At 44.1% G+C, this 288,358-nt stretch overlaps 3 protein-coding genes and 1 long non-coding RNA gene across 5 annotated transcripts; 2 read left to right on the forward strand and 2 right to left on the reverse strand.

Moving 5' to 3' along the window:
* Window positions 1–17,687: 17,687 nt before the first annotated feature.
* Window positions 17,688–194,828, reverse strand: ZBTB16 (zinc finger and BTB domain containing 16). Its single transcript, XM_084611800.1, has 7 exons — window positions 194,706–194,828; window positions 190,542–191,860; window positions 112,376–112,473; window positions 88,679–88,765; window positions 36,087–36,257; window positions 25,038–25,205; window positions 17,688–22,349 (listed from the first exon to the last, which is right to left on the reverse strand). Exons 2-7 carry the CDS (start codon window positions 191,786–191,788, stop codon window positions 22,120–22,122), a joined length of 2,001 nt encoding a protein of 666 aa, XP_084467926.1. The 5' UTR covers window positions 191,789–191,860; window positions 194,706–194,828; the 3' UTR covers window positions 17,688–22,119.
* A 50,476-nt stretch (window positions 194,829–245,304) lies between these two features.
* Window positions 245,305–249,769, forward strand: NNMT (nicotinamide N-methyltransferase). The gene is made up of 3 exons (XM_084611885.1): window positions 245,305–245,502; window positions 248,212–248,419; window positions 249,062–249,769. The coding sequence occupies exons 1-3, from the start codon at window positions 245,358–245,360 to the stop codon at window positions 249,489–249,491; spliced, it is 783 nt and encodes a 260-aa protein (XP_084468011.1). The 5' UTR covers window positions 245,305–245,357; the 3' UTR covers window positions 249,492–249,769.
* Window positions 249,770–254,666: 4,897 nt separating this feature from the next.
* Window positions 254,667–272,773, forward strand: LOC311511240 (uncharacterized protein). Its single transcript, XM_084611654.1, has 6 exons — window positions 254,667–254,877; window positions 256,407–256,614; window positions 257,179–257,605; window positions 264,506–264,749; window positions 266,991–267,198; window positions 271,426–272,773. Exons 1-6 carry the CDS (start codon window positions 254,709–254,711, stop codon window positions 271,901–271,903), a joined length of 1,734 nt encoding a protein of 577 aa, XP_084467780.1. The 5' UTR covers window positions 254,667–254,708; the 3' UTR covers window positions 271,904–272,773.
* Window positions 272,774–276,945: 4,172 nt separating this feature from the next.
* On the reverse strand, window positions 276,946–281,789 carry LOC311511268. Of its 2 annotated transcripts, XR_014709239.1 has the most exons (3): window positions 281,775–281,789; window positions 281,446–281,637; window positions 276,946–277,384 (listed from the first exon to the last, which is right to left on the reverse strand). It is a non-coding gene; the product is annotated as an uncharacterized lncRNA (long non-coding RNA). The 2 variants fall into 2 exon arrangements; XR_014709240.1 differs by lacking the exon at window positions 281,775–281,789 and having other exon boundaries at window positions 281,446–281,721.
* Between the last annotated feature and the right edge of the window lie 6,569 nt (window positions 281,790–288,358).

Here is a 288,358-nt window from a genome sequence, read left to right on the forward strand (position 1 = left end):
CTTTCCGGTCTCCAACTAACTCCCTTCCCACTCACATGCCGCACACCTACTCCCCTAGTCCCGTTCCAGCTCCTCTCTCATTTCCATCAGGACACAGAGAGCAACATCCCACCACACAGGCTGGCCTCCCTGTGCATCCGGCCACAGCAGAAGCAGGAGATGGTGGGAATATACCAAGGGAGCCTGAATGTGCACAGTTCCCAGGCTCACATGCCTAGACTGCTGGGTGCTGAGCTGACCAGAGCCCTAGGAGGCTGACTTAGTCCCAGTCCAGACCCAAACACCTATCAATTTGTTTATGGGGCGCGGGGGCTCCCAACCACCTAACCCCAGCCTCTCCATGCCACCTCAGTGCCTTGCTGGCTCTGCGCGTGCTTTCCTTACATCTGTAGCAATCCATGTGCTTTTTCAGCCCCTTACATCTCTTATCCTAGCTCTTACCATACACTTTAGCAAGTAGGATTTTCTTGTTTGAGTATTTCTTTCAGGTTACTGTGTAGCAAGTAGGTCTCTGTGAAGGTTGAATAGCTGCATGCTGCCGGGAACAGCCGGTAATTTGATGGCATGGCTCTTTTGTAAATAGCATCCCACGTAGACTATGTGCTGTGTATGGTGTTTTGTTACCTGTTTCAATTGTCTTACCCAAGAGATCTTGGAAAACTAAATAATAAACTGGATGCTTCATTCACTAAACCGAAGAGGACAGAGAGTGACTTCATGTAGTGGCACGTGGGTGTTGGATAAATCCACTCGGCAAGGTGACCACAGGAAAGCATGGTAGATATTTGGAAAATGTCTCCAGCAAGGGCACTCCATACTGGCCTAACCCTGCTCCCATGGGAGCAGAAAAAGTCCAACGCTGAACACATTCTCACCTCCCGCCCTACATGACTGGCACTGGAGTGCCAGGAGTGTTCAGCACCAAGGACAGAGACTACAGGAGAAGAGCACCGATTGACGGCTGTGTGTGGCGGGCAGGAAGGAGGGGCTGTTTAAATGCTTCTCAACTTCGCTGAGGACTCTTTTGCTCCTTCCCTTTAAGCCTAATTAAGGCAGTGGCCCATTCACATGGCACATACTGTGTCAGGCTCACACATGGCTGGACACAGGGGCAAAGAGCAGGGACCAATTGCACCTAGCACAGTGGTCTCCTGGTCCACGATTGGGGTGACCACAATCTGACTAAGCCCTTGGGGTGGCTGTGGAGGTGCTGGCCATGGGGAGCCCACTTTAATGTCACAACTTCCATCTCCTCTGTGCTCTTTGGTCAGCTTATCCCATCAGCTCTCTTTGCCCACTGATTCTATTGTAGGGCAACAAATCCTCATATCTACATGCACATGTGGACACTGAAGGCCAGGAGTTCAAAGCCACATAGACTGGTGTCAATACTGTGGTGTCATATCCACCATTCCTGCCCCTCTGCCACCTGGCACATTGCCCAGTGCTGCCTAATAGCATTGGCACAGCAGAGCCCCCAGTGCACACTTCGCACGCGTAACCCATGCCTCCACAGTCTACCCTCCTCTCCCACCCTGACCTGCTGGATCCTTGGGCTTTATACTAAAGGCTTCATGCCATGTGGCCCTGGAGCTCCTACCCTGCAAGCACAGACAGTGAAATGACCTGCTTTGGCCATCCAGGAGAGAAGAGCGGAGGTTGGGTGAGATCAGGACCAAGCTGGAGGACACAATACTTAATTCTCATGGGTCCAGAAACACTGAGCCTCCTGCAGTCCCTGGAGGCTGGGCTCTCTATCTATGTGTTGTCTCACATGGCTGATTCAGAGAGAGCTGCCTTTTGTAGCCGTAAGGAGTGAGGCTGTGTGGTGGGATAGGGAGTGAGGTGGAAGGGACTAGAAATTCCAGAGGTGACCAAATGCAGGCAAAGCTGGGGTCAATGCAGGAAGACATGGAGCAAGATGGGAATGGGGACATGGGACCTGCCTCCCATTGTCACATTCTAGTGCTCTTCATTGTTCACCGACTCCACCTAGCATCTATTATTGCCTGCACAGCTAGCCCAGTTCCTTCTCGAGTGTCCCTTCCTTCCTCTCACTCAATTTGCTTCAGCTGCTTCCCTTATGGTGTGTCCATCACATGCAGCGGTTGCTCTCATTAACTCCATCAGCACAGAATAAAGCACCTGGGCCTGTTTTTAACTCTCTCTTGCCTGCCATTTCATCAGAACCAGCTGCTCACCAGGCTTTGCAAGTTTCTTTCCCTCGCCTGCCTGTATTGCATGCTTGGCCAACAAAACCCCCTTCAGATTCCAGCTCTGCTGTATGGTAGCTGGAAAGCACTAATAGAGTGATGACAGGCTCAGCTTAACACATCGGTGGGCTGACAGGATCACTCTCCACCTCCACCAGGGCCAAGGTGCAATGCTTCCCTGGGTTGAGGAGGTAATTCCACTGTGCACAGCAGCAAGGGAGGGAGCCCCCCAGAATCATGGCTATGCCCAGAAAGGCTGGAGATGAAAGGAAATGCCTCCTCTTGTTTCCAGAAGCACACTCTAGTATGTCCTAGTGTTCTTGGGTGAGAAGAATGTGATAAGAATGGTAAGTTCCTGCCATATCCTTGGGAAACCTTATTGAAATCCATGCAAGTATCTTTGCGGTCCATTGTATTAAATAAATGGTTTACGTATTATTGTGGGCTGGGATCCTATGTAACCTCTCGAGGGGGCAGATGTGACAGATACAAGACCTGGCGGCTCAAAAGGACTATACCGAACAACGGGCCAGACAAGAACAGAACAAACAGCGTGAAGCGGTTTTCCTGGGGCATCTCTAGGGCGAGGTGAATGCAAATTCCCCACCTTGGGTTATGCCAAAACCCCAGCCTTTCAAAGCTACATCCTGAGGAGTGGGCCATTGTCTGCTGATCACCCGGTACATGAGTAGCCCCGTATGCCTCCGACATTCCTCACCTGGGGCGCAAAGCAGAAATCAGAAAGGCAAAGAGAGTCCTTAAGCAGCTGAGCTCCCAGTGCTGCCCACCAGGGGCCTGATGCTGCCAGTGCTTCGGGGTCACCGCCGCCGAACGCTGCTTGTGGAGAAAGTGCAGTGCTCCCGGAGACACACAGCTCACAACTCTGACCCATCGCCCGCCCCCAGGGTGACCCCTTGTTTGACTAAGACAAGGCCGTGTGCAATATCCTCCCGCCCCCAGTCCGTTCCCTTTCTTCCTCACCTCAGCCTGCCACCTTATCCCTGATCCAGTCTCCAGGTCCTCATGGGTCTCTCCCACAGGTTCTTGTAGCTCACTCCCAAGCATCGTGGTCCTTGGGTGGCAGCTGTTCCAGGGGAGCCATGAAAAGCTGCCCTGAGCTGGTCTCAGCTGGGCGTCATCTCCATTTGTGGGATGGCTGCTGGCCTGGCTCCATAGCTGAGGTCACTGAGCACATGGCCTCCTAAAGTCTTCACCTGCAAGAAAACTCAGCCATGAGTGACAGCTGGGGACCGGGGCAGAGTGGGTTCTTGGCAGCACGACCTGTGTTAATGTGCTGATGGTCGGTAAGTGGCTGGCTATTGATGAGGTGTCCAGCTAAAGAGTTAGTAAGACACTAAATCAGCCCATTGATCCTGGTGAGATCGATGGTGCTACAGACCTGATCACTGCAACGGGCAATTAACATCCTCTGGAATGAGCTGCCTTCATGTAACATCAAACGCTTCAACGGACAAATCCAATCGGCCCACTGAACCGGGCCCTCCCACTGCAGGGACTACACGTCTGCGTGGTCCACGTGGATACCCGGAGTGGGCACACAGACCCTGCTCTAGCACCTTGATGTACAAGAAGTCCCCAGTCTCCCCCCACAGCTGGGTCTCCCATCTCACTGGGTTGAGTTGGGGCTCCGGGGGCAGCATGTGCCACCCTGGGAGAAGAATTCTTATAGATGAACTAGAACAATAGAAATTTTAATCCCCTTCCCCAGCCCCCATTAATTCTTGTTTACTTGGGCACTCACCTCTCCCACTAGCCTTCCCCAAAACATGTAAAATGGGAAGAGGGATCAGGGGTTCCACACTTCTGGCTCCAACCTCCTCCCCCTGTGCCAACGAATTGCCAACGGAGTAAGTCCTTTGAGGACTGGGCAGGAGTTACCTGGGACTCACCTCACTGGAACAACCCCAGGGACTGCCTGTCTGCAAAGCCCACGGCGGTGGGGGACCCCAGAAAGAACCATGCCTTTAGCCAGTCCCAAAATGCTCAGGCCAGATCCTGGGGGGCAGGAATGTTTGGGAGGAGGAGGGAGAAGCATGTTTCACCCTGCTGCCTTGAAATGCTAAGGCCAGCTCTGTGCCAAGCCCATTGATTGCTCTAGGAGAGTAACCCCAAATAATCTTTAATGTTATTATGCAGGCAGCACATATCCCACTTTGGGGCATCTGGGGCAAGGGATGGAGGGAGTCCAAACTACCACACCCCTTATAGGTGCATGTCCATGCAACCAGACAACACAGCAGCAGCAAGGAAAAGCTGATGACCCCACTGAAGTCAAATGGTGGATGAGCAGACGTCTCCTGGGCAGGCTTTAGCCCTGATCCCCACTGCCTCCTGAGGCATCTTACAGGTCTCTGAGGAGCTGCCCCTATCATGTGGGCTTGGGCTGGGAGGACGCCACTCACCCACCTTTTAGTAGACACTGGGGTAAAAAAAAAATAGACAATTGTGGGAATCACGTCAGTTCTGCTTGGCCTCAGGGCCCCTGGAAGGTGCTAATCCCACTGCAGAGGGCTGACAAATCTGATCTAAGCCATGCATCTCTCACCTGCCCCAAGGCCTCTGATACAAGCCCTGCACACACCTATGCAGGAGGAAGCTGCTGTCCATGCTCAGCTCAAGCTCTCAACAAACGAAGGCTCAGCCAGAATCCATCCCCACCCCTCATGCATCACACGGTGGGGGCTGGGGGGTAGCAGTGAGTCCGTAGCCACATGCTGCCATCACTCCTGCATGGGACAAGAGGGCCAAACAAACAGAGGGGCAGGAATCCCCCCTTCTTTAGGCTGGAGCCAAGGAGCAATGATATCACAAGCAGGATTACAGCTGTAAAATGTAATCCAGCCTGGTAATCACTTACTTAGGGAAGGATCCACTTAGCTGTACGGTGTGGCCAGGTTCACAACCCAAGAGTCTCCGTGCTGGCCTGTGCTCAGAGTGCCTCATCTCCAGACCCAGCAGGCTGGGGTCCATCCTCCTAACTGGCACCAGCTGCCCCCTCGCTGGTAGCCTTAGCAGAAAGGGCAATGGCTGTGTGAGCCGCAGAGACCGAACTCCCCTTCGAAGCTAGCACAAGTAAGTTAAGCTAGCAGGACGTTGCTACATGTGATCTGAGCTTGGTGGCTGGCACGAGTCTCCACTGGTGCTGCAATGGCCACACTGCTATCCTGAGTCTGCGACTACCCGGCTGGGTGCCTCATTCCCAGCTGCAGTGTAGACAAACCCACTGAGGCCTGGGAACAAAGACAGGCAGCGCCTCTAGCTTGGGCTGGACCCTGCTGCCCAACTGCCCGATACTCACGCTGGTCTCTGAGCTGAGCAGCCTGCCTCACCTGCATGTGGAAACCCGTGCTGAACCCCAGCCTGTGCTTCCCACCCCCGGGGGATTCCCCGCTCATCCCAACCACCAGGCTGGGAACCGACAGGGGGCAGAGGAGGGGGGCAGGCAGAACGAGTGACGGCACTCGGTAGGGCAAAAGCTGCTGCAGGAGGCAGGGATCTGTTCTGCTGCAAGAGGAGGGGGAAGGAGTTGGGATGGGGCCCGAGAGAGGTTCTGTGGGCTCCTGGGGCCCACAGCCCATGCTAGGAGTCCCAGGCTTTCAAGATGGGTCAACAGTGGTGCTGGTACCAAGGTGTTTGGAGCTGATCCCGACCATGGCAATCCCTGAGCACAGCCTGGCTCGGTGCCTAGGGGAAGTGATATTAGGCTGGGCCTTGCTGCTTAAGCAGCGAGCATCCTGTGCGTTTGTTCCCAAGTAGCACTCATTCAAGCCTGTGTTCTGGGCTGGTCCAATAAATGCTGGCACAGGGACACTCGCCAGTGAGCCCCGTGTGGCCAAGGGAGCACACTCCTCACCCCAGAATCCCCAGCAGCCCTAGGGATGTCAAGTCAGACTGGCCCAAGTGTGACCCCAGCCTCTGGTCCCATGACCACTAGAATCCCCATCAGCGGGGATGGGAGTTGGTGCCTCCAGTGCAAGGAGCTACGTACTCAAGGCCCTGGCCCTCTCCAAGCAAGATCTCAGGGACTTCCTCAAAGGAAAAGGTCAACAAGATCCAACATGAGCTCCCTGTCCTCTCCTTCCCAATGCCAAGCTCAATCTACTTGACTTCTAACCTGACCCTTGGTTCTCACCCCTCCCAGCTACTGACTATCCTCCCCCACAACCTCACCCCCTCCTGTTCCTCCACTTTGGGCTCTTGTTCTGTACAGGTCTGTCCCCCACATGCTATGAGCATGTTCGATCTTCCCCATCCGGCTCTCCAGCTTCCATCCCTTCCCCCATAACTCCTCTAACCCCCCAGCTACAACCATTGCCTCCCGTTCCTCTCCACTAGGAACCGCTCTCCCGGGAACCATACTGTTCTACTAAGCACGGGCTGGTAGATAGTCTGCTATTGACCGCCACATGACGTTAAACAAGTCACCCCTCCACTTTGTTTCTCCATCTGTATGGGGAGACCACTACTGACCTTTCTAAGTTACTCATTTGTACGACAAACACCACAGTAGTGACAGTGCAGAGAATTAGACCTAACTCTCCTTCAGTGTAAGAGCCACTAGACTATGGTGTCTCCCTCAATACAAGGGTTAAGTATTATTGAAATACTGCCCAACTGTTACGGTATTAACACATATCTGCTCCAAGGGCAGGCCCCACATGGAAAGTCGGGCACCAAGGTTGCACAAGGGGTACTGCTCTCTTTCTTCAAGGTTAAGCTTTTCCCTTCTAGACAATTTGGAAAAGTTCAGAGCACAGGGAAAGTTGGAGACGTTTCCTTGAGATCGCGAGCCTGGATTTTCCTCTCAAAAAAATCAATAAATCTGAATCTAATCTACTAATAAAGGTTTAATGAGGACATAATGTTGATGGAACAGAACATTGTTGCAGAATAATCGCTCCCAGCTGCTCCGTGAATGTGCAGACAAAGCCTTGATCCTATGACAATGTCCCTATTATAATAACTTTCTTTCTGTTAGGCCAAATGCTTGGAAGGATTTCATCTCCACTCTCCGAGGGGGGTTGGTGCAGCAGAGAGCCAGTCGCCCGCTGATCCTAATTTAATTTAGCCACTGCCCAATTCCAGGGAACAATTTTCTAACTTTCTAAACAAACGTCTATAGGAAAACGCTTCATGGTAAAGCAGCCCCCAGAGGCTGTTGATCAAGGTTTGATCTTAGACCATCCTCACATAACCTGCCGTGGCAATATCTTAGCCCCGAGTTTGCTGACATTGTGTGTTCCAGTTGGCACATCTGTTTTTCCTTCAGCCGATCCGAGACAGCCATCAAAGAGCCTTTTGGAAAGTTAAACTGGTTTCTGGCTGGGATTTTAATGCTCCCTGATTAGGGCTCATTCACCCAGAAGTCTGACTGGCTGTTCCAGATTCCACTGGGGCTAAAGCAACATGCTATTTAGGTCACCCCTTCTATCCAGGACTGCTCCATGCTCACCACAATGCAAAGTCAGCGTCAGGTCCGGCCCTCGAGTGGGACATCATCTTGTGGGCAACTTCAGTACCCGATGGCTCTAGCACATTGATGTGGTGGCACAAGCCCCAGCCCAAACATGGGCTTGGCAAGGCGGGCTTTCGATGTCTCTGCTGCAAAGCAGAGAAGCAAAGAATCCACTGGCCTTTTAAGAGCCATATTCTTCCCCCAGCTAAACTCACCAGCAAAAGTCTAGCGTGGTTCACTGCAGCCAAGGCCCAGTGGAAAAAGGATCCTAATTCTTCTCTCCCGCTCCGCAGCAATCCTGCCACCCTGATGCTCACTGCCAGACTCAACCCCCCACTGCATCCTTCCTTAGCGGCAGTGAGGGGCCATTAATTAATTGCCCACAGCTGGCCCATCCCTGCTACCCAGCAAAACTCTGCACTCAAGGCAAGCAGCTGTCCTCCTTCCTCCAGTTAGGGGAGTGTTAACCCCTTGTCTACCAGCCTTTGCTTGGGTCTATGCTCCTCAGCCGCACTAGGTGTCTCATATCTGCTGCAATGCCAACCCCACCCCACCATGCTGGTAGATGGGACTGGAAGGAGGGGGCATCTGTTGTCCAATTATCATTTACTGGGGGGCTTCATCATGCCTTTTCCCCATCCTATTGATGGATCCATTTTTATCCAGAGACTGATGGGCCCAGAAAGATCCCAGGATGCTGAGCAGTTGGGCACCCATCCAGCTACACAGGGTTTCCTGGATCCCTCTCCATCTGGTTTCTGACCTGGCTGGGGACCTGAGGCCAGGCTAGTATCCACGACTGCTGCCCACCTTCTGGCTGTGGTCCAGGGTAAGGTGCGAATGCTGGTTTCAACCATCAGCCTTTGCAGTTGATGGACACAGGGAATCAGTTGACTTGTGTGTGGGATGGGGGACGGGTAGTCGTTCATGCAGCGAGCCTGTGTATTCCCCATAGACTTCCAGTACCCATAGATCCCTGTATCACACCAGCCTGTCAGCTCCTCCTCTAGGCAATGAGGCCGTGGCCCCCTGCATGCGAAAACTGCCATTGAAACAAGTACCTGTCGAGTACCAGAGCAGAGGCTCCAACCTCCCTAGCTCTCACCCCCCATAGCTTCCTTTCTGCTACTGCAGCCCAGCCAGCATGGACTTCGGCTTGGCACATGCTGCTGTCCCCTCTACCCCGAAGGCGCATTTCACAGCCCCGCACTCTGTGCCCCGGGTCACAGGGCTGCCCCCTCCCCACACCCAGGACTCTGCAATCTGAGGGAGCCCGGGGGAGGTGGGAAACAAACTCATTTCTCTGGATGCTGCAGTCAGAGCTTAACGGCTCAGACTCCAGGGCAGCTGGCTCTAAACTGCGCAGCAGCCGACTGGGAATGTTAAGGGAGCACTGGGTCAGTTAATGCTAATAAACACCTACCCACGGGCCTGCTCGTCTCCCGCCGGGCCTTCGCCAGCAGGCCAGAGCCTTTGCACACCATTGCTCCCCTTCCCCACACGGTGGCAGTGGAGCCCAGTGTTTCTCGGGAGCGGGACGGGAGAGTTGCAGGGAGAAGGGTCTCAAAGGAGCAGCCATGCCAGCGTGACTGACCAGAGGAGAGAAAGCACTCTGGGCCATGCTGGTGCCTGCAGGTGCTGGAGCCAGCCAGGGCTGCTGGGCAGAGCTGGGCAATATGGTCTGGTGGCAAAACCTGGAACTAGCCTCTGCAGCTCGGGTAACCCACAGGGCGACCCCCGAAATAGCAAAACAAACCAGCTCGCGTAGCCCACAGGACAACCCTACAATAACCAGCCCCATAGAGGCCTCAGCAGTACAACCTCTCCACAAAGGGGCTCAGCATGGCAAGCGCCATGGAGCTGCTTGGAGGCCTGACCCCTTCAGCCCAGCATGTGTTCACAAGGACCTGGGTGTTTAACCCAGCCTGAGCCCCCTCCCTCAGCGCCCCTGCCTGTGCGGAGAGCTGGGTGGTCTCCGGGAGGAATGTGGGTCACTCCAGCAGGAATATAAATAGTCTGCATTCCTTCCAGCACAAGGCAGCCGCGCTTCTGTCCCAAGGACCTCTGCTAATAGGCAAACGAGCCCCAAGGATTTTATAGCCATTGTGTGTGGGATCCTAGTGGATTATGGTGCTGCGGGTGTGTGTATGGAATTAAGGGGACATGAGAGCGAGGGCTGCAGCCTGGATTTAATGCAGCATAAACCAGGGGCTAGAGCCCAAGGAGTGAGACCCGCTGGAAACAAGCCTGCCCAGCCATTTGCTTGGGCTGGAATTATGCCACCTCGCGTGGGCTTTGCTCAGGCAAAAGCCCCCCGTGGGGACGGCAAAAGCTTTCTCCGAGTAGCCATGGTGAAGTTTGAGGCCTGTGGAAAGACTCGTTGAGATGCTGGACTGCAGGGGCCAGGCTGGGGCAACCTCCAAAGCTTGGGATCAAGCCTTTAGGCCGAGATTTTTCCAAAAATGACTCATGATTCTGGGCACTCGACTTGGGGACCTGGTTTTCCAACTGGGCTGAGCACCTGCCCTTTCAGGTGTCCCATTGCTCAGCACGCAAAATCACTAGGCACTTGGGAAATTCTGGCCTTCCCTCTGAGGGCCTGATTGTGAAAGGTGCTGAGCACAGGCCTCCCATGCAGAGACAAAGCGGTCATGCTTCACATAGCACCTTGCATGGGCGCTATCCCCAAATGCTTCGGCATGAAGACTGACATGACATGACACCAATGTTAAGAGGAATGGCCCACCAGAGAAGAAAACAGGTCCCCAAATGAGGTGATGCGACGCAGGCAGGCTGTTCTGAACGGGAGAAGTTGCAGAGGAGAAAGCCATTGCACCAACCTGTATAACTGCATGAAGGGACAAGTGCAAGGTGGCAGGGAGAAGAGTAGGAAGAATCAAGCCCCACTGAAGGGCGGGGAGAGACCAAGTCCATGGAGGGAGCTTTGGGCTGTCTGGGCGTGGAGTTTGGGGCAGGACGCGCCTCGCCTCGTTTACAGCGACGCAGGGCCTTGGAACACAACGTGCTTTGCTGGGGCACAGGATAATGACTACGTATTTCATCAATCATTTAAAATATAAATAGCACTTTACATTAAGTGACACTAATTGCCCTGGAGCTTCCCCGTAATTAACATTTAACCGTATTTTAATTTCCCATAACTCCCCGGACTGGCTCGGCAGCCCTGGCTCGGGTACGGCCCGTCGGCTCATGTGTCGCACCAGGCCATGCAAAGGCAGTGGCAGCCTAGCAGGTGCTCGGGCAGCTGCTCCCTCTGCTGGGAGAGCTTGGTGCTAATTACCAAGAGGCAGCTTCCTCCTTAGTGACACTCTCTCAAGTGTTAAGCTAGGGTTTCACACTCCAAACCAGAGATGAGGGCAGGGGGGAGTTATTTGCACATGGGGACACTGAGTCCCATACATGGAGCCTGCAGAGAGCAGTATGGAGGGGCTATAGGAGCATCACCTCTCCCCACAAACCGACATGAGCAGGGGGCTTTATAACCAAGTGCCCCAAGGGGCCTTCCCACACTGCTCTTGCTTCCCAGGGCCTCGTGCTGGAGGGGAGGGAGGCAGAGGGAGGAAAAAGCAGAGAGAAAATATATTAATTACAGCCCCTGCCTCACCCCATGATGGGATTGTATCGAGCTGCTAAATAAGAGCATGAGTGCAGCATGCCATAGAGTTTGCAACTAGATAAAAGGAGTGCAGGCTTTGCTGTTAATGTAGTCAGTAAATAAATAAAGGAGGGTTTAAGCTTAGTGTACAGCAATCAGTTTAGAACTACAGGATAATTAACACAGCAGGGGGCCAGAGTACTCTATAGTCAGGTTTAAATGAACGAGTTCACTTTCATTGAAGCAAACTTGCTCAGCTCCCTGGTGAGCCCAGAACACATTTAGAAGAGCCAGCAAAGGCGGCTGAGATCCAAGGCGCGTGCAGGCCTCCAGGCTCGTGCACACAGACTTTTACACACGATGAACCAAGAGAGAATAGACACACATGCGCCCGGGCTGGACAGGCACACACACACACACGACAAAAACCACAGACCCTTCCCTCCTTCCCCCCAATGCCTTCCCCAGGTTACCTTCCTGTAACAGTCTCCCCAAGACTTTATTCCCTTTACCTCCAACTCCTTTCTTAACTCCATCTCCCTCAGGGCCTACCTGGGGGCGGCCCTGTTCCTCCTTGTGCTGGCCATTTCCTCGCTGCTGTGTTCACTCATTCAGTGCCAGGAATCGGTTTTATTCTGATACCAGATTAACCAGATCCCAATAAACACGTTGGATGGGAACTAGACTGGCGCTGTTTCCTCCCCCCTTTGTGCAGAGGGAGCCAAACTGGGGGATTGAGCCTTTCTAAAAATTGACCTGGCCCAGTTGGGAGATTCCCCATGGAATTCCCCTCTTTAGCCTCCTTTTGTGTTGGCTTAACTCTTGTCTGCCTGGTTGAGGCCAGACTGTTCCCTGCTCCCGGAGAGGTCATGCTGATTGGAAGAGCATGGTAAAGTGGTCTGAGTCATTGAAGAGGCTAAGCGGTCTGTTCCTAGCTCTGCTAGGCAGCCTTGGGCAAGGCAACTAGATGGTGATGTTCCAAAGTCTGATTGCAGGAGGTTCCCAGGTCTGGGGCTTTGCCTCAGCTCCCTGAAATCCAGAGCTTCTGAGCATCGGCCAGGCCAATCAAAGCTGATGGCAGCTCTGGGTGCTTGGCCAAGCTGAAAGCTCAATCCTAAGGTGGATTGGGTTGGGCATCAACAAAACCAAAACACCTGAAATATTGGCTGCTTCTTGCCTCAGTTTCCCCATTATGTGAAATGACAGATGGCAGCAAACAGTTTTATAAAGCACTTTAGTTTGCTGGCTGATACACTGGGGCTCTGCACCTCGAGACAGTGTGTAATTTAAAAGGGGAAAAAAGTGTCCAGCAGAGTATTTGGGGCCTGATGCTCTTTCACACCAAAGCCCCTTTATGGCACACTGGCAGCGTAAAGGGGTCTTTTGTGGGGAAGTACGGTAATTTCCCACAGTTTAAGGCCCCTTTACTTTGCTGGGGTGCTGCAAAGGGATTTCAGAGTAAAGCAGCATCAGGCCCTTTCTGTTTATTTGTATCTTGCACTGTTTAGTGTTTTTCTTAACATCTCAACTCTTGGAGTCCTGTGATTACATAAGAAACAACTTCCATTGAAAACCATACATTTCTAGCCTCCCTGGTTCAGAGAAGAGTGAGAACACGTGACCACAGGAGACCCCAAAGGGTCCAACCCCAGTAGGCAAATTGCCCACAGCTATTATTCCTTGGGTTAAAAATGGCACGATTTTTAACCGTCTCATGATTTCTGGGGCCCCAAATCATGATTTTTGAAGACCTGAGGTTGCGGACACTGCGAGATAACTGGAGTACACTGTGCGTGTGCCAGAATATCCATGCCACCCTCAGGTGTTTCCTCTCCTCCTGTCCAATAGAAAAAAAGTTTCTATTACAGCCCTTGGGACGTGCAGCTTTCGTTTGGCTCCTCGTCCACTTCTCATGCTGGACAGCAGCACCTTGCTCCTCCTCAGAGCTGTGGCATGAGAAGTTTTTTTTTTGTTTTGTTTTGTTTTGTTTTTTTTTAAATCTGCTGCCAGCTTTCAGTCAACAGGCCAGCTTTGGGGGACTCTTGCACACTCTATAGCAAGCAAAAGTACATTGAAAAGGGAGTCTCGCTCACTCTTTTCTGCTGGGTTGAATGCGGCATGAGCTGCTATTGCAAAGCGGAGGTCACTCGACTTCGTGTGCCCAGGCAAAGTGGACAGGAATCTCTCCTTGTGCACCCCGTGAAGCGTCACTCAGGCATTCGGGGAGAAGATTCCTGAGGCTGGTCAAGCGCTCTTTGCACGTTCCAGTGCATTCCCTTCCCCAGCCCCGAGCTGTGCAGAGCCGCTGGCTGCTCAGCCGCTGAGGCTGTATAAATATGGTTTGAGGGATTTAATGAAGGGCACAAAGCTTTTTCATGCTCGCGCTGTCAGGGCCCCTTTTTATCCATTAGATCATATCTGGGTCAAAGAGCACATAAGGATGGGAAGCCCTCACTGTCACACAAAGCCTATTCAGCAGGGTCGCTATTCACTCACCTCTTCTCACCCATATCCATGGGGCACATGACCCACCCGGAGCACCTAAGCCTCTGCTTTGATGTCATTTAGCAGAAAACTGCTATTAAATGTTGTTTTAAAGATGGAAATCTTGCTGCCCTCCCATCTGTCAAGAGAAAGCTTAAAAGAGGCCTGCTCAGGCAGGGTGCGTGCATTGGAGACACGCACCCAGCATGTTGTGAGGGGCAGCAGAGAAAGCTGAGCAGGGCTGGGGGTTGTGAAAGAAAAAACAAACAGTCTCCGCCCCCTCGCCCCCCCATAAGGAGGCACCTGCCCATTCAGAGAGACGAACAAGTTTGCTTTGCCCAACTTCCAGCATTAGAGAGACCACGAAGGAGCCACAATATCAGAGGCGACAAGGTGTCAGCAGTGACAGCTCCCAGGGACGAAGCCACTCAAACAAGCAGCAGCAATTCCAGCATGTGGACCCAGGACACAGGCTGTGTTGGGAGGGGAGAAGCCTTGTTTGTTATGAAACCACTGGCTTCCCCCGCACAACCCTGGCCTCTTGGGCCTACAAAGCTGAGCTCCCAGGGGCCAGATGAAGAAGGTACATATATTTTTAAATGGTTCTTCACCTTCATTTGCAAGGGAGAAGGGGCGGTGAGTATTTCATGATGTGCAAAAGTTTAGCAGGTTCTTTTTCTCCTCCTCACCAACAGGTCCTGCAATGCAGCCGGACTTCCGCCTAGGAGACAGGTTAGCACCCACCCTGCTGCCCTTGAGCCCTGTGGAAGCAAAAGGAGAGGGAAGTGGAGTCAGATTGTGAGCTCGTTGGGGCAGGAGCCATCAGTTATCTGTTCAGGTAGAGCCTGGCCCGGCGGAAGCTGGAGCTGGTTGAAGCTTCTAGCTGCACATGATACATAAGTGATGAGCAAGAACATTAGCACAGAAGGCCTCTATCGTTTCAGTGCATTGCCAAGGACCAGTGCAGTGTGCAGTAAGCATGGCAGGGCTCCAATTTTATTTGCCATTATAGAGGGAAGGCATTTGATCAGAGAATAACCTGCCAACTCTGTTTTACTTTGAAATCACTATGGTTTACTCTTAATCACAATTTGATTCTCGTTATCTGACCCGGATGGATGGCCAAGGTATCCCAGTCCCCTATAGTTTGAACAGCAGCACCCTCTTTGGTAAGCAATCTTATCTCCAGCTACCGGGCCTGCTTTCCACAGCAATGGGCACAAGACTTCCAACAGCGGCCAGCGATTTATGGTACCCATCTTGAAACACAACGGCGAGTGCTCAGAACATTGGGAAACATCAGCCCCTTTTTAAGGTGTCTCATATTGGGCAGCCAACAAAAATATGGAGGCTCCCAAAATCATGAGCAGCTCTGGAAAATCTTGGCCTTACGCTGTGTGAGAGACTCAGTTTCTCCGCCCATGAAATGGGAGGAAGAAATATTAAGTGGCCATGCGCATGGCAGTGCAGAGAGCACGTTGGTGAGGAGAAGTGAGATCTGAGACCTAAGTATTATTTCTCTAATTGAGCTGTCTTGAAATGATTCGTGGTGATTATTACATCGGAAACACTTGTGTCAGGGAAGAGTGGTTGAGGTCAGTCTCATATTATTTCACCACTATTTCAAGGCAGTGCCTGACCCCCAAACCACCAGAGACAAGAAGGGGAACTGGAAACCATCCTCGTTTATTTTAGAAGCCACAGAGCCCGTTAAAACGGGAACCAGAAGTAGTTTGAGGCTGACATCTGCTGGTATAAAGAAAAAGCAAAACGCTCTCCAGTGCTCTCTGAAAGGTGAAGGCCATTTGTATGGAAATAACATTAGCCTTTCAATCCCGTCCCTTATTTCAGTCCTGTTCAACAGGGATCAGGTAAGGTTTTAGCTCATTCGATGGATTTCTCCTCTTCCTGGCCAGAGAAACATCTGAGCAAAGAATAGAAGGAGGAGGCGGCAGGCAGAGACGACTGAATTAACTTTATTATTTTTTTTTCTAACTGCAGATTCAAGGTATACAACTGAACATTGCTATTTTTCTTATGAGACTTATAAATAAAAATACAAAAAATGTTCACTACAAAAAAATCTACTGTTAGTAGGATGTAAAAAATATTCTCTTTGCTATAGAAGGCACGAACTTCACTTAGTGACACATGGAGAGAAAAAAAACCTGCAGCAGTAAATTCTTTTTTTTTTTTTCCTTTTTTTCTTTTCCTCTGTCAGAAACACTGAAGTTTTACAAAGAAACGCAGCTGAATCTACACAGAATGAAGGCAGATGCGGAGAGCTGCAACTAGGAGACATCACAATTTGGGATTTTTTTTTTTCCTTTTTAAAATTTTTAGCTAACTGCATCTGTGGCTAGAGAATGGACTCACAAGCAGTGCTGCAAAAGAAATGAACGGAACGAGAAAACAAACAGAAGATTTATACAAAAAATAGTAACCAATAATCTGAAAAAAACAACCACCAAAAAACAAAAAATTGGGCACCTTCTAAAATTAGGCTAACAGGAGGTGCTGAGGTAGACAGAACTAGAACATCACTTAATTAAAAACACTAGTTTTAATACAGAGCGATCAGACTGGCACTTGTGCTGTCACAACATACAAGACAAGCAACGAAAACAAGCCTTTGTTTGCTTGGTCCAGAAGGGCAGTTGGTCCTCAGTGCTATAATATACATATATATAATTATATATATATATGGATAGACGTCATGGAGCTTTACCATGGCTTGTTAGCCTTAAAAGATCATGCATACATAACACTATGTGAAACAAATACTATGATGCACACCAAAAGGTTGGTACTCCGCACGGAAGGATGTCATGGGACCAGAGACTGCTCATCAGCCACATTCATTGGAATGATATTTCAAAGCTGTATGTCGGAGGTGAATTTGCTGCCTTTTTTGTCAGCCCTCTTTTCTGTCCTATGGGTTAAAGCAGTCTTGGAATGACACCCACAGAAGCAGATGTCCCAATGAGGGGGGTTGGAGGGGAGGGAAAAGGGGAGAACAATGAGATGTAAGCGGAGTGAAAAATAATAAAAAGCGTTCTCATCTTGTCTGATGAGTTTTCACTCAACAAAAGTTCATGTCTTTAAATTTAAAACATCCCAGTGACCTGATTTTGAACTTTTTGGGTTTGATAGGAAACAAACTTCAGTTTACACAGTGCCAGGTGGTGCAGCCAAAATGTGCCAACACCTAGGATGGTGGGGGAAGAAAGGGTCTTCCAATGGAAAATAAATTGAGCTGGAAAATTAGTTGTTTGCTCCATTGTACCATGACATCCCCCCGCCAGCAGTACCAATTTACTGCAAAAAGGTACCATATACTTGTGAGAAATCGCAGCCATTTTTTTTCTTTTAAATGTGAAAAAACTGTTTTCAGGCACAAAGATTAAACAAGCCATTCTCCAGAGTTACATCCTGGATCGTACTAAATCAGCATCTGTTCTGCTTCCCATTCCCAACACAAAGCAGCAAAGATACGATCAATCCTATGTGTGTGCACACATGAGTGTATGCTTGAATAGATATACATGTATTTTACATATAATGCATAAAAAGGATCTTAATGCTGTGAATTGAGAGACAACACTAACTTTATTCCCAAAACACCACCAGAGACAGCCAGGTATACGTTCAAAACGGATGATGCAAACAGAGTAATGTCTGTGCATATAGGCAGCTTTAGAAGTTTTGATAGAACTGTATAAGGAAGTTACCATTCTAATTCACAAAGAGTACTATATACCGTGATAAGCAGTGCTCAAAATGTTAACTGACTATCTAAAATGGAAATTACTGACCTGGCCAACAGAGCAAAGAAGTGATGCTGCTCTGAAGATAAAACTGCACACAATATTTCCCCGTTCCCCCCCACCCGCCCCATAAGACTGTGCTCTCTAATGGAAGGGGGGAGAAAGCAGATAGATTCCCCCTACGTTCCAGACCTGTTCATGTTTGCCTGAGCTCCATGTGAAGTCTGTCACCCTGTCTACTTCTGTACGTGTTTGTGCTCTGCCCCTGATGCATCCGAACTGCCTCCACATATCCTCTAACATTCAACAGCAAATAATATCTTTTAGATTGGGGGGTTGAGGAAGAATTTGCTTCTCTCCAGTTAACAGTAAATACAAATGATGGTTGCCCAGGAGTAGTGTAACTCCAGACAATAAAAAGAAATTATTATTAAGTCACCAATACCTACAGTACTGCTTGTTCCCCACTCCACCTCGAGCCCATGTTAGCAGATGTAGGAAATCTGCATTTGACATGCACGTTTGCATACATTTCCTGCATGTGATTCTGAAGTTGCAATATTTTGATTTAGTACCATCCAAGGCTGCAACACTGGATTACAACAATACTGCATGATTTAATACACAACCGCACACACAAAAAGCATACACACACACACGCATACGCACGCACCCACAATTCCTGTTCACATTACAAAAGGAAGGGCAAGGTCCTCTGGAAACTGACACAGGGACTAACAAACATTACAAAAATATTACACTTTGTAAATATCAGTTCAACCCTTTCAGCTCGGTGAATGGGGGACAGGGTGGATGTGAAGAATGGGTTCATTTGGTGGAATACCTTAAACATTTTTGACATCAGTTTTAGTTTTGAGACAGAGATTATCTCATGGCCATTGCTGGCTAACGCAAAATTGATGCGTTAGTGCAGATTTATTTATCCAAGTTCTGCCCTAAGTGATTTTATACTCACATTTTTCACATTATAAACAAGACTCTACTGTTCTATTCACATATTCAAGTTTAACTCTTTCCTTTTCAAAGCACTAAATCTTCACTAAACGGTAAGTTACCCTGCTCCACTGTCACATGAAGTTATTTTCCCCAGTTTTAAGGCCTTCAAATTTTTCCCCGACAGTTGAGACAAGGTTGGGGGTAGGGTGGGCACAGCAGTATAACACCCCTCATTTTTTTCCCTTTACTTCCATCTACAAAACACTTCCCTAACTTTTTTTTGTTTAATATAAATGCAGCTAAGTTACAAAATAATATACAATTGCAAGTAAAGCATGAGATGAAAATTGAAATGACATCACAAAGCGAACACAAATATTGCAAAATGTGCTTTCATAACTGCAAAATAAAAACAAAACCAAACATAAGAGGTAGCTTTCAGAATCAACGACCCCAGCTCTGCCAAGGCAGGCCGTTAAAAAATACCAATTTTGGTAATGATAATGCACAAAAACCACCGTAAAATTACTTTTGCGGCTGTTGTGGCACTTTTGCACTCTCACCGAGCATGCGATTCTTACACCGCATGTCACCGATCTGCGGCATGGCCTTTTAAACAACCTATCCGTTTAAAAAACAAAAACCTCCAACCCAACAATAAAAGCTCATGAGGTCACAAAAAACCGAGGTAATTTCAAGTAAAATGTGCTAAACAGAAATATTCAAAATTAAAACAAAAACAACCAAACCCCCCGAAAGCCAAATACAAAGAAAAGCCGTCTTTTACCATTCACTCCTTCATAGCTTCTTGGACGGAGGGCTGAGCAAAAAAATTAACTGGTATGTTCCTGTTTTGAAACATGGAAAACAAAACCAAAAACAAACGCATTTCCCCATACAGAGCAAAGCTCTTGCAGCCAGACAGGATGGTTTCTAAAGGGCTCTTACTTTAAAAAAGAAGAGCACTGTTGAATTGCAAGGCGTGGCATAAGTGGAGACACAAAAGTGAGCTACTGAGCAGCATGATACAAACAAAATCCATCACCTGAACTTGTGAATTACTCCCCTCTCCTCAAATTTCTGACACATTTAGGTCAAACTGACAGGTTAGCATTTAACCATCCTGAGTCACTGTGACGCATTGCAAGCCATGGGGATATATTGCATGTGTTTGCAAGTGGCGGGAATATGAGCTCACCCATCATTCCTTCAGACCCCTGGCAATACCCAGGCACCAGGGGGCAGTTTAAGAGCATCTTGAACTGTGACTCCCTCATCTGAAGACACACTTGTCCAACCACTGGGATTTGACAAACAGGCTGGAAGTTTTTGCCCTTTCAATCTGATTCTAATTCCCTCCCCTCAAAAAAAAAAAAAATAAAAAAATGCATAGAAAGGTCTTTGGTCAGGAGAGAGGGTTGTATCCTAGAGGCAATTTTTGCAGCCAAGTTCTAAGCTCTTGAACAAACTGGCTTCAGCCCAAAATATCCAAGTAGCTTTTATTATAGCAGGACAACCACCAGCACCAACCGACTTGGCCATAAGAGTAGTGACATTGATCAAAACATCCAGGGCAACTTTCCTTGCATGAATGAGAGGATCAGCAGCTGTCAGTTTCTGATCATTCCAAGTGGTAATGTAACAAGAACTTTACTAATTGAGGAGTGTGATTGAGGGGGGCACTCTGAAGGCATCCTCCATACTAGGTTGAGAAGTCACCCTACCTGTCCTATGTAGCAGGATAATTATTATCCTAGTCTAACTCACCAGCATGCTCCTGACACCCTGCACTAACAGGCATGCAAACAATCTGAAGCTCACTTAGTTTCCATCGTCAAATTTATTTTAATAGTTTCCTTCAAATTGAATTTTTATTCAAATTCATTTTCTCCAAAACAGTTTTTTGTTTTCAGATTTTATTAATAAACTGAAAATGTTTTCAGGAAACTATCTGCCATCTGAAACACAGCAGCCCAGGGACAGAGGGGACAAAAAAAAAAAACGAAACAAAACTGTAGCGAAGTTCAGGTTTATTTTACTTATGCCCAAGTGGGTGCAACATGGGCCAGGGGGACAGCCTTCCCTTGGCTGGATCTGAGCAGAGACCCAGCAATGGCGCCGATGCTCCAGATAGCAGCTCAGGGTGGCCCTGAGGCCAGGGACTTGTCACCCACCCAGGAAGTAATGGATGGGGCACCCAACGGCGGAGCCCCGGCCAGAGTCCTGGTGCTGATGGCTGGGAGGAGAGGCCCGGCACTTCCCGAGCTGGGGGGGCTGCAGCCTTGATGCTAGGGCTTTTCATGGAGAATGGGGGCACTGGAGGCCCACGGGGCTGCAGGGTACCTTCCCCCCCCCCGCTACTGCTTGGGATGCACCCTGCCCTGGCACTGGGTGCCCAGGCGTGGCATATCCTACTGCTTCCTCCCCTGGCTACAGCCCCACAAACTTGCCTGCTGCTGGCTCTGCTCTCTGAGAGCCACGCACCAAGCTGAGCCATGCTGTGCCCATGGGCACCTACAGCTCACCATCTTCTCCACCTGGGACCAGTGCCCTGCTCTGAAGGGGTCATCTCCCTGGCCCCCTTCCTGAGGAAAATTCCAGTTGTGCCCTAACTTACGCCAAGCTGTGCCAGACTGACTAGTGATTCCGGCTGCAGGCACCAACAAGGGTGATCAGCATGTTCTGAAATTCAGGGTGTCTCAAGTCGGGCAGGCAAAAAACCAAGGCTCCCAAAAATCACTCGTGACTTGGGGAAATCTTGACTGCAATGTGACCCACCACATCATTCGCACAGCTAACGAACTTCCAAAGCGTCCAGCCCGTCATGCTGAGCATCATCTGCCCTGGTATTTCTGGGTACCCCCAAAACAGGGACATTCAATCTAATTTGGGGGGGAATCCTCTGAGGGAGATTTTAACGATAGGCATTACACTGCCACCTACTGGTGAGGCTGCACGAGAAGCAGCTGAATAAAGCTGGGTGACTGAGGGCATGTCTACACTACAGCTGCTACAACAGCAGAAGAGGTTTTTCCTGTTGCCGTAGTTAATCCATCTCTCCGACAGGCGGGTCGATGGAAGAATTCTGTCAGCCTAGCCACATCCACACCAGGGGCTAGGTCACCCTAACTAGAGCGTTCAGGGTGCAAAATTTTTCACAGCCCTAAGCAGTGTAGCTGGGCTGCCCTCATTTTTAAGTGTAGACGAGGCCTGAGTCAATTAAACCAATGTGGCAAAAACGGGATGAAAAATTAAAACCAGGAAAGGAAAACCTCCCAAAAATCTCAGACCCCAAAGCGTGCGCTGGACTGCCCCATTCCTCCCCTCCACACATTCACCTGCTCTTTCCAAAGCCCTTGGCGTGCGTAGTCACAAAACATGAGCAGATATTTGGCTATGCCTCAATACTGATGCATTTTCTCATCGACTGCACAGAGAACCCAAAAATTAAAAAGGGAATTATTCCCCCTACCCCACACAAACACCTCACGAGCCAGAGACAAAAACGGAGAATCCCTTTAGTAAACAACAACAGAATAAAAGGCCATGGATGATGCATTTTTTTGCCCAGTCCTTCATGACTTAAATCTTCCCCCTCCATGTCCCTTAAACATAGCAAAGGTAGAGATAGGTCTTCTCTATCCTCCAGTCAGTGGGGATCTCCTCTGGTTTGTGGCCCTTCATGTGTTTCTGCATGGCAGACAGGCTGGGGCAGTACTCCAGGCAGATAGTGCACTGGTAGGGGGAAGCGCCATTGTGGGTCCTGAGATGTTTGATCATGGCAGAGTAATCTCGGGACCTCTGGTGACACAGCTTGCATTCAAAAGGCTTTTCACCTGCAGGGGCAACAGGGGGAGAGAGACAAAAGAAGGGTGAGGCGGCGACCACACTGATTTGTCTGTGCTACTTACACAGCTGCCCATCCCTGAAGTATCCGGGCACCTCGCTGTCTTCAAGGTGTTTATCCTCACCGTGCCCCAGAGAGCTGAAGCACAAAGAGGTTAAATAACTTGCCCCAGATCACATAGGGAGTCTGCTGTGAAGCGGAGAATCAACCTGGGTCTCCCACATTTCAGGCCAGTGCCCTAAATGCTGGGCCATCCTTCCTCATTATGGCCTTGGGATGTGGGGAGGGAAGGAAAAGGAAGGTGATTTTCAGGCATAACAGGGCATTTGAGACTGTGTTGCCTAGAGGACAGGACACTGGATTTGAGCCTCAAGAGAGCAGGGTTCCAGTCCTAGCTCTTCCGCTGGCTTGCTGCGTGACTCTCCCTTATCCATGCCTCAGTTCCCCCTTCTGTGTAGTGGGGATAATGATGCTCATCTTCTTTGTGAAGCACTTGGAGATCTATGGGTGAAACATTCTATATAACCTCTAGTTGTTCTATATTTTGTAGCGGTCTCCACTGAATGTTTTTAAACCAACCCGAGTGTGGTGGGCATTATGACCCAGCGCACGGTGAGCCTGGGGAACCCATTGCCCCAAGGTATCATGGTTAGCAGGATTAAAAAATGATTGGGGCTTTACATGAAAAAAATTGAGAAAGGTTAAAAAAAGACAGCGAAAGCTTTGGGAGAGCTAAAACCCCTCCCGGCTTCAGGGCATGAGCCCAACTCGGACTCATAGGGGTCAGGTGGAAACTTCCCCCGAGGGCAAGTTATCCACCACTGCAGTATTTCTTGCACCATCCTCTCAAGGCACGGGAGCCAGATATTGCTGGGGACAGGCTGCTGGCTAGATAGACCCGGATCTGATCAACTCTGGTAACTGCTATGTTCCCCCATGGTACCCAGAAGCTAGGTCCCTGAAGGGAAGCTGAGCTCTGCTCCGGCTCAGTTGCCCGTATTTTGGGGTTATTGAATCTCAGCAGACGCCTGTGAATCATTTTGATAACATATGAGGCTGGAGCCGAGATTTCAGGGACTCGTTTCAATGCAGTAATTAACTGCCTGGCCTTTCTGATATTGATACTTGCTCTGTGCACAGACACAGCGAATAATGAAGTAATGAACAGCAAAAGTGATCTAAATATTGATCCACTATTTACAATAGTTACATGCTGACGCATTCAGTGATTCATTAGCCCCAGCAACAAGCCTGGATTCCTAGGGAACTGCAGCAGCCTTCCGAGAGCAAGTGCCCATGATTCAGGCCACTTTGGATGTGGGAAATAATTCAGTATTTAAGGGATGAATATGACCATAATGCTGGATGAAAACACATAAGGGAGAAGAAAACTCTCTAGTGCTTCCCAGACTTGCAGCTATCCCGAAACGACAGGGTAGCAGTGAGTTACCCAGGGAACCTGTACACTGGGGTTAGGTGTGACATGCACCAAAGGATGGCTGGGTACTTTGACTTCCACTTGGAGCTATCATTAGACCTAGTAATAGGGACCTCGTTTTAGCTACTCCTAGCACCTGTCACTGCCCTATGTCAGCACAGGGCAGGAGAGCCACGTCCTCATGCAGGAATGGAAGTGAGGATGGCCCTGCTGAAGATGGGGGTCTCTTCCAGTTGCAGCTCCCTGCATCTTCCAGTGGCTAGAGAGCCCCTGCAACTCTTTCTGAGCCTGCCATGTAGAAGGCAGATGGTAGGTGGGGATGCACCATTTGATGGCTTGGGTATTCAGCCAGGTCAGCTCCTGCATATAGTAAAAGCAGGAAGAGGGAGCAGCACTGCTTAGCTCTCTTTATTCTCTCTCCAGAGAGAGATGAGGGTAATTGTTACTAACCAGCCCTAATCATTTCAGTATGACAAGGAGTCTGGCCTATCCCTTCCCAGCCCGCCCATGACGCCCGCAGGCACCTTGCACAGCTTTCGTTTGTGCTGGCAAAGGGGAAGGATTAATTTTGAAAAGCGGCTGGTGGCTAAGGGCGCAGGGGGCTGGAGATGGGAGAGGTAGCTATGAAGTAAAAGTAAAGGGGAAAGTCTTAAGTGTATTTTCATTTGTCCCAACTTTATATTGCTCTCACGCCCCTCAGCTGTCAAATGCCCAGGCAAGATGTAGTTCTTTCCACAGCACCTTTTCTCTCAAAGGATCCTGAATTGATACCTAAACTAGACCCAGGCATCACATCATCCTGTCCTGGGCTGGGGCCCAGCAGCTGTTTAACAGCGCACATGGCAGGGCAGGGAGTGAAGATACCGTGTTCGACAGAAACTGCAGGAGGAGCTTAGGGAAACAGTGCAATTAGCAGCATAGAACTTCCTGAGGACACAGGAATTAATGTCCCGATTCTTGTGCAGAACACCCAGGTTAAATAATTAGTTTGAAAGCTGGGTGCTTTCAGCAGTGTGACATCCCGTCCCACCACTTGTGGGCAGCAGTTCGATACCGGCTCAAGGGAAGAATGGTCCCTGGCGAACCCCTCACTGTGACCCTAGCTGTTCCATGGAGGACTCCCATCCAAGCGCTGAACCAGCCCAGCCCTGTTTAGCTTGTGAGGTCTAAGGGGATCACAGTCCATGGCGGCGCGGCTGCAGGAGCAGCTCACTCACGCGCGGCTCAGCGGGACGGTACCTGTGTGCACCCTGTAGTGGGTCTCCAGCTGGTGCTTGAGGCTGAATTTCTTGCCGCAGCCGTTGCACTCATACGGTTTCTCTCCAGTGTGGATGCGCTTGTGGCCTTTCAACGTGCTCTCATCCCGGAAGCAGCTGCCACAGAATTCACACTCGTAGGGGTGGTCACCTGGAGTGACACAAGCACGCGGTTAGAGACAGCGGAGAACACCGCACAGCATTACGCAGCCCTCACAGCCTGCGCCCGCACAGCTCTCTCTGTGCTGCCCCCACCTCTCGAAAAGCCACCTGGGAGGTCTTAATCACCACAGAAGGTCAAGGGGAAGGAATTGACAGTGGTCACTTCACACACCCATGACATGCAGCTGGCTCTGGGGTGGAACGCAAGAGATGCCTAGCAATGAAGAGCAATGCTGCGCAGCACCTTCAGACTAGAAGGGAAGAAGAATCTTCCATCCAGCCGGAAATGTAGGGGGAGTAAGCATCCAAGCAGCAATTTATCCAGAGCAGTGGGGTTACACACGTTCCTTTCTTGGCTCAACACCCAGAAGGGATGGAGATACTCGGGATAAGAGGCCACCTAATGAAACTTCAGCGCCACCTCTTGCTGTACATTATTATTTGGCATTAATTTAGACCACCTTTTTGTTCTGTTTGTCTAGTGCCTAGCTCCTGGGGTCCTGGTCCATGACGATGGCTCCTAAACCCTACAATAATACAAATAATAATATCACCACCATCCAAAGGTCCCAGTTGGGATCAGGGCCCCATGGTGCCAGGCGCTGCACAAACACAGCAGGGAGAGACAGCTCTTGCCAAGGGGAGAGGAAGAGGAGGGGAATAATGATAAGATCTGGCTGTTACTTAGGCTAACAATGGGCAGGATATGAAGACTCCCACTCGTTTGTAATGATTGACTAGTTATTTACTGCTCCTGCTCTGGCTGGCTGATTCTTTGCAGGTACTGTGGATTTAGGGGGCAGAAGAGGACTGGGTCATATGGACCAGTTCAGAGAGCAGACCAAAGGGCTGTCCAGTACAACAGTCTTCCTCTACTCAAACCATGCCCTAACTCCTCCCCTCCCGTCCCCATGTCTGTTCCTCTCATTCCCTCACCCCCAGATATGGCCTGTCAAACAGGAATGACAGAATGACAGTCATCCCTCCTGCAGTTCAGTAGGATGGGAAGGACCCGCTGCCCTGCTGCACACAGGAGACCCTCGACCTCGCTGATTGGGTTGGGGAAGTGCTAACGAGGCAACCTGCCTCACCATCTAAGCGCAGCAGGGGGGGAAAGCGTCGCAGAGCGAGCTGCTTCTTACTGGCTCCAGGGAACAGTGCCATGGCAGAGAAAGTAAAGGCTCTCCATCACAGACAAGCCTGCAAAGAGGTTACAGGTCTGCCAGCTGCTTCCTCAGGCATTGTGTCCCATCTCCAGAGAGGGGAATCAAATTGGGGAACCACCTGCCTCCCCCCTCCCCCAACAAGCCTCACTGAGGCATGAGAATTCCAGCAAGAGAGAGGTGTGATGGAAGGCCCACTGCTCCCCTGCAACAGAGGGCTTTGTGGGCTCATTTGTCTGCCAAAGAGAGGGTCACACACATACCTATATCGGGGAGCAATCACAAGCCATTTCCCTCTTGCTCTCCAGACAAATGCGATGCCACCCAGGGCCAAAAACTTTGGGTGTTTAAATATTCCAGATTGGGTGGCTGATAAATGTACTTCAGTTTAGCACCAAACTCAGAATTATCTGAATGAAAGGTGAGGGCTCCAGCTACTTATTTATTACAGAAGTGAAGGCAAGGACAATAAAGATAGATTGATTGCCCAAGACTTTGTTCATGAATATTTAAATATCACTGATTTGTCTTGTCACTGTAATTACAATTTCTCTGTGCTGCATATCCTACAACCACAGTTTATGGTAAAGAATGGCCAACTGTATTTCACTTGTCCTACTGCAGATGTGCAGAGCTGCCAAGCGTGTAATGTTCCTCGCATTTCATACATTTTCTTCAGCTGCTGAAGGCTTAAGTCATCCACAATGACCTACGTTTTTTCATTATCCCCATGTCAAACTGCACTCGTGCTTGGGCATAAATTGTCCTTCTAGTTATATACTCAGATGCCTGTGCTTTCACTTCCTCTTTAAAATGATATTTCACTCTCTTTTCTCTTTAGACCCTCCAACAAAATCCGCCCCTCCCAAATGAAGACCTTCCTCACAATAAATTCTGATTTTACATTAGCGTTTCCAAATCTTTCAGGCAGCACTAAATGGTTTTTTAAAGCATTGTGTATAATAACTCTGATATTCCACATTATTTTCTGATTGCAGGAGACTAGCAGAGAGCTCACATGGTTTAAATGCATTTGATCCTTAAAAACCACTTCGTGTACACAGCTCACGAGAGGGGTTTGAGGCGCGGATGGCAGTTTTCCCTGTGACAAGAAAGGAGGGAGAGGGTTTCCCTCTTTGGATGCTTTTTAAACGTTCATTTGTACACAAAAGCTGAGCCCAATCTGGTATAAATAGGGATAGCTCCACTGAAGTCAAGCTGCATTTATTCTTTATTCTGTGTTGGGCCAGAGCGCTCAATGGTGTCAATGAACCTGGTTCTATCAAGGTCAGCCCATCAACTGAAGATCTGACAATTCCTGAATTTCTAACACAGAATCAATGTGTTTAACTATGATCACAATCACTAGATGTGCTGGCCCTATGGTGATGGGTTCCATATATGAATCTATCTAGTAATACAGATTCTTTTTGAAGCGGGGCAGCAAATGGTGACACAATGGTGAATTTTGAGATTAAAAAAATCCATTTATAAAGATGGAGCTCAGCTCTGAAAACATGTGGCCAGCACCTGAGTTGGTGGAAAACAGGCATAATTTGCGGATTTATACCAGCTGCACATCTGACCCAGGAGTTTTCTGTGACAGAAGCGGGAAGCCTGGGGGGTATTTAAATTTCAGAATTATTGTTTCAGTATTCCATTCAGCGCCTTGCTCAAAAATAAAAGATACTGGAGTGCTGGCTAGGCCCCTGTATGAGAACTTGCAGAATTTGCATTTGTTAAATTAATTTTTTTAGAAAAATGTGTGAATGGAAACCAGGTGAATAATTCACATTAACACCCAGCCACTGGTCTGAGTGGAGTTTTTTCTTTTTCTTCCCTCCTCTGCTGTTTCTTTAGAGCACCTTGGTACTTTAAATGAAGTGTTAAACTCAGGAGCTAGTTTGACAGGATCTTAGTGAATTTCATTATCAACCTGATCACATGTTAAAGGAGTTTAAATATGGAATCCTGAGAGTCAGACCAAATAAAAGGAAAAGGGAAATGCCCAGCACCCGGCCTGTAATCCTGACACAGGGAGCTGAGCAGACCCACGGCCTTGCAGCATGCGCAGAACTGGCAGCAGAACTCAAAAAATCCAATTTGTGGCATGTTGATTAACTTTGTAGGGCCCCTTAATGAGCTTGACATTAAGTGCAGGACAAACGGGACTAATTAGAGCCCCCACTGGCCAGCCTTCTGCACCTGTGACCCTGGTTTTATATTGTACCTGGTGTATTTGTTAGTCTACTGAACAACCAATCGCAAGGCCATAAAATGCCTTTTCTACACAGCTGAGAGTTTATTATATGATCAGCCGTGTAAATCAGGGATCCATCAATGCCAAGGACTCCGCTGGCCTGCATTACCAAACACAGCTGCTGATACTCAACATGCAGCATGGGTGGCAAACGGGCTAGGAACAACGGAATATTAATGAGGCAAGGCACTGTGTGTGTATGTGTGTACATACATACACGAGAGAGAGAGAGAGAGAGAACACACACATACCAGGCTTATGGAAATCCAAGCATTAAATAATTACATTTTTTGCTCATCTTTAAATAAGAGGTCTGATTTAAAGACAAAAAAACTTCCGGGCCAGACACTCAGCTGGTGAAATTGGCATTGTGCTGTTGAAATTGATGGAATTATGTTGATCAGCACCAGCTAAGGATCTTGCCTTCACCTTTTCCATCTGGAGTGATGAAGGGAGATTATAGGGACGTTTCTAAAAGGGAAAGAAGTTAGGGTTCCTGGTGTTCACAAGAGATGAGGAAAAGGAAGGAAAATGGCAAAAGACACTGACATAATTCACACTGTATCTGGAAAATATTGTAAAAAGAGTTACTAGTAAGAGATGTAACAGAAGCTAGAGGCAAAAGGCCTCCTGCATTATTACACAAGCATTAAACACCAAGATTGCAACCCATTGTTCTAGGTGCTGTATATACACATTGTAAGAGTCCCTGTTCCAAAGAATTGACATTCTAAGTACCTTAGACAAAGGGCAGGAGAGTGTGTTAATTATCTCCATTTTAGAGGCAGGGAACTGAGGCAACGAGAGATTAGGTCACTTGCATATGATCATATGGGGAGCCTGTGGAGGAACTGGTAACAGAAAGCAGATCTCCTGAGTCCCAATCCAGAGTGTTAACCAAAAAATCCACCATTTCTCCTCCATTATCTAGCCCTATTCTCCCATCTCAGTACAGCATTATTCACTAAAAAAGTATGTCTCCCTGAAAGGAACACCTAAGAGATGCTGCTAGACACAGTAAGGGTTGTGTCCATTTGGTTTTGTTTAATTTAAGAGTGGGAACCCCGCGTTCCTATTATTCACTATGGCACAGCCGTCTCTGTATCTCATGGAGGTTCCAAACCACTGCATGGATTTTCCCCAGCACTCAGTGTTTTGGGTGGTAGGGGTAAAATGCACTAAGACTGGAATGCTGTTGCTGGATCCTTTTTAAGCTTTAAAAAGATGTGTGAACACACTCATATTTAGAAAAAGTGGCCACATTTTACATGAGAAGTGCAATTTAAGCAAAGAAGAGGTTAATACATGATTAATAGATGTTTTAATCAATGGATAATCAATTAACCTCAACTGCTAGAAGAGGGCTTCATCCTCCCTGATTGAACTAACCCTTGTTATCCCTAGCCTGATTCTTGCTTGCATATTTATACCTGCCTCTGGAAATTTCCACTACATGCATCCGACGAAGTGGGTATTCACCCAGGAAAGCTTATGCTCCAATATGCCGGTTAGTCTATAAGGTGCCACAGGACTCTTTGCCGCTATTACAGATCCAGACTAACATGGCGACCCTTCTGACAATTATAGATAGTGAGAGTCCAACAAGTCAGTGGATTGCTTGCTATACGCACATCTTATAACCATCTAAACACTTTCTACTAATATGCTTATAACCATCTATAGGCTACACCAATGTCTAACATGCTTATATCATCTATTAACCATCGTTTATTAATCCTTTATAAATGTACTCAATTTAAATGTGACCAAAAACCTTATGCCAAGCTTTCCTACTGGTAAAAGAGATCATCTTCAGAGAGGTCTTTACAGCTAATGTCTCCTTCCCAAAGGGTGCATCCCTGGGCACTATAAACTCAGGAAGAACCAAATGAGATTTCCTTGCATCCTTAATTTGTCCTAAACAAAAAGCCAAAAGGTCACCAAGGAGACTCTGCGAGGGGGGGGGGGGGAGAGGTCCCAGAGCCCAAGCTCCAGCCAGAGCCCAAACACATACACTGTGATTTTATAGCCCCACAGCCCAAGCCCCATGAGCCCAAGTCAGCGGACACAGGCCAGCCATGGTGTTTTATTGCCATGCAGGCAAACCCAGAGTATCGATGGAGTAGTCAGGGAGCCGTCGCTGGCTCTCAGCATTTCTCCTCCTCCTTGGGCCCATAACTGTGTTGACTTTGCTATGAGCAAGGCTTGGAATTTTGCAGGGGCCAACGGATTTCAGGCTGACTGTGGTCCTGGGTTCTGCTAGACTTGCCACAGGGAGAGCTCTTTACTTCCACGTGGTGGAAGGAGGGTCATGACAAGGATTTGGGGCACAGGTAGTTCTTGTTTTTCTCAGATTCACATCATCAGGCCTGAGGGGCCAACTCAGGGTTTGGCCGGGCTTATCTGTGGGTCTGGGAATCGGCTAGGAGCAAAGCTTAGATGGAGAATTTGGATAGGATATTGTCTACGTGGATATTTGAGTCTCCCCAAGGCAATGGGTCTCATGAACTTTATCCTCATCTCAAGTAGTCTCTGTCTGCTGCTCTGGGAAGCTCTGGTGCCAGGAGGGTTACACATTAGCAGGACACCCAAGTTAATGGACCCAGATTAAATGAACAGGCTCAAAGGACTGTGATTTGAGCAAGCTTTTCCCAAATGAGAGTCCAAAGGGAAAAGAATAGCTACTCCACCTCCAGGTCAGCCTCTCTGGGCTGGGGAAACGGTATATTCTGAGGCGAGCCCACATCACACCATGCACCAGCAGCATCCATCTGCCAGGATTTGGTGTCACAACCTAGGTCAGATGATGGACTCACTGCACTGACGGCATAAGGCGGAGGTCCTGAGACGTGCCTGCAAGGTAGCTGCCTGCACTGGAATGGACATAGCTGCCAAGAGACTCTTTCCTGGGCACTGACTGGCATTTCCTCTGTCCATTTCTTCCTGTCATTATCCTATTGGGGGGTGACAATTAAAATAGGTGGAAACAGAAACCTCCCGGTTTGTGGGCAGCCTGATTGTAAGCGGCATATCATTCACCACTCCCACCAACCTGCTCTCTCTTGCTAGGGCTCCAAACCCCACAGCCATCTTGCTTGCTGGAAGGGAAACATGAGCCCTTCAGGGAAATATCCTGAGCTGGGGACCATCATGCAATTACCTTGGCTAAATTCATCCCAAGAGGGGCTGAGCAGACACATTTCCCACTGATCTCAAGGGAGTGGTGGGTGCTTAGCACCTCTCAGGATTTGTCCCTGCATTTGCACACTCAGATTTCTTATTTTCTGATTTCTGAACATACTTTGCTGACCTTCCCCAACTCTAAAACTTAGCTAAGCAGAAGGGGTGTGTCCGGAGCCTCTCCATCCTGATATGCACTGAGTGCTCTCCGCTCCCGCTGGCATCAGGACCAGGACTCTGCCCTTTCCCACTGTGAAAATACACCCAGCACATTAAGGAGACAATCCTCTCTCTCAACAGTGCCTGAATGAAAACACCCAACCACAATTCCCACTGGGCTGAGGCTGGTCACCCAGGGGAGAGGTATGTGAAATCCAACTAAAACTCACCTCCTCCTAGCACAGGAGATTTTGTTTTCCAGCTGAGAGAGAAACATCCCCTGGCTAACGTAACAAATGCATCTGACCCCAGATCAGTAGTGAGGAGGGAAAGGGAAATCTAGATGCCAAACTCACCTGCTACCACACCCAGAAATGAAACTGCAAACAAATCAAGCAAGGAAGAAAATGGTTTTACCTGGAAAATGATGGGAAGAAAACATTTCCCCCACCCATCTGCAAACAATTTCCCAATTCCCAGACAAAGTAATTTCAATCCCTATGATTCATAACAAGCCTTCAAATTACACACCAGCCACTACACCATGCAGAGCGGTACAGTCCAGCTAATTACTGAACTCATCCATAAGTCACTGTTCTCCTGTGATTCAGGACATAGTATTTATACACATTCATGGGGTGGGTGAGGGTTAGTACTTCGATCCTCACTGGGGCACAAATGACAGGAAAGATCATTGCTTAGAGAAGACCCTCTTCCTTTTTACACGATATAGTTCATCTCTTGCAAGAGAACAAGCCAAGCCATGAGCAATAATCAACTACCACCTGTTCCATGTTTGCACATGAATGGTTTATAGTACAGCAAACTACTCCAATAAATTGGAGGCAGTGTTGTCCATGGGGGACTGGAAGTCAGGACGTTTTGGATTTATACCAAACTATGTTAATAACTTGCTCTGTGGCCTGGGGTAAAGTTAATTCATTTCTCTGTGCCCCAGTTTCCCCAGATGTAAAACGGGTGTAATAACACTTGACCCAGATCTGTGAAGTGCTTCGAGGTGTTCCGACGAAAGGTCTTACGCAAGCACTAAGCTTTCCACTTATTTGAAAAGGAGCTTTTGATTTACACCTTGGGGAATGCTGTGCTGTTTAAAGAGACTGAACACCATGTCCTAGACAGTTTTTCCACAAGGGGACAACAGCCACGGTCAGCAGGTGTCATCTTTAATGTGTTGTCAAGAGTCTGGTGCAAACGACCTGATGTATATATGCGGCTAGAAGGGGTGAGAAGCTTCTGCAGCAGACTTTACAGTTGGGAAAAGTAGCAGTAATCAAATCTCAGGTGAACTCTTAACCACAGCTATGGTTACTAATGGGAGTGGAGGGGCAGTTTAGAGGCACCTATGCTAAATTAAGATGAGAAGGATAACAGAATTACAGCAGCCATCACCCTAGCCCTTCTCATCCACGGGCCTCAAAGCAATGTATGTGAGTTAATCCTCACACTCCGCCTCCCTTAAATTAAGGTTGATAAACAGGGCTGGATTAAGGCACAGGCATGAGAGGCCAATGCCAGGGGCCACGGGCTCTGGGAACCAGGCTATTCCTGTTGAGTACAGCAGGCCCAGCCCACACAACCAAGCAGCTAGCCCTGTACTTGCCCAACAGCCAGAGTGTGTCATCCTGGAAAAGGCTAAGGACTAAAGAGGAAACAGAACAATATCCCTCAAATTGCCTATACACAGAAGAACTTCCGTGGAAGACCCTATATGTTTGGGCCAAAGGTTTTCCAGAGCGATTAGTGATTTTGGATGCCCGACTGGACACACCATAAAGAGGCCTGATTGTTAAAGGCCAGATGGCTCAACACGTTCTGAAAAACAGCCCCCTTTACAGCATCTCAAGCTGGGAAGCCAAAGTCTCCAATGAGTTTTGAGAATCTCTGCCTTTTCACTCTACTTTGAAGGCTATGGATCCCCTTCCCAAAGAAAGGCCACTTTTCATTTGTAGAATTGTAGGCTTTAAAAATTACTTTCCTCAACATTACAAGTCTTATATCCAAGCAGTGAGTTTTCAAATTTAGGGTGCACATGTTGGGATTCAGGGGCCCAAACACCTGTTCTAGGTACTCAAGGGCCTTTAGGTCAGCTTATCTGGAACAGTGGATGCTCTGATGTAAGCACTCTGATTTGAAACTCCAACTTCCAAAGACCAGGGCTGCTGCTCACCTGTTTTATATCCCATTTTTACTAGCTGTAGGTAGAAGGATTTGCCCAGTGGAGTCTAGCAAGCTGCTTCAAGTGCCTTATAAAAGCAGAAGCAATGGCATTATCTTCTAGAGTTCGAACAGGCATCCGTTTCCCATGTTTGGGTCTCAAAGACTGTCTGAATCCACCACACGGCCCATCCAGGTCCGTGGTTTGACTGCCCCACTGCTCTTTCAAGCAAAACAGAACTTGCCTGGAACATTTCCCGGCGCAGTTTAAATACCACATCCACATAGCAGAGGTCACTATAATCCCATTAAGGCGGGGCACCAGGCCGATTATGTGCATCTAGTGCTTTAAGCCGATGAGGTACATTCACCCCCCTACTAATAAGGTCACATGCCACGTTACACAGGATAACAAACTTACTGCACGCCGCTTAAGAAACCCAGATGAGTTCTACTGAAGAGTGACGTTGCCTTTAATTTATATTTAAAGGAAATAAAAATAAAAACAAAAAAAAAACCCCATGCCCTCCAACTGCTCCCACCACTTCTCTTTATCACTAAATCTCCACTAGGAATCCTTCATTCGAATTTCCTTTTCCTGGTCATGAGCCCAACCCATCAAGTCTTGGAAGGGTGGTATCCACTACTATGAAAGACAGTACTTAATAGGGTGAGAGCCATACCCCACGCTTGGTGTATCCAGCCAGAATTGTTTTGCTGGTGTCTCTCCTCCCCCAGCTTGTTTGTTGCATCCTCTCCAGCCGTGCAAGTAGGCCGGTATGCTCTGGTACGCCTTACCAGCGTGCTGTAGCCGGTGTGGGGTACCAGAAAGACACTGCAGCAGCCCCGCCGGAGGAGAGGGCTGTGGGGCGGGGCTGTGGGTTCTGCTCCTTTCCTTGCTGGGAGAGGCAGCAGCAGGGAAAGGAGCAGAACGCTGTCAGCTCCGGCAGCTGTACCACCCCCCCAGCCTCACCCCCACAGCCCTATCTCCTGTGGAGCAGGATGACGACAGAGCCTCCCCCCAGCCCCGGGTAACATGGGATGGATGTTGGGAGGGAACAGGGAGAACACGGGCTGGGGCGGTGAAGAGTCACGTGGGGAGGTCACGTGCCCCTTTAGCTGGTGCCCCGCCCACTGGATTTTACTTGCACCACTGGCTGTAACCTACAGTATGTCCAGGCTACAGTGGTTCAGCGATGGTGCTGTGACCATACCACTATAGCGTAGATGCACACTAGGTTGACAGGAGGGGTTTTTCCATGGGTGCAATTAATCCATCGCTCAGAGGCGGTAGCTAGGTTGACAGAAGAATGTAACTTTGTAACTTCCCTTGCCCTAGCTGCATCTACATTGGGAGTTAGCTCAACTAACTATGTCAAAGAGAATGCAACATTTTTCACAGCCCTGAGTAACACAGCTGGGTCAATCTAACCCGGTCCATAGCTCTTTGGGGCAGGGATTGTTGTTTAACAAGAGTTTGCACAGTGTCTAGCACGACAGGATCCTAATTCCTAACTGAGATCCTCAGGCACCATCATATAATGACGACTGCCCAGCCATTACACTAATTTACCTAAGGGAGGAAACGGGGAAAGTTGATGCTAAAGAGCAGCAAAAAAAAAAATCCCTAATGGAGAGTTATTAGGCCCACCAAGGGAAGTGACAGAAGCCTCGCCGCTGGACACCCATAGGTTTACACTAGACAATGAACTGGGGATGCACTGTAGGGAACAATCCCGTAGCGTCAGAGGTGGTGCACTAGATGGGTCCTCCTGGGGCTGTTCCACAGATCCCTGTGCAATGGCTTGTGAACACAGGGCTCCCTGTCTTGAGGCTCAGGGCTCGCACTGAGGCCCGCTCCCTATCCCCTCGCAAGGGCAGGCAGCCACCTCCTGGAGCGTTCCAGTGGGATCTCGTCATCGCCACAGCGTACCTGTATGTGAGCGTAGGTGCCGCTTGAGGGCGGTATGGCTGGGGAAGGTGCGGTTGCACTCGCTGCAGATGTAGCTACGCACTCCCGCGTGCACTTCCATGTGCTGCTGCAGGGCAGTCTGCGTCTGGAACCGCTTCCCGCACAGCAGGCAGAAGACGGCCATGTCAGTACCTGGGGAGAAAGGCAGAAATTCTCATCAGCAACCTTTGCCGCAGATTCCTCTGGCATGCTGCCGCTTCTGCGGACAGGATGCTGGGCTAGATGGGCCACTGCTCTGAAGCATTTTGGCCATTCTTTCTTACTTGCGATTGCCCTGTCCAGGCAACATGCGCTCCAACGCAGCACCATTCAACCCAAGGAAACTGTCATAGGAAGGGACAGACCTGAGCAAGCTACTGAAACAGACTAGTGAGAGAGCATCAACTCAAAAGCACTTCGGCACAACCAAAGAGGATGGCACGGATTGCGTCAGGTCAATGCTTCTTGAAGCGCTTGCCAGTCATATTGCACATTAGCTCGTTACCCCTCGACGGCCAAAGCCAGCTCTGTTTATTTCCCTGTAATAACTCTCCCATTCTGAAAGAGCAGATGAAACGGCTTGGGTGGATTAACAGAAAACTGGGGTGTCGGTTTAGTACTCTCAAATGGAAACCATTGCATACCCATTCCCCATAGCTACCCAATCCCCAATAAAAATGTAGAGGTTAAAGGTCAATTTGAAACTCTATTTTTATTTCCCCGACACATACTTAGTGGAAACTTGACATCTACAGTTGTACCGGGCACTGGAAACTTGTAACACATGGTAAAGCAAATGGCAAGAGTTTTCCTTTGTTGGGTTGCAGAATAATACATGGCAACATTTCCATTCTATTTCTTGAGCAGTATGGCCAAAAACAAAGGGAGAGACTCCAATCCCTTCATATCTGAGCAGATACCAAACTGCACAGCTACACAGCGTGGCAACTATAAGATAGCTATAATGCAGTATCAAGAATGTATTATCACAGTACCCATACCTGATTAAACTGGCTGAGAAGCAAATTAAAAAATAAAGGTTATGAATGTTTATATGATGGCTTTCAAATTGAATCAGTTTAAATTGGAAGAAAATAACTTTGTAACGTGCATCTAGAATATGGAGCACAAGAAGTAATTGGGGGGGGGGATAAAAAGCACTTAACTTGGGGAGGGATAGCTCAGTGGTTTGAGCATTGGCCTGCTAAACCCAGGGTTGTGAGTTCAATCCTTGAGGGAGCCATTTAGGGATCTGGGGCAAAAAAAAATTGGCAATTGGTCCTGCTTTGAGCAAGGGGTTGGACTAGATGACCTCCTGAGGTCCCTTCCAACCCTGATATTCTATGAGTCTATGATTCTGAAAGCACCTCATTGGTGATCATGGACCAAGACAGAAAAGTGCTTTTGGTTCATCTTTATCTGACACTAATAATAAAATCTTTACATGAAGATAAAATCCTTCATCCTAAAGAATTCGACAAGACCTTCACATGCTACAAAGGAATAAGTAGCCTGATGAAATGCAGCTATCTGTAAGGCAGCTGGGGAGGGGAAATGTTGGCCAAATCAGGACACCATGGCAAGCTCGGATTCTGACAAAGAATGGCATGAGCTCTTTAGTGTCCAGGCAGAACTGTTCTGAGGGTCTCCTCTGGAAGAGTCATTAGCGGAACATAGATTCTTTCCTCCTGACCTGATGTAACAAGTCTTGAAATGGTCACCAGAAACCTTTTATGGAAATATATCCTCTGGATGATAAATGTAAATAGTGCTGTATATAGCACTTTTTACATTGCAAAGTGATTTTCACAGGGTGGGCCAGTGTAAGTGTCCTCATTTTATAGATGGAGGAGAGAGGGCAAATGACTTGCCCTTGGTCACACAGCAGCAGCAGAGTCAGAAGTAGAACCCAGGACTCCTGTTCCATCCACTGGACCACACATCATGTAGAACAAACACAGGCTTGGGGAATGGTGCAACTAGCTCAGGTGTTTTATGGTGCACCGGATACAGCTAGAAAGACTTCCATCTAAAGCCCAGCCCTGTAACTACAGGCTCGGCAATATCCCTACTCAGATGCCTCCTTTCCCCCTAACTACAAAGTAGCTATTTTTAATAGTTTTCTGCATTCCCTCTCGGACGACAATCATGCTTTGAACACCAGGCCTATACACCTCAGAGATCTAAGCAGGAACTTCTCTCGAGACACTGAGTATCTCTGTCCCCTTAAACCCTGATGTAAGTGGGACCTAGAGACATTGCAAATGGGAGTAGCTCAGAATTCTGCCCTAGAAACTAGAGGGTTGAATGTAATAAAATAACATCTCCATTATTACTTGAGATGCTTAAGAGAAATACAAACAGAAACTAAATCCTATGAACCACACACGATTATAAAGTTGGCTGCACCAACAGAAGAAACCCCCCCCAGATATTTACACACCACCAGTAAAAATATAAGACTTTTGTGTGTTATTAAACAATTCTTTTCATTTATGCATAGCTGATTGTTCAGAACCTAAGAGTCAGTGAAAATTGTATTATGCTGGGAGATTAAGCCAATAAATGCTACCTTTTTGGAGACACATTAAAATGTGGGGACTATGGAAATAAAATTATCTAGAAAATTGTATTAGCAATTCATTAGCAGCAGCAAGATGTGCAAGGTAACCACTGAATGTGCATTGCCCTTAAAAAATAAAAAAGCAAATTTTCCGTATTGTATGTGCCAGAAATTAACTCTGCAGGAATATTGTTGCAAGGCAAGTAGCGCCAGGCAAGCCTTCTCGGGCAAAAAAGCCACCACTGCTGCCTGTTAAAAAGTTAACTTGCAGGGCGGGTCAATATACTAGAGCATGCCTGTGCCAAAGCAGCAAATCTGTTCCGACTGCTGGTACAGATGGCTGGGTAGAGGCAATCGAGATAGGAACAAAGCAGCAGGTTTCCATGCCAGGCATCAGACAGGGCTGGCTCTGCATGCTTAGAGGGAATGCTGGCAGGGGAGGTCCGAGAAAGCAGGATGTCTGAAAAGACAAAGCAGGATGCGCCACTGCAAGGACAGGAGCTGTTGTCCTTGACAGACTGCTCAGAGAGCAGCCCACCTGAGTGTGAAGGGTTGTCTGTGGGTGTCAAGAGTCAGGTCTCCAATCTCTCTGAGGAAACCACGGTAGGTAGTAACTAGAACTGCTGGCCTAGGAATGAGGGCAGCAGTGACTAACGCATTGTGAAACAGACACCGGACAGCCGTCCTGGTTTGTAACATTGGGATAATATTAATGATAAATCAGACTGCACCATGCATATTTCAGTACCTTTCACCTGTGGATCGCCAAGTACTTTGCTAATGTTAAATAGGCCACACCTCTGTGAGGGTGGCAGGAACACTTATTTTGCAAATGGGGAAACTTGAGACCCGGATGTTCCCATATGACGACAGTCAAGATGTGAGTAATTGGCCCATAAATAGCAAGTTCTGAATGCTAGTCCTTTTCTCTCATCTCTAGGGAACACTCCCCCTCCCAGAGCCAGGACCAGAATCTAGGAGCTCTGTCTCCTGTTCCTTGTTCTAACCAGACACTGCCATCAGTTAGTTATTTAAAAAAACCATCTGAAGTAAATGAAAACTTACCAGTTATATCACTGACAACAATATAGAATTTTATCAGTGGCCCCCGGCAAGAGAAGGAACACACTGTACAGGTCTCTAAGCTTGACTTGAATGGCAGTGAAGGCAACAGAAATGCTAATTACTGGTGGAAAGTTGTGATTTCATTAAAGAGAAGTCATCCTGTGCTCACTTAAGGAAATTATGCTTAAATCTAATGGATTTTTAAAAATCAAACTACAGGATGACAGGCAGAAGGAACTGTAGGGACATAAATTTAGCTGTTAACATTTTGGTGCTTGTTTATCCTCAGTTTCCCCCTTGAGCACAAAGCAAATACATGGAATTAAAGGATGCCCAGGTTAAAGCTGTACTTTTTACCGTGCGTTGTACTATCAACTCCCTTGGTTGTACTCAGAAATTTCTGGGGTCTCCTACTAGTGGTTGATTTTCAGCACCCTGGGAGAAATCCTGGTCCCACTGAAGCTAATGACAAAGTTTCTATTGAAAATAATAGGGTCAGGATTTCATCCCTTATATTTAAATCTTAAGTATTTTTTGGTCTATAATTCTTGTTAGGTCATCTAGTGTTCCCCTTGGTTGCAAAAGCATTGTTCCCTAGAGTATATGTGATTACTTTCTTAACGCTTTTCCTATCGTATTATGCAAGGAAACCTTAACCCAGAAATCCTTTGCTGTGGTGGGTTAAATTCAGGCAATTACTCCCCAACGTGAAATGTAATTTTGCACAGGGGAAGGTGCATGTGTGCACACTGCATTGCCAGGCCTCAGGACATGGGGACCTCTCTTTCTGGAACATGCCTCCTGCCTCTGATCTCCAGGGGGAAAAATATTGAAGGAAGGGAGTCCTACTTGTTATCCATTGAGCTTGTCACAATGCCCACCCCATTCCTGTATCCCACTGCCACTGCTCCAAGAGAGACCTGGGACTCTTTAACAGTGCTTGCCTGTGCTCTGTGTAGCCTCAGATTCTCACCAGAGGAAGGCACTAAATTCACCCACAGAAAATACTTAAAATAAAAAAAAGAACGATGTTTAGTTTGAGGTGAAGCCAGGGGGCTGTCAAAAAGGCAGAGGAGATTTCACTGCACCGGGGTGACGTTCTGGATCATGAATCACAACAAAATCGCTATGTTTATACCTGTGCCGCTTCCATACAAATTAGATCTTGAAGGGAAGCAACAGACAGCGCGAGAGAGCTGAACACAGCTGGAGAAGATTTCAGGTGCAGCACCTTTTCCAACACAAGGCTCTTATTATCTTGAGCTATAAGCGTTTCCCTAATCAAAGGAGCAGAGGCTCTAAATATACAGTGTCTTTTTTGGTAACAGTACAGCAGTTAGCATGGGCATTAGAGAACCACAGAAGGTGTTGGCAGACCACTGAATAATTGTAAGATCGTGGCTACATGACTGACTTTCCAATCATAGCTGGTGTCCTATCCGAACTCTCTACCGTAGGGCTGGCTCTCCTATTTGTCAGCAAAATAGGTCCCCTCTGAGAGCCTGCATTCATGTTCATAGGATATAATCCTCATAAATAACGAGTCGTCACCGCATTCATCAATAACAGTCACCATTTTCGTTCAAGGATGGGCTGGATATGATATACAGGTGCACGCTGACTCGCAGGGAGACAGGTTTCTGTCTGCATCTTAAGAGGATGTAAAAGCAGTCAAGGGAGGATTGTGGACATACAGTTCCCCTTCCTATCATCTATATGTGACAATATTGCCCTTAACTTCTGATTTAGCACCTTGATGAATTCTGTCCTTTCCCCCTTTTCAGCCACTCCAAATGAACTGCAGCAGGACATTGACACATTTCAGTGGTTTTCTGCCATGCATTAATACCAAATAGTCTCTCTCTAATGCACACTATACAAATTTGGTAAGCTCTCCATACCAACACTAAGTTCCTTTCTTAATGCAAGCTTGTTAGAGATGGCCTTTTCTTTCTAAGGTTAAAAGTCTTCAAAGAACCTTACAGCTGTATAATCTTTAATGTAAACTTGGGCAAGGAGAAGGTATGATATGCTCCCATATTCATTAGTCAGGAGACCAGTGAATCCTCAGGAAAAAGGCTCCCTCTATTATAGATGAAACTAAGTGCAAACAGAATGATTACATTTTAAAACTCTAAATGCAAATGAATACGCCAAACTTCCATCAGCACGTTCCAAGGAAGACAAGCTCACCACGGCTGCCTCCTGTATTTGTTCTGCAGCGAGCAGACAAGTGCATTTCATTATATAGCACCTCCAGCTACAGTAAACAAATTTGTCAGCTCGCTAGCTCATTAAGGTGTGTGCCCCGCTACATGTGGGATTTATTGGTACTTGTACAATAAAAGTAACATGAATAGATTTACTAATTTTGTCAATCACTTCAAGGGAGGAGGGGGGAAAAAACGTTCCAGAGAAAGGACTTTGGAAGCAGAGGCGAAAACAAACAAAAGCATGAATGAAACGTTCTTGGAACATTTGGACATTGTAAGTATTTTCAGCACAAAGGACTGATATGACAGTGTGCCTTTTTGGATCTCTGCCACAAGCTCAAGTTACAAGGTGGCACGTGTGTTTGTGTGTATTAAAGTCTCAGTTATTCTGCCTTTGACGGAGTGTATGCAAGGCAGGCAAAGGCTTCGTTTTGAATCCAATGAGGGAAGAATTTATGAAGCAAAGAATTAACACGCACAAAGCGACGCAACCGTTCTACCCCCCATCAGTAAGCAAAGGCCATCTCACCCTCTCTGTTGCTTTTTTCCCGGGGTAAGGGGGGGGGGTTAGGGGGGGAATACCAATTGGGCTGCTGACAAAACTCTCCGAAGTGTCCAAAAAAACCAAAACAAAATGGGTCGTGCAAAGTAAATCCCGAGAGGTATGCAGCCTTCTGGTCTGTAACTTTCAAAATGACAGCAGGATCGGGTCAGAGGTCACTGGGTCTGAGGCCTTAAGTACCACAGCCAGCTGTGGAGTGGAGGCCCTGAGCCGGCAGGACGCCTGCCCATATAAATCTGCAATAAGCAGCACCCGCTGAGGGAGAGAACAATGGTCTCCAGCAGGGGTGGAAGGAAGGACAAAGCAGGCAGGCCAGTGCGCAGGCCCGTAACAAATCCTCGATGGCACCACAGGACCCTCATTTGTGAAACTAATTGGCCCCCGATTGAAAAATTGGACTAACTTCAACAACAAGAGTGTTAGAGATGAGCTGCCTTTTGGAAGCAAGGGGAAAAAAACCCACTCAGAACTGCGTACGCTCAAGGACGCACCCACAAAATCAGGGAGGTTGTTTACACCTAAAGGGTACATTGCTTCACAACACATGGCTTGTTAAAGGGGAAATGCACCCACATTCCAAGTGTACCTGATGTCCATCATTAAGCACGTGAATTAAAATTAATTTATATTCGGGGGAAAGGAGACCGACGCGCATGCAAACACACACACACGCGTGGCACCTGCAAGGCACAGAACTCCCAGCGTGCGGGACCGTGTGGACTGGATGATCAAAGGAGGTTCCTTACATGCTGGTGGAGGGATAACTTTCTGGAAAGAGACAGCGCCTGCAAAATATAGTTTTAAACTACACCCCCTTCCACCTCTAAACTCCTCCACCCCTATTGCGAAGCTTAAAAGTTAACAGTAACTTCCCTGCTGCCTTTTAAGAATACTGAAGTTGGGGGAGGCATTCATGAAAACAGTGAAAGGAGACTATAAATTAGGAGCAGAGCAGCCTGAAAACAGAAGTAGGGAGAATTTTAAGTTAAGCATTAGGAAAGAAGAAATGTTTCTAACTAGGAGGTCATTTAGGCAATGGAATAGTTTGCAGAGAGAGGTCAAGGAGGCTCCTCATTGCTAGAGGTCTGAAGACACGGCTAGCTATGACACATCCAAAGGGTTTAAGTGCAGAAGACAATCCAGCACTAAAGCAGAGGGACACAAGAGAAGACCCAGGAGGTCCTGTCCAGACCTACTGAATATAATTCTAACAGGCAGGATGCAGGCCATGTCTAGAGCAGGGGGAAAAAAAACAACTTGTTTTCAGTCCTGAGGCAGAATTGAAACCCATTTTCAAATGGCTAAGGACAGTGCAATACACAAGGGGGCTTGTGTGGCTCTGCGGGGCACTTTCCGCTATCACTTGGCAAACATTTCTAAAATGAAGGGGTTTTTTTAATATGAAAGAAAGTTTGTTGAATGATCAGTAAATCAGGAGGATGTCTACGCAGGATTAGTGAATGAGGAGCTGGCAAAAATACAGCCTCCTGTAAATACATTGCTGCATCATCTCAAACCCACCTGACATTTGGATCAGCGTCTGAGCTTCAAGGCTTGGGCCATCTGATCTGATCATTTACTTATGGTGCAAAAGCCTTCACTTTAGGGGTGATCAGCATTATACTTCTGTATTACAGCAGGGCTGGAAGCCTCAGCAGAGATCAGGGCCCCACTGTGCTTGGAGCTGTACATACACATATTGAGAGAGAGTCCTTGCCCCAAGTAGTTTACAGCATACTCAACACATAAGACAAAGGGTGGGAGAAAGGAAGTGTTGTTATTCCCATTGTATAGGTGAGGCATGGAGAGGCAAACTCACTGCGCAAAGGCATGTCTCAGTCTGTGGAAGAGCAGAAATTGCACCCAGATCTCCAGAGTTCCAGTCTTCCTTCCTGGTTCCCCCTAATGAGCCTAGATACACCAAGCTCCACATTTCTTCCTTGGTATTATTTCCATAGCATCGGCAGTGCGCGAAGGGCTTTAGACAAGGCTGACGAGGCCTCTGATGCAAGGAATTTACAATCCACAGAGACAAAGGATGAGGGATGGGACAGAACAAAAGCAAGTGATGATGCAGTAATGGCTTACACATCTTCCAACCCAGGGTTCCTCCTGCACTTGGAATGATTTTTAGACTCTTTCATTCCCCTGCCCTCCCCGCCCCCTCCTCCCCACCCGCCATTCTCCCTGAGGACTTTGCCTGTTGGGTTGACAACAATTTGAAGGGAGAGAACCACATTTTACAGGCCTCATGAAATAAGTGGGTGGAGGCCTGATAGATTGGAGAAAGGGCCTCAGGCGTCGGGGTTATGTGGTAGAAGGAGCAGAGATCATAGTGACACAAAAGGGGCACAGCTAGTCGTGTGACTTCGATAGAAATAAATAGCTTCCTCTCCCTCCATCCCTGCCCATCACTGGCAGATGCTCAGGAGAGAGAGGGAGCGTGTGTATGGATGAGTAGAGGCTAGTTGGCATCCCTCCAAGAAATAACAAGCTTTCTGTCAGTAAAGCTGTGCAGAGGTGACACAGGGTCTTGACCCAACTGATGGCAATTGCCAAGGGGATATGTCTAGACTTCCAAGCCACAGAGACTGCCAGCTCCAGTCCCCTCACCAGGCACCCAGCAAGGTGGCGTAACTTTATTCACGAGGCCGAGACCAATCTTAGCAATAAGCTGCCGTGCCCTTGTGAACAAGACATGAAGATGGCACACAGCGCTGGAACCCACCCAGCACTCCTACAGGTCACGGCCAGGGCCCAACTCCAGATACGGCCACATGTACCAGTGCTTGGCATTTGGGCCAAATTTCCAAGACAGCTCAGAGACCTAAATAAGGGCCAGATTTTCAGGAGTGCTCATCACTCAGCAGCTCCCACCTTGGCGCTTATGACCAGATTTCAGGAAGAGCTCAGGATGCAACGTGCTGCACTCTCTGGAAAAAAATCAAGCCACTTGCTTTGCTGCTTAACTGGGAGCTGAGCTCATTTGAAAATTTGGCCCTGATGACTGGAACATGTGGCCACAGACAGACAGTGAACTTGCTGAGCAGCACAAGAAACAAACCCCAAAAGGCTAAGGAGGGAGGAAAACAAATCACCGACAAACAGCCAAGTTATTTAAAAAGCACCTATGCCCATAAACTACACTGAAGTCTCTGACGGTCGCTGTTAGGAAGCTAGAGGACAACAGGAGTTAGGAACCAAAACGCAACTGATGCACCTAAGTTGCCAGTGCTAATATACACAAGATAAAGACTGGCTCAGCAGTACTCCCTCAAGGGTAAAACAAGGACCATTGAGGACTGAGCCAGTGCACGAGGACAGAGAATGCTGGAATTCCAAGCTGAATTTTATACTTCCTTTTCGGACCCCAGATGGACTGCTGGTGGTGTTCTCCCCGACCCCCTCGTCCAGGACGACTTCAAACGCAAATAAAACCAAAATCTCCAACAAAATGCGGTGCTATTGTTTCCAAGCCACTTAGACATTTGAACGCTCCAGCGTTGAAAGAAAAATCACTCCCAGATAAATAACCCACCACCACACAGACACATCCGAAAAAACGAGGGAGACGAATTTATTCATTTCACTGACATTAATGGTGCTTCTCTCCTTTTTTCCAGGAAGATGATTACAAATTAAGCAGCATTTAAATGCTTTTTACTGTCAACAATTAAAAAGAGAGAATATGGAACAGAAAGTATAGTGGCCATTCATTTCCACGGTAACGGTGCTATCAGAGAACACCAAGGGGCCTTTCCTGTACTGTACGCTGCACAATGGCAAAAAGTATACCATTAATTTTGTAGGACATTCAAAAGCAAATTAAAATATAAAAAGCTCTAGGCACAAAGATAGATACCAAGAGAGAGGGCAGAATAGGTCAAGCTTGTGGAATTAAAGTCTTAGCAACAGTAGAGATTTAAGCATAGCCCTATTACACTACATTCAATAGCCACCTTCTCTTTTTTTTTTCTGAGAGAGCGAGAGAGAGAGACTATGCGCTGTTTTCTCAAAGCTTGCAGTAGTAAACAATTAATACAGTGTGTGTAAGTGATGAAGACTTCAAAGACAAGCTATAGCCTGCCATTTAGATTAGATTTTGGATGCAACAAACTGTTTGGAAGAGAGAGGTATCCGATATGTGCAAGACTCTTAAATAACAGATGATTTGAAAGCTGATTTTTAACTGGATTGATACATATTAAAGGGAGGAAAAAACTTTAAACTAGTGGCTGTACGTGGAGAGATTTGTGAGGTGTAGGGTTAAAGCTATTCTTTACTCTCCCAAAAGCAGTATTTTTCACTTACCCATCACCAGAGATTTAAAGACAAACTAGGTATTTTTTAAATACACTTCAGAATATTTCTCCCTTTTCAGAATCCTGGTGAAGAACGTTCAATTTTTTATGAGGTTAGTGAAAACTAGTAATCTTCCCCACTCTCCCCCGGAGTCTGCAGAGAATGGAATAAAAATAAGATTTGTTTGGATACAAGCATACGGGAGGATGCAGGATTAAAAAAAAAAAACAAAACAACAACAACAACCAGGAGACATGTACATTTCTGTACCGTAAAGTTTAATATGCAGGAGGTACGTCAAAGAAGTAAAAGAGACACGTCCCCTTTAAAAGGAAATATAATTTACAGTGTGCAGCCAGGCGGTCCATAGTTTCAATCTCGTTTACTATAGAGAAAACTCTGCTAGCTGTTCTCTATCCCACAAATCCGATTTAATCAGACAAGCCAGTCAGCGTGGCATGAAGTAAAAACGGATAATTAGTAAACAGAGAGCTACTTCAGTGCTTCATTGGCATTCGAGCCGGGCTAGTGTGTCGCATTTAAAATGCAGTCTGATGAAGTTTACAAAATCAAACCATTTGTTACTCCTATTGAAGAGGCTTCAGGCCACTTGCAATTAAATTGGAATTAGTGCTCAGAATGAGATACAGCAAATTCATACTAAAAAGGGATCTGACTTTGAGACATTTGACTTCAAGTCCCCCTCCACCCCGTACGTGTCTCTTTTTCCTCACCCCATCTATTGTAGCTCCCTTACCCCAATTCTGACCCTCCTTCTCCATTCGCCTGACATGGGGTTTTAAATTGATACGGGGAACACAGCTGATACCAACAGCACGGCCAGATGAAGCGTGTATCATTACCATGTCGGAATGGCTGGATCTGCCACAGTACTTCGGACCCTCATTGGGTTTTCCTAACTGCATGGTTTAAAGTGATCAAAATGGCCAACTTCAGCTATTCCAATTGCGAAAGGAATTGGATGGGAGAGGAGGGGTGGGAATAACCAATGGTTCTGAGCGTGTTATGGGAAGGGATATCATCTCTCTAGGATCTCTGCCAAGCTTCCATCAACACCACAGTTGCATTGCCATTCTCTCGTGCAATCCGGCTGACTCAGTACAACCCGTGACTATGCCTAGTGCTTCACCCAGCAGACCATGCAAGAAATGGGCACATGAGGGGAAGGGATGTGAAATTTACACACTTGCCTAAGAGCAGAGAAGTGAAATGGTGGCATGAACCCTACTGGGAAAAATGAGCATTTTATGGGTGGGGAGGCAGATTAGATTGGATTTTGAGGCTGCATGGAGTCTCCTTGCTGATCAGGTACCTATCTTTAGGGGGAGGGATGTAGGAAGAAAACGTTACTATGAACACAGCAAAGAATGTTGTCTCCCAGGCTGAGCCGAAGTCAGGAATAAACAAGGAGGTGCTCCCTACATTAGACCACTCTGAGATTAAGTATACCCTATAGCAAGAGAAAACCTGATGCCTGCTGAGCTGGCCCCTTGAAGAGCAGGGTAAACGTCTCTAGCTATACAATGTGTGGGTCTTTAATCATTGAACAGCTTTTATCTCCTTATCAAATATTCATTCTTACATTTTTAAACGGGTTTCACTCCATAGCCCTGGCACTACTGTAGGGGCCAGAGGACAGCACATGTATTCTCTCCCATTCCGCAGAAAAAACAAGGCTCAGCCTCTCTTTGAAGGGGCCTCCTTGCTTTCAGGTTCACAAACCCCAAATCGCCTTAACTTCCCTGGTCTCCCAAGCAGCAGGAAGCTCCCAAGTCTGCAGCGTGAAGGGTGCAAACAGCTCGGGGATATTGTGCTGTGCTTTGGATAGCCCGATGCAGTTTAGCCTTCCCAGGGCTTGAACTTCAATTACAGCTATTAAGAGGACAGGCCCATTTTTAATTTATTCCACAGGGAATAGGGGGAAGCAAGAAGAGCCTAAAATGCAGAAGAATCATATTCAGCCCAGATATTCTCCAACTGCCATTGTTAATTTGCTGGGGTATTTCCCACCTTTATTTGTTCTGCGCTATAAGCTTAGGAGTCTGACTGCGCTTCTCACTCTCCCTGCAGCTTCTGATATTATCGCTCCCCCCAACCCAAGCCTGCTCCTGCCATACCCAGGTCCTGCAGCTGTAGTCATCATATTCTACTGCAAAGCCTCACAAGTTTCCTAGGGCAAATTACAGGCCATTTAACTCTGAATTGTCCTCTGCATGCAACTTCAAGTCTAAATTAATATTACTAGTTTTTATCTATACTAGTTGCCTAGTGTTTCCTTTTTTTTAATTATTATTATTATTAAACTGGCTGTTCATCTTTTTAATAACTCTGCCTGTCCCAAACTTCAGCAAATCACTATATAGCATCAGAGATCCTTAATCAGCAATTTACTAGGATGAAAAACCAGAAAGATTCTACGGTATCAACATTTAAAAACAAAGGACACTAAGCCCAATAATACACAGTAAGCATGAGTGGCACTGAAATCCATACAAAGTCATGGGTGGGACTGCTACTCAGCCACTAGACTGTATACCTTTAAACACTTCTTTGGCTGTACAACATGTTCTGAGGGTTCTACACAAAGAAAAGGAGATTCTGGCCTATGCTAGGGGCATACTGTTTGAACAGTGATATTTAAAAAAAGCTCAAAGCAGTTTGAGACAAAGTTACCAAGATGTTATGTACATGGCACTCACCAAAAAACCTCAAAGCATTTTACCCATCTTCTGTAAATATCATTTGCCCCATTTTACAGATGGGAAAACTGAGGCACAAAGAGGCAAGGTGACTTGCCCAGGGTCATACAGCAACTTTGTTGGTAGAATTTGGAATAGAAATCACAGCTCCTGCGTCCTAGTCCTGTGTTCTACCACCACACTATGCCACCTCTTGTACACAGAGGTTAACTTTTTCCTGCCACACTAATAACCTAAACATAGTTAAACTGATTAAATCATAACTACATATATATACACACACACATACACACACACCCTCCCCCCCCCCCGGGTCAGAAGCCTTGTACAACAAGTTTCAATCTTCATTCAGTTTGTATGTATAACAGAAATGCCAAATATGTACTCACTATCATAGGCACAGAAGATAAAGGTTCCAATATAATCCTGATAAGAAAACAGACAAGATGCCTGGTTCTTGCAATGTTAGATTTCAGAACCTTTTAATTAATTTATTTTCATGTGGACTACTTCTTTATAGAAAGCATCTCATGGACAACTCCGCTACTATTTGCGATTGCACGACATCCCAGTGGTTGCTTACACAGAAAAGAGATATTAGGAAAGTAAATGCATTTTTAGCCGTCTTAATGCAATGCAACAGCTGGAAACAAGTAGCAAGAGCCAGCACCATGTGTTCAGCCAGATGTCCATGGACTACCAGTGGTCCACGGACTATAGTCTGGGAACCACTGAGCTACAAAATAGCCCTTGTTTCAAACTGAACCTGCAGCAGCTTATAGATGGTGAGAATTCTTATTGAGAGACAGATGTTTTGCTTGAGGAGTCTACATAACAGGTTTTCTTAGGTCTTAAAATGACCTAAGTTTAGGTTTCTCCTGATCTTCTGCTACCATCCAAGCTTATCCTTGGTTCTTGCCCCAACCCCCATTTTTATGATCACTTTTCAATGTTGTAATAGTTGTGCTGCTTAGTAGGCTACTGGTAGTGAGCTTTTTATTTCTAGGTTGTCCGTGTGATGCTGGCCTACAATGGCCTGATCCAAAGCCTGCTGAAGTTAGGAGAAGTTTTTCCTGTTGACTTCAGTGGACACTAGACCAGGCCTACGTCATTACCATTTGACTGCATTCCAGTGTTCAAGATGAAACGATTTGCTGCGTTGCAGCCCAGTTGCTAAGGGGCAGATGATTGTAGACCATATTTAGGAAAGCACTTACACACGTCTTAAATCCCATCAGAATAAAGGGACTGAGCACTTGCTGAAGCGCTTTGCCGAATCAGGGCCTTAATCAGTGAAATCCATTCGCATTGGACGATGTCCCACTTGTTGGCAGTTTCAGAGGAAGGTGCCAAGGATGATCTGAGCACTGGAAACAACTCCCACTCCTAGAGGTTACCCTCCAAGAGATGCCTGAAGCAGCGGGGAGAGAGGTGTTTGTCTGCTGCCTATGCTCCGATTGGTCCAGGGAAAACATGTGGGTATTCAACCCCTCGATCTGCATCTTTCCCCAGCACGGAGTTAAAGCCATAAAAAAGGGCCTTGGCATTTTAAAAACATCATCGCAATGGTGCATTTTCTACCATGTTGCCATGACAGGAGAAATAAGTGTACATCCAACAAAGAGTAGCAATATAGCAAAAGATGGCAAAACCAGTCGTTGCCATGTGATGTATGTTTGTTGAAACACTACCTGGGCTGTCTAATGGGATGTTCATTCCCAGTCAGTGGCTCTTTAAAGCGGCTCCCGTGCATCATATGAAAGACTGTACTTTGCCCCAGAACTTTAGTAGATCTGCGTTGCTAAGGCTAAGAAGATTAACCTGATTTCAGTATCTGATTCTGTGAGCTATGATAAAGACAAGAACAACATCTATTAGTTGGCAACATCAAAGCGAGCCCGTATGGAACGTGAGAGAGAGACCTACGCTAATTGCAGTTTTTCTGAAAACCCTTTTATTAAAAAAAAGAAAAAGCGTGTCATCCCAGCACTCAGCAAACCCATCCTTCTAAAATTCTCCCTCTCATGTCACTCCCGTGCAACACTTTTGCATGAAACAATGACCCTATTGAGAGATGATTGCTGTTTTCCGTTAATACTGTAGCAGTGCTGGAATGCTAAAAACACATTCTTTAAAAAAAGATACTGTATTGGAAGGATTTTTCAAAGGCAACACAACAGCACTGTTATGGAGCTGCTGAAAAACACAGGATTGTGCTGCACATGGAGTAAGAGAACAACACAGAGCACCCAGACACACAAGAGGACTGATAAATACCTAGTTTGGTTGAGAGTCAGGAGCTCCTGAGTTCTAATCCTGACTCAGCCACTGACTTGCTGGGGGATCGTAGACACACCACTTAGCCTTTCTGTCTCAGCTTCCCTACCCATAAAATGAGGATAAATGATACGTATCTATGACCTTGTGAGGATGTCTGCACAATGCTTTGAATATTATAAAGCATGACCTAAATGCTAAGTAGTAGTATGTGTTAACATTTGGACAAACCATCCAAGTGCATTTCTTGTCATGTCTTACTTTACTCCAGTCTAACAGATGCAGAATCGAACTATGGACTTCTAAAAGTAATTGTAATGCAATGTTGAGTTCTCAGTCACCTAGACTCCAAGGATTGCAAAATGCTTTACAAACAGTGAGTCCAGCCTTCCAACGCAATTGATTCTGTTGGGCACTATCACCATTCGCAGAATAGGAAACTGAAGCAGAGAGAGCTCAAAGTGACTGGATGAAGGCCAGAGTATGAGCGTGCAGCAGAGCCAGAGATGGAATCCACATTTCAATGGAGTGTGCCGGGACTAGAAAAAACATCCTTCAGTTTTCTCTTTGCAGACATATTTTGGTCTTGGTCATCAGTGAAAATGGAATTTTGCCCAGAGAAATGTATATATGTGACCAAGCAGGGACACATCTAATTTCCCCAGAGGGGGGAACCCAACCAAACAAAAAAATATGTTCAAGGAGATGGGAAACGAACACACAATAAACCACCAAAGATACACTTCCTTGTATGTTAGAATCACCATTCATCCAAAACCAGTTTCAAAGCCTGCCTCTGGATTCAAGGACTGAGCTTTCGTACTAATTAACATCTTTATAGAAGGGAAATTCTCTCAAGGGGGCATTTGCTTGATTATTATTATTTACTCAGAGATACCACAACTTTCCTCCTAAGTTTAACGGACTACAGAAAATTAATTCTTAAAAAGCAGCACAAGCCATCTCCTATTCAGCTGCCGATTTTCCTTCCTTTCGTGCCTGTGTAATGCTGTAGCTACTGGGGGAAGAGAGCCCTTCTCTGTAATGGAAAGTAGCTTCAAACAGTAACTGCCATGTTGCCTTGTCTTTTTTCACCCAAATTATGTGTAACTTCCCTACACAAATATTACGAGCAGAGATGGCTGGAAAACGGTCAAAATTTTGATAATGAAAAATGGGGAGGGGAGAATTCCTTTGATTTGATTTTATTTTTTTTTTTAGGGTGAAATTCTTTTTTCTCCTCCCACCCATGTTTTGACTAGTTCTTGGTAGAAGCAACCTCCACTAGAAACCAGCAAAGATGCCACTTGAGAGACTTGTATTCAAGAACGATATCAGGGTTCTTGTGTCTTTGGCTGGCCAGCACTGTGAATGCTGCAGCCATGGTGCTCTCCGGAGAGGCAGGAATGGGGGAAAAGGGAAATTTTGGTTGAATATTAGGATAGCTTCTCATCAGCGGAAGAAGAGAGTCTCCTTTCATAAGGCCAAGGTGGAAGCCTTCTCTCAATGACCTGGCATTGTCTGGAAGTAGGGAGACTAGATGCCATAATATTATGACTTGGCTGTAGTACTATGAGGCCCAGGAGGTTTCAGGCCCCCATTGTGCTGTACATGCACATAACAGAGTCTCTGATTTATTTTTAATCGGAATTTTCTGTTTCTACAACATGGAGTGAAGGAGAGAGCAGGATAAGGAGACATCCAACTCTTCCTCTTTCCCCTCTCCATGGCTGCAGATCTGTGAAGCTATAACCAGATGCCCTCGCTGCAGACAAGGTACGGCCCCCACTTGAAGGCTGAAATGGGTGGGTCAGACAGAGATACAACCAGGATAAAACAGGACAGTTGGTAGACATGAGCACCTTAGAGTCTATGTGGGGGACAAAATCCATTCTCAAATCTCAAGGCTCTCAGCACAGAAAGTGGGGTGGGGGGCGGGGAATGATGTCTTTGTTAGAAGACTTTACAGCATATATTTTGGAATCTGAATGGCTATTATTCAAGGGTGGGTACTTGGTTATGTCATTATGTTATACTAGGCAAGCAGTTGAACAAACATTCTTGTACTGGAAGTTTGCTTATGCCTGAGCTGATTAATTCCAAGGACCATCTGGACATTGGGAACAATGTGGTCCCATATCTGAATGACCGGGCACATTAGTCACACCCTCTTCACTCGACCTCTCAGTCCCTAATCTTCACACTTTCTCTCATTCTCTTTTAGTGAGGCAAAATGACCGGATCCGTTTCTCACCTCTCCTTTGGTTGGCGAAGTTCACAGGAGACAAAAGGCCCTGAGCCTCAGTGCATGTTGGTGCAGTAGTCAAAAACGACAGGCTGCATAAAAATGACATATGTGGCTTCCCTCCCACCCTCCACCTCAAAGTCTGGCTTCAAGATTCCCAGCAAAATATTCCTTCTCACACAACCTGTGTATGGGGCCCAAGCAGCTGCTGTCCGTCCTTCCACCTTCTTATACTGCAGGGAAGCAACACCCACCCCAGAGGAGATATTTTACCCCTATTCTCAGTCGCACCACACTGCTGAACTTGGGTGTTAAAAAATGCCTTGCTTCCTTTATTACGTGGGGGGGGTGGATGGGAGGGGGTGTCTTGTGTTGGTAATCACTGCTCTGCTTGCTTTTGAACAGGACAAATGGAGTCGCAAGTGCTTGCAAAAATAGCCAGATCCAAATAGGTGGCTGCATATAGTTTTATGGTTTCAAAAAACTTGATTGTCCCTTCCGGACAGAGCGTCTCCAATTTTAAATCCTTTGTTCATCTGACACGCATTAGAAAGTCACTACTGCAAGTAGCTCTGCGCCCCTCTGCTGCCCTTCATCATCATCATCATCATCATCAGTTTACTTCTATTTTATTACACTTTTCGGTAATTGCTCGGGGAAGAATTATTACAAGAGAGCGGGAGAAAAATCAAGTGACTATTAGCAGCGGTAGCTTTATTGCAACAGGCACAGAACTCATTCATTTCATGTTTTGCAGAATATAAAAGCACTGAAACATTTTAATTTTAAATTCTTATCATTGAATTTACTGCTTTTCTCTCACAATGATTTGTGTTGCTTTTTAATTTTTACAGTCTCTACAGAAGCCAGATGCTACCGCCTAGGGCCAAAATAATAAAAACCCACTGCAGTCATGAGTTACAGAACAAAAAAGAAACGCGCAGTTGACAGAAGTTAATATCTCAATTTAACAGTGCTGCTTTGCTAATGATCCTTTGATATGTGTTTATTTAGAAAGGTCTGATCTTGACCTTGAAGGCAAACTGAACCACAAAGTCTTTATGAGAAAAAGAAAAAGACTTTATTTATAGAATGGCTTTGTGTCAATCACTGAAGCAGCTAGATTCGAGGTTAAAAATCACTAAGGAGGGTACGGGTTTATACTGCAAGTGTTAATTTACGGATATAATTTTTGGGGAAAAAATTAAATTTCAAATAAGGACAGGGTGCATGTGTTTAGCAGCCTCGTGAGCTAGGCTAGGACACAAGATGTTAGTATAGAAATGAGCTGCAATTTCTATTTGCGAACGAAAACAGGGATTTGGTTCAAAAACGTTATTCCAGACAAGCATTAATCCGCTTCTGTTGTTACCACGTATAGCGCTGCCTGCTTTTGAAGACAATAGCTTGTAAAAGACGGCCCAAGGGATACAAATGTTACAGAGATGGATTTCAATGCCCAAAGCTGAAGGCTGTTACTACATAAGCATGGTCACTCTTCAAGCCCAAAGGGGTTGTTTGTAAGAACTCCTTCCACTCAATAGAAGAACCACTGCAGGTCAGACTTTGCCCTCAGAAATGCTTGTTGAGCAAATGCCAACTGCACTTGGAGCTGTACACACATGTCTAACAGCACAAAAGCATGCAAATCTTGTGTGCACACATGCACCTGCTGTATTGGCCATCTTGGGATTTTCTGAAAGCATGGGTTTCGGAGTAGCAGCCGTGTTAGTCTGTATTCGCAAAAAGAAAAGGAGTACTTGTGCCACCTTAGAGACTAACCAATTTATTTGAGCATGAGCTTTCGTGAGCTACAGCTCACTTCATAGGATGGTAGCTCACAAAAGCTTACGCTCAAATAAATTTGTTAGTCTCTAAGGTGCCACAAGTCCTCCTTTTCTTTTTTCTGAAAGCACAGTACATCTAGATAACCCACTGCTCTACCTTCTATGTAAGAACAAGAGTCTGCCCTCCAATTAACTTATTTGTTCTTCATGGTAATTGTACAGTCTCTAAGGTTTTTGTACTGGTGCCCATCGCTGTGTCTGGGCACCAGTTTGCAAGAGGTCTTCATTAATGGGAAATCATTTATACAGTGCCCAAAAAACCCACCCAAAATATGCCAGGCACTTAATGCCATGTTTATTGGTGATAATATCAAAGGATGCCTTTTGGAAGAGGATGCAGAGCTAAGAGGACTATGGTGGACTGAAAAACCATGTGGCTTCCTAGCATTGCAATAAAGGCTGGGAAACTGTTTTAAGGAGAGTGATCACTTTAGATAAGCTATTACCAGCAGGAGAGTGGGGTGGGGGGAGAGAAAACCTTTTGTAGTGGTAAACACCCATTTTTTCCATGGTCTGTGTGTATAAAAAGATCTTCTGTACTTTCCACAGTATGCATCCGATGAAGTGAGCTGTAGCTCACGAAAGCTTATGCTCAAATAAATTGGTTAGTCTCTAAGGTTCCACAGGTCCTCTTTTTCTTTTTGTTTTACAGTGTGGTTTTCCCTTATCAGAGACTCAGAGAAACATGTGTGCCCAGTATACAAAAGGGGACTGGGGAAAGAATTCACTTATTTGTATCATACTGCACTCCTCCACCACCAAAGTGAGTACCCAACTCCAACTTGTGGAAATCCTCTTTTTAGATTGTATTGTGCACACAAGCCATCGAGAATGGGCCCGATCCTCAGTGTGAGTGGAACCCAAGCATCAGAGGACAGAACTGAACCCACTGGGATAAAAATCTGGACAGGGAGATGTACTCTGTCCTCTCTGAGCCACCCAAGACCTTTGTGCCGGATGCGAGGTTCAGCTCTGCAGAAGGCTGGCAGCGTTTTCACTGCTGCCTTTGCTTCCATCACAGCTCCACCGGCAGGAGCTGCTCAAGGGGAGGTGCTGGATAAAAGCCTTCCTAGCACACCTCCATCTCCACTAGTGACACCTGCTTTCCTCGCTAAGCTGCCTCTCACACACTGCTACACAGAACAAAATAAGAGGGACTGGTCTCCACTACTTCAGTCCTAGCAGATGAGTGGATAGGGTTTAATCCTAGGTTAATCTAGGTCTGTAATTAGGAGGCAAGGAACATATTAAATATGTATTTTCAATAGTATGCACACCTACACAGACCGTAAGAACAAGTTTCTCTTTCTAAGGAAACCAAAAATCACAGAAACCTTATGTTTTGAAACGAAAATAAGTAACTTTTCTATGGACCGATTACATTTTACTGCATCTTCACCATTCGGTCAGGAAATCAGAGTTTCCCAAATTCCAAATGGCATGGGAAGAAACCACACACTGCACCAAAGAGATTTGCACATTTAAGGGGGTTTGAGTGTTCAAATTCCATTTATAGTTTAGATCAATGCACTTATTTCAGTAAATGACATTTAAAAAAATTAAACCAGAGCCAGTCCCCTTCCCCCCGCACCTTTGATATTTTGTTTTAGGAAGCTAGCAAAGGCTCAGCTACTCAAGTTTTTACCAAGCAAAGGCCAAACAGTGAAAATGCTTAGAAGCCCAGCAATGCAGAAGCAGGGCTAAGGAAGAAAACCTTCACATTTTAGCCTTGGTCCCAATTAAAAAGTTTAGAACCACCAAAAGAATTATAGTAACAGAAATGCAATCTGCCTGCAGAGAGTGGACTAGTCTTTTCTGGGCAATGATAAATGTCAGAAAGAGGTTTGCACCCTGGCATTGCTAACCAATGCAAATTCTGAACTGAGTCAGTTATCAAAGATCTCTTTAAAAGCTGACTAGAGAGTTTTCAACTGAAATAAATGTGGTTGAAAAGTCCCATCTGGTAAAGCAACTTAATAGGAAAAGCTTAGTGATATTACACGATACTCTCAAACTCATCTAAATTTAGATATATGTAAGACAGCAATGATATTTCAACTTAAAACAGGTATGAAAGATTGATTGAGCATAGGTTTAAGATGAAAGTTTTTATCTCAAAGGAAGGACAATTCTATGTGCGTAGTTCACTGAAACACACAATGGTGGCGCAGAATTATTCCTGTTATTCGAGCACGGCAATTCTTTGTCCAATATTAATGCAGAAGCAATGGCCACACTATGCCTGTCTCGGTCTGTGTGTCCACAACTTAACAGGATAGTGATGAATCTCCCCTCTAAAATCCTGTTCCAGTCTAGATAAAACAAAATGTGAGGTGGGAACTAATGTAAACCAAAGCCATTATCACCTCTTATCAGATTCCAGGTCTAGACTCTGGCTCAGTAAAGTGTGACTTGGTGCATACCCCACAGTTTAGCTACAGGCTCATTCATAAATTCAGCCTTTGCACTGTCTGGATGTGAAACTTCGCCAGTGATCCATACTGGTCTGGAATTACAAGTTGTTTATTCAATAACCAGCAATCTCCTCAATAGAATTTCTAGTTTTAAAACAAAATGTGCTCATATTTAAAGCATTAATATAAACACAAACTCTGCATGAAACTACTTGGGAAATAATTTTTACTTCTGACAAGTGGACGAGAGAATAATTTGTTTGTCTGATTTCTCATGACCACCTACCCGTAATTTCAGTTACGGTAGAGAAGCAGGTTGTGGGAAAGCAATGTTGGCCTCACTTAGAATTTGCAGGTTTCTTAAACTCCTTTCAATCTGGTGTTTCTCCTAGGCAACATGTGGACATTGCTCCAGTTTCACTGTTTTTAATCTCCTGGCGGTGGAGATAGGACAGGTGTCCATGTTGATTCCATTCCATCTGTCAGCACCCTTTGGTACTATTGCCCATGAGGTGTTGCTTTGCCTGTGAACCCTCGCTGGGGACGGGGAGAATGGTATAGCATTTCAACAACTACTCAGCTTCTGGTGAGGTTCCCAAACATGCTGGTTGGCAATTGGTCATCAGTATATAGTGTCTCCCCTTCACGTATGGTCTCACAGAGTTCTATTCCCTCATTCCTCCTACTCAGTGCATTTGAGACATGAGCGTGGAGAGCAGCTGGCTTGGGCTGCAGTACCATCAATATGCTGGAAACATGCCTTTTTTTTCTTTTTTAAACAAAACAAGTGACTGGAGAATTTGGGTTCACAAGTTTTTGGATTCCCAGCTAAGGACTTCTCGATGGGGTCTGGTTTACAGGAGATGGGGGGAAGGGAGGATGGCATAAAGTCTCTAGTCACTTTTGATAATCATGGCTCTAGTCTCTACTGGAAAAAGATGAAGATGGAGAAGTGCTTTTATGGAAGTGGTTTAAGAGTGGGTAAAATGTAAGGAAAAGTCCATCCTGGGTCATCTAGGGCACCAGAACCGCTCATTTTTAATTTAAAGCAAGAGTCCTTTGATTTAAAACAAAATATCACAGCTGAAGGCTTGGAATTTATTTGGGTCTTGTGCACGATGATGCTGGCTGTCAGGTAAAGTCAAAGTATTATTCAGAAAATTAAAATTACCACTTGTTTTTATAGCACTCAAACAGCATAAAAGGTTATGCTTTCAAGAATGTTGGTGCTGAAATATAAGTGATGGATCAGCGTTCACATTACACTCCCCGTCAGTATCTGGCTCAAACCGGAGAAAAGCTAATGATCCAACCAATGGATCAAATTTGGCGATGAATCCTGGTCACATACCACCAGAGCCAGGTTGCATGTACACTAAGTAGTAGTGGTGATAACTGGACTGCACTTGCAAATTCTCCAGAAAATCCCATATATTTTAGAATTTTAAGGCCTACAGAGCAACAAGAAATGGTTCAATAAATCTGATGCATGCAAACTGCATTATTGAAAAACACAACAACAAACCCCCCCTTGATTCCCTGAACTACTTTGAGTTGAATAAGAGGAGAACCAGAAAAAGTACACACAGAAAAGGGACTATCAAGACATCTAATCCATCCCTTTACCAATGCACAATTGTTCCGGATGGTATAGTTTTTCAAAGATTACCGTAGTCTGCTTCTAAATGACTCAAACAATGGAGTTTCATACCTTCCCTCGGGAGATTATTTTTTGATAGAATTGGCATTTCTGTGAGGAGTTTTCTGGTTAGTGAGCTAAGGAAGCTTGGTTATGTATTGTCATACTGCTCTTTCCTTCAGGTTTATGCACAAGCATATAGAGACAGTAACCATTAATGTCTGTATTAGCCTTTACCGCCTGGAAAAAGCTATTTGGTCAAGCTACGTATATTTACGTCTTTCAATATCTCGCCACAAATTGTTCCTTCCAGCTTCAATTTCTGTTGCACTTCTCAGACCTCTACCCGGTAGGTCATCTTTCTGGAATAGAGATTCCCTGAACTGAACATCACTAGTATTTTAGGTTATATCAGAGTTACATAAAGAGGAAACCTCACTTCCCCTTTCAAGGGACATGTATTCTTCCCTGCTCAACCAAAAGCAAACTGCTGTGTCATTTTTGGCCACTAGGTCACACTGGACGCACCCATCTAGTTAATTGCACATTGTCATCATTATGGCTTCCCAGATATCTTCTTCCAGTTCACTATTTCAAGTACAGCAGGTTGGGAAAAAACATTTTCTGTGAAAAATTTCAAAGAACTTTTTAAAAACATTTTATTGGACTGAAATTTTCAGATTTGTGATGATTGAAAAGTTTTTTTCGGTTTCCAAGTTGTCAATTTTTTCAAAAAATTGGTTTTCAATATTTCAGTGACAAAACAACAAACCACAGTCTCGTCAATTTCTGTTTAGTCAAAAGGATATTTTTAGTCAAAAATATCAGCCAGTTCTAATGTCTAGTTATACCTTCCTCAGAGAACTTTGAAAATCATAGTCTGTTCTTCCTAGCCCATTTCTAACTTGTCTAGATTTCTTTGTATTCACTCCCTTTTAATGGTGTTTGAAACGCCGCCTTGATTTAATACTTTCAGCCAATTGCATGTGGTGTTAACCCTCCTGTTGCAAGTTACATGAAATTAGGCCCAACTTCCAGGCCTTCTGCTCCTCACCACACACCACAGCACACTTTAATTCACTGCAATTTGTTTGCAGTTCAGCAGCAGCCGGTGTTCAGCACACGTGACAACAGTCATATCAGTGCTAGCTTGAATTTTTCCTTTCAAGACAAATTTTGTGAGACACCATATTAAAGGCTTTACTCCAGTCAAGCTGCATTACGTCGGCTGCATTCCTGACACACCGGGGAAGAGAGGAAGAGCCCTCACAGGGATGGTTTTGATGCTGCGCCAAAACAATCCATTTCACGTATTAGCACCTACCTTTAGCTTGTACGTTTGAGCTTCTTACTGAATGTCAATGCTAATGCAAAGCACTGAAGTTTAACTAAGGTTTAAAATGCACTTTAAGGTCTTCAAATGAAAGGCGTTTATAATTGCAAAGCCTCACACAGTGCCTCTCTCACTTTGCCTCCCTGGTAGTCCCATTCCAGTTGGAGATGCCACCAATAGCCTTGTTTCCCCCCTTGTTCGCATGTCCCTATTGCAGCCACTTGAGCTGGCCAAGTGGGTAGACATGTCATGTAGCCAGGGGAATTCAGTGGAACAACTTCCCTGTTCACACTTCCCTGTTCACACTTCCACCGTTACCAACTGGCAGAGTCAGAATATTTTCCTCATGTTCCAACTGGGGCAGGGGAAGGTCCTTAGTCTCCTTCTAAGTAATCCAGTGCACCAGGTTTAAGACACCATGAAAGCACATTTCACACAGTCAGCCACATTAAATGAGATATTCTGACAAATTTCCTTCCACATCTTGCACATAATGAAATGGGCAGCAAGAAATGAAAATTAAAAACAAAACCACCAATATTGTCATACTTTTTTGTGGTTTCAAAAACCAAACGACCCCTCCCTTCAACATCCATGCAACAGAAATTGATTAACATAGACCACAGGTATAGTTGGTTTTCCTTTTGTGCTGCTGGAAAATAACTCAAGATATCAGGACGGACAAGAGGAATATTGACAACGTGGAAAAGTTGATTTTTTAAAAACAGGTTATTCAAAACCTTTGACCCTCAGTTGCTAAATCTTCTCCACTGTACCAAGCCACAAAGCTACTTTCAAGTGAAGTGAAGCTGCTAGAGTTACCTGCAGTCCCATCACCTTATGCAATGACCTTTTCAGCACTCAAGTTAAGAAGGAACTGGTATGTTCAGGGTTTGGCTGAGAGACCTCCAAAGGGCTGGTGATTTGTTAGGTGGTACTCTTCTCTCTGTGTCTGTAGGAAGTGAGTGCCCCAACATGGGGTTAGGAAAGCTGTGTGGTTGACATCTGGCTAAAATCCTGACCTTCAATGGGCATTAGTATTCCAAGCTCTGTCTCTTTGTATGCAGGTACAATGCCTAGCACATTGTGGGCACTAATGTGATACAAATGAAACAAACAAACAAACAAAAACATGGATTTTTTTTTTTTGGAAGAGTAGCGTGTAAACCTGGTAATCTGAACAAACTCCAATCTGTGTAATCTCATTCAGCTCATCTCAGATTTCCTCTTGGTTTTCAGTGAGTATAGAAGTTATTTCCTGCTCTAAACTGTGTCACTATGTGCTGTTAAACAACTTCTGCATCCCACCCCAGAGATGACAGCATATCCACATTGAGTGAAGCAATCCTTGTATACAGTTCATCAATTTAATAAAGCACTTTGGGATCCTTTGGGGGAAAGAGTCATAATAACTTTTGTTTAAATCTATCGTCATCGAACTGCAATGAAGAAACATTCAGGGTGTCTGCCTTACACATCAGTAAATAAGATTATGGCTTTGAAAATTTAAAGCACGTTACATTTGTTAGTGCGAAAGTACTGAACAGACTAATAGTATCAGAATTGCTAATAACTTTTAGACAGATTATTAATTCTTTCTTCCACTCCAACCCCTGTATTTTTTACAGGGATTTAAAAAGACCTTTCAGAAAAATCATAAAGACATTAATTAGTAATAGAAGGGAAAATCTCTCTCTGTCTCCTTTTTTTTTTTTTTTTTTTTTTAAATAGAGAGGCAAGAATCTGAGGACACAAAAGTAACTGTTAAGGTAAGTTAAACCTTGTCAAGATGAACTTTCCTGCTACTTTTAATTAAAAGTTCTTTAGAATTAAAAAGGACACTATTCAGAAAAAGCTGAAAAAAAATTTCATTGACACCAACCCGTCCCCCTCCCCTTTTTCCCAAGGAAAAGAAAAAAGCTGTTTTTGTGTGTCTGCTCACCCAGCCCTCACTGTACAAAAGGAAGCGGATTTGCAGCAAGACACATGAGATGACCCTTTGACCCTAAACTGCTGAAAAGTCCTCAATGGCATAAATACCAGATAATCAATCACATACCAGGAGGGCTGGTCTCACTGCCCTTACCCCAGTGGCCGAGTTTATGAGAGATGCACTGTAAATGGACACCAGCTTCTTAAGGGAGGCCCCTTTCGGCATTCCAAGATCAAGCTGGAATATTTTACTGTGGACTGAGAGACCCTTGACCATCTAGTTTTACACATTTCATTGCTAATTTATAAAGGGCTTGCTTGGAACAGCTGTGTTTCAAGCACACTAGACAGTGTCTACCACCTAGTGACCACTGTGGCTTGCAGGGGAAATGTAAAGATGTAGTTAACAGCCAAAGGACATTGTTAAAAATGAGTTAATAAAGTCATTCAGGGCTTGGTTATTTGAAGGTGGATGGCATAACAATCATGCACCCAAAATAAACGCATACTTAGATGCTCACTAACATTTCAGGCTGCTAGTGCTCTGACTCCATGCCTTGGAAAGCTGAAATCAAGACATCAATGAGCACTTTTTATCATCAGAGGAAAATGGAGTGTAATTACCACAGGCAAACAAAATCAAGACATGGGTACTTATTCTCTTTGCTAGAGCAAATGCTATGGAATTATGACAAACTATTTAAATCCTCCAAGCAGACTGGTGAAGAAAAATATAATAAAAAGGAGGGTAAAAAACCAGCTAGTCTAATCTTTCCAGACCACCAAAAGTTTTGTTTGTTTGGAGGGTTTTTGTTTGTTTTTTGAACCCTAGGCAAGTTCTAACACCAACTGTACAGAAGTTGGTTCTCTTATCTGTGCTCTGACAGCCATCTCAAATCTAAATAGAAGAGAGTACTGCTAAATCTCTGAATGTTTCTAAGGTAACAATAGATTTTAAAGCTTTGCTTTGCAAAAAAAAAAAGTTTGCTGAGATACTAAACTAGTTCAGCTAAATGGGGAACCACTTGGCAACTAAATTTGATAATGCTTTTGTTTGAAGGTCAGAGGTTAAATATGTTCACACTAATCCCCTTCATCTAGAATTAAAGGACAAGAAAGATTTTTCTGTAGCTTAGCAAGAGGGGTTTTCTCATCAGAGTTTAAATGGTATTTGCACAGGAAAATTAAATGTAGACCGTTGGCCATTTAAGTACTGGTTTCATAGATCTTGTATATTTTTATTTATTTGCTTATTTTTAGGTAAGCATGTCTGATCAGGTGAGCCTCATTCTTGTTACAGTTCCTGACAACTTGATCTTTACAAACAAACTTGCTTTGAAGTTTATTAGTTTTTTTAATTAAAATTTTTTTTAAATGGTTTAAAAGCCAGAGAGATTCCCAGTTTTAGGAATGTGTGTTCAGACTCAAATTTCAAGCACAGTCACAGAACATTACTGTCAGACAAAGAGGCTCTGTGTTAGATACTAAAGAACCAAAAAACCCGCAAAACCCAAGAAATTCTGAGTTAAAGGAAGAATAAAACTGTAACCTTACCTCACCATAATGTGAGTGCAGCACGTGATACTCAGTAAAAGTGTGCTGTGCACTCAGACACCTGCAATACCTAAGACTCATGACAAATGGCTGAAATTCCCAGTTCTCCCCTGCTGTTCACCAGAGACCCAAAGATTTCCACCCCACAGCACCCTGCTAACATTTCTACAGTCACCCCTGGGTGTAGAAGACTAAGTCAAACAGCCAGGTGAAGTACTGGAGGAGTAAATATTTTAAGTATGAGGATATTATAGCCATGTGACTCCTGATGATCTTAATAGGATATGACAGAGTGCAATGCTTTGAAAGCTTAACCCTTCATTCCTGGTTTGAGCAGCTCTCTATATACCATAAGTTTTAGTATAGTTACATAGTACAGGCAATCAGCCTGCCTAGCGTGGAAACACTGAAGGCCATTACAAAAGGTAATTTACCATATTTAATATGCTAAATTACATACTTTCCCCAAATTGGGTCCACTGCATTCAGCACAAGAATCAGGTTTCAGAAGTTATGGGAATGACAAAGTGCGACTCTAATACAGGCAAGTTGTTAACATTATATCGTCAGCTGTTGGTATGTAGCTTAAACCCCAACAGAAACCCAAGTTCAGGTGAGATAATCACTGCCTGTAAAATCACATGTTGGCAAAGATATACATTTGGATTAGAGAAAATATGTTCCAAACCAATCAGGGGTGGGTTGTCAGTGGGTTTTTTTTTTTTTAAACGCATACTTTTTTGGCGTCTTTCCCAAAGTTAAAAATGCCCAAAGCATCGTTCAGAAATGTGTATTTAACAGCAAAAACGCATCTGAATCAAGAACATGCACTCATTCTCAGCCTGTTGAAAGCTTTAAGGGCTGAACTTCACACAGAGGGAAGGGGGGAAAAAAGAGAAAGAGGCTAATAACAGAAATGCTCATAGCATTTGCTATGACACTGTTGGCCGGTACCGGGCATCACTAGAACACTTCTCTTTTACTTATTCATTTTGATCACTTAGAGGCATGGGGCTGTGATAGGGCAGAAATGCTGGCCCCCCACAATTATAAGCTTCAAAGGCTCTCTTTGGGAGTGTCATATCAATGTCTAGATTTGGACTTCGTTTTGCTTTTTTGGTGGTGGGGGGGAGGGAGGTCGAGCTGATTAAAGGCTGACCGAGTTGTAATTTAGGATTCTTTGTGGTAGCTCAGTTTGTATGACTGATTAATGGGTGAATCTACCCAAAACATATATGGTGACTGAGCCTGGGGAATTGGCTTTTCCAGTCAGATGCATCACATGACAGGCCTATGTTTGGTAGGAACACGTGTACCATACAGCAGTCACAGAAAGCATGGCTGAGCTGAGACAGCATGATGTTACTCCAAAGTTAACCTGTTTAGATTGTAAGCTTTGGAGGGCAGGGACTCAGTCTATGTCTGGACAGTGACACAATTGTGTCCCACTCTCAGATGGAGATTTTATGTACTACTGTAATTCATGTAATTCAGGGCAGAATTAAATTGAATGCAACCCTATGGAAACAAGTCACTAAAATTAATAATTAGCGCTTCTACTCCTGCAAGTCCTTCACAAGCATCCTTCGCTATAAACACACATGAATCTTTCAGCTCTACAGCATTAAGACAACACATACTATATTTAAAACTAAGATTTTGCTTGCTGGGACAGCCTCAGGAGGTGGTGGTCTTATTTTAGGCAATTCATTTTTAAAACAAAGCCAAAGTACACACCAAAACATTTCAGCTGTACATCATAAGGCTCTGATTACGTACAGATCCTTTCAAGAGACACTAGCTTTGGTACTTTCTGTTCTTCTGTAAACACATGAATGGCACAGTTTCAAACACGTTATGAAGATTCTGTTACACTAGGCAACACTTAGACCTCACTTGTTTAAACATAACGCTGAATACAGCAAGTCCGTGATTTAAAGGTAGCTTCTGCGTCCAGACTTAGGCACTTAAGTAAGTGGCATGATTTTCATAAGTGCTGAGCACTCACTGTCCTCAATACGGGATGCTGGGTGCTCAGCCTACAACAAACAAACAAAAAGAGGCCACATATTTAGGTGCCTAAATATGGATTTAGGCTCCTGCTTTTTAAAACCTCAGGCCAGTTGCTTACGAAACAGGCTGTGTGTTTGAAACAAAACGTTTTAACAAAAAAGGGTCCCTTTGGTTCTGTTGCACCCCCTCTCCTGTATACGTTTTCATGAAGCACACCAAGATCACAGGCTCACAAAGTTACATTTCAGTCAGGGAGTTAAGAAAATGTAATGAAAAGAACTGCCACCCCGTGCTCATTTTTATCTTTAAAGGCTGCCCGTTTGTTAAACTGTCATTGTGAATTATGCTCCCAAATTAAGAAGGCTTCCGATGGGAAGTTTAGCTGTCACAGGCATTGTTTTTATAGAAATAAACTTTACCCAAAAAAAGCATCCGTTTGAAGAAGTCAGCTTACAAATAAAGAGTGCTCAGGCGAAGGGAGGGGAAAAGGAGACAAAATTCTCTAGTAAAATAATTATGCTGTTATTTCTCTCATTTGTGCTGCTTTCAGTCCCTTCTACTGATAAACTTTGTTCAAAAGTCTTTTGCTACCTCCTTCTGCAACCTTATGTTGCTAGCAACCAGATTAGTGCATAACTGTTGGAATCTGAGATTACAGTGTGGAGCTCAGACCTGTGAAAAGCATTTTCACATGGAAAGGAATACTGGTGAATTTAGGCAGGATTGTGTGTGTTGCTTGTGCAAACAGACCATAAATTTTCACAAGAACAACTCTGCAAAACTCAAAAGTGGAATGGAAAGAGTTGGTGGGAAAAAAAAGTCACCCTGTAGGGGACAAGTCTGCGCAGTAAAGAGGTTTCCAAAGTGCGATCTGTGTGTCACCAATGGTTTGCAGAGCAGTGCTTGATCACATTGTTTGATCTCCTCTTTGCTCTCAGCTGCAGAATCCACTTTCTGAATGCAAGGTCTGTGGTTAATAAAACATCACCCAGCCATGATCAGGTTGAGATCTCAGGTTTTTTAGGAGGAAAAATTGCCTGTTAAAAAAATTAGTGGAAATTTTTTATTTTTTCAACATCTTCAATTTTTTAAATGAAAAATATCAGTTTAAAACCTCCTCCTTTCCTCCCCTCTTTTCCATTGGGTGCCCAATAAATATTGGGGTTTAGGATTTTTTTCCTCCCTTCTGAAAATTTCAGAAAAAAACAATCTTCTGTCATTTTTGTTTAACATGCTTACCATTATTCAACCAGCTCTGTCCACAAGAGACTGGCTGTAGGGCATAGTGGGACCAGTACAATTGGCTTCAGCTGGCTGCTTGAGGCAGAGGGTAAACTTTGGGTCATACTGTTTGCCATCTGAACTGACGGGCTGGTGGAGGTCTCCTGCACAAACTCTCTCTATTCAGTGAGCAAGAAGAAACTTGGGAGAGATCACGTCTGCTGTGCTATGAAATCCCTGCCCAAGCGGATAAAGCTCCTCCGCTGTGGTGATGAGGGCATTGAAGCAGATAGAAAGTTACTGAGCATTATATCCCCAGTAAAAAGAACAGGAGGACTTGTGGCACCTTAGAGACGAACCAATTTTTTTGAGCATAAGCTTTCGTGAGCTACAGCCCACTTCACTGGATGCTCACGAAAGCTTATGCTCAAATAAATCTGCTAGTCTCTAAGGTGCCACAAGTCCTCCTGTTCTTTTTGCGGATACAGACTAAACACGGCTGCTACTCTGAAATATATCCCCAGTGGCTCTTCTGAGATGGCTCAGGATTTGATGGCCACCACGAGACCCAAGGTAACCCAGGCCACACTGTGGATCTGGTGTTTACATTTACAGCCACGTCACAGCCATCTCAGTTGGGCTGCCTTCGGATGGTTTGACTTCCAGTGTTGGTGGAACCAGATTGCGGATCCGTCCAGTATTGTTCACAGGACAGACCATTCTGTCATGGCTAGGTTTGCAAACTAATTGTTCTATCCTGTGAGATAGCATCTGGCTTTTGATGCTATGCAATATATTTTAATGCACTTCAGGGGAATTTAAGATAGCATATTTTATTTTTAAATTTTAAGTCAATAAAGTCACACTAAAGGCAGCTAAAATGCATTAATACTGCTTCCCTAAAAGGCCTTTTCTGTACGAGAAACTGTACACGTTGCCAGAGTGATATTATTTGATTGCTAATTTTAGATGGTCCAATACACATAAGCAAGCTGGGAAGCAGTTTGAGAGCTCCTAGACTACCTGATCTAGAAAAGTCCTTCCCATCTCTAATTTCCAGGATTCTGTACGTTTTTGCCATGAGCAAATGGCAGTTTTCACTAGTGAAAAATGCTACAAGCAACATTTCACCAAAGTAACTAAGTTATTTCACAATAGAGACTGGCCAGTTTAAGATAAATTTAGTGAAGGACAGATGACTTTGTGCACTGAAATACTTTACAAACATTCCAAAATCCAACTGTCAGTTTGGCAGCAAAAATTTCAGACACTGGATGTTCTGTTGATTCTGCTCAGCTCACCAGAAGTTATTTTCTGCCATTTTCTAGTGTATATTTTGTAGGCGGGAGTGCGGAAGTAGAATTCAAGATTACACACCCACACTCATGTGCGCGCGTACAGAGGAACAAACACAACCACCTATTTATTCCCCCCCAGCATCAAGAAACTGCAAAAGCAACTTCACAATTGTTTGTTCTTATTTTTAGAGATCCCTGTTTTACAGAAATAGAACAAACCCCAGGAGGAACCCTCTCTGCCTAATTCAAAATGTTGCTCTTTTCTCTAACCTGGTAAACAACTCCTGGGCAATATGTATGACTCAAGACATCAGGAAAGACATCCTTTGAACCTTCACAAAAGGGGTTTAAAATTTCCTTATCGATGGTGGCATCCCACCTGATACCAGATGTGTGGTTCATATGCTAGAGATTACCAATTCTTTCTAACCCCAGGCTCCCACAATGGGAAGTCAATTTTTCCCCCACTCTAATTCATTGTGATCCACACACAACTTCTACTTTGAAGCCAACACCAGGATCAAATCATTTAGGCCCTGGATGCGGCAAACTAGGCTGGGATGATTTAGTGGGTGTTGGTCCTGCTCTGAGCAGGGGGCTGGACGAGATGACCTCCTGAGGTCTCTTCCAACCCTAATATTCTATGATTCTATGAAACTTTACTCTTGTGTGGAAGTGCTGGCAGGATCAGGATCTTGGTGTTAAAATAGTGCAGGAGCAATATGTGCAATATTGTCAACCCCCAAGTGTTCAAAAATAATGAGTCAGGCCCCAAATCATCATGAGATTGGCTTACAAATCATTAGACTTCAAAAATAACAATTTTGGGGGTTTTAGGACTGATGGCTTTTGCATGTTTAGTCTTCATGCTTTCCAGATTTTTTTTTTTGCAGCCCCAGGGGCTGAAAATATACTTTGTTGCTTCCCCCCTTCTTTTTAATAAAACTGGGATTCCGGCGTATCCACAGGACCTCAGCTTTTTGGGCTATTAGAAAAATCAGATTTTCAAGATTTGCAGTAGAATTGCAAGAGTTGGCAACACTGTTTTAAACTTTCTTCACTGGCATTAAAAACAAAAAAAAAAAACCCAACCCCCCCCAGAAGAACAAGTTTGTTACCTTTGTACAAAACCCTGCAACTTTTTTTATTATCCAATTGAGGCCACAATTTTATCTTTCCCATTATTATTATTTCAATTGTTAAGTCTCAACAATGATACTCACAAAATTAGTAGTAATAATCAATTAGAGCTAGTTAAAACAGTAAAGGATTTTCGTGAAAAATTTAATGGGAAAAATTGTCATTTTGTCAACATTTCTACCAGCTCCAGTAGCTATTATTTAACAGGTACCCATATGACTAAGTATCAACTGTGCCGTTCCTGCTTTGCAGGGCTTCCTCACTGCCTGGAGCTGTGAGCGCAGCAGCGCTTTCATAGAATCATGGAAGTGTACGACTGAAGGGTTCTAGTCCAGTCCCCTGCACTCAAGATGGTCAAGATAATACTTAATCCTATTCCTGACAGGTGTGTGTCTAACCTGGTCTTAAAAATCTTCAATGCTGGAGATTCCCCAACCTCCCTAGGCAATTTATTCCAGTGCTTAACCACCCTGACAGTTAGGAAGTTTTCTTAATGTCCAACCTAAACCACCCTTGCTGCAATTTAAGCCCATTGCTTCTTGTCCTATCCATAGAGGTTAAGGAGAACAATTTTTCCTCCCTCCTCCTTGTCACAACCTTTTATGTACTTGAAAACTGTTATGTCCCCTCTCAGTCTTCTCTTCTTCAGACTAAACAAACCCAATTTTTTCAATCTTCCCTCATAGTTCATGTTTTCTAGACCTTTAATCATTTTTGTTGCACTTCTCTGGACTTTCTGCAATTTGTCCACATCTTTCCTGAAATGTGTTGCCCAGAACTGGACGCAATACTCCAATTGAGGCCCAATCAGCACAGAATAAATACTTCTTGTGTTTTGCTTATAACACTCTTACTGATACAATCCAGAATGTTTACTTTTTTTGCAAGTGTTACACTGTTGACTCGTATTTAACTTGTGGTCCACTATGACCCCTAGATCCCTTTCTGCAGTACTCCTTCCTTCCTAGGCAGTCATTTCCCATTTTGTACGTGTGCTACCGATTGTTCCCTCCTAAGTGCAGTATTTTGCATTTGTCCTGATTGAATTTCATCCTATTTACTTCAGACCATTTCTCCAGTTTGTCCAGATCATTTCAAATTTTAATCCTATCCTCCAAAGCACTTGCGACCCGCAAACTTTATAAGTGTACTCTCTATACCATTATCTAAATCATTGATAAAGCTATCGAACAGAACCAGACCCAGAACTATTCCCTGTGGGACCCCACTCAAAATGCCCTTACAGCTTGACTGTGAACCACTGGTAACTGGTTGGAAAACCATTCCCAGATTAGTTAAGCACCCACCTTATAGCATCTCCATGTAGGTTATATTTCCCTACTTTGTTTAAGAGAAGGTCATGTGAGACAGTATCAAAAGCCTTACTAAAAAGTCAAGATATACCACATCTACTGCTTCCCCATAACCACAAGGCTTGCTCCATTATCTTTCCCGGTACAGAAATTAAGCTGACTGGTCTGTAATTCCCCAAGTTGTCCTTATTCCCCTTTTTATAGATGCCCTTTTATATTTATATTTGCCCTTTTCCAGTCCTTTGGAATCTATCCTGTCTTCCATGATTTTTTGAAGATAATTGCTAATGACTCAGATATCTCCTCAGTCAGTGCCTTGAGTATTCCAGGATGTATTTCATCAGACCCTGGTGACTGGAAGACATCTAACTTGTCTACGTAACTTTTAACTTGTTCTTACCTCATATTAGCCTTTGACCCTACCTCATTTTCACTGACATTCATTAAGTTAGATGTCCAATTGCTAGTAAACTTTTTGGTGAAAACCAAAACACAAAAGTAACTTAACCCTTCTGCCATTTCCACTTTGCTCACCAGCACGAGCAACTTGAAAAACAAATAAGCAAAGAATGCCCTGCCTGGAAGGGCCAAAAAGAAATGGAGTAAGGCTTTTCTCAGCCAAAGCCAAAAGCAAAAATCTAGAGTGTGGCTTATTGAGGCCTCGTAGAAGAGGGAAGTGCTTCCCAATTCTCCTCTTAGCTCTCTAGAAATCCTGTTTTCATTACAGAATCCAGGTTTACATTCCCCAAGCATCACTATCCCTCTTATGAGGAGTGGGGTGAATTAATTAATTCTCCACAGCTGGCTCAATCCTGCTACCAGCATTCACTCATGATAGGCATCAGTGCTCCTTCCACCAGCCAAAAAAGTTGGCTAACCCCTTTTCCTGTTGACCCCTGGGCTGGTCCTATACATCATCACATCCCTATGCCTGATGGAATAACGATTCAGGAACATTGGTGTTGAACTCAGGGGTTCACATGGAATAGAACAGATGTCTGATTGAGGGGAGAATTCTGTCCAATGGTTTGAATTGCTCCTACAATCATGGAAAGTTTTTTGTTCTTACTAAAAAGCAAAAAAGTGTTTATTGTTCCCTTGACCATATTTCCACTGAAATTGGAGTGATTACAGGGTAGACATGCCAATTCCTCAAGCAGCCAGGCAATGTGCACCAAAGCCTTTAAGTACAATCTCAAATTTAACTGTTTTGCCGTAACTAGCACAGTTCTAATGATGATTGAAACAGTGAAATAGGGAAGTCCGATTCTAATTCGATCACCTGTGGTTAACCGGGGAGAAACTGACGTGCAACATATTTAAATATCAGAAAAGTTGCTACCAGAACAACCTGGTGACAAAAGAGCTTGGTCTATAGACTCAAAGGGCTGGATATTTGCCTCCCATACAAATATAAATCTAAAGGAACTTCAGTGAAGTCTATGAAGTTTACACCACTGTTGGGGAGCTACGAAGAAGCCCCAAAAGCCTACCTCTGTTACTACTCAAAGTCAACTAACATATGCCTGGCTACCATATCCACCCACATTCTATTCTGCACCTGCTGAGCCTTCCCTCCTTCCCTTTTTGTTCATGTAACTAAAATGACTACAGGAAAGATAATTACCCTAAAACATATTTAACACTACAGTACATTGTCTCGATCTGCGGAGAAGAATGGTATCTGATAGTATTTTCCTCATAAGCTTAATCAAGCTGTTATCTTAAAACTCTCCAGAGTACTGTGAAACAGTAATAGAAAGTCATAGGCAGTCTGCAAAGATTTTATATTTGTTTGGTTAAGGGAAACATGCTGACTGTTTGCAGGCACTTGATAAGTATTGTTTTACATGTGTAATGGTGCCATTTTATAGAGCTATACTACCAGTGGGCCAGCTGATGCTGAGAACCTATGGAACAGCCCAAACCATGAAGTGATCTCTGAAGTTGCTGATATATTTTAAAATAGGAAGTCTCACACACTTGCATTTTCAGGGGACTGATCCAAAACCCACTGAAGTCAATGGGTAGATGGAATGACTCCCACTGAGTTAACTAGGCTTTGGATCAAGCCTTGAAAGAGGAAAAACCAAGATGAGTCAAGAAAGGTAATTCATGCTTCCACCTGGCATACTATGAGGTAAAACTAAAGCTGGGAAACTGAAGGTGGCTTTTGGTAATATCACGAGAACCACCCCAGAAACTTAGGAAAAGTAGATATGAAGAAAATTTATCATCATGAGCTTTCCAGCTGCACTTTGCAGATCTCACAGAGCTTCAGAGAAACGTTCAAAGTGTTGGGTGCTTAATTGAATCTCTCAAGGTTTCTCACCTCCCTTCCACTCCATCCCCATGCCTCCTTCCACAGGCACCAGAGACGTGGGGGTTAAGGGCCTTTCATTGCCCCTCTGCTTTTTAGATGAAGGGCCATCCATCCAACTTTTAAGAACCTGAACTCATAGGGGACCCAAAAATAATGGGCAGACCCCGACAAGAGCTGGGTGGCGTAAGGGGGAGCCCTTTCCTTGCTGCCATGACTGGGCCAAATCTGAGTGAGTGGTGTGATCTGGCACAGAGGGTCACAATGCCGGTTGCCTCCCCACACACTTTAGTGGTCCCTCCAGCACTTACTTTACGTCTTCCTTTAAAATAAGCAGACAAATCTGCCACTGAACAGCCCTCGAGATGGGTCAGCTGTCAAACAGGTTTTACACAGAAGCTACTGTATACTTGCTCCTGTATAAGAATGGAATGAATAACTTCAGAGAAAAAACTGCCTAACAGAACCTGTTTATCTCATTAACGGAAGAGCCAATAGATAACTTATAATGTGCCATGTAACAGCGAGCATAAATATCACTGCACAAAATACACCGATAGTATAGCTGAATTGGACAGGTGTTAAGATGAAGACCCGCAGGAAGAACCGTAACATCCCGTTCACCCCCAACAGCTTGTCGGTTTGTTTTTTTTAATTTTTTTTTTAATTGAGATGCTCAGCTTTATGATTTGTAATCCTAACTCATTTAGTGGCTTCCATCTATCAACATGCCCGCTGAATAGAACATGAATGGAAGGCTTTCTCTTATATCACAGGAAAGCACAGATTTATATTACCTTGCAGTAATTACCCTCCTAACCCCTCAATAGCTAGATGTAGAGGTGGTTGGGAATTTCTGACAAAACGGCGGGGGGGGGACGGGGGGACGGGTTGGGTCAGAAAGTGCAGATTTGATTAAACTGAACTTGTTTGTGGAAAAGCATCAATTTTGATGAATCTCCTAATTTGAACTTTTAAAAAAAAGTTGTTAAACTGTCAGAAGGTCCTGTTTTGATATTTCTAAAATGAAAAGGATTTGGTTCAAAACAACTTTGTTTTTAAATTTTATGTAAAAAAATTATCTAAATCAAAATGCTGATTGACTGATCCAGTATTTCTGCACCCCCTCAGATTTTTGGTTCTTGTAAATTTGAGATCTCAATATTTTGTCCTGATTCAGGATAGGAAAAATTGTGTAATCTCAAAAGCTCTTGGAGGATGAGCAAACCATTTCCGGCCCAGCTCTTGTTTGATGTCAGCTTATGGCATGCAGCACAAATTTTTCATGCAAACACATACACGCTTCCTCCCTAGCATTCTGCCAGCGCTTTTCAGTGCTGATCTGCAGCTCCCTCTCATACTCCAAACTGAGATTGGGCTTTGCCCTAGCACTGATAGGTATATGAAATTTAAAGCAACAAAGGAATTTTTTAAAAGGCTAATTTTTTCTTAAGATTTTTAGTATATCATCAGGTCTAAAAAACTTGTATGTTAGGTTTCAACATCAATTGTTCTCACCCAACAGATTCGTTTTGATTACCGCAAAATAGCTTAACAAATGTTTTAAAAACAAAACAAAACCACCACCACCCTGGCTTGCAGACTAACCTTTTATGGAGGGGGCTGGAGGGAAAAATGAAAACATCACAAATATCATGAAGATTAAGTTCAAATGTCCTGGGCTCATGGAGCAAAACTGTACATGACACCAAAGAAACAAGGGCACCATTATAAATAAATGGGAGCCCATCTAACTTTTGACCCCCAAATCCATATTTTGGAGTCTAAATAGCACCCTGATTTGTCAGGAACACTGAGCATCCAGCAGCTTCTATTGACTCCAGGGGGAACTGGCTGGTGCTCAGCACTTATGGAGAAAAAAAAAAGGCCACTTACATAGGCACCTAAAAATGGACATAGAAGCCTAACTTTAGGACCCCAGCTCCGAAAAGGCTTGGACAAAATCCACATGCATACCAAGAAGATGGGCAGCCATTCCCACACCTTGTGCTATTCCATCCTGTATAAAACGGACATTGTGACACACTGGAGCCTTCTGCAGCTTATCAGCAACTGGCTACATCACATACAGCTTTCCCGAATACATTGTAAGGATCTCCAGAGTGAAAGCTATATGCATTGTCAACTTCTCCTTTCCCCAGTTGTGCTCATGTAGGATCTACCCGCCCTTCTACCTCCACTTACCACACTCCTGTTTTGAATTTCTAAAATAATGTGACAAGTTAATGATGGCACAATTATCCAAATGTTTAACAGACATGTTATCTAAGTGAATCAGATTGAGATTCCATCCTGCTGACAATAAACATCAATAGCAGAGCAGAAAGTGATAGGCAAATTATCGCAAACCCTGCAATTTCAGTGCTATTAAATTTGGAGGACTAACAGCCCTGAGGCCTGTAAATTCTGAATAAAATAGACCCTTGTGTTTGTCCAACTATTAAATCAAAATGCTACCAACATCCCGTGAACACCACCAAAATGATTTATAGTTTCACTTACACATTGGTTTTATTAAATCCATTCTATTATGTGTGCACCGATGTTTGGTGTCACCATAAAGGAGGTTTTTTTCTGGCTAAAGGATGCAATGGGGCAGCAATCAACGATCAGTAGTCAGGTTTATATAAAGAGAAGGCAGGTTTAAAGCAGACCACTTCCTCTTAGAAAGGACGGAATAAGTGCATTCACGGTTACAACCAGTGACATTTAATGTATTTATTGGTGATCTGGCTTGGGCTGGGTGAACAGTGAGGTTGCAAAATTTATAGATAAAATCATTTTGGTAAAATTATAAGGGTAAAATATCAAAAGAGTGACTTAAGTGACTTTGACACTTCAGAGTCATTTTCAAGCATGATTTTAGCACCTACGAGGCTAACTTCCACTGATTTTCAATGAGACTTGGGCTCTTGAGTCTCAGTCACTTTTCGCAGTGAGACTTGCACTTTAAGGCTGGGAGCTTTTGAAAATTTTGCCTAAAGCACAGAAACCTGCGGGTCCATCTACATCTGAGCTGTGAGGTAGGATTCCCAGTTTGCATGCACACACCAGCGCTAGCTCTGCTCAAGCTAGCACCTGAAATAGCTCTGTTGGGCTAGCTGCCTGAGCACATACCCAGGGGATCAGGCGGGATTTTACCTGGGGTGGCTAGCCTGAGCAGCCACCCACGCCCACCATGGACACACCGCTATCTTTAGTCACTAGCTCCAAGCGCCCAGCTCAAAAGGTAGATATACTCTGTGAGGAAGTTCAGAGAGTCCTAACCAGTCTAGGGCCACAAGAAGCATAATAGAAGATGAAACTCAGTGTTGACAAATGCAAGGTAATGCATTTTGGAAAGAATCATTTGAATTGCTCATACACATGACCAGGTTTTAAATTAAATGCAACTACTCTGGGAAAGAGATCTGGTTGTCACTGCGGACAGCTCCGTGAAAATTACGCCTCCTTTCAAGCAGCTGTCAAGAAAGCATGCAAAATCTTAGGATGCATGAGGAATACATGGAAAGTATTATTACACCGTTGTAGAAATCAATTGGATGTCCTCACCTGGAATGCTGTGTTCAGGTCTCTGCACCCTATCTGAAAAAGGATATAGTAAAAATAGAAGGGGTACAGAGGATGAAAGCGATTCGAGTCCTGGAAAGATTTCTGTATGAGTAATTGAAAAGATTGGGATGTAGTTTAGAGGAAATGAATGAGATGGGACATGGCAGAACTATACACAATAAAGAAAGCAGATCAGCTCTGGTACAGTCGTTCAACTGTTCTGTTCGTCTCCTACCTGCAAGCAACCATTCCACTGACTGGAACAGAGCTGAAGCATGAATGGGGGGTGGGTGAAGGGACCCTTGCCATGCCGGGACAGGACAGACAGAACTCTCACACATTGTGTCTGTTTTCCTGGCAGTTCTTCACTGAAACAGACATTTGTTGGAGTGTTGTTGTAGCCATGTAGAGAGACATGGTGGTTGAGGTAATACTTGAAGAGCTCTGTGTACCTCAAAAGCTTGTCTTTCGCCCACAGAAGTGGGTCCAATAAAAGATACTACCTCACCCACCTTGTGTCTCAAGCCGTTCATTTCTTTTTTCTAGAAAGAAATGAGGAAAAGAGGCAGTGTCCAGAGTGGACTGACCTGACTTGGTCACAAGTGCATCGTTCACAGCTGTGAAAGGGTTCTCATTAGAAGTCCAAACGCAGATTTCCTCTTAGTTCAGTTCTTGCCGCTGTGGGCAGAATACCAGGAACAGCACTGGCCCATACCGAATATGCCAAAAGAATGAAGTGCCTTGCCGAGGCTTCTTGCACCTGACAGGGAGCAGTAGCATTGACCCCACAAATCAAAAAGTGAACTGCTTGCCATGATGGAGGCGAGAGCATATGCTATGAAAATAAATTCTATATTAGGCATAAAACATGCCTCTGTAATATCAGTGTGAAATTAGGTCAAAAGTAAATCTATGCTAGCATACTGACAGTCCAAACATATGCACATGACACTGGTTACGCAGCACTTCTGGATCTGTAGCTTTCTCATATTAAACATCTTGGCACATTCATGGAAATACTATACAATTCACCTCTGATATTTATAAAAGTCAACAGCTATTATATTTTAGAGTCAGCAGCTCACATGAACCCACAGAACGAGTTACCATACCCCTATGCATGGGAACGCGTGTGCAGTTTTTAAAGTTATTTTTTGTTGTTTTAAATTTTAAAAAAGTAATGCCTAATTTTCCACACTTTCCCAGAGGCATGGCACTATGCTTCCACTGCTCTGAAGATAAGCCAGAACAGTTGCTGCTTTTTCTGTTACTGTAGGATTCAGGCCAAATAAAGTGAACACCCAGAAAGAACTTTTCAGTCCTGAATCAACTGAGCTATGCAGAATGTACAGAAGTCTCTACACTCATAAGGGGGAAAAAACATTCAAGTAAGAAAAAAATTTCACCCTGTATCCAAAACAGAAGCTTCGTTTTTCTATCGTAAGAGGATCAGTTTGATAGTAGTTAACATAGGGTCTATCGTGAGAGGGTCAGTTTGATAGTAGTCAACATGGTCTAAATTTAAGACAAGTTAGAACGCAGCAAGATAACCTTTCTCTAAGAAGCAGTGAGCAATGTGAAATGTACGTTAGATAAGGTGGCTTTCCCATATTTTTAAATTGTTCCACCCCAGAGCTGTCTACACACTTAAGTGGGAATTTACAAGATTCCTTTACCTTATCCATACCTTTTGTAAAATCTTCTTCTGATCTAAGAAAAGAGCTATGCAGCATTGTCAATATTTTGTACACTTTGTTAAAAGATGTAAAAACTAACTGATCTATAGCTGACTCAGTCAGTGGCCCTTCTCAAAAAATTGCATTTGTGAACAAGTCAGTTCAGCTCACCCTGGACACTGCCTCATTTCTCTCTAGAAAGAATCATATAGTAGCACCCTTGCAATGATCTGCCAGAGCAGCTTCAAGAAGTAATACAAACTTGCTGCACCTCTGCAAAAGGAAGGTCTTTCACCATGCTTGTCAAAAAACCAGCTGGCGAGGACAAAGGAGAGACAAATCTTTTCTGCAAGAGAGTTATTTGCAAATCAAGTTTCTTTAATACAGCCTCTTTAATTAAATAATTAAAGTTTTTGTACCAGAGACAGCACTATTTGAGAGCTGCTCAGCAACAGGAAGCTATCCATTTCTTGGCAAGTGTGGGTTCCTTTTGCCATAAAGCCCATTTCTGATGTGTAACTGAGAAGCGCATATTTACATCTTAAGGAGGTGATGATAAACCTGTTTAACTTGGGTCCCTGTGACCCGGGAGTCCTATTTTTGTTCCACCAAGCTACGTTTTCATGTCGCCATTTGAGCTTTGGCACGAGCATAGCTCTCTTTGGCAGCCTCGAACATTCCAGTCCCAAGGCTTTAAATCAAATATACTTAAGTCCGCTCACATTTTTCAAGGTTATTAGTGAAACCTAGCAGCTGCCCTGTTTTAACTTTATTTTGATGGGACATGTTGAGCTTCAGTCATCATTAAATGCCTTCTTAAGAACACACATTCCTAACGCTGCACCTTCTTGTCAGAGGTCATAAATGACCTGATTTTCAAAAGGTGCTGACCAGCCATAGAGTCCCATTTATTTCACTGGGAGTGCAGAATGCGCAACAGTTCTAAAAACAAAACAAAAAAATATTAAGCCATGAACTGGTTGCTACATGACATTTAATCAAGTACTAGTGCAAGTTTATTTCTTCGACTCCATAATCTCCCTTCTACTTGAGAAAGTCTTTGGATCCATCCAAGCGATCCTAGGCAGAGCGAGAGGAGAGGTTCTCATATTTAAGCCCAACAGAACTGTCATTGCAAGCCACAACTCTGTCCCCATCCCAGTTTCTTTGCCGTCAGTTAGCCGAGCAGGTTAAGGATACAAACAAAAATGTACTGGAATCCTTGACCATCAGGTCACATCTCCTTAAACAGGGCACAGTTCTAGCACAGAAACAGAGCAAAGGCATGGTCTGTCTAGTTCAGCATTCTGTCTGACAGCGGTCAGTATCCGCTGCTTCAAAGGAAGGTGCAAGAAATCCCGCAGACCACACTCAATTTCCTTCCATTCCCCATCTGTTAGAGCCTAGCTTATTATCAGATTCCCATGGAACTGGCAAACTATGTTTGTACATGAAAACTGGTTAAATCAAATTCTAACTACCATTACAATAGGATGTCTGGGTTTGGAGAGGCAGAGAGAATATTTGAATGGATTACGGACATACACCTTCAGTCCTATCCAGGTGGAATTTTCATCGTCCCCAAACCAGCAGCCACCACCAAACTCGTGGAACAGATAAAAATGTTTCTGACGTTGCTAACTGAAATCCAACTCTCTACAGCATGCAATGGGTCACATACGCCGTACATTACTATTAAATATTTATGCTGTAGTTGTTTCCAATAACCAAGCAGGTCAGGACCTCATTGTGCCAGGTGCTGTACAAACATGTGGTAACAGCATTGAAAATAAAGTACAGTCAGTATTTAATTCTTCCTGTTTTGGTAGCCTGTACATTCCAAATCCTTTTTCTTTCTCTTCCTAATCTGGTATATACAGTTGCTTAAACAACATTATTATTTGTAAAAACCAATCCTAATTAGTTTGACTTTGAATAAAGAGGGTAATTATTTGAAAATTTATTAACTGCTGCTTGGCCAGTGAAGTTTTCAGATCAAATGACATGGTGAACCTACTCCTGTTCAGTGATGCAGCAATTTATATTACTGATCGGTCATTAAAACCTCTGGCACAAAACCGGTTGTGTTTTCCAAGCCAACACAGTGTCCAGGTGTCAAATTTCAATCTCTGAGTATAAATTAAGATATTAATGGTGTTTATCAGTTTATCAGTAATAAAAGACTCGCTTGTACTAAATTAAGCTGTTCCTAATATAGTACAAAAATAAGTGGGCTCCTTCCCCACACACTGCTTTTAGTTTTACTTTAGAGAACCAGGTAAAGACTCTGAAGCATAAATAAAATACATGCTGGAGCAGCCTAACTGTTAACTCTTCAATGCTCTTTAACAGAAGCATTCTAGAAACTACAGTGTTTGCACTATGTATTTGTCTCAATATACAACGCACAAGGGAGTTCCCTGTATTTACCTATTATTGTACTCAAACAAAAACAAAACAAACAAACAAACAACCCTGCAAAAGCACAACAACAAAAGGAAACATGATAAAAACCGTTTGCTCTTTGGTAAAGCAACCATCATTTTATCCACCACTAAATTATTTAGATAGGAAATAAATGGTCAAGTTAGCTTTTGTATGAATTGGAAATACCTTTCTCTACATCCACATCCTTTGTGCTAAGCAATGCATGCAAAAAAGCCTGAACCACACATGGCATGCATCATTGCATGCCACCACTACTTATTTTGATAGATCCTTTTGGTGTATTGTGCGGTTACAAACCGAACTGAGCAGGAATGGAATTAAGACAACACTGCCATATAAACATTACTGTTTGTTAATCTAGTGTACCCTTCAATGGTTCAAAAAAAATGACTCAGTATGCATAAATGGTTCTTTCCTTGCCTTTGCTTGAACGTCGTGTGCTAGTTAGAATCACTACGTACTCAGCTTGTGCTTTGAGATAGCAGATGGATTCTGTTTTTGAATATACAGATTTGCCCGAGCCATCAAAGTTTCATATTAAAACAGGCAATTTATTAATAAAACTAAAGCACTCTGACAAAAGAAAAAGGAGAGTTCAGAGTTATTAGTAGAGTTTCACTGAGAGGCAGGCTCAGTATACCTTGCAATAAAAGTATCTATTGGTAGCAACAAGCATTCAAGGCATATAGCCAAACAAGTCAATGGCTGAACTTCCAGATCACTAAGGAACAGACACCTACAGCCATGAACAGCTTCCATAAACCCCTGCATCTCACTATGCTCCCCATCTCCTCTTGGAGTTATCACTCAATGGCAGGCCGTAAATTTATCTTGGGGCCACTCTGTTTCCAAGGGTTTCAGAACAAAGAGAAAAAGAAACAACTCCAAGAGGTTCATCCCCTACATCAGCCACCTATCAAGCCTGTGGTCAGTCTGGCAGGAAAAAGAAGTATAGATGTGAGAGGGAGACACAATTGCTGGCCACTGTGGGGAAAGGAAAGGGAAGAGAAAAGCCATTAGCTTTTGGACTCACTCTGGGTTTATAAGCCTATATTTGAATATGCAGATGACAGAACAAGGAGTAATGATCTCTAGTTTCAGTGGGGGAGATTTAGGTTGGATATTAGGAAAAACTTTTTCACTATGAGGGTGGTGAAACACTGGAATGCGTTACCTAGGGAGGTGGTGGAATCTCCTTCCCTAGAAGTTTTTACGGTCAGGCTTGACAAAGCCCTGGCTGGGATGATTTAATTGGAGATTGGTCCTGCTTTGAGCAGCAGGTTGGACTAGATGACCTCCTGAGGTCCCTTCCAACCCTGATATTCTATGATTCTATGTGGGGATGAGAACCTCAGTGAAGAGTCCCACATGACTCACTCACATGGGGGAAAGAATTAGGAGCTCCCATCTAGAAGCCACTCACAGGAGCGTCCATCTCAGGGACCACTGCACTCTTTAGATCTTCAGCCACAGACCAGCCCCCTAACAACCTGGTTCTCTTTCTTTTGGATATATTCTTAAGTCAGACATCAAAGAATCTCTCTTCTGCAATGCGGGACTAGGCACTCAGTCTATGGTGACGATCCAGTCAACATCTTGACATCAACTACACGTGTCCTATGCCAACGAAACATGACCTCTATAGAGTCAAGATAAAGAACAATTAATTATTCACATAAATAGGATGAAAAAGGGCACTGATCTGCCAATTCAGAGAGAGAATCTTCTGAAGTGCCTAAATTATTTAGGAGTACAAGTCCCATTGACTTTGAGTCAGACTCCTAAGTCACTTTTGAAAATAGCACATAAGTATTTTTGAAAAACTTAAATCATCAGCTTTTAAGATGAGTAATGACGTAGATGGTGAGATTTCTTCAAATCTTCTTGCTGAATATTTCATCTGAATTTTGGATCCATACCATAATCGTGATCAAAAACAGTGATCCAACCACTGAAAAAAAAAATCAGTGAATATCCAATTTCAACAAAACAGAAATCGTTTGTTGGAGAGCGACCAGTGACTAAGAAATGTAACTGAGCAACAGCATTTATTTCAGAGTAACAGCCGTGTTAGTCTGTATTCGCAAAAAGAAAAGGAGTACTTGTGGCACCTTAGAGACTAACCAATTTATTTGAGCATGAGCTTTCGTGAGCTACAGCTCACTTAATCAGATGCATTTATTTCAACTCCTGTATTCAAAGCCCTGAAATGATAAGGGTATTTACTAGCCACCACCCAACAGGAAAAAATAATGGTGTTCTTTCTCGTGAGTTACTGCAACACCCTCCACACCTCTTGGTTTGTTTTTTGTTAGCAGGTGAGAAAGTTCTGCAAGACAAATGTTGACGCAGTCAATAAGTGCTTCCTGTCAGTTTCCACTTCTCTGGTGGTGGTCACACCTCTGAGCTGCACACGCTCATACAAGCCCTAAATGAGAATTTCTCCATCCTTTGTTAGAGACAACGTGGGTGAGGTAATAACTTTCATTGGACCAACTTCCTTTGTTGAAAGAGACAAGCTTTCAAGCTACACAGAGCTCTTCTTCAGCTACTGTGACACTTTGAGTACCTTTCCGAGACCTGGAGAAAAGCTCTGTGTAAGCATAAAGCTTGCCTCTTTCTCCAAGAGAAGCTGGTCCAATAAAAATTACCTCCCTCACTTCTTTCTCTCTCTCTCTCTCTCTCTCTCTCTAATATCCTGGCACCAACATGGTGACACCACCACCCTATCCTTTGGTTTCCTTTTAAAAGGACAGCAATATTCCAGACACATAGACCTCACAAGAATAAACATCTACTAAGGACACCATTTTTCCCATTTCTCTGTTTTTTCTCAACCATCTTTGAGCTGGGGTGGGGATAAGTGTCCAGTTAAATCATTTTAGGGGAAGTCAGCCAGCATGTAAAACACAGCTTGGCAAGATGGAGCCACTACAAGTCACTATTTATGTGAATGAACCTTTTGTAGCTGGTATACATGACCCTATAATGGATTTATCAACATGTTCTTCATGGAATAGGACAACAGCTCTGGGGCAGGATATGCCATCATGTAAAAGACTGAAAGCTCCCCAACTCAGCTTCTGTAATGCAAGAAGTTTTAACTCCCTGGCAACAGCATCCCCAGACTCCTTCTCTTAGATTCCAATCAAACCATCTTAAATTTTTGAAAACCGAGCGCCGAGTAACATTTTGACAGATCATTTCACATCTAGCATGTGTAGCTGTCAACCCTTTTCTACACTACGGTTTCAGGTCACAGCTGATAATATGATCTGATCTTTCAGAACACATTTAGCTTAGCGGAGAGACAGAAAATATTAGTTCTTCACCAGATTTTTCTGTTTCATCCAGAAAGACATCTGAGTTTTCTGCTTTCAATTGCTGTATGCGGAATTTAGCACAAGGAGAAAGAGTTTTCAAAGTAAGGAATGGCGGGGGGGGGGACATTGGTTTAGCGTTGGAAAATTCATTTTTGTAGATTTTGTAATGAAACAGGAGATCTCATTGCAAGTCTCAGCCAAATCCCACAAGTCAGAGAGCTGGTTCTTCTCCTAGGTGTTTCCTGGAATGGCCATGATGGTGAAAATGCAGGTGCAATGTCATAATACACAAATATTCAGAAATATCCAGCAGAACCATACTGTTCCCCCACCATCAGAGGGCACTGAGAAAAGAAACGTTGGGTAAGAACTCCTAAAGAGCTGTCTGTGACTTATATAAAATGGAGATGCTAGAAAGCCCCATATAGTCTGTCCATTTCTCTGCCTTAGCCAATGTTTGATTGTTCCCTTCAGTATATCATCTAGGGTTTCATTTAGCTTAGTTTTAAATCTTCTCAGGCAATGAGACTTCAACTAAATGCCTTATTGTCAAACTGACTTTAGACTTGAGTTAAAGGAAGCCAAAATAGTTAAGAGCAATCGTTTAGTTAAAACCTTGTCCTTTCAACACCTCACCTCTTTAGAGCCAAACAGGGCCCTAGGAGCTGAAGCGAAATCCAAAGAAGAGAGGGCTCTGCCTAGAAAGCAAAGCCCGGCATGCAAGAGGAAGACAACACTCAGACAACGGGAGTTATCAGAAGGGAGTGAAACCTCTTGCGGGTAATGGATAGAGGCAATCCCACACACCCCACTGCCCTGCTCTGACCTGGGTAACTTAAAAAAAAAGAAGCAGTCTGTATTGTCTTGGAAAAACATTTCTCCGTGCTCCAGGACAATACTTGAATGATGCACAAGACACATGGGCAACATTTCCCAATAGGGACCAAGAGTAAACTTGTAGTTCCCCCGCTGAGCCATTTCATAGATGGTCGTCCGGTCACTTCATCTCCACCTCGTGAGTAGGGTAACCAGGGCATCCAAGCTCCCATTTATTCTTTGGCTTGGCAGAACTCAATATTTTTAATAATATTGATGGATAATATCAATGTTTATTTTAAATATTTTAAAATTTTTTTGTCTATTTAAATTTCAACAATTGTGGGAAATTGGGGGGGGGGGGGATCAGACAATAATTATTTAATGACAGTAGACACTGAGATTCAAACAATTAAAGCTTTACAAGCCAGCTGTTTTAGCCGAAGTGTAAAACCTGCTTTAGGCAGCATTCATTACAACGTCTTTTGTACACATTCAAGTGGGACTCTAGTAAGTTCTCCGCAGGATTCCTTACTTTGCCTATTTCTTAATTTTGATTACCACCACGGGGAATTTTTGTTTATTTATTTATGTTTTAGAATCATAGAATATCAGGGTTGGAAGGGACCCCAGAAGGTGATCTAGTCCAACCCCCTGCTCAAAGCAGGACCAATTCCCAGTTAAATCATCCCAGCCAGGGCTTTGTCAAGCCTGACCTTAAAAACCTCTAAGGAAGGAGATTCTACCACCTCCCTAGGTAACTCATTCCAGTGTTTCACCACCCTCTTAGTGAAAAAGTTTTTCCTAATATCCAATCTAAACCTCCCCCACTGCAACTTGAGACCATTACTCCTTGTTCTGTCATCTGCTACCATTGAGAACAGTCTAGAGCCATCCTCTTTGGAACCCCCTTTCAGGTAGTTGAAAGCAGCTATCAAATCCCCCCTCATTCTTCTCTTCTGCAGGCTAAACAATCCCAGCTCCCTCAGCCTCTCCTCATAACTCATGTGTTCCAGTCCCCTAATCATTTTTGTTGCCCTTCGCTGGACTCTCTCCAATTTATCCACATCCTTCTTGAAGTGTGGGGCCCAAAACTGGACACAGTACTCCAGATGAGGCCTCACCGATGTCGAATAGAGGGGAACGATCACGTCCCTCGATCTGCTCGCTATGCCCCTACTTATACATCCCAAAATGCCATTGGCCTTCTTGGCAACAAGGGCACACTGCTGACTCATATCCAGCTTCTCGTCCACTGTCACCCCTAGGTCCTTTTCCGCAGAACTGCTGCCTAGCCGTTCGGTCCCTAGTCTGTAGCTGTGCATTGGGTTCTTCCGTCCTAAGTGCAGGACCCTGCACTTATCCTTATTGAACCTCATCAGATTCCTTTTGGCCCAATCTTCCAATTGGTCTAGGTCCTTCTGTATCCTATCCCTCCCCTCCAGCGTATCTACCACTCCTCCCAGTTTAGTATCATCCGCAAATTTGTTGAGAGTGCAATCCACACCATCCTCCAGATCATTTATGAAGATATTGAATAAAACCGGCCCCAGGACCGACCCTTGGGGCACTCCACTTGATACCGGCTGCCAACTAGACATGGAGCCATTGATCACTACCCGTTGAGCCCGACAATCTAGCCAGCTTTCTACCCACCTTATAGTGTATTCATCCAGCCCATACTTCTTTAACTTGCTGACAAGAATACTATGGGAGACCGTGTCAAAAGCTTTGGTAAAGTCAAGAAACAATACATCCACTGCTTTCCCTTCATCCACAGAACCAGTAATCTCATCATAAAAGGCGATTAGATTAGTCAGGCATGACCTTCCCTTGGTGAATCCATGCTGGCTGTTCCTGATCACTTTCCTCTCATGCAAGTGCTTCAGGATTGATTCTTTGAGGACCTGCTCCATGATTTTTCCAGGGACTGAGGTGAGGCTGACTGGCCTGTAGTTCCCAGGATCTTCCTTCTTCCCTTTTTTAAAGATTGGCACTACATTAGCCTTTTTCCAGTCATCCGGGACTTCCCCGGTTCGCCACGAGTTTTCAAAGATAATGGCCAGTGGCTCTGCAATCACAGCCGCCAATTCCTTCAGCACTCTCGGATGCAACTCGTCCGGCCCCATGGACTTGTGCATGTCCAGCTTTTCTAAATAGTCCCTAACCACCTCTATCTCCACAGAGGGCTGGCCATCTCTTCTGCATCTCTTCTTTTGCTCGTTTGTGCGTGTGCATGTGCAGTGAAATCAACATTTACTGGAAAAAAACGAATCCTTTCAATCCTATGTATTCTGCACAGTCTTATACAGAAGTTTGAGCATCCTTAAGAAATAGGGCTCCTGTCCCCCCACTTTACAAGGATCACCTCTTAGAAACTGAATGGGAAAAGACAAAGGGGGCCAAAAAGATGTTCACCCTCTTCCCCCAAGCCTGGGAACACTCTCTTTTCTCTTGGTAGAAAGAACTCTGATTTTGGTTTTTGGTAAAAGAGGGCTTTTGGGAACAGCTCTGAGAGTTAAGAAAAATTGTTTTACAAGGAAAAAATCTTGCTGTATCAACCTGTGTGTGAACCTGGGGAGAGAGGGTATGATCTGCTATCTCCAGTTGGAGCTAACAGACAGGTGAACACCACACAAATGTATCATTTATTCCTCTGTCTGGCTCTCTCCAGGATTCCTGGAAAGTTTTGCCTGCTCGACCAGGTGTCACTGTGCAGACCAACTACGTTTTTTGGGGATGTGTTTAAAAAAAAAAGTCAACATACCGGTGTGTGTCTGTCTGTGCGCCTCCAGGGCATCTTCTTTAGAGAACTGTGCACCACATTGATCACAGACAAACGCTTTGGCACCCGCTAGAGAGGGAAAAAAAATAAAGAGCATATTATGAAGATACCCAGGCACAATATACGTCTTCAGATGATCCAACAGAAATACAATCTGTAAACATTTTTGTCAGAGACGATATTGCAACAGGGACCATTTAATGTACAGCAGGAAGGAAAGACAGACACAGACAACTTTAAGGTAAGAGTCTCTGTGCCAAGTAAAACATTGTCAGACTCTTCAAAACACCGCAATTAATGTGGATTTTGTTTGTAATAAGTCAAACCAGAACAAGTTAAACAAGTCTGTATCCAACATTGCTAACTAAAGCAGTATTCCAATCAGTATTTGATAATGCAATACAAATTATCCATGCTTGAGGACAGGATAGAGCAATTCTCTATGGCATCACTTTGTGCTGTCGTGAAAGTGATACAAATGCGGATCATTCCCAAAAAGGGAGGAAACGTTCTACTGAATGGGTCAGTGAAAGTTCAAATATTTTACACCTAGTAAGATAACCCATAGATCCCAATTTATCCAGGAGCAGTGGGTCTTCTGCAGCACCAAAATTAAAAACACAACACAACAAAACATACAGTTGTAGCAGCTCAGAAGAACAGCCTAATAATAAAATACACTATTAATATTACATTGCTCTTTACAATCAAAGAGCTGCTTTCCAACAAATTAGATATTTGTTTAAAAAAATCATTAGACATCAGTGACTTTCACCAGAGTTGTAACTGATCTAATTTTAATTGGTTTTCCCGCACTCTCTGCCAATTGTAGCAGTTATTACCAGTATCTAAAGAGGAGAGGAAAGAAAGAAAGTAGAACCATCTGATAAGAAACGTGGCAGAAACAACACAATTTAGTGAAAGGCACAGATATTTCTGTGACTATTAGAGAGATGTGGTATTTGTGGGAATTCTTAGAAAATTGCTATCAACATGCACTGCATATAGTGGGTCAGAGGCTCTAGTTATAATGAGAAAAAAACAGGATGTCTAACAGCAGATAAGTAACTTACAGATAAAAATAGATTAACAATATACACAATCTTCTAAGCATATGCTGCCAGGAAAAAGCTGTGAATGCATTTGTTAGATTTTGAAGTTTGATACATCTGCTGTAAGAAAACTAAATAATGATTAGAGTATGACAGGGTAATCTTCAAACTGGTATGATGTGGGGAAAAAACGCCAGCTACCTCACTTGTCATTTAGACCTTAGCTACATAGCTTCCCCTGCTACATTTGAAAGTGTTCCCATCATGAGATACCAAAATGCTACGTGGCTTATTTCCAGGAATTCAGATGGCACTTCTCATCCTCATCCCATCCCTCCAAATTTAATACGAAGAAAAGTACTTCGCTGCCCCCCTCAAAAATACAGGGCTTTAGAGAAAGGTGCAGACAAAACAGGTAGAGAAAGACAGAGGTGCCGTGAGATCCATTAAAGAGAGAATTCCTTTGCCTTTAAATTGCCTTAGTAACGGCTGGCTCACGGGCAGAAATATTTGGCAGCAGTGAAATTAAAAGTGATAAATTTTCTCGCCAAGCTTTGATCGATAATAGAGGTCTCATCTGTTAATCAATAAGACAGTCTGCCTGTTTACTGTGCATATGTTGTTCTCTGCTGCCTTCGGTATGATGTCAAGTTTGCATTCAAAACAACTCAACTGTGCATAAACCACATGGCTGTTCCCTTAAAAAAAAACAAAACAAAACAAAAAAAAAACACTCCAGTGACATCATATGGCCGGTTACACATTTAAAAAGACATTAATGGAAACTTGCTTCTTTCAGCTACATGTAATTTTTTTGTTAAGTGTATATATTTTTATTCAGGCAGATTATTTCTTAAGAGCTTCTTTATGGGATAGGACCTGAATACAATATGGATGTGGCCAACTTGACTTGCAGCCAAGCTTACGCTACCCTAGTTCAAAGAGGAAGGAGATAAAGAGAACAAGCAAGGATAGGATGCCAGCTGCCTCTTTCCTCCACTAACAAAGTACTGCTTTAATAACAAACACAGCTCTATTACCAACATAATTAGAAAGGTCAGTTCTATTACAGTCTGTCATGCCAGAGATTACTCAGAGAATGTTTTGTTCCTGGATCATTGACCCAAAAGGCCAGTACAGTCCCTATTGGTACTGCACATGCACCCAATAGCCAAAGGCTGACATCTCTGAGACTTGGGGTAGAACAATCTGATTGCAGACAAATGCCAGCTCGTTCTCAAGCCATTTACTTTTCCTAAAACAGCAACAAAAAAAGCGTGTAGTCCACATTTAACCCCAAGCATATGCTAATTTGTGGCAGGTCTTGTTTTGTTTTTAAAGAAGATGCACTTTGGGGTTCCTGCACATCAAATACAGCAGGTCTGAAATGACTCACTTCTGTGCTTGCTCTCCTCTTCTGGTTGGCCACATTGCATTAGAAGCAGCAATATGTGACTGGAGGAAGAATCCTAACAAGTTTGGGGCAGTCTGAGACAACTTCCTGCCTTTCCTAGAAAATGGATAAAACGATACATGCAGTAGGCAGAAAGCCAGTTTGAGCGGATGGCATGCCAAAAATGAAAACATGTAGGCAGATGTATAGCAGGGCTTTAATAGCCTGATTCTAAGAGGGGCTCAAAACCCCAGACAGCCACTCAACTCAATGGTAGTTCAGGAGTGCTCAGCAACTCTGAAAATCAGGCCATTAATTATATCAGATATAATAGTTTGCCCTGGCTTATAAATACAGACATGCATTATTAGCATTGCAGCCCTGCCTTCCAGCTTCAATCAAGGGCAGTATCAGTTTAGTATTGGCTACCTCCATTGGAGGATTATATCCTGAACTCGAAGGGAAGGACATACTCTTTGGTCTAATAGACGCTTTCAGTCTCTAACTTCCTAGGAGCCTATGATATACAGAACACCTTGTTAAGTTTCTGTGCTGTGCTTTATTAAAATAAAAGCAGCTTTGATAAGCACTTGCACTGCACTGTCCAGGTTTAAATTAATACAGCCTAGTTCTATAAACTTTTCGAAAAGCAGTTGGTGAACAATGGATAGGCGAAGGTATCCTGAAGTATGAAGCCACTGAACAACGTGCAAGGAAAGCACATAATGTATAGCAAACAGTCACTGGGGCAACAAAAGTGCACAGATGCGTCAAACTCCTTCAAACCCCCAATGGGAGGCACTACCCCGGAAGTTACATCAACCTGATACAGCAGCAAGTTTCAATAACGTACCACATCAGCTAAGGCAACACAGAAAATAGGTCATCACTTAAACACCTTCAGGTTGTTTTCCACTTGTCCTGGATACCATTAAGACCTGGATGTTTACTGCTCATGGCTGTGAACCTGCTTATTTGCAGCATTCCCTGACCCAAGTATAGCAGTGTTGTCTCTTTTGCCCATGTGGAAGATGAAGTTCTCTGATTGGGTAGGTTCTTCTTTAGTCTCAAGATGTTTATCAAGGGTCAGGAGTAGGTGGGTCAGGACACTGTATGTACCAAAGAAATCTGCCAAAGAAATCTGAACGGGGACTGACCGCTACAATGCTGTATGACCAGGACACAAACAAACCCACAAGGCTGTGATGCTACCGAAGCCTGACTGCAGAGTCTTGTTGGGCTGGAGAAGCAAACAAGCCAACCGCCTCCACCCCATCTTCAAAGGAGATATAACCATCAAGACAAGATGGGAGACAGACAACAGTAGAAAATCTTATTCATTTTTCCAGGCTCAATAGGCAGTTTTTGCAAAGCAACGGAAAAATGCTGCCCCTCTGGGAGAAGTTGGCTCATGTACTTTGATATGCCTGAGACAGAACTACTGCTAACCCCCATATGCCACCCCAAAACCCACAAACAAAAATTGAGAGATGCAACTCGAATGAGAAAGGGAGGGAAAAAAATCTCAAAGACTAATATTATAAATGCAAAACAAGAAAATAAAGAGCTTGCCAGCATCTAATGGAGGGTTTGAAAAATTCCTTGAGATTTTAAAATAAACATCTTGAATGTTCTGATGAGATATGCATGCTTGGTTACATAAGGAAGTACAGAGTGTACCAAAACAGCATACCCCAAAAAAGCATAAGCTGTCAGAACAATAAGTACAGACATAGGGCATTTTACAACAGGCTATGCTGTACAGTTTTATTTACAGTACCTCTTATCAGTCAGGGAACAGTACACTGCCTGCCAATTTCAAAAGGCCAGTACTGTGTGTTCTTTCACTCAAGTAGATGTGTACTCCAGGCAGGGAATTTTTTTTAATCAACAAAACAAAAATTGATGCAGAGCCAGAATTCCTGTAATGTACACATGCTTGGGCGGGGGAAGGGGGCAGAGAGAAGAGAATGCAGTGATTGAGCATGTAAATAGTTCAAGGTTAATTTTAATATGTGAGTCACCAGGAAAAATGTCATCCAACATCTGAGCTTATTATAACAGGGTTTAAAAAAAATGGAGATATTTATTAAAGAGAGCTCTGGAGAGGTCATGATTGAGAGCAATACATCAAAAAGGTTCTGGTGTTACTTAAGAAAACATCTAGAGAAACTATTAGTCCATTGAAATGTAAATATTGTTTGGGGTATTTTTAGTAAGGGGTTTGCATTGCCTACAGTATATATCTTCAGATGATCTACCCAACGGGATGGAACTTTGCATGCTGCCAAGGGTCAGCTGTGATGGAGAGCATGCCTTGTAACTGGCACAGAAGTCTCAGAGGCTTACATTTATATTTGTACAAGTAAATTTATAGCCCCTGCCTAATAAAGGTCTGTGCTGCAAAGGACTGGCATAAACATACAATGGAGCGGCTGCTTTTTCCATTCAGCAGGATTCTGCATAGTCACTGCTGTCCCCTAGACTGGCTGCAAATCTCCATACTCCTCACCCTCTCATTCAGCATTATTCCGTCACCCTGAACGTAAGAAACAGCTATAGCCCCTTCTCCACAGCCCCAGAGACACTAATTGTACCTCCCCAAAACAACCCCCTGTGGTCACCAGCGCCCACAAAGAACAAGCAAGAGATAAGAGACAGCTTCTGCTGGCTTTTGGAGAGGGAGTGGCGGCAGTGGAAATAAATAATCCAAGCATAAATGTGGATGAAAATTAAGAACTGCTTATTTTGTGTGATGTTTCCAAACACAACAGTAAAGCGAAGCCTGCTTCAGCACTTGAACGCCATTATCTCATAAAACACAAAAAACCTTTGTGCCTTAGGAACGCTGGCATTAGGGGTAGGGAGTCTGGCAGCCAAGAAAGAGGATGAGCACCAAGTACCACCTAGCAAGGTTTCAGCACATAAGCCTCCTTGTAACAGGCTAGCATCACTTTTTGGCCTTGGAAGAATGACTTAGTAGCCAATAGAGGAAACATTTGTGTCTATATACTGCACCTACCTATTATTCTCTTGGTCAAAATTAAGGAAGACTGTCATTTGGGACAGGGGGTTCCTTTAAACGTTGAGAAAGTGAAGACTAAGCGTGAATCCTTGACTGAACCGACTACTGCCAGTATTGTGTTAGCATGTAGCCATCCAAGTGAAGCATCTGGGCCTCACTGTGCAAGGTATGTACAGAGGGAAAAGATGGTAGAAGGGAAAGATGGTCCCTGCCCCACAGAATGTTGAATATTATTTATTTATTAGTAGCGCTTTATGACAGTCAATAGTTTCCTTCAAATGTGTCTTGGTTTCCCTCTCACTCACTCACACACACTTACTTTATTCAGGCAAAACATTCCATTTCAGGGCCTGTCGGTCTCTTACTTTGGGTTTGTACAATGCCTGCCCAATGGACCCCTGGATCTCATTAGGGACCTCTAGGTGCTATCAGAACAACCGGGTTCAGAAGTTATACAGGAGCAGCTCCCCAAAACTAGGTCTCTGATAAAGCTGTGACTCTTCTGGCAAAGCTGCAAAAGGCAATTATGAAAGGAACCACTACAATTATTGTGGATGAGAGAGAAAAAAGAGTTCATTGGCACGTGGCTAATAAGATCAAACTGGAATTGATGAACATGCTTGAAATGGAACATCTTAAAAATACTTGGCCAAGAGCGCCAAGTTTTAAACTGCACTCCAGCACATCTGGGCAAACTCCGACAGGAACCTGGCAGCCAGGGATTTTCTAGCACCGGTGGAATCTGCTCGGACCCAGACAGTTCCAGCAGCTTAGCAAGACCACATTAAAGCCATTCTAGTAGAACCAGGCAAGACAGCCAGAAATAGTAAGTCTGAGCCATAACAATCAAATGGAAGCTAGACTTGCAGCTTTTGACAAGCTTTGACAATTCTTAGCGTGACAAAGAAGGGGCACATAGGAAAAGCAGAGTCTTAAGACAAAGCTGACGGACTCACAGGTGGCATGCTTATTACAAACTGGTTTCTTCCAAGACCTAGAATTCGAAGAGAAATAAAGAGGGTGAACAACCAAAATGTGTGTCCCAAAAACAGTCATTTCTTAATATTCATGTACAGAATCTCACTTTTCTTTGGGAACCAGGTCTAATGATTTGTTGTCTAGCTACCAAATTACTGGGGAAATGTGGTAGACTCTCTCCATACAAGTGAGAGAGCGTTACTCTACACTTAATTTTACCGGTATAGCTATACAAAAAACAAAACAAAACAAACTACCAAAAAAAACCCCACAGATGGTCCCCGGGTCTTTTGCTCTCCTCTGGATGTTACCAAGGTGACAAAAGAATAACGTATCCAAGCTCCTCATCTCATCTGGGGTACTGATCTGTAGAATGGTGGCGAGTTTGTGGCAGCTTCTCTTTCTGTCTCCCGGAATTGAGACCAAAAACTTCCGAAGGCCTCAGACCACTGTAACATGGCTGCAAGCCTTGAGGCAGTTTCCTTCTTCTACTTGCAAGAAGGTTTTATGCTTTTCTGGTTCTAGTTGGATAGGTTTACCTCGCAAGGGAGCTGGGCTCATGGGGACAGGCCCACTGTTGTAATTACACAGCATGAGTGACTTTTTAAGTCTTATGGGGCCCCATAGGAAACCAGATCCACAAACTAGTCTCTAGGGCTTTCTGTTTGCTAAACTCACTGCTGGTACACGATGCTCCTGCACATAGGAGAAAAGCTACAGAGGCACACACCTTGCCCCTCTCCAGTTACTGATTACCAGGCAGTCTGACCCTTTGCATGCCTCCTACAATATGAGCATATTGATATCCTCCTCCTTCTACTGCTCTAGCTGCCCACACAACCGCCAGGATGCAGGCAAAAGGGAATATCAGTTTGGACTGGGATATTCACCGAATTCACGAAACTTCTGGGCACAACCAAGGGTAACACAGCGATCTCATTGACTGTTCAGTTAATCTGTGCTAGAATTCTACAAATAGGCTTTATCCAGCTCGATTTTGGACTCTCCATCTTGAACCATGATCTGGAAACTGCATGCATCAATGTGCAGGAATGATTATGGGATTATGAAAGATAAAACACAAAAACAACCAACAAAACCTGTCTCCTGTAGATCTTCTAGATAATCTTGTGGGTTCTTGTGCAATACAACCAGATGCTACCCTGGTGTTCAACTCCTCCTTGCCTCTGCAACCAATATCAATGGGATATGTGCCCATGTAACCCACTTGCCTTCACAACGTAAATGGGCATTTGACAGAGTTTCCCAGCCTGTCTGCCAGGCCCCAGTCCTTGTTCCTTTCCTTCCACAGGAGAGGTGGTTGGTTACCTTGGAGAGACTCACCAATGAGTCAGTTACATATACAGAACCAGGCCCCTAGCTTGTGTGGCTCCACTGAATTCAATGGAGCTTTGCCAACAGAGCTGAGATCTGGCCACTGTACCTGCCAGAAGCTGCAGATAAAGATGAAAATGCCCTTGGTGATTTTTGCTTAATAAACCAAAGGCACCCCAAAATTTCACTCCCTAAGCCCTCACTATTTTGAATTCATTTAAAAGAAAGAACAGAATCCTTCAGACTCCCCTGGGCGTTTACACTGCAAAATGCAGAGACAATTGATCAACTGCCAGCTGTCTGGTTCAACTCTCACTTTAGAATAAAGCAAGCAGCAAGCCTTATCATTTGACTACATCTTCTGTAAAATATCCTGAGTCTCAAAGACACAGCTTAAAGGTCCTGGTTAAGTGATACCACTAGGATAGCACTAAGTCTTCAGAAAACCTCAGCTGATCTGAAAAGAGAGCTTTTCTATTTTTAGTCACTATCAACCTAATAATACTTCCCAACACTCATTCAGTTTAATTACTTTATTGAGGACAAGAAATAGGCTCTCCAGTTTTAACACTTCTGATGTAAGGAAGTAGTAAAATGTTCTAACTGGTTAAAAATGACACTCGTTGGCTTGCCTTTGGTGTTTCTGAAACCTTAATTGTGGCTCAGGCAGTGGATCTAAAGATCCTTGGCTGTTTCATAGCTTTGATTTCTACCCCCTTTCACCATAATTGAGGTGTTGAATTACAAATACAGCACTGGCATTTTCAGAGTAAAAATATATATTCTTAGAAGCTTGACTTTCAAGACACAAATTTTTCCCCATCGCGCTTAATGGCTGTGCTTAGCTTTTTTTATTGTTCTGTTTTGTTTAGCCAGGAGAACGGTCTGTGTGTATAACTGTTTTTACTGTATTATGTCCTGAACATTAAAATGTACCTGACATCTAAAATGACATTCAAATTGGGGCTTGAAAACAGAAGTGTTTGAGATGTAATAGAGGACCTGAAAATTGTGGGTATGGAAATGCACTGTTGATAACTCTGACTCTCACGCCCCTTTGCTACTTGGCAGCACAGAGCATCCAGAGGTGTGTTTCCAACATACAACATGAAGATGAAACCGACTGTTCCTACCTCAAACACCATGTTTTAAGCGCTCTTCCACCCCCTCCCTGCTTCTACTAGATTTCATTTAGAGCCATAAATGTTATCAAGATGAGAGACTGAGCACATCTGTTCAAACAGGGTTTTATAAAAGGACCCTTTTGCCTTTAAATGCTGCAAGTCCACTCCTCCGCTTAGGTGTTCAGCTACCTTCATAAACCTGCCTTTCCTACAAAGGCAGACAAGTAATGCCTCATTAACCTTCCCAACTAATTTTACAGTTTACTAAAACACTGTTTTCCTGCACCCATTTAACCATCCCTGACTGTGATAAACTTTTATGGGGATGGCAGAGAGGAGAAAGACAGAAGACAGGCTACGACGGGGGGAGAGATTACCAGAAAACGACATGCTTCCGCATTAAAGGACTGCAATTTTTATCCACAGGAATTGGATGACAGGCACAGCCTTAGAGAACAGTAGTGGCAGGAGCAGCGTCTTTGTGTCAAAGGGCTACCAGAGGTCTTCTTGTCTACAGGAATCAGTCTGCAAGAGGATTCCTTGATGCTCTGACAATTACAGGGCATATTCCACCCTGACTTACAGGGCTCTCGCGGTGAGATCACTTGCAGGTGCATGAAGGGTGTAAGCCACAGAAGAATCTGACAAGGACTTTCCTTGGGTTAAAGGAATGGAATTCTCTCCAGATTTCTCACCTTCCTGGTGTTACTTTAATTCAGCCCAGCCCCACAGCTCATCGCAGAGCCCAGGAGAAGCCCCTCTAATTCATCAAAAAACTCAGCCTGGTGAAGAGAGATTTTTCAACAGGATTGTATGAAGTCTTGCTCATGGTATTCATTTAAGACCTTTGCAGTTTTCCAGTCAACTGCATTCAGGTACCATCCTCATCCTCTTCACCAGGATCAGGTGGGACAACATCCAACTCAGGGCTTGCATGCAGCCACTAAGTGCTTTACTACTGCCTAGAAACAGGGAAAAAATAAACAAAGCTCCCAACCACGTTAAGGTCTCTCTAACAAGATCACCAAAGCAGTCCAGAATTCTAGGACTTCTGTTCTCTCTCAATGTATTGCATCCAGTATGCTTGTGATAGATTCCAAAGTAGGCTTTCCACCAGAGCTTTCTTTATTTGGATACTACCGAAACCACATTTGCTGGTTACAAGCCCGCCTTGAAGACTTGGCAAAAACATTATGCCATCATTCTTCACTGATTCTCTTCACAGACCTGGTGTGAATTTTCAGTGAATTGCATAAGGTGTTTTCTAAGTTTTCTGACTCCCATTAAAAGTCAATAGAAGGAGGATAGCTAAAAACCCTACTCAGCTATAGAAATAGGCTCCTGTGTTTTTTTAAGTAACAGCCACCAATGACCATCTGTAAGCAGAATGGGGAACCTCTTCTCTCTGACAGGGGAAAGCTTCAGTCTTGGCTGGGCTGTCTGGGAAATGACAGCTGTTAGACCCACTTCCTTTCATCATGCCCTGAAGGCCCAAAAAGCCCTCAACCCACTGTTTTCAACACTAAACTTGATTGCCGCATAGGTGTTTCATTTTAATCCCAAAGCGTGGCATATTATGTACCCAAGTTTGAGCAAGCGTTTGGAGAGTGCATTCCTTCAAAACATTTCGCCCATTTACTTTAAAATAAAAGGAGGGGATAACTCTTACTCCTCTGGCATTGTGTCTAGTGCAAGGAGGCTGAAAGGGATCAGAATGACTAAGTGAATACAGGATTCCCTTCCAGCTGTATTTCCACAACTCACCAGTGAGCGTTTCACGTATAATAAATATATTCCCACCCCCTTCTAAAACACAAGAGATTAATATATAACCTCACATTTTTTGAAATGCTGTACATAACAAGAATGTGGAACGGAAATATGGATTTTTTTTTAAATTGCAAAGTAAATTTATGCATTGTTGTCACTTTACTACCTAATTAATTCAGTAATTTCAAAAACAATTGTATTTATGTTCCATTTACCACATCAAAAGTACAAAGAAAAAAAAACAACACTGATGCTAAAATAATACCTCAAGGCATCTATTTTTAATCAGTTAAAAAAAACTGGTTTCTATACAATCTCTCTTGGGCAGACCACCAACTCCAGGAGAGAGAAAGCCCAGCCAAGCCCTCTATGAGGACCCTTCCTGGCTGCCGAAAACAGAGCTTGTCAAAAAAAAACCAAAAAAAAAAACAAAAAACACAAATCCATAATGGCCTGAGGCTCCTCTCCAATCTATTTTCTGCTCAGCTGGTTTTAAATGAAGTTATTATGAGTCATTAAAACACCCGCAAGCCTGTGGAAGTCAGCCAATTACAATTTTAAATTTAGCCTGTTCTCTACCCCATTCTCTTGTTTTCTTCTTTTGCCCACATAAAGCTGCTGTGGGGTTTTTTTATTATTATTTTTTTTCCCTTTTCCTCTATTTTACCCAAAGTGGAAGAGACAGTTATAAAAATGTCTTGTATTTTATATCAAAAATACATCCAAGGGCCAAAAGAAGGAAACCAAGAATAGTTTCTGTGATCGGAAAATGCAAAAGGTTGGGGTTTTTTTTAGGGGTGGGGTGGGAATGGGGGTTAGTATTAAAAAAAGTAATCAGTGAATTTAAGAAAAATAAAAAGCATAGGTTTTAAAAGGTAAAGACAGACTTCTAAATTGAGCATGAATGTCAGGGTAAGTCACTAGATATGATGAGCTCATTTCGTTTTTAAATCTGGAAGGTAATGGTCTGTGCTGTGCTATTAGAGCAAAGGAACAATTTTCGGCTTCCATGTAACCCTCATTGTACAATTGCCTGGGATATAAAAGCAGCCCCCACCCAACCCAAGTTGAGCTTGTTGAATACCGTTTCCTGCATAATCATAGTGGTTTATGCTGCTTAAAGCAGGTTTATAAACATCTACTGTTATCTTTGGGACAATCTGGCTGACTAGTGCATGCATTTCAGATCAGCCTGAATGTTCTTATTTGCTCTCAGAAGGTGGGAAAAGATCATCAGGGAAGAAAAATAGCATCCAGGTTCAATGGGAGATCACCGCATCCATAAGGACACCTTGGCCATGTAAATTAAAAAACCCTGTGGCTTCTGACTTACACCCAGCCCACCCTCTACTCAAAACCTACACAGCCCTCTTTCTGCAACACATAGATTCCAAGCCGCCCCACAAATAGCCTTGTACAGTGGTTCCGCACAATCAGATCTGTAGCAAGTTGTTATAGATGTTTAGACAATTGTTCAAGCCTCTTGAATGGTTCACATAAAGGGCGTCTGGATAACCACCTTCACATGCTGTGAGGTTGACGGTGTGACCAGAGCATGTTTCCTGGACATTGCCAGTGCTCCCACATTACCCCAGCAATGGCACAGTGCACAACCTAAATTTCTCACAGCATCTCAAATTTAGGGGTGGACTGACATTTTTATTCCACAGTTCATTTCATAACGTCTTGGCATGGACCAACTCCCTTCGCCAAAGGCCAAGCAAACTCCCCGACATGAAGCAAAGGCCCCTTTGCAAGAGAAAACTCTTTGCACTTATCCACCTCCCCAGTTCCCATCCATCAATTGATTTTACAAGATATTTCAATCCACAGACAACCAGGAATGCCTTTGAAAGCCCAATGTGGTCTAGGACTATGGGTAGAGATCCACCACCCAGGCTTTGTAGTTGTATAAGGGACAAATGCTCAGAATCAGAAGCTTTGGCATTCCCCAAGAGGGACTCTCTCAAGATGGTCTGAATGGTTTCTACATTCTCAGCTTCCAGTACAGGGTTACAAATTGAGATAGATAGGTAGATAAAAACACCCAGAGAAAATTGTGTCATTGGCTCCCATCCCCTTCCATGCTACTGAGATGTAACATGTTGACTTGATTCTGATCTCTGCACGGATGAAGTAATAACTCCTGATTTACACCACCATGAGAGCAGGATCACTTATATTCTCTTAATAATGCTTTGGGTGTTGTGGACTAGAGCTGGGGTTCCCTGAAGAAACACTCCTTTGGGAATTTCTGAGTTTTAGGGTGCTGCCAACTCCCCTTTCCTATTTCCCCCCACAAAGCTGAAAATTTATGGCTGGGTGGTAGAGGGATGGCTCTTCTGGGGGGACACATGGCTAAAAATCTTTTTCCAAATAGCTTCCGACACCTAGTCAGTAAATGGCAGCAAGTCTCACATACCCAATACGTCCGAATAGACCTGAACAATTTCAGCAGCTTTTTACACTTGCTGATTTTAAAAGAATTGTTACAAGACATTCATCCACAAACTTCACCCGATTGAAGGGAGTTCTTCCCAAAACAGGAAAATGGGTTTTGTTTTTCATGCAACGTGTAAGTGGAGCTTTTAAAGAGGTGACCCCTTTGCGCAAACCATGCCAACAGAGAAGCATCACAAGGGCTAGGTCAAAGGAAGAACTACCATCGTTCCAAATTACATTCTAATAGGTCAAATAAGTCAAATTGGAATGGAGAAAGAGGGAAGAAAAGCACCTAATTGTTTGGGCTTGTTCCTTAAAACATTCAGGTCCCATAAAGGATTCAGCTTTCAGAGATGGGCTGTGTAGGTTTGATGCCAGAGTCATGCCCTCATCCAGGGTGCAACTGAAACTGAGAAAGGCACAGAGGTCAGGCTGCTAATTCTGTCCATCCAACTTTGCCCTCGTGCCTAGGTACTGAAGCATTTCTCTGCCATGTTGCAGCAGACTCTGAGTCACCTACTTGCAAGCAGGGCAAAGGTCAGCACTGAGTGAGGAATTGGCTGCTCCCAAGTTCCTGGGTTTTGGTTGGCTTGTGTTCTGCCCTGAATGCCATTTTAGAGATGTAGTCCTGGAGTTTAGCATGTCTGGGTGTCACCCACAACATGGCTTCTGCCTCCCAACTTACCTACCCGTCACGGTCGGACAGCAAGGGGAAAAAAGTTAAGGGCTTTTGTAAAGTCTGGAGCATTTTGGCCCTTTGGTGTCCCGCCTCCAAAAAAAGTGCTCCCGCCAGCCCACCAGCCATTTAAAAAGAAGTAAACCCCACATGAAGGGGAAAGCTTAGAATTCAGAGAAAAGGAATACAAGAGACGGAAAGGCATTTGACTAAGCACCAACCATGTCATATTATCAACTTCATTAGCCTGTTCCTCCCCCCACAGCAGCTTATGAATTTGTGGGACTATTTTGGGACTAAAAAAATAATTTCGGTTTAGCGAAAAATAGAGGTTATTACACAATTTCCACTTTTCTCTCCACCCTTCAAGTAATGTTCTATCTGACAGCCTCCTCTCAGAGGGGAAAAAATGACAAATCCAATCCAAAATTCAACAGCCTGTGTTCTGTTCAGAAAGCACACAGTGTACTGTACAGCCCATAAAACTCCAAACAGCCTCCAGACACTTCTGCAATCGTCCTCCATCAAAACACTTTGTCTTGCATACAAAAATAAGATACAGTGCTGAACAGAATACAAAATCAGCCCATTACAGTACAGGGAGGCTGCTACTTAGCAACAAGGGGGCTTTAAAGCTGCGATACTCTACAGGAAACAAAATGTGTCAAGCCTGTTGGGCAAATGATAAACATTAGCAGTATTAAAAAACACAAAAGCCATGTAAATGGATTGCACACAACATGGGGAGGAATTTAAAGAACGCATCTTGGGGAGAGGGGAGGATGGTTTGATCAGCAATGTCACCCCAAATCTGGATGCAGAGTCCTGAGCATGTTTATGTTCTCCTTTTCAGGAGGGAGGGAATGTTTTCTAATACCGCAGCCTACAGTGAACTTTCAGAACTTTCCCATCTCGCATGCATGATGAGAAACCAGAGAGAAAATGGGTTACAGTAGGATGATCACATACATTTAGCAGTATTAATGTAGACAGATGTGCATAAGATTTATTTGCTACAGAGCACACAATGGTGTAATGGGTCCTGGCATTACACTCGATGCATAATGCTTAGCAGAACACCTTGAATAACAAAAGGCATCCAAAAGAGGGGGAGGAGTAGTGATGGCTGCAAAATAAACATATTTCAGCAGGTAAAGGGGAAAAATACCATGGCTCTGGATCAGCAGCAGGGGCTAGGGCTCCAGCCAAAACAGGAGCTAAAAAGCAAACCATATTCTTCCAGTCTCATCTTAGACTCTTGAGGCAGAAAAGGAAGGCAGGGAGGGGCTGGGGGAAAAGAAATGTATATTTCATTAGCCAGTGTATAATTTATAAACAGCATTAAACAGTTTGTTTTCTTTTTTTCCTCTCTCCTGTGTATGAGGGTTGGACAGCAGTCAAGCCTGCATTAATTTCTGCTTTGGGTACAGTGTGTTCTTGGATGCACATCTGCGAATGATCATAAACTCTCTGGAATGCTGGCAGAACATCCAGACCTGCCGGCAAGCCGATGACATCACTCTGGGAATAAATTTGGGATGCCAGCCAAAATGCAAAAAGGGAGGGGGAAAGGGGAAGAGGGAGGGTGAACAATCTCCAAAGAATCTCAGCGCTTCCCTTTTTTCTTAACTTTGCATTGATGCACACACCGACTTCAGCAAACAACAACATTTTTAAAAGGCACCAGAGAGGGAGGCAGCTTAATTCCAAGATGAACATCTCAGATACTTCACGAGAAAACATCTTCTGTAGCTCACCGCTTAATAAGGAGATAAGCGCAGAACACGAAGAGGAAGAAAAGTTTACATTTATTAGAGACTGGTAGCAAATGAATTAACCACAGCTTTAGATCTTGGCTGGATAAAAGCAGCCCACTAGGACACACGATGAGCGATCGTGGGCCACACCAGCAGAGCAGGGGAGGGCACGGGGTTGGTGATTGCACAACACAGCCAGCGAAAGGAGATGGCTAGTGAACCTTGGGCATCTTTGCCCCACGCATTTTGCCACTGCTTTTGTCGCAGCCTTTCTGCTCCTTGATGCCAGGCCCCAGATTTCAGCTGTCAGGAGTCTCCTTTACTCTTGTCACATCAACAGCTGAAGTCAGAACGCCTGCATCACCTCGCCTTCCTGTCATGCAGATTATACATCGGACGGACGGACGGACGAGGCAGTTTATCTCTTCGGGTGTCAGAATCCTGCTAGTGCTAGAGCAAGAGCAACCTGGGAGAAGAAGATCCCAAAATCTCATCTCACTGCCACACCATGTGCGCACACACTTCCAGGGACTGGCTTCCCCTCATCCTCCCCCTGCATGTCCCTAATCCCAATTCAACCCTTCCCCACACTGTAGCTAGGTCAAGTTTTCTTAGTGGCTAAAAAGCTGGGCTCAGATCTTGGCTGCCCTTAAAACAGGGTGCAAGATAAAAATTACTACCACTGCCCCCCACGGGCAGAATTCCTGTGCTCCTTAAAGACGAGATGCCATGGAATTTTAATTCTGGCTGGGACACTATGTGCCACAAACGGGATTTAGTTCAGTAGGGCCAGGCTGTGGGCAGACTTGCCTCTCCTTCACTGAAATCAACAGGCAGCCTGAGGCCTGCTCAGAGGTGAACGCTGGCTGCAGCTTAGGAGTCATTTCTAGGCACATAACCCCAGACTGGCCACCTTTGTCTCCTTGCCACAACTGTGTCATTAGCAGCAGTCTGGCCGGAAATGCGACTCTCCGCTGCCCTGGGCCACGTCACAGTCACTGACCTGCTAAGCAGCATAATGGAATTAAGTCAACAAACAACACGGTCATGCTTAGGGCATTATTTTAAGATTGAGAATTTGCCAGTGCAGGGTTACAAAATCTTGAATGAACACCTGAGCGTTCAAAACAATAATTAAAGCAAGGAATCACACCTTTGCAAGCAGTGTTCCTTGGCGTTGCCTGTTTGGGATTGCATGATGGATCAGTGGATTAGAAAGTGTGTAGTTTTCTCTCTCACACACACAACACACTCTTTACAATGGGTGCCTCCTGAGGCAATCTCTCATTTTAATACATTGGTAACTTTTTGAAACGTTCCCCTTCTGAGCTCACTAAGTCCAGGACTGGTCTTTACATGGAGGAGAAGTATTTTGTTTGGGGGGGGGAGTAAATGGGGGCTCTATTTGCACTCTCCTCATCTCCATTTTGGACTGGGGGCGGGGAACCATTCTCTCATAAACAAAAGTTACAAGCACCAATAGCTGAAGCTGGAAGCATGGAATTTGCCCTGGCCATCTTCCTCCGTAACAACTAGGCCTTGGTGTGGTTTGAAGAAAAAACTTAAGTCTACAATGAAGCCCAATGCTGGAGACTTGCTAACTGCAACCTGAGCATGCAGAGGTGTTTTGGATCAAGGCTATACACATTCAATTAAAAAGAGATGCATATATGTGTAGCTAGCATTTGTTGGTTCAGAGAACTCAAACTCTGCTCATTAAGTCAATGGAGCACGTAAACTGTATGTTCCAAATAGCTTGAGATTTTTCCTTTCCTTTCCCGCCTCCCGCCCTCTTTTCTTTTCCTGGGAGGAAAAAGATTTAAACTTTAACGTTTCTTAAGACCCACCTCTAATTAAGAGAACAACCTTAACTCAACCCTATGAAACACATTTAAGGCTCTTAACTATTTTGTCCCTCATTAAATGTAAACCTAAATAAACTACGTTTATACTGTATTTTAGCTTAAAATATACTGCATGTGTAATACTGCCAAGTTAACATTGCCAGAACACCCTGAACACAGTATTAACAATAGGGTTTGCCTTGCAGTTTTTTAACGATTATAATTATGCTATACATACATGCAATACTTATGCACACACTATTCCATGAGAAACATACTCCTAAATGGAGGGTTGCACTTCTCCAGACCATGTCCCCACTCTCTCCCTCTCTGCTTTTCACAGTGTCACAACAACCCCCATACAGGTAAGCATTTTAGCTCTATGTGCCTATGATCCACATTCTGCAATACACCAGTAGTAAGTGCTATGGCCTATCCACTCATATAGGAATCTATGAGCCCAGTTCCAAAGAGCTCTCAGGTCAATGGAAAACCATATGCAAAGGGAGGATGGATGGGGACAAAACTATCATTAAAAAACAGAACAGTATCAAACCATCCCCTGCACCTGTTCTTGGTCATTAGTAGCAGGTGTCACAGCAGAGGTGGGTTTTGATATGGCGAGGACAATGGCTTTATAGACCAGTTCAGTGAGAGCATTCATAACATCAAATTCTAAGGCCAGAAGGGATCCTTTAGACTTAGCTGCCTAGCACAGGGCTTAGAATTCCCCCCAGTATTTCATGCACTGAGCCCATACACCTCATAACTGAGCTCCAGCACTCGTTAAAGTTTATTTTTAGGAAGGCATTCCATGAGCATATTCATAAAAGCAGGAAAATGGGATGTATGACCAGACCTCAGAGACAAGACTGCATCAAAAGACTAAAGAAAATGGATATTTGGACTGAAAAAAAAAAAAGAAGGGGGTAATGATCCGGAAGGACATTTTAGGGAGATGGCATTAGACACAGCAGCCTTCGTTTCTAATTCAAGTGTTTTCTTCTCCTTATATAAAAGTGACGACATGGGTCAAACACGTGCACAACTGCCAAACTCCAAATGTTCAAAAATCGTGTGATTTGCTTAAAAATCATGAGATTAAAAAAACAAACAACAACAGTTGGGTTCTGTTTGCCTTCTGGCATTGGAATATTTAATGATCACAGTTTCCAGCTTTTCTCCACAACTCTGAGGGCTAGAAAACTTAAAAATAAACAAAGCCGAGCTTGTCAAGCAATCTAATTTCAGCAGCTGGAGCTTTAAGAAAGACCACCAAATATTGTGAGACTGACGAAAACACTGGAAGAGGTGGCAACGGTGCAGATTCACCCCTCTTGCTCTTTTTCCTGCTATATAAAATGGGTAGATATTGAACTTGGCACCAGAGCGAGGGCCAGATACTGGAGCGCTGTCTATTTATACCAGCTGCAGATCCGGCCCTACAGTCTCTCAGCTTCCCAGAAAACCTAAAAGTGGGAGAAAGAGAGGAAAAACTTTCTAACTGATCTCCCAGAGCTGCATCAGAGCATTTCTCCTTTCCCTATGACTGGAAACCCCCAAAAAAGATTTTCCCCAGCACATCACCGGAACTGACAGCAGGTCATGTGAAAGACGACATGAATTGAACTGTACGTTATAAAATAAGCACCGATTTAGTGCTCATCCCTCCCCAAGCGCCGCCCCCCACCCCCGCATTACAGTACAATACGACCTTGAGAGGAGTCACAGAACCGGGACAGGCCAGAACAATCTCGTTAGTTAATTTGTTAATTTATTGTTCATTAATTAAACTTCTCTTTATCATCAGGTATCCCTCAAACATTTGATTAGTTGAACACATTCTGACTGAAATGGAAAAACTTCAATTAAATGGAACATTTACTACTGCCATCATCTATGGCCTTTTGAGGTGTGGGGGGACCCCAAATCATAAGGGTCTCCTACAGGGCAAACTTCTAATTCAACAAAATTGTCCATTTGGACAATGAAAACTGGATTTAGGAGATTTAATTTTAGCATGCTAGTCACTGAAAACATGACCTCATGTTGTGGATCCAACACAACCTCATTGCATGGAGGGGGGGGGAGAAGAAAGGAAAAGAAGAGGTGCAAAGGTCTCGTGTTTTAATAAATAACAGTGCTGGAATTTAATGCGGCTGTTTTCGAGCGTTCAAACAGCTCCTTCTGCCTCCCCCCACCCTCGGATTTCATCCAACCCCAGACAGATTAGAAAAAAAATTAATCTTGTATGATGACAAACTTGGCTCAATGTTCACTGTACATACTGTACCCACAAGGCTGGCAGCCCGCCAGGGATTGGCATGGGGCCAAAACGACAACAACACACACAGGCAGCGCAAGCCAAAAAAAGGGGGAGGATGGAGGAGGAGGAGGAGGGGGAAGGGAAAACACAGCTGAGATGCTAAGTGCAGTACACACGGCCTGCCACAATGCCAGGTATTAGCCAGGACCTCAGAGGCGGTTGGCTTCAGGGGAGCGACTCCGGGAATATACACCGGATGGTAACGCCAGTCAGAATCTGGCCCAATTAAAATGACAACAAATCAGAGGATCCAATCCTGCAAATACTTACAGCTGGGAGTAGTGTTTGATACTGTGAGAAGGACAAAGGGAGGCAAGTGGCCTACTCCTGAGAATAAGGACCATGCTGAGTGAAGTGCGTGCGGGATCAGGCCTTAAAGGAAGAAATAAAAAGGGGCCATTGACTTTTCATTGATTTATATCTAGTATTTTTTAGAATAAAATCTATAACCGGACTCTCTTTATAAAGCCAGTCACAGTGGACTCTCAGATATATATGAAGGAACACTAGCCTAGGTACAGGAAACACAGAAGAAAAGTCTTCAAGTCTAATTTCTCATGCATCAAGATTAAGAGAAATACAGCAGTCAATATCCAGGACCAAACACAGAAGAAAACAGCAGCACAAGAGTTATTGCTCTTGGTTTTTTGAGAGGCAGGGTGTCAGGGAAATACAGCTAAACAGCGGATGGATTCATTTCCATTTGGAATGCCAAACTCATGCATGTGGGAGGATCCAGGTGTGGCAGATAGTCTAATAAATTGACTACAATCACCATCATGCACCAGGAGTTCAGAGTCAGCCTTCGGTGACAAGAGAGGTTGGAGAGAAGGAACAATAAACAGATCTTCACTCTGTCTGTACAGCGCCTTGCACAACAAGCATTCTAGGTATTACCGCAATACCATTCAGTATTTGTGCCAGGTTACTGTGCAGTGGGGTTCTGGGGTGCATTGGTATTCCAGAGACTATTCGTGCACCTGACACTGAATGTTGAGGAGAGGCCCATAAGTAAAGGGGCAGAGGTGCCAGAGGAAGGGAGCAAGGTGAATTGCCAGAGCTCTGGGAAGAAACCTGGATAGCAGCTGCGTGATTCCTGGCTCTAGTGTCTGTCATCCACCTCCCAGCAGCACCACGCCCCCCAATTCATGCCCTTCCCGTGGGAGATACTCAGCTGCCCCTAACTCCTGCCCGCGGGACAGCTGAAAGTTCAGCTAATTTAGGGCCAGGCTCTCAAAGCTGGGACTCAGAGGTGTGAGCTCTTATTGGGTCAGGAGAATTTCTCTTTTAGAGACTGGGACAATCCCAAACAAACCTCCAGACTTGAGTGGCTTGGATATAATGGAACCGGATCATCCCCTATTTTCACAACAGGAAAAAACAGCCCTCCTCAACCACTCTCACCATGTGTATGACGAGTCCTCTTGCAGCATCTAGCTGCCCACCCTCCATCAACACAGAGCAATGGGGAAAGCCAGGTGCAACACTGCCTAGTTCTGCGCAAGCCCCTACGTGACCAGACCTGCTGGGGTATCTCACTCATGATCTGCTTCCCTTATTCCAGCCGCAGGCCTCCCCCTTAAGCAAAGACTGCCAATTATGCCATGTTGCTGGGTAGTTTTGTGCTATGGAGAAGAGACCCTTGGAGACTATTCTGAGTTCCTCTCAAACTCAGTTCACTGGTGCCTTATGCCAGCTTTGAAATTGTGCCCGAGAGCTTGCTGTCTTACTCCCCGTGTGCCATGCAGCTCTCTTCCCTCTCCAAGTCTAATTTCTCATGTATCTAGATTAAAAGAAATACAGCAGTCCATACCCAGGACCAAGCACAGACTGCAGGGAAAAAAAAAAGAGGAGTAAGAGAGAGACAGCGCGTGCTCATCTTCCACAGAAAACAATTTATGAAGCATTTGAAAAAACTGATTGTATTTATTGTGCACAATCTCTTCATTTATCCCACATTTGTTTGCATGTGTATGGTCAGATGATCGTGTTTATTCTAGCCCTGTCAGGACCTCTAGAGCTGCTGGTGTATGTCAGAGGAGATTCAATGATCCATGATCAACCATCTAGGAGTCATCTGCTAGGAGATATCTGTGTGCTTCGGTTCCCACTCTGACCCAACCAGAACGGCAGAAGCCACTCTCAGTGCTTAAAGAACAAGGACAGAAGCAGCACCTCCATGAGATGCATGAACTTCAGTTAGGAAATTATCCTGCATCTGGTCTCTCATACTTATTACCATTCACGATTAAAGCACTGGCAGGAATTATAACACATTTTATGGAGGTAGGTGAGTAAGTATTAATTATCACCATTTTACAGGTGGGGAAATGGACCATTTGTTCTGTGTTTGTACAGTGCCTAGCACAATGAGGGCCTGGTCAATGACTAGGGCTCTCAGGCACCAAGATAAAACAATCAAACAGAAAGTGCAGTGACTTGCCCAAGGCCACATAGGGAGGGAATAGCAAAGGAAGGATTAGAACTCACTGCCTTCTGACTCTCCACCCTGTGATTATTCCTACAGACCATATGGCAGAAAGTTCTACAGTGATGCTAGCATCCTTCCAAAATTACTCCAAACGTGCAGCCTTGTAAACTCATGTGGACTCTAAGGGTGTGTCCACACTGCAAAAAACCCCCACAGCAGAATCTCAGAGCCCAGGTCAGCTGACTCGGGCTTGCACCACAGGGCTAAAGACAACAATATAGGTGTTCCTACTCTGGCCAAGACCCTCCCCCCAACTGGGTTTCAGAGCCCAGGCTCCAGCCTGAGCAAGAATGTCTACACTGCTATTTTTAGCTCCCTAACACAAGCCCTGCGAGCTTGAGTCAGTTGACATAGGCTCAGACTCACTGCTGCAGGGATTTTTTTTTGGTAGTGTTGCAGTTATGTCTACACTGCACACTAAGTTTAGGTCTGTGGGACCTGGGCTTGTGGACTCGATGTTTCCAAGCCTGCACTTGTGTATCTGTAAACTTGGCTTTACGATTGCTGGAGCCAGGTCTTGGAGCCATACTAATGATCCATACTACACTACAGAGACCTTCTGACTCAGGACTGCAACTTGTCTCGCATCCAGACCTGCAAAATGACAAGGCTTGGACCTGAGTCACAGCGGGACTTGGGCTCTGGCCCACCTCCCTAGCAGTATTGCAGGGCCTTGGTCTTGAGTGTTTGCTGACGCGAGACAGACTGATTTGTGTGCGTGGACAGAAGCGTGGGGCATGAGCTCAAACCTGAGTAAGCACCCAGGCTTCGTGAGCAGTGTGAACATACCCTAAGTGATTTACCCTTGAATGAATGAGACATGGATTCGTAGGTACACTTTACCTTTGAGCAAATGGATCCAATGGCTGCCTGCATTTTTTTTTAAATAGAAAAACTAATTGTATATGGGACTCTATACCCAATAGGAATTTCAGACTAAATTAACTTGCAAAACACGTCGTCTTCTCACTAGTTTAGCATTCCAACCTTTCTATATCTATTTAATTAAAGGGCCTGCATAATTTGAACCCAATAGTTAGATTCATTAGACGGAGTGCCTAATTTTGCAACGGTTTTGCTAATGAAACTGCAGTGGGTGCCTGTACGTGGCAAATACAGTACACACACACAGGAAAACCACTCCAATACCGTGGCCGAAGTGGATGGAGGCAATTGAATAGCACTCAGCCATGCAGTAGTCCAAGTCTGTTATTCCAGGCTGCTGAGGACCTGCAAATATTTCCCCAGTTAAAGAGCTGAAAACAAAACCTCTAAAAATGAATGTAACTGGATCTGGAATTAAAAGGGAATATAGTCATAATTTACCATTCTAAAATAGTTAAAATAATCCCCGGCCCTACACATATGCGTGCACTGTTAAAGTTTGTCTGGGAGTTTCAATAGATTTGGGTCAATATGACAGAGGCAGCAGTCCCCTAACGGAGCATCGAAGTCTCTAAACCTACCTGAGTGAGCCAGTAAGTGCATTCGGAGCCGCAAGCTATCCAAGAATCGTTTCCCACACAACTCACATCCATAAGTCTTCATACCACTGTGCAGCTTCCTAGGGAAAAACAGAGACGGATTAGTCCTCTTGCTTGTTTGGGGGAAGGGGAAAAAGTTTTATTTAAAATGTTAACACTGAGACCTTTCGAATATTTCATGAAATCTACACATTATCCGTGAATTTTCTCATTAACTCAGCAGGAACACAAATCACAGATATACTTGTTTCATATAAAGCTAGACAGCTGTAGGGACAGAGGGAAAAATGGGACTTCTGCTGGCCAGCAGCAATGAGGAGGCTCAGCCAGAATATTCAACCATCAAGGCCTACTCCGCTATCAAGGTTGCTAAAAGGGAAGTCATTTCTTGGATGTCCTTTGAGCAAAGGGAAAAGGAGAGCTGCTTTAACTGAGGAGCATGTGGGAAGCCTGCTTGAATCTTCTCCCCAAAGCTTGCTTTAGTGAAGTTCAGAAAGTTTCAGTTCTGGCATTTTAGGAAGAAGGATCCTGTAGGGTTTTGCTTTTCCTTCCCCTAACTGGTTTGTTTACAAAGCACCTATCCTACCTGCCTTTGTCCAGAAACAGAAACCCTACAGGCAAACCCCAGTGACACCATGAAGCAATTAAAGCTGAATGAGAAAGATTACTCTTGTGAAATTTCTAGAGGGACTGCAAGCCCCTTTTAGTAATAAAAGCATCAGAACTCTTACTAGGGTTGCCAACTTTCTAATGCACAAAGCCGAACACCCTTTCCCCATCTCCTACCCTGCCCCTTCCCCAAGGCCCTGTTCCTTCTCCGAGATCCCGCTCACTCCATCCCTCCTCCCTGTCATTCACTCTCCCCCACCCTCACTCACTTGCTCATTTTTACCAGGCTGGGGCAGGGGATTGGGGTGCAGGAGGGAGTGAGGGCTCCAGCTGGGGGTGCAGACTTCAGGGCAGGACCAGAAATGAGGGGTTCAGGGAGTGGGGGGGGCAAGCTCCAGGCTGAGACAGGAGGTTGGGGTGCGAGGGGGAGGGGTCTGGCTTGGGGTGCAGGCTCTGGGGGGGGTAGGGGGTGATGGGCTTGGGGTGCAGGAGGGAGCTCAAGGCTGGGGCAGGGGCGCAGGAGGGGGTGCAGGGACCAGGCTCCATGCTGTATTTACTTTGGGGAGCTCCCTGGAAGTAGCGACATGTCCCTCGGCTCGCAGGCGTAGGGGCGGCCAGGCAGCATACTCGCTGCCCTTACCCACAGGCACCGCCCCCACAGCTCCCATTGGCTGTGGTTCCCGGCCAATGGGAGCTGCAGAGCTGGTGCTCAGGGAGGGACTGGGGCAGTGCGTGGAGCCCCCATGGCCGCAGGGACACATTGCCACTTCCCGGGAGCTGCATGGAGCCAGTTAGGGAGCCTGCCAACCCCACACAAACCAGACTCCCTTTTTGACAGGACGTTTCAGTCGAAAACTGGACACCTGGCAACCCTGAAGAGATGGCGAGCTAGAGATGCACCCATCCCTACAAATACTTCATGAAGGACATCAACGCTGTCCTTTCCATTGAGGGGGAAATGTTAGGATACGTACATCGATGACATGTATTCGTGCATCTCACACCACCTGGACCAAGGGTAGCAACAGACGAGCACTAGCCAAAGCAGCAGAGCTCAGAAGCAGATTAGAAGAGTGGCCCCTTTGGAAAGCGAACAGCAGGAACTCCATTGCCCTAATACTGCTTGCTACTGCAGTAGCTGAGACCGTATTGGGGGGCAAGAGGTAGGCTGCAAGGTCCCTGCTGAGAAGTGCCATCCAGATGTTGCTGGATGTTTGGAGAGCTGATGAAGCATAAACACAGCTCGCTCTTCTGGCTAAAAATACTGCACGTGAGAGACTCTCCAGGCTAAGTACCAAAGGGAAGGAGGAGGATGGAAGGAATAAAAATCTCACTAATGCTTCTCCCAAGAGCAGTACAGATGGGACAGAATCCTGGAGAGTTTTACTACAACTGGTCCTGAGATGAGCATCCTTAACTCCTATTATCTCAGCAGGAGCAAAGGCAGGGTGCTAAGTGTCTTGCAAGTTCACCCCCAGAAACAGGGCAAAGCGATGTCTGTTCCCAGAATTGAAGCAGCAGATGCTTGATGCAGAGTTTCTGTTTTAGTATTTTACTGTTCAAATTTGCTTAAATGTAGTCAACAAGTTTAATGACAAGTGGCACTGAACAAAGCTTTCATTCACTCCTTGGTCAGAATCTGACTAGAAAGGTGGGCATTACAGGGGAAAAAGTAGGGAATATTTAGGGCACTAAAATCCTTACATATATTTCACTTAATTGGATTCCCCCGTTGAGCCCAGATTGGAGAGTCTGGAGAGATGGGTAGTGCATCAAGATTGTGCTTTCTGCACTACTTAGCTCAGAACCCAAACCACTCCTTTCTGGAAGGATGTTCATTCTTCTTCCTAAAGAAACAACCCCACTCAAAAGCAATTCAGTAGATCCTAGTGCACTCTACTAGATTAAATAATATTTAGCAGACACCGCTTGTGCAGATCTGGTGAGCAGCGCTGCCCAAGCCAGAAAAAAATTAAGTTATTATTAAAATGCAAGTGACATGTTAAAGGCACTTGCTCCCTGGCAGCATAAAGCACACGAATGCGCTAACCTCAGAAGTCTACGGACAATCATGATCCTGACAAGAGGATACAGTATCCTAGCAAACAGGAGCCTTCTTTCCACTCCTCAACTCACACTGCTACAGCCAGAGAATTCTTTCAATCACAGTTTTCTGTTATTCACTAACCACCCCCCAAAATCCATCTTTTCCTCCACCCCTTTTTAAGGCCAATTATTGGTCAATCGCAAGTCTCACGCACATTGACGTTGCAAGGCAAAGTTCCAAAGTTAACTCACGATCATCTATTGTTGAGCCAACTACACTCAGAAACATTAAACAGAAAACATTAAATGAACTTTGACTATTTCACAGTGTCAGAGGTTGATACATGTATTGTTTAGAAGCAGCCCATGCTTTGTAGTTGACACAAGCATTGAAAAGCTATCAAGCCAAGTTTGCTACATTTTCCTAAGAGAGATGCACACCCATTTATTGTGATCTTTTCATACAGATGGAAGTGGAAGAGTCTAACAACAAAAACACATGCAGGTTTCAAAATAAGATTCTATAAAAAGAGTTCTTTGCTGATGTTTTCATCCGACGATAGAGTCAAATGACCTACTCAACCTTCTAATCAAATCCACTATTTATTATCACTTTGTTATAAGACAAACATGTTTTATTGCATTGGTGCCAAATATAAACTACAAACTCAAGATAATACTTAGTCCTGCCACGAATGCAGGGGACTGGACTAGATAATCTCTCGAGGTTCCTTCCAGTCCTTTGATTCTACGAAACAGTTCTGTGCAGAACTGGGCAGGGTATATGTATCCTAGAAAGCAGGGATCCATTGACACTTTAGTTGGCCATCCAGCATCAGAAGACCCTGAAAGTCAGTGGCTGGGCCATAGTAACAAGCCACAAATTATGGACAATTAGGAGTCCAGTGACATTTTAAAGACTAACAGATTTATCTGGGCATAAGCTTTCGTGGGTAAAAAAACACTTCTTCAGATTTTTTTTTTTAAATGAGGCTCACAAACATTCTTCTACAAAGAATTCTATGAAGAACGGCCCTTTTCCCAAATGTCTACCATCATTTATTCTAGTTGGGACTGAGTTCACCGTAGCCTCTTAGTTAAGTGGCCCTCTTTCAAAATGGCCACTGTTTCCAAAGAGCATAGAGCCAAGCTGCCCTCAGGGAAGATGGTGCCCCAGACAGCATCAGTTTTTAAAGGTTGAGACTACACATCTTCAAACCATTAGAAATATCACAAAGTAACCTTCTTCTTTCGTATTCATTTATGCAACTTTAATAATTAAAACAAAAATTGCCAGGTAAAAATTAACTTAAACTGAAGTGAAGACGAGGATTTATCACTAATTTACAGGTAAAAACACATTTACAGGATGTGGTGATTATCCACCATGTTTTTAATTTTTTTTAAGGCCTGGAAAAGCAGAAGTAAGAGTTGTTTTGGTGCCTAACTCCATTCTGTAGTGGTAAGAGGAGAAATAAAATAATGAGGAAAAAAACTAGTGTGGGCCTTTAAAAATCAGTAATCTAATCTGGGACCATAAAACACCGTTCGGCACTAATCTTTGCTGTACGATTACCGCGCGGTGTCACTACCAGACAATTTTAAGGATAACTACTAACCCCGGCTGCTGGGGAAGGAAGGGCACAATCCCAGCCTTTCCTACAGCCCACATATGGATGGGGACAAACCCCAAACCCTGGAAGTATGGGCAAGTCCACATGGCAAACAAACGTTGCTGCAAACTGCCACCCCCGCTTCCCCTCCCCTTATCTAGATCTCAAAAGTATCTCCCAGACGCACACGTGCCAATTGCATCCTGCCATTTCTCATACCCCACAGCTGTGTGAGAGATTCTACCCAATCCCGTTGCAGGGTGGGTGGTAAGAAAGCCGAGTAGGCATACACAGTGCAAATGCTACTTTCAGGGTAATGTCTAAAGATAGCCTGTGCTCAGACTGTCACATGCTTGAAACAAAAACACTGTGTCCAACTGAGATCTTTCCCAGGGAAGAGACAACCCTGAAAACACAAACACACTCTTGCACTCATCTCGAGTCATCGCTCAGTCGAGCAGCACTCCAATGTTAAACCGTCCATTTGCACCACACTGGGTTAAGTGATGCCCCATGGTCCTTACTGCCTTTCACTTAAAAATAATAATAACGAAGGTGGTGGGTTTAAGAGGCACAACGGTTAATAACTCATCTTGGAGTCAATGGCGAAACTCCCATTGACTTCAGTGCCACAAGATTGGGTCCCAACAAGGCTTGCTGCTGTCTTTCCTAACAGAGCTCTGGACTGGGATACAGGGATTTGGATTCAATTCCCATTTCTGCCATAGGATTGTTGGGTGACGCTGAGCAAATCACTTCCTCTGTGCCTCAGTTTCCCCACCCATAAAATTGGGGATAATGGTACCAACCTCCTTTGTACGTGCTTTGAGATCTACAGGTGAAAAGCACGGTGTAAGAGCTAGGTATTACACTATAGTGGATACACAAGTTACTAACACGCAAGCTAGGGAATATTTGTCAACGTGGCCAACAATCCGCTTATCTTAAAAAAAACCCAAAAAATGAACTTTGTTTTTTGGCCAACAAAAACTTTTCCTCTCTGATTTCTAGACTGGAATGTCAAGATAGGATGGAGCCAAACACATGGTGCCTTGACAGAGAACAAAAAGTATTAACCTGACTAGAGATACCAAGATTTAAGCCAGGCCCACTAGGAGCAAGGTTGGTTGGGCCAATGTGTGGGATGAGGTGGTATGTGTGTATGGGGACTGAAGATATATCGGGAGAGAGAACAGCAGTGGATACGCATCATGAGCATCTGGAGCCAGCAAGCCAGTCGTACACCCTTCCTGCCCAGTAAAAGAAAAACTTCATGGTGTGTTTCACATCTTTCTTTTTTTGGTACAAATTCGTATTACACAGAGCTATTTGACAAGATGGTATTGCCACATATTATGCTTGCTAGCAATAGAGCTCATTGCTCCGTGATTAGTCAGTATTAATAAACATTACCAAAGGCATTTACAACACAATTTACTTGTTTAATATAGCACTTGATGCTCGCCATAAAGTAAATATATCAATAAAAGGCAAACAATTTCAATCAGATTTAAAATAATAAAGCACAAACAATAACTAGACAAGTTAAAGAGGAAATAAAGGTGTTCATTGGATAACTTCTTTTAACCCTTTCACTGCCACAGAACCAGGTACATGGCTTAAATCCATCTGTGCTGATGCATTGTAAGGATGCGGTGAATAAGGCATGCCAGAAGGGCATATTTACTACACTGAACAGTACCCTCCCCTCAAGTAATAAATGATGTGTTTGATCAGTATTTCTGTACAGGGACTAGAACACTGTGTTCTTGAGGTTTTTAAGACAGTTTGGACACCACCAAACGAAAAATACTTGAATGCGAGGGATCGCGGGATTGCCAGAAAACCAGATGCTTGCAGCCACACTGCCTTGTGCTGGAGCCCTGTCAAACCTCCAACTAATACGGACAGGCCAAGTCAAGATCTCTCAGTAAATGTCAAGGTGCTGCAGGGAGTGTGCTGGGGGAGAGGGCCCCCTCCTCTTAGAGTCAGCATTGAACCAAAGCCATAGCACGGTACTAGGGGACACTTGCTGCTGGAGGGGACGTCTTTTTCATGAGATGCATGCTGCAGCTGCGCTTTAACGTACCTTGTGTGGTCGCACTAAAGAAACCCACCTCAACAAGGGGCGCAGCTCCCAGTGCTGGAGCACTGTTTACACGGGCGCTTTACAGGGCTGCAACTTGCTGCTCTCAGGGGGGTGTTTTTTCACACCCCTGAGCAAGAAAGTTGCAGCGCTGTTAATTGTCAGTGTAGACACGCCCACAGTAATTAACTCCTGACCACCTGTTATATGTATAAAGGCCCCTCTTGAGTCAGGATGTTACCCAAGCTGGCTTCCAACCAGAATATTGGGGTTACCACTTTCTACCTAGCTGAAAGCCCACCCACAGTGTCCATTGGCGGCAGTCTTCCTCACTTCCTGACAACCAACCGCTGCTGCCTTCCCCCTCTGAGGGGGCTGCACTTCATCCACGATGGAAGTGTCCCTTTCACAAAGGGTCTGATCCTCTAAGATGCTGCATACCTTCAGTCCCAGTGCAGTCAGTGGGAAAGGAAAGAGCTAAGGGCTTTACACGAGTGGACCCCACTGACTGGAGTGGAGCTAAGTTTACACTGTCATGGGATCTATCCCAGAATCTGTCAGTGTTCTTTGGGTGGAATGGTGCTATATAAAAGTTACACTTCGAGAAATAGGGGGGAGGAGGGGAGACTAAAAAAACCATGTTGTTTCCTGCATTACACAATCGTATTAAAAAACACCAGTTCCATTGTATGTACACATAGTCTGTAAGTCGAGCTGGATGTTAGTCAGGCTCTGGAGTAGAGCAATTCGTTCTAGTTCTTGTAACCGTAAGGACAGACAATAACATTTGAAGCTAACCACAATCCCAGTAAAGTGCTTGCAGATAAGACTTTTCCCTCTCCTCTCTTCCCCCCCCCCCAATCCTCCCCCACCAGAAAAAGTGTTAGAACAGGGTGTCAGAAACGACAAAAGAACACATTAATCTTACTAGTGCAGCAGCTCACATAGAAATCTACATGGCAATCAAACTTCAGCTTTGATATTTCCGGCCGTTACGTAACCTGCTCATTGTTTTAAAATGCTCGAGTTCTCACTAAGTAATTTATTTGAAATATCTTTATCGACAGATTTCACCTGAGCACAAAAGTTTTCTCATTTGGTGTCTACTTATAGGACGATCTTATCGTGCACAATCTTATACAGTCTCTTTCAACAAGGTCTTAAAAGCGCTTTATCTTCTAGGTTCCTGGTAGCAAAATATGATTGAAATGTTCTATTTATGCTCACTGGATTAAGGAGATGTTGCAAAATTGCACAAAAACCTGGCAGATGTAAGCAAGGTATTACAGCCAGTCAGGCTGTTAAGATCTAAGTGAGGAGATCAATACAGGTTTCTGCACTTTTACTGAAGTTGTACCTTTAAAATAGAAGGAAGGGGGGTTGTTAAGAACATTAAAATAGATCTCTCCTCACTGATATTATCCAAACTCGGGTACAGAAAGATAGACTGAACTTTATTATGACAGCTTGATGCTGAAATTAAATTCCAACTATTCTGTTTGTCCTGAGATGTCCTTATAAGCAAATTAAACTAAACAAAAGGATATTCAGGGATTAAAAGGAACAGCAATCTGGAAAGGTCTTTCATTCCATACAATCATGCCACGCTTTTCGATATAGTATCACTAGTCAATACTTACAGCATGCAAATTTACTTTACTGTGCAACATTAAATGAGTACGTCTCAAAGTATACAAATTTTCTGCTGCAACTGCTGGAGAAACAAAGGCCTCATGATAAATTCCAGCTAAAATCCTAGATTTAGGACACTAGCATGGCTCAAAATCCAGCTTTTTTTATTTGGAGGAGACTATGCTACAATGCAAGAGTATGCGTCAGCCTTGGAATTTGTCCAAAGGTATGGCAAGTGGTGTTGTACAATTGAATTTCCTCTTGGAAATGGGGTTTGCTGCAAAGGAGTGAAGAATAGAGGGACATGGATAAGGATTTCCCCCTCACCCCCCCACAACCCCTTTACATGCTCTACTCCAGGATTAAAGTTTCCATTTCCCTCCCTCTTTACCAGCAGGAAGAGGCAGCTAAAGATCTGACCTCAATTTTGTCACATGGATGTAATACCCACAAAAGGGTTAAGTTGGTTGAAAGCAACTTTGAGAAGTAGCTGGAAAAAATATCACGTGCTCGGGGTATGGCCAGCCAATGAAAGTTTGTCCTGGTGACATAATAGTTCTAACCTGGTTTTTCACTGGTAGGGCATGCTGTGCCTTCCCTGGTCTCCTGCTTGAGAATTCTGGGGATAACGTTTCTATGGAACCTTAAAGAAGCTTCTCTCTTCCAGTTCTTTGTAAATGTTTGTTTTCCTGCCTCACCTCTGGATTCAATTATTAGTGCTTGAAATATTATAGCCCTCAGAGTTCATCCAAGTCCCAGAGGAACTGCATTTCTGAGAACCTCTAAGACAAGAGAACGTCATGGCCTTTCCAGTCTTCCAACATTCCCCACCCTCTGTCCGTGGCCTGCTGGGGACAATCTCTTTTTCTGTGTCCAGGGGTAACCGTTTTATTAATTCAATACCTTCCAAAGCCGTCTAATGCATTTCAAACTGTGTCAGTGCCACGGTCTGGGTTTTTAACTCCCAACAGCAGGACATCCTGCTGAAGATTAGTAGACCAGCAATATCATGCTACTCCGGCCATACAATCCATTTACGGGGGCTGCAAGGTAGCTTTCCCTCAGCCAGTGGGAAGTGTCACGTGCTGGCTTGGAATGGTCATGCCCTCTAGGGGCTGGAGGCCTGCAAAAAAAAATAAGCAAGGCCAGGGAAATGAGATTTCTACTTTCGCACAGAGAGAAGGGGAAGTTTATCAATTCTGTTCCAAATACAAGCGGGCCACTTGCTGACCATGACAACTGCATACACCTCCACCAACAGAGCATCTACGTAACCTCAGTCACACTAAATACTATGCACCAGGCTCTTGCTGGGGGTGGGTGGGGAGGGGATGGAAATCAGGCCAAGTAAATAAAGTGAAGCTGTTGGGAAGACCTCAGCACCAGAAGGCACCTGCCCTCATGGGAGACCATTCCAAAGAGGTGGTGTTTTTTTTTTAAAATGTGGTTTTCCCTTTAATTATGGTTTATTAAAAATGCACGTTTAAATATCAAACCGGCTTGGAGCTAAAGTTTTCAGGTCATCAGCTATTACTCAAGAATGTTTTGGCTTTGGAAATAAACTGTCTATTTGCTATTCCAACCTTCCTCAAAGTAAGGAAATTAAAAATCAACACATGACCTTGTTTACGGAGAGGTAGCACAGAGCTGTGATTATGCAACTATCTTTGTTCGAAGGCCTAAAAGCCAGGAAGCGTACAGTACCTTGAGGAGTAGCTATAGATCATTCAAAGCAAACTGCTGAAGGAAGAGCCCTTCCCTAAGTAAAAACCACAAAAGACAGGTTTGCCAACGAGTTCCCTATACTTTAAAAAAAAAAAATGCAGCAATATTCCTTTCCAAACAGACACTGGAAAGAACAAACAAACAAAAGCTGGAATGGAAGTAGGCCCCTTACAAGCTGTAAGTAATTAAAAAGGCCTGTAAATGCCCTGCAAAAAGCACTTCAAAGAGACAGTAATTCCAGCAATGGCTAGTCAAGAGCGTGTGGTGTAAAAATTATGAGTTTTCCCAACAGGGTGCTTTGTGTGAAAAGGACAGGATTGGTGGCAAGCGATTCTGCACCACTCAGGAGATTTTTATGTTCAGTTGCATACAATGGGCATGTGCAGGCATTTATCAATATGTACTTTATCCACGTGTACACAGGAACAGTGTGTGGAAGGGGAAATAAACTACCAAAGGCTTTCCTCATTACAGGCTTTGTTCCAACTCTGTGGTAGTGAATTCACCGTACCTAGGCTCCAGACTAATCCACAAGCTAGCCCATAGAGTCAGTACCAGTTACGCACCAACTACTGCAGTAGCTAGGAGGGAAATTTCCAAAAGCTCCTGGGATTTAGGAAGCACAAGTCTTACTACAAACTTACATAAGTGACACAAAGACACGTGATGAACTGCCATGCACATTTTTGTATGAAATAACCAATGCAATCTGTTTGCATTATGGCCTTACTGACTTTTTATTTTCCTAAAGTTCCTATAGGAGTCTTTATTACTCAGCCTTAACTCTGTTATTTCCCAGTCACACAATAGCTAATCCTTTATCCTTCCAATAATTTCTCTCCCTCTAAGAGAGGAGATAAGATGTATGTTCAGTCCTAATACGTAAAAATCACAAACAGCAAGTAGCTCAATTCTGTCATAAACAAATCCCTATTCTGCTCAGTTTACAGCCCCACTCTAACTCCGCCTGCTTAAAAACCCATACATAAAAATGTCTTTTACTATATTTAATTTAATGAGTTTTCATTCCATACCCCCACCTACCTCCCCTTCTTTAAACGAGGAAGACAAAAGCCTGCCTCCTACCAGAAGTGATAAACTAAACCTGGGGTAAGCTTTCCAAATGGATTGCAACTTTGTGGGAAGCCCTCTCCACTCCCCACCCCCAACCTGCCTCCCCCACAAGAACCCCTACCATTCCAAACAAGATGTATGGATTTTGGACATTTGATTACTTTTAAGTATATATTTTCCCCTCAAATAGACTGAATACAATGGTTAGGAAATTTGACAGAAAGCTATTCTGAGCCATTTATTGCCTTAATACGCACCTTTGTCCAACAGGCAGTTTTGACAAGAGCGATAAATTCCAAATTTATGTCAACAGAGCATATGTTGAACACCTCATTTCTGAGCTAAAGCGGCATGCTGCCCCATAAATCACAGTTCTGTTTGAAATGAAAGTAGATTACAGGCCTGTGTTATTGAGCAGTTAGAGCTATAGTCATATAAATCAGAACTTTTAACTCTAGGCGATCCGTTGTGCAATTAACTAAAGGGTACTTTGTCATTTCAAGGCTTGTGCACAGACTTGGCAGGGCGCACAGCTACTGGGGAAAGGCAAAAAAGTTACTGGCAACTAACAGCTTTAACACTGCAGAGCTTTGCTAAATACCAGTTGAACCAGTTAATTCTATGAACAACCATGCTAATAGAAAACCCAAACATTTGCTACACAAATTTGATGTTGTAGATACCTAACCATGCAAGCCCTTTGCTCTAAAAAAAGGCTCTCTCTCTCTCTCTTTCTCACACACACACACACACACACCCAGTAGAAGTAAAAACTCGTCATTTTTCTTTGAGTATAGAACCCTTAGTGCATGTCTTATTTTATGTTCTATACAGTGCCAAGAAACATTATTTGAGCTCAAATAATAAATAAGGGTAACTTGACATTCACAGAAAGGTTAACCACTCACTTCCACTATTGGAGAACAGGAAAAAAAGGGCATTGTAAGGATCTCCAACTACAGCACCTCTCATCAAATTGAGGTATTTAGGTCTAATGGATAAGTATCTTCTCTGTTATTTAGATATCAGTTGGTGTAACAATGGTGTCCGATATTCTGAAAAGAAGAGAGTTTTATTGTGTTTAGCACTAGCCTTTCAACCATGCCAACCACCAATGCAGTCACATCACAGGCCAGATAAGGAGTAGAAATTCTCTTCTTACCTGCCTGCTTCACTGTGTTAACGAAACACCTGTTTCAACACTGCCAGCATTCAATGGGTGCCAGTCAAGAACTTTGAAGGGCAATGCCAAGACTGGTTGGCCAAACCTGACCTTTGAAGAATCATTCTTCTTAAGTTGTTGCCTCCATTTTTCCCCCCTTCCAAACTGGTCATGCCTAACAAAAAAGTATTGAAAATTGTCCAGCTCGGGAAGGTGAATTTATGGATCTGGCAACCTTGACAACATCCCTGGCATTCACAGATGCTGACTTCTCAAGATGCAATGTTAGTCTAGCATTGTAGTTGAGTTACATTAATCTATTTGGCTTTCACCATTATAAAGGACAAACTTGCACAGAAACTCAGTGTAACTAAACAATCTCAACACGCACCACACAGGAATGCTACTTCCTAAAACTATAAAAAGGAATTTCCAGATACACCAGAGAAATTGGTACACTCCAAAAATTACAACAGCAGGGGAGATTTTCAAATTCCCAGCTCCCAGTGAAAGTCAATGGAAGCTGGGCACCAATCTGCTTTTAAGAGTTACTCAGCACCCAGCAGATTTAATTTGTGATCCAAGCCAAAGAAGCATCCCGTACCATCTATTCATTTGTTTCTCTCCTAAGAAGTCACAAACACTGGAATTCAACATTTGACTTTGGTCAAAACCAAAGTAAGCTGGGTCAAATTAGCCCAGCCTCTAGACAACTTTTTCCAGGGACATCTACATCCAGGGTAGTTCCATGAATGGGGAGAGGCAAGAGAGCACCAGAGGAGGGTGGTGTCAGACATGTTTGGCATAAACCAAGAGAAACCTGACGTGATAATTCACGTGCCTTGTCACTTTCATGAACATCTCCTTGCTCATCCCAGAGACTTCCTTTTCGGGAGATTGACAGCAGCAGGTCTTTATCATTCTTTCCTCATTGCACATGAACAATTAAGTGATTTCCATTAAATTTATAGACCACGGTTTTCCTTTCTAGGCTGGACCCATCCGTAGAGATCTTACTGTTTAGAATGCTGGAAAATTCATTTCTCACTGAATAAATTACTCATCCAGAGCCAGACTAGTGACTTTTACTAAAACAAATAAATGTATAGTTAAGGAACAGCAAAAAGCCCCCTAGGATGGCTGATATCCAGATCCATCATTCCTGACCATGCACGCTCAACCAGGCCAAAGGGAAAGGATGGAGTTGGCTAGAACGTCACACTCAAGTGCTGCATTTTCTGAGGAAAGGTCACAAACATTAATCCCGATCATTCAAGTGTCAAATTTCTTGTGCAGTGCCTTCCACATACATCTCTTCAATAGACATCACCCTCGCTCTCTTCACTCAGAGAGCAGAGACTACCCTTTGACAGAAAAGAACTTCATTTGCCTTCCATAAGGCACAACTGAATTCATACACAAACTGTCACTTTGCAAGCCTTCAGGCCCTTCACACATGAGTTGCAAATATTTGGAAGTGTCACTGGTTAAGAAATTCTCAGGTCTAGTCATAATTTAGTAGCCCCCTGAACATTCAAATTATAATACTTTACAGAAAGCAAACATTTCTTTGCTGGCATGGGTAGACAGAGATGAAATGCGGCAGACAGCGATGGAACGCAGAAGACACCGGAAGAAACAATTTTTTCCACATTCTCCAAAAGTCCAAAATGAAATACAATAAAGTGCAGCTTATTAGTGGATGTATCCATGCTCAAAACTAATGACTAATATGAAGACCGTTCAGGTAAGCGTGGGAATTTGTGGGTGTCTTATGACTCAAACCAATGTTTTGATATTTGCTATCGTTTGAAGAAGCATGGAACAGATGGCTTCTCACTGAAGCTCTACATTTCCCTAGCAGGCCGTGATTACTTAATGATAAAACATTGACCTGTACTGAACAAACCTAAAATTGTTCCACTAGAGGAATAAGGAGACATCAGTAAATTACAGACTTCCACAGAAACCAGGACTCCTCACTGAGGCGTAGATCTTTAGGAGGTTTTTCCACTTTATGGGTGGATGAGTCTCACTGGACTACAGGTACTTTCCCTTAGCAACATAGGGATCAAAAAGAGACTTGAGGTTCTAAATTGAAACTGGCTACAGACATGAAAGAACTGCAGAGCTCAATTTGTTTAGCTTATTAAAAAGAAGATTGAGAGGTGACTTGATTATAACCTCTTCATGGGGAGAAAATACCATGTACTAAAAGGTTCTTTAGCTGAGCACAGAAAGACAGAACAAGAAGCAATGGCTGGAAGCTAAAGCCAGAAAAATTCATATCAGAAATATGGCACTTTTTTGGGGTCGTTCCCCCCATCCCTGACAGCAAGGGTGATTAACCATAGGAACAAACAACCAAGGGAACTGGTGGATTCTCCATCTCTTGAATTCTTCAAAGCAAGACTGGATGCACCCTTCTGGAAGATATGTGGTAGAGAAATACAAGCTACCAGATGTAATGCAGATGTAACTGGGTAAAATCCGGTAGCCTGTGTCATACAGGCCAGTCGATAATCTAATGCCTTTATAACCTATGAATATAGGTAGCTTCACTGAAGCAGTCAAGGAGAGACTGATGCACCCTAAAGTCTTGCGTCAAAATATCCTCTGCTTACTTTAAGGTTATTTATCCAGAGCCTCAATTTTCCTCTTAACCAATTTCAAATATAACTATCCAAATCCCCAGTCAGTTGTTGTCACTTCCTTCTTCTTTATTAACAGCCCTGCAAACTCAACCTAGAATCTGAGCCACGCTAGGTTCTATCAGACTCCCGAATCAACGAGTTTCGGAAATCGGAGCATAGTTAAATTTGTTGAGCCAAAAGAAAAGAATTTCATAATCCTAGAGCTGTACTGGCTCTGGAGTTCCAGAAGAACTAAAACATTTATTTCAGTTACTAATCCAGAGTCAGCAGGCTCATTTCTGAATTTGCACAGGGAGCAAACCTATTGATTAACAAGGTGCTCATTTTACCAAGTCACTTTTCAGAGTAAAACTGTATTTGAAGATATTATAAGCAATAATCCCACAATGCTGGCTTGTCAAGCAGCTCTGTATTTTAACTTTATCTTTGCTCCATGCTCTCCTTTGATGAACAAGGTGGGTATAAACTTTGGGAGGTGGGACAGAGTTGGCTGGTGCCCAAAGTTCATAAAAGATATTTGGGAAATAGCTGTATTTACTGTGTCCAGTTTTGGGCCCCACACTACAAGAAGGATGTGGATAAACTGGAGAGAGTCCAGCGAAGGGCAACAAACATGATTAGGGGTCTGGAACACATGATTTATGAGGAGAGGCTGAGGGAACTGGGATTGTTTAGTCTGAGGAAGAGAAGAATGAGGGGGGGATTTGATAGCTGCTTTCAACGACCTGAGAGGTGGTTCCAGAGAGGATGGTTCTAGACTATTCTCAGTGGTAGAAGAGGACAGGACAAGGAGTAATGGTCTCAAGTTGCAGTGGGGGAGGTTTAGGTTGGATATTAGGAAAAAAATTTTCACTAGGAGGGTGGTGAAACACTGGAATGCGTTACCTAGGGAGGTGGTAGAATCTCCTTCCTTAGAAGTTTTTAAGGTCAGGCTTGACAAAGCCCTGGCTGGGATGATTTAATTGGGGATTGGTCCTGCTTTGAGCAGGGGGTTGGACTAGATGACCTCCTGAGGTCCCTTCCAACCCTGATATTCTATGATTCTATAAACTTTTACAAAATTATTTAATACTTAAAAAGAGCAGTATTAGGGTCTTCTATGTGAGGAAATGGTGAGAAACGAGTGCTAACCAGGTGTGCTTCGTAACTACCAGGATGCCAAGACTGGAATGTGAAATGAAAAGTGGTTTGAGAAAAAAATATCTATAAAGTGAGTCAAGAGGTTTGTAGCTCAGAAGAACTCTTCATTAATCACACAATATGTCCATTTAGCTATCGTTAAAGGAAAACAGAAGTCAACAACAAACAAAATATATACCTCCATGGTGAGCAACAGAATGTGAGGATAGTGAGAGGTGGCTTTTCTTTCCCATGTTATGGCAGTTCCATTTCTATGCTGTTTGGTATATTTCAACATCATGGGTTCCTCAAGTTTCAAAGCAAATATCAGTGTCTATTTTCTGCAGCAGAGCAACTCGAATTCACAGCCCACAACTGCTGCTATTACAATCTCATGCCAAGTACAAAAGCAATGATGTTAGTTCCGGATTTATGCAGTACATCCAACAAATGAGCCAAGGCCTTTCTCTGATGATGCAAAGAGGAACAGTTGGGAATACTACCCGAAAGAGAGGGACTAATTGGAATGGGCCATTTCCCCTCCACACACCCTCTGTTCTGGAGCTGAATTCATTCAGTAAAAGCAAAGATACTAATTTTTCTGACTACCCCTTTATTGAAACAAACATGCATTTATTTCTCAGGTATTTCTAAGGTGCCTAAACTCCCAGTGCCATATGCAGCTGTGCACATTTTTTTAAAAAAAAAATCCGTGTTCCTTTCACATGGCATTTTCAGCCTCTGTTTCCATGAGCACAGCCAGCAGATCACAACATTGGTGATCCTGGTTCATACAACCTGAATGGGAAAACAAGATGAGATGATAAAAACACAGGTAGATGGGTTCTCACTCGTGCATTCTTGGAGGAGAAGGGAGGTTGGTTAGTATAAGGCAGAATTTCTATATCCAAGTCCCATTCATTTTAAATTAGGTAGGTGTGAAAAATCTCACCCCAAATCCTCTGATAAAGACCTCCAGGGACTTAACACACAACTCAACCCCGAGTTAAAAAAAAATAACTAAATCTTGATACCACCACCGGATTCTCATGATTTATAAGAGCAAAAAGGACATTAAATGAAACTGAAAAACATGAAAAACCTCACAAAAGGGAATCCTTTTGTTTCATTTTCATAAAGACAGCGAATTAAATTTTCCAAAAGTGCTTAAGAGACTTAGAAATCTGAACCCTGTTTTCAAAAAGTGATTTGAGCATTTAGGCCCAAATTTCAGCCACTTTTGAAAATGGGACTTAAGCACTTCTGACGATTTTACCCAGTAGATAAACAGCCTGTGGAACTCATTACCACAAGATTTCACTGTCACTGAGGCTAAGAGCTCAGAAGGATTCAAACAAGGATTAGGTACTTCTATGGATAATGAGAACTCCTCAGGCACATTAGATAGAAAAATATATATATTTTACAAAGCAACATAGAATTTTAGGATTCAGGTCACCAGCTATGGCAGGGGTTAGAAGGAAACTGCCCTTTGAGTAGGTTATACAATAGCTGTCTACTAAAGGATTTTCTTTCATCTTCTAACATAGCGAGTTCTGACTTCAGTCAGAGACAAGGTACTAGACAGGTGGACCACCAGTCTAAATTCAGCATGGCAATTACAGTTTTCCTTCCAAAATATGCACAAAAACATTTTAAAAAAACCCACCTTTCCTGAGCTGCATCAATCATTCCTTGAACCAGAAAGATCATTCTTATTCAATTTCTAGCACACAAGCAATTTTTTCTCATTTTTCCCTGCTGTTGAATTTGAAGACTGAAGGGTGGGGGGGGGGGAGAGAGGCGGCAAGTAAAGCTGACCCAGAACATGCCTCCAAAGTGAAAAATATATGGCTCTGTTCTGCTGTAATGCAATCGAGAGTTGGAGACTAAAACCAAAAGCTTTCCAAGGTTTGCAAATCATTCTTTTCCCTGTACCTGCTTTGGCAGCCAACAAAAACACAAGGGGGAAATCATAAGGCAGACAAAACTAAGATCTCAGAGTCCTCAAGTTAAATTCAAGGGGGGAAATATGCATTAACATTAAGGATCTTGCATAGACGCCAAAAAGCCACAAAATGAAATCGGACATCCCACAAATTCCACAGCGTGCTTATCTGTGTCCCCTTGCCTGAGCAGCACAGCACTTATGGATCCAAGCCCCAAACACCATGCAGTACTAAGTGCTACTGGTAAAATATTTACTCTATCTAAATACTGTAGGTTAAGTGAAATAAATATTTTGCCAGGGTTATAGGGCCCTCCAAGGACCATGTGTGATGCAAGAGCTGGTATAACTTGAGCGAAAGTGTTTATAATGGAATCTTAATAGATTTGCAAGGAAATCTTTCTTGGAAGGAAGAACTGTGGGTATCCAAAACTACCAATACTACCATGGGTTCTAGGTTCTTGTCACTGACCAATTCCCTAGTTTCTCCAACTGCAGAGCACAAATGCGTAGTGACTCTAATGCTAGACGATTTTTGTAGTTACTGAACCCCCTAGGTTTACAGATCATTGTGGAAGCAAGTTAGGATACTGAGAGGTTCATGATAGAACAACTAAGCTGCCCCAGTCAGACTCCAGCGTCTCGTGCAAACTCACAATGCCCTTGGAGCAGGCCTGTTACTGAAGGAAAGCTCCTGCCATTATCTAGAACCAGATATTTCAGAGTCAGTGGACCCACATGTCAAGACTCCCAAAGTGGTTTCTGAATCTCTCACACCCAGTACAACGGGCTATAGGTACAATATCTTCCTACCACCACCGCCCCCAACACACCCTTCAATAAGAGGCACTCTGCTCAGCCTACTCACCTGGAAAGACCGGTGCAACATGGCTGTCACTACTGGAAGATATTTAGGATGAGATTTTTCACAGCTGCCTAGGGGATTTGGAAGCAATTCCCAGTAAAAATTAGCACCTTAAACCTGAAGGTGATGGCTCTGATGATCAGTAGCAGCAGAACAGGAGTTCATATCTAGAAGCCAGCTACTATTTTAAGTGCAACTATGTTGACGCCATAATGCTTGGCCAGTGACCCCATCTTGCAAAGGAGACAGACAGATGCAAACCAACATTCTCCTGTGTTTGAAGGGACGAAGATCAGACTGAACCCTCAGGTCACCGAGTCCATTCCCCTGCATCTCAGTATTTGTACTTCAGCTGAACTGCAGCAAGCGGACTTTAAACAATCCAAGTGCAGCCATAAGCAGCAACAAGCTTCCAGGTCTTGACGTATAAATTGAGGGAGGTCAGTTAGTCTGAAGGGATGTCCACGTCTCTCCCAGAGCCACTAGTCTAAGCACCAACTGAACTGTGATGCCTCCAGATCATGTGCAATAAGGAAGGTGGCAAGATATTGGGGTTTTATGCTAATGAGGACCATTTTCCAACACAACAGGCAAGCAGATAAAGTTCCTGGGACATAAAAAGCATGAGCATTTGCAGTGGAAGTTTTTGTGCAGATTAAAAAACAAATAAATAAATAAAAGGGGGGGTGTATTGTGATTTTTGAGAGAGATCTGGAAGGTTACCAGCCTTACGAGTAGCAGCACTATAAAAAGATTCAGACACTAAGTATTTCCTTTCCTATAAAATATTCATTGCAGTATGTGAGAGCCAAGTAGCAGAAACCTCAAGCATTTCTAACTTTGTACTGCAGTAATAACAGAGTTTTATAGGAACCTTCTGATTTTATTTATATCCGGCTATAAATATGTTGTTCCATCCGATACAGAACTGTGGGCATGTACGTACCCTTCTCAGGCTATACAGCACACAGACAAAATGTAAGCGAAGCAAGTGAAATTGGTTTGGTTTAGCATTCTGAACGGAAGCAGACAAAATAATTTGCAAAAGAAAGAAAATCATTCCTTTTGGAAAAGACTTGTTTGGAAGAGGCCTCATTGTCCCTTATCATAAACAATAGTTCCTTTAGGTAAAGCTCCCTTACCCCAATAAAGCAAATCAACTGTCATTTTAGAACGCCTATTCTGCTTAGAAGACCTAGGGAGCAGCAGCTTAAGGAGAGATGCCAGAGTGAAGACAAATTTTTGTATTTCACTTTCCATTTTTTTTTATTAATTATTGCTTATAAAACAGATTTAAAGAGGAGAGAGATTAAAGCTGCACGGAATACTGTGTGTGTAAAATGTCCTGCATGTACACTGTTACAGCTGTTTTCTGCTTATGTTCCCTTTACATTTCTAAAGAATCTACTTAGCTACCATTTTGTGAGGCAGATGTGATGCAGCATTTTAAAAAGGAGCCACACACACTGTGCTCTCCTCTCCCATGAGAGTTTGACTCTTGATCTCACTGGTTCTCTTACTACTCTTAATCTAAAGTAAAAATTGCTCAGATTGAAAGGATATAGATGCTTCTCATGGATAGAATCACGTTGTTTCTATGAAAAGTTTACCTCTGGGCTTTTGCAGCCATAAGAACCAGTGATGCCTTAACAGTTCTCTCAGTAGAAAGGCAAATAACCAGCTCAGGTGAGCAGCACATATGTACGTACACACACACACACACACACACACACTCACTCTCTATCTCCAGCCTCATGGCAGGATTTGTCTGATTCATACTCAGGCATTTCAATTTCAGATACCTCAAAAATCCACCAATTTGATTTATGTACAGTATGTGAATGTTTTGGTTTTGACACTGACCTGCCTGCTTTGGTTAATTTGCCTGAATTTTACATGCTTTGAGCAATGGTTTATTCCACTTAGCTTGCCAAGAGCCATGATCTGAATGAAGTATATGCAAAGGCAGGCAGACATGTCACAGCTTCTTACAGTAGTTGCTCTCTAACTTTCCAAGCCATCTTTGGGCTAGGTCATTAAGAGACACTTGATTTTCACACACACACCTTTCTTGCCTGAGTAAATCAATATGAAAATCAATTCATCCACTGATATATTTTTATCAAGATACATGCAGCGAAGCCACATCTCATTTACAGTCTAGATCTTGTGGAAACCCAAGGTCACTAGATAGAAAACAGTCTACAAAAAGCATTATATATTGGCTGCAAATACTGTAGAAAAGTGAACGGAACAGGGAGGAGAGATAGAAAAGGAGCCTAAGGATGCAACAATTATTGCACTGGGAAGGCTGAGTCTTGGCTTGCCGAGCTTGTTTAAATGTGAAACCGTTAGATTTGGAATTAGAGAGTATTTTCCTCAGACCACTCCAAAAACAAGAGGGGCGGGGGGAGGAAATGGTTTCATTGGTATACAACCTGCAGAATGCAAAGCATTTCAGAGAAAGAAGAAAGAGCACAAAAACTGCAATAAATTGCACAAAAAAAGAAAAGAGAAAGAAGGCAGGATAAAGAGGATGTTTCCAGTTTGTGAAAAGGAGAACATGAGCGCACACACCTCAGATAAAAAATTTATCTTTGTATCTGAGATGGGGCATTTATTTTCTTACCCGATTTACTTAAAACACATGGTGACAAACTCTGAGCTTTCTCGAACAGATCAGACTACGTATCAAATATACCTGGTAATTGCACAATCACTGCTGCCCTCTCACCTCTAAACATAGCCAATTAAAATAGCATGAAGAGCGATAACTGGGTTGGGACTCAGCTGTTAAAAAAAAAGCTAGCAAATGCTTATGGAAGTAAGGATTTTGCTGATGGATTTCTAGACTTTATATTTTAAAAGGGTAAAAAAATAGCCATCAGACCACAGCAGTAGCATTTTGTGACTAATGGCTGTGAGATATTTATATTTGCAACTTCAAATAAATGCTATGATTTCTCCTCTCTGCTTATGATACAGTCACATTTGCCAAACAATACCTTCCCTTTACAAATCTTCAAAAAGATCAGTTGTACTTTCCCACCCACTTCAAGAAAAAAAACAAAAGAAAAAAAAAACACCAACAGCTCCTAGGTTCCACTCTCAGAAAATAGTACCAACCACTATCATGCCCATAAAGGACAGACAAACGCTCCAATGGATGGACATCTGCAGGTAGTACATACAGGCCACAATTTCCACTCCGACTCACTAAATCCACTTCCTGAGAAATTGCATGTGTTTAGACCTATTGACTAGTGATCAAGCAACGTGGCTTTCTGTCCCTAAAGCTCTCTGCTACAGCTGAGTGAAATGAAATCTAGGCTAGGGATCCACCTTGCCCTTGCCCGCAGCCTCCAGCAGAATGTAGCCAAGCAAAACAGAGGGACTGTTTTATGGTCTGCAAATAAAAACGTGCCAGTTGTTTCCTTCGCGTATGGGCACATTTAAATGGTAGCTTTCTTCTCATTGCAGTTAGGAGTTCCCTATAACCATTAACATCTTATTTCATTTCAATTGGTCTGTGGATTTACATAGTGAAATAAGTCTTCAGACACCTGCTGAAAAGTCTGATCTGCATGGATTGATAAAGAATCCCCTCCCCACACCTCCCTTAAGGATTTTCCATAACAAAGTTTGCAATTTAGTCACTAGTTGTTTCCTTTTCATGTTTCAGCCCAAGAACCCTTCAATCTACTCTACACCCACACAGCATCAGAAGCCCGTGGGGCTCTTTGGGGTACAATGTCCTGCCGGTGTGGCTGAAAGACTCTCTCTCTAGCTTGATTTGTATTACAAATATAAATCATGGAGCAGCATCGCTAGGTGCCACATGCAAACACATTAAGGGACAGTTCATGCCCTACAGACTTTATCATCTACACAGGCCAGAATGGCAGAAGGTCTGCAGAGACAAGTAGACGGGGAAGCCACTTGTCCAAGGTCACACAGCAAATCAGTGGCAGAGCCAAGGACAGAACCTGGGCCTCCTGAGCTGCCGTCCAGCCCTCCACCCACTCAACAATACTGTGCCGTACGTGCTGCGGAAAATCTCCTACACGTTATATTTCAGGTAAGACAGTACCTTAGTGTTACCTTATCAAATTACAAAAAAAGCCTCCTAAAAGGTACAATAATCCGTTGAAATTCCTTTTGATCAATATAACATGGACAGTCCCCAACCTTCCGAGCTTGGGGTTTGTTCTTCAAGGTACTTTAGTCAAAAATACAACATAAATAAGCCACCCTGACGTCTGAATGCTAGGGAACTCACAGTCCCCAAAACAGCACCAATTTGGCTTTAAAGCCTTTTCTACTCCAGCATTGGATTTTTCCTGGCTATTTGCGATATTCATTTTGAAACTCTAGTTTGCCAGTATCAATTCTTTGTTTTGCCACCTGTCTGCTGAATGGACCCATGATATCCTGAAGTTCCAGCTGCTAGAAAACAGGCACTAAAAGGGTTAACGTAGAGGTATCACAACTTGCCAAGATATTTTCTTCACTGAAACCCCTGGGCTATGGAAGTGGGGATTTCAGCAATGCTTAAGTGCTAATGCATTTTATCAGCAGCTCGAGGTGCAAGCAGCAATGGGTTAATGTATTCTGATTCATACAGCTCTACTTAGAATAACCAGCACTAATTCAGGAGTCCAGAAACATCATCTATATTCCTTGGGCATCTAAGGACACTAACGTATTAAAAACTAAAAGAATAGTATTTGCTTTCATGGGTTGACCCCGCAGGGCTGAGCTTATCATAACACTTGTTTTGACTAGTAAATTAAGCAAACATGACATGGATGTCATAGGTGTCAAAGAGGGAACTGGAGGAACTTATTTTTTAAAAATAAAATTTTAAAAACCTAACAAAAACAAAGTGACCTGAAAAGCAGAATACATCTACTGAGGCCATGAAGCGATTATTCATATGTTTTGATTCCTAATTCAGAAATAATAAGTAGTTCATGGATTCCAAGTTTAAAAATATATTCATCATCTGGTTTCCTTAGCAGCATGTATTCCATTGGTGCATTAACGCATTCCACAAATTGTGAGCTGAGTGCTGGGTCTGTCTATTTATTAGTTCAGCCATAAGTGATGGGAGTGCAGGAACTGGTACAGTTCCTTATAAGTATCAAACAAAGCAAAGCAGAGAAGTACCTATTTACTAATTCTACCAGCCTGGAAATAGATTTGGTTTTCACAAAAAAAGACTCAAGCCCTGAGTTTTGCACCAAGCACAGGCCAAATAGCAAAGGTATATCTCTACTCGACACCACGGCATCAGCTTACAAACAAAATCATCCACGAGGATGTTGGAAGAGCTGTTGGGAGTAATTTAGGATATTAAAAATATTCCAGTGCAGCAGAAAATGAAACCTCAATACCTGAGCTTCGAGGTTAAATTTGCTTCTTTTTTTTTTTGTTTGAAAAAATCCTTGAAACAAGTCTTAAAGTTTGAAAATGTTCAATGTTTTCACTGATAAGATCTTCTTACAAATCAAAAAGCTATCTTTCAGCCACGGACTTCATTGCAGAGAACTCTGAGAAGGCCAAGCAGGCAGTGGCAGCTTCTTTAAATGTTGAGCCCTTTAGACAAACAAAAAAACTGAGACCTTTGGGGGCTTGTCAGAAAAACTGACAAATATATGGTGCTAACTTTTGTAGACGCCCCAGTTATTTTTCCTTAAACCAACTTCAACCAACTGTATTCAGACCTAGCACCTCTTACCTGCAAGAAGATTCCAGTTGAACAGGCAGACAGCAATACGGCTATCACCACCACGAAATCAAAAAGTTTGCCCGTCTCCCGGGGTGAAGCACATTGGGCCAGATCCTCAAGTGACTAAGCTGGCAAAATCCTGAAGCGATAACATCAATAGAGCTATTGATCCCAGCCCATTGGCACAGCTGGGTATTTGACCCATGAAAGCTGGACAAGGGTCTTATTTTCTGAGTCGGCTGTAAAACCGCGAGGGGTCGTTTCTGCTCTCTTGGGACACGATACCAAGAGTCTTAAGATGCTACAGAAGAGTCAGTGTTTGCTCCAGTGACCTGGCCAAAATTTCCACTTGAGACTGCAGAATCCCAATCCCCCATCGTTTAGTCCGGCATCCATTTTCCAACCCAGGAAATCATTCATTAGACACTGGGAGACCCCTTCCAGATGCACAAAGGGATAGAAATGCAATATATGGACACACACAGCTCGTTGGTTGACAAGGAGTAAAAACCTTGAACAGAGAGGGACAACAATTGCTGGGGCCTGCTCACATGGTTTCCAATATGCATTGCAAGACATCTTCTCATGCTCTGACCATGGAAGTGGGGAGGGCAGGCTGCAGACGAAAGGGCCAGGAGGTACTTGAGAAAGCCATGGGAGCAACATGACACACATTAAATGAAGATGGAAATGGCAAAAGAAGTTAAGAAAATAAAGAATCCACTAAAATAGGAGGCAGGAAGAAGAGATAGGAAGCGGACAAGAATATACTGGAATACAGTCTAGCATTTAAGTGACTGGCTTTCTGGCTGGTTCAGACAAGCATAGTACCTGAAACACAGCATAAAAGTCTTATATTCTCAGACAGTCTCTCTTCCCCCTCTGCTCTCCTCCAGCCATTATTATTTATATTTTAGTAGTGCCCAGCGTTTCCAACTGAGACTGGGACCTCATGGCGCAGGGTGCGCTGTACAGACATGTCAGAAGAGACAAACCCTGCTCCAAAAAGCTGATGATCCAGACAGAGGAGACAAACAGTAAGGGGGTTGCTCAGGGATGCTGGGGCAGAGCCAAAATTGAACCCTGGGTCTCTCGAGTCAGAGTGCTAAGCACAAGACCTTTCTTTCTCCCTTAGGGAGAGCTTGGCAGAAATAAGAACAGATGAGACCAGCTGGGTCAGCCCGTTGTCCATCTCTCTGCTCTCCGTTATCAGTGGCTCTTCAGTAAGTGATAAACATCCTCCAAAGAACAGCAAGGCAAGGTGGGGTTGTTAATGGACACTGATAACCGGGCCCTACTGTGACCTTGCCACAGAGACTATGCATAGCTGCATTCTCACAATGGGCTTTATACCCTCCCTTCCTCCTTTCCTCAACCCAGAAGGAAAAAAGTTAGTGCACAGCCATAGCTAAAGCCAATCTGCATCTTCCTCCCACCACAATCTCCTTACACTGTACGACCTGAGCAGCTGCAAATCTTTTGGATACTGACACATACAGAGACAAGCCCTCCCCCCCCCCCCCGCCCCATCCAGGTCTCCCTGGACTCCAGGCTGTGCATCGCCAGTATCCTGTTCTTGCATTTTCTTTTGTTATTGACCCCAATTTACTGCGGAAATTATTCATATTTTCCACATTGTTAACCTGCTATGGCGATTTGTCCCCTTCCTCCAAGCTCATTTTTGGTCACTTGTACAGCATGGAATAAATCCATCAAAAGCTCAGAAGCTCTGTCATGTTGGAGGGACATGTGTTTTCCCAGCTACCCTCATCTCATTATAAAGATTTTCATGCCTCCCCCCACTCCTTACACATTAGTTATAATTATTTTCTATCCCCTGGTTCCCTCCCCTAGTTGCAGTCAGGTACATAACTTTAAAATAGTACCCAAATACATTCAGAATTAGGAGCAAATGGGTTTCTTCAAATGCACGGCCCAGATCCTGAGGATTTTATAAGGTAATCAAGTACGCAATAGATTCAACAAACTAATTTCAAGAACACACCTGGGGTCCTCTGATAATGTCAGTTGTGTCTATACAGCGCAAGGATTAAAATTTCATAGAGTCATGATTTCATCAGTCACTAAACTACAAAGGATTAATTAACAGCAAGGGAAGAGCTCATGGGTTGAAAATACAGTCTTAAGGAAAATATATATCTCAGCTCTCCAGATGTCAGCACATATAGGAATAAAAGTACTTTGATGAAAACATTTCTTTATTATTAGGGACTCCAAAATATTGTTTCTGTACCTAGAATTAAAATGTGTCTAGTTCCAAATTCTTCTAAATAATCTCTAGTCATCTAAAAATGAATTTGAATTTGCGTGTTGTCCCCCTTTCAAAATATACAGAGATAGAAAAACCTCCCTACCTGCCACCCCCAAATAGCTTTTGGAAAGCTCTTGTGAGCACAACATTAAGCTCTTCCCCCAAAGGGCAGCTTCTGAACAAATATAGTTAGAGAATCATATACAGAACTTCAGATCAGCTTGATAAAGAGCATTTGAAATAAGGACTTAGGAAGCTCGTGCCAATACACAGAACTGGAAAAACACCCATCCAAAATAAGCAAGACCGTTTGGAAACGAAAAGTCACTGCTGTGGTATTGGGTAGAGCAATTTCAATTCACTGCTTCAGGGGTACATCATCTTCCACCGTCTTGGAACCCAAACTCATACAGTCTGAGAACCCAAGTTGGTCTAGTGCCCACAACAGCTAGACAGGCAATGCAAAGCAGGTGGCAGAACCCACAGATTTGGATACAGGCTAAAACAGAGGACCCCCCCCCCCCACACACACACACACACATCGCCTGCCAGACTCACAAAATAGCCCCTAGGATAGCATTTGAAATATGGACTGGACTGGTCTGGGATTCAACCTACAACCCATGTCTCAGAGTAGCTTGGTGATTGGTGGCCATTGTATGTGGGGAGGAGAAAGGGGTCTCCAGATTTTTATTAGAGACATGGAATATGCTAAGCTGAGGAATGAGAGGGGGAGGAGGTGACAGACTAGAGGTGAGGAGAGGAAGGGAGAATTGTTTTGCTACAGACAGGTACAGAGAAGCATGTCTGAGCATGGCCAAAGTCTCACAACACATCCATCAAAGCTTCCACACAGCGTATTAGTGCTTTAAAGATTTCCATACCGTAAAAAGAACAGAAGCTCAAAGCACGGTCAGTGGTGTCACCCTGAGTCCTGCCTACAATTATTTAAGGTCAGACATGCCTGGTTATATCCCAGTGGACAGAGTTTTATCTTCCTCTCTCGTGCGCACACACCTGAAACATCACTGCTGTCAGCGAACCAAAATGATCAAACTTCTTAAAAAATGCATTAGGCACATTCAGCCACCCCCGCCCCTGCTCTGCTGGACCCAGAAGCGTTCACTGGCCTCAAGAAAGTTCCTGGTGCAACAGCTCATATGGCCCAGTTTCACTTGATAGGTCAATTTAGTTCACAGGTACTAAATTACTAACCAGTGCCCAATGACTATTAATAGTACATCACAGATTATACTCAAGAGGATGACAAGCCACATGATTAAAGCATCAACAAGTTCTTCCATGCCAGTGCTCCTCCAAATTTCTTCATCTAGGACTTGGGCTGGGGGGAGCGAAGAGGGTCGGGAGGCTCCGATTTAGTTGCCCTCCTCTGAATAAGAGAGAAGGTGGTGTCTCTTTCCATTAGTGCCGCCAACATCCTTACCACACCAAAATGAGTTAAGAAAGATGATTTCCTGGATTTGACACACCAAGCTCAGGGTTTAGATTTAAATAGTAGAGTCATCAAAATTCCAGAAGCAACGTATTTATAATGATTAAAAGCAATGTATTTATAACGATGGCCTCAAATTTGTTAAGTGCCAAAAACGCTGACACACGGCACCTTTAACTACCAGCTCCATATTACACAACAAGTTAGCCAAGTGCTCTCCTTAAGGAGGATTATTTTAGGCTATGCTCTCTTTTGCACATTGCAAGAATCTGATCATCTGGTGTACTATACACAGGGGTATCATATCCACATGCTGACATGCGCACAAATTCAGGCCAGGTTTTCTTTACTTATTTTTAAAATCATCAGGGACAGTGAATACTCCTTTCAACCCAGAGGTTGGAAGAAAAAGGCTTTACTTTGTCATAACCATTATGAACTCTTCCAAGCTTGCACAGAGAGGCCCAGAAGCCCAGCTCTCATGTTGCCAAGCCTCAGGCTAACACAGCAAGACTCTTTGGCAGAGTCTTCCAGCTCTAAAATAAGACATCTAACCAGTAAAAAAAAAAGCAATAGGACACTAAAATAATGCCATCTGAAGGACTTCTAGTCAACCCTATAGCTTCTCTCTGTGCCACCCGGGAAACAAGAACCAATTCAGGTACTTCATTAAGCAGTAAAGAAATTAGTAGAAACTAGTAAAGAAGGAGTTGAGTTGAGCAAAGACAACTAACAATCGATCTGAGTACTCTGGTGCAAGGCCCCAGTTCAGCAAAGCACTTAAGCACATGCTTAAGTCCCACTGACTAACGCTAAGCGCCCTTAAATGTTTTGCTGCATCAGCACCGCAAAGGAGCATCTCAGATGCTAGGCCAAAATTTATCCTTGGCATATGCGCTATCGATGCTAGAGGGGATGGAACTGCCTCAATGGGGATTATCCTGTTCACCTGGCCTGAAGGGTTCTTGAAAAATATATGCAAGGTTTGCATCTCTGGACAGCAGTTCATTGCAGGAGGCTGAAGAGAACATGAAAGGAAATACTATCCCCTCTCCTTGAATCGCTGGTGAGTGATTTACTCTGAAGCCTTATTATGCCAGGCTTCCCATGAAAATATGTATTTCTCCTTCCCAAACTCGGGACTGAGAGCAGGAAGAGAGAAAATTACCTCTTTGAATAAAAATAGATAACCATGTACTTTTGGTTATTGAACAGTTTTGTCATCATGCCGGGCAGAGAGGCAACGCACAATACTTCACTTCGTGCAAAATATGCTAAGCATAGGGTTTAAACCTCTACAGTAAACATGTACACACCAGCACTGGAAACAAGCAATCGCTTACATTTTTGTACAGCAAGTGGGCATCAGCACCCCCACACCTCACCCCCGTTTCTTCCCTGGGAAGATAAATTAGCAAGCTGTCAGCAAAGGACAGCCAAAGCAGTTGTGTTTCTGTAAAGGGGCAGTGGAAGTGTCTTTGATTAATGAAACCTTAATACTTGGCTGTTAGACAGCCTTTCTTCAGACAGCTCCAGGAAGACAGATCCCTTCAGACAGACTTAAAATATCACGATTTCCAAGGATCCCAGAGAAAGATTTCTCACAAGTGCAGTTTGTTTTCACTCTTGGAGGAATTAATTTCTCTCTCTCTCTCTCCTACTTTTCACATTACACTTCGGGCTTCTTTACGGAAAAGAGAAGGAATGCAACACAGTTCCTTCCTAAGGGCAAGAATGCTGTTGTCATCTCACTAAAAGCCGTGCCTGCTGATGTGCTGAGAGTTTGCTTCAAGTCTTGACAATGCATCAAAGAAATAGTTTTGGAGGGTTAAGAAAACAGGCAGAAAAAAACCCTAAAGAAAAACTCACCTTTAGGAGTCTGGCTCAGAGACTGACCAACACACTTAATGCATTTCATGAGGCTTTCCTTGTGCTATCACACACAATGACTCATTCATTCAGAAACTGGATGGAGAAAGACACTGAAAATTGTACTCTTCAGGTAACATTCGGGTGTTTGGGAAGAAACAAAGTTTGATGTGTTTGTTGGGTCATCTCTGGTGCTCAAAAAAAGTACAGAAGGGTGTTAATAGGATTTTCATTTATACCATGGAAAATGCTTATAAAGAATTCACTACTGCAACTCTATCCCCAGGGTCGAGCAGAAGCAGAATCCCAAATTGTTTCAATGCACTGCAAAGCGCAATTCCTGTTCTAGTGAACTCTCTAATCAGAGGAACGTTGTTCCAAGTAATTTCATTTTGTAAGAGATCCCAGAGTTTACACTTCATATAAATAAAAATAAAAGCATTCTGACCTTGTTTAGACAGAACACTTCAAATGGATAGAGAATCTCATTGAATTGCATCCGATGAAGTGAGCTGTAGCTCACGAAAGCTTATGCTCAGATAAATTGCTTAGTCTCTAAGGTGCCACAAGTACTCCTTTTCTTTTTGCGAATACAGACTAACACGGCTGTTACTCTGAAACCTGTCATTGAATTATAAAGCAACAAAACCCCATTTTCCCCCTTAATGATACCACCAACAATTTGAAAATAAATCATCAGCAGGCTTCATCTTTGTTAAGACATATGGGCACTTTATCTTGGCTAATTTGGACTTAAAAAATGTTGACCCTACAAATGAAAAAAAGAGAAGGGAGGGTGTCAAACTATCATCTTCCAGGATGTTCTGTTCCCAGTAATCAAGAAAGCCTGTACCCCTCTTCCCCAGCCCTTGTGACTACACCTGGACCAACACCATTCCCTCAGAAATTCCAAAGGCCGACAAAACTAATTATTTCCAATTAGAAGCTGGGAGAGGAACGTTGTATACTTTTCAACCTAGTAAATTAATGGTCTGAACTACACTGGATCGGTGACAGCCCACGATGTCCAAAGCAAGGAGGTAGCAGAAAGTGGCACTTAAATGCATAAAGCCAGAGTCTGCAGCCATCAGGCGACAGAGCCAAATTCGAGTGTTGGGTTGCATATGGCAACTGGGTTCTTGACAGCGTGATGTCAGTTTGAAGCAAGAGCTTGCACTGAAGGTCAAGCACTGGGCAGCTGAAGTAAGGGCAATAATGTTATTCTGGCATCGTGTGCCATGTACATTAGCTAGTAACAGCGATGTTAGTATATGTAGGAGGTTGTGGATCTCCGCATTAATACTAAAGACAGACACTATTTTAGCACTGGGCTGGTCACTACAGAACATGCTTGTTTTTATACACATAAGTCATAAAGTAAAGTAATAATTTGAGGGCCTAGAAGAGGTGTCACCAACACGACATGAAACAACCTCTTGGGTGTCACTGTAATGCTTGTTATTTAAAAACAAAAAAGAATGATTCATTTTGACAAACTCATGTGTTTCCATGGTCATCCCCTAGCTGACATTGTTGCATTAGGGGCCTGATCCAAAGCCCACTCAAGTCAATGGGAACATTCCTATTAACCTCGATAAGCTTTGAATCAAGCTCAGGGAAAGGCGGGTGGTGGTGGTCGGGGACTCTCTCCTCCGGGGGACTGAGTCATCTATCTGCCGCCCTGACCGGGAAAACTGAGAAGTCTGCTGCTTGCCAGGGGCTAAGATTTGCGATGTGACGGAGAGACTGCTGAGACTCATCAAGCCCTCGGATCGCTACCCCTTCCTGCTTCTCCACGTGGGCACCAATGATACTGCCAAGAATGACCTTGAGTGGATCACTGCGGACTACATGGCTCTGGGAAGAAGGATAAAGGAGTTTGAGGTGCAAGTGGTGTTCTCATCCATCCTCCCCGTGGAAGGAAAAGGCCGGGGCAGGGACTGTCGAATCGTGGAAGTCAACGAATGGCTACGCAGGTGGTGTCGGAGAGAAGGCTTTGGATTCTTTGACCATGGGATGGTGTTCCATGAAGGAGGAGTGCTGGGCAGAGACAGGCTCCATCTTACGAAGAGAGGGAAGAGCATCTTTGCGAGCAGGCTGGCTAACCTAGTGAGGAGGGCTTTAAACTAGGTTCACCGGGAGAAGGAGACCAAAGCCCTGAGGTAAGTGGGAAAGCGGGATACCGGGTGGAAGCACAGGCAGGAACGTCTGGGAGGGGAGGGCTCCTGCCTCATACTGAGAATGAGGGGCGAACAGCAGGTTATCTCAAGTGCTTATATACGAATGCACAAAGCCTTGGAAACAAGCAGGGAGAACTGGAGGTCCTGGCGATGTCAAGGAATTATGACGTGATTGGAATAACAGAGACTTGGTGGGATAACTCACACGACTGGAGTACTGTCATGGATGGTTATAAACTGTTCAGGAAGGACAGGCAGGGCAGAAAAGGTGGGGGAGTAGCACTGTATGTAAGGGAGCAGTATGACTGCTCAGAGCTCCGGTACGAAACTGTAGAAAAACCTGAGTGTCTCTGGATTAAGTTTAGAAGTGTGAGCAACAAGAGTGATGTAGTGGTGGGAGTCTGCTATAGACCACCAGACCAGGGGGATGAGGTGGATGAGGCTTTCTTCCGGCAACTCGCAGAAGCTAATAGATCGCATGCCCTGGTTCTCATGGGTGACTTTAATTTTCCTGATATCTGCTGGGAGAGCAATACAGCGGTGCATAGACAATCCAGGAAGTTTATGGAAAGCAGAGGGGACAATTTCCTGGTGCAAGTGCTAGAGGAGCCAACTGGGGGGGAGCTTTTCTTGACCTGCTGCTCACAAACAGGGAAGAATTAGTGGGGGAAGCAAAAGTGGACGGGAATCTGGGAGGCAGTGACCATGAGTTAGTTGAGTATTTCAAGGAATCCCTGTTGAGGTTATAGGGACAAACCATCCCGATGAGTCGAAAGAATGGTAAATATGGCAGGCAACCAGCTTGGCTTAACGGTGAAATCCTAGCGGATCTTAAACACAAAAAAGAAGCTCACAAGAAGTGGAAGGTTGGACATATGACCAGGGAAGAGTATAAAAATATTGTTCAGAAATGTAGGAATGAAATCAGGAGGGCCAAATCACCCCTGGAGCTGCAGCTAGCCAGAGATGTCAAGAGTAACAAGAAGGGTTTCTTCAGGTATGTTGGCAACAAGAAGAAAGCCAAGGAAAGTGTGGGCCCCTTACTGAATGAGGGAGACAACCTAGTGACAGAGGATGTGGAAAAAGCTAATGTGCTCAATGCTTTTTTTGCCTCTGTCTTCACTAACAAGGACAGCTCCCAGACTGCTGCGCTGGGCATCACAACATGGGGAGTAGATGGCCAGCCCTCTGTGGAGAAAGAGGTGGTTAGGGACTATTTAGAAAAGCTGGACGTGCACAAATCCATGGGGCCGGACGAGTTGCATCCGAGAGTGCTAAAGGAACTGGCGGCTGTGATTGCAGAGCCATTGGCCATTATCTTTGAAAACTCATGGCAAACGGGGGAAGTCCCAGATGACTGGAAAAAGGCTAATGTAGTGCCAATCTTTAAAAAAGGGAAGAAGGAGGATCCTGGGAACTACAGGCCAGTCAGCCTCACCTCAGTCCTCGGAAAAATCATGGAGCAGGTCCTCAAGGAATCAATCCTGAAGCACTTACATGAGAGGAAAGTAATCAGGAACAGTCAGCATGGATTCACCAAGGGAAGGTCATGCCTGACTAATCTAATCGCCTTCTATGATGAGATTACTGGTTCTGTGGATGAAGGGAAAGCAGTGGATGTATTGTTTCTTGACTTTAGCAAAGCTTTTGACACGGTCTCCCACAGTATTCTTGTCAGCAAGTTAAAGAAGTACGGGCTGGATGAATGCACTATAAGGTGGGTAGAAAGTTGGCTAGATTGTCAGGCTCAACGGGTAGTGATCAATGGCTCCATGTCTAGTTGGCAGCTGATGTCAAGTTGAGTGCCCCAGGGGTCGGTCGTGGGGCTGGTTTTGTTCAATATCTTCATAAATGATCTGGAGGATGATGTGGATTGCACTCTCAGCAAATTTGCGGATGATACTAAACTGGGAGGAGTGGTTGATACACTGGAGGGCAGGGATAGGATACAGAGGGACCTAGACAAATTGGAGGATTGGGCCAAAAGAAATCTGATGAGGTTCAATAAGGATAAGTGCAGAGTCCTGCACTTAGGATGGAAGAACCCAATGCACAGCTACAGACTAGGGACCGAATGGCTAGGCAGCAGTTCTGCGGAAAAGGACCTGGAGTGACAGTGGACGAGAAGCTGGATATGAGTCAGCAGTGTGCCCTTGTTGCCAAGAAGGCCAATGGCATTTTGGGATGTATAAGTAGGGGCATAGCGAGCAGATCGAGAGATGGGATTGTTCCCCTCTATTCGACATTGGTGAGGCCTCATCTGGAGTACTGTGTCCAGTTTTGGGCCCCACACTACAAGAAGGATGTGGATAAATTGGAGAGAGTCCAGCGAAGGGCAACAAAAATGATTAGGGGTCTGGAACACATGAGTTATGAGGAGAGGCTGAGGGAACTGGGATTGTTTAGTCTGCAGAAGAGAAGAATGAGGGGGGATTTGATAGCTGCTTTCAACTACCTGAGAGGTGGTTCCAGAGAGGATGGTTCTAGACTATTCTCAGTGGTAGAAGAGGACAGGACAAGGAGTAATGGTCTCAAGTTGCAGTAGGGGAGGTTTAGGTTGCATATTAGGAAAAACTTCTTCACTAGGAGGGTGGTGAAACACTGGAATGCATTACCTAGGGAGGTGGTAGAATCTCCTTCCTTAGAAGTTTTTAAGGTCAGGCTTGACAAAGCCCTGGCTGGGATGATTTAATTGGGGATTGGTCCTGCTTTGAGCAGGGGGTTGGACTAGATGACCTCCTGAGGTCCCTGATATTCTATGATTCTATGAAAGGAAAACCCAAACATGGATTTTCACCGACTAAATGACCAGGAGCCACTTTTATTTACAAGGGAGAGGGCAGAGGGCAGCCATCCAACCAACTCCAATTTCCTCAGCTATCTCCTCCCAATAATCTGAAAATGAGGAATATAGGCCAAGATTTTCCACAATAGGAACTTCAAGTTATGTAGGAGCCTAACTGGCCTGACTTTAAATAGTGATGAGCACCCATAGGAGGTCATCAGGAGCTGCTGGGCACTGGGCACTCTTCAAATATCAGCATCTATTTAGGAGCTTAATTTTAGGTTCTTATTTCTGAAAATCCGGGCCACGCATGCTGAAGGCATTGGCGCTAGCAGATTCCGTTCCACAAAGCTCCCCTTTCTCCAAACAAGTCATTGGAATACAAAAACAAAAAATTCTTGTTACCAGCATTGGCAAAAGTTGCTCTAAAAAAATATTTTACTTAACTCCCCCCCCAAAAAATCATACATAAGGTGGGGAGGAGAAAAAGTAGATGGGATTTATGTAAGTGACTGGCATTGGTAATGCGGGGGAAAGCTGGGACTTCAGGCTAAGTCCATTAGAAAGTCATTTGATAAAGTGAAGCTTTTCTGAGGGTACGCATTCGCTACCCGCCGGATTGGCAGATAGTGATCTATCTATCGGGGATCGATTTATCGCGTCTCATCTAGACACGATAAATCGATCCCTGAATCGACACCTGTACTCCACCTCGGCAGGAGGAGTAAGCAGAGTCGACGGGGGAGCCGCCGCGGTCAACTCGCCACCGTGAGGATGGCCAGGTAAGTCGAACTAAGATACTTTGACTTCAGCTTTGCAAATAGCGTAGCTGTAGTTGCATATCTTAGTTCAAACTCCCCTCCCCTCCCCCCCCCCAGTGTAGCCCAGGCCTAAGTAGCACATAGTTTTAGGGAAAGACTGTCAAGGCAGGAGGTGTCAAAATCGCTTGTGTAAACTAACTCCCAGAGGAGTTCTCAATATTATATGGTACACGGTGGTCTCTGTATTTCATTCATAACGTTTGATTTGGCTTCAGTTCTAAAACCACAAAAACATCTGTACAGAAGGAAGCAACAGATTCAGTGAAGTCACTCTGCAAACTTAACATACTTAGAGGAATCGCATGAAAGAACAATACAGTTAATGTTACTGCTGGAAGAACACTGTGGTTACTGGCTGGAGCCAGTTCCTTTCACTTGCACACCAACGGGCAGAGGGGGTGGCAGCAGAGAGGACCATTTAAGGAATATGCCCTATTATAAGGCCTGGCTTTAATTTTAAACCTGGTGCTTAAATACTAGCAGCCTTGCCTTCAGCTCGCTGAAAGCCAGTGCAATTAGTTTCACTCAACTTAAAACATATCCAGGTTAAAAAAAAAAAATGTACACACACACGAAAAAAGCTATATCCGCAACTTCTCCCCCAATAAAAGGCTTCAACCGAAAGTACATCCATACCTAACAGAAAAAACAACGATTCCTAACAAGTCCTTCCATTTTGTGACCTTCTTTAAAGAGGTTTCCTCACAATTAATTAATTTATGAATAGTTTCACCCCCACCCCCCTCCTCAACTGGCACAACAGGTTCCATGCAAATTCTGGAGCTTTTAAATTATACTGTTAATGAAAGCAAATAAAGGCAGTTAAAAGGCAATTTACTCAATTGGTGTTAATATTTAAGCACAGCATGTGTAAAAACAAGATCACAGAATTCAGTTTTTCCTAAAGAAAACTTTTAGCTCCAACTTTTCTGCAGAAAAGATCAAACGCATTAAGCAATTTTTTTTGCGTGTTTTTCCTCCTCCTTTTAAATCCCTCTCAGCATTAGGTAATGAGGCTTTTTATTAAGTAAATTTTTCACATTAGCCTCATCCGTTTCTATTGCATAGACATTCCAGTCTATAAAATGAAATCAGCTTAATCATGGTTAGATTAGATCCTGCATCCTGGAGGCAAACAAAATTGTTTACCTCTTCTTACCCCGGACTCAGTCAGCTACACGCAGGGTTAGAAAACTTTGGTTATTAAAAAGGTTCTGTTTTACCACTTTGGCACCGCGTTGCACTTTACTACCTGATTTTCCCCATTTCAGACTTTAGCAGGGAAGCCTGTAAATTAGCATTTCAGTGCTAGAAATTCATTTACATCTCTGCCCCTCCCATCCACCTGGCACATTCCACCGTAATCTAGAAACACTCCAGAATTTCCCTTTCTGATCAGCACTGCACATCTCCATTGCACATTCTGCTCTTATTCAGAGTACGGCACTTCCATTTCTTCCACTTCCCCAGGCACCTAAGGGTGGGCAGCCCCACTGTGCCTTCATTGTTTTTTTACCCCATGCATTTCCCTTCCTAAAGGAGTTTCCCACCCCCTACAGAAACTAAAAAAACCTCCTTCCAGCCCCACCCCTGATGCCACATTTTTCAATGTACTGGTTTTAACCTTCCATTCCTAAGGCGTGCAAAGTCCCACCCATTACAACAATATTGGTGGAAAACTCTGAAGTCCATCATTTTTACATCTCACCTTCCCAAGCCATGCAAGGGCCAGCAAGTTATGGTTGCAAAGAAACCTTTCCAGCAAGAACTGATCCTATTCTACCTTACTGAGCAATCACTCTGCTGGAGGGATGAAACACCAGCGTCATCTCAACAGGGTGTTGGCCCTGAAGCCTAAGGTTATGAGTTACAATAGTTACCTGTTTCGCTACCCATTTGAGTAGAAAAGCATCCAGCCCTTCTGGAACTGGAGACAGAGTCTGGATACCGGCCCTTATCCAGCCCATAGTTCTTCCTTTAACAAATGAGAGATTTTTCTGCTCTGACATATACACCAAAATCTAAAAGTCAAATTAGTTTTTAAGCCTTGTCGACTGAAAGTACCATCAACTAAGAAGCCATTGGACTATATGAACTAAAAACCCTTGCAAACCCATACACAGGGCTGCCAATCTACTGGTTGAACTTTATGCTTTGCTTTTGCCATACTGGGCTGTAATGAACTAGAGACTCTTACTTGAATTCAAGGGATCCAAAACCTATATAAAAAGGAAATAGGCAAGTTCCTCAGAGCTATGATGCACTCCCCATGTAACTATCTAGGTACTTATATGGCCCTCCAACATGCCAGTTTCAGAGCTCACCATGAACAGTGAACCTGATACTGTCAGCATCCCTCTGAGGTAGGGCAGCATTGTGATAGCCATCTATAAAACAGGGCAACTAAGGCACAAAAAAGTGCTATGACCTGCACAAGCTTACAAGGCAAGTCAGCAGTAGAGTCATGAACAGAATCAAGAGCCTTGACTTCCTGCTGTAACTTACTAGACAACATTTCTTCTCCAGTTCTGCTTGCTGCTTTATTTAGTAATGAAGAATAATATTTATAAAATGCACCAGACTGGTTTCTTTTGCTGCCATCAACACAGTCAGTTACCTTAACCGCACCCAAAGCTCTGGAAGGCACTTCTTTAAGCAAAGGAAGGAAGAGCAGTTGGCCAGCTTCCTTTACATAGCATAATGATGCTCCTGAAGACTCAAGCTGTAATGTGGGAGTCAGCCAACACAAAAACAGGCTAAGAAGTATGCAGCCAAGAAAGTACCGAACACCCACTTCAGACATGCTGCTCTTCGTGTATGATAAGTTATCATCAGGATCCAAAAGAAATTAAATTAATAATGCTAACTCATGTTAATAGCATGAAGATCAAATTGTAATTTCCCACCCAAAGCCATTCAGAGACTAGTCCCAGTTTTGTTGTTTTAACTGAAGACGCGTCTCTGCCCCTCTTCCCCTGCCATTCACCGCCCCCCCATACACACACAGTGGACAATGCTGTTCATGTTTGCCCTGTATGTGAAGAACACCAAAGAAAATCCATTTGGGGAGGTCATTTTCCCCCCTTGAACCATTTCCACTCGATTAACGGGAACGACGGAAGAAAGGATGTTTATGTTAGCCTCATTTCCAGGCCTTCACCCATCCTGAGGGAATACATTCCTGACCAAAGCAATGGCACAAGGTATGCAAACCATCTGGGCACGAGGAGAACACAAGACTAGCGTGTGCAGAGGAACAGAGCCCCTTTGGACAAGGAGTCGCCTGTAGGGCGCATTAAGTTGTACAAAAGGGAGTTTCCAAAAATGCTAACATAATAAACCTCCTTGGAGAAGTGCTGAGAGGAAGAGAGAGGGAGAGGGGAAGTGGCATGAAGTGAGGGAAACATTTATAAAGAAATGGATCAAAGAACTGTACCTTCAGAAGGAAAAAGATGAAGTCATGTAGACTAAGGCATACAAATCTCTTCATGAGGCACATCAATTTGCATATGTACACACTCCAGAACAGAGAGCACCCGGAAGTGTGGGATCAGTTATTTTACCCGTGTAAAGGGGGTGTCTATATCTATTTATACCCCCTTTATTTATATATAGAGAGACACACAGTTACATTTACACGTTGCTATAGTTACTCAAATGACTTAGCATTCCACCTACAAAACATCCCAGTCACAGCACGTCATTACAGCCACATGTAAAATGAATCCAGAAACAGGCAAGGAATGCCACAGATGCCTGGGTAAGCAAGCTTCTATACAAATGAAAAGACAAGCAAAAATACATGTCAATTGAAGCTACGGAAAGACCATATAACTTAAATAACCTATAGAGTATTCAATGTTATTACTATTTTCTACACATGCATATCCACTCCTGCAAGATTACTTCTGTTCTGGTATATTGTCTGTCCTTTCCAGTCAGAATAATCTGACCACTAACTACACAAATCCCCTCCCCCTCTCCTCCTCAAGTCTAACCCCATGAGGTCATTTACTCAGACACTGGGATTCAGGATTTTACAACAAGACATCTCTGAACCAATGCTCTGCAAGGCGTCTCTGATAGGCATTAGGTAGGAGCAGGTTTTGTTCTCAATTGTCTAATTTGTGAAAGACTCAGGTTAGGGACGGAGACTCCTGTGACTAGATATTGCAACAGCCTTCATTTCCAAACAGACTCTCAGAAGCTGAACAAGAATTCCCTTTCTCCCACCATGTACACTTAAAAAGAAATAAGCCACTGCACAACAAAAAACAAAAACAAAATCTAACACATACGAAAAAAAACCCACACAAACAAAAAACCCCAGAGGATTTGTAGTAAAATTTTCTGTTTTAGTTGGGGAGGGGGGGGAAAAAAGAAGGGGGGGGGGGAAAATCAGCAAAATGTTTTGATCAGTTTTTGTGAAAAACTTCTAGGCTAGTCACAAAGGAATGATCTGATGCAAAGGTTATATATTTAAAGTGAAAAAATTATTAGGAATTGCAAACTTCTTCATTTCCTAGTGCAAAATACAAACTTGTGTTTGCTAGTGAAGAAAATATAAAAGTGGTCAAATCTTCATATTTAAAAAGGCAACTATATAAAGTGCTAGTTCTCGGGTTCCTAAAATGCAATTACAAGGCCATAAAACATGCGAACACTTGCCTATTAATTATGTTTGTTTGTTTTTTTAAATATCAAGTTTTAAAAGTTAAGTTAAACAAATAATAAAGGGGTGGTTCTCAAGACAGAAGCTGCCACTGAATAAGAACTTGATTTCTAATGGTTGGAAATATTTTGTACACTCTGCTGCTCCCTCTATACCCCTTTGTCAGGTCCAAGGTCTTCAAGCTAAAGCGTGCACCAAAAGACCATCTGTAGCTACCGTCTTTACAGAGAAGTTTAAATAGAAGGATGAATGAACACAGGAATTAATGAATGATAAAGCCGTATGGCCTCAAGCAGCCTCCCACACTTGCCTGTGGTATTCAAACCCTCCCAGCCTTCTGCTACAATGAGAGGTTTCTAAGCTACAAAAAAAGGCAGATTTTTAAAACAAAACCAGCAACTTGTCACAAAGTTCCCACAAGATCCCCTGCTCAAGTTATTTGGCAAAAGGCACATTTTGATCCAGAATGAGAAGAATTAAAAATAAAAAACACCTTGGTGATTTTTCCCAGAGCCAGCTGCAGATACGAAGCAGCATCAATAGACTGAAATCCAAACGGCTCCATTTTGAGTTTTAGTCACAATAATAATGTATTAGTTTTATTTAAGATCAAGTATTTCCAAAGAACTTGCACTGCCTCCCCCCAGCCCCACCCCCCAAAAAACCCAACTGACTTTACTAGTAGGTGTGTGTCTGCAAGGAATGTGTCTACCAGGAAGGCAGGCCCTGAAAGGAAATATTTGAATAACTTCAGAATGCAAAAATCATACCACCACCACATTACATACACATACCTACCAGAAGTCTTTCCTATAAAGTGTCCCTCATCCCCTATACTTCAAGACTAGAGAATGAGGACTTCAGGGAAAAGTGCTAACTTATGTACCAAAAGGCACCACTTTAATCATCATGGAATAAAAATGTGGAATTAATTAAGCAGTGGATACGGTTCTTTGGAGCACGAGATGTTGCAAAGTGTCAGTTGGCAAATCACTTGGGTTTCACTCCAGAGTCCGGCACTGAATGACTCTCTCTAAGTCACAAAGGTTTTAACTTCTGCTCAAATATTCTATTTACCAAGAGCAAGAAGAGCCTCCTTGAGGGAACATCAATAAAGTGAATTAATAGAGGGATTTATTTAAAATATGGGTTTTGTTTGGATACATATAAATGCTGAGCTACAGTAAGTGGCTAAGACACCACCTATCTCACAGTTTCTGCATTAGCAGTGCTGGGTGGGTTATGGTTAAGCAGACATCACCCTCCCCCCGCTTTTTCAACGTCCATTTGGTGCAGATTAAACATGTCCATTAAAAGCTAACAAACCTTAAAAGGCCCTAATGAGTATTTTAAGCAAGAGGTCGTGTGGAGGGTGTGCACCATGTTCAGAAGTGCATCGATTATAAAAGCAGCACCATAAAGAGTGTGGAGCTTGGGGTATAGGCTCAGAATTTATCCAGGAGCACAGCGGTGACTGGTGATTCACAATTGGAGGTTGCGTTTGCTCTGCTCTGCGAATGTTAACAGCACAAAGATGCTGCTTCCCTTCCCTGCCACAAGCGCTTTGAAGAATAGTTAAAAGAAAGAGTTACAACTGTTTCTCAGTGTTACCAAAAAAAAAAAAAAATTAATACTCGAGAGTCCAGTTGTATTCTCACGCGAAGTTGCGTAACCCCAATGAGTTCACGGAGGTTACTCCAGATTTTGGTGTGAGAGGAGAAGCGGGCTCTAAGTGTCTGATTTTCCATTCACATACATCAGTGTAACGACTGGCATCACATAGTGCTACACTGGTGAAAAACGTGGTATAAAGGCCTAGAGAGTCGGGCAAAAAAAATCTTGTGCTTTTCAGACCTTTACCCCCACATCCCCAGCCAGATCTGCATCGTTCGTGCAGAACTACTTACTCTGGGACATGAGTCTTGTAAGAAAAGGTAATGCAATCGGCGCTGACTCTGTGGGTTCTCTGGGGCTCAAGCAGCCACCGGAAAAAAACCAGGGGGTGCTCAGCATCCACCTAGCCGCTCCGCCTCGAGGCTCCACTCAATATTTGCACGGGGAAGAGGGGTGGAAAGGAGGCACCCACCAGCAAAAACGAAAGTCAGCGCCTGTGGATGATACAACACTGTGGGCTGGGTGGGAAAGATTAGAAAGTGGAAGACACAGAAAGAATCCCGCGCCATTTGGCGAGAGCAAAAAATACAAGCCCGAAAGTGTCACACTAAATTGAGGATCAAAATATTAAAATCTTTTAGATTATTCATTCACTTTACTCTTCAAGGAGCTAGTGACTGATTCATTCTCTGTCTAAAATGATCTTTTGCAGCTAAAGGTTAATATGTACATGAAAAAGCATTATGCAATATTAGAATGCTACTTTTATTTTAAAAGTCATCATGTGTAAAGCATTAGTGTTTTTGAAATTGCATTCTTGAGTTAATTAAATAGACAATCTTTTACACATAAAAAGTGAAAGGAAGCAATTAAAAGCTAAACAAAGAAAAGCTGCCTTTTCAGAGCTGTGCACTACCCCATAATTTTATATTAACTTCTCATGAACACAAGCATCTCAATAGTACCACTGTCCAAATGTGGCCTTTTCAGCACCCTTGGTGCCCATTTGAGCAATATTTGTTTTCCTTCTGTTTGCCTACGGGACTTAGTATAACCAGAATATCCTCACTTGGGCAGTGTCTCACTAACAAACAAGGAAGGCATGGAGGTTTGTAGCTTTAGAATGACTAACCAGCAACAAAACCCCCATGAAGGGAGTTCCACAGAAGTCAAGCATGGCAAGGCAAGTGGAACTTTGGCCTCCACCCCAGCTCGGCCCCTGGTACAGAGGTACGCCAGCAGAATCAGTACAGGAAGTCACCCACAGATCTCAAACCACAGCAATGCCCGGGCAGAGCATGAACATTCCAGGCGGGAGTGGCAGGCTGCATTAGACTCTGAATCCCTTTTCCTTTTTGCTCAAGAGTTTGGGCCTGCATTGACTCTGAAATGGCTCTGACCGGGACAAGTACAAAAGGCATTCCCACAAAAGCAAAGAGGTGGGAGGGTGCATGCATGTGTTTGTTTCGTGGCAAGAGGGAAAAGTAAGCTTCCACGTGACATGGGAATGAGGTCTTTCTGGCCCAGCTGTGTTATTTTGGTTCCCCAGCCCGGAAGGCTGCCATCCATGCTATTTCATGTCCATTCCCTTGAAGGCATTGTCCCTGTTCAGCGACCAGCTTAGCAAGAGCTGCTGTTAGGATCCAACCCTCTCCCCACTGCCCATAAGGACAGCAGGAGGGGCTGCTGGAGGATCCAGGAATGGAGCCATGCCTGAGGCCTGAGGTCCCATCATGACACGGATGTACCCAGCAGCGACAGGTGTAACAAAATGAGGCAGATCCGTCGGCCCACAAAAAACAGCCAGTAGTTCCAGTTTCTGAGTCCACTCGAGCCAGGTGAAGGCTGACAGCCCACGTGCTTGACATCTGCCCCCAGCCAAGTGGGACCTGCTGGGTATTGCAGCCCAAGGTCTGGTCTAACAGTAGAAGAGCAACCTGCTCACAAATCAGAAACCCTAACTGAAAGGCCTAGAAAAGCCATAGTGCAACCAGTTCAGATGACTCCTTCTCTGCCCGGGGAAACGGGAGGATGAACTTTCTCATTTCAAGACTACCTCAGACCCCTCCGTCCTTTTGGTAGTTTGGAAAGACTCTTCCATACTCTTCCATAGATGGTTTCTCCCTGCCCCTGCATGCGTACGTGTCCGTCCCCTACCAAGGCACCACCATCCCTGTCATGGGTGCTGGGCTAGCTACCCCTCCATCCCCTTTGCTGTCTGAGTGCACCGCCTCAGGCCTCCTGCCTATACCTCTCCCAGGGTTGCATTCCTGGAATTGGTACCTCCTAGGGGATTAGGCTGTACTTCACTGGTACAGGACCATGGCCTTACAACAGCCCCATTTGCTAAACAACCCCAGTTCATTCCCAGAGCTGATCCATTCCTGGCACTGAAAAAAGGGAAGGTGGGGAGTAATAAAAATAGCACGTGATTAATGCACACATGGTAAAGGGATGAATTCAGGTTTCAAGAGGAACTTTCATTCTGGCATTTCCTAACAGGAGTGCTTGACTTTACAATCTTAACATTGTTTTAACTTTCATTTTTGGATGCAATGTATATTTTACTATTCATGAGTCTAATGAGAAGAGAATGTGTCTTTAAAAAAAAACCACACACCTGCAATAACGAGCTAGAATTAGGACTATTTTAAAAGGATTTTGCATTCCTTAGCCATATTTTAAAAAATAGATAAAGTGTAATTCCCCATGACAAATGACAGTTGAGAGTTTTTTGTACATGAAAATTGTTTGCCTTTATTTAAGTCTCTCACTTTGCCCGAATTCTTCTAGGCTTAAACACTGGTGCTGTTCCAGTTTTAATTATTAGAGGGAGGGGCAGAGAAAGGAGAGAAAAATACTAATATTCCAGACTCATGCCTTTCATGAGGGAGGGGATGACAGATCAGATGACTGGAAAGTAACAGAGGGTGACTGCTGTGTACCTCAAGAGTAAGGCTAGAAACAAAACCTTGAAGGAAGTAAAGTGATGTTTCCAACTTTTTTTTTTTTTGTGCGAAATGTTATATCCAAAAGGGAACACAGTGAGGAATGGCCAGCAGCCAGAAATTCTGCTTTACAGGATTTCGGACTGCTATTATAGTGATGAATTTACTGAGGAATCTAACTCTAACGACAGAAACACGAGCAGTTGTTCACTTAGTTAAAAGAGGAAGACAACAACTATATGTAAGAGAAACAAAGACAGCAACATTTTCTTTTATTGTTTAAATAATTGCTCTCTGCCACACTTCTGAAGACTCAAATTTTCCCCACTGAAAATACACCGTCATTCAATTGCATAGTTCTCACTTCATCTTTTGTCACAGTGACTTGATTGTGCTACAAAAAAGTTCTCTAGTATCACAAACTAAGCTTATATATATATACACACACACACACACACACATTGTGTTAATAAGCTCAGTATATATGAGACACAAAGTAAGCAGCTGACTGACATCGCTGCTTTCCGTAAGTAAGCAAGTTTGGTTCCACACACAAGGAGGAACACCTCTCTCGGGGTCTGACCAAAGCCTATTGAAATCAGTGTAAAAACCTCCTAGTGACCTTCGTTGGCTTTGGATCAGACCCTCAATAAGCTTTCCATCTTGTCTCACTATTTTTTTTATTAAAAGGTTACTTGCTGAAAGCTACTTTGGAATATGAAGACAGACATTTCACCATCCCATCATAGCCGCATCTGTAACCTCAAGTTTTCTGCTGAAGCCTCAGGAACGCGAAGGATTTAGGATGAGTTAAATGTTACCTTTATTTCTCATCAGCTCTCCAAAGAATCTGATAAGCACTGAAAAAACATCCTGTGGGTAGTAGACACAGACTGCGCCGAACATCAACAGGTACCATAGTGACAATCACAAATGAGTTCTACTTCCCTCATAGTGGTCACAAAACGGGTTCAGCTCTAATTTACGTTACATGAAGTTACCAAACAAGCGAGCAGAAACTTCCATTCTCAAAGATGGCTTTAAAAAAAAAAAATAAGAAAACCCACAGCCATCAGAAGAATTTTTTGCTCTTTTGGAATGTAAGTTTTGTCATCTACAATACCACCAACGTACAGTGTTTCCAGAACAGGTTATACCAGCTGACTCTATAAAGACTCTTTGTATCCTCATCGGAGAAGTAGTGATGGGGCAAGAGTACAAATTCCAAATTCCCACCATTGTGTCAATGTCTCATATCCCATATCTCAATTTGGTAGCAAAACTAATGAGAGGAAGACCACTCCCTTGAATTACAACACACCATTGCATTCGCATTAGGTCTTATGTATGGTACTCATTCAGTGACAGTTACATTAGTTGACTGGGTGGGATTCTGCTGTCATACACAGTTTTTGGAGCACTGAAGCAGTAACTATTCCATCTTACAAATGGCGCTTTTTTAACGTCTTAAATCAGGAAACAGGATTTTGAGGATTACATCATCTTTTTAAGAAGAGGCCACCAATATAGTCTTCACTAAATGAATTTGTAAACCAGTGTTAGAGGAAACGATGTACTGGGAATCGGGCTGAACTACTCATTTCTGATGATTCCAACACCACAGCCACACCCAGCCTGGATTTTAAAATTCCAGAATATTCAACTCCCATGGCAAAAAATCCAAACTTCACTAGTATGTGATGGGAAACTATCTAGCAGCTCCCTCTTCCCTGGATATTAATGTAATTAAAAAGTCACACACACAAATCAATATTATACCTACACACACAAATCTGCTTTATACAAAGGCATTCACTTGCTAACAAGAGTGTGAAAACTAGCATCAGTTATCTTAATGCAATAAAAACCTGACCTTCAGTTTAGGAGAGGTAAAGTTCACTATTGATTGGACCCACCATAATCTGTTTATAATTACTATTATCTCTGACTTAATCTTGTAAGAGGTCAACGGTTTTAGAAAAATCTTGCAAGTCATGTCATTTGCCTCCCAACTTCATATCTGGGTCAAACAGTCAATTACTTTCAATTGCTAATTTTAGATTTCAAAATAAAATAAAATAAAATAAATAAATAAAGAGTAATTACATTTGATTTCACCTTCTGATCCGGAGATTAAATTGCAGACAAGAAAGTAGCTGCCAAATTTCATTGACTTAATTTCAGTACATCATTATAGAACGCTACACGGTGCCCAAACATTTCATCATGTGACATAAGCCAATTTCTTTCTAGCCCCCAATACACCAGCAGACAGACATCTCTCTATGTCCAACCCTATCATTCTGAGGCACTCTTACCATGCCACGAGTATCATCCTACACTGTACAGGAAACAAAAGAACTAAATTAGGCACCAGCCTTCTACAAACCAATCCCACAACACCCCCTCCTCCCTCCTGCATGTATTTTTCTCCTACACAACCTCATGTTCACCTCATGTTCATATAGCCTTCAACCTCATCTTCCCTCCTATTCCCCTGGACTGTGGATGCTCTCTGGCATTATCTTAAATAATACCCAATCTTGCAGGTACTTCAGTATCTACATAACTATACTCACATGAGAAATGTTACACAAGTTGCTTAATGTTTTCAGGATTGGGGCGCCTTTGTTAGGCCTGACCCAAAGCCCTCTGAAGTCAATGGGAGTCTTTCCACTGATTTTGATGACTATTGGATAAGGTCCTAAGATCAGTTCCTGGAAAAGTGACTGTGTTTAGTTGTATGCACTGAGTAGTTCTGTTACCTCGACAGAACAAGTCACAATACATCAAGTAAAGCACAGGCCTAAACATAGGCAAGATCAGGGCCTTTAGTTGTAAGCCATTTGAGGCAGGAAATCTGCCTTTGTTTCGTAAGGCAGCAGACAGATCTTTGGCATTGTGCTAGGAATAACAGATATCCTCCTACACCTAGGTGTGAGTTAATGATTAAGTTATTCTAGTGATGAACAGGTTACCAGATATCCATTTTATCAAATAAAACGTAATGTAATTCTCAGGTATTTATGCAACCCTCCCTCCCCCCAACCCCCACACACACACATTAAATGACTATTTAAAAATAAGGAACAGGCTCCTAGATTTATTTTTAAAAGATGACAAGAGAGAAACCACGAAGATGTAGCTCGGTCTCTCATTCGACAACGCTATCCTTCATCCAGCTTGACTGTACAGTATAATCAAATATAAATCACTCACAATATTTTACCGTTTTACAGTTTTTGGACAAAGGAAGACTCTGCCACTTCTGTTAAGACAGCAGTGTTCAAAGAGCGTAATATACCATACTTAGAAAACAAAAATCAGTAGCTGTTGTTGCACCCTTCCCTATAAGATCATGACTCGGGTTTAGGAGAATACAAGCTTCTGAAATGTAGCCTTAACAAACAGAACATTGCTCAACTGTTCTAGAGGCAGGTGTCATAAACAAGCAGGCACATGGCAAACATATTGATTTCCTGAATCTTATCGCACAGCAACCAGTGCTCAGTTACCAGGCTACTTTAATATGTAATTTACTGCAAGAAGAGGGAACTAGACTAAGGATGTCTGAAATATTTACTGTAGAATCAACAGGAAGAGTAACTGTATATGGGCAGCTTGTTGCTGTACATTGTAAGCAAATATGAAGGCAGATACCGCAGTTGTTGCTTCTAGCAGTCATTAGTATTTTCAAACTGTTAAAAAAAATCTTCTCTGCAATGAACTGTTTACACAGATGCTATTAATCTTCTGCAACTGTTTACACTATGAAAATATAGCCTCGACTGCCCGAGTTCTCCATCTCCCTAATTTAAATTCAGATGCTTAATTTCTGTCAAAACAGAGCCCATGGAAATTACCTCCATCTATTTCTTGTGCTAAACTGGCGTTCAGTCATTCAAAAGCCCACCTGGATTCGAAATTAAGTAAAACAACAACAGCTGGAAGAGTGGGGAATGATGCTAGGGAATGAAGAGTGGGGAAACCCTTCTCTGGCCTGTCTCAGGCCCCGTCTCTACTGAACGGTTGTGAAAAAGAAGATTTAAGAATTCTTGGATGTACGTACCCTCATAGCAGCAAGTCGAAGTCACTGCTACCCTAGATTTGTGTGTGCTATGTATATAGCTAGTTAAGTAACATCAGCGGAACACATCAATATTAGAGGTGGTGGATTCCAAAATTTTGTGCTCAACGTATAGATTCCAAAACCCTGAAAGCTTCCCCCGCCCCCACAAACACACAAAAGAGAATCTGAATTATTAAGGACTCAGGTACTTGTTAAAATTGTTTACTAGACTAACACATCACACAAGCAGTTCAAGTTTTAAGAAGTCTGAGTCATTTCACCATGGTGTAAAAGTCATCACCATCCACACATATTTGCCCAGAATGAAAAAGGAAATATGTAGCAATTTGTCAAGTTATCAAAATAAATCCCATGAATGCTACCGCAGCAAAAAGCCAGCCAGAGATAACATTACAGAAGTACTTGTGTAATGCTGCTGCTGTTGAAACCTTCACTTTCGGAGATCACTAGAGTTCAGTATCAGAAGTGTGCAGGAAAGGATCTGTAGGGTATGATAAATCTAAGTTTAATGGAAGAATTAACATGTTTCAACAGAGCAAGGCCCTTTATGGGACAACAGTGCTAAAACGCCTAACTATATTTGGCAATAAGTAACAGTCAACATGGATTTGTCAAGAACAAATCATGTCAAACCAACCTGATAGCTTTCTTTGACAGGGTAACAAGCCTTGTGGATGGCTTGGTCTGGGGGGTGAAAGCGGTAGACATGGTATATCTTGACTTCAGTGAAGCTTTTGATACGGTCTCCCAGGACCTTCTCATAAACAAACTAGGGAAATACAACCTAGATGGAGTTATTGTAAGGTGGGTGTATAACTGGTTGGAAAACTGTTCCCAGAGAGTAGTTATCAGTGGTTCACAGTCATGGGTGGAAGGGCATAACGAGAGGGGTCCCACAGGGATCAGTTCTGGGTCCAGTTCTGTTCAATATCTTCATCAAATTATTTAGATAATAGAGAGTACACTTATAAAGTTTGCAGATGTTACCAAGCTGGGAGGGGTTGCAAGTGCTTTGGAGGATAGGATTATAATTCAAAATGATCTGGACAAACTGGAGAAAGGGTCTGAAGTAAATAGGATGAAATTCAATAAGGACAAATGCAAAACACTCCACTTAGGAAGAAACAATCAGTAGCACTCATACAAAATGGGAAAGGACTGCCTAGGAAGGAGTACTGCGGAAAGGGATCTGGGGGTCATAGTGGACCACAAGCTAAATATGAGTCAACAGTGTAACACTATTGCAAAAAAGAGAACATCATTCTGGGATGTATTAGCAGGAGTGTTGTAAGCAAGACGAGAGAAGTAATTCTTCCACTCTATTCTGCGTTGATTAGGCCTCAACTGGGGTATTGTGTCCAGTTCTGGGCACCACATTTCAGGAAACGTGTGGACAAATTGGAGAAAGTCCAGAGAAGAGCAACAAAAATGATTAAAGGTCCAGAAAACATGACTTATGAGGGAAGATTGAAAAAATTGGGTTTGTTTAATCTGGAGAAGAAAAGACAGAGGGGACATAACAGTTTTCAAGTACATCAAAGGTTGTTACAAGGAAGAGGGAGAAAAAATGTTCTTCTTAACCTCCGAGGATAGGACAAGAAGCAATGAGCTTGAATTGCAGCAAAGGAGATTTAGGTTGGACATTAGGAAAAACTTCCTGTCAGGGTGGTTAAGCACTGGAATAAATTGCCTAGGGAGGTTGTGGAATCTCCAGCACTGGAAATTGTTAAGACCAGGTTAGACAAACACCTTGTCAGGGACTGTCTAGATAATACTTAGTCCTGCCATGAGTGCAGGGGACTGGACTAGAAGACCTCTCTAGGTCTCTTCCAGTCCTATGATTTTACACCTACTGGGAAATTAATCATAGAAATGTAGGGCTAGAAGGGACCTCAGGAAATCATTAAGTCCAGCCCCCTGCATCGAGGCAGGACCAACTAAACTAGACCATCCCTGACAGGAATTTGTCCAACTTGTCCTTAAAAACCTCCAGTGACAGGGATGCTACAACCTGCCTTGAAAACCTGTTCCAGAGCTTAGCTACCCCTAGAGTTAGACAGTCCTCCTAATATCTAACCTAAATCCCCATTGCTTCAGATTAAGTCCATTGCTTCTATTTAGTTCTAACAGAAGCTCTAGTGCATTGGAACTAAAATTTTTCAATGCAAGAAACAGCGTATGGACTCTACCGGCTTTTTCATCAATCCCCACAAAGTCAATATTTTAAAACTGAGATTGTACTTTAATTTGCAAAATAGATAACCGTTATCTTTTACTTATTTATTAAAAATAAAATGGTCTGCAAATGTTTGCTGATAAATTTTACTGGGCTTTATGCATAATCTGCCTCTGAAATCTGGAAATCGATTAAAAGCATTCAGAGAGATGCACAGAAGACATAAGTAAAATGGAGGCAATTTTACATTCCTCTGAGAATATTTTAGCGTGTAACATTACAGCATTCTTTAGTTGTTCAAGCCATTAAGAGTTTACATTTTCATAATGTAAAGTTTTTTAAAAATCCTTTTTATACAGTGTCTAAGTAGATCTTTTGAAATTTACAAGATAAATACTTGTAATTTGATTCTTATCTTCTCCAAATCCAATTCTAAGCCAATTCTATGTAAAGGACACTAATTATAGCCTACAGGGAAAGAAAAGGTAACCTATCAGTGAGAATGCACTTGAAACATTTAAAAGGGTATGGGACAGTGAAAAATTAAATAGATTTCAAATCTGTTCCTGAAAGAACAATAATTTGTTAAGTGAAAATTATTCTCTGTGCCCACTAACGTGCATTTTTTAATCTTACCAATGCTGCACTAAACATACTCCAGTCAATTGTACGTACCGTTTGCACGTATCGTTTGCAATCGTTTTGTTTAAGCCTGCTGATCTTTTTAAGACTGCCCAATCTCACTGAGAACAAGGCTAAGAAAAGAAGAAAATCTGGGTAATCAGATCTTTATGCTAAAGAAAGATTGTTTTCTTCCTATGCACACCCTACACCCACACCCTTCTTAAATAATAAAAAAAAAAAGTAGTTAGCTATTTCAAGTGAGTAACCTTTCAATTTAAAAAGAAAATGGCATTCAGACCAATTGTTCTAGCAATATTTAGAACATGGGGCAAATATAGCATATAGGACAGGAGAGACTCTACCATCCAAATGCCCAGGTGATGTCAGCTTTGCTGTGCGTTTCTCGAATGGGGAGTAATGCTGTACCGCGCAAATGGTGCAAACACTTATTTTAAAAAAAAAAAAGAAAAGGAGGACTTGTGGCACCTTAGAGACTAACAAATTTATTTGAGCATAAGCTTTCGTGAGCTACAGCTCAGTTCATCGGATGCATTCAGTGGAAAATACAATGGGGAGATTTATATACATAGAGAACATGAAACAATGGGTGTTACCATACACACTGTAACCAGAGTGATCACTTAAGGTGAGCTATTACCAGCAGGAGAGCGGGGTGGGGTGGGGTGGGAACCTTTTGTAGTGATAATCAAGGTCCCCACCCCACCCCACCCCCGCTCTCCTGCTGGTAATAGCTCACCTTAAGTGATCACTCTGGTTACACTGTGTATGGTAACACCCATTGTTTCATGTTCTCTATGTATATAAATCTCCCCACTGTATTTTCCACTGAATGCATCCGATGAAGTGAGCTCTAGCTCACGAAAGCTTATGCTCAAATAAATGTGTTAGTCTCTAAGGTGCCACAAGTCCTCCTTTTCTTTTTGCAAATACAGACTAACATGGCTGCTACTCTGAAACCTGTCAAAGACAGATAAATATTGCTTGAGAACTTACTAGAGTTTAAGGATCTTTATTTTGTCTGTTTTACAATGTGATGTTGGCAATGTATTTTAACGATTATAAAGCTAACTTTCTGGAATCTGAACATCTACTGAATTAAATAACTTCTCTGACACCACAATGTCCCATAACTGTGAAAATTTTAAATCAATAAAAATTGGGGGGGAAATGCTTAATTAATTATTTTGCATAACTGGAAAAGAAAACATGAAAAAATGCTTAAAAATGAACGTCAATATTATCTGTCAATTATAAAAAATAAAAATTCAATTCTGCCAAGTCTACCTGCCTTCATTAAATCAGAACGAAAGGACTGTTTTATGGTTAAGCCACTGGACAAGGACTCCAGAGAGCAAGATTCAGCTCCTGGTTCTGCCAGAGATTCCTTCTGAAACCTTGGGCAAGACACGTAAAGTAACCTTTTTAAAAGCTATGCATGCCTTCAGAGTCCAAGTGCTAATTTCAAAAGCATCCAACTCCCATGGAAAGTAAACAGGGCCAAAGGGAAAAATTTCCCTTAATCTCTCTGCTTCAGTTTCCCCAACAATAAGATAGTATTAAACATACTTCCAGTCTCTGAAACCTTTGTCTTGGATAGATGATCAGTTCTTCAAAGTAGGGATGATTTCTCAGATGTATTTACAGCATTTGGTACACTGAGGCTCTGAGCTCAAATGAGGCATCTATGTGCAATTAAAATACAGATAATCAGAAGCCCAAATTGGTATCTTATTTTGGGGAAAGTGGCATTGTGTGTCATTCGTATGAACATCTCTGAGTGCTGTGTTACATCCAGATTGGTCACTGCAGGTCCACCTATTGTGCAAGGCTAAGACTGAACTGCATTTCCAAAGCCATGGGCATCTTTCCTTTGAGGCTGTGCCCATCTCAGCATTCACACTCCAGCTGTAATTATTGTTCTGCACGAAAGGCCAGCAAAAGCAAAATGAGAACTCAAAGCATACCACAAGGTATCGGAATCAAGGCCGAGCGGTCCAGAATGAACTGCTCCCCTGAGTGACCACAGCCACGGCAATTGAGAGAGGCTAAAGGTCAGCAGTCAAAGGTCACGCAGGTTACACGGGCATGAAGTAGTTGGGTAGCGATCAACAAATAGGCATTTTAACACTGTGCGTACTGAATTTTTCTTTTGCCGTAATTCGTTCAGGGACACAAAAATGGGCCCTGTGCACTAGCCTTTCCTAGTCACCATCGTCTAGCGTCAGCACCTTTTCGCCTTCCAAAGCAACAGCGTCAGAGGAGTCTCTGAATGCCTTCTAGTCCCCATCCAAGCACAGGTTTATATTAAAATCAATATAAAGTAGCCTGTGTTGTCAGCAGCTTCCACCTTCCTCTGATACCTAGAACAGAACCTGCGTTCAAGAGAACAAGAAGTTTTTAGGCCATTCAGGAGTAAGCCTTCTGTCAAAAGAACCCCAAAATGCAATAAAAGTAAGACAGACTTTGTTTAACTAGCGCCTGTTAAAAGAAAAGAAAAGAAAAAGAAAAGAAAACTGGGCCAACATGGCAGGGCAGGGTGATGGGTTCTGCTCACTCACTGACAGCTTTAAACGTAAAGCACCGAGGGGTTTTTTTTAGAATGGGGTTACACAAACAGTCCTGGGTCCAGGCTAACAATTTCTGTCGTAAGAAAATTTTCTACGGCCAAGGTACTATGGTCTGGAAAGGGAGTGGAGACTATGCGGCCAGTTCAGTGAAATGCTGGTGTGAGAGTCCTCAAGGCAATAAATAAGTAACATACTGATTGGTTGGATGTATGGCAGTAAAGCTTCTCTGTTTAAGTTAATCATCTCCTCACATGTGTTAAGTTCTGTTATGGCAGAACTTAGGAACCCCAGTCAAGGATCAGAACCATTGTACAGACAAATGAAAGGGATGGTGTCTGCCCCTGAGAATTTACAATAAAAAAAACCCACATACGTTTCAGTATATGGTTGGCTTTAAGCACATGAAGAAACCGATTGAAGTAAACTGGACACATCCCATGCTTCACTTTAAACCTGTGTGTTTACAGGATCAGGGCCTACTTGAAAAATGCGTGCAGCACACCTGAAATCCAATCTATATTCCATCCTTTCTCCCCAGACACTCAAAACACAATTATAAACACTGGAGGGAATTTCCAAAAGCACAAGTGATTTAGGAGCACAAACCCCACTGATGTTCAGTTGCACCTGCACTCCTAAGTCATGTTGACACACTGAAAGTGTCCACACTGGAGTCTGTGGGTAAGTACACTTGCCATTACCCTGCCAGACTGGTAAGTGACACAGCAATGGGAATACAATGTAAATGTGGGTAATTTGACAATGATTTGAAATAGACCAACTTTTCTGAAGGAAGAACATATTTTGCTGAGGTGGACTCACCCTGTGTCCAAAGAATTAAGCAACTGTCATTTGGTATCAGACTGAAATAGGTCTATTTCCCAGGCGATATGGATCATTTTCTATTCGAGGAAAAATTCTCTCTCACACATGCTTCAAATCAATAGGGAGAGATCTCATGAGAAAGAGACAAGAGCACCAGTAAAATACCACTACCAGCAGATTTACCAGAGGCCATAGGAAGAAACTAATTAAAATGCAATACTGGATTAAGACATCTGCAAACAAACTTTCCCCCTTTCAAATGGAACGATAGATAAATAAGATCTCTTTTGGTTTCAGTTGATTGTAGCATTTGTAGGTCAGTCATGAGCTTATCATTAATTTGTTAAAAGGCAAACTAAATTGGATATTTTGCACTTAACCCATTAGATAATTTATTTACAAAGTGAAAAAGTTCATAAATAGGACTATTTAAATTAGATTAACTCTACAATCAGAATACCAAAAAAAAAAAAAAAACCCTCAAAACTACTGTTCCCCAAAAAGTATTTGATGTTTTTCTGCAGTTTAAAAATACAATTCCCACCCTTTCGTAAAGAAAATACCACAATTTTGCTCGCTACATTTAACAAATGGACCATTTTTAATTTGGGCCAATAAAGCAAGTCAGTTTGGGAACAGTCTGAGCAGCGACCATTGCACAGCATTATTTGAACATTATGGCACCTATAAAATAATAAAAATCCTGCCCCACCACGCTGCTGAGCCAGGATGCGGAAAAAGATCCAGAAAGAATCAAAGGGATTTGACAATCTAAACAGTGTTTTGTTTAACAAGTGCTGAGGGTTGTAACTTTAGGCACCTCAATATTGCCCAGCCCCATGCAATTCTTTACAGAAGGGCCGTCAGGACTAAAAGCAAACAGAAGGCTTTTAAAGTATGAACAACAACAACAACGTGTGGCTGCACTAACTGTAATCAATAAAAGGTGAAAAATTCACTCCTCCCACACAGAGCCCGAGCAATCATATGGAATGTATAGAACTCCATGGAGTAGGATGGAAGTTATCCTTAAGAACATAAGAATGGCCATACTGGATCATACTAATGGTTCATCTAGCCAAGTATCCTGTCTCTGTCAGTGGCCAGCATCAGAGCTTCAGGGGAGTGTACAAAAAAGGGCAGTTGGAGCAATCCACCCAGCCTTCCCCTGCCAGCAGTCAGAGGTTTAGGGACACCCAGAGCACGGGGTTGCATCCCTGACCATCTTGGCTAATAGCGGATGATGGACCTATCCTCCATGAACTTATCCAATTGTTTTTTGAGCCCAGTTATACTTTTGGCCATCACAGCATCCCACAGCAACGAGTTGCACAGGTTCCTTTTGTTTGTATTAAAACCTTCTGTCTATTAATTTCATCAGGTAACCTTTGTTTTTTGTTTCGGGTGGAAGGGGCAAACATTTCTCTACTCACTTTTTCCATATCATTCATGATTTAATAGACCTATCATATCCTGCCTTATTCTTCTGCCCAGCGTGCCGCACAATGTCACTGTGGTTGCTAGTCCCTTAACCCTACTATCCCCTGCAGAGGGAAAATGCAAGAGAGTCTGGGACAGCGGGACCTAGCAAATGGGACACTGGACAGGGACTCCGACAACCTGGGTTCTACTTCTGGCTATGCCAATCTAACCCCTGGTTTAGACATGGCTAGTCAATGCAAGAATGCTTCTGTTGACCTAGCTACTGCCACTCGCGGGGTGGGGGGTGAATTACCTAGAGCAATGGAAAAACCCCTTCCGTCACTGTAGGAAGCATCTATGCTCCAGCAGCACAGCTATGGCACCATAGCTGTGTCACTGTCATGCCTGTAGTGTAGACACGGCCTAAATGAAGTTGAGGCAGAGGGGGATGGGGGAGAAGGAAGAAAAGCACAAGAAAACGACAAATAACTATTTTAACATTTACAGTGTGGGGGGGGCACTGTTTTGTTTTAAACAGACGGTGAAATTCAGCATCGCTCTGCTGAATTCAATGGACATATACCAATTTATACCAGGCAAGGATCTGGCCCTCTCTTGCTCTCAATCTCTGAGACCCAAACCTGGGGAACAGAAAAAAATGTTTTATATTGCACCATTAATACTAAATCTCAGAGATCATCATCCAGCATTAGCAGGGTTTAAAAAAAGAAATGCATGCAAACATTCTTAAATTACTCCAGTTCCATGATTCAGCAATTCCAGACGGAGTTATTCCCCACCAATAAAAGTGTGATAAACCTCACATATTTATGAATGAAAATGGTAAATTCAGGCCTTGATTGACTTTTGAGGACTATGGTGTTAAGTAAAGACCTTTTTTATTTTTTAAAAAATAGCTATATATATTTTTCCTGTATGGAAAAAGGAGAGAGAAAAATAAATCAACTTAACAATGAAAATCTCTCACACAGCAAAATATAAGAAAGCAGCTTGAGAATGAGGGAAGAATTAACCCAATGTATTTAAAGAAAAAACCTATATACAATATACACCCAGCCACAAACCATAAATTAGCTTAAAGAGACGGCAGAAGATGTCTAAACAAACATAAAACCTTTCGAAGGCCTCACACTATCGCCCTTCCCCCCCCCCCCCCCCCCCCGTCAAGCCTGGCTGCAATTTACAATAAGTCCCTTTAGTCCACTGTAATGCCCCCAACCTTTGTACACTGTGCTCTCAAGCCCCATGAAGGCCTGACTGAGCAAACACAGTACCCTTTCAATATGGCCTCTTGGGGCTCCGGCTTCACTTGGCCAATGAAAAGGACTACTGTAAATAAAAGAGGCCTGCTTGACCTGCCCATTGTCATCCCCCCAGACCCCTGCATCCACCCTACTGTAACAGAGCCGGCTCTTCACAAAGACCTCACTGATGTCTTCTCTGCCTCAGAGGGGTACACCCACTGGGACTGAGTTTCAGATGAAGAGGGGCGGGGGGGGGGGGCGGGAAAAGAAGAGTCAAGGTTTTAAAACTTGCTGAGCAGGAGGTGGTATCTTTAAAATATAGAGCCACCGTTTATAGGCCAGCTACACGAGCTTTAAAAACACTCCAGTTCACAGCCAAGCACCCACGACTCTCATTTGCATTGTTGAACTCTGCTACCTGTCTCCCACACATAGTTCTGACTGGTCTCCAATTTTGGTATATTTTGCCACCCAGTTATTTGTATGCAGTGTGCTTTCAGCACAACCCATCAGACGTGGAAATTGTCTCTCTTAAAGAGACTAGTCTGCCACGTATCCTGTCCAAACAGTGAAAACAAACAAAACCAACAGAGGCGCACAGTGCATCCACAAGCGTGGCTAAAGCCACTAAGGAAGTTCAGGCAATTTAAAATAAAGTGGTTGCAGAGGCAAATACAGCAAAGCAATCTCAGAAACAAGACAGTTGGATTTTTTTGTTTTGTTTTTTGCATAAAAACACATGCACACATGTGCGTGCACACACACTATTTTCAGTCATTATACATCCAGTTCTGGAAAGATTCAGTTCCCTGTTGCCTGCGGGATGCTGCTCGCAGGGAAGTCAGCCAAGACACTGAACCAAAACTCTGAGTTACTAAGATCCTTAACATTTACAAGACTGACAGGATAAGGTTTTATTGTTCCACATGAAGACCAGGAGAGTGAACCTTTCAAACCGAAGGTAATTAGCAGGGAGACACACACTTGGTTCAAAATAAACACTCCTCTACTGCCACCTTTAAAGGAAAAAAGAGAGTCTGATTCTAAGAAACAGAATGCTATCCTAGTACGAACGGCCACAGCCAAATGCACCTTTTGAAAGAAGGTTCTGCAGAAGAAGCTGTGGGTAACAGTTTCCACAGCTTGAAACCCTGGACAAAAACCTAAATACGTAACCCACACAGGAGCCACCACTACTTACATTACAACTGCTCACTTTGTGCCAATCGAGCACAGGGCTGATGAGATCTTTCCATCATCAGCCCCTGCTTGGAAGAGCTTCGTACCTTTGGATGCAGTAACTAGTTCTCAGTTGAAATTTGTCCTACTCGGTCTTCATTTAACACCATTTATTTCCCTTCTATTCTTAGGAGAAAGATCTTTATTTTAAAAAGAAGATAATTCAACCAAAACCCAAGAAATGTGTTCCAAGGGCAAATGTATTTACAAGGTGAGGGGTCGGTAGTCACAATCTTGATTTATCTCAGAGTGGGAAGGCAGGGACAGGGAGCAGCCTAAAAAACGATGAGCCAATTATCCATAGAAAAATAAAAGTACTTGACACTTGTTCCCAACCCACCCAGACTTGTGAAACATACCAATCCCTAGCTGTGCAATGAAGAGCTCAGGAGTGTCTGAGAACAAGCTGAAATTTGCAAAGAGAGCATTGCAGGTAAAGTAATATCTGGGATTTAAAACTGCTTTTTAAAAAATGCAACTGTTAAAAACGTTATAAGAGATTTTCTAACTCTTTGTACAGATTAATACTTGAGGGTCTGCAACATTTTGTGCCAGTTATAGTGTTTACTTCACACGCAATCAGTTGCCCATAAAGAGGTTCTTAGCATTTTAATTAGGTGGACTCCATGCACCAAAAAGCTAAATACACTGAGAATTGGAAAGAATTTCTATCTTATTCAGCAGCTGGCGTGGCAGATTAAACATGGCCCTTCCCGGTACAGTGTAACTGGTAAATTGGGATTTACAATGACAACTAGCATTTCCTGCACTGTTCCTCCCCACTGCACCCCAGGGTATGTCTACTCTGGAATTGAAGACGTATAGAAGATAGTTTCACACAGCACACTAAAAATAGAGATGTAGCCATGGCCAGAATATGCATCTGTGGTCTTGGAAGGGATTGTTCTCAGGACGACTCGCTCCTCCCTCCACCATGGCTACCCCTCTCTTTTTAGCATGCTAGCTGGATAACAGCTCTCACAGGTAGGTCTCCTCAATCTGGAAATTACACCGTCCAGCTCCAGTGTAGACATATCCTAAGTTTTAAACCAATGTTAGGAAGAGCCAAAACAAAGGTAAGTCAAACTGGATGGGACATTCCCTCCTACTGTTTTGACTAAGGGAAGAACTGTCTCTGGCACCTAAGTCTGCATGAGATCCTCTGAGCCAGTTCCTGGGGCGTTCCAGTCCACAGGGCCAGGGGACCAGGCTGCTGCACTGAGGGGTGCGTTCTCCACCTTCACTAGGAGGAGGAAGGTTCTCCATTGCTGCACATGGCAGGACACTGTTGTGGACAGACCAGGTAATAGACACGGGAGCCACATTTACATTTATCTAGTGCCTCAAAATCCCCATCACTGGACACTCGGAAGAGCAAGCACCATACCAGCGGGCTGGCATGGCAGCCATTGAACGGCTGCAGTGGGGAAAGGGTGCCGAGAATAGAATTGCAGCCTGCACTCAGAACTTCACAGAGACTATGTGCTTTGGAGCAGGGCGGGTCTTGTTCGGTGTTTGTACAGCGCCTAGCACCACGGGAGTTGGTTCAGGACAACATAAACTAAACAAGACTCCTATTCTGGTTCTCATATTACATTTTAGCATCTCAATCTTCTCCCCGGTTGCCTCAACTTGTTACTGACAAAACGGCACTAGCCCAGAGTCCACGATTACCTCTTCGCACTCACTCACTCTGCCTTGGTTTGACCTTATGTGATGTCCGTGTTTCATGCTACAGTTTCCCACTGTGACAGCTCTACTGGGTGTCCTCAAAGGGCTCGACATCAAGGCCCATGGCCCCACCATCAGGCCCGCCATCTGCGGTGCGAATCATCTCTGTGGTGAGCAGCAGCAGACTTCTTTCAAGGCTCTCTGGCCACAGGGAGCGAGGTACAGGTCTGCTACAATTCCTACTGGAGGGAAGCGACTACCAGCAGAATTCAGGCTCTCAATGTTAGTACACTGCTGTAAATGCCGTCCACCTGGAAAGATCTTCATGCCCTTTGCAATGTATATCAACACAGACTCGGGAATTGCTTCACCTGTTTTGGAAGTGCAGCTACCTCTGTCTTGGAATGTGGCAGCTGTTTAAACAGCCCCCAGCTTAAGACAGAGAATGAATAACACTGGATCCAGTTGAAACTGCACAGGTGGATTCTAGGGTAGCAAAATAAACCTGACACCCGAATCAATTCCTTTGTTGCTGGGAGCATTGCTATAGGGGGTCTTTAAATGGCCAGTAGCAGACAGGACCTCAAGCTTTACATACACTAGGCCAGACCCTCAGCTCGTGTAAAACAGCATCACTCCATTGGCTACGGTGGCTTACAGCAGTTGAGGATCTGGCCCACTTTCCGTAAGCCTCTGTAACCCAAAGGACTGTTTTACAAAAGAGTCAGTTTTTATCTTTTTGTGATTTCCACCACTAACTGGGCAGATGGCTTTGCAATGGGGGGTGGGGAGGGAAGAACAATCACCACACAAGATTTGCACGTACACAATATGGCATGGAGGTCACAAATAGCGGTTACAACACACGCAAAACCAGAAGCCCGAAAAGTCAGTGCCAAGCTCAGGACACTCAGCCCACACCACATGGATAGTCTGCTTATAAATTTTTGTTTGGGGGAGGGAGGCGGGGGAGGGCAAATTCCTCTACTTGCTCTGGCTCAGGGATGCTTACTGGAGTTCATCGGTTCCATTTACAGGCTAACCAATCAAATGGAATGAGAGTGGGAGGGTGGAGGGAAGCAATTTGCTTCTTGTCCTTGGCCTGCTTTACCTGATGGTTGTGACAAAGCAAGTAAACAAGGGGTCTGATACATTAATACCTGTGAGTGCACAATAAGTAATTGTGTGTGCTGTTTTATGACCCCTCTGCACACACGTATCACTATCAGGAAGCTTGTCACTTGAGGCTCCTTCACTTGGCAACAAAGGTGCTAATTAGAAGGCTGCTTTCCACCCAAAGTTGAAAGAAGATTCTGCTCAGCTATTCTGGGATGCAGGTCCCTTGGCCTAGATGGCTTTTGTTCACCAATGCCTACAGGCCAGGAGTTAATTTTTTAGTGCATCCTGAAGAAAGCACCATGGCAGCGTACAACAAAGGAGGAGGGTCCAATTCTGGGCATTTGTATTATAGCGTACCAGGGCCACCTGCACGCTCCTTTTGCGCTCATGAGCTTGGTATGCCAGCTTTAAGCCTACAGCAATTAAAATGAGGTGCAAAAGGTGAGATTGTCAACTGCGTCTGGTATTCCTGGCCAGAGTCACAACTCTCACTGAAGCCAACAGGAGTTTTGGGAGGTAGTCCCTGAGATAAGATGCCTACATACAAAGACACAAACCTATGTTAGCACACAACACCCCTTCCCTCATCTCCCCCCATGCACCTCTGAACCCTCTCACCTAACTGTCCCCTTTGCCATCTTCCCCCATTCCTGGTGTCATACTTTTACTTGACTGGGACAGCCCCTCAGTAGACATCCCCCAAATTCCACCCCTCCCCCTTCGCCTTTACAAGTCACTTCTCTGAGGAAGCTTTCAACACCACAGGTCTCAGCAACGCCCCACATCTCAATCACTGGCTTCTGAGTCAGACCTGTCTGCATTAGACTGAGCGCTTCATAGCCAAAAAAGACTTTCCATAGCATTCTCTACAGCAATTATTGGACCACGTCAATGACAAGAGCGCCTCTCCCTCCCCACCTATGTTTAGTGGCTTTTCTGGCCATATGCCTATCACTTTACTGGGCTAGTTTTCAGTTCCTCACATTCTTCATTCCTGCCCTACACACACACGCCATGCCTACCCCGCAATACCTGTGAACCATGATGCACACACCAACCCATCCCTACATTAGTTTCCAAGGAGGCTACAGTGGCTTTTACCACTCTAAATAATGCATTTACCAGCCCTAATTAATGCAAGAAAAGGATGATACACATTTCTCAGTTGCTTTAAGTTACATCTGGTTAGACACAGAGAGGAGCAGCCGCTACCTAAAGGGTCAGAGAAGCTAAAAATCAATGTAAGCAACTGCCTCTGAATGCTTTAAATCAGAAACCCCCATTCCAAACTCTCCTGAGAGCGAGAGTAAATAGAGGAGCCCATGCAGCAAGACCTGACTATGTCTCAACACCATTACTATGGGAATCCCAGTCTGACCACACAGACCCATGAATCCTCTCAGCTAACATGCACGGGAGCAAAAACAGAAAGGGGTGGGAGGAAGAGGGGGTGCAGTGAGATCTGCTTTGCATAACAAGCACTTCAAGCAATGGCACGCAAATTTTGTCTAGCTAATAGCTGCGCTGGCAATGAAGAGTACAAGCCACATACAAATTGTGGCCAGACAGCAGCCTCCCACATCTTTAAACTGAGAGTTGTGAGTTCAGCTCAGGCTTATGGGTCATGGCATGCCAAGATGTGAACGGCCCAATTCTCCACTTTGTTACACCAGTTTAAGACTAGAGTTGCTTGAAAGAAACAAATAGTTTTCTTCTTGAAACAAAACAACAAAAACCCTACCATTTTAGAAGAATTTTTTGACAATACAAAAACAAATATTTCCTTTTATTTTCATTTTCCCATCCTCTCCCCTGCTCCACCCTGGTTTTTGTTGGCAGGGAAGGGAAAAAAGAGAAAGGGGGAGAACCCCAAACTAAATTGTTTTTAAAATAAAAACAGTGAAAATACTGGACTTTTTCAGTGAAAAAACTGGAAGATTTTCACCAAGATGATGAAAATTTTCATCTTGGTGAAAAAGTCATTTTCCATTGGTGGGGAAATTAAAGTTTTGATGAAAACTATTTAATCCATTTTATTTCATGCCGATGATTTCAATGGAGTTACACCACTGTAACAGAGAAGACAATCAGATTCCAAATGGGCCAGCATTCCCAACGAAGTAGTACCTCACTGCATTTAGACCCATTGCCCATGCTTTGGTCAACCCTGATTTCAAAGCAAAGGTTTTTTTTAAAAAAAAAAAACAAAAAAAACCCAAACCAACAACACTGAGTAGAGCTGACTGAATTTTTCTGAGCTGCAAGTTCCACCCAGCACCCAAAAACTAGCCATTTTTCAAAGCCATTTTTTCACAGAGTTGTCAGCACCATTGAAATTTTTCATTTTTTCCTCATCAAAAGTGTTTCAATAAAAATATGGGGAAAAAATGGGCAAAGATTTAAAAAAAAAACCAACAACAACAAACGGTTCTAAACCCTTCAAAACAAACTACTTCAAACCTTTGTGACAATCCCCCCCCCCCCCGCCCTTTGCCTAGAATACACAGAGCCAGGAACCTCCCTCCTCATCTCTGGACTCAGCATCGTGGCTTCAGTCTGACTGAAGCCAAAAGAGCTTTATGCAACTGTCAAGCGTCATTGGTCAGTACTGACAACAACAACAACAAATATACAGCTGGGGTTTGAAATGATTTCTTAAAAAAGGATCTGTGCTAATGCCCATGATGTGTGGTGTTATCATTGTTTCCTACAGCCAACCGCAAGCATGTAGATGCAGAGCGAAGGAGGGCCATGGAAATGCATTTCAGAATAGCGTTCTAGGCAAGTGCAGAGGGGCTGGCTCCTTTGTTGAGGTTAGCAGTTACAAGAGAGCTGGGGAAGGAGGACTGGCAAATAGACAATGAACCGATATTACACAATGCCTCTGCCTTATCTCTCCTACGCAAAGTCAGTTTGTATGTGTTGCGTAGCACACTGCAACCACAGCCCCTACCCAGCAATAGATAAGATATCCACCACTGGTGTTAGCTACCTAACCCAGCTTAGCAGCAGACTCCTGCAGCTCAAGCAAGTCCCCGGCAGCTAACCTGAATTTAAACAATTCAGGAACTCATAAGATAAAAATCACACTAGCCAGTTTGAGTCTCTTCCTTTGCTACTGATAGCAACTATTTCTACTGATCCAGCATAGAGAGCTGAAACGGAGCTGGATCTTGTCCAAGGAAGGGGAATATGGACAGCGGTTTGCAGCAGGAGATCTTTAACCACATCAGAGGCTCATCAGGTCTCCCTCCCCTGTCCCTTTCACACATTGCCATTCATGTGTGAGCCTGAGCAGCAGCTGCTTTAGCAGTTATTAAAAATAAACGTGATGGAAGCACAAGGAGTCCTGCAGAGATCAGGATGCCATTGTGCTAGGTGCTGTATGAATAAATAGCAAGAGTCCCCTGCCCAGCGACCTTCTAGGCTAAATAGACAAGGAAATATATTATCCCCATTCAACAGATGGGAAATGGAGGCAAAGAGCAATCAAGTGACATGCCAGAGGTCACACAAGGAACTGATTGCACATCTGGGTACTGAACACAGTTCTCGGGAGCTCTAACTCAGTTCCTTCTACTCCAGGATGACAGTGAAGGCACTGACAGTAACCCCCTCTGCCAAGCAGCATTATTGCTCAGGAGTTTGGTGGCAACAACAGACACCAATTCACCAGCAACCCAAGTGAGTACTCCGGTCTGCATTTTGCAACCCAGGTGGCTCTCTGAGGTAGCTGGAGTGTCTAATTTAGGGTGGCACTCAACATGCACAAACATTTTCCTTCTTGACAAGAGGAAATTCTAGCACTCATAACAGTTGTGTATTAGTTTCTATTCAATCAAAAAACAGGTCTCTTCTAGATACAATGAGTGTTAGAGCCCATCAGCAATAAAAACCTGATGCTCAACACCTTTGCTTTCACTCTGCAGTTTCAGGAAGAGGATGCTTATAGGTAACAATCTGGGATTCCCAGGTGCCACACTTCCCAACACTCAGGACTGAATCTAGAACGTGGTGCCCAAAGAAACCAACCAGAAGTCTTAGCCCTGTAAAATGAGAGTCCAACACATGTAGTAAGAGATCTGCAAACTGATTTGCCAACCTGAAAAACTGGTGCATGTATTTCCAAGAAGAGTGACTTACAAAAAATGCACAATTTGTGCTGTGGTTAAATCTAATTGCTCTGATACTTATAGTTCACAGGCTTGGCTTGGCTGCTCCCAAATTAGCAAAACCTGGCCTTAAATACCATATAAAAAACACATAGTAAGCACTTTGAAATCACTGATATAAATAAAAGCAATGAGAATGACTCATGCTTCCTCCTTAACACTCCTCACCATGCATTATTTATAGTAAACCCTATTAGAAAAGAGGGAGGGAAAGAAGGAACAGTGTGCAGAATATGGGCTATTGCAAATACAGGTGCCCAAAAGCTCTGATGATGCTTGTTGGCATAAGCATAAGAAATAAACTGCATTCTAACAGTAGGAGTGGTTCTGGGGACAACGTACACAATTTGGAATTAAAATTCAAAGGATACTAATCCAATTACACAATGTACATTTGAGAGCATGAAGTCTGTGTGTACGATACCTTTAAGAGTGAAATCCAGATATTTTTGTAGTTATTTTAAAACCTAGAGTGTAAAATCCTGGCCCTACTGAAGTCAATTGCAAAATTCCCATGGACTGCAGTTGGGCCAGAATTGCATATTTTCATTCTCTGCCTAACAAATTTTTAAGCTAACTATGCCTAACAGTACCCTAAAACCTGGATGCAAAACACACATATTGTTCGTATAGATCTCTCTGCAACTGAGTTAAGCATAAAAGAAAAAAGTTGTGCAAGTTGCCCTACAGAACTAAGACTCTGAGCACAGAAGCCTTTTAACCCAGATTACACAGGTTGCCAGGCCTAATGCAGTGTATATAATGTCACACACACACTCTCACCTGTGCTGCTATTTGCTGTCTCCAGCATGTCTCAAGGAGTGGACTTTGTGGCATTTCACATTTGCTTCATAGTAAAATAAAGGCTCAGGGAGATACCACTGTTCTTTAAATAGCACTCTCAAAGGTCTGCAAACATGAGGGCACAGCTATCAAGGGCTCATTCCTATACAAACTCTGGTACCTAACTTTAGCAGTTTATTTGTGCTCTTTCAGACGTTCTTACTGGGCAAGTAATGGAAATAGTTTGGTGCTTTTCCCCCTGCCCCACACTCATTCAATTTCTGACTCCTTTATAGGTCAAACAAGCAGGAGTTCTGCTGATCACCCCTTTGTGTTTTATGAAGTCATATAGATATAGATATTTACAGCTGCAAATTTCAATTTTTTTTATTGAAGACAATTATATGCAAGCCACCCAAAAAATACACAAGAAACAAAACAAACCTTTCTACCTCACCAGTCCTTTCTTATCACTACTGGCAAAAAAGCCAATATAAAACTTTGCCAACTGTGGAAGTTAATACAAGGCTTAGCAGGAAAAAAATAGTTAAAACTGTTATTTTATTACAACCATTGTTTAACAAGGTACCTGCTTTCTGCGATCAGGTGCTTTGTACATCTTTGTATCAATCTTAAATAGCTTATCCTCCCCGCCTACCGCCGCCTCTTCCCCAGCAGTTTATCTTTGTATATTGGAGAAACTGGTGTTTAGCTATATACGAGGAACAGATTACTTGATAAACAGACCACAGGGTTATCAGTTGAACTGATATACACAGATAAACAGCAAATCTCCTATGCTAACATAGGTATGAATGCAATGCATCTTATATTTACCCTCAATAGTTATATTTAGGCCAAACTTGCATTTTATCACTGGTTTTAAACTGAAATATTTTTCAGAAGTATACATTTCACACACATTGGTTAAACGAATGTGCCAAAACCCAACTACATTAAAAGGGGCAATAAAAACTGAATTAAAATAGTGGGACATAAATTATGGTTGAGTAACTTAAAAAAAATAAAGTTAGTTAACATGACAGCGAAAATTACATAGATTACACCACACTCCATCCACAATACGAAGGCTGGACCCAAAAGACAAGACAGTGAGCTTGAGTCTACAACACTTGCTCACATAAACAGTTCTATTGAAGCCCATATTGTTTGATTCCTAGCCAGTACTCAGATACCATGATAATGGGTACCTTAAAAATGCCCTAAGAGATAACTACTGTCCAGTCTGGATAAAGATTTTGAATGTTCCATAATTATTCTTAGCATAAAAGAACAGACTCCACTATTGAACTGAAACTGTTTCATATATGAAGGTAAATGTAGAAGTTAAAAAGTATCAAACATTTGCACAGAAGTATCCTGTACCTGTGATGATCATTTGTATTTTTACCCATGCTAACATACTTTGTCTCCGCCTGTGTACGTGCACCCATATTTATATACACATAGACACACACCCCTTTGTATATGTTGTTTCAGTTAGTTTTACAACTATTTTACTTGTTGTCTGACTTTTACTTGAGTTTATTATTTTACAACAGTTAACCTTTTCACAAATAAAAACAAAAACTTCTGACAAGAAAACAAATCTTTGTTTTGTATTTAATCATCTAACTAAACTCAGACAGTTAAAAAGGAATCACTGGATCCAAAATTATTGCCTTAGTTAAAAGGCCTAGGTTGGATTTTTTTTTCTCTAAAACAGAAACTTTTTAGTCAATTATAAAAAATACCATGCACAGTCAACAATTTTGTCTGTATTTATTAAAAGTCAGTAACAAAAACAGTAGTTTTTTGCTAAAATACAATTGCAATGTTTTGTCAGCACTCTTGTGTGCAAGTTCCTTATTACTTGGCTATGTGGTTTATTCAAACTATGCTGTACCTACCTGGAAAGAGTTTTAAAGTTGTTTTTTTTTTTTTTTTTTTTAAATTAAAGGTGCCCACAAGGCCCTGGAGAACAGGTTAGTGAGGGAAAGGTTCAGATAATTTACTCTAGCTCTCCCTAGTCCCAGCGTTCTAATTCCTAGTTTTATTTCTCCTGCATAGCAGCCACATTTGCATTGCTTCAAAAATGTAAGTTTGTCTGATAAGGATTTTTTTAAAAAAAATGACCCTACACAGCTTCAAACTATTGCAGTGATGACTGCAAACCAAGTTGTTCAGTCTTATAATCAATGTGCATACACACTAGTAGGGCCTTTTGTGCTTTATTAGTAGAGAAAGACAAATGTTGGAAGAGTTGGAACAGGCATTCAAAGCCAACCTTAGATCTTTTGACGGTGACTTGCATACTAAGGTGAGGGAGTGACCAATGCCAAACGAAGAATTAAACCTACCATAAAGCACTTAGCTGCCTAACACCAGACCAGGGGAAAAAATTGTAAGAAGAATGACACAATCCAGGACTACCCAGAATGAAAGAATGAATGGAATAGGCTAATTTACACAGGAAGTGAGCACTTACCAGACCCTTCATCCTAACACACAAAACCCTCTGCCATATCTGGAAGCAATTACATCCAGTTAACATGATCTGCCTGCCACTAAAATTAACTGCAAAACAGAAATATTTTTCACTTTTGCAACAGGAGATGCCATGGCCCCGTGTTTGGCTGCCGGGAAATATTTAGTAATTACTCATTTAAAGTCTCTCTTGAAGCTGTCAAGGGGGGGGGGTGTAAAATTGTTGCTAATTATGAACTAAAAGGAAAATGCAGATCACTTTACTATAGACAAGGAACACATTATACACACACACACACACACACACAGTGAACAGTGTAACCAATTGAGTCTGTATCAAACAGACGCAGATAAGGTTGCTGATATACTTGGTCAAAAGTTTAAGGCTGCCAAAGTTATTGTAGGGCATTCTGCCACATTTCCAAGCAAGGAGGAAAAACACATTTATGTTAATATCACTCACAAAATACCACAATTTCTGCAGCCCGTTTTTCCATACAATCAATGAGTTTTCTTTCACTAAATATTAGTTTACTGTTCAAGTTAAGAGCTATAAATATGCAGTAAATCTTACTGACCTTTCCTAAAGGCAATGAAACAAGAGCAGTTTGGAAAACAAAACCCCTTCCTAACTGAATGATATTTGGTTTAAAACTCAAGGCTCCAATTCTGAAGTCAGCAGAGCTCTGCAGAGACACAGGGATTGCCCAGATGGAGCAGATGACAGGGATCATGAGCAAGCAAGCAAACAATTTTGGAAAGGTGAAAGTGCTGTCTAGGCACTTATAACATCCTCATCACTGTACTCATTCATTAATGTGGAGTCATCTTTGTTGTACCCTCAGACTTTGGCTTAAACAAGGTAAAAAAAATTAGTAAGAGCATAGCAAAAAAAAAACCCACCAAAAATTATTTTCCCAATCAAAATATTGTATTTACTGTACCGAGACACTTTAGTCTCTAAATAGCACTGTTACAATAATTAGTCTCTAAGAACCTTTTGTTCAGAAAAAAATTCACTACTTTTCTGGCAGCATTACATAGGTTATATTCCCCCCGCAAGCATATCTGCATCTTAAACTATAAGGGAATTTGAAAATTTCACAAGGAAAGAACAGTGGTATTTCTCTGGGAAACTACAAAAAACTCCTACCAGGAATAGGGGAAATATTGCTGTTCCCGGCAAGATGAATTTTAGATTTCTGCTTTCAAGAGGTATCCATCCCCCACACCACTAAAGAAAGCAGAGAGCGATGCCTGATTGATTGAATAAAATAGTACACTTAAAAAGAACTCTTCCCTCTTCACGCTATGTTCTCTGTATGGAAATGGTTAAGTCCCCCCCCACTGAATAAATCAAAAGTTCAAGGCTGCAACATACCACAATGTATTCCCTCTTTACATATGACAAGAACCAGAGAAAGCCTGAAATCCCAAGCATCCTGAGCGGGGTCTCCGCTGGCGCTCACAGGTTACATGATCAGGGTCAGAGCTGTGGACCTTAACTGCAACATTCATTTCCTGAACAGGGCAAGTTCTCTTACCCATAAAGCTAATAAGAACTTCCTCGCATGGCAAGCTCAAACTGACAGAGCTACTTGTCAGTGACCACGCAGTAGGAGAATGCTGGTTTCTATTAACATGTTATGATGCCAGGTGCCACTAATAAGGTCCATCAGCAAGGAACAAGAGCCTGCTAAGTTGTCTTTCAAACTCTGGAAATAATCAGTGTCCGAGTTTGGGAGGTTTTTTTGGTGGGGGGAGGAAGGGGAATTGTTTTGATTCAGACTACAGCAAAGCTTACCGACACATATTGCTGACTGCTTAAAATTAAAAAATTACACAAACAAAAAAACCACTACTACTGTATCAGGCTACCAAAATTAACACTAATAACATCTCACAAAGCACTTGGGATCTGATTTATCACATTTATTACTTTAATGGTATACTGCATCTGTTTCTCGCTGTGACATGTTGCACGGTGCCAGTGGGTCTAATGGCATTAATATTACAATAGTCAGCTAATCCACTCAAAAGATAAATGGAGGTGAGCCTGGCAAAGAAAGAGCCAAAAAGCAGCTATACTTCCCTATCCAGCTGCTTAAGATACACTACAGTCTTACTGTCACAGCTCCATATTAAGAAAAAAATCAACAAGTTTAGTGGCATTAAAATTGCCAGGCATTAAAAACTGCATATATTCTTAGCCAGCTTTGTGGTTTTCCCCCTTACAAAAGCATTTTAGAGTATTAGTAATTATTGTACTGTGGTGGCACCCAGGAATGCCTGTCATGGACCAGTGTCCCATGGGGCTGGGTGCTGTACAAACACAGACCAGACAGACAGTCCTTGCCCCAAAGAGCTTCCAATCTAACAATTTCATCATTAAACACATTGGGGTGAGTCTGTCCCCGCCATGAGTTCTACAGAAAATCAATGAGTTCTACAGAAGGTATGTTGGGCTGCTGCATATCATTAGAAATACAGATTCACTGACTATTTATATATGAACTATCCCAAAGCTTCTCTAAAATGTACACTAAGGTCACTTCACTCCAAAGGACTTCCCACAAAATTCACAAAAAGTATCGGTAGAAACTGCACCCCAAAATGTGCTTTGGCAAAGGGAACATGCATATAAAAAGAAATAGGTCATGCGCTGTAGCTACATCTCCTGCACCATATTCTGGGATGCCAGAATGGACTTGGGATTCTACGCTACAACTGGACATAGATCACAGATGAGGATGAGGTGACCAGTCAATTGCCCTGGCACGTTCCCAACTTTCACTGATGGTACCACTGTCATTAAAGAGCAGTTGCTATTCAGTAAATGGTTTGAAGGGGCATCAGGCCTTAAGTGGCTCAAGTCAGGTATCCAAAGCCAGTGAACAATTTTGAAAATTTGGTCTTAAGCATCTTACGCTGGGAATAGAACTCATGAATCCAGACTCCGCAGCAGTCTGTTCCAACGACTAAGCAACTCTGCCTCAATCATGTAACCATTAATTTATATAGTTGGTGTAAAAGATGGCATGGATAGCCATTCTATCCTTGCTTGTTAAAGAGAACGACCTTTCATCCAAGGATCTCCACATTACACAATGCGGTGCATAGAATACAGCCAAACTGTATATTAAAGTAGCTCTCAAGATCCCAATCAGGATCAAGGCGCTGTTTCTTCGGGCACCGAATAAATAAGCCCTGACCCTCTAAATACTTACACCAGAGTAGTCCCACTGAACCCAATGCAACTACTGATGGGTAAAAGAGTTAAGCACGTACTTAACTGTTTGCAAAATTGGGGACAGAGAGAGAAACAGTCCCTGACTGAAAAGCATACAATCCAACATAACATACGACAGGTGGAAGAGAATACCTTACAAGTAATTAAGTTTGTGAATCTTATCCTGCACCTGTAGTTTGTTCCACTGTTTAAAAAAAATCCAATTTTAAATAAAATTAAAAGCCACCATAAGTATCAGAAAGTTTAAATATTTTGACTTCATGATAGAAACAAACTGTGCAAGTTCAATTTAGTATAATAGCAATTTTCAAAGTTCATGCGTGGTTTTTCAAATACAAAAAGGTTGTTGAAATATAGCTTTTTTCCCCTTCAATTAGAAGCTGCAATCAATACCAACATTAGATTAAGTTTGAATTTCACTGGACCTAGAATGAAATCTTTTATTTAAAAAAAAAGAATAAAGGTGCAAACTAAATACACAATTAGTCAGAATCATAAGCTCAGTAAAGAAAATATGGATTTTAAAACAGTTTAGATGTTCCAGACAAAAATTCAGCTGGGACTCCAAACCTTGAACAGATCATTGTGATGGTTCTGCTTCCAAAAGGTCATAATTAACTGTTCTTTATTAATAAATTGTGTTACAAAATGGCATCATCGGATGACAACTCCATCAAGAAAGGAGAGATGGTTGGGTCACTAAGCCACTAGATAGGAATTAAATCCAGATCTCCTGGGTCCCACAGTATGTTGGACTCTCTGCATAACCTGAGACAAGTCACAACCTCAGTTTCCCTTGGGTAAAAATAGAACTAACAATATTTCCTTTCTCCTACCCTCTCTCTGATGTGTTTAGACTGTAAGCTTTTCAGCATGGGGACCATCCCTTATTAGATGTTTGGATCTAGGGGCCTCGAAACACTATCATAGTACAAATACATAGTGACTAGCCAAAAGGAATGATCTTTATTACCCACATTATCCACTTGCACATCCTTATACTAATGAAAAATGGTAGGAAACACGCAACCGAGAGGGAAAAAAATAAAGCTATGTCAGCTGAACACTACCGATTGTGGGGACCTATTGGTTCCTTAATATGCTCTTGATAATACTACGGTAAACCAGTGGCATTTCTACTGTGGTTTTGACACAAACTATGGTCTACTGCAGCCACCTGCATCCTTCAAAAATAAATATATAAAATAAATAGCTCTACCCACACAGACGTTACTGTTTCCAAATGTAATTGTCCCAGCCTTGCATATTCAATTGCTTCCTTGACCGCCTTAAAGACCATCGGTCTTGGTTCACAAACACAGCATGGGCAAGTGGAAATATTCACTAACCAAGTCAGCGCAGAAGACCCCTCTATGTTTAAGCTGAGGCTCTGTGTACCCAGTCTCCAGAAAGGGTGGGAAGAAACAAAAGAAGCCATTGACATTTAGTTGTAGCTTACATCTGGGCTAAAAATGAACCTGCTGGCACCTCACAAAGATCACTTCAAGTTTAAAACACAAAAAAACCCACACAACTGCTGCTAATCAGCTTGGTGACTAAACAGCCATACCGCAGCGACTTCAGCATGGCCAAGCCTCTGCTCTCTCTGAAGCAGATAGCTTCAAGCAACTCAAGAACCTCACATTTTCTACAACAAACGATAGGGTAGAGCACAATCAAGAGTTTGGACAGAGACATCCATGGCACGTTAATGTAGTTTATTCAGACAAATTCTTCACACCTCCACTCCGGGCCTGATCCAAAGCCCACCAATCTCCCTGGGAGTCTTACCAGGCCCTAAAAAAACCTGCGGCCTGTAATTTTCCACTGGGGCAGCTCCAGTCAGTAATAGAGTAATCAGGACTCATGCATGCATGCCATCTAAACCTACTCTAGAGTTAGACAAAATAGGGGTAAGAGACACCTGTGCCCTGTCTGTGCTGTAACTTCCACTATTGCTACCTCGGATAGAGCGGCCGCAGTGGAGCATTACAGGTCCCAATATTCCGAGTATAAAACACTGCTCATAGCTTCATAAATACAGTAGGACTTCAGCAATACAGATTTAAAATAGCATATTCTCCCCATTTTGTAGAAAAATGTAACCGCAAAGGCTTGTAGTAAATACTCATGTTATTAAGGCCTTCTCTATAAAAGAGAAGCACCAATTTAAAGGGATGTTTTTTAACCCAGGCCCCAACCCTCTAAACAGTCTTAAGGCTCAGACTGGTCATCCTAGAAAAGACAGAACTGAAGGGGGATACGATGGAGATCTATAAAATCATTACTGGTGTGGAGAAAGTGAAGAGGGAAGTGATACAGCCCCTTCACATAACACAAGAACTAGGCATCACTCAATGAAATTAATAGGCTGCATGTTTAAAAACAAACAAACACAGGGAAGTCCTTCTTTATACAACCGCAGTCAGCCTGTGGCACTTGTTGCCGGGGACGATGTGAAGGCTGAAAGCGTAACTGGGTTCAAAAAACAATTTGATAAATTCATGGAGCACAAGCCCATCAACAGCTATTAGCCAAGATGGTCAGGGATGCATCCCCGAGCTCTCGGTGTCCCTAAGACTCCAACTGCCAGAAGCTAAAAGACAGGAAGACAGAGGATGGATCCCTCAATTGCCTGGTTCTGTTCATTCCCACTGAACCATCTGACACACTGGCCACTGTTGGAAGACAAGGTACTGGGCTAGATGGACCATTGGGTCTGACCCAGTATGGTCATTCTTACGAGTTTAAAAATTGGCTTACATGGATTTAGCTTGTATTGGTAAATTTACTGACAAGCTAAACATACACAAACCAGGTTTGAATCAAATTAAGAGTGTCCACGCAGGGTTTGGTATTGGTTAAACTCAATCTTTTTAAAAACTACACTTAGTTAAACTAGTGCAAAAATTGTGAATAGGTCAGAACTACGACCTTATTACAGTACAAAAGCTATTGAAGTGCATTACAAGTATCAAATCATTTAAACTAGAACGACAATTGCAGCTACAGAAACAAGTACATCTCATGATGCAGAAACCTGGTTTTAAATGTTTGTCCTCTCATTCAAAACATTTAGTCATTCACAATGAGTCTCCTAATCATGGGTGTGAATTAGGAAGGTTCTAACCTTACAATGAGACTCAGCAACAGTGGAAGATTATTGATCAGCAATGGGAACTCTAGAGCAGATTCAGCATTGAAGTTCTCAATTTAATCTCTGCCAAGCTGACCTCTCAGAGAGTTTCTAAAATAGTTTCTGTGGTACGTGCAGGAGCATCAATTGTTATTCTTTGTACTTTAGAAAGGAGAAAGGAAGACATTTAAGAACATGGCAGATAGCCATGTTCAAATTCTCTCCAGCCATGCACTGCAGCTGCTTTTCAATGACATTTAGCCTGCATCGCTTTATAGTAAGCACATCAGCCCAGATCCTCAACTGGTGTAAGTCAGTATAGCTCTAGATCCAATTTACATCAGCTCAGGCCCTGGCCCATTGTGTCTATTTAAAAAAAAAATTACACAATCTCCAATGAATTATATCCATGCTCTAGAATGACAATGCAGGAAGTTGCTGTTTACATATCATCAGAGTAAACAAAAAAGAAATCTGTTTTGCCAATGGGGATTGCTAGCATGCTGCTATCACCTATTTGTTTAAATAGAGCTGGCATCACAATGCACACACACACAGTCAAACTGCACTAAGATGCCATCTGAAGAGTCTGACAAACCCATGTGAGGGTGAAAATCCCAAAGTTAAGGCTGCCAGGCTGTACTTAAAATGTAACAAGTTGAACAGGCAATTGATGTTCCAAGGCCCTTCGTGAGCTACAGATAATCCTTGATCATTTATGGATGGCACAACAAGACAAACAGCCAGAGCCTCGGGTATATATTATGTACATTAAAACTAATTAAACTTGTTGGTCTGTTCAAATACTGAAAGATGCTCAGTCTGAATACTTCAGAGAGACTCCTAGGAATTCTAGCGTCATCCATGATTTGAATTCTACTAATAGAGGATTGGACTGTCATGTACTTTTGTCACCCCCACGGAACAGAGGGGCTGCAACATGGCTTACACACACATACACACACCATGAAGTGCTGACACGTCGGTAGAACCAGTACAAATGTCTGCACAAGGATCAAGCAGCCCTTCACAAGGCTGTTCAGTCAGTTCCTACCCCTGTGATATTAGCACATCCAAATGCAGGAACAAGTTAAGAGTTCCTGCTCTTACAGCTTAGGACAGGAAAATCTGAGCCCTGACCCCACAAGCTGATGCTCACCGGCAGACCCTTACACCCACAATGAGCCCTACCAACCAATAGGGCTCTGTGCAAGCACAGAGGTCCATCTGTGCGGATCAGCCTGCATGACTGGCTCCAACAGACCCACTAAAGGCTAGATTCTGATCTCTTTCACAATATGCATAAACCTAGAGAAACACCACTGACAGTGTAAAAAACCAACGAGGAGTCTGGTGATGCCTTAAAGACGAACAGATTTATTTAGGCATAAGCTTTCGGGGGTTAAAACCCCACTTCTTCAGATACCCACGAAATCCTATGCCTAAATAAATCTGTTGGGCTTTAAGGTGCCACCGGACTCCTCGTTGTTTTTGTGGATACAGACTAACACGGCGACCCCCCTGATACTTGGCACTGACAGTGTAGTTACTCTGGACATTCTCTAGCTTCAAACTCTGATCACTAGGACACCAAAGTCATCATCTGACACTGGTCTGAGAAGCAAGAAGGTAAGTATTTCATATGCAGTTACTTAATGGGTGAGTGGCATCATGAGATTGTTAATTTTACACTCTATATCAATCCAGAAGACAGAGAGGAAAAATCCCAAAGTCTCTGGAGCAGAATGTGAGAATCCAACATGCCTCATTCCAATGTTATAAAAAAAACAATTACAGCACATGCATAGCCCTGGCATCTGAATGCATGTTAGGACATGGGGCAAGAAAAGGACAGGCTATTGTCTGAGTTGAGTGCCAGCCCTCTTTTCAACCCAAAGAAGGAAGCGCACATCGTATGGAACTGGTAATATAATATAGAATTTTTCATATCTGGGTTGTGGGCTCAAATCTGGCCAGGTAGTGACCGTAACTCATTGTCTTGGCGAAGTAAGTTGGTGAGATTCAGAGCGGTTCTCAACAGACAAGGGGCCCCATCACAATCCTCTCCCCGGGCGTTCCCTTATTTAGTTTGCAGCTTGTTAATGCTTTACCCCGTTGAGAATGCAGTAAATTCACACATGTGCAAAGGGCCAGCAAGAGGCCTACACACCACTAAGGTCCCACTTCTTGATGTCTTAAGCAGGAACTGAAGAGTGATACACAGGCTTCACGCAAGCCCTATGCACAGGGGTGAATTACCCGCAGATGGAATTCATTTTCCTCTACTGAGGTCAAACCAGCCAGCACTAAATTCAACTGAAGAAAAAACAAAAAATACAAAACAAGCTGATTGTGACACGAACCATCAAATGTCAGAAGAGACTTGCTGCCACGTCAAGACTAAACAAGTGCAGAGGACTTACCTGTGTTGTTCCACCGTCTCGTTGTCCGGCAGTTCTGCTCCACAAACACTGCACTGTTCACTAATGGCTCGGTTTTCAGTTTTCATGCCAGCTGCCAATTCACCCAGCTTACTGAACAGCTCCCTTTGAATAAAGCCTTGAGGCAGAAGCCCCCCATAAGCGCTGAAGTCCATAGACACGGCAAGAGCTGGCTGCATGTGAAGAGCCGGCGTCATGGAGGATGGCATGCTGAGCATCGAGTCAGTTTTGTGATTTGGTAGCACTGAATATATACTCAGGTGTTTCTCACTTTGAGAAATCGAGTGCTCCGGCCCGACTGGCACTCCTTGGCCCAACTCGAGGGGCTGCTCTGCATTCTCATCCCGGGCATAATGAAGTTCACGGGCACTTGTGATAACACTGCTACGCGTGGGAGTACCGGGGCCTTCCTTGCTTTTGTCATCAGACTTGTCCCCTCCAGAAGTGCTGGACTCGGTCGTCCTTGGGCTTTCATGGCTAGAAGCCTCCTCCACTTGCATCACCTCTGTTTTCACTTCAGAGAGGCTGTGGTGATGGCTGCCCGTGGAGTGCAAGTCCTCGGAGGCGTTCTGCTGCAAAGCTCCTTGCAATAATGACTGCCCAATGGTCATCAAACTATCCACAGCAGCCTTTGTGGGGCTCATCGCGGAGAGTCCAAATGAAGTGGAGACAGATGGGCTCTGCTCCACCATTGCCCCCGTTAAACTCTGACTGGCCATGCTGGCATAACTGCTCTCTTCACCGGAATGCTTGGAGATAAATAGGTTTTTGATGTACCTAGATTTCCTATCCTCCTCCTCTTCAGTGCCACCGTCCGTCATGTTGACTTCTGTATCATTCTCATCAGAAGCCTGAATGGTCTCCAAGATCTTCAGACACTGTTCTTCCAGATATTCTATTTCTAGGATCTCGGCTGCGTAAAGAAGATCATCCAAGTCTTCAACTTTAGCCTGGAGGGTGGCCGTGTAAGCATATTCCAGTATCTGCTGAAAAGTCTTTGGTGAAAGAAAGTCCAGGGTATAATGCTGACTGTTGCGGTGGAACAGGATTTCAAACATTTTACTAGTGCAAGCCAACACTGTCCTGTGAGCATGGAACTCCTGATTGTCCACCATGATGACCACATCACACAGAGTCCCTGCAAGGCGCATTTGGTTGGCTTTGTGCAGGAGCCCCGTGGGGTGGCTGGGGTTCTGGAGCTGTATCAGACCCATTTTAGTCAAATCCATAGTGCGCCTGAGATTTAGTCATTAGGGTGTCTTTCTTTGCTCAATCCGGGACTAGCTTTGGGTGCCCGTTGTCTGTGAAAACAAAATAAAGGAAGGGGGAAATAAAGGGGGAAAGAACTTTTAGTTTAGGATTTTGGCAGCAAGTTGCATACAAAGTTTCTACAACTAAGTTTTAGAGCCTGGAAACTGTGGCAGTAAAAGCTCCAAAATCATCACAAACCTACTTCCCTTTACACAGAGGGGACATGCGGAGGGTTGCTGGGTTCCAAGCTGCAGCGCTCCTTGGCCTTGCACAGCCCAGCTTGCCTGGTTGATAAATGGAGTCACCCTCCAGGCACCTTTGTGACATGGAGACATTGAAACCTGGGGGAATGGGGAGACCTCTTGTTGTTGGAAGCTGAAGGCGGGGAGGTGTCCAGGCTTCTCCCCCGGCACCCCAAAGAAATCACAGCCACCCTCCTTAAATCTGCAAACCTTGTTTTGGGAGCTACCACCCCCACCGCCTGTCAGACACCCCCCCCCCCCCACAACACAGAGTCCTACCCACACCTGGTACCAGGGGGGCCGCTCCCCTAAATACAGTCACACGCCTTCCACCCAAGGGGCCACCCCTCTACCCCCTCGTGCCCGCTGGCCCCCAGCCCCCGCGTACCCCAGGGGAAGGGGGGGCAGATCTGTGCCCCGGGGACTGGTTTCCTCTCCCACCCTACCGGCTCGCCCCCTCCCCACGCAGGCTTGGTGCCCGCCCCCCAGAACGGAGCGGCAGCCGGAGCCCGGCGCCAGCGCCGTAGAGGGCGTGAAGCAAGAGGGGTCCCGCCGGGCGGACACCCCGCTCCGCCCCAGGACCCCGGGCCAGGGCAGGGGCCGCTCCTACCGCCTTTGTCCGCTGGCAGCGAGCGGGGGAGCCCCGAGACACCCCTCCGATCGGCCCTCTCCTGGAGACACCCCCCCCCCTCGGCTCCCCTCCTCCGGGACTGACCCCCCAACCCAGCTCCCCCTGCCCCGGAGACACCCCCAGACTCAGCCTTCGGGCGAGACCCCCAAATCCTCCCCAGGGGGACTCCAAGCCCCGGCTCCCGCCCGTGCTTCCACACCCCGCCGAGGTAGCGGGGCGCACCCCACGCCGCCCCCAAACCCAGCCTCGGGGGCTCCTGCTCCTCGGCTGCCCGAGGGGAAAAAGGGGCTCCGACCCGGGGGCCCCCGCTGCCCCCTCGCACCTTGCCGCGGCCCGTAACATGCTGGATCGGGGAAGGAATGGGAAAGCCCCGGGAAAAGCGGCGGAGCTTCGCCCCCAACCGGGCACTAACGCCGGGGCTTCAGCATCAGAGCCGCCGCTGTGCGCGTTTCCTTAGCCCTGGGGAAAGGCACCTCGCCCGAGAACAAAGCTGCCAGGGGCGAGTTGGAAGGGTTAATGAGTGAACTATTAAAATCCTTTATCAGCTCCGGATTGGGGCTTGTTAGACCAAGTTGCAGCAGCGTGCGTTCGTCCTTCCCCCTCCCCAGCACCGCATCTCCAGCACCCCAAGAGAACACCTACCCCTCCGGGACCCACATCCACCGGCACAAACCACGGGGAAACCAGCAGCATCTGTTTTAGTTATTGCGCAGAGGAGGGAGCCCAGCTCCGCACTTTGGAGCCAATGAAAATCACGGCTTCTATCGCGCAAGATAACCACCAGTCCCCCTCTCCCCCCCTGCTCGGGTCACTTTCAAACTTCAGCCACCAAAATCAAAGAAAGAAAGAAAAATAACCGAACAGCGTTTGAGCGGCTGGAATCACCCCGAACCCACCGCCTGCGCTGAACGGTTAAACCCGGGGCACAAGGGAGAAGCGCAGAGGAAGAAAGGGGAACATTGGAAGGCGGGATGCAAAATATTGTAATTCGCGCAAAAGCTACTTTCACAGTCACACGACTCTCTTCTGGGGCGGGCGGGGGGGTATTTGTCTCCGCTAAACAGCACCTGGCCATATATAATCAAGATCAAATGCAGATCAGCCTGGATTACATGGAGCAACACCACCATGGACGGAGCCCTGTCCAGGGAACTGTCACGTAGGGCCAGGGAGGGACGCGAGCTCGATTGTGGCTGGCTATCCTGCTCGCTCCCAACGTGCCCAGCCAGCGCCAGGGCTCGAGATTTGCACCCGGCGAAGGAAGTTTTGAGCTGGACCATGAAAAGACAGACCCCGCTGGATTTACAAGGCATCAAACGGTCATCAGGTGCAAAGGCTGGAATGAACACAGCCGGGGGGAAATTGTTATTTTTCAGACCGCACCAAGGCGTTTTGATTACAACACTGGGCACCAACCATTTACAAAAATAAAATGCATCTTTGCAAGCAAACAAGGCTGAAGCGACAGAAAAGCGAGGGTGCCGGCACAACCCCAACCTTCCCGAGACGCTATTTGCCAAACTAACCAAAAAATGAAGGAAAAAAAAAAAAAGAGGAAAATCGCTTCCCCAACCCGCCCGTTAACCCTCCCCAGCCCAGACCCGAGCCTTCTCGCTCTGAAACCATCGCAGGGCTCCACCTCCCCACGCAACAAATAAATAAGGAGGGGAAGTCACATTTTTCTCCTGCGAGCCCTTCAGAATACATCTTAGCCAGAACATCACAACAATTGCCTCTCAGCTCCCTGCCAGCTTCTCCCACACACACCGGAACCCAAAGCGTCCCCAGTCCTCCCTCCTCCATTGCAAGCACCCCGGTGCCCAGTTTACCCCCCCCCCATTTCCCCAGGGGAGAGCCGGCTCGGGGCAGAAATGACAGGCAAGACCATTTCTCTCCTTGCAGCTCTCTCCCCGTGCATCCATTCAGGAGCAAACACCAACACCCCCCACCCCTCCCCGCGCCCCCTCCTCTAAAGCAACCCGAGCAAGTTCCCGCAAGCCCGCCCCCGCCGCGGGCACTCACGGTCAGTGCATGGCAGGAGGCCCCTCGGCGTCGGAACTGTTGCTTCTTGTTAAAGCCGCAGAAGCATGATCCGGCAGTTCGCAGTACCCGCTCTCATCCTCTCCAACTCCTCTCTGCTTTCAGGTTAGCAAATCAACACCGCGCTGCCTGACGTGCCGGCTTGCGCCCCGCGTCAGGGCCGCTCCCACCCCAGCGAAGCCCGGCCCGGGCACCATCTTTACTGCTGGCACGGGGCTCGTGCCCACACCCGGCTCCCCCCACCCCCACCCCCACCCATAGGCGCAGCGCCCTCCCGCCAGAGTCTGCCCCCCCCCCCGCAGCACCCCGGCCCCTGCACGCCCCGCGGAGCCAAACCGATCTGTGCCAGACCCCTCGCGGCTGAGGTCTCTGCTGGGAGCCTGCACCCTGCCGGGGGAGATCCTGGAGGAGAAAACTTCCCGGACACCCACCCTGGGGGAGCTCCGCATGTCCCACAATTATTCAGGGGCCCAGGTTGGATGCTGGGCCTCTGCCAGAGAAGCTGCTCCCAGGAAGGAAACTTCCACCTGCCTGGGCTGTCTCTCGGGGACCTGGAGGTGGAACAGAAGCGGGCGCCATCCCCCCATTGCTGCAACACTGGGGGGTTGGGGGGGGGGTTGCTAACCTATTCAGACTTGAGGGACTACTTCGGAAAGGACGGGATGGAGTAGTTACTATCCCTTGCCCCCCAAATCCCACACGCCCCCCCCAATTCAAACTTGATCCCCTCGGTAAGCAGTGCTGATTTGGTGGAGAGAGGGAGGGAGGGAGGGAGGAAGAAGCGATTTTCGGGTCTCTCTGGAACCCTGTGTTATGATTTAGTCCGTGAATCGTGCACTGCAGCTGTTGACTGCCAAGGATGGAGGAGACTGTTCCCAGGCGGATTGCGGAGACAGGACCCTCCGGGTTTACACTATTCTGTGCGTTAACTACACCTTGCAGGGTTCACGGGAAGCATTGTGTTATGCTGAGCTGGGCCCCGGTTTCCGTACTGATGCGAAAGGCGAAGGAAACCAGGCTTGGAGTGGGAAGCCACAGAAAGCTCTGGGTCCCTTTCCTCGGGAATCGCACCAGAGCGATCCGTGTGGAAGGACCAAGACAGAGCTCTGTGCCAGCCGAATTAGGCTCCGGATTAGGAGAACGCAGATGGGAACCGCTTCCCCTGAGCATCCTTCCTGCTCCAGTCTATTAAACCGCCCCTCCCAAGCCAGCCGCGTGAAGGACAAGGGGTCCAAGCGTCTCCTGGCAGCTTGCCCTGACCAGAGCTGGGGAGGTACAAGCGGGGCAGGGGGGCACAGCAGAGGTGGGGAGCGGGTGTCTATTATAGCGCTACTAGGGAGATCGCTTCTCGGTTTGCTCCGCCAGGCAGACCGGTACCCAAGTCCTGGGCAGAGGCGCGCCAGCCCGTGGGAGATGCTGGCAGCCAGAGGGAGGGGAAGGGGGGAGAGCCCTTGGCTCGGCTCCTGCCCATCCCGAAAGAAGTCACCGAAAAGTTGCATGGGGAGGAAGGGAGCGGGCGGCTGCTCACGGTGCTTGGCTTTTGGAGACTGACAGGAGGGGATAGGGAGGGAAGGGGGAGCTGATCCCGAGGGCTGCTGGACAGCGCTTGGCGTCGCTGGCCTCTGCCAACAACAAACATGGAGGAGCAGGAGGCTGCCTTTGGGAATCAATGAACCGGAGCCAATTTTAGAGCAGCCCCGGCGGCACCCCTGGGCTCTGAGCGGGCCCCCGCTGCGCCCTCGGGGGGAGGTCGCGGAGCAGCGTGTGGACAGGTGCCCGGCGGAGCTGTGCACTCCCAGAACAGGCGGCTCCCGAGCGGTGGATGGGGGCAGGCAGGATGGCTTTAGGACAAGGTGCACAGGCGCGAGAGGGACCCGTCCACACACCCCAGCGCATGGCACGAAACGTGTCTCGGAGGCCGGGCTCTGGAGGGTTTGTTTGGACACACAAGAGCCCCGCACCTCCACACGTTCAATCCTGCCATTGGGTGTTTCACCTGGTGGCGGCTGGATTGTGATCCCTGGCTGCAAACGCAGCTCCTAGGTTAGATACCGGACACACGGTCTCCTCGCCCCCCGCACGCCTGACAGCCAAACTCCCTGCTTCCCGCGTCCCTCTCCACCTCGCCCCTGCCCAGAAGAGGAAATCAAAAGACTGGTCTTCGCAAATCAGCTCCTGATGCCTCGTTAAGTGCGTGAGCCAAGAAGCCATAACACAATCATGAGGAGCCGGGTTTAAATTAACCCTCGCCTTAATTAATGAGTGCGCAGCGCTCACCTAATACAAGACACCGAGTAGCACCAACTGTAATGCCCAGGATTCGAGGTTGTGTTTTCTCTCTCTGACACACACACACACACACACGCCCGCCCCTCCCTCCACATTTAGCAACACCCCCGAAACCTGGGGATGCGGTGGGAGCAGCAGCGAAAGGGTTAACCCCCCCCCCCAGCGTGTTAATAATGAAATCATTACATCGAAAAGCCGCCTAACAAGCAGGCGGATATAATTGACTGCGCTACCGACAAGTTAAAAAAGATACATTTTAAACTTGTTGAACTTCCAACGTGACAACTGCATTGAGGCGAACGACAAGGCTGCCTGTCATTCGGTCCTAGCCTGCCTCACAATTACTCTAACGCGCAGCAGACTCACCCTAGGAAGGACCCTATCTTCCCAAACGGAGAAATACACAATTAACCCCCGATCCTAATCCTCAATTAATCCTCAAGCCAGAGAAGGCCACTTGAAACAATAGGAAGCGAGAACAGTCCCCAAGATTCCTTACACAAGAAGTCTCCCTCGCTTAACAAAGTCTGCACTTTGAGAGCCCAGCCCCTTGCTAGGAAGTAGTACAGGGAGACTGATGCCTGAATTCGAGAGATGGAGAAGGTAACAAAGACAAACCCATGGGCTTGGAAACTGTTTCTGTTAGAGTTTAATGTTGGGTACACACCGGCTCGATAATGGTTATTTTGACCCGATAAAGACACTACCCCAAACAAGCACAGTTTATAGGAAGGGCAGGCTCTTGTGAGGCAAGAATAGCAGTGGAAAGTCTGGGGGCAAGGATTTACTGCTGCAGCCTCTACAAAAAGAAGGGATTTTTTTAAAAAGTGAGAGCTGGACAGACTCTGGGTTACACCGAACTGCCTGTTTACAAAGCTACTCTTTGGAGTGGAGCTCCTGGAATGGTGCAATTCATAAAGGCCAACATACTTTGGTACCAAAGTTCAACACCTTTTAAAACCCAGGTCTCCTTATATAACAGGGGAGAGTGAATGAAATAAATGAGGTAAGTGAGGTTTCCAGGGGATATCAAAATATGAATCTGTAATGGGAAAGCTATAAAGACTTTCCCTTCTCCCTCTGGAGGATGCAAATAGGGTAGGACCCAATATTGTCAGCTAAAATAGCAAATAAGAATGGTATTACTATAAAGATACCCTGAGGGGCAAAGCAGTATGAATGTAATCTAAAGAGAATGTTATAGGGAAGTGTGTTTATAATTATAATGGGATTTAATGTACTTTGGGACCAGATGATAGCAGTCATTTAACAAGAACAGCCTAATAACAGAGGCCCCATAATGAAGGGGACAGCATGGAGGGTTATTAGATAAGTAAGTATTACAGTGTGGCATTCACAGTAGCATAGTTAAAGATAAGACATCAACAAAACCACATTTTTTCAGGGGTTATAACTCTGCCGTTTTAATTGGCAGCAAGCTGAAATTTGGCATGCAGGCTGCCAGCCCAGATACCTATTTCCTCTTTTAAAATTGCTTACATCCACAGAGCTGTTGTGTGTTTTTTGAATAAAAAGTGAACTAGAAGAAAATACTGTGGAGGGAGGGGGAAGGGTTTCAGGTGTTTGTTTATCCTGCTCTAACTTTTAAGAGGCTTGATTTCAGAATTGAAATTTTGCAGACAGCTAGGGGTACATTTTTAGTGTAGCTTGCATGAAATTAAGTTGCATGAGTCCCATTAGCAATAATGGAACTCCCAAGGCTAAATTCCCAGGCAGCACGCTGAAGATTAACGCCCCCCACTCTCCCCCAGTCCTTTCTGGGAACTGGTGCATTTCATAGATACTAAGGTCAGAAGGGACCATTATGATCATCTAGTCTGACCTCCTGCACAATGCAGGCCACAGAATTTCACCCACCCACTCCTGCAAAAAGCCTCTCACTTTTCTTTAAAAAAAATAAATAAAGTAAAAGCTATTGAGCTGTTTAACTTTAAGAGACTTAATTCCTATTGCTATTTTTCAAAAGATATTGTCCGGATGACCCTAAAACTGAAGTCCTCATTCATCCACAGAATAGGTATAGCTCAGGCAACCGTGCACTTAAATACTCCCGCAGTTTCAAACTGCACCTTAATAGTTATATTACAGTGGCTCTCAGAGTCCCCAGTCAGAATCAAGCTCCTATTGCACTTTGTGCTGTACAAATACAAGTTAAAACATGGTCCTTGCTCCAAAGCTCCGATCCTGCAAGCACGTGCATAAACTTCATTCACCTGACTAGTGCCCCTTTACTGCAATAGGACTAGTTACATAACTTTACTCGTGTGCATTCTTATTTTCGTCATTTGAATTGCACAGTAGAGCCAAGGAACCCCAGGCACATACCAGGACCCCATGGTGCTAGACACTGTATAAACACACAAGATGGTACCCGACCAAGAACATACAATCGAATAAGAAGTTAGCCTGCATATTCCCTGGGAGGGGCCTTCTCACCTAGGGGTGAGAAGGGAGTTCTGACTACGTGGTCCATTCGGTCCCAAGTTTCTCTGCTGAGGCTGTCAATAAAGGTAACAAATATGTGGATGATTTCTATGGTGGGGGACTTTCTTTCCACATGGACTCCCAAACAGACTCGTAGTCCAAAATCACCTCCCATGGCACACACCTCTTCCCATTGTTGTATCATGGACACTGTACATGGATGCACTTCAAGACACTTTCTTTGCTCAAAGAAGGTTTCAGTTTTGTCTGTCTTTTGCGGATAACAGGCATCAACAGAGAGGAGGACAGAAAATTCTAGTGAAACTTTTATTTTCCCAGCAGAATATATTGAAATGAAAGCATTTCCTGGAGACACTTTGATTTTGACGAAGTTCCGTTGGCACCCTGCCTGGTTTCATGACAGGCTGCTGAGAAGCCATGGGGAGGAACTATCTGATGGACTGCCCTGGGGTTGGGAATCCCAGGGTCCTGATGCCATCCCCTCGCAGAGAATCTCACATTTTTGCTTTCATTCCAAATTGGAACAAAAACCATTTTCAAAATGTCACCCCCACCCAAACTAGAACAATCTCCCTCTTCACAGCTCTGGTTAGGAGACCTTGGTGGTGCCATTGGCATTAGAAAAGTAGCTTCCCCTACCTTCGTCTTGTCTGCCCCGAAACCGCAAACTCTTTGGGGCTCCGATTGTCTCTTACCACTTCTGTGTCAGCGGCTCGCAAAAATGGGGCCCTGATCTTCAGTGGGGCCTCTAGGCCCTACTGGAATACAGACAATATGCCAGGTCTGTGTATTATGTTCTCTTGCAGGCTCCACTCAGCTGAAATTCGATTTCCACGGTTGCCACAGCTGAAGAGGTCTTTGGAATTGGCGAGCTCAGCAGCAGAGTCCAATCCTGATACAAACCTTGCACTCCCTCAGATCTGCACCTTGTCATCTCTACACTGTTTGAGTCAACAGGGTGCCCTTGTTGCCAAGAAGGCCAATGGCATTTTGGGATGTATACGTAGGGACATTGCCAGCAGATCAAGGGACGTGATCGTTCCCCTCTATTCGACATTGGTGAGGCCTCATCTGGAGTACTGTGTCCAGTTTTGGGCCCCACACTACAAGAAGGATGTGGAAAAATTGGAAAGAGTCCAGCGGAGGGCAACAAAAATGATTAGGGGACTGGAACACATGAGTCATGAGGAGAGGCTGAGGGAACTGGGGATGTTTAGTCTGCGGAAGAGAAGAATGAGGGGGGATTTGATAGCTGCTTTCAACTACCTGAAAGGGGGTTCCAAAGGGGATGGCTCTAGACTGTTCTTAGTGGTAGCAGATGACAGAACAAGGAGTAATGGTCTCAAGTTGCAGTGGGGGAGATTTAGGTTGGATATTAGGAAAAACTTTTTCACTAGGAGGGTGGTGAAACACTGGAATGCGTTACCTAGGGAGGTGGTGGAATCTCCTTCCGTAGACGTTTTTAAGGTCAGGCTTGACAAGGCCCTGGCTGGGATGATTTAGTTGGGGATTGGTCCTGCTTTGAGCAGGGGGTTGGACTAAATGACTTCCTGAGGTCCCTTCCAACCCTGATATTCTATGATTCTACCTGTCTCTCCACACTCGCTCTTCTAATGTCCATCCACCCACAACCCTTTCCCTAGCCATTCCCCTCTTGCCCCCCACCCACACACTGCCATGAACCATCACAGTAAGGGTTACTGTATTTCACTGCACATATTTTGGTCTCTGGGTGTATACTTATGATGTAAAGAAGCCACTTATTGCTTGAAGCCATGGACCGTAGTAAAAATTTGAACCAATATTTACCGTTACATTAGCTTTGTTGTAACAGCCTGGTCAAGAACATCTGTTGCTTGACAATAGCAGGAACAAGGGAGTCCTCCTCAGAAAACACTCACACCACTAGGAAATGTGCCTCTCTACTTCCTTCAGAATGTGTATCCTCCTCCAGACACATACACTGTGTTCAGACACTATCGGTGACCATAAGGGAAGTGAAAGGCAGAGCAATTCTGAGAGGTATGAAATAAGAAGATGAAAAAACATAAAAACAACCCTTGCTTGTGACCTTCTAAATGTCAGTCCCTTGTCTTTCAGTGAGACCATGTATACATTATGCACAGGAAATGTTAAAAGCAAATTCTGCTACGAGCAACCCTCCCCCTGCCTCCCACCTCCTGTCTTCTTGATTTAGATAAAATAAAACTTTGTTTCCTCCTCCAAATCAAGTAAAATACAAGACTTGGAAGTTCTGACACCATAAGCAAAAGAGACCATCTACCTGGTAGTTGGGTGCCTCGAGACCAATAGAAAAATGGAGTGTAAGTGAGATTCCAATAGGTTCAGCTTTTTACTTGTGTAGTGTCATATAGAAGCAAATAGAGACACACACCAGTATGCGCTGAGTGTTTTTGTAACAGCAGAGCTCCCACAACCTGCTCCATGCAAAGTTTTCCTGGGCTAAACTAAACTCCAGCAGTCCTGGGGTTCTCTTGTTACAATCCAGAAGTCTTAAAGGAACACTTCATTACAGCTTGCTACAGTAGGACCTTGCCAGGTAGGACTGGAGAAACTGAAGATCTACTTAACAAACCTCTCGTCCATCACTCACAGCAGCTCACTCAGAGATATGGGGGAAAGGAGACTACCCCGAACATCTCAACTAGATTGAATCCAGCAACAGCAACCTGTGCCTGCACCTGACAATAATACGTTTCCACCTGTTGTGGATAAGCCATATGTAAGACCAACGGGCCCTGCAAAGGTCATCTCAATCTCCAAGTCTTTAATTATCAATCACAGAAATGCTAGATATTATAGCAATGGGTACCCATTTAAGAGCCTAGTCATCAGGCTTTGAGGCTGCCTACCCATAAAAGAAGAAAACTCAGCCAGGGCTATCCTCAGGTTTTGGGACTCTCTCTGCAAAGGAGTTACCCCCTATATTCCAAGAGTTGCCTTTTTTCCTTCTACTGTTTCCCACCCCTGAAAAATCCATTGCATGCTAACCCCTCTCTCCACCTTCTGCAATTTACTTATGTTTAAAACATAATCCTCACCTTATCGAGTAACATGTTTATTAGAAAAGAACCAGCACATTAAATGAAGCCAGGCTGGGTTTCTCATGTTAAATAGCAGTCATGCCCAAGTGGCTCTCCGTGTGCCATTGCTCCAAGTGATTGAAGCAATTTCTTCTTCTTCTGCCATGAGCTTAAGTTGTAAATCTCTCAACCAGATACAAAGGCAATGATGTGCTGCCTGTTGTGATTATTATTAACCTTTACTATTAAACTCGCAAAACTTCCAGGATTTCACTAGAAGATCTTCACAGCCGTGTAGCCTTGAGAAAAAAATTCCTCCTGGAGACCCACTTGTGGAAACCCAGGGAACATTTCAAAACTACCTCTTGTGTTACCAGTGCAATAGGAAGAGTTATTCTCTGAGCTACATGGTGACTGAAGTTGTGGGGGAAATTATCAATTTGTTTAGCGGCAGCAGTGCATTAAGTATTTTATAGACACATAAAGGGAAGGTCCCTGAACTAACTGCCAACCATAACACTACACCTATTCCTGAAGGATAGAAATATCATTAGCAAGGCAAAGAGATTGTTTGGGTTGCTCCAAAAGGGGTTTAACCAGGTGTATCAGGATGGAATGAGGAAAAGGTAAAACTGAATATTAGGAAGAGGCCCCCCGGTGCTGGCAAAGAGGAGATTAAACTGTGAAATAGTCTCCCAAATTAAAGAGTGGAAAAGCCACCACACAAGATACTTGAGACTAAACTGTAAAAAGCAGGAGAGAATGTATTTCCAGAAGCAGGCAGCATAGTCCTGCACTTGCTAGTGAACTAACTAGATGACCCAGAAGATCTTTTCCATCCCCAACTTCCCTCATTTAGCTGATAACCTTTAGACATTGCAAGGGCCTAGAGCTGGGTGTCCAAGCAGTGATGTTCAACACTCATCACCAGACACAGTGGAGAGTTATGGAAATGCTGGTTTTTAAGGGTGGTAAACTCTATAGTACAACAAACCAGAAACTACAAAGGAGTATCACCCTCTTCTTAAGGGGCAAACAACAGGACTCCACTCTGCTAAAAGGGCAAAGCAAAAATCTAGAACATGGCTCACTTTAGCCAAGGTCCCCAAAGGAGCAAGTCAACCTCCAGCTTGACACTTCTACCTCCTCCTAGGTATCTTGACCTTGTTTGTTAGACTCAGCCCACAGCACCATCCTTCTCATATGACTAGGTGGAAATAATTAATTCCCTCCCACTGGCCCAGCCCTGTTACCTTGCAAATCCCTGCACTCAGGGCAGGCAGCTGTGTTCCTTCCACTAGCCAGAATTAACCACTTCTTTGCTAGCCTCCGAAAAGATTCTACACACTGTCACATACAGGGATAAGCGACCCTGATAGTAAAAAGTTGAATCAGTTTCACTGTAAAACCTTGAATGCTGCCGAGTTAAAACCTAGGCTGGATAGGGGGCTGGGTGGGAGCAGGAATTCTCTAAAGGAGGGCCAGTGGTTTGTCCCTTACAATCATGGAGGCTTTCATGTAGCATGGAGAGCTGTTCATTTGTTGCTGCTGAGGGACTATTGGGATAGTGGTTTAAAATGTCATCAGCTGAGCTTTAGGGAAGGAATAGAGGCTATTTTGAGTTAAATACTAAAATCTAAGGCTTTTGGCATCATTTTATAATGATGGTCTAAAAATCACAAAACTATGACCTGACCCGGCCTTTGTGCACAATTTACCTTTATAGTTCTAGGCCCTGATTCTGCAAACTTGTCACCAAGGGCTTAGAACTCTTCCTGTCACAGATGTCATATTGTTGGTATTTATGCAAAGTTCTTACTGTACGTGTGCTAGGTTTGCTCTGAGATTTGAGCATACTTCACTACTCCAAGTTCACATATAAAACAAGCTGACAGCTTATGAAAAGATGATTAAATGTGTTAGACTTTGTTTTTTTAAAAAAAAAACAAACCCAAAGCTATTTTTGGAAGAAAATAGAAATTTTACAGGGACCTCAGAAGGCTGCTAAATGTGCATCTATAGAACATGTGAAATCCACAGATTAGTCTGAGTTTCCATCTGAGGTGTTTGGATACTGGACCCAGGCATATCATAGCTGCACGCTGGAGTTGTGTGGCATTGGCTCGTAATAGCAGAGAGTAACAGGAAAAGAAGAGCTGCTTTTGGAGAATTGCAGGCTAGGATAAGAGGTGGTCGGTTCGCACACATTTCTGTTGGTTTCCTGCATTTCTGCAGATTATCTGTAGTTACCATCCGTATTAAAATAAGCAGCACCTATTGTTACAGCCACACAGTTTTAACTGAGCTAATACAATCATGGAGGAGTTCTCCGCTATTGCTCCAGGGAAAGGTGCATATTTAAGTTGAATGGTGCATATTTAAGTTGTTCGTACCCTAATGGACTGACCACAAACTTGTATTACAGTAACCCTTGTCCTTCTTGCCTACATCCCCCTTTGGCTTTTTACTTTAACTCACCACATCACTTTTAAAGTTAGGGCCCCGTCCTGAAAAAAAAAAAAATTAATCATACAAAAGAAACAGGGCAACACATGTGAAGAACGTTATGTGCATGCTTAAGTGTTTGCAGAATCAGGCTCTTACGCTCCAATTCTGGTGGGGGGAAAACACACTCATGTACATGAGAAGTAACTTCACACGCCTGGAGTCCAATGGGACTCCAGGTGATTATTCAGATGCAAGAGCGTTTGCAGGATCAAGGTCTGTGACTCTTTGGAGTTAGGAACACAATGACCAAGATGTTCAAAAGTGACTCATGATTTTGGGGGCTCAGTTGGGCACAGCTGAAAGTGCCCTGATTCTCAGAAGGGAGGAGGCTCAATGCTTTCTGAAAGCCCACTAAGGTGTCTTAAATCAGACCCCCAAACAATAGACACCCAAACACACTAAGCCCCAGATCTTCAAAAGTAGGTAGGTGCCTAGCTTCCATTGATTTCAATAGGAACTGGGTGTCTAAATACCTCTGGGGATCTGGGCCTAGGTCACTTTTGTAAATCTCAGCTCTTTGCATCTGTGTTGCACAAGGAGGGGAGGGGCTGTATGCGCAACAGTATTAATAAGGCACCAAAAACACATGGAAAAATAGAATACATTTAAAGAAGAGGTTAGAACTATCCTCTTTCAGCTTTCAGAGATCAAATGGATCAAAAAAGGTACAAGTATGTGATAAACTAATATTTGCATGATAATTTCTTGGGCTTGCAGATTTTGATGCCTTCTCTCCGTTCCTTCCTCTTTTGTCCAGGTTATATATACAGGGAGGACTGTAAGACAATAAGGCTAATTAGTGGCTTATGGCCCTAAGCCTGCAAACACTATGAGGATCATTGTGAATTGTGACTCAGGACCATGACAGCGGAGGCCAGCCTGCCCACATTCCATGACTAAATCCCCCACCACAAAAGGGAATGTATCTACAGTGACTCAGCTAAGGAGAGCAAAGTTTATTGGGCTGCAAAACGGGTAGCCGGGCTTTGAACTGTCATATTTTTATTTTTCCACCAACAATCCAGGGTCTAGTTTGTAATTAAATAAAAAAAGTCTCTGCCAAGCAGCGTATGACCTAATCATTTGTACAGGACCTATTTTTAGAATTACCCTTTGTACCGTTCAAGATAGCTGAAGCCAGAAGCAGCAACGTGTAACTCTTGAAGTCTTAATAAGCAGGGGGGTTGCCCTGGTTTAATTTACTGTGTAATTATTTTTCCTCTTTTCCCCTTTTCTTAACCTAAAATATTTGACATCTTGCATGGGATGGGGAGGAAAAAGCGATTAGATTTTAAATGCCAGACCTAACTGCATGGTACAGAGGGGCTGTGCATATACTCAGTACAGCTCATCCTAAAATAGCTTTTAAATAGAATAGAATCAACTAGGGAAGTTCATAGACAGCCCAGGTTTTCGTCAATTGTAACTGCCCTCCAGTCACTGAGCTCATCATGTCACAGATTGGTTTTAGGGTTCCCCCCGCCCTTTGGTTTTAAATTTCTCTTTACAGTAAAGTGATGGTCTGACAGCTCCAGGAAACCAAGGTGCCTCTTTATCCCAAACAGGTCAAGCCCAGGATTCTGACCTACAAGTACCAATTCCTCATTCCCCTCCAGAATAGTGAAGCCTGTTCTGAAGAGACCAACTCTGGAGGCAAAGGGTGTGTGTTCTCCCTCGTTTCAGTCTGTGGCCACAAAGGGAGGCCAATAAGCAGGGAACACCTGTCCATAAGGAACCGAACTAAGGCTAACTCCTTTCAAACTGGTGACCAACCAGCTAACTATCACTGCAGGCCAACTAGTTACCTATCTATCATAGGCACTTCTCTGGTGACCTGTAACATAGTATCTGTGCACCTCCCAGCCTTCAAGGGTTAACAGTTTCAAAAGCACCTGAGCCTCAGATCCTCAAAGGTATGAAGGTTCCTAACTTCCACTGAATTCAATGGGAGTTTAGAAGCCTCAATACTTTTGAAGATTTGAGCTTAAGGCACATTTGAAAATTTTACCCCAAGTGTCTTGCCCAAGGTCCCAAAGGAAATCAGTGGAAAAGAATTAAATTCAGGGCTCTAGGCTAGGCTAAGCACTAGACCATCCTCCCTCCCCAAGGAAGTCAAAGTTTCTCAACTTATTTTTCAACTCCCTAAGTCATCCAACCCCCTTTCCAAATATCAGCCATTCTTTTCCTTGTCATGGCCAAGAATAGTCCACGTTAGTGGAACACTTGTGTTTGTTTACTGCAGCTTCACATGCGATGCACATACAGCTGGGGAAATTTGTTCTATCAGAATGGGCTCCTGTTTGCTTGATTTCTTGCATAAGAGAACATCTAGGTGACTGAGTCACACATAATGAAAACCTGGGCAGCATATAAAGTGTTTTGATCAGCACATGCAGCTGTGTTTTAATCAAAGGATTTTCTCACCCCCCAAGATTATTCTGAAAACCCACAAACAGGACACAGAACTCCAGCGCTCCGAGCAGAGTCTGAATAAGAGTTTACATCCTAACATTACAGTTTGGATTCAGGATTAGATATTAACTGATTTTATTTTCTTAATAATTGCCAGGAGATACAACAAACCCTTGGTATCTTATCTATTTAGAAATTCCTAAGTGACTGAAACCTTAGATAACATTTGTAAATCAAGACAATTTGCAAACTATCTTATTTTTTAAAGAGCTATTTATGAATCCCTCTTGAAGGCTGGAAGAAATTGGGGCATTCCAAATCAGTCACAACATATTTGTCTGTGCACTTAGTAGCAGAATTTTGCAAGTGGGTCAGCATTTGCGGTGGAGGGGGAATTTACTCCTAAAAATGCCCTTGGAAATTTGACTTTTATGCAGGAGGGAAAGTTAGTGAGTTGCATGTTTGGCATCTAAGTCAATTCAATGGTGGAATGGCTGGATTTGAGTGGGGAACGGATGGAGGGAAAACATTCGTGGAGAGCTTTCCGGGATAAGAACTAGTTTCCGAGGGCCAGATTTTCAAAGATATTTAGACATCTAGTGGCGCAGATATTTCAATAGGCCTTAGGCACCTTTGTGCTTTGTGGGGGGGAGAAGGGGAATCACACAAGGCATCTCACTAAATTTTTAGGCCCTAAGTACCTTTGAAAATCTGGGCCTCGGAAACTAGTTCTTATCCAGGAAAACTCTATCCAAGATTGTTTCATTCCATCCATTCTCCACTCTAGTCCAGTCATCCCAATATAAATCTTACCTTCAATAATCTGATCCTGAGTGGCTTGCTTGGCTCTCTGTAGCCAACCATCTCTAGTCCTGTAGACACCCTATATGCTAATTATGTCAGAAGTTGACCAAAACTCCACTCTCCTTCACCGTTTGACAGGGCTTCTTCAATCACAGGCTCTTTGTTGCAAGGGCTTTGTGACATCAAAGCCTAATCATGTAAAAGAATATGATGTAACCAGTTTAACATTAGGTCTACCCCGTGGCATGAAGGAAATGACCCAGATGGGAAGGGAGCAACCTCTTCTTTAAATAAAAATGGCCTCACTTGTCCCATCTGACTGGTGATTGAGTGGGGACTCAATTTTAGGAAGCCAAACTTGAGAAACCCTGAGAGACATAATTTTCAGAGGATGGGTGCCAAAAAAAAAAAAAGAATAAAATAAAAAAATCGCTAGTCACTTTTGAAAATTTAGACCAATATTTCTGATAATCATGACACAGAGCAAGGGCAAATTGTGAAGACGCTAAAAGCAGACTGGGATTTAGTGAAAGGGGTACACAATCTCTGGAAGATTTTTCCATCTTTAAAGCCCCATTTTAAATTAACCACCTCTCATTGGTGTGGAAAGGCTGTGCTCAATACCATGTCATCCTGGCACATATCTGAACGTATTGAAAGAACCTTAGAATTCAAGCACTGGTTTGGTAAGCTCTGCCCATCTACCTCTGAGGCTGAGTACAATCCAAAAGCCAAAGCTCTTTGTTAGCCGCTCCTTTAGGAACCCTGCTCATTATGAGAGCTTAGAGCAGGAGGGACAGAGCAATGTGCGGAGAATAATTGGTTGCAGACAGGCTGCCCGTGTTGATGTGGGCAACAGAACACACAATCAGAATGAGCCTGGAGATGTGGAGAATGAGAGAGGCAGATCCAGCAAAGATCAGATGGAATCTAGCTGGGATGAGGTGGGGAGGGAAAAGCAGCTCTTACATTCACAGGCCGTGAAGGAGGAAGCCAGGCAGAAGGCCTTTTATGAAGGCAGAATTGCAACCAGTATCATGAGGGACAGACTGAGCCTAGCATAAAAGGAGTTTAAAAATGACCAGCTGGGGCTGGGCTTAGAAAGCATAACCCTGACTCCAAATCAAGTGGCAATGGGGAGCCAAATAGCTCAAGGGCTTGCCAACGAGCTATGCAGTCAGAGGCCAGGATCGCCGTGAATAAAAGTTTTCCACATCTGACTGGTTTCCAGTGGCCAGCGTGAAACAAGTTGGTGATTAGATTGTAAACTCTTTGGAGCAAAGGCTGTCTTTTCATGACATGTTCCAGGGCCAAGCACAACGGGGTCCCCATCCCTGACTGGGGCCTCTAAGTGCTGTCTAATTTCAGCCCAGTTCTTAATGGATAGGTATCCGCATCACAGCTGGTACCCTCAGGATAACTCAGTAGAAATGCCAATGGATGAATAAGGCATGCATAGTTGCCCATTGGCAGGGCACTGGGGGAAAATTCTCATTACTGCTCACTATGCTGTATTTGTTTCATAGATAAACAGAGGACTTCAGTCTCCAGGTCTGTCCAGCCAGCATCTTTCACCCCATTAGGGACATTAAAGTGTTTTGACTTTGGGGAGGAGGGAAAAACAGCCCTAGGGGCCTGCGAAGTGGCATTCTGAAAAATCAGCTTATAGCAAAGCTCAAGTTCAGCCACAGCTAAGAAACACGGAGGCTGGTGAACATTCAGCTCAGCTCAATTGGCACAAATAGGGCCAGATCATCATTTGATATGGCTGTAAATTGATGTCAGTAGAACCTACACCATCGGCACTAGCTCGGGCTCTGGCCTTCTGTTTTCATTGTCTTTAACGTGACTAAATACAAAATCTAAGAATAAATACCTGCTTCTCCTTAGAGAGGAAGTTCACTTTATTTACTTCTTACTTAAAAAGCCCCATTAAAAGCTTATGCTCAAATAAATTTGTTAGTCTCTAAGGTGCCACAAGTCCTCCTTTTCTTTTTATTAAAAGGGTTCACTTTTATCCCCCTTTCTTTGGATTCCCAAGCCCTGTGCTCCTCCTACTCAAAGCCAATAGCCTGGCTTGTGCTTGAAGCCAAATCAAGCTCAGAACAAAGAATAATGAGAAATATTGGATGCTCTCCTTGCATTCTGCAGTGAGAACTCACTCACGAAAACCAAGGCCCCTTTCTCAGCAACTTCTGCTGACCTCTAGTGGTTGCTGACAACAACAACCGAGCCAGCTCATGCACTGGGAGCAAGAGGCCAGTGTGTATTTTTTGCTCTTAAGTGCATGTGTGTTCATTCCTTGGGCACCTGGAGCTTCCATCTGGATGGAGTGCAGGGGTGTGCTCACACCTAGAGGTCAGGAAATGAAAACGCACTCAACCAGCTTTAAGCCACAGCCCAGAATAATGATAATTAATAGTGGAGGAATACACCAGTGCTTTAGCTGTTAAACACTGAAATGGGAAGTTTCAGAGTAACAGCCGTGTTAGTCTGTATTCGCAAAAAGAAAAGGAGTACTTGTGGCACCTTAGAGACTAACCAATTTATTTGAGCATGAGCTTTCATGCTCAAATAAATTGGTTAGTCTCTAAGGTGCCACAAGTACTCCTTTTCTTTTTGAAATGGGAAGGGACGCCACAGAAAAGTTTCAAAGTTAACGAGAGTAAATACTAGGTCATAATATATTCAGCAAATGCTAACACAAGTCCCAGAAAGAATATGCACCGAAGCGGAGGAAATCCATCTAGGATCATCTTTGGAAGATCACCTAAGGGGAGGTAACCGGTGAATACCACTGACTCTCAAGGAGATGTGGCTATGAAGTGCCTGAATCACTTTGGAAAATGGGGCTTAGACGCCTAAGGCTCAGCTTCTCCAGTGGAGTTAGGTACCTAACTCCATTAGATGAGTTGATTTCAACGTGAGTCACGTACCTAAATACATTGCAGGATCTGAGCCTTGGTGCTTTTGAAAGTTGTACCCCTACTGTTACTTTACATGGTTATAAGAGACCTGCCAGAAATGCTTTGTTGGGGCTGACTAATCCCCACCAATAAATACAGGACAGTTGTAGTAGGTTATACCTCTCTGGTGCCCCTTTTGAGGGTGGATGGGTGTCACTCCTGTCTCAAAGTCCAGAGCTCAGCCCTCTAGCATGGGCTGTTCAGGTTCTCTGACCACCTCACAGGGCAGGTAAAGTAGCTGCACAAAGGGCAGACTACAGGGCCTTCAGGGAAGACAAGCAAAAGAGAAGAGAACTGGCCCCTCTCCAAGAATGCCTAGCTGGTCAAGGCTCCCAGGGGGCTTCCCCTGGCTGGGGAGTATCAGCCTTACTTCCCTCAAAGTGCCACTTGCCCCCAGCTGAACCGGGATGCTCCCTTGTAAGGACCTACCCCTCCCCAGGCTTGATGGGATTCACCAGGTGTGCTAGGTTGGAGCCATCTGTGCCCAGAGGAGCTCTTTAACCTCTTCCTGTCTGGGGTGGTGGATCTGCCCTTCCCAATAATAAATGAATTGAATAAACTCCCCTGCAGCACGGAGGTTAACCAATTGCCTGGGGTCAGCTAGCCCATGAGTGGAAGAGCCCCAGGATTAAGACTCATTTGTCCTGACTCCCAGTAAATTCATTGTTCTGACTGGTAGACCAGCACCTAGGAGTCCCGTCACTTAAGCACATTCCTTAAAATACAGTTTTCCAGCAGGGGGCAGGAGACGATCATTTCAGGCTTCCCTTCCTCAAGGTACCTGTTTTGGGCCAACCAGCCCTTGTTGGTCCCAAACACTGCATTTGATCGGATCTGTGTGGGGGCTGAGTTTGCAATGTGACTATCCATTCTTCAAACCCTAGCCCTGCACACTTTAACACAGGACCATATGCTACCAGCAGTCGTATGTGGAATGCCCTCATGAAGTTCCCTGCACAGAGCCTGGACGGGAAATGACCCCACAATTTCTACCTTATGCATTGCTTTCAAACACTTGGATCTTAGTCTGAGACATTCTAAGAGCTCCACATACTACTAACAGCGCTGTTTCTGTCCACACCGGAGTCATCCTCAATGCTGCTATCTAGGAGGTTTTTGGTTACAAGGCTAAATGTGGCTAAAGGGCCAGGCCCAGTACAGTGACATTAATTTCTAGCATCTACGCCCAGTTACAATAATCCTCTTCAGCTCATCTTGAGCCTATGTGTAATGTTCCTGAAAATTAGCTCCTGTGTGCATATGTATTTTGTTCTTGCTTTTCACAGCCACCTTTTCAGTTGGTTGCTGCACCACCCCGTCCTCAAGTTGCACGTGAAGCCACAAAACCGTTAATTGCTTTAGGATACAGAAGCAGTTTCAGTGCATAAAAATAGAGAGGGAGAGAATTCCCAATTTCTGAGGTCAATGCTATAGAAAACTGAAGTTCAGCAAGGAAATAAGGCTCAGATTTTCAACAGCGAGGGTAGTTAGCCATTGGAACAGAGAACCAAGGGGATGTGGTACATTCATCATTGCTTGGCATCTTTAAATCAAGATGGGATGTTTTTCCAAAAGATACATTCTAGTCCACCCACAAGCTGTGGGGCTGGATGCAGGAATCACTGTGTGAGGTTCTATGTCTGTGTTATGCAGGAGGTCATATTAAATGAGCATACTGGTCCCCTCTGACCTTAAAAATCAATGAATCTAAGAATAAACACTTACCCATCACACCCCTTGCTCCTTTCTTATAGTGTTTGTGGGCTGTTTATTCTCACTCCCAGAGATACCTGATCACCCAGAATGTTCCACTTTGTGGGCAGTGGGTAACCTTTAGTAAAGAGCCAAAAGGGAAATAAAAAGTTTCAGAAACAAGAAGTAAAAAGATCAGCAAGAAAAAGCAAAATATCCATAGGAGAGCACTGGCCTCTTCTTGTCTAGGCCTGAAATATCATTTTAGCAACAGGAGCCACTGCTTACATACACTTACTTGTATAAGAATGAAATGGAAACACGATTGTTCCTGTTCATTGGAATAAGAGGTGAGCATGCTCTGTATATCTAAGGTATGCCTAGAATGCTCATCACCATATTTATTATCTAAGTGCAGCATGCCTTATCTCCTTGGGCCGTGATCTAATCAGATGCAATAGCTAACCATGGTTGGGGCTGGCTGCAACTTGTACAAGAGACCTCCAAATAAAACCCAGGTGTCACAGAAGTTGGGCTAGTGAATTCAGTAGAAGATCATTCATTCTTTGAGTCACTGCTGAAACCAGTACCCCTGGCTGGTAGATATGCCATTTTTCAGATGGAATAGGAAACATGCTCTGAGTGGCTGTGGCCAAGTAAAGATGCCATGGTACCTTCTGCAAGAATAGAGTTGTCAGCTGTCATATTCCAACTCAGGTTCTGTATCTCAGAAGAAGTTTATTAGCCCCACAGTGTTCAGTCTTCTTGGATGAACAGTACTATATCAACATAAGGAGTTATTGTTAAACACTGCGATTGGGTGCCACAATTGCTCTGTCCATGCCAGATGGCATCAGCCCTGTTCCACTCACTCACAGTAGTGCCTCTCCTTTCTGGGGATCTGTGATGGGAACATATTTATTTACTGGCATCTGTGTGATCCATGTCCTTCCACTGACATCAGTGGGAGTCGGATCAGGTTCTGTCCTATAGGGGGAGTTACAGCAACTGCAGGTTAAACATAGTCCAAGCAGGAGGAGAGAATTCCCCAGCCCCCAAATGCGTTGAACTCTTAGCAAGAGAAGACAACTTCAGCAATTATTACTGTGTGGAAGTTCTATGGCCCGTGTTATACAGGAGGTCAGACTAGATGATCACAGTGGTCCCTTCTGGCCTGGGACTCTATGAATCAATGACAAGTCTCCACATGAAATTTCTCTAAGTGTCTCTGGGAATAATTGGATGGTACCCCCACTCCTAATAACGTGGGGCATTCACATTAGGAACATCCTGAGAAGTATGGAAATGAGTCCAGTTAAAAAAAACAAAAGAAAAGGAGTACTTGTGGCACCTTAGAGACTAACCAATTTATTTGAGCATGAGCTTTCGTGAGCTACAGCTCACTTCATCGGTTGCATCCGATGAAGTGAGCTGTAGCTCACGAAAGCTTATGCTCAAATAAATTGGTTAGTCTCTAAGGTGCCACAAGTACTCCTTTTCTTTTGGCAAATACAGACTAACACAGCTGTTACTCTAAAAAAAAAAAACAAAGCGTGTACCTCCCAACGCAAGCCAGCTTGCTGGGGTTACCTGAGACTGCAAACCACCCTATTTTTCTCGCCAGTCCCAGAAGGCCCCATCACTGAAATGGGTATGTTTGAGAGTGACATAGAACCCTGTGCAGGAGGGACACGGATTCGGCCAGTCTGTGACGATGTCCTTTCCTGGATCAGTATCTTTTGAATATCTAGGAGAGAGGAGACTACAGCATGGGGGGGATCAATGAGAAAATCATAGATGCTGGCAGTTAATTGTTACCATTTCCAGTAAATCTGGGAATACTGAAGACAGAGAAACATCCAATTTAATCTGGACTTTCATCATTATCACAACTTCAATCTCACTTTACAGCATCCTCCTTCCAATGTTGTTTTTCCTTCTAGGAGTGCATCAAATTCCCAGACTGACAGTCCTGGAGAATAGCCACAGAATAGGTGCATCAGGCCAAGTTTCCCCCTCACATCACTCCCTGTGATGTGGCGTGTCACACCATAGACCAGGAAGGAGTACCTATAATGGCAAGAGAGAATGTTAATCTCCAAGAGCCTTTTAATCCCTAGCCTTTCTGATGAGACTGCCAACAAGAGGATCAACCGCAATGGTGGTTTTTGTGACATTGACACTAGGAACTGAACTGAGATGCCAAGCTTTTTCCCCAAAGGCCACTGAATAGCTGTCAGATTGCAAGTCTTTTATTCTCTACTGCCTGGGTCACAGCTGAGCCAGTGACCTAGAGGTGAAAAGCTCTCTGTTCCATTAACGAGGCCCTGAGCCAGCTGTTGCCTCTTGGATGTTTGGGTGAAGAAGGCTCAGAACTTTACAGATCCTATCATTACGGAGTATGAATATCATCATCCAAAGTGCTTCGATATCAGGGCCACAATTTCTTTGGCTGGGACAAAGGTTGGATTGTTACAACTTGGAACTGCATGTTATGAACCTTCTCACCCACAGCAAAGTCCCACATCAAAGGCAGTTTTTGCACATGCAATCACCCACTAAAGTGTGTTTGTGGTCCACAAAACCAGGGTCATCTAAAATTGAGATTTAAAGCAATAGATGTATATATTTAAACCAGGCTGTGAAAAATAAATTCTGCCTCTAGAGCCCTGAACACGTATGAAGCAAGAAATGCAAAAACCTCCAAGGAGTTAAAAAATACATGATGGGAAGGGGATGAAGGAAAGGGGAACAAAAGACATTGATTACAAAATCAAACACTTCTCTTTCAAGATCATATCTCTCTCCCTCTCCTACCCCTTCCCCCCCGGCTTGATTTCTGCCAGCGAGCTGACCAAATACATTTCCTCATCAAAATAGGAAGAGCTTTCACTGATCTCCAAGAAAACACAAGAAGAAGAATGGGGGTGTTGGGGAGAAGTCATTCCCAAGCCAGTTGCAAAGATGCATTTGAACTTTAGTAAATCTCCAGCTCTGCCTTCCAGTTTTCAGCATTTTGGGACCTGGATCCTCCTGGTTTGTTTCTCTTAAACAGCTTCCTAGCAAGAGGAAGGAGAAATAAATGGGGGAGAGGAAAGGAGATGAGTGAGAGCATTGCCTACTGCAAATATTGACATAGCTATTATAGGCATGTATAAAACTCCCATTTGTGTTATGCAAGTGTTATATTCTTTGAATACTTCTGTCTGGAGGAATTCTTTATTTCGCTATAGAAGAAAAATGTTTTCATATTCTCTCCTGCCATTCAGACCTGCAACCCAGTGAGCCCTTTTGCCCTTGAGAGCCATAACATTATTTGTTAACATTTTTATGATGCCAAATGGTCTGTGCTAGAACGGGTGCCATTCTTTAGCTGGGAAACCATATGGCATGCCGAGTAATAAATAAGGTATTGTGATAGTTAATGAACCTAATTGCTAGCAAAGACTTTAATACAAAGAATGTGCTGCTGAGAATTTAGCACCACATTAGAGATGCAGCAGAGCTCCTCTGACTTCTGAGACTTAATTTAAGTTCTATATTGCAAACTCCAGAAAATAATTCCAAACCCTCCTGCTGGAAAAGCAACCTGCTGGTAGACTGTGATTATACTGAATTACTAAAATCGCAATCAATTTTATACCCACAGTTAACCCTTGCTAGGGAGTTCTCAGTGATTTCATATTAAGCCACTTAAAGATACATTGGGTCCAAATGGGTGCAAGCATTATTGTCATCAGCATAAACATTTATTTTCCTTAGACATCTCCTTATACCAGGAGCAGCTTCTTTAAAGATCTTTCCGGGCCTGAGCCAGCCTGACTAGAAGCAGAATGATTAGAGGTCTTCAGGTAAAAAGCAACAATTCTGAACCGTTGCTGCTATTTTTCCCCATAACTCAATGTTATTAACTAGCAGCAATCAAATTGCAGCAGCCAAATAACCGCCCGTGGTGTAAAAATCCAAAATTGAGCAGCTGACCAACTTTTTATGAAATGTTTTCTTACTTTAAAAGAGTAGTGCAAGCAATGTTACACATGGAGAATATTTCGGCCTGTTGCAGCCCTGAAGAGCTTCTCCCCTCACAAGTGCTGCTGAAATTCATAGCGTCACGATGGGCTACATTTTTTAAATACAGGCAGCTAAGATACAGCCACAGCCACCAACACGTGACTCTGTCATACCTGCAAATGGGCATTTGTGCACCTGGCACAGTGCACACGCATGCAATTACTTGCTCTGCCTTTCAGAAGTGGGATTTTATAGAGCCATGTGCAGATGCTGCGAGTGACAACGCTGATCCACAGCCTATTGAAGTCAATTAAAGACAAGACTATCCAGGGTTATAATAGTTAAGATAAACAAGACTTTTGGAATGGGTATAAACCCCTCCAGCTTCAGGGCATTAGCCATTTGCTACCTGATGGAGGTTAGGAAGAGACTTTCCATGGAGACCGGTTCTTCCATAACTGCAGGGTTTCTTGCAGCTGTTGGTCAGAGGATGGATGAATCCTGATCTCATCCAGTTAGAAAACTGCCATTTCCCCACTTTCTCACTGACTTCAACAGATCCAGATTGCGTCCAATCAAATCACTTATTTTACACACAACAAGCTGCTCTCTTCAACTTGAACTCTTTTTAGACTCTCCTCCCATCCACTTATGCCCTGCCCTGAATGGGCCATCGGCAGAACACCCAAGCAGCAAACTCTCATGAGACAAGACAAAGGATATTTTTTCCCCCTTTCATTTTGCCTCCTAACAGTGACATGATCTGTCTGGGCTGCATGATGCCAGTGTTTAAATGGGTCATGCCCTTGCCTTAAGCCATAGGTGATGGTTAAGCCTTGAGCTTTGGTGTGACTGCCATCTCTCTGACTCTGGGTATAGCCTCACTGTTCCTGGCTGCTGTAATTGTAGAAGAACTTGTACCACATACATGGGTCCTGATGGGTATCCCTAGCAAGCAGCAGACCCATCGGGGCAGTGTCCATCCCTGGGAGTTTCCCTTGAAAGAACAAATACATACACCCCCAGTGCTCCCATTGTTCTGGCTCCCTGACAGGTGAGTGCTCCTGTTGTGGACTCTGAGCCATGTCCCTGCTTCTGTCCCCTGTGTGCACTCCCCCCAATGAGACGATGCACCTAGCTGGCCAGAAGCAAGGAGGTCACCACTAGTCTTCTCCAGCCTGCTCTGTTTAAACAGTCAGGTAGTTAAGCGTGGCAGACCCCTCCCTGGACCATTTGCAGTGACGACTGTAGCCTACAAAGCCCATCTATGTTACATAACCTGTGCACCAGAATTGTGTTCTAGCTCCCTGCAGGAAAACCAAGGGGTATGCAAGCTATCGGCACCAGGATTGTGGACTAGCTCCCCGGGCTCTGTGTTCAGATGTGCCCACATCAGACAGTGGCATCCAGAACAAACTAGACCAGGGATGTTACTCCACCACTGCCCGTGCAATATGATGCACACTTGTCCGGGGGAGGAGGTTGGCAGCTGTGTGTGTGTGTGTGTGGGGAAGACAGCAAAGGACAGAGGGGTGCTCAGTCTTGTGCGGCCAGAGCAGACTGGAGGTTTTGTATGTATTCGTTCTCTCAAGGGAAACTCCCAGAGATGGACACAGCCCCGATAGATGTCATGGTCTGCTGCTTGCTAGGGATACCTGTCAGGAGGACCTGGCCCTGTTAAGCGTAGCACTAGCAGCTTCATGGTGAAAAGCTGTGAGTTTCCCTTTATGGGCAACTGACAGGCAAGGCTTCATTCCACTTCCAGGAGCATCCCGTGTCTGTTGGCCTCACCATAAGCAGCCCAGGTTGAGTCTGTGGGATGTTATAATTAAGGGCCATTTTACACTGACATGCCTGCAGCTGAGGCATGACATTATTGGATTCCTTTGGGATGCATTGCCAAAACCCATCAACAGCATCACCTGGGAACCTTTGCAAAATCTGCTTGAGTTTGGAATCCAGCTTTAGCCTGCACGCTATGGACAGAGTTCCTTGTGAACACAACTATTTCTTGCATAATGACAGGTTTCAGAGTAACAGCCGTGTTAGTCTGTATTCGCAAAAGGAAAAGGAGTACTTGTGGCACCTTAGAGACTAACCAATTTATTTGAGCATGAGCTTTCGTGAGCTACAGCTCACTTCATCGGATACATACTGTGGAAAGTGTAGAAGATCTTTTATACACACAAAGCATGAAAAAATACCTCCCCCCACCCCACTCTCCTGCTGGTAATAGCTTATCTAAAGTGAGGAGAGTGATCACTTTTTCTTTTCTTTTTACAACTATTTCTGCAAGACCTGTGCTGTGATTAAATTGTCCAGCGCACTCCTCTGTAATCCCACGAGCTGTCTCATCTCTGGGGCACACTGCATACTAGGAGAGAAGGGAAAAACCATAATTTATTATTCCTTTCAATTACTCCCAGAAGCAACAACATCTGTAAAAGCTGGAGCTTCTGTGAGTGAATGAAAGAATTTAAGAAGGGAGAGCAATGGAAATATTTCCTTGGTGTATGTGGCACCCATGAAAATGAGTAAGAGCAGCTGCCATTGCCTCAAGGTATAATCAGACAATAAGAGCTTGGGCTGATGACTTTTTATGTAGGGGTTTGTTATGGGTAACATCACCACAGTATTTAGTGTGCCACATACATTAAGGGATTTATCTATGAGGTAGGAAAGCAGTATTACTAGAGATTGTTGACATTTTTGTGATAAAAAAAACTTTGCTGAAAAATGGGGCTTCATCAAAATGTTTTGTGGAAAAAAAATCATTTTCAACAACAAAATCGGAAAATATTTTGATTTTTGGCAGCTGAAAAATTCAGTGTGAAATTTTTGAAACTGACAATGAAAATATTTTTTCCTCCCTTGTGAAAAATTTGATTTCCCGACCTGCTGTAATTATCCCCTGGTACACAGAGAGATTAAGGGCTAGACTGGAGCCTTTATTCATGTTAGGGGCACTTACTCATCTGAGCAATCTCATTGATATCATTGGGACTATTTGTGTGTGTAACTGCTCACCAGCATGAATAATGGTTGCAAACTCTTGCTCTAACTTACTTGCCCAGGTTCACATAGGAAGACTGTGGCATAACAAGGCATTGACTGCCGAGAACAAGCCCAATACCCTAACCACATCTTAACCCCGCCCAGTACAACATAGCTCACTCTCCATTTCAAAGGTTTGGGTGTTTTATGGTATTGAGTAGTATATCTGACTACAGAATTTGGGCAGGGGAGCTACTGTGGAAGCTCAGAGAAGCTTCTTTGGCTTCTGTGCAGTTCAGCACTTATCAGCCTTGCTGTTCCTATTCAACACTGGATTCTGAATAACTATAAAGAATTATTTCAGAGTAACAGCCGTGTTAGTCTGTATTCACAAAAAGAAAAGGAGTACTTGTGGCACCTTAGAGACTAACCAATTTATTAGAGCATAAGCTTTCGTGAGCTACAGCTCACTTCCTCAGATGCATATCGTGGAAACTGCAGCAGGCTTTATATATTCTCTGTGTATATATAAAGCCTGCTGCAGTTTCCACGATATGCATCTGAGGAAGTGAGCTGTAGCTCACGAAAGCTTATGCTCTAATAAATTGGTTAGTCTCTAAGGTGCCACAAGTACTCCTTTTCTTTTTATAAAGAATTAAGAATTCAGAGGCGAGTTGGAGTTTCTGGGTTCAATTCTCAGACTCCCTTTATTACCTTGGGCAACTCATTTCCCCCTGCTGTGCCTCAGTTTCCCCTTCTGTGCCTCAGTTTCCCCTTCTGTAAAAGTGACACAAGAACAGAGACCTACCTTACAGGGCAGGCTGCGAAGCTCAATTCACAAATGCTTGTGGGGTGCGCAGACAGGTCAGACAGGGATGACGGCTATTGAAATCCAAAGCAACAGACATGGGTCTAAACCCCGGATGCGAGACCTCCCAGAAGTTCCAACATTTGCTACTCAGGTGTAAATCAGCTAAGTCTGGACAAGTTGCCCCCCCTGTGTTTGGAAGTTTCTGAGCCACACTGACCTGCCACTTATCACCATCCTGTGCTTCTTTTCTACTACTGAGCAAACAGCATCCTAGGAATAATACCCAAGTTTTGCTGTTCTAGTCAATTAGTAAACAGTGAGCTGGAACATCTAGTTCATGCTGGTTCTTCACATTTTTAAACATTTCTGGGAAGAATTCACTCTGGTGACTGCCACTTTGGAGTACTTCTTACATCGCTCTCTGCAGACCAAGCTACCCACTGGGCATGTCGAGAGAAAACGATGCTGCTTTGGGAAAGCAGACATGCTGTAACTCCTTGGCCACCATGTACACACAAGAGGGGCCCAAGACTCCAAGACCTGCCTCTTGTGCTTCCTTTTAGCTCCCATTCAAAACAGCTGTGAAACATGGCCATTCTGACTCGGTAGCATCATGCAACCCCTTTGTAGTGCTGTAAAGGATTACACAGGAGCCCGTGGAAAGGAGAATCAAGCTCTTTCATTTTTCCACGGACCATATAATCACAACATTAACACACAACAGGTACCAGGTAGCTGTGTTGGGGACCCCTGCTCCGAGTCTTGCATTAAAAACAGCATGGCTTATTCAAGTTTGGTTTTCCCCATGTCAAGGGGCAGCTTAGGAAAGTGATTTTCCCCCCCTTTTCCATTACACCCACCAGTGCTTATGCATGTGGTCAATAGCTCCCTGCACTTCTACCTAACCTTGATTACTCCTCAGTGCCATCACAGCTGGGACCTCTGCATTTTAAAGGATCTCAGAGAAGAGTACAAAATCTCAGGGATGGATAGCACAGGAGAGCTGATATCCAACACTGGGAACTTAGCAGCTTGGGGTGGGTTATTCCTTAGCATGGAGCACAGGGACTCCGGAGACCTGGCCTCTATTCCTTACTCTACCATTGCCATACTTTGTAGTTTGGGGCAAATCACTTCCCCTCTCTATAAAACAAACAATCATGTTGACTTACTCTTCCTCTCAGGGCTTCCAGGGAGTTTCCTTAATGCATGTTTGCAAAGGACTTTGGGAACTTGGGGGAAGTGCAAACTCGTATATAATTTTTATTTATGCCATCACCTTTGTGTAACTGAAACAGATCTGGGGCATGTGCTAATTATATAGAGTATGATTGCGGAGACGGAAGGTGGCTGGGGCCAGCCCTGGCACTGGCATCAAATGAGGAAAGTGCCAAGATAAAGAGTCACATAGTGTGGATTTAATACTGTACATAAATACACTTTACAAGCACAGGAAGGCTCTGTACTAAGAGGAAGCCATTGGAATATTTTATAGTGATGCAGATCGAGTGAAAAGACTGTGAATAAATAAAAGGGAAGATAATTATTTGATGGAGTTCTCTTAGGATATGCCACAGCAGGGAATACTTATGGAGAATACGTATTACTAGAGAGACACAGCTATTCAAGCATCAAACTAACCTATAAATTGTCACAGGAGAAAATTGGAGGCGAGGAATAGATGGGGTTTTGGGCACTGGTCTCATTATTAACATCGGGTTCCTCTTTCTACCTTGCTTCTTGCAGTTTCCTGCACCCAAGGAGTTGCAGTCCCTGAGAAAAGTGAAGAGATGAGTCTAATAAATGTCTTTTAGAAATTATGACTGAACCACTACAGTAAAAAGATGGGTTTCAGAGTAACAGCCGTGTTAGTTGGCCTGGTAGCAGCAGCCTGCTCCCAGAAAGTTTTACATCTTGAGCACTTCATTCCCCCCAATTTCAAATGTGTGGTCTTGTTAACATCCCCCCCCATGCTGCACGATGCAGGCACTGAGCCCACAATTTGCTAGAATGGCCTCTGATTTTGGGTGCCACCTCTGAGACATCGCTTGGGCCTCATTTCTGGAGGTGATGAGAGCCCACAACTCCGACTGAAGCCACTGGGAGCTGTGATTGTTCAGCATCTCTGCAGTTCAGATGAGAGAATGGAGGCACCTGAGATCAGAAGCGGCTTTTGAAAATAGGACTTTATTCATTTAAAAAGGAACGGTTTTTAGAGGTGTGACTCTCAGCACAGAGTCCAACTCTGGCAAAGAGAAGAGAGACAAGAAGATACAGCAGTTGTTGGGAAGGTTTTTGCTTGCACATCTTCAGGACTGACGTGGTAGAAATCAGAGCTCCTCTCTCAGCAGAGGAGGCCTTATCCATCTTTCTCCTGGCCATTGGATGGCCACCAGAAGGACGGATGGATCTACAATCTCCAGCTGGAGAAAGAGGGAAGATGAAAAACTGTGGAAGTCCTATTGATCTGCTGGAGTTGATTTTATTTCACCAGAACTGCAAGCTAGCAAAACATCACAATCTGAAGCAGATTTACTGAGCTTTTACAAACATGTGACAGATCCTATGGACCAATACACAGGCACTGCCAGACCAGATCAGAGGAATGGCCCTTATAGGTTGGTATCATGTATCTGGCAGCGGCTAGTACCTCATGTTGCAGGGCAAGTCTATAATCCCACAATGAACAATTCTACAGGAACAGGCTTCTAGGGAATATCCTTTCCTAACACCAAATCACAGCTGGAAAAGGTTCGCATGTGCCATCCTGTCTGTTCCTTGCTGGGGACAATGTAGGATGGTTCCCTGCTATGTATTTTCTATTGCTGTATCCACAGACTCAGACTTAACTAAGGAGTCACAAATGGAGCCTCCATAATAAGAATCTATGGTACAAACTGATGCATCTATTAACAATAATTCACCCTCCCATAAAGCCTGTTAGCCAAGTATTTCAAAGCATGTCACAAGTCCTAATTATTTAAGCTTCATACTGACCTTCATCACCGGGGGGGGGGGGGTGTATCATTCTCCCCATTTTACAAACAGGGAAACTAATATCCACAGAGGCCAAGTGACTTGCCCAAAGTCACAGAGCTTCTCAGAGGCAGGTCTCAAAATAGAACCCAGGAGTCCTGCCTTCCAGTTTCACTACTCTGTCCAGCCAACACCCCCCGTGGCCCATAAATTTGAAACTATAAATATTTTTAATGATCAATTTAATAATTCAAGTGACTTTATCTTATTGGCCATCATGTTTAATAGCCAGTTGCAGCTTTAAACAAGACATAGTACCGTGCTCATAAAATCTAAGTTAGATGGAACTAGTTGTAATATTCATTACCAATCAGTTATTATAAACATATTAATCCAGAAAGGCTCAAGCACTACACAATAGATCTCTCTATAAATGTTTGTCATAATTGGCAGGCATGTAATAACAAAAAACAACCATTCTCCTTTTTACATTCTAAATTGAATCCTTATTGCCGCATACAACCCCCAAACTCTCATTTGGCTTATATATAGCTGGGAAACTGTATGATTTAAAGCCCCTCTTCTTGTCAGAGGGAGACCTAATATACCCTGAAGAACTAATGTGGCTGAGAAGTTTCTAAATATGTTTAATGAATGTAACAGTAACACAGCAGGTGTCCATTAACCTTCCCCTTCCCGGACTAATCAAAAAATTGAGAAAATACTACCTATAGTATAACTACGGTGGGAAAATCCTAGCCAAAGCTGGAAAATACAATATTACCATTCTGAAGGCTAATTCAGGGATCCTATAAAAACAGCATACACAAAATCGAAACCATGCAGATACGGAGTCACTAGGTAACAATGATTTGTTTTACAGCTTTTTAAATAAGTGCTGTTTCTATAGTTTCTTTTCTTCCATTATTTTTGGCAATTCTGCTGCTCCCCATCCCACCTCTTGCATGCACAACTTCACTTTTCACTCCCTATGATGCTGGAAGGCTCAGTAAGGGCTCCAGGATTGGGAGACAGGCACATATACTGGTTCTGGAAAGCGATTCAATAATTCTCTTTCAGAAGGGACAGGGGAGAATTTAGTGCACAGGTCTCTCTCCCCCTGCCTTGTGGTGAAATTCCCACTGGAAGTTCTGAGGTCTTGGTCAGAATGAAGACCACAATCCCACCAACACTTGGGCATGTGCTTAACTTGTGAGCACATGCAGAAGCGTTTGCAGGACTGGTGCCTAGTTACATTTCCCCAGATATCATCTTCAATTCTGGGCACCGTGGGACCCAGACAAACGTCAGCCATGCAGAGGATAACCAGAGGACACCCTCCTTGGAGAGGAAGGCTAGTCCAGCGGGGACGCTACTGTCAGAGGTTTGTTTCGGTGGTATATCCTTGTGCCTCCACACAATGCAACTCACCCAGCCACAGGTCTCCGCTGGTAGATCGCTGCCCTGGCGAGGTCCAATGTAACAGCGCTTTACCTGCTGGCCAAGGCATGATTTAGTCCTTCCCCTTCTGCGATGTTAAGGTCCAAAAGAAATCATGTGGAAAAAAAACAAAAAAACCCAGCTCAAAATAGGGTCATCCAGTGAACCTTCAGCAGGGCCCTGATATTCAAGGCTTGTCTTCAAATAACCAGTAATTTAGCTGGTCTCCCTGGGTCCCGTCATGACAGCTTTCCTTTCTGGTCAGCCCTGACCTAGGTGAGGTCCAGTTAACTCCCCTCACGGCACCTGCCACCTGCCACAGTCTAGCAGTCCAGTCCATGGGCTCTCATTAACCCTCTCCTTGCCAGTCTAGGGCCTGTCTGCCCCACTCCTGGCACTAGACTGGGGTTTGGAGAGCTGAATTCAATTCCCCGCTCAGTCACAGACTTCATTTTGTGATCTTGGGCAAGCTAGTTAGTCTGCCTGTACCTCAGTTCCCCACTTGTAAAATGAGGTTAATAGCACTGCCCTGCCTCACAGGGGTTATGAGGTTAAATCCACTAAAAATTGTGAAGTGCTGAGGTACTGCGGCAACGGGGTCCAGATAAGGCCCAAAGGAACTGATTTGGGAGCAAAGATTAAAAGTGCTACATTCTGAATGCATCTCGCTTGTCCACATGAAGACTAAGTGGAGGAAGACGCTGCTATTTGCTACTGCACAAAGGGTGTAAACCATCAAAGAAGTAGAGGATCTGCCTCGAGTGCAACAAAGGGGTAACACCGGGGCGATAGGGTGGAACTGAGCAGAGGGTTAATATCAAGGAAGTATTTCCTAAGAGTTAGACTGTGGAATAGAACCGCAAGGGCGGGGTGGAAGCCACATTACTTGAATTGTTTGACAACTAGACTGGGCGAAGCCTGAAGAGAGAACAGCCTGTAGGGAACACACCTGCCCAAGCTGGGAGTTTGAGTGAACAGGATTTAATTGGTCTTTCCCATCTCTTGATGCATTGATGCCAAGGAGGTGAGTTAAGGATGAAGTCTCAGTCTTGGCTCTAAGTTTCTTAGCTTTGATGGGTTTAAGGCAGGCCTTAAAGCAATAATTTAACTGTGTGTAAGTCTTCACGGGAGCGCGTGGATCTCTGTTGTTGCAGAGCTGGAAAGGAACTATGCCAAGGGAAACGGAAGCATAAACCCTGAAACCCTGAAGAAAGGTCAAGTTGCGAGTGGTCTTCAACCCAGGCCAGTTTTAAATGGCTATTTACTTGTTCATAAACCAAATTCGCTTGTGAACCTCTTTAACCGGTGAGCATGTGAGGTGTATCTGGTCAGTAGGGAGAAGGGCCAGGTGCTTTGCTGGTGTAAATTGGCATAGCCCCACTGAAGCTAGTGGAGCGAGCCTGATTTATGCCACCTGAGGATCTTGCCCCAAGTCTTGCCCACAGAGTAGATGTCATAAGCTCTAAATGGATCGAGGGTTAAAAAAGCATTGGTTCTTTTACCCAGGAAAGGCAGAGTGACTGTTTATATAGTTGATATAGAGCCTAATGTGATTAGAGAAGACACTCATTTTATTTTAAACGTCTGCCACTGCTTCAAAAGTCCCGTGTGAAGGCAACACTGAAGGCAGGCTGTCTTTAAGGTTAGCTCTGACTGCAAAATCAAGGGCACAACAGGGCTCTTCCCTCCCCCTCCCTCAGTTACAGGCACCCATCGCAGGTGCTTGTATCCATTACTGTCGTTAACTGATTCCCCTCTAATTCCTGTGAATTAGTGGGACCCAAGAGGCTAGCATAACCCACCTGTTCTCATCACCTGCATCCCCGCTCCTGACTGACTTTGACATTTGAAGACTTGGTAGCAGATAGAGGCGCTGGCAAATAGTATCATAAACCATTTGATACCATGATATCTGCTGGTTTGCATCTAAGCCTTGATTTCCCCCTCCGTGAGTAAGTAAATCCAGGGCAACAAACTACATGCAACAGCAGGCCTTTCCTCCCATCGGTTCCTGCTCCCCTTAGCTCCCTTGGGGGGTGGGAGCGAGGGAAGGGGAGCGTCAGACCTGAGTGAAAGTGCAGAGATGGCCACAACCAGCAAGCTATTTCCCTAGTCTAGACATGCCCAGAGTGGCATCTTTTAAAAGTACAATAGAGTTGAGATTTTCAAAGACACCAAACCCCTCTTGACTTTCAATAGGCACTGGGGCACTAACTGCCTTTTGTGCCTTTGAAGTCCAACCCATCGATATTCACAACCCACGGGACGTTCCCTACCAAACTCTGCCCGTTTTAACACAGGGAAACTTTGAGCCCTAACAAGAACTTTCGCGCAGCATTCACAATGCACAGCACTGCGTTTTAATTTTGGGCCATGTGGCTGGTCTAAGCAAATGGGTCTTAAGTGCATTTTGTGAAATAAAAATACATTTGGCTGGATGAGGAGGAAGGGAGCAATTTTTAAAAGCCACGGTGTCCTCCTACTGTGATGAAATTACCATGTCATGAGTGAGTGACTGAAAACTGCAATTCACCTGCTGCACCTCTCTTGCAATCCTTTGATTAAACAGGCTAGTGTCTCAGCAGTTTTAGACACTGCTGCTCCGTTTTATTTCTCTAGAAGCCTCTCCCTCCTTTCTTCCTCTCTGAAACTCACAACCACAAACATGTGCATCCCCCTACATGCAAACAACGCCCCTTCTACATGCACGCACTCATAAGTTGTATAAAAGTGAAGTCACTCCGCATCTCAACAAAACACAGTGGACCTGATTTTCATCCCAGATCAATATTTTTTACGTGAGTACAGCTCTATTGATTTCAGTGTGCTTGCTCCAGATTTACACCAGAGTAACCAAGAGCAAAGTCAGACCCATTTCCACACATCATCTTCCCAGTGACTCGGAATTTAAAAAAAGCAAACCAACAAAATCTGTAAATTTCTGTTAATAATAAAAACCACCACCAGCACCCTCCGGGAGTCCATCAGATTAGATTAGCTAAACTGAACAACAGAAGCCAAATTCTCAGCTGATGTAAATTGACATTGCTCTCTTGGCTTCAATGAAGTGATGCCAATTTCTGCCAGCTGGGCAGTTGGCCCTTGAAACAGCTGTTTTACCAATGTTTCTAAATCCACAGACTGCAGTCAAGCTCCCCTGGCTTTTTATTCAAGAGCTTCCCCGGACATCTAACCAAAAGCTAATATCGCTGCTGGTAACAGAAGCGTTTCTCTGCTCTGCAGTTAGCAGAAAAGCAGCAGCATAGGAATACACTTGAAAACACTTGGCAAGTCGTGTTTCTGACCACTGCACCAATCTAACAGCTCTGCCTGGTGATCAGGCTGCTGAGCAGATTTGTACTGACGAATGGTGTTCGGAGAGAAGCAAGGACAAACCCTGGTAAACAAAGCAGCGGGCATGTTGAAACTTCTTAGCGAGGTTGTGTCATGTAATGTTATACAAAAGGCAGCGGTACGACTAGTTCTGGCTCATCGACAGGCTGGATAAATATTTGTGTATACCTCCACGTGCTGGAGCAGGGAGTGAATAATGCTCTCCCCTTGCGCCAGATGAGCCATGACCCCGAGACAGTCCAATGAAAGGAGAAGGTCTATGATGCAACTTGTCTTTACAAAACATACCCTTGGGAGACAGAGCTCGCTTTCTCTTCACAGCTGAACAAAATGGCCCAAGTGCCCCTAGCCTCAGAAACCCACCTACACTTGCTGCATGTGATGTTCAATAAGTGGTGAGGTATCTTGGAATATTGAGATTCCACCCCCCTGCCCCCCTGAGCTGGGGTAAGGGAAGGGTGTTTTCCACTTCCTTTATAAGGCCTTGTCTACAGCTGGGAATAATATTGGTTCCGTGATTGGTTTACCTGTGCTGTTGCGGTCCCTAAATACAGGTAAGGGCAAGCTGGGGTTTCAGCTGGTGTAAACTGAATTGGGTTTTTATTCTCGTCTACGCTCAGAGATGCGCCTCCCCTGATTGCTCTCAGGGCTAGTTCTGAGCGTGCATCAGGCCAGAGAATCCCAAATACATCCACCAACACCACCGCCACCATCTTCTACCCCCAGCCCCATGGTGTGGCCTTTACAATAGAGGAGAGCTGAATTTTGGAGCCAGCTGACAGAGTGATACTCGTACCCTCATTAGAGGTGTCACGGCAGAATGGTTCTAGGGGCTTCCTGCATTCTCAGATGCAGGTGCATGGAGGAGGTGGCATGCTCCAGTCCCTGCTGGCTGCAGTAGCAGGACTCAGGGGTTCCTTCCAAAATTATTCTCAGTGAGACATGATACCCCAGGGTGGGCTGTTGACAGCGGGGATCCTACCCAGCACCTCTGGATTTAAGACCGTGAGCCTCTACTGTCTGAGATTAAAGACCCAGCTCTGTTATGCTCCCTGTCTGTACAGACTCATTAACCTCTTTGGGTATGTCTACACAGCAATGAAAAACCCCTGGCTGGCCCAGGCCTGCTGACTGCTTTGAGGGGCTCAGACTCCAGGGCTGAAAAATTGCTCTGTAAACGTTCGGGCTCCAGTCCAAGCCCGAATGTCTACACAGCAATTTTTAGCCCCACATCCTGAACACAAGTCAGCTGTCCTGGGCCAGCTGCAGCCATGCCGCAGGGCTTTGATCCCTGCGTAGACGCATCCTTTTGTGGCCCTGACACCAGCGGGGCACAGAGAGTCCCACTGTGTGGGTGTAGGTTACAGTAGGAACAAAGATTTTGCCAGAGCCGAGTATTGGTTCATCACAGCTGGTATCCTGACTTTGGCAGCACCCCATACCTGAGGCTTTGTGGGAAGGGTAAGTCCTTGGCCTGTTGAGTACTGCTGCAAACTCCTTCATGAGCCCTGCAGTGATGAGCGGGAGAGAGAGAGATCTGGTTATCCCCCATTCCTCAAGCACGGCTACAGCTGTCATTATCCATCATAAAACCTCCGTATTGCTGACGCTAACCTTACATGTGTGCCTCCACACTGGCCGACAACACTGTGCCACGATCTCACCTCATGGGTCAGGTCTTGATATCGGAGACATGAGTTATGGAGTGGATTTATTATTATTCGCTCTTTGTATCACAGTAATGCCGAGTGGCTGCAGAGGACATCAGAGCCCCACTGTCCTGAGTGCTGCACCCCCAAATAATGAGAGAACTTTCAGCTTAAGTAGGTTAGCCAAAGAGCAGCAGGGGAAACAGAAGCACAGAGAAATGAGGTGCCTCGCCCAAGGTTACACAGAAGGTCAGTGGCAGAGCTGGGAATAGACAGCAGATCTCTTAGGGCTTGTCTACATGGGAGGGGTTAAACCAGTGTTCAGTGTTGTAGCCACAAGACCACACTGCTTCTCCTAGGTCCATCTAGCTATGTTTTTAAACGTTGCCCATCCCCATGTTATTTACACCAGCTGGGACTGTGGGACAGCGATTGCATTAACACGTGCAGCACAACCAAGCCTTTTGGAGTTACCCCTCCAACCCATAACCTCACCAGTCCTCATGCAACTGTATGAATTCCCTGACAGGCACCTCAGTGACCCAGCCAAATAGCCAAGCAGGGCTGAGCCAGTTTCTCAAGGCTCCACACCATTGGGCCAAGCAAAGACTGAGATTTGGTATGAATCGTAGTGAGATTTGTAGGCAAAAGTCCATTAATGAAACTTCTCAGAGCTATTGCAGTTCTTAGTACTCAGTTGTCAAGTACTGTAGAGATGAAAGTCTTATTTATGTGTAAAGGTATATCTGCAGAGGGAGCAATAAACAGGAAAGCGAAGTGTGATGATTTTACAATGTTTATCTCAAGTTTTATATTCCTGAAAACTAGGAATAAAAGATAGAACCATTTAAAACCAAGTGGATAAAAGGGGCTTCCACAGGACTATAAAACAGTCTGGTGATTGTTAATTGCTAGTTTTGGGTTACAACAAAGATTCAAATTAAAAAACAAATGAACAACTGACTCCTTGCACCCACCTTTAACACCATCACTGGAGAGCAGGAGAGGAGAGGTGAGCGCGCACAGGAAAAAGAAAGGCAGAACAAGAACACATCTTTTGTTTCAGAATTCTCAGTATTATAGGGAAAAAGAGAAATATTTTGTTCCTGGGGAAATAAATACAGAGGGATTAAAACCCTATAGGTAACACCAGGGGGCAAGATGGCTGTGCTGCGATTGAAAGGTGACCTGAAAAAGGTGTGTGTGTGCGTGACGGGTTCCCTCTGGGGTGCCACCTGGAACTGGGGTACCACTGAGCCCTCTGACCCACCAGCCTGGGCTCCCTCTCACACTGCTGCTATGACAAGCTACAGACCCGCTTCCGGTCCTACACTTCTACCAGCATTCACACAGGTAGGGGCGCACCCAGTGGAAGTTAAATGCAGGCTCTCGGACCAGCCACTGCATGAACCAACTAATAGAGAGGCCACAGCCAAAATAATTGCCAGCTTCTCAGCCTACGTCCCCCACGCTGGAGTATAAACCCAAAATTATACTGTCTTGCACTGCACAGTGAAAACTCAGAGTTCGCCCCTCCTTCAATGTGGAGAAGAAATGGAACAGGCCCCTGAGCTAAGATTCCCAAGCACTTCACTCCAAGCTTACTGGTTTAGATTAAAACATAAAATAAGTTTATTAACTACAAAAAGATAGATTTTAAGTGATAGAAGGGATAGCAAACAGATCAAAGCAGATTACCTAGCAAATAAACAAAAACACAAACTGATCTTAACATACTAGAAGGAGAAGATTTGAATTAATAATCTCTCACCCTGACTGATGATATGAGCAGGCTGGCAGATTCTTCAAGGACAAACTGCATTTGCTTTGCAGCTTGGGATCCCCAGGTTTTCATACACAGGCTAGAAACCCCTTTAGCCTGCATCCAGCACTTCCCCCAGTTCAATCTTTGTTCCTCAGGTGTTTTCTGGGAGTCTTCTTGTGTGTAGAGTGAAGAACAACAGATGTATTACTCCCTGTCTTATATAGCTTCAGCTTTGCCCCAAACTCAGTTTGTGGAAAAACACTGACACCCCAAAATGGAGTCCAGAGTCATGTGGTCTGGTCACATGACCTTGTGGAGTCATAGCAGCCATTACTTACAGGCTGTTTGGAGCATTCTCAGGGAGGCTCACCAGGTGGGGGATAAGCTTCTCCTAAGGCCTATTGTTTTCCCCAATGGCTCATTACCCTGAATAGGCCCTTCACTATGACCTAGCTACACTGAAAGCATCTTGCCTAGTGTAACTACATCACTCAGGTGTAACTATATTTGAAATACAGATACATAGTCAATATTCATAACTTCAGATACTAATAGGATAATTATATTCAGCAAATCATAACTTTTCCACTGACATCTCACATGACCTGTCTTATACAAAATGCATCATAATTATGCCATAATCATATCACAATATAATCCCTGTGAAGAATTTGGGGTGCAGTATCTCAGTGGGGATTTTTGTTTTTTTATGGTGGAGAGAGAAGGCCTGAAATGATTATTTTTTAAAATTTGATTTTTCTGTTTCTGTCTTCATACTAGAAATTCAGATCTTGCCTACCCTGACTAAGGACAAATGGATAATGAGCAGGTTTAAGACATTAGACACACCAAGGCAGATTTGACATAGTAGAGATTTTTGTTCAGATTATACAAAATTTGTTGGGCCTGATTCTCAATTACTCTGTTAGTTTCCAAAAGTAGGGAAGATCGGATTGGGGGTGGCAAAGGTGGCTTTAAACTACAGTGGTTTCTTAGTGACTGGTTCAAGTCTTTAGCATGAACTTCCACAGGAGCTAAGGACCATCACAAACCTGACCACCTTCCACTTCTCGATCATCAGGCTTTCCTTATCCTTTTTAAGGCAGCGTACAAGAGCACACACCAGAGCTGCTGGAAAATCTTCCAACAACCATTTTCCTGACAGAAAATGGCTTTTTGACTAAATGGGAATTTTTGAGAAAAAACTCTGGTTTTGTTAAAAATTTGGGGGTTTCAGTTGCCAAAAACTGGGGGGGGGGAGGGATACAGCTTTTGCTAAAAACCTGAAAATTTTCAACAGAAATGAAAAAAAATAAAGTCTAAATTTCAAGGGAAAAAAATTCCTTTCCTAACCCGTTCTATGCTTATTGAAGAATGCCATGGAGTTCTCGAACAGCCCCTGAGGAGCTGTTTGAAAGTTTCATCTGTGAAATTAAAAGCACTGTATCCTTTAAAAAGCACAGTTGTCTCCATTTTTATTTTGGGGGGGCAAAGGGGCCTCAACAAAAGAACAGTCGGTCTCTTTTTCCAGAAAGACATTTATTAATGGAAATATTTACTTTTAAGAAACATTATCTACACTTTTTGGTGCAAATAAAAGGAGAGGGCACTTGACTCTTACTCCATTTAGGAAAATTTAAAATACAGAAAGGACCAGTTTTCTACCACCAAACTTAGCAAATCACCTCATTTCTCTTTCCACTTAGTTTGCACCATTCAGTTGCCTTCTACAGAGCCTTGCATCTCTGCACAGTGAATTACATTTAGCAGGGGATAAAGTGGCATTTCATCTGTATTCATCTTTCCTTATAGTTCCTGTTATATGTTGGTAATAGGTGCTATCTAAATCAAAAGCATGATTGTTATTGTTGTAGATATTTCTTTGCACTTTAATATTTTACCTCCTGCAAAGATATTTTTAAGTCCATGCTCTATAATAAAACTCACCAAGATCAAGCTGGGTTTCACCTTTGACTTATGGGAAATCCTTCCCTATGACCTCCAACATGAAAAGCCCTGATGACCCTGGGCTATAGGAAAGCCACTGCCTCACAATAGACAAAAGGGCTGGATTGCTCCACTACTGCGTCTTTCGGGTTTTTTAGCCAGCTTTTAATTTAAGATGGGGAAAAAAATAAATCATTTGCCACATAGTGACTTCCCAGTGTCATCCTTCTTTCTGATCTCTTTCTTTATCCTACCCTCCCTGCGTCAGCGGCAGGGAGAGAGTCACGAATGACATGATAGACACAGATGCTGAGTACTCACAGATCTCCTTGAAGTTATGGGGACTGTAGATATGTAATGCCTCTGAAAATCAAGCTGCTTTCAGCTGCCCCTTCCGAATCAAGGGGGTGGGGTGATGGAGTTATGCTTCACTTCGATGTGACTAAGATGAGATGCTGCACAGAGTTCAGATCCCTTAGCCTGTGCGGAGTCCCCCCCTTTAATGACAGATTTAATGCATTATCCTGGAATACTAACTAGAGAAATAAGTTCCATTCAACGCAGTGTAAATATCAAACGCTGTTTCTATCAAGCAGAGAACCACTTAGGAGGAGAAGACAATAGAGCCCTAATGATACACTTCGGTTCAACTAAAAGTATTAGGGAAAATGGCAATCAGCTGATGTCTACAGCTGAGTTCTGAATAGAGCTGGAGAAGCAGAGAGATACAGGGAGAGTGTTCCAGGCAGCAGGAGCTGCAGAGGGGATGGGTCTGCATAGAAGTGTGGAAGGCCTGTTCCATAACACCACCAGGTTGGCACAGAGTCAGGTAATGGTGACACACTGTGTTGGGAGACGGAGAGCCAAGATGGAGAGGTCCCCCATGGCCCACTGAGATTTTTCAGCCACAAATACCATTGGGCCCCTCTTGTCTTTTTCAAATTCATTTTTATCCCCAACCCGCTTTGTGCAATTTCATGCAAATAGACTATCCTGACAAACACTGGAGCTGCTCTGCGGGACAAGACCAAAAACTGAGCCCAAGCCTGAGTTTCTAGCTCAGAGGTGGTTCCAATCTCTCCCAAAGTGAATGGGTGTTTTCATCTGATATTTCAGTTCAGTCCACTTTGGATCTGGATACCTTCTAGGGTACTTGGACCTCAGGCCTATTTCTATAACATGGTACACACTCAGGGAGCTGGGACTCCTGGGGTCTATTCCTGCCTATTCCAAAGGCTCACTGTGTGACCTTGGCCAATTCATTTTGCATCTCTCTAAAATGGGGACTGTATGTACTTACATCACAGCTAAGGTTTAATGTTCAACTAATTCATGTTGTAAGGTGCATTGAGATCTGGATTGAAAGGGGCGAGGAACTGGACTCCAGATGCGGCCTATAAACCTGTCATTTCAACTGCAGGTGGAATTCTTCCACAGTGCCCCCAACCTGATGTGTGAGGCTTTCCTGCATTGAGCATCTCCTTCCAGACCCATGCAAGACATTATCCTATGCTCCAGTGCATGAGAGATTATGCCTCTGGTGACATCTGACCTCATTTCCTAGTGAGTGCAGCAGTAAGTGAGGTTCAGTGATGTAAATACCTCTTGGAATCCCACAAGAGGATTGCAATGAAAGAGGTCACTCAGAAAACCTCACTGCTGATCTGATCTATTGCTCTGTGTTAATATCTCACCACACGGAAGGCATTAATGAGAAGACTCAGGAAACCAAAGGCAGCACGCAGTATCATGCAATATAAAATGCAATCATGCAGTGTCACGGCAGGTTTGCATTGCACACTCAGCAGATTGTAATGCCTCATGCTAACACAGCAACTCTTTCCCCACCTCAAGTGTAGGTTCTATCTTGTGTGTAACCAGTAAGTTTCCACCACATGTGAGTGGCGTTGCATTTATACCCAGGGGAACTAGGTCTAACTCGTGGAAGACAAGACTATTCATGCCCACCGCACCATCTGCGTTGACAGCACACCCCTACGTCGCAAGCCCAGCATAGCACTTGCCTGGGGAGTGTCGCTGCTCAGTTGTGGGGATCATGCCACAGTCATGTGACCTATGTGGTCCTGTGCTGAGAATATGGATGCCGGAGGCTTTTTGCAGAATCTCTCTGCTTCCTGCTCTAATAGGGTGGAGAAGGGGAACTGTGATGGTGGTGGGAAAATGGGCTTGGGACCTATGGATCACTGAGCCCATTAACTCCACCAACTGGAGCCGTGACCAGAGAGAAAAGGGCTTGTTGCACTCAGCTGCCTGGCAGCAGTAGCTCCGTTTCCCGCTGCTGTGTGACCCAGGCCTGACACAGCCAGTGCAGAATTAGCCAGTCTCTCACGGAAACCCATCCGTCTCTGAAATCCTTCCCCTAGCAGCATCGTGCTACCATTACCCTCTGGTGTTGGATTTGAGGCAGTGTCCCGTCTCGCATGGGAGTGGCTCAAGCAGGTTGCATTCGGGAATCCTGCTCCAGCAGCATGCACAATGGCAGGGGAAGGCAGTTTCCCCTGGTCCTTTACAGCAGCAGAGGGAGTGGCTGAACAGTCCACCAGTTCAGTGTGCAAATGGAGGTTTCCTTTTTTCCCCCCAGGACATGAGCATCTGTCCATCCACAGGGTGCAGCAGGTGCCCTCAGTGGCTGAGCCAGTCCTGCTACCGAGAGCACATTGCCCTTTCAGGAGGACTCTATGCACCACAGTGCAGGGCTGGGATGGAAACAGCCAGCATCCAGTTCTTCAGTGGAAAGATTCTGCATTTCTCCGGGTCACATTTTCTTAAGGAGCCAGCAGCAGCCTCGATCAGGGCCCAGACTGGCAGCAGATCTGGCTCCCTGTGTACAGAGCTGCAGTGATTTTCTTTGGAGTTTTGGGGCTGGGAAAGGGAAATGCCCCCTTCCTTCACTGTGTCACGTGGAATCCTGCCCGCCTATAGTTTCACAAGCACAGTGCACTTTCGCCCTTGGAATGCTGGTGCTTTGCAGTGTTACCCGATTGAACGTTTGTAGGGAACCACAGAGAGAAAGACATGGTCGACTGGTCTGAGCACAGGACTGGGAGCCAGGAGGCACCCGAATGCCAGCCCTACTGTTGACTCTCTCTCTGTGGCTCTAGACAGGTCACTCACAGAGAGAGAGAATAGTCGGGTGATTTGCCACAATACAGAGGAAATCAGCAGCAGAACTGGCATTAGAACTCAGGTGCTCCTGGGCTCCCAGGCAGGTGCCTAGCTCTCTCTCCCTGCTTACAGAGTCTCCCAGAAATTAAGCCGCACACTTCCAGCAGCTCCCCACCTCTTAGGAACATTTCCCCCACCTGCAGCAAAATCGCAGCCTGTGACTGCCCCATTCTCAGTGATGGGGGGGTCCATACTCTGAGCAATGCTTTGGAAGAGCACTCCCTGAAGCTGGGCCTGGAGCATTGCACGAGTGCTGAAGGGGGAGTTGGAAGAACTGATTCAGTATGTTTGAAATTGAGTTTGCCTAATGCCCCCATCTGATGTAGTTACCTCTTCCCCCCCGGAGCTGCCTTTGAAGCTGGTCCCCCCTTGTCAGGAACAGTCCTGCAGAGCCTGAGCATATTCTCTTCTCTGGGGATGGGGGCAGGCGGGAGCTCTAAGTAAATTTCAAAGAGAATGTAATTGGAACCAGGAGTGGGGAGAATAAGGGGTTTATTGGGGAACACACAGTGCACAAGCACGAGCAGGCTTAAGTTAGTGATCACCTCCATCCAGTGGGCAGAGACCAACTTAAGCCCAAACCACAATTTAACTGTCAGTTTTAATATTTGAACTCTGCTGCTGGCATTTCTACTTCAATGAGAATGGACCCTGTGCAGCATCGGAGGGGTGGACGGAGGTTGCATCTTGACCTGCTACGCAGCATTTCAATGGCTAGGTCCATGAATCCAATGCGAGTTTGAAAGTTCCCACTTTGGGGGGCCTGTAGGCTGCAGCACATCATCATCATGATGCTTATTCTGTCCAGTGCAGGTTGAAGGCGTCACTGTGGGGCCCTAGGGCGTCCCATTGCGGAGCAGGCATGGCCATAGAGAGCCGGCAGCTCCTTCCAGTGGCTTTGGCTCCCCTTCTACTGCTCCCCAAGTCTGCTGAGGGTGGTGCCTTGCTTGTCTCCTGGCTGAAGGCCAGCGTAGGTGCAAAGAGCAGTGCTCACAGCCAGAGGGGCACGTGGCCATGCAAAGTGCTTCTGTGCTCTACACAGAGGATTAGCTGGAGCTGCCCCAAAATGGCATGAGTGGGTGATTCCCCACTGTTGTCTGCCAGAACGCTGCACCTAACTCACAGAGAAAGGCAGTTGCCCGTACCCAGCTGGCAAGCATTCCGGCTCTCGGGACAGGGACATCTTCCCCATGCCCAGTGCTCTATAGCTCCACCTAGTGAGAGCATCTTGGCGGCTCCTGGGCTGCCCAGAAATGCACAATGCACTGAGGCAGATGCTATCACCTCCCCCTGGATTTGTGCAAGGCACCGCTGGGGGGGGGAGGCCTGGGGGGGCTTGGGGGGGAGGGGGAGACTCTGCTCTACATCCAGTTGCAGGGAAAGCTGGAGGTGCATGAACATTTACACTGTGGGGCAGGTGCGAGGCCCCTTGCTGGGCGGGAAGTGCGTGTCGTCCCGCAGAGCAGATACCCCACGGTATCAGAGCATGCCCCCCCCACCAGGGACCCCCCCTCTCTGGCCTTGTCTGTGCTGGGGTTTCAGCCAGGGATGCAAAGCCCACGGTGTGGACACAGTTCGGTTTCATACCAGAGTAAGTGCAAATCTTGTACGGGCTAATGGTTTGTGTCAGTGCAGCTGCACTAGTGGCTGAAACTCCAGTGTAGACAAGGCCTAAGGGTAAGGGCGGAGGTTCAAGGCTACGACTCAATCTGCGGCCTCTCTTCTGGGAGACCGGTGCTGGTGGGTCTCATGACAAGGTACCCGTCCTCTTGGGAATTGCATTGAGATGGCCACCTCACCCCCCTTCCATTTGGTTCCTTTTTCCTCAGGGCGCATCTATTTTAGGGACTTCTGTAACTCAGAGCAGAGCTAGACAACAAGGAGTAAAAAGATACATGTATTGTGCCTAGGTTCTGCTGCACACTTTTGGGATCATCCTGGGTGTTCCGGTGCTGAAAAGCGAGTAGCAGTTTTCCTAATGCAGAGGAGGTCTTCAGTGCCTGCTTTGGCTACTGTTTACTGCCAATATGGAAATAGACTATGTGTGGCAGACTCTATTCCCCTTTTCACCCGTGGATCAGGGTGGGAAGAGTTCACACGGTTTTGTTTGTGCTTTATCAGACCAGGGAATCTATTCCCAGCCCTGCCACTGACTTGCGAAGAAACTTGAGGAAGTCATTTCCCCCCTTTGTGCCTTCATTTTCCCATCTATAAGATAAAGATGCTGACAGTATTGGCCCCCATACCCCCTGGGTGTTGTGGGGCTTATTTAATGAATGTTTATAAAGTGCTGTGAGTTCCACTGACAAATTATGTTTGGTGTGAGTTTCACTGTAATCATCTGAGTCTGTTTGAATAGCAGGTCAGAACTGCTGTGCTCTTCACACTAAAAAGACGACAACCTAATTAAAAGTTTCACCTTTCAGATTTGCAAATTTTATTTTTTAGCTTCCTTTTTTGGTAGCTAGTTTTTACCAGCAGGACTCACCACACATGCTGTCTGTAAAGTGGCATTTATTAATCAAAGCCACCTTAGGATCTAACATAGAAATGATTAGCATGACTATGACATAGCTCATCCACCCATCATTGCCAATGACAACTCTTTATTTTTTTAAAGGCCAATTATATATATATTGAGTTTGTAATGAACCTAGAATTGTTGGATCATTTTGGCACCTGCTGTAATTGCTCATAGGATGAGATATTTGAGACCAGTTCATCAGTTGCTAGGATTCTCTTTCAGTTTAACACGATCCTTTACTTCCCCTTAGTGGCGAGAAAAGAGAAAGCAGGATGAAAGCTGGATAGGATGTGTCAACAAGTGGCTAACCTACTTCCACATCTTCATCTAATTCAGTGTAACCAGCTCTCCATGTGCCTACAGGAGGCAAGAAAGTCACATGCAGTGCCAAAGCCTGCAGTGGTCAGTGCTAGGAAGGCCTGATCCCTGCATAATGAGCTTTCACAGCAGATCAAGATTTCTTTATGAAGTAGGTCAAAGGGGCTATAAGGCAGAGCACTGGGCTAGGTGTTAGAATTCTGGGTGTCTAATCCCAGCTCTGCCCCTGCATCATTGTGTGCTCTTGGGGCAAGCCACCTCCCTTCTGTGCCTCACTTTCCTCACGTTGAGTGTTGTGATCAGGGCAGTGAAAACCCTGCCGATCCATTCACAGGGACTGACACCAGTGCTTAATTTACCTGGGCTATGTCTTTGGCTTGTCTATCCTTGTCTGTGACACAAACCCAGGTTTTGTGTGGCTCTTTGTTGGGGCAAACTATCACTAGAATGTGGTTTGGTTATTTGGTATCCAGAGTCACTCACAACTGGTCTGTAACAAAAAACAACCTAGAGCACAAAAGAGTACTGATGGAAAGAGCTGCACCGTGGAAGCAATTTGAAGTGCATAACTACAACAACTTTTATAGGTCTTAGATAACCTATGTACAAAAGAAACTACATATTCTTGAGCATCAACTAGTAGCACATTATCAGTGAACTATCTACACGTATACAGACATCTCTTTAGGAGAGCACTTCGCAGTAAAAAGTCTGGCTCATTGTGGCCGTGCTTCAGACTTACCCTACTGCACAGGGCTGCTTAGAGGATTCGTTAGCTAGTATTTGTTACAGTGCTTTGAAGACGAGAAGCCCTTTATAAGTGCTATTAGTCTGTGAGATCTGACCCTCCCTCCCCTTTCTGCATAGTATCCACTTGGAATGCAATACAATACCACCAGCAAGCCTGGGATTAGCTCCTGCCTCTGCTACTGACTTGCTATGTGACCCTACCCAAGTCTCTTCCCTTCTGTATGCATCAGCCCAGCCCAGCTGCTAATAGGGATAGTGCATGGACCTCTCTTTGTAAAGCACCTTAAAAATCTATGGAGAAAAGCACAAGTGAAAAGTATTTTGATTATGATTTGCAGAGATGGTAAACAATTGTCCACTAAAGTGTTTTCTTGGTGGAAAAATGGCTTTTCCTTTTCCATTAAAAAGAAATGGAATTGTTTGAGAAAGCTGTCAGGTTTTTTGAAAAGTTTTAGGTTTTCATGGGAAAAAATAAAACTGCATTTTTATTTTAGTTTCAAACTCAAAAAGTTCAGTTGCTAAACAAAATTCCCCAATTAAAACTTGAAAACTTCCAAACAAAAATTGTAATGAAAACTTTTTTAGTTGAAAATTTTCATGGGAATGAGAATTTCCAAACCTGCTCTAATTATATGGCAAATTCCCCTTCAGCCTCCTTGCAGGGAAAAGCATGAAAGTACTTTATTAAATTGACTCAACTTCATTAAAATTCCCCCTTGCCGTTAAATTATTGAATGCACTTGCTTGAATCTGTTTAATAAGTCAATAACGATGCACTTTTTAATAGTGGTTAGAAAGCTGATGGATTGTAAATGCCAGCTCTACAAAAAAAAAAAAAATTCACATAGTAACAAAGCAATCAGTTACTGAGAAATCACAGGCATGGAGTTGTAATCCTAGGGATTGCCCTTAATTACAGCAACTTGTCCGGGGTAAGGGGGGAGGTGGGAGAGCTGCATGGCACAGGAGTCTGGTCATGGGATTAAAGCATCTTGCATTATAGAAAAACTATAACTGAACAGAGATTGACATGCAATAAAAAGCTTGAGCTGGGGCATCAACCATGGATGGAATGTAGAGAAACAGACAAGAGAAAAAAAAATCACTTAACACCTGCTAACCGGAAACGGTAACGTCTGTCTTTGCTCTGTATCAGTTACCCAGAGGAAGAAAATAGGTGCAGGTGAAATATCACAAGAAACATGAACAGTCACCACTTCAGGAAGAGACTGTATTTTCTGTGCTTCTGCTGGAAGAAATGGAAAGGCGCCTGATAAATACTCAGACAACCATGGCACTGGGAAGTGGAAGAGATCTACTAGGTCTCATCTAGTCCAACCCCTGAGGGCCAGTGCAGGCTTATTTCCAGAGGGCATTCTCTAGATTCTGTGTATGGTATAGAGGGGGTGGATATAGGAGAGAGATTTAGATTTTGATTTTCATAAGGAGTTAGACTGCTCTGAAAAGTTCAACCTTACCTTTTAGGATATGGAGAAAATTCTGAGCAACATCCTAAATGCCCTGATTTATAGCTTATTCCAGGTGACATTAGCAGTAGATGTGCACTAAGAGACCAGACAGTTCCTGTATCTAAACTCAGCAGCTTAATTTGTTAGAAGACTTTGTTTCCCACTCCCTAGAGTTGTTCCTCTACAATACTCCAGACTCGCTCAAACTCTGTGAGTGTTTTGTTTTGTCTATGCCTATTTATTGGCTCCTAATCAATAGCCCTGGGATATTTTGGTAAGAAATCCTTATTGAAGCAGCAGCAGTAGGGTTCCTCCATGAACAAGAGGAATATGTGTATCTCTTTCATGCTGTGTCATCATAGTCACCACCTCTACTGGTGCCCTGTGATAGGGTGCCCCACCCACCGTTAGGACAGCGCCTCCATCTGGTCATTCTGGGGAATAGCTTGCAAGGTCAATGCTCCTTCCCACGGTTGTACACCGTCTCGCCGACTCTCTCTCTGGATCTGTGGCCCCTTTCTTGCACCACGAGCTGATGCTGCCTCTTCATGACTTGGCCCTCAGGCCAGGTCACCAAATGGTTTCCCCTTCCGGCATTGGAAAGTCTCCTCCCACAAAACAGGCTCCAGCATTCTTCCTATTCACTGCTTTGTAGTTCCACTCCCTCAGTGACTGGCAGGGGAACCCAGGCCCACCCACTACTCTGGGCCAACAATCAAGGTCTGTTCCCTCCTGGACCTTACTGCCTTTCCCTGAGCCCTGTTCTACCTTCCTGGCTTCTCCTCTTTGGGTCTACCAGCCCAAACACACCTCCCTTCTCTCAGAGAGTAACTGTAACCTTTCCCAGCTGTTCCTTTGCTGCCAATTTCCTGCCTTTATAATCACAGCCTAGCTCATTCCTCCTCAGCTGGGCTCCCTCATTCAATCAGGGGATTGCTTAGCCACCTGATTGCTCTCCACTATGGCCTGTTGCATTCATTAGCCCACTCCTCACTCTGCATTGACCCTTTCTGGGCAAGTGTGGGGTGATCACCCCATCACATACACCTGTTTAGTTTAGATGGGTAAAATTTTCAAAAGTGCCTAAGTGACCTAGAAGCCTGAGTTCCACTGAACGTCAATCAAGTTTCAAGAGTCGCAGACTTTATGGCCGGAAGGGACAACTATGAACATCTAGTTTGACCACCAGCGTCACAGAGGCCATAGAATTTCACTCAGCCGTTCCTGCAGTGGAAGGAATTATTCCGTTCTCCTATGTAAGTGAAATATTACAGAGCCCAAGTGCTTTGGCTGAACTAAAGTTCAGGAGGTTATCAGTTATTGATTTATGTTTCCAGAAGGGTTCAATTCTTCTGGCCAAAGTCTAAGAGAAGCCCGATAGCAACAAGCTGATCGTGCAGCATTTTAGCCTGAACCTTAGCCTGTCAAGGGACCTCCATGACATGTGGATCAACAGACCGAACTGCACAGTCCCCCAAAATTTATGGCTACAAACATCCAACCACGAATCACCGCAGGGCAACATCTGACAAAACAAACTCAGCAACCAAAAGTTGCAAAGTAACAATTTATCTTTTCGATAGTGTATTTTTACACACACACACACACCCCAAAATTACAATTTCTTATTTTTTAAAAAAAAGGAAATTTCAAAGAAAATGAACTGTTTTCACAAAATATATAGACTGCAACCAAACAGCATTTCTGACAATATTTTTTTCATTTAGAAACATTTGGTAAACCTTAATTGTAACCTCTCTTTGTAAAGTGGTTTGTGTTTGTTCTTATTGCTATTATTATGAGGCAAATTCCCTCCAAGCTCTCCTGAAGGAATGGATACATGAATCTATTGTTAAAAGACCCAGCTTCATTAGCACCCTCCACCCCATTCAGTTATTTGACTGTATTTTCTGGTATCTATTTTTAATAAGTAAATGGAAAGCACTTTTTAATACTGTTTACAAAGCTGTTACATAACAAATGCCCGTAATACCAAATTACATTGTATTGGTCTATTACCACCAATCACTCTCTGCTCAGACATGCTGTAATCCTAGGCACTGTCCTTATTCACAGTCATTTGTAAATGGGATTGGGTGGCTCAGGGGACTGGTAATGGGATTAGTGTATTTTGCATATATACACTGATTAAAACTATAAGTACAATAAAAAGTATGTTCTGGGGTACTGAGGAGTTGGTCATGAATAAGAATGGACTTTATGCAGAAGAATTACACTTCCAGAAAACTTGCTAATTGAAAACACTGAATTATTTGTCATTGTTCTGTATTAGTTGCTGTATCAATGATATTAGATTGTAAGATCTTTGAAGGCAGGGACTGTGTATTATGCTGTTTCTATACAGCACCTAGCACAATGGGACCCGATTCTCCATTGGTTCGTAGGCACTGCTATAATATCATAAGTCAATCATAAATAATGACAAAGCGATACATGTAAACTCTCATCTAGCGAAACCCTAAGGAGCTGAGCAGGATGGTTTCCTGAGAGACATTGTCCGGGTCCCCTACCATGTTTTTGTTCAATATATATTTAGCCTGTTATTTTCAAAGCCATCTAGGATATAAAGACACAAGTACAGGGCAACTGTAAATTGTAAATCGGGTCCAGATGTGCAGCTCAGCAATACCCTCGTGAAGATCCTTACCAAAGACAGCCCAGGCCCGAGATCCAATGGGATTCTTTTGTCCATGAACAGGATGTTCATTTTCTACATATCTTCCATGCAGTCTCATACTGTAACAATCCCTACTGCTTACACCAGTTTAGTGAAGACACCTTGCAGAGTCCCTGACATAGGTCAGTGAGGGGTTGATTCATATTAATGCTGCAGCATGGTGTATGAGTGTCTAGTGCTGCTGAAGTTGATCCCCAAACTCTCTCACTGTGCAGGTATCAACTTGTGCCCTCTGGAAGGGGAGAGGCTGGCATAATGCTATTAACTATTCACAGAACTTTATATCAGCTTCCAGCTTGGGATTCCTTTCGGGACCTGTAATCTGCCCTGGAGTTGTGAAAAACAAATGGGATTAAGAAAGAAAAGTTTAAGCAACAGCAAGTTGTACATCTAACGTTAAAGAGTGTAGGGGCTGAGTTCCACAGCGGCACTCTTCTTGCAGGGACATGAAAGTGTTAAAAGACAGAGGTCAGATGAGCTGTCCCTAGTGACATGCACTACTGTGGGCAGGAGACCCAGGGAAAACCAGCACATTGTCTGTGCAGACTTTGAGTGAGCACCATGGCTGAGTTCACCGGAGGAGATGACTACCAGGCAGAGTTTGATCCAAAGGCCTATCTCGGACATTATAAATTTGGGGAAGGCACCTGGGGAGAAGAATATCTGAACTTTGCCCTGAAACATTATTGTAAAACCTTCACTTCAGGTATGGCCTCTTGGTGGGATTAGGGATTTATCCCTGGCTTGTCTATCCTTGTCTGTGACATGCCACAGAGGGCAGAACCAGAGGCAATGGGTTCAAACTACAGCATAGCAGATTTAGATTAAATCTCAGGAAAACTTCAGAACAGTAGGGCAATGGAACAGGCTGCCTGGGGAGGTTTTAGAAGGTCCTTCACTGGTGGTTTTCAAAAGGAGGCTGGATAGCTATCTGCCTTCAATGGTTTAGACACAACAAATCCTGCATCTCGTACTTCTGGGGGAATTCTGTGCCAAAAAAATTTAAAAATTCTGTATATTTTATTTTTCAAAATAATGCAGTGTAATTACACCAGTTTCAATTACTTTAGTAATTTATTTAAACTATAATACAGAAAAAAAAGTCACAGTAACTATTCAGCATTTCCTAAACACATGAAAGTTAAGTTACAAATACTTGGTAAACAGTACCCTCCATTCCAGTTATAATCCTGGCTGGCTACTTTGGGAAATGCTTGGTTCTAACTGTCCTGACATTTTTTTGACTTCTTGACAAATGTTTTATTTGCCCTTAAAAATTCTTTTTTTTTTTAAAAAAAAATGGGTAAATAAAATTGCTCCTGAGCTGTAATCTAACCCCATTGTGACACAGGAAAAAGGGAGAAAGCACATAGATCTCCCTAGCTGACTGTCATTTATAATAAGGCTTCTTTACACCACTCTGGCAATGTAAAGGAACCTTAAAACTTTTATACCTATTTTATGCTCCTGGGAGAATTGACTAAGAATGGGAACAATTAACAAATAATAGGAACATTAACAACTACACAGGCAGGCTGCTGTATTTCTGCTCTGCCTCAGGGGACAGAGCCTGCCTCACAGCTAAATCTAAACAAAACAAAGCCCTACCCCTCCATGCCTGTGAGAGGGACAGAGTCTCTCTCCGTTATTCCCATGCATGCCCATACCCTTGGCGGTGATTAACATCTTCCCATGCATCCAAGCATCCATACCCCAGCCCCCTCAACCCAACGTGATTTAAGTCTCTGCCAGCTGCTCCAGGCACTCAACCAGATATGCCCTGGCTGCCAGATTACTTTGCTTCCCCATTTTTCTGTGAGGGAGCAAAGAAATATGCGAACAATATGAATTCTGCACCTGCGCAGTCGTGCAGAATTTCTCGAGGAGTAATCTTGGCAGGGGGTTGGACTAGATGACCATTGTGATCCCTTCTAACTCTATGATTCTATGAGTAACCAGGTTATTATCATGCCTCCTCTTGGCCTGGGTTGTGGTGAAGTATCCTGTAATATGCATTAGTTATTTGGTTTCCATAGTCACTCCTAGCTGATGTGCAACAAACATGCTATGGCAGTTCATCAAGTCTCACCTTGCTGCACAGGGGGGCTGAGGACCCTTCAGCTAGCGTTTCTAGATAAAAAGCCCATTAGATAGGCTAAATATTATTGTTCAGCCTTTGGAAGTACCACAGATTATCAGAAAGCTTTTCCCATCCTCCCCTTTCTGCAAGCATCCATACAGTACGGCCTTGGACTGACACTCAGGACACCTGAGTTCTGTTCTCACGCCTGCCATTGACCTTCCCTTTGACCCCGGGCAAGTCACATCACCTCTCTGTGCCTCATTTGTAAAAGGGGGATAATGACATGAGTGTTCCGGTCCAAAGCGCTTGGAGCTGTATAAATGTAAAGCACTAGACAGAAAAGTTAGTTATTATTAATTATTATATAGCAAATTTCCCTTTAGCCTTCTCCTGGGAGTGGAAATGAGGTCTTTTATCAATAGCTCTAAATGTGTTCAAAATCACCCCTGCAGTTAAATTATTGAATATATTTGGTTGCATCCCTTTTTAAGAAGTTGATGTGATGCAAATTTCAATTCTGTTTACAAAGCTGTTCGATTCCAAGAGCCAGCTATACTGCATCATACTGTATTTTTTCTATTACTAACAATTACTGCAACCCCATAGACACATGGTATAATCCTGGGGACTGTCCTTAAATACGGTAACTTGTAGGGGGGAATTGCATGGCTCAGGGGGCTGGTAATGGAATTAGAGCATCTTGCATTTTGGAAACACTAAAGCTGAACAAAAATGTAAGTGCGACAAAAAGCACATACTACGGTATCAATCCACCATGGAAAGGGACTGAATGTAGGAGTCTAGACAGAAGAAAATTACTAACACCTGCTAATTGGAAACATAAATGTTCGTCTTTGCTCTGTATCAATTCATTTATACATTGCAGAGGAGGAGTTTATGTGACGACACAAGGTGACGGTCAGTGGTGAATCAGGTCCATGGTATGAAGCCCTGTAACAGCCGAGTAAATAATCATTACTGTGAATAGCTCCGCCTGATGTACAATAGTATTCTTACAGCTACAAAAAGAGCATTCATTCCGTATACATCTTCCGGGCAGCGTCAACATTGTCGTCTTCTATACTGCTGCCTGGGTTAGTTTAGATATGCAGGAGAGTATCTGATGTTAATTTCCATGTCAAGAAGCATTGAGGACTTGCAGCCAAAGCTTGGTAACGCTGAAGTCACTAGGCGTTTGGCCATTGTGTTCAATGGAAGCAAGATTTAGCTCTAGATGTATTAAAACTCAATCAACTAAGCTTAATTGAGATGAAGTTGCATTTAGTCTGGTTAAGATGCAATGAGCTCCAAGAATTCTGTATTCTGAACCAGGTGGGGTGAAAGGGGACACCCTGATTGATATTGGCAGTGGCCCCACTATCTACCAGCTCCTCTCTGCCTGCGAGTCCTTTAAGGAGATCATTGCTTCAGACTATACAGACCGGAACCGCCGGGAACTGGAGAAATGGCTGAAGAATGAGCCAGGAGCGTTTGACTGGACTCCAGTGGTGGAATACGTGTGTGAGCTAGAGGGAAACAGGTACCGGGGCTGGAAAAAGCAGATTGCCTAAATCCCTTGTGTATTGCTTAGTTTGTCTATGCAGCATCATCTACTTATACTGATCAGCTGGAAGCTGCAACATAATCAATGGTGAATGTAGGAAGAAATTTGGGGGAGAAAATAAAGAGCAGGCAGAATGTGGTAGGAGTCTGTATAGAGTCCCCAGGAGGTCTCAGCATCCGAGACCTTGGAGAGAGCTGTCAACTGGTGTTGGCATTTTTCCAGTATGAAATGCAGAGGGAAATGTGGCTGATGTAATTTCACCTGGTTGCAGATGTTTAAAAAATCCTAAATTCAGACAGCGGGCGCGTGGGGGGAGGGAGGGAGGAGTCCACTGAAAAAGTAGCCAGAGTTCATGACTCTGTTAGCAAAAGTAGGATGAGTTCTGAGCACAATGTGGTGGCTAGGACTTAATATTTCTGGGAATTCCAGCATATCTGAAAACCTGACCCAGGGGAAAGGGGACTAAAGACAAAGTTAACACAAGGTCCTACAAACAGACATCACTCTAGCAAATTATATTTTCCTTCTAATACTCACACCTATGTCATATAAAGATACTGAAATTGCAGATAACCATTTGGAGTTCATCTTGTATTGTATATGTGTATGTCTCTCTAGGGGAAAGGAGGCTGAGAAAGAGATGAAGTTAAGGAAAACCATCAAACAGGTTCTAAAATGTGATGTCCACAAAAGCAACCCCATGCATCCAATCATCCTGCCTCCAGCTGACTGCCTGATCTCATCACTGTGCTTGGAAGCTGCTTGCAAAGATCTGAACACTTATCAACTTGCTCTAAAGAACATCAGCTCCCTGTTAAAGCCAGGAGGGCACTTGGTGCTGAGTGGAGCTTTGGCCTGCAGTTTCTACGTGGTTGGCCCCAAAAGGTTCTCGTGTTTGGTCCTGAGAGAAGAATTTCTGAGGGAAGTCCTCAGTGAAACTGGCTTCATCATTCAGGAGTTTGAGGTTCTCTGCAGGGATGATAATTTCATAGATGACAGCTCTGATTTCTCTGGGATGTTCTTCATTCTCGCTCAAAGGAGAAAATAATATAAATCCTTTAGGGAGTATGGGTAAAGGAAACCCCTTCCCCCCCAAAGGAACAGAGATATGTAGCCTATGCGGCTAGCCTGCAAGCTTACTTTATTATGTAATCTGTCTCCCACTACCAGGTCCCCAAGGAAGGGTTTGAGTATGCTAGTTTAAGTAGCTTTTGTAAAGGGATGATTCCACCAGGGTCTATAGAACTGTGCTATTTCTTTGCGGCTCTGTGGTTTGGGGCTATGATAACTCTTTCCTTTATTTTAATAAAAATCTCTAAAGCCTGACTTTGTGCTCTGTGACCACGTCCTTGCCACATACTCCGAGGATCCGTACAAAGTATTAAATGTCTACATTCTCTAATTCTGTACCAGTTGCAACATGGGATTCCTTTGGGGACCTGTTACCTGCCCGGTAGTTGTGAAAAGCAAACGGGATTAAAATGAAGGTTTAAAATAATAGCAAGATGTATGCCTAAAGGTAAAGACTATAGGGCTGAGTTCCACAGTTGATCACAGTTTGCAGGCACATGAAAGCGTTAAAAAGCTGAATGATGCAATTTTTAACACTGTTTACAAACCTATTGGATTGCAAATGCCAGCTCTATTGCATCACCTTGTATTTTTTATTACTAACAATTACTTCAACCCCATAGACACATCGTGTAATCCTGGGGATTGTCTTTAAGGACAATAATTTGTAAGAGAAGATGGCAGGCTCTGGGGACTAGTAATGGAATTAGAGCGTCTTGCATTATGGAAACATTAAAAATGAATAGCAATATAAGTGCAATAAAAAGTACCTCCTGGGGTATTAATCCTGAATGAAAGGACTGAATGTAGGAGACTAGACAGGAGAAAATCACTAACACCTGGTAACTGGAAACATTAATATTTGTCTTTCCTCTGTATCAATTGCTTTACATATTGCAGAGGAACAGTTTATATGAGGTCATAAGGTGAAGGTCAATGGTGAATCTGGTCCATGGGGTGAAGCCCTGTTAATAATCTTTATTGAGGACTCCTCTGCCTGATGCATGCTGAGTACTTGTTCCGTATACTCGTGCTTGCAGTGTCTACACAGGTGCAGAGCAACTGTAAATCGAGTCCAAATGTGCAGCTCCCCAATACCCTCGTGAAGATCCTTACCAGAGACAGCTCTGCCTGAGATCCAATGAGATTCTTTAGTCCATGAACAGGACTCTCATTCAGTATATATCTTACACGCAGTGTCCGACACTGTCACAATCCCTACTGCTAACACAACTTAGAGAAGACACCTTGGAGAGTTTCTGACATGTCAACAATGGGTTGATTCACACTAATGCTGCAGCACGGTGCATGAGAGTTCACAAGCTGCTGAAGTTGATCTGTATGTGACTTTCTCTCTTCGCCCACACACTTAGAGCACCTCAGTCTGTAACAGGACTCTGGACTAATCGGAGAACCCTTCCCCTGTGCATGTGGCTGCTTGTCAGCTCTGGAAGGGCTGGGGCTGGCAGAGCGCTATTAACTGGTCACAGAACTCTGTATCAGCTTCAGCTTGCGATTCCCTTAGGGACCTGTAACCAGCCCCGTGGCTGGGAAAAGCAAACAGGCTTTTAAAGAAAAGGTTTTAAACAGCAAGATGCATATCTAAAGTTAAAGACGGTAGGGGCTGAGTTCCACAGCTACACTCATCTTGCAGGGATACAAACGCATTCAAAGGCAGAGTGATGCAATTAATACTGTTTACAAAGGTTTCGGAGGGCAAATGCCAGCTATATTGCATCACTGTGTATTTTTTATTACTAACATTTGCTGCAAGCCCACAAACACACAGTGTAAACCTAAGGATTGTTGTTAAATACAGTAACATGTTACAGAGGATTGCATGGCTCAGGGGACTGGTTCATGGAATTAGAGCACTGTGCATTATGGAAACTAAAACTGAATTGAAATGTAAGTGCAATAAAAAGTACCTCATGAGGTATGAATCCTGAATGGAAAGGGACTGAATGTAGGAGGCTAGACAGAAGAAAATAACTAATACATGTGAATTGGAAACATTAATATATGTCGGCTCTGTCTCAATTAATTGATACATTGCAGAGGAAGACTTTATATGGTGCCACAAGGTGAAGGTCAGGGCTGAATCTGGTCTGTGGTATGAAGCTCTGTAACATCCTAGTAAATAATCGTTATTGAGGACACCTCTGCCTGATGTACAGTAGTATGCATACTTCTGTAAAAAGAGTACTTGTTCCATACGTATCTTCCATTCAGTGTCTACACAGGTGCAGGGAAACTGTAAATCAGGTCCAAAGGCTGGCCGGGCACTAATAACTATTCACACAAATCTGTATCAGGTGCAGCTTGGGATTCCTTTCGGGACCTGCAACCTGCCCTGTGGTTGTGATAAGGAGATGGGATTTAAAAGAAGGTTTTAAACACCAGCAAGCTTTATGTCTGAGAGTAAATATGGTAGGGCTGCTTTCCGTAGCTGCTTGCAGGGATATAAAAGTGTTAAAAAACAGAGTGATGCAATTTTTAACACTGGTTTACAAAGCTTTTCGATTGCAAATGCCATCTATGTTGCATCACATTGTATTTTTTATTACTAATAATTACTGCAACCCCATGGACACATAGGGCATGTCTACACAGGGATAAAAGACGTATGTCACAGTTGTGGCTGGCTTACCTCAGCTGACTCAGGCTTGCAGAGCATGGGCTGCAGGGGTAAAAATCACTGGGTAGACATTTGGGCTTGAGCTGAACCCTGGGCTTTGGGACCCTTCTCCTTTGCATGGCTCCAGATCTTGGGCGCCAAGCTAAGTCTGAACATTTACACAGAGATTTTTCAGCCCCAAAACCTTAGTCCCGCAAGCCTGAGTCAGCTGCAGGTTTTTTATCCCTCTGTAGACTCAGCCATTGTATAACCCTATAGATTGTTCTTAAGTACAGTAACTTGTAACTGGGAATTGCAGGGCTCAGGGGACTCGTCATGGAATTAGAGCATCTTACAATTACGGAAAAACTAAAACTGAATAGGTATATAAATGCAATACAAAGTACGTGCTGGGGGATGAATGCTGAATGAAATGGGACTGAATGCAGAAGACTAGAGAGGAGAAAATGACACTTGCTAATTGGAAACATTAATGTCTGTCTTTGCTCTTTATTAATTACTTTATATATTGCAGAGGAAGAGTTTATACAATGACACAAGGTACAGGTCAGTGGTGAATCAAGTCCCTGGTGTGGAGCCCGAGTAACTAATCTATATTGAGGACACCTTTGCCTGATGTACAAGAATATTCTTACTTCTGCAAAGAGAGTACTCATGCTGTAGATATCTTCCATGAGGTGTCTACTCAGGTCCAGAGAAACTGTAAATTGGGTCCAAATGTGCAGCTCAGCAATACCCTCATGAAGATCCTTACCCAAGACAGCTCTGCCTGAGATCCAGTGAGATTCTTTAGTCCATGAACAGGTTGCTCATTCTGTATACATTTTACATGTAGTGCCACAATCCCTACTGCTTACACCAGTTTAGTGAAGACACCTTGCAGACATATGTCAACAATGGGTTTCTCCACACGAATGCTGCAGGATGGTGTATGAGAGGTCACAAACTACTGAAGTTGATTTGTACGTGACTTTCCTTTTTCTCTTCCTTTCCCCCCACACTAGAACACTGAAGTCTGTGACACAAACCTAGCCTAATCTCAGAACCCTCCCCCTGTGCGTGTATCTGCTGGTGAGCTCTGGAAGGGGTAAGGCTGGCATAGTGCTGCTAACTGGTCACAGAACTCTGTATCAGCTGCAGCTTGGATTCCTTTAGGGACCTGTAACCAGCCCTGGATTTGAACAAAGCAAATGGGATAAAAGGAGGTTTAAAACAATAACAAGCTGTACATCTATAGTTAAAGACAGTAGGGCTGAATTCCCCAGCTGATCTCAGCTTGCAGGGCTATGAAAGCCTTAAAAGGTAGAGTGCTGCAATTTTTAATGCTGTGCATTAAGCCATTGCAATACAAATGCCAGCTGTATGGTATCATGTGTTTTTTATTATTTATTATTCCCAATTACTGCAGCCCCATAGACACAGAGTGCAATACTAAGTATTGCCCTTAAGTACAGTAACTTGTAATGTGGGATTGCATGGTTTAGGGGACTGGTTAGAACATCTTGCAATATGAAAACAATTAAAAGAAATATAGATGCAATAAAAAGTACATGCTGGAGTATGAATCCTGAATGAAACAGGACTGAAATCAGGAGACTAGACAGGAGGAAATCGCTGGTAACATAAGTCTTTGCTCTGCATTAATTATTTTATATATTGCAGAGGAAGAGTGTATATGAGGACACAAGATGGTCAGTGGTGAATCAGGTCCTAGAAAATAATCTCTACAGAGGACACCTTTGCCTGATGTATGAGAGTATTCTTACTTTCACAGAGAACTCATTCCACATAGATCTTCTATGCAATATATACAGGTCCCGGGCAACTGTAAATCAGGGCCAAACCTGCAGCTCAGCAATCCTCCAATGAAGGTCCTTACTAGAGATTGCTCTGCCTGAGATCCAGCAGAATTTTTTAGTCCATGAACATGTTGTTCATTCAGTAGATATCTCACACTGTCACAATCCCTGCTGCTTACACCAGTTTAGTGAAGACACCTTGCAGAGTTTCTGACATATGTCAATGAGGGGTTGAGTCATATTAATGCTGCAGCATGAGTTATGATAGTCTATGTGCTTCTGAAGTTGATCTTTTCATGATTCTCCTTTCTCTCTTCACCCATAGACTTGAGCATTGAAGTTGGTGACAGACCCTCACCTAATCTCAGGACCCTCCCACTGCCCACGAACACAATTTGTGAGCTCTGGAAGGGGTGAGGCCGGCATGGCGACATGACCTATTCACAGAACGCTGTACCTGCTGCAGCTTGGGATTCCTTTAGGGCCCTGTAACTTGCTCAGTAGGTGTGGAAAGGAAATGGGATTAAAAAGGTATAAAAGAACAGAAAGTAGTACGTCTAAAGGTAAACACCATTGGGCTGCGGTTCACGGTTGCTCTCAGGTTTCAGGCCCAAGAAAGCGTTAAAAGGCAGAGTGATGCAATTTTTCAGTACTGTTTACAAAGCTGCTGGAAAGAGTTAAAAGGCCGAGTTCAGATTCTGAATGATCAGGAGCAGCTGGCTGTGCACAGGAATCCTAGGGAAAAGCAACGCATTGTATGTGCAGATTCAGAGGGAGCATCATGACTGAGTTCACTGGAGGCGATGTTTACCAGGCAGAATTTGACCCAAAGGCCTTCCTGGAATATTTTAAGTTTGGGGAAGACACCTGGAGAGATGACTTTCTTATCTTCATCCTGAAACAATACTGTAAAACCTTCACTTCAGGTATGGCCTGTAGGTGGGATTTGGGACTCATCCCTGCTCATCTATCCCTGTCTGTGACATCAGAAACCAAGTTATTATCATGCCTCCCTTTGGCCTGGGTTGTGGTGAAGTATCCTGTAATATGCATTAGTTATTTGGTTTCCACAGTCACCCCTAGCCGATGTGCAACAAACATGCTATGGCAGTTCATCAAGTCTCACCTTGCTGCACAGGGGGGCTGAGGACCCTTCAGCTAGCGTTTCTAGATAAAAAGCCCATTAAATAGGCTAAATATTATTGTTCAGCCTTTGCAAGTACCACAGATTATCAGAAAGCTTTTCCCATCCTCCTCTTTCTGCAAGCTTCTATGCAGTACAGCCTTGGACTAACACTCAGGACACCTGAGTTCTGTTCTCAAGCCTGCCATTGACCTTCCCTTTGACCCCGGGCAAGTCACATCACCTCTCTGTGCCTCATTTGTAAAAGAGGGATAATGACATGAGTGTTCCGGTCCAAAGCGCTTGGAGCTGTATAAATGTAAAGCACTAGACAGAAAAGTTAGTTATTATTAATTATTATATAGCAAATTTCCCTTTAGCCTTCTCCTGGGAGTGGAAATGAGGTCTTTTATCAATAGCTCTAAATGTGTTCAAAATCACCCCTGCAGTAAAATTATTGAATATACTTGCTTGCATCCCTTATTAGGAAGTAGATGTGATGCAAATTTTAATACTGTTTACAAAGCTGTTGGATTGCAAATGTCAGCTATAATGCATCGCATTGTACATTTTCTATTTCTAACAATTACTGTAACCCCATAGACACATCATGTAAGCCTGGGGATTGTCCTTAAGTAAAAAGTAACTTCTAAGTTTGGTATTGCATGGCTCAGGGGACTGGTAATAGAATTAGAGCATCTTGCATGACAGAGAAACTAAAACTGAACAAAAATGTGAGTGCGACAAAAAGCACATACTACGGTATCAATCCACCATGGAAAGGGACTGAATGCAGGAGTCTAAACAGAAGAAAATTACTAACACCTGCTAATTGGAAACATAGATGTTCATCTTTGCTCTGTATCAATTCATTTATACATTGCAGAGGAGGAGTTTATGTGACGACACAAGGGGACAGTCAGTGGTGAATCAGGTCCATGGTATGAAGCCCTGTAACAGCCGAGTAAATAATCATTACTGTGAATAGCTCTGCCTGATGTACAATAGTATTCTTACAGCTACAAAAAGAGCACTCATTCCGTATACATCTTCCGGGCAGCGTCAACATTGTCGTCTTCTATACTGCTGCCTGGGTTAGTTTAGATATGCAGGAGAGTATCTGATGTTAATTTCCATGTCAAGAAGCATTGAGGACTTGCAGCCAAAGCTTGGTAACGCTGAAGTCACTAGGCGTTTGGCCATTGCCTTCAATGGAAGCAAGATTTAGCTCTAGATGCATTAAAACTCAATCAACTAAGCTTAATTGAGATGAAGTTGCATTTAGTCTGGTTAAGATGCAATGAGCTCCAAGAATTCTGTATTCTGAACCAGGTGGGGTGAAAGGGGACACCCTGATTGATATTGGCAGTGGCCCCACTATCTACCAGCTCCTCTCTGCCTGCGAGTCCTTTAAGGAGATCATTGCTTCAGACTATACAGACCGGAACCACTGGGAACTGGAGAAATGGCTGAAGAATGAGCCAGGAGCGTTTGACTGGACTCCAGTGGTGGAATACGTGTGTGAGCTAGAGGGAAACAGGTACCGGGGCTGGAAAAAGCAGATTGCCTAAATCCCTTGTGTATTGCTTAGTTTGTCTATGCAGCAACATCTACTTATGCTGATCAGCAATATAATCAGTGGTGAATACAGGCAGAATTTCTGGGGAGAAAATAGAAACCTGGGGGAATGTGGTTTTTAGTCATGATAGAATCTGTATAGGATCCCCTGTGGTTCTCAGTATTAGAGACCTTGGAGACAGTTATCAACTGGTAAAGTGTTGTTGAAGTAAATTCACCTGTTTGCATATTTTCTTACAAAATCACAATTTAATCGGGGGTCCCCTGAAAAAGTAGCCAGAGTTCATGACCCTGTTAGCAAACTGGGATGAGTTCTGAGCAAAATGTGGTGGCTTTCTGGCATGTCTTAAAACTGACCCAGAGAAGAAGGAACTAAAGATAGTTAACACAAGGTCCTACAAATAGACATCATTCTAGCAAACAATGTTTTCCTCCTAATATTCACATCTATATCATAGAAAGACACTGAAATTGCAGATAACCCTTGGGAGTTCATCTTGTATTGTATATGTGTATATCTCTGTAGGGAGAAGAAGACTGAGAAAGAGACAAAATTAAGGAAAACCATCAAACAGGTTCTAAAATGTGATGTCCACAAAAGCAACCCCATGCATCCAATCATCTTGCCTCCAGCTGACTGTCTGATCTCATCACTGTGCTTGGAAGCTGCTTGCAAAGATCTGAACACTTACCGCAATGCTCTGAAGAACATCAGCTCCCTGTTAAAGCCAGGAGGGCACTTGGTGCTGAGTGGAGATTTGGGCTGCAGTTTCTTCATGGTTGGCCCCAAAAGGTTCTCGTGTTTGGTCCTGAGAGAGGAATTTCTGAGGGAAGTCCTCAGTGAAACTGGCTTCATCATTCAGGAGTTTGAGATTCTCTTCAGGGATGATAATTTCATTGATGACAGCTCTGATTTCTCTGGGATGTACTTCATTCTCGCTCGCAAAGAGGAAGCAATATAAATTCTTTGGGGAGTACGGGTAAAGCAAACCCTCCCAGAAAGAACAGAGCTTAATATTATTAATAAACATAGCAATGAAATCAATGCAGTATTTTCTCCAGCAATGTTAAATACATTAACCCTTTGTTGTGAAATACACAATGCCCATGACAAATACAGGAGAATATAAGCAGCTAAATTGTTGCTGCAGGATGAACTCAACTGAGGAAATGCTTCTCTGCAGGATGAGTTCCAACAGACAATTTTGGTTGCTATTTTTTTAAAAAAATTTTGCAATTTTTGAATAATTTTTATCCAAGTTCTGCTTGGTTGTTGGCATTTGCCAAAGAAAAGCTCCAATGAGCTACATAGTCAGAGGAATGGTTTTGTTTCTGTAACCGTACTTAGCACCTTATATTACTTTGATTGATGCTCTTCTTGTGTTAGTGAAATGCCATGTTACTCCTTGAAATCTTCTGTTTTACGGTATGAAAAATGTGTATTTTTTGTGTGAAAAAACTGGCCTCATTAAATATTCCCAGTGAGGATATTGAGATGGATTTGCTCTATTCGAACCCTATCCAATGTGCATAGCTTTCCATTGCTTTAATGAACATGGGCTCATGGGCTCTAATCTTAATTTTTTGTCCGCTAGTTCAGGTTTCAGGTTTCTCCGGAAATGCAATTTTCAATGGAATTAGACAAGTCGGGCTTGGTCCTCTGGTCCAGTCAGTCTGTGTTCAGGCAGCACCTAACTGAGGTGAGGAGATGAATGTGGCTTTGTGCCTCCTTCTCTTCCCCCACTCCTTTACCTCCTGAACCTTTAGCTAACTGGCAGCCAGTTCAGCTCATCAGCAGAGCACAATGCAGCTGTAATATTATATATAATTCTGTAATGTTCTGTGGGCCTGGAGCCTACGCTGTTGGATATTCCCCAGGTTCTATGCTCCCCAGTTTCTCATGGCTGCTCTCCAAAGTGGGACGCCACTGGCTGGACTGGTCAGATAGGTCAGAATTCCAGATAAGAATCTGGATGGATGCAGGTCTGGGGCTGAGAGGGGCATCCAGAACTTCTGGCTCAAGCACCTGGTCTTGTCGGATCTCCTCAGAGATGCGCCTGAGCTGTCAAGCTCGATTCCAGGTCAAGAAAGTCAATTCCCTTCTCTGTTCCTGAGAGGATGTGTGCAAAATGCTGGTGGCGGGGCTATACTCAGACCACAAGTTCCTTTGGCGGGGGCTGGAGGCAAGCCAATCTGCAGGCTCAAAAAAGCCCTGAGAACTTGCTTCTTTTTTCCATAGGGCATGTCTGCACCTGAAGCGCTACCGTGGAACAGTGCCGCTCTAGCGTTGGAGACACTTACTCGAGTGACGGAAGGGGTTTTCCCATTGCTAGAGTGACTCCACCCCCTCGAGAGGCAGTAGCTAGTTCGATAGAAAAATTCTTCCATCGACCTCGCTGCATCTCCGGTGGGGTTAGTCAACCTAACTATGGCGCACAACATGTACAATTTTTCACAACCCTGAGCAACGTAGCAAGGCCAGCCTGGGTTTTGGGTGTAGACCAGGCCTTGGAAGCCACCAGCATGGTTCTGACAACAAAAATTACTACATGGCCCCGGGAGAGGGGACAGAAGCCTGAGCCTAAGCCCTGGCATCAGCCCTGGGTAGAGGGGTTTGGGCTCCAGTTTCAGCCCCAGACTCCAGCAAGTCTAACGCCAGCCCTGGCAACCCCATTAAAATTGGGTCATGACCCACTTTGGGGTCCTGACCCACAGTTTGAGAACCGCCGCCCTAGCATGTTGCTAGGACCCATTGACAGAACATGCATCTAATCTGTCGTTTGACTTGCTACCTTGAAATCTAATGTGATTTTTTTTAAAAAAATGGCAGAAAAAACAAAAAGAGCAAAGTGCCAATCTGAACAGCTGAGATCAATAGCCTCTGTGCCTTTGCTATTGGCAGGGCCACGAACCTTTTCAGAGGCAGACTCCTGATGCTGGGTCAGTTCAGACAGAGTTCAGATTCCTCGCTCTGACTGTGGGTGGGAGGTCATAGGGAGAACCAGAGCAGAATCTAAGCTGTCACCACTCATAACACCAACTGAGCTGAGATTGCTTAGAAGATTTAAAGTCCTAGGGGCAAAGCTCCAGGCCACTGAAATTAGTGGGAGTTTGGCTATTGCCCTGAATGGAAGCAGGGCGTGATTTTAACAGAAAAAAAAATGCATTGGAAAAACAGCCCAGTGTAATTGAGATGCAGCTGCATTTAGCCTGGTTAGGACATGATGAGCTTGAAGAATTCCCCAGTCTGAACCAGGAGGTGTAAAAAACACCTTGGTGAATGTCGGCAGTGGCCCACCATTTACCAGCTTCTAGATCTTTGCAAGATCTTTATGGAGATCATTGCTTCAGACTACAGGGACTGGAATTGCCAGGAACTGCAGAACTGGCTGAAGAATGAGCTGGAGTGGAGTCGGACTCTGGGGTTGCACGGTGTGTGTGAGCTGGACAGGACAGGTACTGAGCTGGAAGAAGCTTGTTATTTAAATCCCCTGAGTATTGCAAAGCTGCCTTTATGCAGGGCCAGCAACTCTCACTGATCAAATGCAAATTTATCAACAAAGAGATCCTTGGGGAAAAACAGGCCAGAAGAGTTTGCAGCAGTACAGAATGCAGGCAGAAATTTCAAGGGGAAAAAAGGGGAGCAGGATCAAGGGGGAATACATGGGAGAGGGGGATTCAGAGTCTCTTTAAGGTCCCCAATGGGGCTCAGCATCAAAGTCCTGTGGAGGCCGGAAGCTGTTGGCAGAGAATGGCGGGGTATCCAAACTGAAACATTTATAGGGAAAGCATTAAGCTGAGATGCTAAAGCAACCTTACCTAGTTCAAGATATTGTTACAAATCCTTGCTAAAAAGTTTGCTAGGGTTCAGGATGCATCAGCAACCTTGGCATGAGTTCTGAGCAAAATTTGGCATTAAAGGTTGGGCTTAGTTTCACTTGGAGATTTGGCATTTGTTAAAACCTGATCCACAAACCAAAAATAAAAAACGTCCCCCAAAGACCCTGAAAATAGACATCACTCCAGTAAGCAATTTGTTCTCTAATACTCACAGTTAGGAAGTTTTTCCTAATGTCTAGCCTAAATCTCTCTTGATGCAATTTAATCCCATTGCTTCTTGTCCTGTCCTCAGTGGATAAGGAGAACAATGGATCATTCTCCTATTTATAACAACCTTTTATGTAATTGAAGACATCATGTCCCCCCCACACTCAGTCTTCTCTTCTCCAGACTGAACAAACCCAATTGTTTTAATCTTTTCTGGACCTTTAATTCTTTTTGTTGCTCTCCTCTGGATTTTCTCCTATTTGTCCAAATCTTGCTCAAGGCATGATGCCCACAACTGGACACAAGTACTCCAGCTGAGGCCTTATCATTGCTGAGTAGAGTCAATGTTAATTTGATTCTTTGCTTTGAAACACACATTTCCAGAAGTGTTTTGTTTTGGGCGAACTTCATCCTGTGCAGAAGAACACCCCAAAACCTTAGTGTGAAGCTTATATCCTGTGATCTCCCCTCTTTACAGGAGTGAATTCTGTCATTTAGAATCCATGGGTAGGAAATTCAAATTGTCAGGTCTGTTTAGAATGAGTCAAAAGATCATTGTCATTCGAATTCAACAGGCCTGTACAAAATGGTTTCCAGGTTTGACCAATATTGTATTGAGCTGTCAGTGAGTCAGACTGTGGAACCCTTTCTGCATGAGAGAAATACAGTAGGTTCATAGTGGGATCCAGGATCGGCCCCTTAATTTCATCTAGTAGGAGCAATCCTGGAGTATTATTTGGTCCCGGCCCCATGGGACAGAGCTTAGCTAGACAACAGACTGACCATACTATGTTTAATCCATCTCATTGTGTGAGCCATAAAACACAAAGTGCACTTATATATTGGTCTATCTAAATATTTCATGGGCTTTGGCCCTGAACTCTTGGATTCTCAAGGTGTTGTACTCCCGACTTTCTCTGAGATGCTGCTGAGCGGGATGCTCTAGCCTGGTGTGTTGGGATGGACTGGAATTACTGATAAGAATTTGAACAGCACATAGTCTTGGGGATGAGCGGTGAGGCTACACCTTCATACACAAGCAACAGGTCTTGTGAGAACATGCACCTGAGCCTGGAAGTCCAGCTCTGCATGTGAATCTCCCCAAAGTTTGGGCATGTTTGTCTCTGATGGATCATAATACAATTCAGAGCCAGATGCAAAGCTCAGATTTCGACCCGGACTTTGGTAAAATTCAGGATTATTTGGGTCCAGAGTTTTGTTCGGGGCTTCTTTTCTGAACTACAATAGAAATTCTTGTGCTGCCAGTAAACAGGAGAGTTCAATGTAGTTGAGTATTAGCAAAAAACATTCATCGTCTAACTACAGTGTATTCTCCCTACCATTTACTTTCGGATAGGAAACCAGAATGAAAATGCTCTGGATCAGCTCTCTGATTTTGGTGGGAGAGCATAATTTAGATAATATAAGCAGCACAAAATGTGCCTTGAGAGTACACCCACTATTGCTTCCACATGTAATAAACAATGAATAACTTACGCTGAGCTAGCTCTTTTCAACCCCATACATTTTGATAAATACTGGTAGGGCACTGTAAAGAGGCATCTGCATACATACTACACCCAGCAGGGGGAGATATAGGATGGCCAACCTATTTTGACTGCTGCTAACCACATTCTCTGCAGCGCTTTGTCCTGAAAAACCACAGTAAGACAGTTCAGGGCATGGCGTAAGGCTGTGGTTCTGGTGTCCGCGTACCATCTGTGTACAGCTCCTGGGCACTGCAATCAAGTGCTGCCTATCCCTGACCTGCAGCAGGGCATGTAAGGTGGCTCTTCACATTGCACTGGGCCAGATCTTGAAGTTCTCATTTGAATGAGGCTCAAGCAAGCCTAAATGGCAACCTCAATTTTTAGCCTGTTACATCACATGTATTTGGACTCGGGTGACCAGATGTCCCGATTTTATAGGGACAGTCCCGATATTTGGGGCTTTGTCTTATATAGGTGCCAATTACCCCCCAGCCCCGTCCCGATTTTTCACCCTTGCTATCTGGTCACCCTAATTTGGACTGTTGTATCTATTGATCATTGTCACAATAGCCCTTTCACATGAGACTCTCAAAGCACTTTACGGACATCCCTGTGTGTGAGGAATGCTGTATATGGGGTCCTTCGTTGCATTTTACCTCTCATGGGAAATGGCCATCTTGAAACTCTTAAGAAAAGTATCGGAGTAGCCGCCGTGTTAGTCTGCATTCGCAAAAAGAAAAGGAGTATTTGTGGCACCTTAGAGACTAACAAATTTATCTGAGCATAAGCTTTCGTGGGCTACAGCTCACTTCATCGGATGCATAAAGTGGAAAATACAGTGGGGAGATTTATATACATAGAGAACATGGGCGTTACCATACACACTGTAACAAGAGTGATCACTTAAGGTGAGCTATTACTAGCAGGAGAGCAGGGGCAGGGGTGGGGGGAACCTTTTATAGTGATAATCAAGGTGAGCCATTTCCACCAGTTGACAAGAACGTCTGAGGAACAGTGGGGGGGTGGAGGGGGGAAATACTTTACTTTGTGTAATGACCCATCCATTCCCAGTCTCTATTCAAGCCTAAGTTAACTGTATCCAGTTTGCAAATTAATTCCAATTCAGCAGTCTCTCGCTGGAGTCTGGTTTTGAAGTTTTTTTGTTGAAGAATTGCAACTTTTACGTCCGTAATCGAGTGACCAAAGAGATTGAAGTGTTCTCCTACTGGTTTTTGAATGTTATGATTCCTGTTGTCAGATTTGTGTCCATTTATTCTTTTGCTTAGAGACTGTCTGGTTTGGCTAATGTACATGGCAGAGGGGCATTGCTGGCACATGATGGCATATATCACATTGGTAGATGTGCAGGTGAACAAGCCTCTGATAGTGTGGCTGATGTGATTAGGCCCTATGATGGTGTCCCCTGAATAGACATGTGGAAGAAAAGTAGAAGACAAATCCTCAAGCTTGCTAGACTCAGCCTCTACCCATCCAACTTCATCGTCCATCCCCTGCTGCTGTATGTCCTGAGAAGCTGGGATTGTTTATTCCAAATCAGACAATATTAAAGGGGAGACCCTGATTGATATCTGCACCAGCCCCACCATACACCAGCAAAACCTTCAAAGTGATCATTGCCAGAGACTAGATGGACCAGAAACCCCAGGAGGTGCAGAAATGGCTGCAGAATGAGCTGGGAGCGTTTGACTGAGCTCCAGATCTGGACCAGACCAGACCAGAACTGGACCAGATCATCTGAGCTCAGGACCAGATCATCATTCCACGGCTAGTATAGACATAGCCTCAGACTAGGGTGACCATACGTCCTGTTTTGGCTGGGACAGTTGCTTTTTTAAGCCCTGTCCCAACTGTCCCCACTTTTTTTTGGCCAAACTGGGCATTTGTACCATTTGTTCTTGCCAACTGATGATCAGCAAAAGGGACAAACGCCCAGTTTGGCCAAAAAAAGTGGGGGGCGACCCCTAGCAGGGCATGGAGGAACATGCTGGTGGAGGTGGGAGAGCGGCAACATCAGCCCTGAGTGGAAGGGAGGGAAGGCTGAGGAGAGCAGCTTGGGCTGGGCCAGCCCCATGCGGGTGGGTGGCAGGGGGCTTCAGGCTAGCCCCGTGCAGACCGGCCCCACACAGTGTCCCATTTTCCCATTGGGAAAATATGGTCACGACACACTTTCTTCCCCATATAGTCTTTTCTGCTTCTTCTTCTTTTGATTCTGCAGACTGAGAAAATCTTGCAGATCCTGTGGGATCTCTCAGCCTGAAAAATTTCCCAGTCTGAAGTGAAACTGAAATTTGCAAGTACAAGGAGGGGCTTAAAGTATCAACAGGAAGAGCTATCAGTCTCCATTCGGAACAAATGCAGAGCAGAGGTTGTTTGTGCAAGATGGAATCTCCAGCTAGTTTCACAGGGGGAGAAGCTTACCTGAAAGATTTTAATCCTGCAGTGTATTTGAAGACCTATTATTCCTTTGGTTCCAGTCATTGCCAAGGGAATGAAATTCTGGAATTAAATCTGAGAAGCCTGTTTAAGATATTCATTTCAGGTGAGTATAGTGTCCTGCGGGTATAGTGCACTAGGACTGAGAAGTTCTCAACTTTTCCCCTGTCTTGGGATCACATGCTCGTTTAATAATGCTGTCTGTGACGGGAAACAACAAGGCTCTATAAGGGTAGCAAGGCTTTTAGGACAGGCGTCTTGTCTTCATACTCATGGCATGCACATAATAAATAATATTGAGAGCATTTCTAATTGTAACTAGCAGCTGTAGAGGCCATGATGGTTCAGTATGATGTGGGGCTTTGTATGTCACACACACTAGTCTCTAGAGCTACATGCTCACACTAAGCCACTGAAAGTATTTCCGAGTTAAGTTAGCCCCTTCATTTCCTAAGTGTTGCAGCTAGTTTTAGCTACTCAATTTTCCCCTTTAAAAGCCATACATCAGTGGCAATCTCAATTCTGGAGCGGTCGGGGGCTGGAATAATGCATTGGAGGTGCTGTGGGTCAGGACTGAGGGGTATTGGCAGAGCTGGGGTTGGAGGAGAGCTAGAGCAGAGAAAAGTGGGGGCTGTGAGTCAGGACTGAAGAAGGTCTGCAGCGCTGTGTATAGTGAAGTCTGGGATTAGAATAACAAGCGTATGAGCTGCATTAGCAGAGCTGTGTCTGGTAGAGCCCAGGAGGGGAAGAGCGAGTGGGAGTTGCAGTTCAAGAATGAGATGCAATGGCAGAATCGAGGGTGAGGACCAAGGCTGGAATGGCAGACTCAGGATGGGGGACCCTGATTAGGGAGCCATCTGTGTCATCAACCCCAGACTCTCATGAGAATTAAAATCACTGACTCAGATGGACTTCAAATTGCAACTACTAAAAGGAGCAGGTGACCTGGTTCCCTGCATCCTATTATGATCAATGTTGCAATCTGGAACTATCCTCACTGTTGTACAAGCTGTTAAACCCTTTAATATCACAGGAATCAAAAAAAAAATCCTCCCTCTTCATAAATTAATCTGATTTCTTTCCTGCTATGTGTTATGAGAAGTAACAGATGTTGCCAGCTGGATTCTAAACCTGGAAATGGACTAGGGGTTACTGATGTTACTACACACCCTGGAGAACTTCTCCCTGGCAACTCATAGCATGTGACTGGGCTCACTGCTAAGCAGTTTATAACCAGGGTATTCTGGGTCAGCCTTTCCATTGCTGGTTCCCTACTCTGGTTTTCTAGCAACATTTTTAAAGCATGTTGAGGATCATGGTATCAGAACACCTGTGATAATGAGCGTCTATAGAATGATTATTGTGATGGTATAGAGAGTCCCCAGCTGAGATCGGGACCCTGGTGTGCTGAGCGCTGTACAAGCACAGAGGAAGTCCTTACCCTAGAGAGTTCTGAGACTGAAGTTAGTTCCTTATTCATGGTTCCTAGACCCTTATTCAAAGGGCAAAATTATTTAAAATATATTTATCAATGTGATTGAATTGATAAAATATGAAAGATAATGAGCTGATTATTCAATTACGAATGAAGTAAGGAGCTGGGTTTTGACGGGCCAAACATGACAAAATCAGTCTTGGGTCACCCCGACTGACACATCCCCGCCACTGTCAGACTCTTCTGAAGGAACTGAGGCATGCCGCTGGCTGACCTGAAGTTTTGTTACTGTGCAATGTTCTGCCTCATGTCACACTGCCAATCCACTTACTTGGTCATTCAATTAATAAATAATTAAGTAATTAGTCATTTAAATTTTTATCACATTCAATCACATACATTTGATAAAATTTCTAAAAATATTTAATCTTACATTGGCATATTTTTAAATAATTTTGGAGGTTAAATAAACAACTGGGAACAGTGGATAGGATGCTGGTACCACAGACAAGGAATTGGGAATAAGGAACCAACTTCAGCCTAGGCAGAGAGTTTATAATCTAAATAGACAAGATGTACAAAGGCAGGATTGTTATTCCCACTTAACACATGAAGGACTGAGGCTCAGAGAGATTAAGTGACTCACCAAAGTCACACGGCGAGTCTGTGGCAGATTTCATTAGTCTAGGCAAAGGCCCTAACCAGAACATACCTCCTTAGGTGTTGAGGCTATTGCTGGAGGAGTGTTCCATCCTACATACTATTTGCATGAGGCATCCAAGAAGCAAATGAAAACCAACCAAACAAAAAGCCCGCCTCAAAAAAACCCCAACCAGCACTGAGTACAACTTCTCCGTCTTATGGGTCATGCAATGCACCAATGTAACTTTGTTCCCTGCCGTTCCCAACCAGGTGGGTTGAAAGGCGACACCCTGATTGACATCGGCAGCGGCCCCACCATTTATCAGCTCCTTTCCGCCTGCGAGAACTTTAAGGAGATCATCGCTTCGGACTATACAGACCGGAACCGCCAGGAACTGGAGAAATGGCTGAAGAATGAGCCAGGAGCGTTTGACTGGACTCCAGTGGTGAAATACGTGTGTGAGCTGGAAGGAGACAGGTAAGGAAGGGTGACCTGGCTACTGATGATCCAGTCAGAGGAAACATGTCTTGTCACTGAAATGAACCCCTGCAGGGGAGGGGACCTCTTACTAGAGTGTGATGTGAAAACACAATGACAAACTGAGTAGGACACCCAAAGGCTGACATATGGCAGACGCAGGGGAAGCTCAAGAAATGGGAATCCACTGGAAGCGCTCGCTCCGGATCCAACTGCCATGTTTGGAAGCTGCCAGCTGAACCCTATAGGTCATGTGTCACTATTATTATTAGTTATACTGATTATGATACTATTTTTATTACCATAGCACCCACGAGCCATAGCCACATAGTGGCTGGAACGAAGGGTGCTGGGGATGCTGCAGCACCCCCTGGATTGAAGTGGTTTCCATCACATACAGGGTTTACAGTTTGGTTCAATGGCTCTCAGCACCCCCACTGTACGAATTGTTCCAGCTCCCCTGCGTTGTAGTAATACAAATAATAAATAATAATACATTGGCTGAAGTGAAGCAGTGTGTAAGTGTTTTAGGGTCAGGGCCTAGGGTTTACCTCTGTGTTGTGTAAAATTTTTGACTAGAATAGTGCTGCAAACAGAATAACAATCCTCTCTTTTCAGCCTTTATTATAAAACAACTCAGAAGTATGATCCTGTCACACATTCTCTGTAGCTGCTATCAGGAAAGCCTCCCATACCTCTCACAGAGCGCTGAAGCCTGCATACTTCTCAAACTTAACTAATTTTTTTTTAACTAATTGCAGCTGGTTGGAAAACAAACAAAAAACCATGGACATCTTCGTGTAACTTCCCCCATCGTTTTCCATCAACGTTTGGTTTGGACATTTTTCTGACCAGCTCTGCACATTTTCCCAGGTGACTAGTTTTTTGGGTGCATTAAATGAGATGCTGTAAAAAAGGCCCAAATCTAGTATGTCCTAAGCACTTCCCATGTGACAATCAGGCTCCCTTTAAGGTAGCTCAAGTTGGACACCCAAAAAGGGTCTCCCAAAATCAGTAGTCACTTTTGAAAATTTAGAACATACATTTTCTTTGTGCATAGAATTTGTCATTTTTCCTTGCATGATTGGTGACCTTAATAATAATTCTCAGGACAAAATTTCATGTTGAAACCCCTCTATTTCAAAAGGATCCGCCTTAGGGAGACTTTTATAGGTAATATGATGTGTTACACACATAGGTGCTGGAAATAAGGGGGCTGCAGTACCCCCAGGCTTGAAGTTGATTGCATTATATACAGGGTTTACAATTTGGTTCAATGGCTGTCAGCACTCCCACTATAAAAATTGTTCCAGCACGCCTGCATAGCCATGGACAAGGACCACCTTGTGTTAGGTGCTGTACAAACATACAGCAAAAAGAAGGTCCCTGCCCCAGAGAGCTTACCAACTAAATTTCACACTATTGTACTGAAATAACTATTCTAATATGTACTAATACTTCGCAGTTCTCAGTCACCTTCCATCTCATAAGAACATAAGAATGGTCATATCAGGTCAGACCAATGGTCCATCTAGCCTAGTATCCTGTCTTCCAGCAGTGGCCAATGCCAGATTCTTCAAAGGGAATGAACAGAACAGGGCAATTATCAAGTGATCCATTCCCTGTTGTCCGATCCCAGCATCTGGCAGTCAGAGGCTTAGGGACATCAGAGGATGGGATTGTGTCCTTGACCATCTTGGCCAATAACCATTGATGGACCTATTCTCCATGAACTTACCTAATGCTATTTGAACCCAGCTATACTTTTGGCCTTCACAATATCCCCTGGCAACGAGTTCCAGAGGTTGACTGTGAGTTTTAAAAACATACATGAATTTAGCTTCATAACAACTCTGGAAGGTGAAATACCATGGTGATGGGCATAGCATAAATACCTAGGTAGACAGATAAGGGGACAATGTCGGTGAGATAAATTTTTTTTATTGGATCAAGTTATTGGATGGAAGTTTGTCCAATAAAAGATATTACCTCACCCACCTTGTATCTCTAATATCTTGTGACCAACATGGCTACAACTACACTGCTGAGACAGATAAGGAAGTATTTTTATCTCCATTTTAAAGATGGGGAGACTAAGGTGCAGAGAGGGGAAGTAACATGCCCAAGATCACACAGGAAGTCAGTGGCAGAGTGAGAACTAAAACGCGGGTCTTTGTTTTGACTACATGACCACTGCTTCCACCGTAGATGGCAAGGACTCAGTTTTTCAAAAGCATATGTGGAGGGATTTGAAACCTGAATCCAAAGTCATATTGAAATGACCAACCAGGACACAGACCTTTACTAAATTCCGTAGTTCTGGTAATAAGGTTTCTATATGCATCACCTTTGCTGTGCCATGCCACAGTCTCTCCTTACTTGGTAATTTCCAGGCTTGTAGTTCTGGGCATTACCCCTCCCAGGACATTCATGCAGTGGAGTGCAAATAGTTACTGCCAACTGTGTAAGCGCAGCTGTACAAACACCGATCCCACTCCTGCTTCTCTCAATTCGCCCTTTTTCCGCTCTGGTTGAATACGGTTCAGTCATTGTAACCTGCTACTTGGCCAGTGCAGAGAACGTGGATGCCTCTCGCTTTTTAGTTTCCTGTGGGGTTATATGTTTAAACAAGACATTGAAACCTGGAAAACCACACAAATTGTATTTCCCAATAGCGTGTAAATGTTTGTAAAATTCCACTCTGGGCCAGCAGGGGCCGCTCATGGGACCTTGTTGAGAGCTTGTCTAGAATAAAAAATTCTAGTTAGTCTGGAGAGTAAGGTCCTTGGAACAGGGCTCTTGTCTGTACACGGGTCTGCAAAGGGCCATGGTGTGAATGAGGTAACACAATTGATAAATAATAAAACAACAGTTGTATCTAGACAGAGCAGCTGTCTGTGTCTCAGTGATAGTGTTTCAGTCTGCTGTGGGGCTTTGTGTTTCAGAGACTTGCTATCTAATCTCTCTCCAGAGCTAAACATCCACAGAAAGCTCGGACAAAATATTTCCAAGTACATCAGACCTTATGTTTTCAGAGGGCGGTGAATCGTTCTAGCTACTTGATTTTAATTGGCAGTCTCAGTTCAGGAGAGGTGCCGGGCTGGAAGAGCAAGGGGTGCTGTAGGTTAGGACCCAGGGGCATCAGCAGAGCTGTGTGTCTGTGTGTAGGGGGAGCAGAACTGGAATAGCAAAGGGTGGAGGCTTTGAGTCAGGAAGGAGTGAGGGGCATCAGCAGAGAGCTGGGTAGAACTGAAATAGCACGGCAGGCAAAGGACCAGCTGTTCAGAGATGAGATGCATTGGCAGCATGGGGTTGAAGGGGGCAGGACTGGCAGAGCAAGGGTCAGGGAATGCTGGTCTGGATAGAGGTACATTGGCAAAGCTGGAGGGGTGGGCAGAGCCCAGGACGGAAACAGCAGGGGAGCGATTCAGGCAGAGCTGTTGACGGATGCAGCCCAGGACTTTGGGGGAAGAAGGGCTGCAGATTAGAGGCAAGAGTCTCTATTTATCTGGGAACTCATACAGCCCCCATTGCCAGAGTGTCTGAGAGACTCTCTATTTTTATTAATGCATTGACTCTCAACACCCTTGTGACCTTACCCCCATTATCCAGAGAGGGAACTGAGGCACAGCGAGACTATGCGACTTATTCAAGGCCACTCAGAAGGATCTGTGGCAGAGCACAGAACTGAATGCAGATCTCCAGGGTTCTAGATTAGCATGCTAACCACTGGAACCTCCTTCTTCCTTGCATAGATCAGAAGCACAGAAGGTGTTGATGCAAAGAGAAAATGCTGAGCTGTCCAAAGCTCCCCATGCTCCTGGATCAGTAAGAATGGAGAGTCACACCAACGTCTTTTCTTGCTGCATTGCTCTGCAGTTTGACAATTGTGAAATGCCTAGCACCCAGGGAAAGTTTCCTCCTAACTCCAGCTAGTCAGGGGTTGGCTTATGCCCTGAAGCAGGAGGGTTTATAGCCCTTCCAGGGCTTGGTTATGGTTAATCCCTACTGTAATGTAACTGGCTATTATCCTTTTGTCTAATTCTTGGCCTCAGTGGTGTCGTGTGACAATGAGTTCCACTGGTTAATTGCATGCTGTGTGGAAAAAAGTCCCCTCTTATTAGTTTTAAATGTGCTGCCTTTTGATTCCATTGAACATCGCCTTGCTGAGATCTGATGGACAGACTGATAATCATGCAATGGTACACAATATAACATTTCTTGCAGGGAAAAGTGGGCTGAGAAGGAAGAGAAGTTGAGAAAGAAAGTCAAGCAGGTTCTGAAATGCGATGTGTCCCAATCCAACATCTTGGCCCCTGTGTCTCTGCCCCAGGCCGACTGCCTGCTCTCCACACTGTGCTTGGAAGCTGCTTGCAAAGACCTGAACAGCTATCGTGCAGCACTGAAGAACATCAGTTCTCTGTTAAAGCCAGGGGGCCACTTGGTGATGGTGACAGTCCTGAAAGAAACCTACTACATGGTAGGCCAGCGCAGGTTCTCCTGCCTCTACCTGGAGTGGGAGTCGGTGGAGGAAGCCCTGAGAGAGGCTGGGTATGACGTACAGTGTGTTGAGGTGACTCCAAACTGTTCTGAAAGCGCATTTTCAGATTTTGAGACTGTGCTGAGTCTGGTTGCGTGCAAGCGGCCTGCTGAAAATGAGCAGGAAAGAGCCTTGGCGCAAGGGAAAGGGCAGGGCTGGCCTTAGGGAGACAGGCACCCGGGGCAAACTTGTATTTTGGCTCTGTGGTGGGCAGGGAGCACAGGGAGCTGGGGTGGGGGCTTCTCAGAGCCAAAGCTGGGTCTGATTTTGCATTAGCATGTGCATTAATCAAAGAACATAGAATTGAGAGATGAGACATGTGACCCAAGGACCCCTTGATGCTAACTGGTAGATGGCCCCGGGGTACATAGGGGTACACGGATCTCCTGGGTTCATCAAAAGGGGTCATGTAATGAAAGCCTGTGTCACACTGATCATCATAATCATTGCAAGATGCATGTATGGAAAACATGTGAATAGTTATGGATATATAGTAAAAATTATGTTCCCTAGGACTGTGAGTAAAGGCAGGCCACCAGGTGATCCACATATCTCTGTCATGCAAGACAGAGATGCGTATGTCACTCTGGCTCACCACGTGCAAACTGAGTATTGTGTGGTTCCCAAAGGACACCCATTTACAGTCTGAGCAAAATTCTAATCAATAGATTGCAGGGGCTTCAGGAAAAAAATAAACCAAGAGGAGTTATCTTGTTTAGGAGTAAGGTAATGAACTTTTGAAACTATATCTGGGGTGTAGATGAACCTCCAGTTATTCCTTCAATCTGTGAGGACTGCCAGTAGGATTGATTTTATGAGAATGGATCTCAGCTAAACTGGTTGAAAATGCTGAGAAAAGGACATGAGGTAAGCTATCTCGTAGGAGACAGCGGAACGCCTTGTTAGGTAAGTGTCGGCTCTAGAAAGCATGTTATGATTTTGTTTTATATGTAACCATTGCTTTGCAATATCCTCACTTTCTGTCCTTGAATCTCTGTTTGGATAATAAACGTATTCCTTTTTTCACGATATGTATATATTGAAGTTCTGTGTGTTGAGCTGTGTGGTGATCCTGAGCTGAATCTTGCAAGCTGGTGTGTGCTTTTCCTTTCGGGAGTAGCAGCTCTCAGAGTTCTGTAAATGTGCAATGGAACGTGGGCTGGGCGTGCCAGAGGCCATTCCAAGAACTCAGGGGGAAGGTATGTGCCTATCGGTAATCTGTACCGAGAAAGCGAGACCTACGAAGGGCAGGAAGGCAGTGCCTGTGCAGCCGGAGGCTAGTGGTTTCAGGTTGCGGGCATAGACGAGTCTTCCTCACGCTGAGGGCAGGTAGTGGCAAAGAGCCTGAAAACCTTGGGTCCCCGAAGGAAGTGTCACAATACAAGCACCAGCTATCCCATTCCTCCAGCCCCCTCAGCCAATCCTGGGCTGCTCTCTAGAGTACGGTTTCCCATGCTGTGTCCAGTCCAGGTTTAAATGTCTCAAGTGACAGAGTTCACAGCTAGAGCCGGGTGAAAATTTTTGGCCAAAATTGTTTCTGGTGAAATATACAGATTTGGGGATACCAAAAATGTCACAAATATGTGTTGGTTTCACTGAATTGTTTTGATTGAAAAAACAAAATATCTGGGAAAGCTGAAATGTTTGACGTATTCCAACCCTGGAATACTTTGAAAATGAAAAGTTTTAATTTTCTGTGTCAAAATGGCTTTTCAATTTATTTTAAAAATACAGAAATGTAAAAACAAAATAACAACAACAACAAAACTCAAAATCTAGAGAAAACAGTTTCCTGTAGAACTAAATATTTCATTTGACCCAAAATGAATTTTCTTTTACTTTTAGATTCACCAAAAAATCAAAAAAAAATTTTTTCAGGTCCACCCAAACAAATGTATGTTTGTTTTTTAAAATTCAGTATGGCCAGCAAACCCAAAAATTCATTATTTGGAATTGGGATTCTAACAGAAAGTAGGCAGCCAATGCCAACCCTTTGAGCAAAGCCTTGAATGGAGCTGGTTAGCTATTTCCATTGGTGGCCACAGGTGATCTGAGACAAGCTACCTAGCAAAGTGATTATCCCGGTAGCTGAGCAATAGTGCTCTGCAATGCCATGAAGGAGAGACTTAGATTTGGTTTGAGCAGACCTAGAAAGTGTTTCAGGGCATGGCAAAGAGCACTGGTCTGGGGATGTCCAAGATGAGGATCAGCAAAAAGTAGATCGTCTGGGCTCAAAATCACTGCTTAATCCAGGCTCCAAGATTCATCTGACTTTTATTAATTCATCCTGAACAAATACTTCTATAACCCAGAGCGGGAGGCAGGTGACTCCCTGCAGCTTCTCATTGTCTTTACAGGTCTCTCACCCAAGTACAGAGCTGGCCCCACTCTGCTTAGTTTATGAGACCTAAGGAGGTCACAGTCTATCACAGCTCAGCTGCATTCAGTGTTTAAAGAACGTGTGAAGGGGGCTCAAGGGTCACAAACCCAACCAAAAACTGAAATCAACCTGGGGATGCCCTTTAAGTACTGCTGCTTGCAGATGATGATAGATAGAACCCCCATCCCCACACATTCTTTCCATAGGGCTTTGAGCCCTGGCTGCCAGTCTAAGCAGTTGTTGACACCAGAGATGCGAATAGCTTCAGAAAAGGCTGAAGGGAGGCCCTTTCTCTCCAATCAAAAGCAGATTGTTCTTTCCAAGTTACAATTGCTAACTTGTGGGGAAAAAAACCCACCCCACCCTCTTGCGTGACACTCTCAAAGCCATGTCACCCGGTCTGGTGGAATCTGGAGAGAAACGATGGCTTTGTTTAGAATTAGTTGGACCAGGTCCACTGGGCTGGTGATGGCTGTACCCGCACATGGCTCCCATTAACTGGGCTGGGAGTCAGTTACAGGAAAGATGATTAGCCTGAAGGGAAACTGCTGTATTCAAAACAGCCTATGCCTCACTTTCTCCATCTGTGTAGGACTGAAGCCAGTAGGTTCAGGGATTGGGCAAAGGAGCATGAGTGCTGGGGAGATGAGCCAGACAGGCAACCCCGGGGTGTTTACTGGAGTTCTCTATCTATGGAAAAGGTAAAATGTGAGCAGCAGGAGGACAACCTTTCCCCATACATACATCCTCTCCCTCCTGCCGAAGTACTTAGAAAACAGTCCTGGAAACGCTATGCACTAAGGCTCCCAGCCAGGAGGCCCTTGGCTTTGGACATTGCTGAATCCATCAAATGATTTCACGGAGGGGGGCCACTAAACAGCAGCAGCTTTTGGTTACTGTTGACCTAAGGCAGAGTCATACAAGGGTCCACTCCTGATCCCCAGAGCCAGCCAGTTGCCCACAAGGGGGCTTTTTCATTAGGTTAATTAGGCTTGTAAGGCAAGGAGCAGCCCCAAATGGTCCCAAGGGTCTGTGAAAATATTACACACATCCCTCCAGCCTGGGTAAATACCCTTTCAAAAGATTGCATGGGGGAGGCCCTTCCCAGACACACACATTACTGTAATTCGCAATGGTCTGAAAAGAAAGGAGAAGTAATGGGGACAGGGAGATTCTTCTGGGCAATATTTTCAGCTGAGTCAGGCCATTCCCACACAGGCTAGGGCTCCTAGTTTCTAATTACCGTAACTCATGCTTCAGGAAAGAAAGATAAATACACATACTTCCTGGAGCTTAGGGAAGGGTGATTGCAACAGAGATACAGTTTCCCCACCTGAATGTTTACCAAACAGCAGGGGCTCCATATAATGTAGCTGCATCAAGTTGAGGTTGCAAAAAATGATAGTCTTTTTATTTCATTTTTACCTTTTTGAAAGGATGTGGGGCTTCCACCCCTAGCCCTCCCATAGCTGTTGCCTTTCTTGGGTGGAGCCCTGCCTCTGCCTCCCTTCTGACTTGGGTATTTACAGGTTGAACAGTTCCTGGACTTCACTGCGTTATTTCAAGCAAAGGACAGTCTAACTAAGCAGGCCTTTTTGGCTTCCGCCTCCGAGACTGATAACCGTGTAACTTCCCACAGTTATAAATGACCACACAGCTCTTTCGAAACAAAAACATTTATTCTTATGGTATTACACATCAAACATTAAAAACACTAAAAGAACCTACATGCACGCTAATAAGCATGCCAGAGGTCACCTCCCCCCATCACCCCAAGTGTTCTGGTTGATATCAGTCCTAACCCTGCCCTAAGGAGTGGGACCCTCCATGAGCCAGAGGCCTTGTCCCTTTGCTGGATCAGAATGAAGGCCCCTCTGAATCAGCTTAAACTCAGGCTATTTATTCAGAATAGAATTCAGAAATCAGAAAGACTCCTTTCTTTGTCTGTTGGGTCCCTGGAAAATCCAGTTGGAAGAAACGTGAATAGGTAATCAGCCAGACAATGGATTAGCCAGTGCAAAGCTTCAAAAGGTCTGATAACCGGAGGAAATATATTAGCGTACCCCCTCCTCCTAGAGAAGTTACACACAATCACACATAAGCAATTGCATTTTAATACAATGCACCCCAAATGTATTAAGCTTAAGGTTTGTCTAGGAAATTGCCACCTGTCACACCACAGTCATGGCCCTCTCCAACTGTGCTAATCTACCTCAGTCCAGCCCAACAGCACCCTCTGCCACTCCAATTCCTGGACGAATTGCATGATGATGATTAGGAGATAAATAAGCAGTGACTAGGATGAGACCTACCAGACTCAGCCACCTGTGAACTATGAACCCAATTCATCTCCCACTGAACCAAGTGGCAAGACTCCTATCAGACTCTAAATCCAAAATCTAATGAAACTAACTGCCTGATTCAGTAAAGTGCGTAAACATGTGCTCAAGTCCCATTGACGTTAATGGGGCTTAAAAACATTACTGAATCAGGGTCTAAGAGTGGATTTGAATTCATCTCTCCAGAGGTATCAGGCTAGTGCATTCAATCCTAATACCACCTACTTCCCCATTCCGCACCTTTACAAAGGGGGAAGCATCATAAAAGGGCATCTGTCCAGTGGCAGAGCAGGAAACAAATACAGGAGCCGTCGCTTACCATTCATGTCAACACTATTGTAAAAAGTGGGCCTATAAATTTACCCTAGTTGTGAGCTCATCTGTGGGACAGTGGATAAAAATGGATAAAAGTTTAAGAAGCGTTCCAATAACCTAGATTCTTTGGGCCTGTATATTAATGCAACAGGGAACAAACTTGTAGGGAGACATTTGTATACAAATCCTTTTTTATTGTATCTTGTTACAATATATTTGCATACCAATAGAGAAAACCATGCTAATCTGGTTAATTCAAAAGCACAAAGCAATTAATTATGAAGAAATGCTTCTAGAAGGACAGGATGGCGCTTGTGCATGATGCAGTCTCAGTGGTGCTGAGGACTCCCATCTTTGGCTTTTTGCGCCCAGCTGGCTCTTTGAGAAGGTAGGAGGGCTTGCACTGGATACATGGCTATTGCCCAGCACCGGTGAGTATTTAGAAGGTGACGCTGTCTTCTATCACTTGGTGTTTCTCCCCACTACCACTATGACAATTACAATGATGAGGAAAATTACTCCTACGACGATCCCGATGATATTCAGCATGCGGGCAGTGCGAGAAGCTTGGGACGCTCGCTCCATGTCACCTGTCCCAGTGGCATTCTCTACCTGGAAGGGAAACACAGCCCACCTCACCCATCAAAACAGTTATTTAGATTCCAGGCTTATAAAACCCCACCCCAAAGGGCGCCCATCCAACGGTCCATGTGCCGTCAATATATACAAGGACACAGGAATTACAAAGAAACAATCAAAAAGCAGCTGCATGTCTGCCTCTCTCCTACCACATGTCATTTGATTAACTGTCACATGGCCAACATAGCTCAAACACATAAGAACAGCCATACTGGGTCAGACCAATGGTCCATCTAGCTCGGTATCCTGTCTTCTGATAGTGGCAGGGGCCAGATGCTTCAGTGGGAAATGGACAGAACAGGGTAATTATCGAGTGATCCATCCCCTGTCGTCCACTCCCAGCTTCTGGAAGTCAGAGGTTTAGGGACACCCAGAGCATGGGATTGCATCCCTGACCATCTTGGCTATTAGCCATTGATGGACCTATCCTCCATGAACTTATCTAGTTCTTTTTTGAACCCAGTTGTACTTTTGGCATTTTACAACTTCCCCTTGCAATGAGTTCCACAGATTAGTTGTGCGTTGTGTGAAGAAGTACTTCCTCATATTTGTTTTAAACTTGCTGCCTATTAATTTCATTGGGTGACCCCTGGTTCTTGTTTTATGTGTTAAGGAGTAAGTACCACTTCCCTATTCGCCTTCTCCACAACCTTCATGATTTTATAGACCTCTATTATGTCCCCCCTTAGTCGGCTCTTTTCTAAGCTTAACAGTCCCAGTCTTTTTAATCTCTCCTCAGATGGAAGCTGTTCCAGACCCCTAATTCTAATATATCTTTTTTGAGATGAGACAACCAGAACTGCACACAGTATTCAAGGGGTAGGCGTATCCACCAGTCAGAAATCCTACCATTAGCTGTTTCAGCCTTTGGACATACCCATTCATAGAGATGGGCTTTCCACCATGCCTCGAGGTTCAACAAATTCTGGGGGAATCCATTTATCCTAGGTACGTATCTGTCCCCATTACAATAGTAACAGAGCACCTCACAGTCACTAGTGAATTTATCCTCACAGCACCCCAGTGAGGTAAGGGAGGGTAGCTATGCCCATTTTACAGGTGGGGAAGTAAGTCACAGGGAAGCTAGCATCCTTGCCATCGGACCATCATGGGAGGAAGCTGAACACTCCACAGGAAAGGGGGCTAGGTTTCCAGATGGAGGTCAGTCACATTCAGGACGAGAGCTGGTCAAAATGTGGATGGAAAACATTAAAAAAAATTCATCAACATTCCTGTGACTTTTTGGGAGGTCTTTTTATTTTTAATCAGCTCTCTTCAGGATCTTCCTGTCATACCCTGTTTGCTGCATCACACAGTATGGAGGGGTGATTAATTAAGTTGTCGGTTGGGGAGGAAGGGAGGGTGGAATAATACAAAGCAGAAATTCAATCATTCAGTCACCAAAAGGAAATAAAGGGTTAAGTGACTCTGGGTTTTTTATAAGTAAATTTGGCAGGCTTCAAGACTAAAGCCCTGATCCTGCCAAGACTTACTGCGTGCACATAGCTTTACACATCTGAGTAACCCCTTTGGTAGAACTATTCATGTTCATAGTGTTAGGCCTGGGCAGAACTGGGGCTTAACACCCTGGCTCCACAGAACAAGCGTGCCTGGATAGAGCTGGGGAAGTACGATCGTAATACAATTTGTTTCACAAATTTTACTCCTCCTGTCTGTGACTGGCCTGCAAACAGACTGGCTGTTATTTCATTATTGGAAGTTACCGGGTGGGTAGTTTTGTGAATAACTTGTGGAGGCTTGCTCATCTGTAGGCAGCTCATTGAACGTTTGTGATATTTGGAATGGGATCTACCCATTTTCTAAAGAATTCAGAGCTTTTAAGGCCAGAAGGAACCACTCTGATCATTTAGTCTGAGCTCCTTTATAACACAGGCCAGAGAGTTTCACCCAGTCGTTCCTCATGTGGAGGAAATTGCTCTTCTCAGTACACAAGTGAACACTATTGAGACCAATAAACTTGTGACAGAACTACAGCATGTCTCTTGAGAAGATGTGCAATGTCTATTTAAAGACTCCAAAGACAGTGAATTTAGCACTTCCTTTGGTAAGTTGTTCCAGTGTTTAGTTACCCTCACTGCTAAAAGACTGAGTCTTATTTCCTATTTGAATATTTCTAGCTGCAGCTTCCAGCCATTGGACCTTGTTCTGTCTCTTTCTGCTAGCCTAAAGATAGCCTTAATGTCAGATATCTTCTTGCTGTGTAAGTACTCAGGGAAGATTTTAAAAAATATTTAGGATTTCAATGGGAATAAGGTGTCTCGGTGCTTCTGAAAATCCCACTAGACGATTATCTGACTCTTTAGGTGCCTAAATATGTTTGAAAATCTGGCTTTTAGCAACAGTGAATGTATCACCTTGCTACAACATATGCTATGGAGTCATCACCAGTTTCATGAGCTATGTACATATTTACTCCTTCCTCGGAAAATTAACATATGCAAAAAGAACTGTTGTTTCCATCACTGGAATTAAATAAGGAATAAATTCTCTCCACTGAGGAAACCCAGGCATACAGAGAGACTGATTCTCCTGGGAAAGTGATCTTATATTAGATATCAGGGAAAGGCCTTCTAAAGGCCCTTATTACTTGGAAAAGAATATGAGATCAAACCCAGCAAAATATTCTTAGCGCAGCTACGATGGCAGCTGATAAGGCCAAGCACGAGCCGTGAGGAAAAAGCAGAAAATATTGCCCCTCACCCTCCCTGACTTCTAAGCTTTCAAATGCCTTTAACCCTCTTCCCCTCCTGTTTCCTCCTCAAATTCCACAGTCATCTGGTTTGTGTTCCTCCTCATGGGGAGGACCTCTCTCTGACGAGATAACCTTACTCCCTAGTCTGGTGGGAGAGGCTGCTGCCAGATTAAACCATGCTTCCTAGCGGGAAGCAGCAGATCTGGCTAGGCACCAATCACATGCCCCCTCTCCACTTGGCCAGTCACCAACCCTGTCACAGAACGGACACATGTTGGCACTGAAACCCAACCACGCGTGTCCTCTTTGCTCAAAGAGGTTACATGGCTAATTAAAGTGGAGCCACACTCCTCACCAGAGTATCAGTGGTGGCCTGTGCTGTCGTCCCTGTGTATTTACTTCATCGATCAACAAGTCTCTTAGGGCAATGACAGCTTCAATACTCCACTTGGTTATTGCTCAGAAGAAAATACATGTCAACTGGATATCTCAATAAAAGTGAAAAGAAAAAAGAAAAAAACACCTTTCACAGACAAAGGTTTCTAGTAGCCAAAGTTTCCTACTCAGCACATCAGCTCACTGACGGATTTGTCTATAAAATTCTAAATATCTTTGGGAGCTGGGGAAAAAACAGTACAAATTATTTGTATAGATGCAAAAATGCAATTCCTAATGAATCCTCATGAAAGAAGCTGTGCTGTCAGAGACTGATAGCCTCTGTTTACGCCCAGAATTGTCCCAGCACATATGCATAACTGTAAATCTATCTACATGGTTAGTTGTGTGAGTGAGTACACAGCAAGGGGATTAAGTGTGCATTGATCACAATGAAACTCATGGCAGAATTTGATCACTCCAAGGCAAAGGTCCTCAGCTACTGTCCCCAGGAGGCGAAAATCCCCATCCTCAAGCTAACGGTCAGAACGCTGGACACAGAAGTCAGTGCTGCGTCTCTCCATTCACAAGGAACGCAAACAGCCCACACTCCAGTGCTCACACGCATATCCTTCACTTACACCCAACACCACCTACAAAGGAACAGTTCAAGAAAAATGTTGTCCCTTCCCAGTCAGTTCACTTTTGGAAGCAATAATCCCCACACTTGCTTAAAGTAGCCCTAGAAAATCGCTAAAGGAAAATTGCATTATTCCCTATAACTTGTGGGAATAAAATCCAAACATTTAAACACCTTTGCATTGAAAATTAGAGTTAGCTTCTCCAACTCTCTCTGTAACAGACATTTTAAGACCACATTTGTAAATCAAAGTTTGGAAATACACCGATAAAAAAATTAATAAACATAAATAAATGCCAAACTTACTCTGAGAGAAAAGATGAGAGCAGCTATTCCAAGTGGAAGGCAGCAGCACAACAAGTTAAAGATAGACAGGGCCAGGTAAGTAGGGACATTTCTTTGAGCTGTCTCCATCTTCAGAAGCTGTCCTGTTTAAATTCTCTATTGCAGAAGCTAGGAAGGCTTTGAAGAATAGTAACACTGCTTCCTCTGTTAAAACTTGAAACGGGGGAGGGGGGAGTAACCAAGGGAAACATACTGCTGAGCAAAGCATGCACTTGCGTGCAAGGTTTACAGACTCCCTTCCCCATCCCATCCCATCAACTACTGGTTGAGTTTGTAACCAAGCTACTCACCTGTTTCAAATTAAATTTCTGTGATGAATCTAGCAGGATTTTCAGACTGGAATCCTGTTTGGGGGGGGTGGGGGCATACAACCGGACTGCTAATAAACCCTTGATACTGTAAAACAGAACGCTGTTCTTGAGGAGTGGGCAATTCAGCTTCCAGCTGTCTTATGGTATAAAAAGTAGAGCTGCTCAGAAAAACTTCAGCTTAGCCATTCTCCATCAGAGATGGCGGTGCCATCCAAAACTGAAACGCTTCTCAAAATGTCAATTTCACAGACCTTTCATTTTGGAGAAAAACTGGGGGAGGGAGGGGAAAGGTGTCCCATTTCAACATTTGTAGAACAAAATATTGTTAGCCTCCATTTCAATATTTTTTGGTTGTTTTGTATTATAAAATAGATTATAATATAAATTGAAAAAGCCAAGAATTTTCTTTGGTGGAGAATTTCAAAGTTTGAATGAAAGCCAAATTTCAACACTGCAAAAGTCCTCTGCAAAATGGAATTTCCATCCTCCTCGCAGACCTAACAGCAAGTTATCTATTGGGGCTTTTTCTATAGGTTTTCGTTTCTGGGTTACAACACCAACCATCACCAGTGGCTTAAGCATTTCTTTTTCTTTGGGGGGAGGGGCACTTTGCAACCAGCTGGGAATTACTGGTTTCACCTCAGGCCTTCAGCTCAAGCAGCCGTGAGTTACTGTTTATATTACAGTAGCATCTAGAGGGTGCAACTGAGATCAGGGTCCACTGTGCTCCATGCTGCATAGACACATGGTGAGAGACAGTCCCTGCTCCAAAGAGCTTCCAATCTCAAAAGACAAGACAAAGGGAGGGAAGAAAGGAAATAGTATTGTCCTTGTTTTACAGAGGGAAAGCTGAGGTGGAGAGAGATTAAGGGACTTAACATGAAAATCTGTGGCAAAGCACATGCCAAATACAGATCTCCCGAGTCCCAGTCTAGTGCCCTACCCATAAAACCATTACTCCCCTCCCACTCAGTCATCATCGCTTAAGTTATAACCCACTTCCTCCTTCAATTCCACTCTGCTGTAGACTATCCCCTATGCCCCGGAGGAGGAACAGAAGAGTTCCTCAACCACTTAACAGCAGGAAGAGAAAGGCAGTCAAGATGAGAACATCGTGTCTTGCTCATGCACCAGGCCATGATTATGTTGCATGGTAGCGGCGCAACGTTAAGATGCAGATGCTACCATGAGATGTCAAGAGATAGTAACTGTACTTTATAGGGGCTCCCGCTGACTCCATGTGGCAGCGAAGTGGCTCACCCTCAGGCTGGCAGGGGTGGAGTTTCGCACCTGTGGAGGTCAAGCTGGGTGTTGTGCGGCTGAGGTGGACGTATGTTTATATTAGAGAGGCAACAAGAGTCAAACTGCTCTTCCTCCTAGCTGACCCACGGACTCATGCTGGGCTAGCTAGGGAGAAAGAACATGCCTAACTCTGACACGTGTTGTGTCATTCACAGCACTCTGGGTGCCAGCCATAAACGTAAATAAATGCCAAACTTACTCTGAGAGAAAAGATGAGAGCAGCTACAGAACTGCTGCTGCATCATGGCACATGTCCAAACGAGGCTGACAAGTCCCAGTGTCTTTTGGAAAGCAACAACAAATCCTACAAATACGACACCACTCCTGCATGGCCCCTACACTTCCTCAAGCCCTCAGAGAATTTACTACTTGACCTAACACCTCACTGGTTGGCTGCCCTCAGATCACACTTGGATATGGATTTCAGGGCATGAATAACCTGTGCAAGTGATCTTTGATCCCAACTCTGAATAAAAGCACACACAAGCTAGCATTGGCTTAAATGCCACTCTGACACGCCTTCTGCGCACAGAGGAGGGGGCAAAATGGGTTGCAGCTAAAACAGTGCTCAGAGGAAAATAACAGAGCAACCACTGCGGGAGGTACATAGGCATTGGGACCAATCCTACAGCCCTGGCTTTGGCAAGTCTCCTGATTCATTTGCCCAAGGCTCTAGGAAGGGCTGTGGTCTTCTGAACTCAAGAAATTCCCTTCTGGGATTTGTTCTCTAGGACAATGTGAGATGGAGTTTTCTGACATTGAACTAGGAGAACAGGGAAGGGACTGTGGAGATTTGTTGGGCTTGGAAGTTCTGCAGGCCCCTCTTTCCAGGGGCTTGGCTGGCTGCAGGATTCAGTGTCACAGGAACCAGCTAATGGCTGCTATACTCACATATTATATATTACAGTCTAGTTTAAATTTCCATAGCACCTTTTATCCCAAATTTCTCAAGAAGCTGTAAGTGCTACGGACCTGAATTCTGGGCAGATGCCACGCCGGTACTGTGTTCACAACTTAAAAAACTGGGTTCCCCATTTCACCAACAAAATGCCGCCTCCTCTGGAGTGGAGCATAGTAGTCAGAACCCTGCACAATAGTGAAGGGAAGGGGAAATGTTGGCCAAGGATACTGGGGCAGATCTCTGCCTCCATGAAAGTGCCCATGAGACATACTAAGTCCATGCAGAGGAGACAGGACCTAGGTTTTTAAGACCTCCTCCCCTCCCACAAGAGAAGAATGAGTTTCAAGCAGGAGGAAACAACTTGTAAACAATGCAGCGAGCCCCTGTCTAAACTAGGGAGTTGCACTGATGCAGCTACTGATGGCTGAATAAAGCCTGAGGAACATCTTTGTGATGGAATCTAAGGGAGTGCTTTGGCTCTGTCCTGCCTTTCACTGCTGAGCTGCTTCTGCATCTCTCCAGTGTGATTTGTGTGCTGGCAACCTACTGTGCTGACCCATAGGCAGTACCCTCCCCTCTCCCCTTCCTATGCTGGGAACATTGCTTGGCTGCGGGCATTGTTATTGCAGCTTGATCTAGGAGTGATAATACATGTACATGGCTGTGTGAATGCTTGTAGTGGCAAAATGCTGCATGGTCAGCACTTCCATATAGTCCGTCAAAGGCTGTACCTCAGCAAGGATTGATACTGTAACCCTCATAAGCTTATTTCCCCACTGAAGCAAGATGGACACAGGGCCCCTGCTAAAAATAATACCTGGATTGTTACCACAGTGCACCTCTCATTTATAAAGCATTCCTTATGGCTTTACACACAGGTGGCTCATCCAAGCTGTGTGAGTAACTAGGAACAATGAGATGAAACTAAGGCCTTGGAGATTTCATCACACTGGTAGCTGCATCTGTGCAAGCCCCTGGTATAAGCAGGCCAAGCAACGGTCTGCTAGGATTTGCCTCAGATTCTGCTCAACCCTGATTGTGACTGAGTTTCAAGACATGCCAAGTCTGTCTACAGTGGAATTTGCATTAGCAGCAGGGTGGATTTGATTTAAATCACAAGTCAGGAAGACTTGATTTAATCATGGTTTTCTACATAAAAGTGCATTCTTGTTGGTTGTTATAACCTTAATACATATTCTTCACAACTCAGAGATAGATGTAGGTTTCATTTTTAGAAGGTACACACTATACATTTTTAAACAGTGATTTATTTTGAAAACTTTTCAGATGAGTTTTACAGCTATATCAGAAAATGAATGACTGTTTGGTTATTTCATTTACCAGAGGTAACTGAAGCAGATATTTATGAAGTCATTGGGAGGTGAACTATCTCCAATTCAACAGTTAATCATTAATATTTGGAGGATTTTCTTGCCAGGCTGTATTAGGAGGAGAACATCACCAGACAGATATTTAAATTGTTTTATTTAACTAAAACAACAACATTAAGTAGTCTGGATTTTTTTGTTCAACAGCAAACATATAATATTTTAACAAAACAAGCATATGTCCCTCCCTTCTCACATTTATCTCCAGACTTCTTCTCCTTATCCAGATCTATTCCGCCCCCAACAATCTTCTGTTCATTGAACTTTCTGAAACTTTGCACTCTTCGAGAGAGGTAAGGGATTGACTCTGTACACAAATTTGCCAAGGGACAACAGAGTTGATGTCTGTTATTTCTCACTTCTATATATTATTTATTTATTTTAAAACATTTTTTGCTGTTAACAAGCATGTTATCTCTGGAGACAAAAATCCACAGTTTGAGAACTGCAAAACTAAGCATCTCTGATGGTATGTTCTAGACTGAGCATCGAGTCCCGTTGGGTAGATAGAAAAATTAACCTAAATAATCTATACAGAAGCCCCTGGAACCCCATAAGGTTGGGTCCCTAATCCATGAACTATTGGAACTCATTTACAAGACTTTACTTAAACATTACATGAATGTATTGTCTCATACTTTAGAATTAGAATTTATAATCCCTATTCCACGATGAGATATCTTTGAGCTATAATGTATCTTAATTAAAACTATCTTAAGATAGGTTTTTTCCTCAAAAAGCATTTTATCAAAAAAATCTGATTTAAATTAAAAAAATCAGATTTTTAATTTTTTTTAAAAAAATCATTGATTTGTATTCACCCTAATTGGCAGTGCTGGCCATTAATGGCTATAACCAGGACAGATCTCCAGAATGCCTTAATAAGATCTCAGAATGTGCAACAGTCTCCAAGGGAACTAACTGGCACTATCAGAGTCATTTAAAACTGGACTAGACAGAGCAGAGAGGGTGACAATCTCACAGTAGCCCATGGACTAGACTGCTCTAAAAAGGCTTTCCCCTCTACAGAACGTGTGAGTTTTTGAGGTTTGCTGTCACTCTGCAATGTGACACATACAGAGAAGAGATAAAGAGGTTTTAGTACCGTTATACAAGGCACTGGTGAGACCTCACCTGGACTACTGTGTGCAGTTCTGTTCTCCCGTGTTTAAGAAGGATGAATTCAAACTGGAACAGGTACAGAGAAGGGCTACTAGGATGATCCGAGGAATGGAAAACTTGTCTTATGAAAGGAGACTCAAGGAGCTTGGCTTGTTTAGCCTAAGTAAAAGAAGGTTGAGGGGAGATAGGATTATTCTCTATAAGTATATCAGAGGGATAAATACCAGAGAGGGGGAGGAATTATTTAAGCTCAGAACCAATGTGGACACAAGAACAAATGGATATAAACTGGTCATCGGGAAGTTTAGACTTGAAATTAGATGAAGGTTTCTAACCATCAGAGGAGTGAAGTTTTGGAACAGCCTTCCAAGGGTTCCAACCCTAGATTGTGGTTTTCGATTTTGTTTAGTATGTAACCATTTGTTTCCATCCTCCACACTTGTTCCTTTCCATTTGAATCTCTATTCTTTCTTAAATAAATCTCCTTTTGTTTTATCATAATGGAACTCAAGTGCTCCATGTGATACAGGAGGGGTGAGCTAAGGTAAAACTGGGGTACACTGTTCCTTTGGGAAAAGAGGGTCTGGGATTTCTGTGGGTATCCAGTGATTAGGAGCGAGACACCACCAGAGGACATTTTGAAGCAGCTAAGGGGCATCTATTGTCAACCTTCAGGGGAAAGGCAGGGCTCGTATTGCCCAGAGGAGTGTTTTTGAGTGGCTAATAGGCTGGTTGGATTAGGGGCTAACACTCAGCTGATACTGACAAGAATCCCTCACACAGGAGGCAACATGTTGCCTCACAGCTCTGGGGGTGGTGAACTCACTTTCACCACAACCAGTATGGAAGTGGAAGGCTCTTTACCCCATTCCCTGTGGTACCCATTATTGACAATTTAGAGTATTTTTAAATACATGCCACTCCAAAGATTTGTTTCTGTCACAAAGAATAGTAAGCACATGCCATGGACATTGATTTCCTCTGGCTCACATTAAAAGCACGTAAATGCAAGAGCTTGATGGGCACAGAACTATAGGAAAGCTGGAAGAGAGCAGCTAGGAACAGAACATTCAGTCCATCTCTCCCTACCCTTAAGTCAGGACAGAGTTGTTCCCTACAGTGTGAGCACTGATGCTTTAAGGCCGCTATTGATAGGGCTCCCCCTCCTTCTGCTGAAAGACTCTCCCACTGCCTGTTCTAGCTCAGGTCTTCTCTGCTATTCCCCCTACAATTTCCCTTGCCTCCTCATGGCCCTCCTTTGAATAATTAGATAAAAATTCCCCTTCCCTCATTGGGGCTTACTCCCCTCAGGTACTTGTAGGTAGCAGCTCTGTCTCTCCTGAGGGCACAATCATGCAAAGATCTTCTTGCAGGAAAGTCCCTGTTCCCTTGAGGATCATAGCCATAACCATAACCAGCACTCAGCCCCTCTGTTTGCATTTCACTCTCCTTTCTCCTCCTCACCCAGTCCCTCTGGCCCCTGGAAAATTTATCTAACCTCCCTCTATTCATCACATGCTAGGAAGGGAAACTACTGATATAGTTTATGTTCTTGCTCAGTCAGCTCTACATCCTCTTAACAATACCCAGAGGATTCTTCCCTTTCAATCATGTTCTTGCTTCTGCATCAAGATGCCCCTCTCCCAATCCAGCTGAAGCATTTACCACACACCCATGCTATAAACACTTTATAACCCCAGGTTAGGAATTTTTGAACCCTAGGTCCTAATGTGGGGCTCCAACATCTTCACTGCATTATGCAGGCCCAAGTCCACTCACCCGGTATCCCAGACTTCCTAGTGCACTATCAAACTATGGCTACTCTAGCCCTTTGTAGTGCAGTGTGGGAA

Source organism: Lepidochelys olivacea (genome assembly GCF_965140295.1).
Source record: "Lepidochelys olivacea isolate rLepOli2 genome assembly, chromosome: 22".
Classification (NCBI taxonomy): domain Eukaryota; kingdom Metazoa; phylum Chordata; order Testudines; family Cheloniidae; genus Lepidochelys; species Lepidochelys olivacea.

Bases quoted from the DNA above. Each gene is read 5' to 3' on its own strand.
- LOC311511240 (XM_084611654.1), top strand. From the start codon at position 254,709: ATGTGCAGATTCAGAGGGAGCATCATGACTGAGTTCACTGGAGGCGAT. The intron at 256,615-257,178 runs GTACCGGGGCTG...ATATCTCTGTAG, and splicing joins TGTGAGCTAGAGGGAAACAG to GGAGAAGAAGACTGAGAAAG. The intron at 264,750-266,990 runs GTGAGTATAGTG...GTTCCCAACCAG, and splicing joins GTTTAAGATATTCATTTCAG to GTGGGTTGAAAGGCGACACC.
- ZBTB16 (XM_084611800.1), bottom strand. From the start codon at position 191,788: ATGGATTTGACTAAAATGGGTCTGATACAGCTCCAGAACCCCAGCCAC. The intron at 88,766-112,375 runs GTAGGTTTAGAG...TTCCCTCTCTAG, and splicing joins GCACTTACTGGCTCACTCAG to CGGGTGCCAAAGCGTTTGTC. The intron at 25,206-36,086 runs GTACGCTGTGGC...GTGTCACTCCAG, and splicing joins GCACCTACGCTCACATACAG to GTGACCACCCCTACGAGTGT.
- NNMT (XM_084611885.1), top strand. From the start codon at position 245,358: ATGGCTGAGTTCACCGGAGGAGATGACTACCAGGCAGAGTTTGATCCA. The intron at 245,503-248,211 runs GTATGGCCTCTT...ATTCTGAACCAG, and splicing joins TTGTAAAACCTTCACTTCAG to GTGGGGTGAAAGGGGACACC. The intron at 248,420-249,061 runs GTACCGGGGCTG...ATGTCTCTCTAG, and splicing joins TGTGAGCTAGAGGGAAACAG to GGGAAAGGAGGCTGAGAAAG.